Source organism: Siniperca chuatsi, linkage group LG12, assembly GCF_020085105.1.
Source record: "Siniperca chuatsi isolate FFG_IHB_CAS linkage group LG12, ASM2008510v1, whole genome shotgun sequence".
NCBI lineage: Eukaryota > Metazoa > Chordata > Actinopteri > Centrarchiformes > Sinipercidae > Siniperca > Siniperca chuatsi.
In genome coordinates, this window is record NC_058053.1 from 15,877,100 (window position 1) to 16,102,565 (window position 225,466).

Genomic DNA, 225,466 nt, shown 5'->3' on the forward strand with positions numbered 1-225,466 from the left:
GCCACTTATATGGAGACATTCTGTCTTCTCTGGTTTATGATAGACTTTATAAAATATCCTGTGCCTCAGTTGTATGGCTAGCTGTATTTTTTCTTGTCATTCATTTTGTAACAAATGGGTACTAGGAAAGTATGTATAGAGAGCACCTCCTAGTTTCCAGTAGATTTAAAGTGGTATGGAATGATGATGAACCACTTGTCTGAACACAGAACATGGAAAAAGATCAGTAGCCTGTAATTTCATACTGTGGCAGTGATGGTCATACTCCAGCTAAGCGGCATACATGCAGCAATTTCAGCTCAGCTGAGGATGGTGTTAGGGGTGCATCTGCCTTGCTGTTTACCAGAGGAATGTGAAAACATTGCACAAAAAAATTGAGTATTGATTGCTTTGAGTGGTATGTCTGTGTTTTGAAACGTTTATTCAGCGAAATGAATTAGAAGATTAATTTAGTAATTCCAAAATGTTGTGACCCTTGTGTTCAGTAGCTGGCATATAATCAAAATTATGCATAAAGGAAGAAATAAAACACCCAACAGTGGCAAATGTAGCAATTTTATCCACTCCATTACTTGTCATGAAATTATTTAGCCATTGTTAGTGCTTATGAAAAACACACACACGCACAAACCAGTTATTGCTAATTGACTGATTCCTCCTTTTATGTTTCTCCAGGCTTCTTGAGAGAACAGGCGAGATTTATCTGATCTGTCACGCTGACAGATCTCCTCAACAAACCGTGGATGTGGCATCAAGTGCCACAGGGAAAGGTCACCATATTGCTCCCTTTGAGGAAAATGTCACTGTCAAAGTGAGTCAGATATAAGCACAAAGAGACTGCAGCAATCCATGCTTTTATATATTTGACCTTAACCCTGTTTGGTATTCACATAATTTGTTATTTACACACCATTTAATAGTGCTTGGCATCACTGTGTTGGTTTGGTAGGTGTCACAGTTTAAGTTATTTTCCATAAATCTTCACTTGAACTAAACTGCGGATTGTCAGTTAACCATCAGGCACTTTCATCATTAACTACTGTACATCTCTCAGTCAACCTGCCTTACTTGAAGTGGTACTTACTTGGGAAGTCGCTGCCAGTTATCAAAACTATTTGCCTAAAAAGATTGTTTTTCAGGGGAAACTGTGTTTAAAAAAATAAATACAGCCTCCAACATGATGCAGATTATACATTCAAGTGCTCTTTTACTACATATAAAACAAAAGTTAATCTAGTTTCCCTCAGTCATGTCCAGTTTAAAGTTGATCTCTTTCAAAATAACAATAGTAACGATATGAACTTTTCTACTGTCCTTTGCTGTTGAACATTTTATTAATTTCAATTATAATAACATTGAATGAAAATGTAAAGCATTTGGTTGTATCTAGTGGTGTAAAAGAGGCAAAGCAGGAGTTAATGTTTATGTTTGAGAAAGAGACATATTTAAATAGGAGTCAGGCTCATTTCTCCATTCAATACTGTTGTAAAAATGTCCCATGGAAAACTGGGGGTTCTTGTGTGTTTATAGGAATTAAACCCCCTGAAGAACCATCAGGGGAGATAAGAAAAGCAGCAATTCTATCTTATGGCCTGTAGATGTCAGTCTTCTCTAAAATATTATTTCCCAAATTGACAAACCCAGAGGCTCAACAAGAGGGACACAGTTGGTTCAGAAACTCAACACTGGGGTGTTAGTTTTGTAATGCAAGCTGTATCACATCCTGAGGGTGTGCAATGAGGGTAAATAAATGACCTGCAAGTTAAAATGAGTTCTTCAGTATTCAGAGTCCTGCTTGTACTGTTCTGTGATCTGACCATCTCTGCTCTGGCAAAAAAACCCAACTAGTTCCACCAGCTCAGCCTGGTTCAGAAGGACCAAATGAATGTGAATATGACCTTTAGTAGAACCATAAGCAATCCAAATACTTTTATTTTGGTTAAAACGTCATTTAGTTTCACACCAATGATACAATTTGCTTTCAAACCCTGTTATCTTAACAAGGATACAGCCATCTTTATCAAAGTCTTTTGTGGGGTAGAATTTGTGCAAACATTATTGTGATTCTGAGATCATTTTACAGTAGATCAGATTTAGTGATTTTTTTTCCTGTTTAATTTTGTTTTGTTATTTTATTGCACAGTAAAAAACAGCCAAATTATTGTTTTTCCCCCTAACATCCAAGTGTTATATGTAATCACTGTTGATAATGATGTTCATTCTAAATACTTGAAGAGCTATTTTCCTTCTGTGTACCAGCGTTTTTGTACTGACTATAAAAGCTCAGAAAGTAGAGCACTGTCTTCGAGCAATGCTGTGTTTTTTTTTTAAATCCATTACACACTTCCTACGGTTAAACATACAGTAGAAGATAAAACAGTCATACCATCTGGGTGGAAATGACTCGGTGCAGTCACTGGCTGAAATGCTGAGCTAGCCATTCATACTGTACAACCTGAGGGGAAGCAGAAGGTTCTGTATGTCAGTAGATACAGAGCGGAAATGTGAAGTGTGTGTGGAAAACACCAAGTGAACTCATTATCAGGCACTTTGTTTTAATGGTGAAAGGAAGTAAATGTACTTTTCTGGCAATATTGTTGCACTTGTTAACACCAAATCATTGATCTAATAACAATAACATACACTACATTTCACACTGCTTTTCAGGGTGCCATTTTTCAATTTAATAATTCTTTAACAATTGAGAGTTCTAATTTACAGTAAATGTGTCATGTTATTGCAGTATCTGCAGATATTATCTTCAGGTAATAAATTGTTATCTGGCCTGTTCGGAATAAATGTCTGCTAGTTGCCTATTTGAGTTGAAATAAATTGAAATAAATGAAAATATCAAGCCATTATCCTAAGAAAAACACTGGATGTTTTGGTTTTTTGAATAAGGCCTCTTTAATTAGGCATTATAAAAGCACCAGACACCTGCTTACCTTGTTATTTCTTCGAATCATAAGAAATGGAAATATTCAGATGAATATGCACTCTGTAATTGTGTAGAGCTATTTCTGAGTCTGAACACATATTCTGTATAATTCCTTCTTGACCTTTTGCAAGAGGAAGAAATTTCAGTGAAGCAGTCTTGCAACTGCTTCTATCTACATAAGAAGGCAATGGTCTATATTTTCTAAATTACATTCAACATAATCAAGGAATTGTGATTAAATCTCTGTGTGTGTGCATCACATATGGGCTAAAAATATGGTTGAACTGTGAATATTACACTCACTTCTCTGCTTTGTGAATTTATGAGATGGTTCACAAAGTAACTTTCTTGAGTCAATTTTGAACATCTCTTTGGGAAGAGATACGTTCTTGGAAAACACCTGCAAACATATATTCATCAGTGTGTTTTTTTGTGTGTGTTCCTAGAATATTAAAACATTTAACAGCATTAGTTACCACCAGATCTTTACTTTAAAGTTTGTATATTGGTGCTGATTCTGCATATAAAACCCTAGTGTAATATTTATCAGGTTTTGTTATAGACTGGCATCCTCCTCTCCCTCTTTCCCAATAGATGATGGGATCAATTACAGCTTGCAGATTGCTTTTTAAAATAAACTGTCTATGAGAATATAAAAGCAACACTCATCATGGCCATTCAATGCATTTATTTCTGATATCTTAAGCAGAATTCACTCATTTTTTTCAGGTCTGACAAGAAAAATGGCAGATTAAATATACACGCCAAATGGCTCTTAGACTGTTCATTTCATCACAAGACTTTTAACATGTACATAGAAATTCTTACACTAAGAAAGCTCTCTTCCATTATCACTGAGGTGTTGGTAATACTGGTATTTTCAGTCAGGCAAAGCCATTCGTTAGCAACAATTGAAATAATATAAAATACAGATAAATCAGCTTCTCAGAGATGTGCACTTTCACGACGTGGCAGTACAAGTTAATTGAAATGTTCCTTTAACAAAGCGGCATGTCACACTTTTCTGGGAATGGCAGTAAAATTTAGAGTGAAAATCCATGTTGACTTTTTTTTCATCACTTTATTTACAACGTAGTTCGAGAGTTTTTACTTTTCTAGTTTCAAAATTGGTGGAAAGTCTTTTAGGAAACATATTAAGAAGCCACCTAAATAATAAACCTGACATATATTTTCTGTGTTCAGACAGAGAATAAGCAGAGAGGACTGACAGAGATAAATCATACTACAGAATGTGGCAAATGTGACTGAGAAATAAACCCTGACCTCTGTAAAAGATTTGTTCATGAGATCTCAGCCTTTAAATGTGAGTTTTCTATCTACACGTTTTTGATTATGCCAAGGCAATGGCAAATGACTTTATGACAAATTATTTCAATTGGTGGCATTGCTGGGTTCACCTTAGAAACTTCATTCAAACTTCAGATTGTTCAGCACATTGAGGACATTACTTCTATTGTTTGTAGGTTTCATACTTTCCGAAATATTTAATGTTTTTCAGGAACGTTTCCCCCCATTCAAATGAATGGACGAAATGTTCAGAGTTAGAGTAGGTGACATCACACGCAGAGTGGGGTTAAACTCTTCTTTAAAATGTCTCCTAAACTTCCTCTTACTCCCTCAATTTTCACTCTTCATACATATTTTTTTTCCAACAAAATTTGTCCTCTTTCAAGCAATGTAAATGTGGCAGTTGGAGTGCCATCCAACTGCCACATTGACTCCAATGTTAAATGACACCAGAAAAATTCAGGAGCAAAACAGAAAAGTTTTGCTCCATATTTGACACATATATTTTACAGCAACGTGTTCAGCAGAGTCCAATTTCTCTCACAATGTAAAAATCTAGGCCATAGGAATTAGGCTTTTTGAGTAATAAGCTAGAGGCTGAATGGTGCCTCTCAGCTTAACCTATTAAATTACCCGGATGTCACTCAGCAGTTACCATCACCATGGCAACCATTAATTGCAGGTGGGGACAAACAGCTGATTGAGATGAGCTAATTAGACTGCTTCTCTGATCTCTGTGGTGTCACAGTAGCTTTATTACAGATAAACACAGATGTTATTTACAAACATTTGAACATTTTTAACTGTAACTGCTCTTTTAACTCCTTTCATTGCTTCCTGCCTCTCATGTGAATCTCTAGTAAGTGACCAGTCTGTATACTGTATCTCACAGAAGGCTGTAAGGCAGCGCAAAGTGTTAGTGGTAGCAAAAACACACAGACACACACACACACACACACAAACTGCTCAACTCCTTCTAGTACATGGCAGCTAATTGCAGTGCTTATAGTGCTTAGACCTCAGCTGTTTTACCCCTATTAAGACACTTGAATGACACCTCAACTCCTCCGTACACATAAGCTCATTTAAGTCCTTACACTAAAACTCTCATTTCAACACCTTTCATTGCTTACACTATATTTTGCACCCTTTATCCCTTCCCCACTGTTCCAAATCTTCAGCTCCCAGCTGTTTATCAAGCAATACAGCTCAGCGTCAGCTTTTTAGCAGCCAACAATCCCTCAGCAATTTCTCCAGAAATTGCATTCTCTACTTTACAATAATACAATGGTAACACACACACACACACACACACGCATACACTGTGTGTATATATATATATATATATATATATATATATATATATATGTGTGTGTGTGTGTGTGTGTATATATGTATCATGCGTATATCGTACATTTACAACACTAGAAGAAGTGTTTCATTAATGGCTATATGGCACTTCTACTTCTCATGCAGTGCTTATGCCATCTGTCACTGGGAACATTGTAATTCCTACAGCTTGTCACACAGCACTGCAGCATGTTGGTTTATTAAAAGAAATTTCCAAAATAAAGTCATTTTCTTAAAAGTCTTGCTATCATTAGTTAATGGACAAGCACAGGTACTCAGTTACTAAGTAAAATAACAATTAATGATTACAATGACAATATCAGGATCCTGAAACTGAAGCAGCTAAATGGAACTCAGCCATTTTTAATTTTAACATTTACACCTGTGCTTTTGACATACTCCATTACAAGTACATGTCTTGCATTCAAATTTTACTTAAAGGCCCCTAAAACATATTTTCTCAATCAGCTTATTACTAAACCAGTGGTTCCCAACATTATTGGCTTGTGATCCCCTACAGAAAAACAGTGTCTGGTTGAGGCTCCTTGTCATGTTTTATGTCTATGGTTTCATTTAAATAACTGTTTGAGGACCAAAGAGGTAAAATTATCCAATATTTCACCAAAAAGCAAAGATTAGAGAAAAGTCCAAAAAACTAAAAATAGATTTGTGAAGCAGAACTTCATTATTTCATCTTTCCTCTCCCATTAATCATCTCATGACACCCGAGATTTATTTTGACCCTTTGGAGGGGGCCTGACCCCTACAGGTTGGGAGTTTGGAAATAGTTAAAACTAGCTCCACCTCGATCAGCTACAACAGTAAAGTTCTGCTTACACATTGATGCACCAGTATTAACAATCTAATAATGTAATATATTTATTTTATTATGTTTTATTTGTAAGGGACCATGTACAGTATTGAACATAAATGTTGCCATTTGATTTATAGTAATATATCAGTCACAGGGGACAACTACTTTTACTTTGATACTTTAAATACATTTGCTGAATATAAAATGTATTTTATATAGTTGGATTATTGTATGATATATTAACATATAAGCAACATTTTCATGTTGCATGCAGTGTAACTACCAACTATAGCTGTCAAATAAATGTAGTGGAGTTTAAAGTGCCTTTGAAATGTATAAAGCGGCATAAAATGGAGACAAAACTTTATACTATACTAATTTTATACTTTCACTATAATGCTTTTTGAGTGAAAAAGGCAAGTATGAACGACCCTTTATCAATCCTTTGACATGAAATAAAATTTTGTCACCATGCTGTTTCACTGTTGCACCACAAATGGCATAACTACATGAATTGAGTTATAAATTATACACAGAATTATTCAATATTCAGAGCTGTAACTCTACTTGAAACACTTGGTCGAGTGTTATCAATGTGCTATACACCTAGTCTTTGTTCTTTCCCATCCATCCACACACTCACTGAACTCATACAGACTTAAGTGTGTCCATACAGACAAGTGCACCCATACAACTCCTAACAGCTCAAACAACTGAACCTGTATTCATTCAACACATTCACTTCACGAGCTGGATGAATCACTCAAGCAAGACATTCTTTAAAATGAAAAAAAGTGTGCCATCTGAGGTATTTCATTAGTAACTGCAATGAGAAGAAACATGAGAAATAACTGTTAAAATAGCAGCAGCCATACCACTTCATTGTTGACATTTAGTGAACATTTAATTTGATAAGCAGGGATTTTGAGTGAATATAAGATAAGAGGCATAAAATGCATCACTGAAGCCTATTTAACCAGATAAAAACAAGCCCTCTTTCATCTTAATGAATTTGCCGTGCTGATTGGATTTGAGGGACTGGAAGCTATTGGGCAGAAGAAATGACAGACATGTTTTTATTTCTCGACTATCAGCTTTGAGGCTGGTCTTTGTAGGCTGGCACTCTGCTGGCATTAGAGCCCTCTCGCTGCCCACGGTGCAGTTGCCGTCAGCTCTACAAACATGTAAAAGCAGCCAGTGTGACGGGGAGGGGCATGAGAACTGAATGCTGATCATCTCATTTACAGTCGAGCCACACACCAGGCCACACTGACACATTTCATCACCTGTACTATTTACCAACTTTTTATCTCTGCAGCCCACTACTTCAAAAATGAATTACTCACAAAATATGCTTTCACAATGTTCTACCAAAAGTACGGGGAAGGACTGAAGTTATTTTGTTCAGCCTTCTTTGTGACTGTGTGATTGGAATTGTGTGTACATGATATGTTATCTTTGGGTGACGTGTCTGCAAGGTATTGCACTTGAGAAAATAATATATATTGGACTGTAACCAAAATATAAGCATTAGATATAGTCTTCTGTAATTTGGTTTAAAACATGGGTACTGCATACATACAACATGGTCTTTAAATAAAAATACAATAAATACGTTGTGTTTTTTATTAACTTTGGCTTACAGTACTGTATATCTTTTGGAAATCACTCTCCCCAATTGTCAGTATAATGTGGATGTGTGACATGCAACCATCAGTTCTTCTACAAATACATCTTTCATATGGAATATGTTTTCTACCAGTTGCAACAAAGACAATGACATTCATCAATTTTGCAGTGAATGTCAAAATTAAAAGCAATGCAGTCTATGGCTGCTTCTTTTGATTTTTTTTTTCTTTCACCTCAGTTTACTGTCTTATTCAACACACGATAAATAAACAAGGCAAAACATTTTATGACAAAAAAATTATATAAACAGCATTTAAAGATTTAAGACACCAAAGGGCACTCCAAGTCAGAGCTGCTGTGAGACTCACAGACTTGGCAGTTCTCATAAAGAAACAGCAAAGCACACTGAAGCTGAGAAACAGACAGATGCAGGAGACAGATTAATGGTGAGACTAAAAGAGAGAGACACAGGATGCGAGAGAGAGAGAGAGTCAAAGGAAATGTTTAAACTAGTCTGTGAGGAATCTCTCTCTTGCTCCGCTCTCTTAAGACCAAAGCCTCACCAACGGGCCACTTGGCTTGTGTAGTCCTCAGTGGTGGTGGGGAAGTCACCGTCAGTCCCTTTCTCCAATCCTCCTCCCCTTACCCCACCTTTATTTCCTTCCCTTCTGTGTTTGGGCAGCCATGGCCTGCCCTGCTCTTTTTGCTCCCTCAGCCAACGCCTCTCCTCGCGCCTCTTCAAGCGCACCTCCTGGTGCTCCCTCTGGCGGGTGAACTGGAAACGCTGAAGGAACAGGTCCTTCGCGTACTCGTACAACTGCACGTCCAAGAAGTTGAGCTCCTCGATGCGTCTGCGCACGGGCTCGCTCAGGTCCACGTTGGCGGCTCGCGTGCTGTTGATCTGTGTGAAAGCAGAGATGAAGCGCAGGCTGAACGTCCGCTCAAACAAGTACTGCGTCTTGCGTTGAAACTCGGTCAGGCCGTAGAAAGCCATGTTCTTCAGGTTGCTCATGGCGCTGCTTAAAAGGATGTGGTTACGCTGGCTCTCATTCATAGAGGACAGGTTGTAGCAGCCCACCAGGTTCAGGTCAGCCAGCATGCGGACCTGCCGGTTATTGGCCAGGTTGGACGGGCAGTTCATGAACTCTGTCAGGGTGACACCGGACCAGTCGTCGCCACTGTAGCAGGTCGGCAGCTCGTCCTGGGTGGGCGAGCGTCCATCACACATATGGAGGGCGGTCTTCCATGTGGCTCCGCGCTGGACATGCTTCCACTCACTCAGGTAGCGGGAGACTGGGTCGCGCAGCATGGTGATGTAGTAGAAGTTCCTGCAGCCAAAACAAACACAGTTAGAGAGCTGTGAGCACATCATCATCACAGAGGGCTGCCCTGCATTGTGCTGACAGATGGTGACTTTTGTCTGTGTGTGAAACTTCAAGGTTGAATGCTAATTGGCAAACAGAAAGTCTCACTAATGAGATTATTACATAGTTTCTATATATTGACCTTGAAAAACTGAACCCTTGCATCAGCGTAATGATTTTACAAAATTGAGCTAGAACTGGTTCCATTCCACAGATTTCTCCCACCTGCCAACATGGAGAATAATTGGGAATAAAGACTTAATGGCAATCCATGGACATACAGAAAGTGAGCAAAACTGACCCAACTAAATCCCAAACATGTCACCATTACAAAATAATGAGGTTTCAGTTTTTGTGCCTCACATCTGTTGCACTTTTAACTGGGTATCCTACCCATCATTTGTCACCCAATCACAGCAGGGCATTTAACAGGTGAAAACACATTCAGCTGGCACTTGGTGAAAAACCAGTAAATGAGCGCTATTCTTTTTACACAAACCACTGCCTCTCCTCTAGACAGTGAATACGTCCTCAATCATTGCAAAAGGGCAGTCACTGAACATGGAAGACAAACATAGATTCAACAGTTTTCTGTGGTCTTTGGTTGAGGAAGCAAAACAGCCAGTTTCTACCCCAAAATTAATAGCAATAATAATTAAAAAAAAGCAAAAATATCATATCTGACTGTGAAGGTGAAATTTGTCCATACACAGAGGGTTACATCTGCCCTTCAGGCCAAGGTTGAAGAACTCCATGGAGATCGACTCTGCTGAACCTCAGGTATGCCAAAGTGCATTCTGATGGAAAACCAAGACTGGACAGGTGTTGACCAGGTAAACCTCTCCTGATGTCCTGTGAGTGCCATGTGAATATTTAATGATGCGACCCCCAGAACAGTCTGGGCAGATAAAGTAGAGTGCGGTGCTGATATTTCATCGACTCCAAAGCTCAGTGCTGCTTCAGTTCTTTCAGCACAACAAACATCCACACAGTCTCACCCAGGAGAGGAAATATAAGAGCTACACAAACAGTCTCCTGTGCTAATACCTTCTTATCCTTCAGGCTTGGATTCAATGCGGACGAAATGCCAAAAATAATTCTGAAATTGTACACACACTGGAATATTTTTATTCCAAACTTCATTCTGGTTGTTTTTAAGGGAGAATATGCTGTTTGTTTGGATTCTTGCATTTGTTTTTTAACAATTGCCTGTTGCATTTTTGTCCTTACCAGTCCTGTTATATCAGCTCTAACACTAAGATTACATCACGGGCATTATCTGAGTCTGAGTCTGTGTCACAATCTGCCTACGATGAGGATGGAGGGGGCTGTCTCCAGGAGTCTGTTCTAGACCTTGAACAATTAATTAAAGGTGGGGTATGCGATTCTAATCCAATACACGTCTTTTTGTCAAATTCATCGAATATCTCCTCACGGTGTGCTAGCTGTCCTTTCAGTGTGTGTGCTGAAAAAAAATCTAGTTTTTATTCACAGCCCTGGCTCTGTAAATGGGAAACAAACAAAGTGGCTCGGACCGAGCCACACAACACTATTCCAGCCATGATTTGTGTGTCAGGGACGTTAAATGACTTGCCCACGGACATTCAGCTTACTTTCTAGTTTGCCAAGATATGTTGTTGTTGTGATGTTAGCTGTAGTAGCAGCAGAGTTGTGAGTATCCTGCCTGGAACTGGTTTGCTGGCTCTGGGAAACCGTCTCGTCCTCTCTGGCTGTTAGCTTCGCAGCAGCAACTGTAGGGACAGTTTACTAACCCACAACCTAGCTAACGTTAGTTACATTACTTGCTGTGTCGTTGTTCGCTCTATAACATGGTATTTGTCATGGTATTGGAGTTCTCCAGAATCGTTTACCCCACCTTTAAATGATTAGTTGATTTAACTGCCAACATTTTTGATAATGTATTAATAATTGTATTAATTTTTAAATCAAAAATGCTAAACATTCTCTCGTTCTAGCTTCTCCAATATGAGGATTTTCTGTTTATTTTTGTTGTATATCACTGTAAATTGAATATCTTTGGGTTTGGGACAGTTGGTCAGACAAAACAAGGCTTTGGAAGGTGTCAGCTTCGGCTGTGGGTAACGGTTTTCTGACATTTTTTAGACTAAATGATTAATTGGTTAATCCAAAAATATAATCAGCAGATTAAGTGATGAAACAATTGTTAGTTGCATCTCTAGCCAGTTCCAATACTTCCAGGAGATAAAGTATTACTTTATTAAATGTATTCATCAGTTTCAAAATCATCATATTAATAAATTTAATTTCAATTTAAACAAATTTGTCAAATCTGTCAAGTATCAACAAGGACACTTCCTCCCTGCAGAAATCATGCTGTATTTAAAGTTGGTATAAATTGCAAAAAGTGAACCTGCCAACCATTTGTACATTAAGAAAAGCTTTTTTATATATCCTGAAAACTGAGTCAAACAGGAGGTAGTTTGACTATGAGGTGTAAAGTAACACTGTGGATGTTGAGGTGGAATATGGAAACTTGCACTCAATTCTGGCTAACCAGGTTCAAATCCAAACGAGCGAGCTTGTAGGCTACTGTGCATTAAGGTTTTATTTGTGGGTTACATTTTGCTTATTTAACCATGATCAACCTATTTCTCTAACCTCAGTCAAACTTCTTCTGGTTGCCTGACCCTAACCCAAAACACAACACTGGTTTAGTACACTGACAGAATAATCCTGTGCATAGGAATGTGCAGTGTGAATCCAACTTTTCCAAAGAAATCACACAAACATGGTTTGAGATGAGTACGCAATGAAAAAAAGAAAAATATTCAGGTGTACACATGTGCGCAACTAGCAACATTATCTGACTGAACAAACCACAAGATTGCCAAAAATATGTCTTGAGTTTATCTTGGGATAAAGGAACGCCACCGCTGACAATGTTACCCAATATGAGTCAGGCACGAAGCTGTGATTACAGCCCTGGTGGCAGCAGCTGCATCCTGGCAACTGCTCCTGGAGTTGGCTGGCTGCAGATACATCCTCATTAGACTGTCTCTGGGACATAAACACATGCAGCAAGTGTTGTTTGAGTGCACTCGACAGCCCAAAGGTCAGTTGTGTGCACCATCAGTGTCAAAATGCATCAGGATCAACGGGTCTGCAGAGCTGTCTCGAGGAGTCTTTCCCTGAGTGATACAGATGGCTGTCGAGAGGGGAGGGAGTAAGCTAACAGGCTTCTCTTACTCCTGGCCTGTGTTATCATCAGTACCACCCCTACAGTCATTTCACACTCACTGTGAAAAGTACTGTGAAAAGTTTATACTGTGATGCTGCTTTGCAGTAGATGATTATTAAAAAAGCACAGCAAATACTGTAGGAAACAGCTTTAATTAGACATTTTAATAACATACTGTGCATGGCAAAGGTGTGACAGAGCCACATCCCCAGATGTGTTCAACAGCGGTAACACACTGATTTATATTTAACGTGCGTCAGTGAAGCTGTGATTTAAACAGACTGTGTTTCACTTGTGTAGTAGACCTGTGAGTGATCAACTTGTGCATTAGAGATCTGTCCATGGCACGCAGAGGATATAGAACCAAAAACTTTGGCGTGAACTCGTGAGCCGCGAGCAGCTGTTGTGTTCACTGTTGCTGGTTGACATGAACACCGAACATGAAGCAGGAGGAGTTCAGTGAGCAGCCACTGAACACTGAGGGGAGAAAATTTGCTTTCTTTTAGCTATTGGAAGTATTTGATGACTGGTCATTACAAATACTGGGCAGGACAATTTTTCATAGTTCATATATTGGGAGGAGACACGACCCCCCCTTTGCAGCAATTATGCGCTTGGTTGTGTCAAGAACCCTGTTGAACTCTAGTTAATCATGGATCAATAACGGATAGGAGGCATAATGCAACTCATTCCGCCCCAGAATACTTCTCTAAAGCAGCAGCAGCAGCCTGACTTCACTGGAGCACAAACTAAATAGGGGCCATTAAGCAGAGATGGAAGAGGAATTCAAAAGTATGGATAAAAATGGAAACTAAAGCAAGGAATGATGAGGGAAGCAGAGGACGGAGCTGCTGCAGACAGGAATACTAAGGCTTAGAATAATTTAAATAGATGTAGTTAATGGATATGGAAAAAGTTGGATAAATACAGCATGCATGAAAGCTATGTTTGACTGATACTTTTGAAAAATGTCCTACAGCAATTTGAGACAACAGCTGAGAAAGAGATATTTATTTAAACCACCAAGTATTTTTTTCAAATAAAAGCTCTGAAGAAAACTGTTTAGTATGTTGATTAACTGTATACTAACTGCAGAAACAGTACACTATAAAGATTAATGTATAGGCTATGTATACATATGTAGTATGAACATGCTGATGTTTAGCAGGTATAATGTTTACCATGTTCACTATTTTAGTTTCAGGTGTTAGCACACTAAAATTAGCTAATTAGCATTACACACAAAGTACAGATAATGGGAATGTCATGAGTTTTACAGGTATCTAGAACCAAAGGAGTGGAAAATTAAAAAGTAATACAAATCAGTCTGAGGGTGAAATTAATGTGTTCCAAAAGTCGTTGAGACATTTCCCTAAAAACTAAAAATATCAACCTCATGGTGGTGAGGAAAAGTCAGGGGCTCACCAAAGTCATTATGATTCATCTTCTGGGAACCATGACAATCCAATAGTTGTTGGATATTTCAGTCTGGACCAAAGTGTTGGACAGATCAACAGACTGAGCAACCGACCAACATTTCCATCCCTATGGAGCCACACGGCTTGCATGGCTAAAAACAGCCAGCAACCCCTGAACCTGTGCAACACCAAGGAACACTTTTATCCTCAGCCAATGTCAGTGCAACAGACAACTGGATTTTAATTGCCCATAATTAACTTCAGTGACACAATTTCAGCCCACTGCTTCTCCCTGATTGCAGGCTGCTAAAAGGGATGCTGTACTTTCAGCCTGAGCGCATGGTGTTTGGAAGTGGATGAAATGAATTCACTGACTCGTCAAGACATTCGTGTGTGGGAGTTGGATATTGTTGCAGGTGCTTGAGGGTGGGCTAGACAATAGGGAAAAGCAAAACAATATACTGTATCTCTGTGAGCTGGGCAGAAAGTTGTTCAGAGCAAAGGCTAACACAGTGAGCAGTAAATATGTGAAGACAGACCATGTCCCAGTACAACAGTGGGACTGACTGATGTTGTTGGGATGTAGACAGTGTGTGTGTGGAGTCCGAGTTTGAAGCATCTGCTTTCGTATCGTGTGAAACCTGTTTACAGTCCGCTGACTTGTCTGATTTATCCTCACAATGTTACAGCTTTGATCTCTCTCCATTACTCCTCTGCAGTCCAAGAGCATTAAGAAAAACATTTTTTAAACATCCTTTTACTGTCATTCTCTGGTTATAGTTGCCTTTATAAATCAGAACAGTCACAATCAAGAGAGACATGTAACATCACAGTTACATGGTAAACAACTAGAATCATATTTAATTCATATCCTACAGTATATTCATGTGCATCTATTCAAAAAAGGCTGCAAAGACTATAAATGAGTGTATCACATCTAATGTCTATTTAATTATGTTCTATTGTTTTAATATTATTTCATTTTTTTATATTTATTTTAAATTTCTTACTGCTTTCCCTACAGTATACTTTATTTCCCCGTGGCATTTTAAGAATCTCAGCATTGTACATTCCTTTCATTTTTTTGGTGCCATTTTTGCCTCTAGGTGAGAGAGAGTGAGAGAGAGAGAGAAGCGCTTAACGTTCAAGATTCAAACTAGGGCACTTTACATTTATTTGGTATGTGTCTTAGACCACTAAGCCACCGTGACACCCTGTGACGCCCCAGGATTGTACTATTAATTCAATTTAGAATCATTAAAAGCAGTGAAAACAAATTTCAGCTAACGGAGTTTTGGGTATTTCACATAACTCTGCTGTTTTGTCTGTGCTCATTCCACTGGTCTCAAGTGGGAAGAGTTCAGTTTGAAAGAGGTGCCACATAAGTTTGTGCACCAATCATGATTTAGCAACATTTAAATAAATGTGAGTTAGCCTGGTTCCAGACCTCTGAATCCACGCCCACATATCCGATTTGTTCAGCGATCCAAATAGGTCTGGTGTTTCGTTGATGGCTGTTTCCACTGGTCGAAACAGTCGACCGATCAGCTTAACAGGCCTGATTAAGAATGGGGTCGTCATCTTCCTGCACAGCTAGCTACTGTAGCTACCTCATGAAAAATAGCGACAGAAAAATGGTGACAAGCATGGATAAGATTTCTGCAGCAGTTCAAGTCGTTGCAAGATGACTTACAGAAACAACAAGGGATAAACAAAGCAAAATAACCCCTACTCTCAACAAGAAATCGGCTAACATGAACACAATGTCAGGCCCAGTAAATGAGGTGAAATGAAATGGCAAATCAGACGGATTATCAAACTAGTTTTGAGTGTTAAACTCTTAATGAGTTTTGATTGTCTTGATTGTCTTTGATTGTCTTGATTACTGGGCCATCATGGAAACAAAAGAAGGTCAGTTTCACGTGAAACTAGGCAGGTTAAACAGCAGACACTCAAGAAGACTCCTTCCTGAGGGCAGGTCTTAAGTAACACAGATTAGCTTAAATTTCTGAGTTCTCAGACCATTTTCACAATTGAGAATGACTTCCGGAGGGGAGCCGAAACATCTTGATTCTGAAAACAGTGTCCAGATGACTATGATTGAAACTTTTTCTACAACAGAACATTCCTGGATGAATGAGGGACTACACCGTCTTAAACTCTTAATAACTAACTTATAAAAACACGGCAGTAATAAATAAATAATACGTAAGTATGTCTTAATGTTTTAGAAAAATACACATGACTTTCAAGGGCTTTAAGGAGAAAAACTGTCATCCTTTTCATGTGTTATTGGTAATTTACCTTACATTTCCAGGGCCATTTTACTGTTTGATATCTGACAAAACCTTGTCACAACATATTATGACTGAATGGTATGCAGTTATAACATTCAGTATCATTACTAAGGAGGCCAAATATACCAAACGTTGAGATGAATGATTCTAGCAGCACAGAGTACAGAGTACAATACCCTATGAGAAGGTATTCCTGTAATTTTGCACCTCACTTGACTCCTGCCCTTTTCTCCACTCTGCTTCTCCTCCATGTCCTACATTAGTGTTAGACATTAGTGTTCCCTCCGGATCCATAACCTTTTCTTAAAGGTTGTCACATTAATCATGCTGCTGATTTCACTAGTCAATCTCCCTCTGTATCTCTTGTGTTTATCTCTTGCCATGCTGTGCATCGTCTCTCTTCACTGCCCTCCAGTTGTGGCACTGCATACAAACAACCACCACTCCTCCTTCACTCCTCCTCCTTTTTTATGGCCTTTTCCAAGAGACTCCTCATTCAGGTAAATCACGGTAATGATAAAAGTTTATGAGAGAGGAAGGCAACATAGTAATGTCTGATTCTCATCTCAACAAACAATTTCAGGCTGGTATAGTTTTAAAGATCTGAAAGAGTGGAACATAAAAACTGTTGCAAGCTGCTCCTGAGGAAATCAGTTTTTTATTAAAAACCATGGTGACCATGAAGTGTATTAATAAACAGGGTTATTGAGAGCACAGAGACACAGAGAGTTTTTATAACTTTATCAACACTGTCTCCTAGAAATGACAACTAATTTGAAACAGTTTGAAGATGTGATGACCATTTCTATTAACCATCGTAGAAAAGGTTTCAGTCGTAGTCATCTGGACACTGTTTTCAGAAATCAAGACGTTTCGGCTCCCATCCGGAAGTCATTCTCAATTGTGAAAATGGTCTGAGCTGACCTTCTTTTGTTTCCATGATGGCCCAGTAATCAGGCCTATTGCTTTCTGGCTGGACCTCCCTCATCACTGTTAAGTACCTGATTAGCATATGATTGGCTTGACCATGGTGTTAATACACTGTGGTAAACGGTTGGCTAGTTGAATCTCAGACCACCATTTCTGTTTAAACAGATTCAGTTTCAGGTGAAACTAGGCAGGGTAAACAGCAGACACTCAGGAAGACTCCTCCCTGAGGGCAGGGCCTAAGCAACACAGAGTTCCCAGACCATTTTCACAATTGAGAATGACTTCCGGAGGGGAGCCGAAACGTCTTGATTTCTGAAAACAGTGTCCAGATGACTACGACTGAAACCTTTTCTACGATGGAACACTCCTGGACGAATGAGGGACTACCCCGGTCATTTCTATTAACATAATGAGGAAATGTTGTTGAAAACATATTTCATTTATTTTCTGCCAAAATATCTGATCTTGAAATACAATATCTGCTCTCATTATTGAACTTTTTAAATGTTTTTTTATGGTTTAGCCATTCACAGCACTTGGTTAAGGTTAGGGAAAGATAATTTAATACAGAAAAAATCTGCAGTGAATTGAATAAAAAAAACAACGTGTTTATTAACATTTGAGCAAAGCCACGATCTTTCCTAACCTTAACCAAAGAGCTTTTACTGCCTAAACCCAACCACAGATGGGACTCAGGATGCATGCAAACTTTGGACTTTGGTGTCACAGTCCCACACTTTCATATGCTTTCCATCCACCCCGACCAACTTCTTACAACTCCGGTGCAGTAGACAGTGGTGAAAGAAGTACTCAGATCTTTTACTTAAGTAAAAGCAGAAATACCATAGTCTAAAAGTACTCTATTACCTATGTCCATTACAAGTAAAAGTCCTTAATTCAAAATGTTACTTAAGTAAAAGTACAGAAGTATGATCAGCAAAATGTACTTAAAGTATCAAAAGTAAAAGTACTCATGCAGAATGGTCCCCGTCACAGTGTTATATTATTATACGTTATATTATTATTCTGTTTTTAACGAATAATGTAAGAGCATTTTAATATTCGTCAATGTGGAGCCAATTTCGGATACTTTGTATACCACTGGGTATAGTAGTACAGTATCATATAAGCATAGCATGTGGTTTTATTTATGTAAAAAGTAACTAAGCATCAAATTAATGTAGTGGAGTAAAAAGTACAATATTTCCCTCTGAAATTTAGTGGAGTAGAAGCATAAAGTAGCATCAAACCGAAATACTCAAGTAAAGTACAAGTATGTCAAAACTGTACTTAAGTACAGTACTTGAGTAAATGTACTAAGTTACAGTCCACCACTGGCGATAGATAAATGTTGTGTTTCATTCATTGAAAACGATTTAGTACTTTATAAATGTAACTTCCAGGAGACAGGGTTGAATGTTACACATGGCTAAAATTTCCAGCAGGTAGTATCTGATTGTGTTGTCCCACAGCCCTCAAACATGATCTGAGCGGTACATTTGATCAGAGTCAGCTGTTAGCAGACAACAGCAGGACAGAGCAGGAATATGGTTATGCCAGTGGCACTGCGCTCAGCTAAACTACCTCAGCTCTCAGTGAGATTGCCCCAGTGCTCCCCTTTAACCAATAAACAACTGTGTAGTCACAACCCAAACACTCCAAAAATACACAGGTATGTGGAGTACACTCTGAGCACTCCTCATTCAATATGTATTAAATTATTGTAGAAACTACAATAAGGAGTTGTTGAAAGCTTGGCTTAAGTGCCTCTTTTGACTGAGAAGATAAAATGGGTACTAGCAAAGGGAGGAGGCAGATACAATATTATATTGTGAACTAAACCCTCAAATAACTGTTCAGATGCTGTATACAAACAGTAGCTCCTGCATGTTGTAGGGTACATTAATCTAGGCAGATGGCGTCTTAGGCCGCCTGAACAAAGCCTGTGTGCAGTGGTGGAATGTAACTAAGTACATTTACTCAAGTACTGTACTTAAGTACAATTGTACTTGTACTTTACTTGAGTATTTACATTTTATGCTACTTTCTTCTTTCTACTTCACTACATTTCAGAGGGAAATATTGTACTTTTTACTCCACTACATTTATGTATTGAAATTAGCTCCACATTGATGAATATTAAAATGCTCCTACATGTATTTGTTAGTGATAAGAACAGAATAATATCATATTCTGTGATAAACATAACACTTTGAAAGGAGACATTCGGCATAATCAGTACTTTTACTTTTGATACTTTATGCACATTTTGCTGATGATACTTCTGTACTTTTACTTAAGTAACATTTTGAATTCAGTATGGTATTTCGACATTTACTAGGATCTGAATACTTCTTACAACACTGTCTGTGTGCTTACGTGGAACTGGCATAATGAATGAACAACATGTACTATTATAAACTCATGCGATCTTTGTAAAATTTGAGCATAAATCAAATTATCCTAATTCACTATTTATAGGCACAGACAAGAAAGTCTTAGTTATGTTGCATTCTTGCCTGAAAATGTTGGAACAGGAGTATAATTATTTTATTTATGTGCTGACAGAATTGTACTGTATGGAATATTGTTTGGACCTAATGTTTTTACTTCATCACTTGTTGTCTACATTTTATTTTTGCATTGAAGTCAATAAATTAACTTACTAGCTAGGATGGCAATGACGGTCAGTTGGTTACAATTTTGGCGTGTTTCAAGAATATGCTTAATGTTTTTTGCTATTGCTGGGTGGTGGATAATAGCTGTGAGCACTATTTTGTTTATCAGCCGATTTGGACGTCCCAGATATGAGATCTTCCTGTCAACACATGAATGCAGCACAATAGTTATGGCTTAATTTAGCAATGGTATAATGATGATGATGATGTCCACCAAATTATATCCAAATCTGTTTCCTTTTCATGTTTTGATTTCTCATGTTGACAGAGAAAACTTACAGGTGAAAACTAATTTCTTGCAACTTTGTTGGCAGAGGCAACACAACAGATCACAGAACTAAAGTATATGTAGTTGTCAAAAGACAGATAGTGTATAGAGTACAGAGGTGATTTGGGGATATGTGCTCTTAGAAAATATATTGTCAGTATGAAATAACTGATACGCTCTGCTGTAACTGTCACAATCCTGGCTGTGTCTGAAGATGTTTGAAATATTACTTGCACCAAAGGAATCATCAGGCATCTTCAGCAGGATATGGGTGTCTAGTCTTGATCAAAAGGATACAGCAGTATGAATATTTGGTACAGTCTGACTGTTGCACTGAAGCAAATTATGTTTAATTTCTGTGATACAGATCATTTTTGTGACACACGCTGTCATGACAATGTTGTTTTCTAGTAGACTTCTGCATTTTGTTCATTACATTTTAAATATTTTCCAGTAGAGAGTACTGCTCGGCTTCGTCACATGGTCGTCAGTGTGAATCCTAATGCTACAGCCCGTGGCCCACAATGTGCCGAGGAACATTTAGCCGTCTACTTGACATTCATAGTCTGCAAGGCTTTCATTTGCACAAAAATCACTGAGTATGAAGGCAATTTAGCTCTCTCATTAAAAAGACATAAACGCCTCAGAACTTAATGGCATCTCACAGTAAAAGAGAGAGCAGTTTTGAGATTACATCTTAAGATTGTCACGCGCATAAAAGCGGGAGAGCCGGTATCGGCTCAGTGTTGACTTTCATCACTGTTTGAATGAAAATGGCCAACAACACAAGTGTCTTCCAGCTATATATCTGTGAAGTTCTGCAGTACTCAGACATTATGTAAGATGTTTTGTAAAAGCTTGGATTTTGCAATGGCTACTATTAATATTTGCATGCAGTTTGCAGGATGCATGTTATTAATGTGTTTTAGTCAAATTACGTCTACAATTATTATGTCTGCGCAGATATAAGGTAAAAGCAATAGGAGGTGAACCTGTATCAGGGATTGTGATTGTAATCAACCACAAACCAGCATGTTACGTTTTGTTATCTGCACCTTTCATCCTAAAATTTATCACAGGGAGATAATGCAGGGTGGTGCAAGCTTTGTGGGAAGAATTTTCTGCACAGGCTGGGTTCTTACGGTGTACAATAAGCATTAACAAATTAATTTGATTATAATTAATCTTGATTAGAGCATCTTTTAGCACTTTAGAGATGTTACAGTAAGTGCTATGTGCTTAACCTTCTGAAAAACAACCCTGAGCACTGCACCGTACACCACGTGCAAAGATGCTTAAAGAGAAATGACTTCTCTAGGTAATGACTTCCTCCATCCCTGCGGTCTTTAATTTCAGCAGTCATGAAAAGTGACATTGATATCACCAGTGGTAAGGTGATTGAGACTGATTGAGGTGATGAGAGTCCTCTCCTTTATCAGTCCACTTTATGAACTGTAACATTACCTCCATTCCCACAGCAGAACAATGAAGACAATCACAATATGCTGTAATAAACAGAGCGCACAAGTGTGGTGTGCTTTGAGCATCAATACTGTAGGTTTGTTTCAGTTGTTCATACAGTTGTTTAATGGCTTTAGAGTGGGATTATATCGCAAGCTCTTGCCTGAATCCTTTACTCATCATCTCTCTGGTGAGAAGATGTCCTTGGTCTGTGAGTGTGAGGGCGTTATTCAGCATGCAAGGTCTCTGTGGTGCATCTGTACAACTCTGCGCTGTCCCGTTTCTCTCAGACAAGATGAGAATGAGACTGGAGACATGCATTATTTGTAACCAATACCATTCCTTAATGGTGTCTGCGCTCCCCCTGGCAGCCCATAATGGACCGTTTTTGAGGTTCTCAGCATCTTGTTCGGCTTTTTGATGGTGACGGAATGGGGACAGTGGGTGTCACCTGGGAAGAAACATGAAGAATGATGGGACCTTTCATTTACTTGTCAAGAAGCTGGCATTGCTAGCACTTGACATGGTGTGCATACAGAGAATGCTTGTAGGAGTGGCAGATAACAACAAGGGGAAGAATTGCCCTTCAAAAGGGAAACACTTCATTCTTTCTTTTATACTACAGAAACAGAAGATGAAAGGAAAGTGTTACATATCTAAGGGAAGAATTAATGGCTCAAGTATAAAATAACTGTGAACATTTCTCACACCAATAATCATTAAAGACCCTTAAACACTATTTAAAGGGGAAATGCACAGATTTTACACATCAGAGTCTGTTTACAGGTCTTGGGGAGTATGACTGCATATGTAAAAAAAAAAGTTGTATAAAGCCTTTTGTGGCTCCAGAGGGAGCTGCGCAAAGTCGGATAAATTGCCTCAGCTGAAGACTACAAGTTTGAAAATGAAATAAATCTGGGGGTGTGGAGTTAGAAAGAAGTGAGCTTACCAGACCTCTGTACCCTGCTCCTGATCTTGCTGGGGGGTGGGGCACATTTGTAAAATTAGTAAAAATGTGTTACATTTCTTAAAGCCCTGTTTCTTGGCAATAATAAACTGCATAAACTGTACATTATTACTAGTTAGATTGTTTATTCAGTGTCATAAATGAACGACAAACAACTTTAAATACCATTATATGAAATAATATCATCATTAAATAGTCCCTGGGCCTGTACCGAATAAGCCCGTTCAGTAATCCATCCATGATACTAACAGGCCAACGACTGACTCTGGTACGGTGGGCAACCAAGGGAGTGCAATCAGATACCATGCCACCCCTGGCAACCCCTCTGGCCTTGCCTCTCCTTGAGGCTAATGGCTCAAGGCTACGTTAGCTGCTACTAGCATAAAACACTCACATCTCTGACCGAACTGTTGGTGGAGTTGCATTGTGCATCATCACAGGCCTCCCTGCCTTTATCCTCTTTGTGATGTTCATGCACCCTGCGGTCTGACACAAAGGTGCGTGATCCACAAACACAAAATGTAACCTTGCCGCAATGAGCAGCAGCATATAAGCACAGGGGAGAAAAAATCTTTACCAGGGGCAAGACCTAAATTACGAGCGGTATACTTTGGGAAGGATGAATGCACCTCTAGAGGAATCAGCTAAGGATGCAGCTCAGGGATGGCACTATCTTCACTCAAATCTGAATGGCTGTGTATCTTTAATGAGATCTGTCATCTCATTTCAGCTCCTGGGGCAGCACCTGTTTGACCTCATCTGCTTGTCAGGCAGCAGAGAACAAAGATTTAAGTTGCAGTTAAGCAGTATCGATACAGCTACATAACTCTGTAACAATCACAATAATAGATCTCATATGCTACTTCCTAACGACATGATATTGTTGAAATGCACAAATGCAACTCTATTTACTGCTACGTAAGGACGGTAAGTGGGGTGTTTGGACACAAATGGCTCTACAGGGAAAATGACTGCACAATAACTGGACAAGATGCTGAGATTAAAAGTATAGGTTGGACAGGAAATCTGAATGTCCCTTTCCATTGGCAAGCGACTCCTTGCTTGCTTTTCTGTAATTTCAGACCAATTAGACATTGTAATATGACAGCACAGCTTCAATTACCACGACAGTGAAAATCCTCCTGTCTAATTATGCTCTCCTTTTAATCTTTCTCTTTCAAAGATCTTTCCAAGAGACAGCGGAGGAGGAGACAAGGCGTGTACTTGCATGGTCTCTAAATTAATAATACAGCCAGAGGAGAGACGCAAGTACACAGGCTGGCAGTGGAAACCACAGTACATGTCACATCACATAACACAGAGCTGAAGACACTGAGAGCTTTGCATGTTACCATCTAATGTCTCTCCAATACTTTCACACACACAACTTCAGCATTTCATCCTCTCAGTCCATCACCGTACCGTATTTAATGTCCCAGAAATTTTATTTAAATTTAGAAGTAATAGTTTTTATCCTCATTATGGATTTCATTATCATCATGGCCATGACCATCATCATCATCATTGTTGGAGCAATACAATAAATGCTGAGGTAGCTATCCCCCTCTGGGTGGTGAGTGAAAAGAAGGAGGGATGGGAAATTATTAATGATATCAGCAACTATCCACAGGCACTGGCATACAAATACTATCTAGTGATACTATTTCTAGCTAGGTGCTGTTACTGTATCTCTCCACACAGCTTTTAGCCACGTTAGCGGCATGGCTTAGGGATGGAAATGTCAGTCTGTCGGTCCACCACTTTGATCCAGACTGAAAAATCTATCTAACTACCGGATGTATTGCCATGAAATTTGGTACAGGCCACCAGAGGATGAATCCTAAGGACTTTGGCGATCCCCTGACTTTTTCTTTATAGCGCTACCATGAGGTTTTTATTTTTAATGAAATTTCTCGAAAACTATGGGATGGATTGTCATGAAAACCTTCATGCCCTACTCATGCGTGGATTCTAATAACTCTGGTGATCACTTGACTTTTTTTCATGTAGTGCCGCAGCCTCAGCTGGACTTGAACTTTCGTGCTAATTAGCAAATGTTAGCACGCTATCATGCTAAACTGAGATGTTGAACATGGTGAACATTATATCCGCTAAACATCGGCATGTTACCATTGTCAGCAAGTGAGCATGTTAGCATGCTTACATTAGCATTTAGCTCAAAGCACCGCTGTGTTTATATACAGCCTCACAGAGCAGCTAGCATGGCTGTAGCCTCTTAGTTGCGTTATATTGATGTAGCTAATTTTAGTTGTACTTAAATCAAACATAAACCTGCTTTATCTAATTTTTGGCCACTTGGAGGTATAAAGTATACATTTGTTGACGTGAACTTCTTAGCAAAGAGTTGCTAATTTACACATAAAGAAGACACAGAGATTCGCATTCATTTGGAGTTGTGTTTCTGGCTACCTTGCAAATGTTAGTCCTATACTATATATTCACTCTCCTTTTAGCCCCTTTTAGATCTCTAACTCCTGAGAAATATCTGGCTCTTTAGCAGCAAAATGCTCTAGTATATTCACGAGGTAGTTGTTAACTTTAGTTGTCTGCCGTTTGGTACAGTGGGTGCAACTGGGAGCAAGGTTGATGAGAGCAGTGAGAGTGAGCCAAAACAGTTGTGGGCAGTAAAACCAAAACAATGAGCTGAAAGATGCTAAAGCTTTCAGTACAGTTGTTGGAGACTGCATTTGATCTATTGTTAATAAAACAATATATGATTAGAGCAACTTTAAAGGAATAGTTCGACATTTTGGGAAATACGCTTATTCGTTTTTTTGCTGAGAGTTGGATGAGAAGGTTGGTACTGTTCTCATATCTGTTGGTTAAAGGTTATATTGATAACGTTTTAATGTAGATGAATATTAAAGAAAAATAATACATTCAGAGAGCTTTTAGAAAGGTGTGGAGTAAAAGTATCACTTTTCCTAAAAAAAAAACAAAAAAACAACCAAAATGTTTTGTTTATCTCTGTGAGATGTCTGTTTGATTCCTGCTTCTAACAAGACTTGTGAGCCAACGACGTTGGTACCACGCGGTATAGTTGCCAGTGTGGAAAAATGTTAGCACATTAGCACATATTAGCTATCTTAGTTTAATCATCCGAACAACAATAACCCATAAAATTACAGTTCTGCATATTTAAACAAAATAAACAAAACTACCGACAGTCATAGCCCTTAAAACCTTAACTAATAATAATAACACAATAATAAGACATTATACAATATACTGCATTTACACTAAGTAACTCAAGGATAGACATGTTTCTATGAGTCAAAGCTCTTCACAGCCTCGCAGTTGACTGATTGACTTACATAATCTGAAGAGGTTTTACTGTTCCTGCTTATTGAGCCAGACTAAGTTATAATGAATAAATTTAATAAAGAACACTGGAGCTGGCATTGATTTTTTGACCATATGATTTTACTTTACGAGACTGGGTGGTCTCCTTTATTTGAACTGCACCAGCCAAGAGTTTATGACCTCTGTGAGAAGGGGACTGTAATATGACTAATAAATATTTTCATGTTATTCTCGCAAATACCATAATGCTACGGTCAATAAAACTTGTTCTTTCAATAATTACTTTTATGTGGTCCTTCCAAATTATATAGTGGCTGTAATCATGATACATAAAGGTTTTAATTTCCGGTAATGGACATTTTTAATGGACGGACTCCTCTGCCAATGTAGCTGTAGGCCATATTGAGCAAATTGAAGTACAATTGATGTGGAAACATTTCCCAGCACTAAAGAGGCCTAATATTGAATTGGCTCTACTTTTGCTTGATTCTTCCATGTTATCCACAAATGGATACCTACTACTTTGGACACTGGACTGAAACAATTACTGTCTCCCCAAACATCCAGCCAGGTGGAGCTTGACGTTTTACAGTGTAATGAAGTGAGTGCCTCTTAAATATTAGTGTGGGTGAGAGAGAGTCATGTAGATGAGGCAGATTATCTAAGTTTCTGAAGCTCATTTCAGTCTCTGCTTGGCACAGAGGATCAAGCCAGCAGCACTGGAAAGGTTTTAACCATGGCTATAATCCCTGCCCTGCTGAGAGTCTGGATTTGGAGGGAAGTGTGTGTGACTTAGAAACAGGGAGGGCTAGAGAGGAATGGATGTTGGGTAGAAAAAAAGAAGGGAAAATATAAACTGGATAATGAGAAGATATAGTAAACATTTAGGGTTCAGATAAGATCAATCAAGAGCTGAAATAATTAGTTGATTAGCTGATTAATTGGTCAGTCGATCCACAAAAAACAAAACATGTATTTTTATGGGGACAAGTTTATAGCATGAACCAATGCCACATACCACAGCATTTATAGCCTAAGCTAGTTTTCAATCCCCATCACTAGATGGGCCTTTAAAATACACAAACGTCAACAAGAAAATACCTAGAAAACAACACAAAATAAACAAACATTCTTTGGTTCCAACTTCTCAAATGTGCATCATTTCCTTGTCTGTGATAGGACGGTGTAGTCTCTCATTCGTCCGGAAGTAATTCTCAATTGTGAAAATGGTCTCTTCCCTGAGGGCAGGGCTTAAGCAAAACAGAGTAGCTTAATTTCTGAGTTCTCAGACCATTTGCACAATTGAGAATGACTTCCGGATGGGAGCCGAAAGGTCTTGATTCTGAAAACAGTGTCCAGATGACTACGACTGAAACCTTTTCTTGTCTGTGATAGTAGTTTCTGTTTGTCTGTGATTTTCTGGTTTTGGACTAAACAACCAATCTGAAGACGTCACCTTGGGTTTTTGGGATATTGTGATGGACATTTTTCACCATTTTCTGACCATTTTATAGACCAAATGAATTATTTAAAAAATAATCAACAGATGCATCTGCAAGACTTTAATTTAAGTCCCCCTATTTAGCATTTATAAGCACTGTATAAACATTTAATACATTGTTTATAATACACTATAATGTAGTTGTAAGCAGATACAAGAGTTTATTAATGTATTTGTCAACAACTATAACTCTTCCAGTGAGAATCCATAAGTTTAGGCTGGCCACTTTCTGACACTGTACATTAATAAACACTTATATATCTTATAAATGCTAAATAGGGGGACTTAGAATAAAGTATTACAGATTAATTGATGGTAAAAATAAGTGTTAGTTGCAACCCTAGCTAGATAGATAGATAGATAGATAGATAGATAGATAGATAGATAGATTGCCATTCTAACACAGACTCTCAGGATTTTGCCTCATGGTATCTTGATTTGCTTTTATCACTAATATGATAACTGCAGAGTAAATTATTCATAAAGCGATCACCGCTCTCATGTTTAAGGAACCATAGCTGTGATCAAAGAGTGATGGTTTCTCTCAGCCATCTCTCTAACAGCCTGCCTACGAGGAATGATCAAAGGACACTCATGTAAACACATTTGTTCCATACAGTAAGCCATCTCAAATCCAGATCTTTTTGTGACATGAAAACTTAAAATAGTAATGAGATGGGTTTAACTATGATCTGTAGGTTGTGTGCAGATGAGATGAGTGTGGGTCCTCCTTCACTTCCTATGAAGGCACAGCAAGACTGATATCTTTCATGGTGGAACTTGCATTCCCAACAGCAGATGGTGTAATTGCTGATTTGTAGTCAAAAATATATATGGAAGAGAATAAATTGTAGCAAACATCATATTGGAAAACATATTCATACATCATAAGATCGCAGATTTGCATTCATCAGTTCTAATACTGACATCTGCTTCTGCATCTGTAAATCTTTCCTTTGAATTTTCTTTGAGCGTAAATTCATCTTGGGCAAGTTACATGAAAAACATAAACAACTATTACGTTATTATTCTTTAGAAAAGTAATCAGTTAATTAATAACTTTTTTTCTCATCACAACTCCATCAAATCTGCATTTAAACATCTCAGAAGCCTCATGCCACATTCTGTTTGCAGCAGCCAGCCTACAGTACGGTTTGGAGGTATCTACTGACCATGGCAGGCTAGCTTAGCGCTGTTAACTGCACACAGCACTCCAGAAGTCCCATTCTAACAGCAGAGTTCATACACCCTTCAACTCCGAACAAAAACAGGTGATTCCTGAATGAGGCGACTAGCTGGCCAGCTAACAAGACACAACATGTACAGTATACAAGACAGCTTTGGAGTTACCAGGAATCACACTTTTCCTCACATCTCCAGGCTTTGCACAAAGCTAACATGTTGGGGACAAGTCCCCTGTCCCCTGAAGAGGCTCAGAGACAAAGTTGTTATCAACCCTCCATCATACACAGCAAACCAACTGACCTCCCACAATAATGTAGTACCGCAGCATTACTGATTACAATTGTATTGTTATTACAGGATTCCAAATTGTTATCCCTTACTCGTTACTGAAAAAAGCAATCACACACATTACTAAGTAATACATTACTGCCCAACACTAGTCTACAGGATCCATAACTCAAACAAGTGTCTACATATTTGTTTGCCAATCATCATGCATATTTCTAATTGAAATTATGAGTTTTAGTAACCACCACTTTGTGCTAAATCCCTGCTCTTCCTAGTGAGGACCTTTTCGCTTAACTCTGCAGATTAAAAACCTAACATTTTTTTCTGAATTCAACACCAGAAATTAATTAAAATTGTTTTGTATTAGTGACACAATAGTTCAATTTAAATTCAAATTAAATGAAGAGCTTATTAGAAGAAACACAAAATCTACAAAAGCTTGGTTATGGCTTCATGCCCAGCTGCCCTCTGATTTCTTTCTGGCACCGAGTGACCAGGATGTGCAAGCTGAGACTCCCATGCTGTGCAAAGCAGCGACCTGAGGCCTGTATTTACAGACAGTAAGTCAGATCAGCAGGTTAATCAAACAACAGGCAGTTATTTTGGATCCCAGATAAAGAAGAATAAATTATTCATAACAGTGACAGACTTTCTGAAGATGGCTGGCAGTGTTGGGGATCAAGGTGGTGGCACAGTGTGTGTGTGTGTGTGTGTGTGTGTGTCAGCCTGCACGTTCCTGTGTGTCTCTTTAATGGAAGGAAAAATAGGCTCAGATTGGTCAGTTCAGAGATTTTATGTTGTTGGGATTTAAGTCACTTTAATCATTATACTCAATTTACTCAAGAATCCTCTTGCGTTATCAGCAGAATGGGTTGTAGCAGTTCCAAGCATGACTGGCTCAAGTAGATATGAGAAGCATTTGTACTGGAAGGCCTCACATATCTAATACATTGATAGTTATTCATGTCTTGTAACACTTAGCCCCAAAAATATTATAAAAACAGACAAGACTAAAGCAACTTTCTATGACGAATACTTTCCTTTTTAACTAAACTCAGAACCTTCTAATTACAAGCTTGGGATTTCTTAAAACCTGAAGACACCTCAGGGCTTATATACAGTAGCAGCCTATTCTTAGAGAGCAATAAAATAACACAAAAACCTCCAAAGAACAGCAAAATCTTGAAATGCACAAGTGGTGAGAATACTCTTAAGACCCGATCATTGCAATATGCAAAGTACTGAATAAAATGAAAAAGCAAGAGGATCTCAAGTGGAAATAACTGTCTGTTATCTAATGAAATATTCAACAAGTTTATTTCAGTGTGGTCCAAGAAGAAAAAGGGTTTTTCAATACACTTGGCCTCTGAATATGAGTAAAATAATCATGTCAGCATTATTCACAGAGAAAAACAACTTTTAAGTGGTACAGTGAAAGGTGGAAATTTCTTTAGTAGGTGATTTGCTCATCATTAAGTGATGCTGGTAAAGGCAGAAAACACTGATCTTGTCTGGAAGACAGTGTGTTTGTGCTATTCTGCCACATTAGGCAATTATTCATACAGGCTTTGATGTGCAGTGTCAGACTGACGGCTGGGCAGGCTCAACGCTCCTCTTTGCTCCACTGACTCCATCAGCCCAAAACCACCGAGCTTCAGCGGACCATAGCTCCGCATAAGTTCACAACCCATCTTACTGTCAGTCCTTTACAGCTCACAGGTAGAATACGGCTCCACTTATTTAGCCCTAATGTTCCACCTTCTCTTGTCAGATGGGAAATATCTAATATGGATGTGGCTTTTCCTTTGAAGAAACTATCACATGCAAATCACTTTTAATTAATGCAACTTTTAACTAATTAACACTTTGCCACACCCACACAACAAACCTACATGCTTAAAGCTAAGGTGAGTTAAAATCACCTTAACAAGCAGTGGCATGAATACAGGCTGAGAGGAGGGTTTACTGGCATCCAGTTAAATCTTCACTAAACTTGTCATAATGTCACAATTTTATCACCAGGTCAAAATTTTATTTGTCCAATACTAATGAAACTAAACTAAGATGTTGAACATAGTAAACATTATACCTGTTAAAGCATGTTAGCATTGTAACATTGTGAGCATGTTAGCATGGCTGAGAAAATAAGTACATTTTTACCATTTTTGTGCCTCTGTAAATTTGGTTCAGTACCATTTAGACCAGTTCTGACATTTTGATAGTAAACTCCTTTTACCTTTTAGAAAAGATCAGGATCATGCCTGTAATGAAAATATTTCAGTAACTATTTTATTTTGGGTAGGCCTACATATTTTTGGAGCACACAAAAGGAGGTTAAGGCTCCTTGGGTGAAAACTATATCAACATACCGTACAAATACCAAGAATAAAGTATTTTCATAGACTCTTGTTGTCCCAATAATGCTGCAGGAGGTTTGTACTTGTCTAAAATCTTTGCAAAGGAGAAAAATAGCTTGGCCTGCAGACATTTCTGCATCTTTAATGAGTCTTGTCCCCTGCAGTGCTGCTTGTTTCATTTATGGTAGGAAGAGTGTATCATTAGAAATGAAAAGAACAGTGTCAGACAGTTAAAACTGCTCTTAAATAAATAACTGTTAGTTCCCTGCTTACTGTGACTTTGTACCACCTGCTAATGTTTCAGAATTTGGATGATTTAACTATATTCTGCCTGCTTTCTGTTTGCTGCTTTTGGTTTATAATTAATATCACATGAATAAACATGGTCATTAAGTCATTGTATCAGTGTTACTAATTGCGCTGCATCTGTGACTGTGCTAACACTATTTTTTTAGAGAAACATAATGGGGGTGTTCAGATATTCTTTTGGGGTATTATAACTATATATGCTGATTTTGTCTTGTTGACTGACAGCTCAAGATGGTATTTTCATGATGAAATTAACTGTGCCACCAATCTCTTGTTTTGTAAATGGTATTTATTGATCTCAAGAAAAGTGTTATCAGGGCTTTAAATGGCTTCTCTATCTGTTCCTCTGCCTCACAGCTTTTTCAAGACTCTGCAATTGTGAAATGAAGCCAAATCAATATGTGCCAAAGTCAAATTTTACTCATTATCATCAAGATCCCGGGTATTATTAGGAGTCAATACCAGGAAAATTCCTTCATCAACAAATATAGGAGTAGCACATTAGGGCTGTGTTCAACTAAACAACATAATTAACACACACGATCTGTTCGAATATCAGCGCCCATGGTCAAATAAGAGTAAATGAGAGGAATTAATCTCAGTCTGTCATATAAATGTTGCCAAAGACGTAATGCATTCCAGAAATTTCATCAGCACTCACTGATTTATTAGGGGTCCACGCAGCGAAGCTCGCTGCTGGAGCCCTATTGCTTTTGTTCTCATTATTCTTTCTTATTTTTCTCAGCAAAAAGTGAAGCAAAAACCATAAGATCAAAAGTCCCCAAAATTAGCAGGTGTCTTGCAAATTCCACCCACTACTCAGGCACATAAAATGACACTCATTGACTTCAAAAGGCCCTATCTAGAGCCAGTGTTTGGTTTGTCTTTTCTGGGCTAATGTAGAAACATGGCAGTACAACATGGCCATGGAAAGGGATCTGCTCCCTCTGTAGATATAAACGGCTTATTCTAAGATAATGAAAACACAACGATTCTTATTTTCAGGTGATTATACACTAATGAAAACATACTTATATATATTATAATACATTTCTGCCAATTGCTCCTCCTAAATGTTACACACTGGACCTTTAAGTTAAATTTTACATAAATTTTAATAAATCAAAATTGGCTAAAGCAATTGTAACCAAACTTGGTGCACATGTTCGGATGCTAGGTCCGAGCTTCGCTGAGCAGTCTTGTGGAAAGTTGCGGAAAATGCGGAAAGTTTATATCTTGTAACCGGCTTCATGAATTCGTACGAAATTCGGTTCGCATGATCTGCGGTGGAAAAGTTGAAACAGAATCAACAAGCCTAATGTCAAATGGTGAGTCCGCAGTGATATTCAGTATCTTGCTGTAATTTGTACTGTATGCACAGCATTTGCTCAGTTGCTCAGTGTTGGATCAAAAGTCACCAAAATATTTGACAATACACCCGAAACCAGCAGAATGAGAATTTTATCACCAACATTTTGACTGTTGTAAGTGTTTTAAGTTTAAATAGACAAAAATACCCCAGTTTTGCACATGTATTGTCATTGCCTCAACTTGTGAGAAGGTGTGTGGAAAACCATGTCTCCCTAGTGGTGCAGTCAGTAAGTCATCTTCTTTGGGGATTCAAAGGTCCAGAGTTTGAATCCCAAGGTGGCTATTCATGCATGTGGTGTGTTTTCAAGTGCTTATTGAAGTCATATTAAGTCAAAGGTTACCTATTGTGAACCTTTCTTCTTTTTATTATTTTTCTCTGCTAAAAGTGTTTGAGCAGCAGAAACTGTATGACCTAGAAACACCAAAATTGGCAGGTGGGTTGCAAATTTCACCCACTACTGAGGCACATATAATGACACTCATTGACCTCAAGGTGACACTGTAATAACCAATTTTATGTCAGAAACCACTGGGCCTATCATTCCAAAACTTAGTCAAATTCATCTACAGACTTTACTGGTCTTAAGTTGTATAATTGTACAAGCCAATCAATTTATATCAAAATAGCAACAGCTGTAGTCATGTGAAACATGTCTTCACTGAAGATCATAAGCTACATCAAATCATCATCATCCAAATGCTCACAATCTGCTTTGACCCCAATCATTGCCACTATATTTCTATTTTGAATTTGCAAATATGGGTTTCAAATTTATATTCCAATAAATTTATGAGAATGAATGGAATAATTTCAAATCCAAACCCAAATGAGAAAAATCGTATTTTCTCACTTAAAATTGTAAATGTAATTAACATTAACATTCAAAAACAATGTGTCTTTCCAAAGACACGGCCGCCATTACTCTGGATAATCCACAGAACGTGCTGTCAACAGTTGTCATATGAACTGTTTCTTCAGAAAGTAGTCTTTTAGAAAGTAGTTCCAATTAAAGGCAGAGGAAGAAAGCTCTGAGACATATCACAAAACCTGGACAAATAAAAACCAAAACTATGTGCATGGCAAGATATGTTTTTGTCATTTGGGTGAACTGATTTTTTAAATGCAACTTAGATGAGGTCAACATGTGTGTACATGAGGCTGTTTACATGCATAACTTGTTTGTGTGTGTATAGAGATACACGATCCGTAACCTAGGTAGGTAGGTTTTGACAAGCTAGAGGTTTTAATGGTCATCATTCCTCATAAAAACTGCAGAAAGTCAGACAACAAATTGTTTAGCCAGGGTGGTATGCCAGGCAGATCCTGACACACTTCTTCTTGTGATCAATTTATTTATTAGATGTTAGCTAAACAATCACCACACTAACGAAAATACTGTATGGCATTTGCTTTGTGAAATAACACCTCTGCTTTTTTAACCTTATGGTAAATGTGCTAATTTCATAAAATGCATGAATCTTTTGGTAACATAACAACAACATCATATGCTTAGCAGTTAGCTTAGCATTGAGACTAAGTGTATAGTGTATGACAGGTGGATGTGAATATTAATATAGTATGATTAAAGTTTTTTTGAGAATCCTGCTGTCTCTGGTTCATTATTAAGGACCTAATTACTAAACCACTCAGTAGCTACTTGTTAGTTTTATAGGATGAGGCTTTACTTTACTTTGGGTGACACAACAAGGGTAACAAGTAATGGTCAGATAATCATGAAGTAATGAGGAACTACTTAGGAACTACTCAGTATGATTTATCACTTTACATGAAGAGGCACAAAAAGAGTAACTCGTGTTTAAGTAATTAGTAATTAATGAGTTGTTACTAGTTTGGTTCATAGTTAATCAGGAATCAGTCAGAATGTTGATTAACAGATATTTATGAACTAATCATTACCAAATGTGACATTAATATTGTATCTCCCAGTCTGTTTTCTAGTAACTCGTCATTATCTAGTCCTTGATTTGGAGTTATTCAAGAACTACTTATTAACGAATCATTAACTATCAGGTCGTTCCTGATTCGCTCCTCACTCGTTCTTCAGTAAGTACTCACCATTTTGTGTAACATATTGTAAAGTGATACCAATCTTTTATTAAGTTAGTGGCGTTGTTCTTTGTTTCAGGCTATAAATCACTGCGGGTTTGTCTCCTCGTCATTGGGCCGCTGTCACAACAACTAAGCAAGGCCAAAGTAATGACCTCTTGGTCCTGCTGGTTTTTCTTTTTTTTCCAGGTCTGTCAGCTCAGGTCAGGGTGCAGTGGAACATGGCCACAGCACGGTCAAATGCCGCAGGAGTGGAAAACCTATCAAACTGCTCTGTCTTCAACAGCATATTGACACACTGGTCTTGGACATAGTGTACTGTTTGTCAGAGTGGAAGCACTTACCAGAACTATTAGAGATGCTTCTGTAGCTGCAGCCCATACAGAGCTGTAGAGTTGTTTCATGACTAGACTACAACAGTATTTTGGCTCAACTTAAAGACTGGATGCTATCTGACTTTGGAAACTTTCATGCGTGCCACCCAAATATATTACAGCAGGTATGGAAAAATAAGAATGAGAGAACAACCTTGGTACAAGATTTTCCATTACATCCCAATATCAGAGTTAATGAGTCCAATAAGCCTTTGAAGACCTGATTCTAGCTGTATTATTGATGTTACAAAGAAAGCTCTGCCGTGCCATCAGTTAACAAGAGATGTGAGGTATCTGTCACAGCACATTTCCCAGAGTTCAATTCAGAAAGTAGAGGCCAGACTGATAGAAATAACCACTGTTTCAATTATTTAGGCTCATCATGGTGAAATGAAGATTGTTCTGTCTTTATTGCATTGCAGTGAGACTGATGTGCTAGGATGAATGAGCAGATTTCGCTTCATTAGGAACAAGATTGAGAGCATTGTGAGCAAAAGATTTTCAGGTGACATCTACACTCAGTGCCTTCAGTGTTTTACAGTAAATGTTTTCCAAACTAAGTGAAGAAAACCAAAAATCACGTGGAAGCATTTGAAGTTTTTCTTTTTTTTTATTTGCAGAGCACAGTTGCCATAAATGCATCTGAAAAAAATTTAATTTTGTTTTTATTTTTTTTGTACCACCTCTAAATTGAGCTTAAATGTTCATTCTTGACCTTGGAAATAGTAACACATAATAGTAGACAAAATAATCTCACCTCAGTGTCCATTTACTCGCTTTTGCCGGTAAATCTACTAAATGATTAGACTGTATGAACTCACAATTTGATGTACGGGGGGGGGTTTGTCTTGAGTGAGGAGTTTTTTTGTTACAGTATTTTCTTTGTAGACACCATTATGTGATTTTTGTTGATTGTATGAAGAGTTTTGAGTACACACAAATTGGATTATGCATTTGCTGTTCTGCAAACTGAAATGTGGTTTTGATGTTTATGCCAACTGTTCTCAAAAATTAGTCTTTCTATGTTGTGTTTCTCACAATACATCTGAACAACTACATTCAACTCAACTTATTGACTACTAAGATTGGAATAACAGTTTAGACTTGCCATGTTTTCTCTTTTCACCTCAGCCCGGCCTGCCATCTAGCATCTGGGCAGCCAATTACTACTTGTACTGTGTACCACTGCAATCTCTGGCAGGATGTGAGCTCCCTGCCAGCCGTGGCTCAGTACTAGGATGACAAGGCTTTCTTGTGTTGCTGAACATCCAGCTAATCCATCGCCTCATGCCTCATCTTGTCCTCAGACTACATAGACCTCAAAGAGCCAAATGCTCAGTCCTATTAGAGCAGTCCTCCAAGGACCAGATGCAAAATGAGACAAATTCAGATGGATCTTTTTTTGATGTATGTGCTGCACACTGTATCGCACCACATCTTTCCTGGGGAGAGCAGTTGTCACTGGATTCCCGAGAATGCATGAATTTCTTCACATTAATCTTATACTATCTCCCTTTTCAGCCATTTCAGACCCATTCAAAGACATTGCATGTGCTTTGAATATGTATATAAAGCAAAACGGGACCCAAGGAGGGTTGTGGTGAAGGATGAAATGGCTTACTGTAATGTATCACTCATTTCCTCTGTGCAGCAGTGCCTACATGGAGACAGATCCAATATGGACTGATGTAGCATTCAGATAAAAATCAAAGAATGAAGCTCCATTTTACAACAATGTCCCCCAGGCAATATTCAGGAAGAGCAATGGAGGCGTCTGTAAAGGTGGAGAGGAGAGCTGGTTGCACTGTGGGTGCTGTGTCCTTGAGTTAGGCAGGGTAACAGCGCTCCATCACTAATTACCACATTGAGACCATGCGGCTCTGTTTGACACTTCCCTCTGAAAAATACTGAGATACCAACACAAACACTGACACATTCAAAGGGTAAAAATACCACTATCGTCAGAAAAACCTGGGAAACAAATAAACCAGGAGACAAGTCATTTCAGTGAGACTGTATCCTGTTCCATTTCTTTTTAAATTTATTTATAATAAATTGCAACTGCAAACACATTTTGAAGGAACACTGCACAGATTATTAGTATCCACTTAATGAGGAAACATCGTTAATTAAGGTATCTAGAAAATCGTAAAATGTTGATCCTAAATGTTCACTGACAATGTATTTCATTTGTTTTCCCTACAATATCTGCTCATAGCAACTAAAGCATGACCAAACTTTTTTATGGTTATGTTTTGGGATAATAATTCAACATTTTGGGAAATACACTTATTTGCTTTCTTGCCGAGAGTGAGATAAAACGATTGATACCACACTTATGTCTGTCTGGTAAATATAAGGCAAGCAGCTGGTTAGCTTAGCTTAGCATATAGACTGGAACCAGGGGAAAACAGCCAGCCTGTCTCTGTCCAAACATAAAAAAAAAATCACCAACCATGACCTTTTAACGCTCAATATTTAACCAATATTGATTTAACCAATCAATTTTAGTTATATCTTTCTTGTTTAATTTGTTCCGTTGCCCCTATTTCTAACATTTATGCTAAGCTAGCTATACAGCTGTTGGCTGTAACTTCTTATTTATCATATAGAAGTGAGAGTAGTATCAATCTCCTCATCTAACTCTTGGCAAGAAAGCGAATAAGCGTATTTGCCAAAATGTCAAACTATTGCTTTAAGGTTAATACAGAAAAAGTCTGCAGTGACTTGAACCGACTGTTTTGTCATTTAACCAAAACCATGATCTTTCCCTAACCTTAACCAAAGTTCTTTTGTTTCCTAAACCTAACCACACGTGGGAATCAGGATGTGACTGGTCTCCACTGTCAAAGTCCTGGCCTTTCTACACCCACCACCCACGAACACCTCCTCAAAACTTGCGTGTGGTACAAAAATGTAGCACTTCCTTAACTTGAAAACAAGACAAAGAGTTTATAGCCATGCTTGCAGCTCTGTGAGGCTGTAATGCTCATTGAAAAAAGATATGAAAGATTTGACATAAAAGTTGAGATCCAAAATTTGTTTTTGATGTATAGCAGTCATAGTGACGTAAACGCCGTAATTGGCCAGAGGGTGGTGTCGGAATAAAGGTCTTTGCAGTCCTAGAAGGGTTTATGTGAGGATAGTGTAAGCAGAAAGGTCATCATGTCACTTGTGAGGTTTCATGGTAACATATGCGTGTTGGGTGCGTAAAGATGTGAAAAATGAGCTAGAGATGTAAGTTTTTTCTGAACATTTAACCATGAAGTATTTGTAATACAGAATGTGTACCACTGTTTAATCATCATCAATGTTTTCAATGTTTACCACTGTTATCAGGTTAGGTTAGTGTATTAGCGTGCTACCATTTGCTAATTAGCACAAGATGAGGCTGATGGCAATGTCATTAATTTTAAAGGTATTTGGTCATAAACCAAAGCATTGGACATGTTGCAATTTTTACCTGATTATGGTGCTAGAAGTCTGTAGGATTTATTTTCTGAGGACCATGAATGTCTACACAAAATTTCATGACAATCCATCCAATAGTTATTGAGACATTTCAATCTGGACCAAAGTGGTGGACCGACTGACCGACCGACCGAACAGCATTGCCATGCTTAAAAATGTTGTCTGTGGACATAATCTACAATTACCCAAAGTATCCAATAACAATATAAACAAATTAGCATAATATAAACATTATTTCTAGGAGACAGGGTTGATTGTTGCAGGATCTTGTATTTGACAACCTGACCAGTGAAATCAAAATCACAGTTGAGGCCGAATTAATTTTGCTTTTCTTTTTGTTAAGTATACTGTCTCCAACTCCTAACATTTGCTCCATAAAGTGTAAAACTACTTTGCTCTGATGTACAGCTTCAAGCCCCAGACCACAATGGGATGAGTGGCACATAGCTCTGATTCAGTTTCTCCCTGTATCCTCCTCGGGCCAAGCTGAACCCCACAGCTTTCCTAAAGCTCCACTTTGCCACAAATTAAGCCTTAATACGACTCTTCTGTCTATTGATTTGTTAGCCATGCATTTCCTGTCCTGCTTTGATGTCATTGTGGTGTCAGTGTATGGAAGATTCCAGATAAAATTATGGAGGGTTTTAGCTTTTAAGCTTGTTATTTCAGGGGATTATTTGGCTGCAGTTGAATTAACATTTTTATTCTTTTTTTGGCCACAAACTGGATTATGTGACTCTTTTCTGCAGAGGCGATATCAAATGCCCATCGCTGATATGCTACTGCCATGAACCCCCACCACAGCGGAGGAGACTGATGCTGATTGGGTCTGGGGAGAGCTCTGTGTAGAGGATTTCACCAGCTTGGCCTACAAGCTCTGCAGCACAGTATTGTAAAAACTGGGCCTTAGAGCCAAGGATCTGAGCGAAAATAAAACACATTCACCAAATGTAGTATAAAGAGATAATTATGAATTATAGTGGAATATTCACTGATGTTGCAATTCCGTTGCTCTGTGTGTTTAATATTTCTAAGCTTTGGCATTCTTATTGCTTATTGACTGAACTAACCCAAAATGTCCTGCTGTTTTGGCTCCCTGTATAGGATAGTGGAAAAAATTAGTTTTGGTTTCTTTTGACCCGCAGGGATCCCATCACAGCTAGCTGGGACGGAGCTGAACTTCAGCAGGAAAATAACCCCCGCCTGTGTTCAACAAACTGGATGTGGTCCACTGGTCCCTCTGCAGAGCTCAATACACTCTGCATGGGAACAGAGTGAGCCACAATGCAAAGCACAAAAATACAATACAAACAAAAGGCAGATTAATGGCCAGGATAATCACAACCCAGAGATTTGTCCCTATTTGTGTTTGTATTTTCTGACTCAACAATTTTCTACTCAGTATTGAACTTTACTCAAAGCCTCACACATGGCTGTGAACAGCAGCTGGGCTTTAGCGTCTCATCCCTGTCCTTATATGATGCAGCAGCTGCAATTCACATTGTCATTAAAGCACCACTGAGCTGCAAAATGACATTCAACACAATCATATTAGTTAAAAATTGTTGGATTACTTTATGGCAACATACAAGGGACTGTATGTAAATTATTAGGGGGGAGAGGGTGTCAGAAAAGAGGGATGGTATTGTATTTTTTTCTTTTGGCTAAAGGTTCGATAATCTCACTTTTTTTGGCGGGGGAGCAGGGGAGGGTCTTTTTTTCTCATCCTAAATCTATATTTTATTTTAGCATTTCTTTGCAATATGACAATTACTAATAATTACATAAATAGTTGCATCCAAAATACAGCTTTAACATGCACCCTGGTTTATAAAGGTGCACTTTGCCACATGCAGAGGACAACACTTCTGTCTATGTATCAGGGTTTAATTCATGTTTAAATTGGTAGCACACATTAGAAGTTTCATTAAGATAAGGTTGAAATTTGGGTATTCGATTAAACCTGCAGTAACTGATTTTTTTGGCCTCCTGGGGGCACCAGAAACAAATTATTAACCTAACATTGACATATCATAACGGTTTCAGTTGATATGGTCTTGTTATTTCTAACAGTTGCTTATTTACACATCCAACAGTTAGGGAGCAACATTATCATTCATTTGGAGTCCTGTTTTTGATCACCTGGCAAATCTAAGTCCAATATTCATTCTCTTTTAGTTATGTTTTTCGTATCTGGCTGCTAAATGCTCCCATTAACTGTGTCTGTTGTTTGGTGCTGAGCAGGCAGTGTACAGTGGGTTTATAGAGCTTTTCTCTGAAAACAGCTGTCTGCTGCGGCCAAAAATGGCGCTATGACAGCGGTGAGAGTGAACCACAACAGTAAATTTGCTGGCTGGACTGGACAGCTAAACAATGAGCTGAAACGCGCTATAAATCTCTGTAAAGCTGAGTGTCATGGAATTTTCTTATATTGCACATGTAAAAGCCACATCTGTTATTTCCCCTAGGTAGCTAGGTAGCGATATGGTTAACAGATGAGGGACAGAAACATGGCTGGAGTCACTTGGGAGTCACTTGCTGACCGCTGTATGTTCTCAACCGTTGCTCACTTTATTGTCTCCTGAATCTGTTGGTTCAGGCTAGGGAGAGAACAGTTGGATTACAGGCAGGGCTGTTACTTAGGTAACCCCAAGGTCACTGATAGTAGCTCTTGTCTCCTTCCTGAGAGAGATACTAACTTGCCTGAAGAATGCACTACAGATGTCCCCGTTAATTCAAGTGTGACCGCAGGTGAGATTTACTGTTTATCCTCCAATAGGAAAAGCACACATATTTAGGCTAAAGGTTCCTAACCTTGTAAGCGAGGCATGTTAGACACTATAGTGCTTGAAAGGGATAAATATTGTGGAACAGGAAGAGATCTTCAGACTTGGTCTGGGCACTGCACTGGGTTCACCCTGTATTGCTGATACCATTGTCTCCTTGGCCAAGCCTCAATAAACATTGCTATGACATCCAGAGTCTCCTGAAGTCTTCTTCATCTGCGTTGACCAGCTCACAACAATTTTTCCATTACACTGAGGGGAGCTGCAGATTCAGGTGTTAATTTTCTATAGGTTCATCCACTTTCACATTGTCCCATTGTTTTCACATTTGATAGATTGTTATGGTAAAATATCGGTTCTAGCCACTTTAAACAAGTTGTACCATTTCAACACTGTTATATTATTTTGTTGCCAGGGTGATGCAGATTTTTTCTAAGTCAAGAAGAGGGTTAAAAGAAATCATTAAAAACATTAAAAAGTGAAACAAACAGTAAGGTTCAGCCCCCCTCAACACCCCGATCATTTTCATACATTCCCCAACATGTTGTTTCATTGAAACTAGCACTAAGAATGTACGAGTTGCTACAAACCTTCATAATGCTTACTGTCATCAACACCAGTCATAAGGAATTATTAGTATGATCATAATACTGTACTTCACAAGGTCAAGTGTCACAATTGATTGCTTTATCTTTTTTGTGAGATACGAATTAGTCATTTAATCAAAAATAAAATAACTAACAATTTTGATAATTTATTGTTTAAGTAATTTTCAGACAAAAGGCAAAACATTCTTTGGTTTCAGCTTCTCAGTTGTGAAGATTTGTGGCTTTTCTTCACCCCAGGTGATATTCAATTGAATACTTTTGGGTTTTGGACTGTTGGTGAAACAAAACAAGAAATGTGAAGATGTAACCTTGTGCTCCGGAAAAAATGGGATGGGCATTTTTCATTATTGTCTGACATTTTATATATGAAAATAATCGTTAGTTGCATAGCTCTTGGCATTAAACACCTTTATAACAGATCATTGTCTACTTTAAATCAAGTTTTATATCTAAAACACAATGTTTTTCTGCTATTCATTTTATCAACATATAAAATTTTCATGAATATATATATATAATCCATTTGTCTGTATAAACCTAATATAAGTAGAGAAGGAAGTTAAACTAGCATATGAGCTGTATTTTCTGACGCCAGTTATGAAACATATAAAATGTTGTGTCTGGGTCCTGCTCAGCCATTATTCCCTCTCAATTAATTAGAGATGTTCTTTCAACAAGGCTGCAGTTCTGTGCTGCCACATATGAATGTCTGCTGTGCTCTCTGAAGGACTGTGAAGGTGGGATCTCTTGTCAGGCTCAACAAACAGTATAATGGTGGTATGTCAGAGCTCTACAGTACGCTCGCTGGATATCAATAGACCCTTACTTCTCTTGAAGCACTCAGTGAGCTGCCATGAATGTGTTATGGCGAGTACATGTTTCCTTCATTACAGCAACAGAAAGCACTATTACTGATGAAAACCTTATGACCTTTTATGCTAAACGGGTCGAGTAATGGTCAATTGTGTTACTTAACTATGTAAAGTATTATCATGCTTTATGGATTTTGGGATAAGAGATCATAAAACAGCCATTATGAGAGCTTACAGCAGATATAGACTTAATCGAAGGTGTTCCTTTCATTCTTTGGAATCTGATAAATAATTGATTTTCAGATCAATCATAGCCTACTCTACTCACTGGATGCTTCGAGACCTCTCCATGGATTCTTGGTCTCCAATTAAAACCATTTCAAGTATGAAACAGTATGTATGTAGCATTGTTAAATATTTGTATTTTGTATTAGGTGTGTGTTTTTGATATTTTAACACTCAGTAAGGTGTATAAATTACACATGACTGCCGAATAAGAGCTGGGATCTCCTGAGCTCTTTTTATGTGGGTATTGATTTGGGTTGAAATCACTTTGAACTGGTGCTTTTGTGCATCTATGCAAATTTGACTTTTTGTCACCATGAGCTGAATGAATAAATGCTTAATAAGAAACACAAAGGGGAGAAAATGAAATGTAATAGAATAAGGGAAATGAAAAACACTGACGAATAGAAAAATGAAATCCTTGGGGCAGTGCATAGTTAATTCTGTACAAGCGAATATAGCTCCTGCCATCACCTATAAAACAGTCTGTGCGTCCAACATTGTCAGAGAAGTCGTAGATAATAGGACTGTCAGATTAATTTCTTATCAAGCAGGAAAACTGGTCATAAGTGGCAGCTTTAGTAAGGCCACATGTGGTCCTGATAAGCCTGCTATCAAGGCCTTTTAGGAAATCAAAAATTAAAATCTTGTTTTTAGGGACATGATGTTTCTAGCACAGCTCCAACCTTTAATACAAATGGAAAGTTGTTGAGGTGATAAAGTCAGAGGAAGATAAAATGTCCTTGGTGCATTCTTTTTAGCTATGCTAGTGGCATGGCTCCAGGGTAATGTCGGTCACTTGGTTTGTCCACCACTTTGGTCCAGACTGAAATATCTCAACAACTACTGGATAGATTGCCATGAATTTTGCTACACATATTTATGGTCCCCAGAGGTTGAATCCTACTGACTTTGGTGATCCCCTGAATCTTCATCTGGTGCCACCATGAAGTGTAGCTTGTTCTTGTGCTAATTAGCAAATGTTAGCATACTAATATGCTAGACTAAGATGGTAAACATTATACCAGCATGTTGTAATTGTGAGCATGTTTGCATGCTGACTTTAGCATTTAGCTTTATTTAGACTCTTGCAATTGACTAATGCAACCATTGGTACTAGCTAACTAACAGTGGGAAAAAAAAGTCTTGCCATGAAACCTACATAATCTAGTTTCTTTACAGCAACATGACATGAAACTATTTGTCCAGTATATATAGTACTGGTATGTTTGTATAATTATATAAGTCTACATACAGTACATGTCGGTCACCTTAATATCATGGACTTATGACAGAAGTATTTGCAGGGCAGGGGAGATAGTGAAATATGAGTGATATGAAATGCATGAATGCATATATGTACTACTATACAGTAGTTTGCATGGTGCAGTTAAATGGAGTGTGGCTGGCAGCTGCAGAGCATTACACAGTTGCCTGATTCCTGACTCCTTTCTTGTACTGCAATTCCATGTTACTTATTGACAGACTTACACAGATACAATATATTGCTGATAAGCCAATATATCAGCCTGGCCAATTTATCAGTCAGGCTCTATTATGTGACATTAAAAAAAGGTTGCAGAAACTCTGAAATACAAGCCCATATAAGCAGAGAGAGTTAATGTCTTTGTACAAAAAGGTATAAGTCATCACATCATTGAGCACCCACTATCTTGTATTGTTCTTGTGTCTGTGTTAGCAGTAAATCAACCATCAATTACACCTTTAATGTTGTGCATGTTCACACACACATCTAACAAATATAATCCGCTGCTTAACAGCTCATGTTGTTATCAGCGCAGGTTTGTCGGATACTGACAACCATCATTTCATGCCCTTGGACTGAACTAAAATTTCATTATGCTTTGCCTTTGCTGTGAGAAGATTTGGTCTCCAGCTTGCACTCCACACTGTGTGGAGGGCATTCAGTGAAAATATGAGACTGTCAAAATGACCTTTCCCCACGACTCACAGGGACTGCTCTAATTGGCACTTTTTATTGTTACCAAATGAGGCAAACAAAAATGTTCTCCTGTGCACAGCTATGACGCCATTTCATAAAAACAAGTTAAAAAGGTATTCTGAAATGTCTGGCTGAAGTTGAAATAAAATATTTTAAGTTGCTCTTTATCGATCCATGTAATGTCTCACAGATAAAAATCCTCATACTGGTTTATTTCACTACTTTGCCTTGAAACGATACAAGATCAATACGAAAGGCGGAAAATAAACGGTGTGCTTCATGGATATAATGTGTATAGCTATAATTGATCTCATCATGCAACACTATAAGAAAGGTCATACCTCACAAACAGTGAGGCTTCTCCTCATCCGTTCAATCAATACTGACATTTTATCCACAGAAATAGAGTTAGCACAAACATTGGGCTTCTACACTGCAGCTAGTTAGCCAGGAATTTAACCTTTGGCTGGACACAAGCCCATACAAATATGAAAACACACATACATAAATGTCTGAAGACTTCCACTCACAAACAAATTCAAAGCACACATAATCACAAAGATAGACTTCGACCTTCACTCTGTTCATTTTACTTCAAAGACAGACTGAGAAACCAGATATCTGCTAGGGATAATGCTCCCTAAACTGTCCTGAAATGATTTCTGTCACACTTCCAGCTTAGCTATTCTATTGTGAGCTTTTCTGCATTATCCCATGTTAGGTCATGTCAAGTGCATAATCTTGATGTTGGGTTCCGCATCCTCAATTAGAAGGCCGCTCTTAGCGCTGTTTTCTCTCCCCGTCACACCAGATGGACTCACAGATGGACACAGCGACGTTCTATTGGTCCATCGGCTCAGTCGGCAGCCAGCACGTCATGCTTCAGTCTATCATATCTCTTGGTCCAAATCCCCGAATTAGATTTTTATTTGCCTGTAAATCATAGATTCATCGTCATCTCACATATGACAAACAATAAAACTGAAAGAGGCAGAGTGTGCTGTGATGCTCAGCAGATGCCTGACACCTCCAGCACGGCACACAACAGCCACAAATGAATTGTATTTTGTTTTGAGGGCTATGCTTCAGATGCTTGTTAGTGTAGAGGAGTTATGGAGTATGTCGGGGGATCTGACAGGGTCAGGCGAATCTCCCTCTCACAGCTCTTACTATTTGGAGCGATGCCGGTGTCAGATCCCCCTCCTGCCTCCTGCTCTGCTGTGGACAGTTGGCATCCGCTAAGAACGACTGGAGAGACAGGAGTTTCTGACCACCATTATCAGACAAATGTAAACAGGGCTCAGTCTTGCGTTGTGGCATTTCATAGCTGCTTTTGCTTAGTGCTCTATAGAGTTTACAGCTATCAGCATCTCTGAAGAGCAGAGCTGTTCAACATCCCTGATCACCTAGAGAGCAAAGGAGCACCAGCGTGGCCCCGGATCTTACCCTGATAACATCTATGATTTATCTCCTTCATGTCATGCTGCTATAATACAGTCTGGAGACAGCAGCCGGGCCCTGGGCTGACAGCCTCACAGCTCCTTTGGCTTTTGTTGCAGCCCGATCAGCTCCGATTACAGGATGAGCTTCAAAGAGCATCCCAGACATAAGCGGATAGCATGGAGGGACATGAGTTGGGGCAGTTAAATGTAAATCTTAATCTTTGTCTATTTAAGCCTTCACACTATGAACCAAAAGAAAAACAGCAACAATTCTTTGTGGTTTATAAAATTAGTAAGTCAGCATCACACAGACAGACAGACAGACAGACAGATAGACAGATAGATAGATAGATAGATAGATAGATAGATAGATAGATAGATAGATAGATAGATAGATAGATAGATAGTAAAAATGGTGAGACATAAAACAAGACTAAAAGAATGCTAACACACTAGCATGTTAGCATACCACAAGGCTATACTTAGGCACAGTGGTGCTCTGAGTGAAATGCTAACATCAGCATGCTAACATGCTTACAAAAGAGTTAGTAGGGACCACTGGCTTCAGATGTGTTTTCCCCCATTTTGTATTTCTAATTTTTCTTTTAACAATATCGTCAATATTAGGATTAACGATACTGGATGACGTAACAATCCTACAGGTTTAGTCTACATTATGACCATCAGTTTGTTTCTGAGAAATCAGGTTTGTTTTTCCAACAGTTTGGCACAGTGGGCTCTAAATATTACATGAAGCCATGAGTTAATGGAGCACGTAACGTATTTTTAAGCTCGGTGAGCTTGTAAGCTTGGATGTTTCTTATCATAATGAATCTTGGGAGTCATAGTCAACTACTCCTCTGATGTTTTTATGTACATAGGTTTGTACCTTTGACTTTTTATCAAAGAACCAGATATTTTGTAATGCAGTTGTTCATCTTTTGTACTGATGATTCAACCAGGAGAGTTTCAAGCCATAGAAGTGCTGCAACTGTCACTTAACATTGTCTATGGGAAAAATTTATGAGACTTTTACAATAGCTAACTAGCAGAAAACACAAAGTAAAGCTGAGGCAGATGGGAATGACATTCGTTTTGCAGGTATTTGGTCATAAACCAAAATATTGGACAAATTAATATTTTAAGTAAAGGAAAGGTTGTTACAATTTATCCTACGGGGGTCATGACTGTCTGAACCGAATTTCACGGTTCAATAGTTCCACTCCAAACCACAATTATTAACCTCATGGTGGTGCTAGAGGAAAAGTCAGGGGATCACAAAAGTCAGTAGGGTTCATGATTCTCTGGGGATCATGAATGTCTGTGCTAAATTTCATGGCAATCCAATAAGTAGATGTAGAGATATTTGGAGTGTTGCAACAACAAACCAAAAATGTTAACATCCCTAACACATAGCTACTCTGCCCTATATAAAAACCACGAGCATGATGAAAAAATATACAAATCACCAATAAGGAAAAAAAGAAATTAAGAAAGCATTACACAAATTGCCAGTAATTACCCTACAACAACAAAAGAGCCTACAACACTATTTCACACAGCTTCATAAAACCTGAAGCCTCAGAAATGTACTACTTTGTTTGCCACCTTTGAGAACACCTTCACTCAGATCAGTAAAATATGTGTATTTCAGTTTTGCATGCACACATAGGCCCACACCTGCAATTTAACATTTCTTAATATCTGCTACCTCAGTAGTGCTGCACACTTTGCCAGTTACATTAGTACCAGTGAATAACCAAACCACTGCTGTGTATTCTGTTCAATGATCCAACACATTAAACAAGGTAGAGTTTGATTCATGAGCATTTATTAACGACATGGCTGGTTCAATTAAAGTGCAGGTCAAAATGTATGCTCAAATATTTGTACTGCTCTACCTGCTCAATACACATCACAAATTTCACAATGAATTATTCCTGAATAGTTGAAAAGACAGCTGTTGCCGAGGATCCCCCCCGTAGCCTCGCTATCATCAGAAGGCAGAGCATTACTGCTGTGTCTGACAGATGAGTGGGACTTTGAGTGCTTAGCTGGCTCGCAAACACAAAGTTTCATTGACAATCTGAGTGGAACGAGTTGCTCAATGAACAAAGGCATTGGCAGTGCTGACAAGCTGTTCACTGGGCTGTAGGGAGAAGAAAAAGACAGGAAGAGACAGAGAAAGAAACAAAGAGAGAGAGTGAGGGAGCGAAAGAAGGAGACTGACATGTCTGTGTAATATCTTTGTTGCTCACTTGCTTCTGATCCTCTCGCTGTTGCTCCGCAGATGATGAAACGTCGTCAGCATCCTCATCACAAGTAATGCAGGACTTGCCACCTTCGGAGCAGAAGGGGAACACTGACACCCTGGTTATATCCATGAGGAAAACCCTCCTCTCCATCACACTGCCGTCTCAATGATACTGCATGTCAATTCTGCAAACCTCTCACTCGGTTCTTGTGAAGCAAAAACCGCTCAAAGTCTGATGTGTGCAGAGTTGTAACAGTTCAACAGCGCTGAACAAACATCCAGGCCGATAGATATAATACTGCGAAGGGGGCATGAAATAATCTTTGTTGCTGTTCTCGTGACATTACGCATGAGGAAAAACAACACAGAAATCACTTGGTGGTTGAGTTCTTTTGAGACACTATAAGTCCTCGTCCTCATTTTCCATACTACTCAGTTGTTTATCTCTCCTATAGAGACAACTTTTTTCTAAGGTAGATGTAACCTCCAACTCAGCCCTCCAACCCAAGTAAAGCTATGGAATACACTCACACTTCAGTTACTCTACTGAGGCTGCACCTTTATGACTTCCATGGGGCAGTGCAAAGTTGTTTTTTGCAGCTCAGCAGAAACTTCCCTGCATTTTCTCTCTACTATATGCCTTTAATCTATAGGTACCAGGTCTGTATCAGCAAATGTCAATGTACTTTTTATTCACCACAGCAAGGTTTTCTGACTGAATTCAGGAAATCTAATTAGAATACTCAAAACTGCAAAAGCAATTTTACTATTGCAAATGTCTGAAAGTGAAATTGTGAAATTGCCTGGTCCGGTCCGGAGCTGAAACGATTAGTCAATTAGTCGATCAACAGAAAATTAATCAGCAACTATTTTGCTAATCGACTAATCGTTTAACAAATTTTCAAGCCAAAGCTCTAACCATTCTCCAGTTCCAGCTTCTCTAATATGAGGACTTTTCTCTGTTTTATATCATTGTCAACTGAATATCTTTGTGTTTTGAACTGTCGGTCGGACAAAAGAAACACCTGAGGACGTCAACTTGGACTCTAGGAAACTGTGATAGGCATATTTAACCAAACATTTTATAGACTGAATGATAATTCAAAAAAACTATAAATGATAATAGGACTGCAACTAATGATTATTTTCATAATTGATACATTTACATCGAATGAATTGATTAACTGATTAACCGTTTGGTCTATAAATTGTCTGAAAATAGTAAAAAGTGCCTGTCACAATTTCTTTAAGTACAAGACGATGTCATTAAACTGCTTGTTTTGTCAGGCCAACAGTCCAAAACCCAAAGATATTCAATTCACTATGTAACAGAGAAAGGCAACAAATCATCACATTTGAGAAGCTGGAAGTAGGGTATTTTTGGAATTTCTGCTTGAAAAATGATTTAAATGATTAATCGATTATCAAAACAGTTTAAATAATTTTCTGTCGTTTGACTAACTGATTAATCGTTAATCGTTAATTAATCGTTGCAGCTTTTTACATGCATAAAAAGTTGAGAAACTTCTATAACCTAACCTAACTATAATTTCACAGCTCACAGAGGAAAAAACAGCTGTGTTTCCATGTAGGCTACTGTATGTTTTCAGGGGAACTGTATAACAGTGTAACAGTGCTACATCACAGTTAAACCACAGCTGGCCAGGATGCATACTGCAGCTACCAACCTATTCTAATCACATTTATAAGCAAAGCAATCTGTGACAGAGAAGGAAAAATCAAAGGCTGTAATATTTCTGCAACTGCTCTGAAACCAGCTTGTGAGCTCTGCCAAAATACCCAAGCCATGCTGCAGGCACAATATGCCACAAAGAAGCAGAGCCAAATTGTTTGTCTAAACTGTTTTCAGTGAGAAAAATGGAGGTTAACAGTAAAAAGGCTGTTATAGTTTGACCTCTATTCAATACAGGGCTGCAGTTTTGCCAATTAAGTGGCCTTGGCATATGAGGATTTGAGGACAATATCTTTACACTTTCTCCCCTCTGGCATTTCACACGAAACACACTTCCAAACACATTGATCTTGCCTCACAGGGGAGACTTTACGGTACCTGCTTCCCAATTACTCGCATAGGCTTATTCCTCTGACACAGTCTCAGGGAAAACACACTGGATTGGCCACTAGTCATGACAGAAAAGCTTAGTGGAGGTACATTTGTGGGCTGGGTGGGAGAGCTGCCAGCCTCCAAACATGCACTGCACTCAGAGAGGCAGATTTACTGTCTGCGCTCTTCTACTGGCCTCTCTGTGTTTGTCCTGTCTCCAGTGGTTGACTGAAGACCTTGCTCGCCCAACAAAAACACTGTCAGAGATAGCTCAGCCAGGCATGAAATTGATTTTGTATTAACAAACAAGGGGATCTGTTTCTCCCATACTGTTAATCAAATCATTTCGAGGAAGGAGGGGAAGATGAGAGTAAAATCATTAACTTCCAACAGTAAATCAGGTTCACTGCCAACCTGTTGTTCCATTAACCCTGAAACCTGTTCAATAGCTAATTAAGGCAATTACTTGAGGCATGACACGCCAGTTAATCATGAATGACTAGCCCATTTATAGTGGTGGCTTCATTACCATTGGCAGCACTCAATGATTGCCCCCCTCATTCTCCACACACACAGCAAATACTGAGGATGAACGTGACTGTTGGTCTCCCACCCACTCACCATTTACAGGGCTATTACTTGAATGGATAGAGGTATCAAAAAAGTGCACTGCAAGTTGTGTGCATGGATTCCTGATGATCTTCCATCATGTTTTAAAGTGTTTAATGTCGATTGTGGTTTTCTTATGTTTTTGGGCATTTTATGTCTTTAATAAATGGCTGACAGTAAAGAGATGATAGGAAAGGAGGGGAGTAAGGTTATTACATGCAACAAAGGTCCCTGGCTGGACTAAAACTGGGGACATTGTGGTTTATGGTCAGCAACTTAACCCCTAGGCAACCAGGATGCCCATTAAAAATCTTTATTTTCCAAAAAATTAACACCCCACATTTGGAGCCCTAAAGTGTTCACTATCAAATAAATAGATAATTAAGAGTTAATACATAAATAATCAAGTGAAAAACTGTATTACATATATAAATGAACCCACTACTTAGCTGGTCCACTAACTAGCTAGGTTTTGTGAGCTTGGATTATGGTATAACTCAGCATCAAAGTGAAGAGCCAGTGTTAGCAGTGTTAACAAGCTCCTATTAGCTAGAGTCACCACAGAGAAAGACTGTCTTTTTGATCCTCACAGAGTTGTGTGTCTTTCTCTGGGGAACATCTTTAGAATCAAAACATGGCTTAGGTAACTCTGAATTAACCAGCTAACGTTAGCTGCTGGCTTTTCACATTGATGCTGAGTAACAATACAAGCTCACATGACAACCTAGCTAGTTAGCTAGGTAGCATGTGCAAAAGGACAGGTTAGTTTCTGTGTCTGTGTACTGTGTTTATTTACAGCAGCAAATTTAGTTTGTTGATTCAGACTTAGTTTGGCATTGGTGCTCTAACTAACATGAGCTAAGCAGCTAAATCTGGTAGCAGTTGTTGAGCTTGTTTGCTTAAAAGAGGCAGGGGGTACGTGATTGGCTGAAAGGCGAGGGGGTGGTGCCAACACCACAAATAAAAAGCGAGACTATGACATAAAAAGTGTCATGAAATAAAGTGTCATTAGGAAAAATTATGAACTTTTGAAAATAATTGTTTCAATATAATGAAACAACAAACAACAAAATAAGAATGATGAAATAACATTATATAATTATGAGTTGAATTTTAATAATTCCTTAAATAATTTCACAATCTATTGGTTCATTTATATATTTTATTATTCATTTGATTATTCATTTCATAATGTATTTTATCTGTTTAATACTGAACATACCCACGGACAATAACAGTCACACAAAAATAAGTTTAAGTGACAGTTTTACAAAATTCTAATTGAACCTTATAATTCTAAGGTCAGCTAAAAGCTAATGCTATTTAGTGGAACATTTGTTGTTTCTGCCATTCTTTCACAGAGAAAGGATGTTAAAATGACAAAGTACCTGCTGTACACTCACTAATTTCATGCTCCCAGAAATTTAATGAGAACATGTTTTAAAGATGTGAAAGATGTTTTTTTTATTTCGACTGAGCCCTTTCTCTCTCTCTGTCTGTCTGGAGCTGTCTGCGGTGCTGAACAAGACTTCAGTCGTTCCCTAACAGTGTGATCAGTGTGCTCTGACACCTACCTTGTCAGCAGTTCCCATCCCATCCCGCTTGAGGGACTGACTCTGACAGATAGCGTCGCTGAGAGAGGCCCTTGTAGTGAACTGTCCTGAGTGGGAGTATTGATTTTCCTGTTTGTCTCCCCTGACTGCGGCAAGGTGGAGGCTAGCTGAAATGACTCCCTCAGCTCTGAGACCCATTCCTCTCAGCTCCCCTCAGTTCCCTATAAAGACAAGCTATACTGTAGCCTGGTTCTATATGTGCCAGGGCATTGCTGCAGAGTATTCAAGCTGGTCAGAGGCCGCTCATCCTCATGCTGTTAAATGTCACTCTCTCCCCTCCACTGCACATCAATAACTGGCCCTAGCACTACAGGACACCCCTCTTGGTTGTTTCATTTCCATTTGCAGCCATGAATATAAATTTCTGGACGACTTGCCACTCTTGTCAACACAAAGGGGAATTTAATTCTGCTACACCACTGAGTTGCGGTGACATTAAAAAGCTGCACTGTATATTTCCCTGTAGCTCTCACATAAAGAAAATGCGAGAAAGCAAAAAGCACACCTCAAATGCACACTGCTGGCGCAGCTTTGACTTTGATCTACTTTCACCAGACAACACAGCAGACAAATTTATTGCTGTGATTGCAAGTGTGGCGCGTTAATTAAAAACAGCAGTGGTTACCCTCGCTTAGACGTTGTTTGTCATCTTAACACGACGAAACACAGCCACTCATCAAAGCCGTGTATAAACAGGCGTCTGTTTGCTCTGACTTATCAAGCATCAGTGCTAAGGTCCTGAGGGAGTGTGGTTCTGTGCCTTTGCTTTAAAACAATTACACCAGGAGTCAGACATGTAGCCTCACTCGGTCACACTTTCCATTTCAATGTAAATGTCAAACTGATACATCTTGTGCAAAGACTCCCTGTGGACAAACTTGTTGCTTTTCATGTTCCATTCATACCGCACACAACAATGGAAACAGCTTACATGCAAAGAGAATAACAGGCATGAAGTGACGTTAATTAACAGACTATGGAGAAAAAAATACAATAACCTTCTTATGGGTCCATCAAAGAGGAACCAGCAGCCCCATCGCTGGCTTACACAAACTGATCAAAGATGAAGCTGTAAATCAACACAAACCTGTACAGAGGTACAAAGGTACCTAAAAATAGTGTAACAGTGTTTTAACCAGTTATACAAATCTTATATACTGCTGACCATTTTCTGAAAGTTTTGAACAATGAACATGCGTCCCAGTTGAAGACTTAATGTCTCTTCATTAATTGTAGCTTTTAGTTTATAATAAGCTTTTACTTTACCTTTCACTCAGGACAAAAGGAGAGCCCTGCAGTACAGAGGTACATTATTTACAGCCTTTAAACACAACCCCCCACTAGGAAAACCATTATCATGACTATGTTGTTAAGAATTGTTGTAGTAGTTGTTAAAGGGTGTGAGTGCAGCCTGTATATGAGGATCCTGGGGGCTGATAATCAGGGGAAATGTTACGTGGCGCTGTGGGGGAAAGTTTAAAAACTCTGTGCAGTTGCTCCTTAGTTAACTCGTTCAGTGGCATCCATGATCATGACCAATAAGAAACAAGATGAATGTGAAAGTATAAAAAGCATGCGCTGTTCTGTTCGGTAACTCTCGTAGATTCATTTTGTTCACATCTGGCCCAGCTTTGTAAGAGAACAAATCACAGGCCAAAACACTTTCTAGTGGATAATAACAATGTTTGAGCATGCATGGAGCTCTCTAGCTCACCCCTGCAGAACAGCGCACGCATGTGCCAGTTCAGCCAAGCAGGACAAAGAATCACTAAGAAATAGCCATTGTACTCAATAAAGTCAGCAACTCAAGGAACTTGTGGGACCCTCACTGTCGTCTCCAATGGAATATGATTTTATAGCAGATTACATGATTGGGTGATTTCAAGACATTAATTTGCATTTTAACCCATCTTGTTTGTATGGAATATATCCAGAAACTATATATCCAGACTAGAAAACTAAAAAATCCTTCACCCTGCCAGAGAGGTGGGTAGACTAAGTCACCCGGTGGCCAGAAGAGCGATATCATTCCTCCAGTCTCTTCAAACCTGATTAAATCTCCTCGTTCATATCATTAACTGTCAACAAACCAAGAACGATGCTGTTGCTAAACAGAAACTATAGTCAGTGAATTTAAGATAAATGCAGGTTAACAGGTGCTGGATAGCAGCAGTAGAGACGCCTTTTAGTCCGTCAGTCCAGTGTTGTAGTTTAACTATGATTGATGAATGTTATAGGCAAAATTACAAACTCACTTGCAATTTATCCATGCAAGAAAGAGCTAACTTAGCCATTCATATAATTACTTCCCTCCATCATCCTTACTTTTAGTCACTAACAATGTTAGATGCACTGGTAGACACGGACTATCACAGTGCGGCTATGATAATTGACAAATGGAGCTGACTGACAATTTTGAGGGATATAGTGGACAGTTCTGCTTTCTATATACAAAAAACAAACACATCTGCAATTCAGTCTGACCTGTTATGAAGCATTTCCTAGACACATACGTCTGTAAGGCGGCCTCAGACCAACCAGATCTGCAACTTCACGAAATTTTATTGATCTTATAAATCATTCGCTGAAAGAAACTAATTGTGACGAGCAGCCAATAGGATAAGCCGCTCTTCCCCCAAAGAGGGGCGAGGCTTTAGCTATGACATCCATGGGTCTATGGGCTCTATTTAAGTCTGAGGACAAACAAAAACTCCCTCTCAATCATTTCATTGGTACTACTGCTCTCGTTCCCGAGATGTGTCGATGCAGTCAGGCTGAGGGCTCTGGCATAAAACGCAGCATTCTCTGGCAAAAAAAGTTAAAGCTGGCTCAACTTTTTATACAACCCAAGGCACTGCATCGGCCAATCAAATAAGGCTTACAAGCACACATTCCTGGTTGATTACTTTGTAATGTGAACACAGTATTTCTATTGATTACCTTCGTTGCAACAAAAGGCAAAATTAAATGCATTTCATCGTCCCACCTGTGCCTGAAACAATGTAAGCCTTTTAGCAACAAAATCTTTACGTTGTTTTAACACAGGGCTGTTTTAGGGCTGAATGCCCAGGGCGAAGCTAGATGCTTGCACTCCATACTGTGACACCAACACCACTGTGACATTGGATGAGGTAAAAAAAAAAAAAACCTTTCCAAGGACTTATCTCAAAGTCTCTTCAAATCCCTCCTTTCCTCTCTGTTCTTTGCCTCTTACTTTTTCTTTGGAACATCCCCCTCCTACAGAGAAAATGGATGTGGTAGCACTCAACAATGCTGCTTTTCGTGGACCTGGATGGATTGCATGTAAGCGATGAGATTGGTTTCAGTGTTCCCTGTGGACTGAAGCCTTTGGTGTTTGGTGATAAATGCCTCCTGTGTGGTAATACAGTGTGATTAACGGACACAGCCCAAAGCCTGATCCCTCCTCTCCCTCCTCACCGCACCTGAATCAATCATCTACATGGAAAGGTCTTGTGCTGGAACAGCTGCTTAGAGCTCAGCTCTCTCCTTTCTCACTTTAGGAGAGCAGAGATGGCTGTAGGACTCACTTTGAGACACAGTAAATGCAAACAGATCAAGCACACCCAAGCGTTCACTGTGATGACAGTTTGCTCACGTTGTTGAGCAGGTACGCAATTTTAAAAACATGTTCAATCTAATCACAAATAAAAACTGTAGTGAATCTTACAGTAGTTCTACTTTGAGGGTTAAAGGATTGGTGGTGTCTAGTGCCATATTCTAAGCACGTAATTTGCCTATACCTATACCCTTTTAAATTTAATTTCATACTGTGAGTGCTGAGGAAGTTCCATGAAAATGCTATCAGAAATCACAATAATACATCCCAGTGGGACTTTGACATCTTGGGAAATTGCATATCTGTTTTTCCTTGGACTTAATATTTTTGCCTGTCTTCAGATTCAATCTTTTGTAATGCTGCTTTCCTTTTAACTGTGGTCAAATGGATACAGTAAGACCTTGAACAAATCAAATAATGCTGCATCCTCAGTAATCATCATATATGATATTTTACATGCATATTTTGTAGTTTGTTATTTCAGTAAAAACAATTAAATACCTAAAACTATAAACCTTCATTACACCCACGTCCAAAACGCCCACAGGGTAACACTGAGGTGACAAGGTAGGTTGACATTTAAAAGAGTAACTTGACACATGGCTCCACACTGAGTAGCCTACATGATCAGATTTGATATTACGACCGCCATTAAAAAAAGGCTGCAGCAGCAGTTTTTACAAATAGCCGTGAAACCATATCATTGGAGGAGAGATTATGGCAGTGGCATAAGCAGTCAAATCAATCCCTGAGTATTTCTGTGCAAGTCGATAGAGGATCCAGGGTAGGCCCATTAGTCATGTTGGCACCCTGCATTGCATTCCCAGGCCTGAAACGACCCTGCAACTTCTCTGCACGTTGTTGCTAAAAGCTCTCAACACACCCAAATTGGCTTTTGAAATATACTGGCTTTTATAAGAATTTGAGTCAATGCTAATTTATGTCATATGGCATTAAATTGCATGGTTTTATACTTACTCCACCTTGAAATATTTAACAAAGGCATAATCTGCTTCTTGATGACATAGAGAGGGAAAAGCCATTTGCTGATAATTCATATGTACTGTTCAAAAGGAAGCACTCAGAGACACTTAATATTGTTCCTCCCTCTGTAACTTATTATGATTGACAGACACGCCTGGCAGTACAAGTGAAGCAAATGCCTCCAGTGTCTTGAAGAGAAAGCAAACAAATTCACAGCTCGGATTCCAAACATGAGAGGGTAGGCTTACACAGAATGATGAATAAAGCAAAGTCCACTATCCATTGTAGAATGGGGACTGATGGGAAGTTAAGTGATTCCTAGATTTGTGAGTGGGATTTAAAGCTCTGTTTTGTAGCCATTAATCTGGCACCTCGAGAGGACTGACTCACATTGAGGGACATCGGATTCCTATGATGAGGTTGATGTGCTGTATCACAACACGTGCTGGGACATAATGCTATTTGTTCCACATCAGCACTCTGTGATGCCGCAAGATGTTACTCTACTCTCTAGTGCTGTACTGTTGTTAGGACAGATTTTCAATCCATACTTATTATACTGTGGCCTGGGACCCAATTTATACTACAGTATTGTAGGTGGGTGTGAACAGAAATTGATCTAAAGAGGAAAATCCTTTTCCTGTGGGAAATAAACTATTTTTCAGTCAACATAACATACAACAAAACACATCATATCTGATGTTTTCTGCCTTTATGTTCATCAAAAAATATAGAGGATGTTAGAATATATAACAGTTGCAATAGTCAAGTCAGGCATAATTACAAATAGATGGGAATTGTTGTTTTGTTATGTAATTAATTTGGAATATTGTTTCATAAGATTGTTTTACATTAGATTCTATACTGAACATTAATGAAAACAAGTGTCTATCCTTAATTGTCTGCACTGCTGATCAAATATCTATAATAATTTTGCAAAATAAAACAGGACCAAGCACCTATTTATAAATGCAGGAATTTAAAAGGCAATCTGGACTGCAGTCTGTTCAGTGAGATTATTCAAATCTCTCTCACAGCGAGTCTGACTGATGCTGCAGCACAAGGAAGATGCAGAGGGACACCAGCAGTAAAGACTTTATTGATAGAACATATTTTATGGATTACCATTTTATCACGTGCATACATGCCGTGATTGATTTTGGTATATCTGGTATATCAACGCACTTTCTCCCTGTAGTGAAGCCATTCTGGAGTGTGATGCTTCATCTTTTACATATTTCAACACATCACCAGCCAGCACAGCCCACAACAACAACAATACCACGAGAGCCTTATCCCACCAGAAGACGTTGGGGTGGCACACTTTTGCAAGTGGAGATTAGTCCGTGTGAAGGTGACTCTACCTGTGCTTACACTTTAAGTGTGCCAGGTGCTCAGTCAACCACTGAATCCAAATTAGGGAGCGGTGTGAGGCAGGCAGCCTCAGCTTGCCTCCCCACAGTATAACTTACCTGTCACCTGCTTGCCCCAGATAAGGACAGATGACCTTTCTCCAGGTTGTTATAATAAATCAACTCCAGAGGCAGTTATTCCTGGCACGGTCCTCTCGTCAGGCCTTACAGGTATCAATTGAAAAATAACACATCCAGGCACCTCGACTGGTATTTTCCATGTCACTGTTTGATATGTCAATCTGACGCGACAACAGCCAACAACACACATGCACACACACAGGCAAGGAAACTCCCTCATGAATCAACAAGGAGGCTAACCAGGTCTGCCTTGTTTATATGATTGTTGAACATTTTTATTCTCTCCTATAATAAATAAATAAAGCACACATTTTACTGGGTTAAATTGAGCCTTGCATTTAAAAGTCGGTGACACTTAAAGCTAAACTGGTTAAAAGAGTCAGTCTAAAGCCAAATATTTTTGCAGCACAGCACAAAAAGCTGTAGCAGCAGATTAAAGCCAACTACTAGTGTCTTCAAAGCAATATTCATGAACTTGCTGATCGGGCAGCTCTTGATCAGCAAACACTAAAGAATTTATGGTAAAAATCTTCAAGTTTTGCACAATTACTTTTTTATGGACTGTTTATAGTACAGAACTAGAATGTTCTTTTCTCAATTAGAGGGAAGACAGAGCCAAAGTTAATTGCCCCTCTGATAATAGGAGCATTTGAGAGGCTCAGCCACCAAACAGTCCTCTTGGGGACATTAAACACAAAATCTCTGAATCACTGCACCAGCTGACTCATTCTCATCACACTGATGACTACATTTAACTAGATCAGTATGAGGTGCTTTGCTTCTCTTCTTTTTACTTCAGTCTAGGGGGTGATCTCACGCTGATCAAAAGCTGACTGGGAAGTAGGAGTTCAGCTCCATGACAGCACGCCTGGGATCTGAGAGTTCATGATGGCACACAGTTCAGAATTAGAACAAGGTATTCATCATATGTGATGGCATGGATCAAATTAAGAAAACAATTCTGACTCTAGCCAAATCATTTTAACAGCAAAATCTTCACTGTCTTTGCTTGAGGAAAAAAAATCTCATCTTTTGCTTTCAGTGAGGGAACTGAAACCATAAAAGTAAAGCAAAAATGTGCTACATTGAAGTGTCTGATACAACATTTCTTACCAAAGGAGGATCTAAGTCTACCTAAGTCTTGTAAACCAGCTCCCAGAAAACTGTGACTGGAGCACGAGAGTCCTTGCCAGCCACTGGACCAAATGCCACACTTTAATCACACTATAAGAGCTGAATCAGATGGTTGGAGATTCATATTTGCCGGACCAGCAAGTATTTGACAGCAGCATCAGAGAAGCTGCAAGCATGCTCTGGCATGCTGCGTGGCTTTCATTACCTTGAGTGGCTTTTAGAGAAAGACGGTAAGCTCCATCCATACTACATCTCGAACAGATCCAAGCCAAATGGACAATGACAAACATCCATAACAACTCAAACATATGCAAAGCTTTTCATTTTATCCAAATGCTAATTTTGCAGTGACCTATAAGGGCTCAGTTATTCAATCAATGTGCACTGCACAATAATGTGCGAAGACAACCCTCCCTGTTTGGTGCATCATGTATCAAGCAGCAGATTTTTCACATAGAACTGGGACACTAATCCCCTTTCCAATAGAAGAGACATCACATGGCAAAAAAACTATAATCTTCCTAAAAGTGATTAAAAACTTCTGAAAATACACTGGGTGGGTACACACTCACACAAAGTACTACACATCTGTACTAAGAAAAGTATTGTGTGATAAAATAAGAATTAGAGAGAAGACCCCAGAGATTTCAAAGATTATTTTAACTCATAGGTCCTAAAGTTTGTCACATAATCTCAATATAATGCCTTTCATCTTTTTCTGAAGCTTTTGTTAGAGTATGTGATGAAAAAATAATCTTTCATCTTAAATATCTAACCCATACTATTATTTTTAACTTCTATAATCAACCTCTGTATTATTTCCTGTTTACTTCAAAGTATTATATCACTATGTAATTAAAGCTGCAATAACACATTTTTTGGCCACTTGTGGGCTGTAAATGCAACATTATAAAGTTCATATGGTGAATGTGTTAGCAAACAATTGCCTACATCCAGCAGTTACGGAGCAACATTGCCAATCATTTGGAGTCGCGTTTCTGGCCACCTGACAAATGCAAGTCCAATATTCACTCTCCTTTTAGCTCTGTTTTGGTCTCCACCATCTCCTGAGGGAAACATCTGGCTCTTTAGCTGCTAAATACCCCACTATGTTCATCAGCTAGATGCTAACTTTGTCTGTATGCCGTTTGGTGTAGGGAAGGTAGTGTACAGGAGCTTTTTGCTGAACACAGCAACCTGTTGCATCTGGAAACGAAGCTGATAAGAGTGGAGTGAACCAAAAACCAAAATAATGAGCTAAAAGATGCTATAAGGCTCTTTAGAGCTGAGGGCAACTGCAGAGTTGGGTGATAATTATATGTTGGTTTGTCACTAAAAACGACCCCTTTCATATTTACGTCATCATTTTATCAATTTTTAATATTTTAATATATAAAATATTGATTTGAGCAGCTTTAACATGTGTTTTCAAATGATATATAACTACATAATAAATTAATTGGATCCATTTTATCCAGTAATACTCATAATTGTCTTGTAAAGTTAAATGATGAAAAAAAAAAAAAGAAGTAGAATGCACTTAAATAGCCAACATGAGGGAAAGGAAGAGAGCACAAGCAAACACACTATACAGCGACCACTTTAGGGATTGTATTTCATTGCTCTTCCCCCTCAGACTTCAACAGTTTTGTTAATATCAATCCTCTTATCAAATATTAATGTCTGAGCCCTACCAATACTCTGACATGGTTAAGTTAAGCCAAACCTCTCCTTCTTGTCCTCACCCCTTCACTGGGATATCTGTGAACTATTGCAGAAATAATATTATATCAGTATTGCAAAATGACAGCCAGCATCAGAAAATGTAAAAAAGGTTTGAAAACATTTTAGAGTATGATAAAGATATATTTGGATATTAGGAATGAAAATTTGTAAAAAATGTAATGATTGAAACAGAAAATGGCCAGTCAGCGTTATAATTTTAAGAAGAATATTGGCTGCTATGTAATCACTCCACATTTTCTTCTGCATAGTCTAATTTGAATCACATTTAATGACTTCCTTAACCGATTAATTTTCTTTGTCATGACGGTGAACAAGTGCTTGACATATGCTGTTGCACTCTCTGTAGAGGTAACACTTAATTATCAAACCAACTGGATTACTGCTCAAGCCTGCCAGCAATGACGACTTGAATTAATGACACATGAAAAGCAATCTCCGCACCCTGTAAGTCCAAGGCCTGCAAGGGCACCCACATCTCTGCACATAATAAACATCCCATCATTGTGAAGAGGACTTTACCTCCTACATCTAAAGATACGACCAGAACTGTAAATCTGCTCAGCTTTCCTCCTTCAGGTTCATCTGTGTCCAGAGGGCATCCATTACCCTGCTGCTTCACTGTGTCTCATTGAGGTCCTGCGCTTTCACTTTTCAACTAAGCAAGAGCCTTCAGAGTGACCAGAAAAAAAGTCCATAAAGTGCAACTAGAGAATTTATCAATTTAATGGTATTACTGCATTTAATTAAAGTTTCAAATTTGTGCTATTCTCTCTAGTTTTACATAGCTTACCAATATTCTTGAAACACATTCCCAATACACATTAAATATCTTAACAAAAAAATCTATGTATTAATAGCTTAAACTAGATTTTTTTTGGCCACCTGCGGGCAGCGGAAACAAGAAAACATTGACATATCATCACCTTTTAAGTTGTTTTGACATTGGTGTTAGCAAACAGTTTCTTATTTACATATCCAGCAGTTACGAGGAACATATTCATTTGGAGTTGTGTTTCTGGCCACCTGATGAATGTAATATATTGGCTGGTGTTTGGTCTCCACCTACTCCTGAGGGACATGTCTGCTGGAGCTCCAGATGAGTTTTTTTTTCTCAACTGCTATTTCCAAGGTCAAGAATGAACTTTGACCCTCAACTATGTATTGCTAGGTTGAAAACAACAATAATTTGCATGAACTCAAACTGTCAAAGTCCCCAGATACAGTGCAATAACAAAAGCAAGAATTTACATCAGTGTTGCAGAATTCCTCCTGCATTCAGGTTCATTTGGGTCAGGTTGGTAATGACTCCCTGCCACGTGCTGATTCAGGGAGATGCCCAACATTGGTAGATGTCATGTGCAGGTAGTAGATAGAGTGAGACATGCATGGTTCAATGATCAGAGCTGTAAGTGGTAATGACTATGCAGTAATTACAGCCCTCTCTGCATCACTAATAAAATATGATGTGGGGTGTTAATCAGCCATTAGGGCACATCATCAGTGTGCCTGGTAAGTAATAATGGTCTATTACTACTCCTGAAGAATTGTTGTAGAAATTAAGGGAATGTGAATATGTTATTTTATGACTGGTGGAAAAAACACATAGGCAGGAGCTTTAATAGTTTTGCAGTACACATACAGTAGCTTCACATGCTTATACAGCTGCGTTATTACAAAGAAGTAACTTTATGAATAAAGAATGATCCCAGCCAAGCAGATATTTCCCAAGTATTGTTACCCATCATTCACTGGGTACCATTCCAACTAAGCCAGAGTAACCATTAATGGTAATACTGGTGACCTACAACAGACTGGAACAGAACCACATCAGGCCACACTGGACTTTCCTTTACCTTCCAGAAGACTGACAGCAATTACGTATGCGATCACAGAAAAGTAGCCTTTAAATCAAATGTACAGCAACTAGACTATATCATAACTGTTAAAATAAACATCCTTCAGTTAGTGATATCATTGAGAAAGCAAAGAAAAAAGTAATCATCATCAAAAATCTAATTGCAGTAGTTGCCCATTTTTGTTCTTTTATTCTGTCTTTTCTTCTTAAGAATATATACAGCTTTAAAGACAGCTTTTCAGTCCACAATAAATAAAAACCTCGAGGACATTGTGATCTAAACATCCTATATATATATATATATATATATATATATATATATATATATATATATATATATATCCTATATGTTCCGTCATTGCTATATAGGCACATCTCTCTCTCTCTCGCTCTGTGTTTCATCAAAGGAGAATATCGAAGAGCGTCCATACTGTACTCATGTTTTGGCTTTGGTCCCTTTGTACTTCTGAACTAAGCATTCATTATGCATAAGCAACAAGAAAGCTACTAATGAAGATTTTATAATTGATTTAAAAAAAAACTGCAACATCAGCATATGCATAGAATTACCATACCACAGTTGAAAGGGGAACAACTTACATGAAATGAAACAGGAAAAAAGCTATACATACTGTCCAAGAAGTACTAACACTTTAAAGAGACTTAAAAATGTATTTTCATTTTATTGGTCTGAATAATGTTTCAGAAATTCATGTGCCTGCTAAATATGTAGCAAATGGATGAGGCAAGAAACAAGACTGGGGCTTCTAGGGATACAATTAAGCATACAAGCAAATTAACTGTTAGCTCAGTGTTGGCTGCCTCAGCTACATGTATTGAAGTCATTTTTGTTTGTACTTTCAAACCCAACTTGAATTTCTAACAACGCATAATTGCAAGAAGTATCTTTGAATAGAGCTGGAGGCACATAAACAAGGATGATTTGCTGGTTTGCAATTACGAACTACAAAACTAGAGGTATACACTCTCGCACACACACACACGTGCGCATTCTGTAAGCTGAAATGGGAGCAGCCTGTTTAGATAGATGTGTGCTTATTATCAGTTTCACACATAGTTTTTTTTAGCAAATAGCCTTTGCTTATTTTGACGTTGTGATTAACCTTATTTATTATGTGTATTTGTTGACCTGGGTGATGTGCTGCTGCATACAATTGCACTTGCGGGGATAAATAAAGTTGTTTTGAATTTAACTGAATAGAATTAAGGAATCCAGGGACAAAAAAATATATATTTTGGTTGTATTCCTGCCTTGGCCCAAGACCTAACTTTTCACCCACTTTCACTGAAATATGTTTTGTAGTGTTTGAGATATCTCTTAATTAATAGTTAGGCAGACAAAGAGAGTCGAACACATAACCTCCCTGGCGGAGGTAATAACAAGACTTTGAAGAACTAAAATAAATATGGATTTCTGTAGTGAACACAGATTCATGAATAATGGGCTGGCTCTGGAACATTCTTGAAAATCGGCATAATAGATCCACCAAAGTCATACAATGCTTTGCTAAATTTCTAGAAATCAGGGAAAGGACAAGGAGCGATATGAACAGTTCATATCAGTTCAACGCAAATTCAAAGGCACCAAAATACCACATGTAGAAATTTTGTAAGCTAAACAAACTCTTAATTCAACTGACAAATCTTGTCTTGTCTAGCCTCTACAGACATATAAGAGATGCTGTCAACAGCAGCATCACATTATGCAACAAAAAGGATGACCCTGATTAATTCTATTCATTTGCATGTCAATAAAAGATCAAGTTTCCACCTCAGTATTTCAATGCATGTCATCCACCTGTGAAAGCTAGGCTTTGATTTGCTATTGCAACACATTTTTAGGGTGAATAATTGAAGTTATGAAGAAGAATGTGGAATAAATGAGAAGCTCAGGTAGAATCAGTGGTTAGTTGTTTGTCTTCATCACCTCCTGATTTTAACTAAAAGTCTTTGTCACCTCAACTGAAGAAGCAGTCTCCCTTTCTGTTGTACTGTATGAATGGTAATGCACATGTATGAATGTTTTTGTGTTCTGGTTGAGTGACCTTGTGTTCACATGGAAGAAGCTTCTTCTCAGTTTCTCTAATGTGTGACAAAGGCTTCATGTGGCTCTTCTGCTATGAATGCCAAGTCTGCAGAATAATATCTTAAAATGTTTTTTGTCATTGTCATTAGATGGGATGATTTGATAAACTGCCAAACTGTTACCTTGACATATAAAATGTTATATCACCTGCAGGGGAACATTAAAAATATGTGTTGCTGGTATTTGCTCAAATGCAAATATTCTGGGATTATTAAACTAAAATTATTATATACATTTACACATGGACAGCTATAAGTCTAACACTGCTGCTTTATTCAAGACATATAATGTATGCTTCACTGTAGGGATTTCAGGCTGTATGTCTGAAAATCAAATTTCCTCACCTCAGACCTGTCGCCGTAACAATAAAGCTGCGTTGTTGTTGTTGTTTTAATCTCAGTGACAGATGATCTGACTGCACCAGGATGGAAACTGATGGTAAGATATTGCAGTGAGAAACTGAATAACCTCATTCTCATTTCAATGGAAAGCAATATATATATCTCTGATACTGACCTACAACCTTTTACCACACATGCAAAACACTTCTGAAGACATGATTTACTCAGTCGTTGCTTTGTGCAAGTACAATTTGAAAATCGGCTCCTTGTTTTGGGACCCAGTGTCACATTGAATATATCTACTCCAGACCAAACACTTAGCTAATGAACATGTAACAATCACAAATAATTCTAGCAGCTCTCCCCAGTGCCTGAGAGGAAAACAACCTGCTCAACAAGCCATATTCATTCAGCAGATAAGGTAATGCCATGACGCTCTTCCCCTAGCATCTTAAGAGGACAGCACTTAGAGGTATGTTTCACCAAAAAGCTCCTGAAGAGAGCAGGCCTGCCCGCTCCACTTCTCCCCTGACTGACAGCACACTCCAGAGGAGCCACGCCGCAGGACATGCACACTGATCCAGTCTGACACGCCTGACCTTTCCTGGGCCGCACGGCTGGCTCACCGCGCACTGCGCCCTGCCCAGCTGAAAAGGCCATACAATGCCATGCAGGCAGTGCCATCGCTGCCCACCTAACCACCCTCCCCCCACACACACTGCCATCTCAAGAGCTGGCAAGGTGAATGCCTGGGACTGCATAGAGACAGCCACTCAATCTGAGAGGCTCTCAACTGCAAAACAAGGGTATGCCATCTGAATTTGGCAGTGATATAGGACTGGTATTTCCCATTGTACCCTTAGGTGGAGTAAAGATTTTTGTAACAAGTGGATTACTGCATCTTTATTACAAATTACCTATTTTACTGACCAAGGGTACCATTTAAGAGATTTTAATTAAGGTATTACTCAGACACAAAATGATTATGAAGATGAAATTTGCATAATACTATTAGTCAACTCACTTTGTAAATGTGCCGTGTGCAGTGGCTAGTTAGTGGGGGTGGGGGTGGGGGTGTGTGTGTCTAACATTGTGTGTCTGCCAACAGTCTTGGTCGAGGCAGAATTATCTCAGAATAGATGTTGCTGGAGCCCACTAAAGAACAAGGGATGAGAGGACTGTAAGTGTAGAATTCATGCTGCAGCTGTGAAATGAAGAGCTGTCGCATCCAGTGAGCACTTTCCTGAGTAAAGGAAACACTTGGCACAGCAGAAATAAATCATGTGCTCATGTACTTCAGTGTAAGATTGTATTTTTCAAAACAGAGAAGGAAATTCTCCACAGTTCAAAAATTCAGCTTGTGTGACATTTGGTCAGTGCCTTTTCTATCTGCTGTGTGCATGTGGAAGTATCTTTGAGGACAATTAACTGGCTAACAGACTTTTAACATGCAATTTTAATGAATAACCTAAACTGTGATGCAATTTAAAGAATCAGTGACTCCAGAAACACAAACAGCATTGGAAAATACACACATCCAGTGAGTGTAAACGCACACACGCATATTGCTCATGCAGTGACTACTTCATTACAATGCGCCCCCTTGTAGTAATTTAGTAATTTGTACTGCATCTCTATCACATTAGTACAAGCAATTGCAAATGTCTTCTACTGCAATTACAACAGAAATTACTGGAGAGATAATGCATTTCAAATGAAGTGGTTCTACTTTGCTTTTCCTCTCAGATAACTTCTGTGCATCTACCAAAACAAACATCTTGTGATAATTTGAACTCAGTCTTGAGATAAGATGGCATCAAATGTAAAGACAGTAGTGCTCTGGTTCTGTAAGTCAATAAGAACACCTCAAAAGGACTTAGACACATCACACAAGACTCAAAGGCCAAGGATGCAGGGAGAGTTATGTGCACTGGTGTGTGGGGCAGGTTTGAGTACTATACACCCCAACTTTGGACAATTTATTCAACAGAGATGAATACCGTCATCCACAAGGATGAAAATTCAGCAAAGGAAATCAGTCACTAACCCTTTAACTTGTCCTTATGGATTCAAAGTGTGTGCTTTCATAAAATCAATTTTCAATAGGTGCAACAAGCTTTGATCCAGTGACAATGAAATCACTACAGGGCGGAGGAACATTTGGACTGCAGGCTCACAAACAACATAAGTTCTGCTGCGAAAGGGGAGTTCTGCAAATGGTTCAGTACAATTGGTTAATGGCACTGAGGAGGAGAATAACAGCACCGGCACAGCTGGGCAGGAACAAGTTCATTGTGAGGGGCTCATGTGAACACAAAGGACAAACACAGACAAATTATATGTAAGAAGGTCAAGCAAAGTAAAAGACTATGTTAAATGTTGTTATAGCAGTTTACATTACCCCCAGTCTCACACACATACACGTCCACCTAACTGATTGCTGGGTGATTGGTTGTAATTATTTTCCTTTTTACAGTCAGTCTCCTTTGGTTTTCTTGTGGAAGTAAATGTCTAATCCATGACTATGCACTGATGACAGAAAAGTGTAGCTCTCCTGTTCCTGACTTCCTGACTAAACCACAGTAGGTATACCACGCCAGTGGGAACACCGTGAGTACCCACCCCATCCATCACTGCTCACTTTACTGTTCAACCAGGACAAAGTTAAACTTAAATGTGTAATTCATCATGGGGCTCCAGTGATTTTGGGGCCACACAGATTGTGTCTTGCATGCCTGTTGTACACCTGTTGTGGCCCTGGTGGGGGACATAATGCTTTCCCTAGCCCCTTACTCCAACCTTAACCATCACAACTAAATGCCTAACCTTAACCCTAACCCTAACCTTAATTTAATTGTAACATGTGCCCTAAAACTAGGTCTTAACCCTTAAAAAGCAGTCTCTACCCATGTGGACCTCAATTTTTGTCCATTCAGGTTAAAGTCCCCACCGGGAAGAACACGAAACACACACAAACACACACACGGGGAATCAGGAATATACCTTTTATTCCTCTGGGCCTCCTTCTTATCCATAATGACAGGCACACAGTTCGTTAGCTCGGTCCAGTCTGCATGCAGTCCGCAGCTCCAGCCAGTGGAGAACCGGGAGAAGAGCCAGGACTCATCTTTACCTGGTCGGTGACATGTGCATTTCTTCTGTCCTGGCTTGCAGTCGCACGGCTGCTCCAAGCGAATATTCCTCACCAAGTGTCTCCCGAAAGTGGTTCCTCCGGTCTTCTGGATGTGCAAAAACGCTATCACGTCGTCCCCTTTGATGTTGAACTCCACGTGTCTGTCAAGGTCTCTTTCGGTGAAGTTGAATTTTGACGGTAGTTTAGGAGGGCTGTCATCCTCCAGGTCTTGATCTCTGTAGAAATCATCGCTGTCCTCGTACGGGGTGGAAAGTAGGCTTACCCCCCTTAATTTCTCCCCAGCCTTAAAGTGGCACGAATTGCTGCCAGCGGGACATATGTACTGGTAACCTATCATAACAAAAAGGACAGCTAAAATAGGAACCAAGATGAGCTTACTGGGTCTATCATCCATCATATCAAGATAGTGTCTTCATTCCATTACTGTGAATAATAAGTCGCACCCATGGGTTCTTCGGGGATCAATATCCCTCTATGCCTCAGATACACTAATTATTTAAGTGCCACATGTTGATCAGATAACACCCTCAGAGGACAAAAGGAGAAGAAGTCCACCTTTTGGTTTCTAAAATACTGCACGCCTTCTGCACTGCGCTGGAAATCTTGTCCAAAGTCAAGAGTCATGGCATTCAAATTTCTGTCTGTCCAACTTCTAAAGCCGGTGTGGAGCTGCATCCGCGCCGACGTCCCCCATGCTCCGGTATCAAGTTGAAAATGAGGCAGCTGAGGAGAGTTTTTAGTTTGACCCTTTCTTTATGTTTTTTCTAAATCGCTGCGTGGTTCATTTCGGTGACAGACTTATTTCAGCAGACGTGTCTCACGGCTCGGGCTGTAGGGCTGGATCCTCCGGCAGCATCATCCTTGGCGGGTTGAGGCGGTCTGACTGACTGTGCTGAAGCAGTGCTTTTTGAGAGGATGCTGCTGCATCCGAGCCGACAAATACGCGTTATGCCCTCGTCGTGGTTGGGCTGGGAGAGCTCTACATCCCATCCCATCCATCCCATAATCTTGTTTAACACAGTGCAAAGCCAGAAGCCCACACGGACACTGAGCTGAGGCAGCATGGAGATTTAACCACATTTAACTACCAAATCCGCTGTAACTTTTTGAAGCGCATTCATCCGAGTGTGACCTTTGATGATTAAAGAGATAGCACTATCCCGCTGCTTACAGCCTAGTTGCCAGTGTAAGGATATAGCCTAGCCTTTTTAAATAACCCAATTGTAATGTTTAATATCCGCTCAAAATACAGTAGTGTTAGGAGAACCAATTAAAAGTGAAACAGCTGCTTTCTCTTCGGCAATAGTCACATATCTAATGGAACCATATTGCCGCATTGCCTGCATTTACAGAAGAAAGTTGAGCTGTGTGCGTGAGATAAGATGAAATTTCAGATTAATTAGGATATAAAACAAATAGCTGTAAATAAGCACTTTTAATGCAAAATAGTGTACAATAAAATGTAGTTAATGATAAGCCTATATGCAATTTTAATAAATTAATGAATCAATGGACAAATCTATCCATTAGGCCTATAATTTTTTTCATGTGTTCTTCTCTCATTACAGCTCATTTAATAGACTTAATTAAGCAGTGCTACCAATACTTTTCTATGAGTTCAGTTATTTTTTGATTAATTGATCAGTCATTTAATGTCACTATACTGCCAAAATAGGCTACCCAAAATGTCAATGCTAATGCTTTAAATGAACTTGTAAAGTGATACCAAAATTGGATTTAATGGGGTACTCCACCCTTTTTATGCACCCAGATCAGTTTACTGATCAGCACTCAATGATACTGTCTCATATTGAGTACTGTATCACAAGCTGGTCCTATACAAGTCTTTCTGTTATTGGACCCATTGAAGCATGTTATAAAAGAGCACTGAAAATCTTAGATAAGAAACCTTTTTCTTACCACCATTGCCAAATTCTTGATAAATATAATTTTTTAAATTTTGTAAACTTTAAACAATTTAAAGCGGCCTGTTTGATCTATAAGGTCCTACATGGTATGGCGCCTCCACCATTGAATGATTTTATCAAGCCAAAATCTGTCAGCTCTGCTGGATTAAGAATAACTCGATCCACCGTCAGAGGCGACTGTGAGCTACCGCTCAGGTGAACTGCCTTCTCCCAAAACGTCTGGTCATACCACAGTGTAACATTTTGGAATACTATTCCACTCTCAGTGAGGGAAAGCACAAGTTTTCCTACTTTTAAGAAACATTTAAAATCATGGTTGAGAGAGAGACAAACATGTGATCATGTGTGAGCCCAAATATGCTAAAACTTACTCCTGTGCAACATACGCTTAACTATATCTCCAAGTCAAAATGCAATAGGGATCGGTACAATGCAAGAGTGTGTGCAATAGGGATCAGTGCAATATAAGGGTGTGTGCAATAGGGATCAGTGCAATAGGGATCAGTGCAATATAAGGGCGTGTGCAATAAGGATCAGTGCAATGTAAGGGTGTGTGCAATAGGACACTGCAGTAGAAGGGCTTGTGCAATATAGATATGTGTCTTAACTGTTGTCTGTGACCCTTTGACTTGTTTTCTGTTGAATGTTTGTAGTTGTACTAACACGATAAAACCTTGTTTTCCTGTCTCTGTCCAACTGAAGTGTACTGTATGTTCTTATCTTTCTGTTAACCTGCCAGGGGGTCTGCAGATGGAAATTAGCCTTAGGCTATAATCTGGCATATTTACATTTGTGTAAATGTTCATTAATATGCATTGTTCCCCCCTTTCTTTAAATAAATACAAATAAAATAAAAAATAAATAAAAAATAAATCATGGGAAGCACAACTCAGCCTGTGAAAACAGTTGTATAACGTCTTCTGTAGCTCTGGAGGGAGCTTTCCAAAGTCTATGAAAATTACTCGCGATGCCATCAGTCTTATCTCAGCTCGGGCTCGGGAACTTCAGGTTTTGTAAAGCTGCTTCACAAGCTGGGCACATGGAGTTCCAAAGAAGTGAGCTTTTACAAGGCAGAAGGGTCTAATGAAAGATGCTATGGAGTTGCCTAATTTGGAAATTGTAGGATCCAGGGTTTTTGTTGACTCATATAGATTATAAACCAGGATATCTCAGCCTCTGCTGCATTGATTTGGACCATTCTTAAACTACAGTATACCACTCCAGTGCGAACACCGTGAGTAGGCCTGTCACGATAATTATTTTATCAACTTATCGAAGTCAGCAAAAATGATCGAGGTTATGTCCATATATCACATGATATTGCCCATTGTGTTTACATACGTGTTAATTTGGATAAGAATGCCACCAACATTTTAACCAACATGATGCCAGAATAAACATCAAGGTTTTCCCTGCATTATAAGACTTGGGCACAATGCCTGAGCGTTTTTTTTCACAGTGCCTAAACCAAATGTAACAGAAAAATATTATGCTGAGTCTGAGACACGCTGTCATTTCTGGTCACGCTGCTTCTGTCCTCTCGTCGTCTGCTCTCTGTGTCCGAGTTTCACCAGGGACTTCACTGTTCAAGACAGTGGCAATGCAAATTTGCACCAGGACAAAACTAAATTTCAATTTGTAATTCATCACGGGGCTCCAGTGGTTCAGGACACAAAGCATGTGTCTTGCATGCCCGATACACACTTGCTCTGTGGCCCTGGTGGTTTGGGGACCACACAGCTGGCTTCTGCATACCTGTTCATTCACATGCAGACACACACACACACACACACACACACACAAACAAGCATATATTCCTCTGGCCCTCCTTCTTATCCATAATAGGTTACACAGTTCGTTAGCTCGGTCCAGTCTGCATGGGTTTTCCCACCCATAAGGATTATAAATCAGGATATCTCAGTCTCTGCTGCATTGATTCTTTTTTCATGTATTTCTCTTTCTTTACGGAAGTTTGATACTAAATTGTGGGACTACCCTTTTATATTCTGATGATTGACTAATAGATTGACATACAAATAGTTTCATCTATAATAATCATAATAACTATTATGATTATTGTTGTTAAATATAATTTGTTAAGTGATAACACTTATAGGCAAGTCACACATACTCACTCACAGTGTAGCTAAAACATGCTCCAGTGTTTGAGCCTCAGCTTCTCTCTCTTTAGCTGTCTGCCGCTGTGCCAGAATAAATTCCAACTTTACCATCAGGTTTTTTAAACTTTACACTCACTGTCACTAATTGTGTCCATGTAAATAAGCTGACAAATTGTGCTTAAAAATAAGTATACGCCATGCTTTATTTTTCATTTAACGGTTGTTTCAGACACGAATAACGGTCAGCGCGAGCCATCACGATACACGGCAACCCCGGCAACTTGCTAGCTGAGCTGTACGGGTTGTTAGCTGCCCGAAATACCTACCTGAAGCCCTTTGCTTTGTATGGAAACGGTCAGCATCTCTAACCGGGTGAGGGTATATTATTGGCAACACAGTAACTACTGCTTATGTACGTCTAATCGCTGTTACATGTTTGTAGCAAACGATCTTTGTAGACTTTGTTCGTTAAATCACGCTAGTGTACCGTTTTCATTCACGCCAAGGCTGTTTACTTCTGTGCTACTGCTAAGTTAACTTCTGTTCTGTCTGACCCTTCTGAACGCGCGTTATTTTATAAGTAGCCAGGTCTAGCTAACGACCTGATTTTCTCATGTAGCTAGCTAGCATCTCTCACAACAGTGTAGGCTAACGCTACTCTTGAGTTTTATAGACATCTATGTGCACCGGTGTTGTGGTTTAGATAATAACTTAGAGTAACTACGTGGCATTGACTGCCACATCTCGAAAGGCAAAGGGGCCGTGTGCTGACGGTGTTGATGTTTGCTTTATGCCACTGTAGGTTCATGTTACGTCGCGCCGGATATAATGAGGAACGTTATTGTGCTGTCACTGCTGCTGCTGAACATACATCATGTCATATCAGCACCCAAAGGTGTCACTGCCAGTCTAAAAGCAAAGTGGAGCATGACGCCTTTCCTCCTGGAGACAAGGTACTCATCCCTGGACATGTATATCTGGCACTCACAGCAAATCTGCAATAAACAGGGCCGTAGCCAGGATTTGAATGTTGAGGTCATGAGTGCAAGCCCCCCAAATGCACCCTATACCCCCTCAAAAAATTAACTTGTCACTGAACAGAATATCTTTACATTTATTTAATCATTAGTTTTTTTCATATTTTGTTGATTTGGTTAATTGCCCAGTTATATTTTCTGTAAATTTAATTTCCCAGCATGTAGGTCTTAATGGTTTTTCAAAGCCCTGTGCACACTGCCACAACAAAAATCCTGGATACTGAATTCTTTCTTTCTTTCTTTCTTTCTTGGGTTTAAAAGTAGTCTAATCTAAATATATTGAGTCTAAAAAATTCTGGAGTCAGCCTATAAAACACCCACCATGTACAGATTTGTAATTGTTGAAAAACAGAGAAAATTACCTAATTCTCCTTGACAGAAGCTACGGCCCTGGAAATAAATACAGAAGTTATTCAGATTGTTATTGAGTATATTTGTTTTTCCTATTAGTTGCCTCATATTGTAGTGGGTGGGAACAACTGTAGATGGTAATTTCCCCAAATTTTATATCCACTGGGGAAAAGTGATTCTTAAATTGATGTTCATAAGTCAAAATGACATACTCTATTCCCCAACATACAATGTTTTTTTCTTGTGTGTGTGAAAATATTCTGATTGTAATCAAAACCTACTGCATGGCTGTAAGGTCTGTGTGATGCTGTGTGATACTTAACAGCGGACATTATGGAACCACGACTGGAGACAAGTTGGGCACAATTATTACCAGAAAATCTAAAGTAGCTCTGTAGCTCTAATCGCAGTAAGAAAATGGTTACTTAGGTACATACTGTGGTTACTCACTAATGCTGACTAATACTTTCATTTCTCTTGTGCAGCGAGTTTATTGGAGAAGATGGGAATGAGAAATTCTGGCAGTTTGTTGATACTGTGAAAGAGCTCACTGTATACAAGCAAGGCGGTATGTTGTTTGAAACCAAGCCATTCCTTGGATTGTAGAGGTGTAATTGCTGTATTAAAATAGATTTTAAATAATTTTGCACCACGACAGGTGTGCTTGTCTTCTGAAAAGTCTCATTATTACTAATGGTGATGTGTCTCACAGAGTCTGTGCGCTCGTACTACAACTTGATCATTAAGAAGGCTGGTCAGTTTCTCACGGATCTTCAAGTTAATCTCCTCAAATTTGCTCTGGCTCTGCGGTCATACTCACCAGCTGTTCATGCATCCCAGCAGGTATGTTGTGATCAGAATAGTGTGAATTTAACTGTTATAAAACCTTCTCAAAAGCAGCCTGGCAATACAAGAGAGCCAGGTCCATTTCTTGTCAGAGGCAGTTACATCTTTTGTCTGATTTGTCTCATGTCTGTTTACCCTAATCTAGACCCAGTGTGCTCTGCAGGCCTTACAGTTTTTCTCTGTTGCTTTGGCACAATCTTTAAACGTCAATATTCTCAAACCACTGTATGAAATACTCCACATCGATAGCTCATTTTCTCACAACAGTATATCAGACAGTAAATTTTAAATCTGGCCATGTCTTAATGCCAAATGATTGACAACAGATACATTTTGACATCCATTAAGTTAATTCTGACATTTTAGTTCAGCCTATCACATGTTGTCAAGAGTAGCTTACAGGTGCAATTCATGGAGTGTTGTTTCTTAAAACACATTTATACTACAATTTATTGGTAACGATAACAATTTTAGTTTTTGGATTTTACATTTTATATTACTGTTAAAGCTAGGGTAGGTAATGTTGGAGATAATACTAGCAAGAGACAGCTAGATTTTGAAAGTATCCAACTGAAAAAATCCCACCCCCACCCTTCATGCCTCCCTCCAAAGCAACGCACCCAAATCACATTTTCATGCAATGAGGGGCAGAGTGCTCGCAGGTAGGCAGGTAGACAGGCAGGTAGGCCAGAAATGATTTTTTTTTTCCAGAGCGTTTGATTTATTGATTGCTGTCGGGATGTAAAGAGAAATTCAACAAATATAACCAAAAATGCTTTTGAAATACATTACCTACCCTAGCTTTATAGTGCATACTATAAGTAGGGGGAATACATGAAAGGTATATGCTGAAAGACCTGTGAATTATTTTTTAAAGAAACTGGGGTTTATATAACATGAGTTTTAAATGGATACTTCTCATTTGGCTGTAGACTAAATTTGACTTTAATACTGGGTGACTCTTGTTTCATTGCACTCTGTGTACACAATTCCTCAGCCGTTAGATTGTTGTGGTTTCAACAGTGATAAGGACAAATTTCATTTTGGTGACAGTGATGCACTGGGTGATGAATTTCTCTAATTTTAAAATGTGTAAACATTTGAGTGAGTAATGGCCTTTTGCAGGTGAAATGAAGTGTTGTGCCACACAGTGTAAATTTCTGTGGTGATTGCTGGAGAATTTTGAGAATAAATCAATCACATTTAACTATGATTAACGTTTGTCCATGTTTAAGACTGAGGGGTGATGCTGTAATTACAGACTTGCCATTTTGTATTTTTCTTTTAGCCAAAATCACATGCGTTTTAATGTGAGTAACCCTTGTAGGAACAAAGGAACAAATCATTAGATCCTGGAAGTGTTTGCGTCATGTTGTAGCTAGTGTGTTATAGAACATTATTCTCCCTCCTGCTCTCAACAGGTAGCCAGTGATGAGCCTCCGCCTGAGGCTTGCCCTGCCTTTGTCTCCATCCATGGTCAACATAGCTGCAGTACCAAGGACATCAAGAAGCTCCTGAAGGCAGCTGCAGGCAGGTAACACGGAATGGCACTGTCTACCCCTCTGTGGATAAAATCAATCCATAGAATAGAACAAGATGAAAAGCTGACGCAGTTATTTTGTTATTAAAATTAATTCCTTGATGCTTTCGTTGGCTGCATTTTGCCTGTGATGAACGTAGAAATGTTGAAACAAATCGTTTTATTTCTGAAATGTCGTTCTTTCTCTAACACCATTTCCAAATGTTTGCAGGCCAAAACCGTATTTATACAAGAATGATCGCACATATCCAGGGGTCAATAAAACAGATGTGCCAGTTGTGATCCTCTATGCTGAGATCGGAACCAAGAAGTTCACCTCTTTTCATAAGGTGCTGTCAGAGAAAGCTAAAGAGGGCACACTTATATATGTGCTGCGGCATTTTGTAGCGGTGAGTAGCAATGCTTTTTCAGCCATTTTTAAACTGAAGTTCCACTGATTAAATGTTGTTTAATAAATAATGTGATTTGCTGTACTTCTCAGTGAATAAGTTATCTAGTAATCTAACTTGTGCACAATAGAGCTCTGTTAGGTTTTAAAGGATAAGGCTTATGATTATCTATATTTTTCGTATTGTCAACATATTGCATGAAAAGATGAAAATCAACAATAATAAAAGCTAATAAAGCTTATTCCTCTGTGCATGTACCTCCATTGTTTCTTCTTTACAAAGATGGGTGCATTATTGCAGTGACAGTGACATATGTATTCCTTTTAGTGTAATACTGACAAAAACAGGGATCATCAAAATGATGGACTGAACAGATTGCATTACTGACCATGTTCAAGAGAAAAAAATAACAGATTCCTCAAAATCGAACTGAAAACTAACTGAGATACAGATGCCTTTGATGCCTTGTGTGCTGAAGAAAAGCAGAGTGTGGGTGTCTTCTGATTGTGCCTGTGAAAGACTAAGGCAGTGCTTTGATTCTGGGTGACATTAGTGTCGAGGTTGAATGTCAGTGGATCTGCTGCTGTATGTGATGGTCCATGTGCTTCTTGCTCCCACTGGTAAAACGTGTTTATAGATTATAACTTTCACTGACTCTGTAGTATTAACAAATCCCTTCTGTTAAACAAACACAGTTGGGCAATAACATATAGACATACAATATGTGGCCAAAATAATGTGGACACCTGAACATTACAGTCATATGTAATGTGCTGGGCACTGATGTTAGCCGATAATGTCTGATTTGCAAATGACATTCTGACTTATACAAAAGGTGTTTGATGGGGTTCAGGTCAGGGCTCTGTACAAGTCAGTCAAGCGTTAACATTTTCCTTAATTGGAAGAAGCCTAGCCCAAACAATGAAAAGCACCAGCAACCCATGTCATGAAGCTCCCAAAAAACAGATAATGTGCTGACGTTGCTTCCCGAGGCAGTTTTGAACTTGGTAGTGACTGCTGCAATTGGCAAGTGAAGACAATTTTTCAGGCTGCAGCATTCAGCCTTCGGCGTTGCGGCTAAGCTGTTGTTGCCCCTACGCATTTCTGCGTCACAATAACAGCACTTACAGCCTACCGGGGCAAATCTAGCAGACCAGAGATCTGATGAACTTATTGAAAAGATGGCACCCTATGACAGTCTCTGAGCTCTTCAGTGCGACCCACTCTACTCCGAAGGGGTGTCCACATAATTCTGACCATATAGTGTATATAGGTATAGGCAGAAAGCATGGGGGATGGATCTGCAGTCTTGATGATAATTATCACAGTACTTTTAACTGTAACAAAACTGTACACTGTGTTACACTCAAGCCATTACTCTGCCTCTCACTACTTGCAGGTTCCAAAGCCTCAAAAGATGCTTTTATCTGGGTATGGAGTCGAATTGGCTATCAAAAGCACAGAATACAAAGCTGTGGATGACACCAAAGTAAAAGGTCAGTTGGTGACTTATCAGACATTCTGTGCTGGACCTTGCTATGTGTCCAAGGCAATAACACACAAATATTTTGCTTTGTAGATTCAAAGACAGTTATAAATGCTGAGGATGATAATAATGATGAAGTTCAAGGATTCCTTTTTGGACCATTAAGGTAAGTAGATTAACTGTAACGTGTTCATTACCATAAAGATTTATTTTAATCTCTTGTATTTTCTGTCCTTGCTGGGCACCCTATGCTTGATGTGACTTAATAAAGAGATAAAAAGAAATCCTTGCATTGTATTTGTATTTTCCTCTTTTTCTTTTACGTCTCTTAAGGAAATCTCATCCTGAACTCCGGGAGCAACTCGTTGAGCTTCGCAAACATCTCCTGGAGAGTACAAATGATATGGTCCCTCTCAAAGTGTGGGAAATGCAAGGTATCGATTTTCTATTACAGTTGTAATAAAATTATCAATAAAGTTGGAATGTATAATTTGTTGTTCTAGCTTTTTTAGAGTTACTGTATATTATAGGCTACCATTTGTGGCTGGATATGCTATTATTTTGTACTGTTGTCTTTGATTAACAGTTAATCATTTGAACACAGCCTGTGTGTCATAGCACACTTAATGTAATCTCCTTTGATTGTCTTGCATGGATTTAATTTGTCTCAACATAATGTGCATTCATAGATGTAGGTGTAAATGTTGGTGATTTTATTATTTGATCTCCACAGATCTTAGTTTCCAGGCAGCTGCCAGAATCATGTCCGTGCACAAGTTTGATGCTTTGAAGCTCATGCGAGACCTCAGTCAGAACTTCCCAAGCAAAGCCAGGTAAGATAATTCATCTTATTTTCTCTTTCTGGTTGACTGGTTAACATATTTTTAGGGCCCCTACTCTGTGTTACAATGTCTGAATTCAGGCACAACAAATGCTGTTATTTAAGTGCACTTGAAATGTCTTTTTTAAACCCATTTGCTTGAGCATTATCCACAATAAATACACCTTTTAATACAAAGATGTAATCAGCTTTTTGATGTTTGCTTATTTGGGCTCAGGCAGCTTGTGATAACACCAAAAAGTGCTGAGTAAGAGTCGGGTGTTTACAGGGAATTGACTAAAAACATACCATCTTGAGTGCCCACAGGTTTTTGCAGATTAAAACTGGCATTTTACGGCCGGCTGGGGACGTGGTAAAAGCTGATGATGACTGTACATGTTTTACTGTACCCACAGATCACTGACAAGAGTGGCCGTAAAGCAGGAAATGAGAAAAGAAATTGAGGAGAACCAAAAGGTGCGATATCATAAGCAGTATTCCCACATGATAGTGCAGGAGGTTTTCCTTGATGACATCCTTAGCTATTTCACAAGTTTTATTTTGGAGAAAGAGTTTCTAATCTTTATCTGAAATAAACAACATCAAATGAGACATTTTATTCTTACTTTTCTCCTAGTTTCTGTACACACTTGATCTCTTCTACTTACTGCTGTAGTCTCTGTGCACATCTTTTCTTGTCAAAAGATCAGACATTAAAGGTAGAATCGCTCATTTAGGGGTTTTGGCATTCAACTAACACTTTGAGCTTGCTCTTTCAGCGTCTTAGTGAGACCATTGGTGTTCACCCAGGAGACGGGGAGCTCTTCATCAATGGACTGCATATTGATCTGGACATTCACAACCCTTTCAGGTAGGAACCCAGCATGAGGTAGCAGTGGTCTGCCTGTGCTCTCCCCAGGAAGCCTCAGACCTATGCATTGGCTCAGTAATCCTGTTGCAACAAGATCAGAGTTTGTCGCAACACAAAGCCACTGTCACACAGCTAATATGTATAAAAAAAACTAACCTGTGATGTTGTATTTACAGCATTTTGGATATCCTTAGAGGAGAGGCCAGGGTCTTGGAGGGGCTTCATAACCTAGGCATAAAAGGAGAACATCAGGGCAAGCTGCTGAAGTTACCTGTGAATGCTGTGGATAACAGCTATGCCTTAGATATCAGACATCCAGCTATAATGGTGAGTCCTGTCCAAAAGCATTATTCTTCTGGCCCAGATCAACACTGCAGGTGTTTTTTCAGGGTTTGAATTAGTGGATCACTCATCAGGCTATTGCAACAGTCTCGAGCCTGCCAGAAACTTTAGTTATTAATTGGGAAGTTAGCCAAAAAAAGCTATCAAATTAAAAACTTGCAAGTTTTCATTGTGGCCCGTTTGGCCATTTTAATATTCTAGGTACTATAAAAATGCCAAAGAAATTAAGATTTTAAGCCTTTCCGCATTCAACTAAGAGGTCTGTTATTTCAGCTTGCACCTCCCCCTCTAGAGACAGAGAGTATGTACAGTATGTGTATCTGAGAGAGACACACAGAGAGAGTGTAAGAGAGATAATGATTGTGTGCTAAAGAGGCAAACGTTTGCACTGTAAGTTATGGAGAGATAGATCACTGTTGCCAGATTGGTGATGGATGATGGATCATTTTGCAGCTGTGATTCTGGTCATTTATCAGAAAAAGCCATATCTAATAGCTTTCTGTGATGGTGGGTAGCTTTATAACAAGTGTACATGTTAAATGTTGTACTTGTCAGATCAAGCATATTTCTGTCCACAGAACTGCTCAATTTTGTGCCATGCAACAGCTTTATTTACATGTATGCACTTACCTATTTATTGAGCAGGTACTGCTTTACTCTAGTTAAAGCACATTAAAGGAGGGGTATGCGATTCTAATCCAATACAAGTCCATCCATCCATCCATCTTCTTCCGCTTATCCGGGGCCGGGTCGCGGGGGCAGCAGTCTAAGCAGGGACTCCCAGACTTCCTTCGCCCCAGACACTTCCTCCAGCTCCTCCGGGGGGATCCCGAGGCGTTCCCAGGCCAGCCGAGAGACATAGTCCCTCCAGCGTGTCCTGGGTCTTCCCCGGGGCCGCCTCCCGGTGGGACATGCCCAGAACACCTCCCGAGGGAGGCGTCCAGGAGGCATCCGGATCAGATGCCCTAGCCACCTCAGCTGGCTCCTCTCGGCGTGGAGGAGCAGCGGCTCTACTCGAGCTCCCCGTGTGACTGAGCTCCTCACCCTATCTCTAAGGGAGCGCCCAGCCACTCGGCGGAGGAAGCCCATTTCGGCCGCTTGTATCCGCGATCTTGTCCTTTCGGTCACTACCCAAAGCTCATGACCATAGGTGAGGGCAGGAGCGTAGATTGACGGTAAATCGAGAGCTTTGTCTTTCGACTCAGCTCCTTCTTTACCACAACGGTCCGATACAGCGCCCGCATCACTGCAGGCGCTGCACCGATCCGCCTGTCAATCTCACGCTCCATCCGTCCCTCACTCGTGAACAAGACCCCGAGATACTTAAACTCCTCCACTTGGGGCAAGGACTCCCCACCCACGCGAAGAGAGCAAACCACCTTTTTCCGGTCAAGAACCATGGCCTCAGATTTGGAAGAGCTGATTCTCATCCCAGCTGCTTCACACTCGGCTGCAAACCGTCCCAGTGCATGCTGCAGGTCCTGGTTTGAAGAAGCCATCAGAACGACATCATCTGCAAACAGCAGAGATGAGATCCTGTGGTTCCCAAACCAGACACCCTCCGGCCCCTGACTGCGCCTAGAAATTCTGTCCATATAAATTATGAACAGAACCGGTGACAAAGGGCAGCCCTGGCGGAGTCCAACATGCACCGGGAACAGGTCTGACTTACTGCCGGCAATGCGAACACAGCTCCTGCTCAGTTATACAGGGACCGGACAGCCCTTAGCAAAGGGCCCCGGACCCCATACTCCCAGAGCACTCCCCACAAAGCGCCCGGGGCACACGGTCGAATGCCTTCTCCAGATCCACAAAGCACATGTGGACTGGTTGGGCAAACTCCCATGAACCCTCGAGCACCCGATGGAGAGTATAGAGCTGGTCCAGTGTTCCACGACCGGGACGAAAACCACTCTGCTCCTCCTGAATCCGAGGTTCGACTATCGGACGAATTCTCCTCTCCAGTACCCTGGAATAGACCTTACCGGGGAGGCTGAGAAGTGTGATCCCTCTGTGATTGGAACACACCCTCCGGTCCCCCTTCTTATACAGAGGGACCACCACCCCGGTCTGCCAGTCCAGAGGCACTGTCCCAGACCGCCACGCGATGTTGCAGAGACGTGTCAGCCAAGACAGTCCCACAACATCCAGAGACCACCCCCGAAGCCTTGCCACCAAGGAGCTTGCCAACAACCTCAGTGACTTCGGCCAGGGTGATGGATGAGTCCGCCTCCGGGTCCCCAGCCTCCGCTTCCTCTTCGGAAGACGTGACAGCGGGATTGAGGAGATCCTCAAAGTATTCCTTCCACCGTCCGACAACATCCCCAGTCGAGGTCAACAGCTCTCCACCCGCACCGTACAAGGTGTTGGTGAAGCACTGCTTCCCCCTCCTGAGCCGTCGGACGGTTTGCCAGAATTTCTTTGAGGCCGACCGATAGTCCTCCTCCATGGCCTCTCCGAACCTCTCCCAGTCCTGAGTTTTTGCCTCTGTGACCGCGACGGGCTGCAGCACGCTTAGCCTGCGGTACCTGTCAGCTGCCTCGGGAGTCCCACGAGCCAACAAGGCCCGATAGGACTCCTTCTTCAGCCTGACGGCATCCCTTACTTCCGGCGTCCACCACCGTGTTCGGGGATTGCCGCGCGACAGGCACCAGAAACCTTGCGACCACAGCTACGAGCGCCGCGATCGACAATGGAGGTGGAAAACATGGTCCACTCGGACTCAATGTCCCCAACCTCCCGGGATCTGGGAGAAGCTCTCCCGGAGGTGTGAGTTGTAGACCCTGCTGACAGAGGGCTCCGCCAGACGTTCCCAGCAGACCCTCACGATACGCTTGGGCCTGCCAAGTCTGTCCGGCTTCCTCCCCGCCAGCGGATCCAACTCACCACCAGGTGGTGATCGGTTGACAGCTCCGCCCTCTCTCTTCACCCGAGTGTCCAAGACACGCGGCGGAGGTCAGATGATACGACAACAAAGTCGATCATCGACCTCCGGCCTAGGTGTCCTGGTGCCACGTGCACTGATGGACACCCTTGTGCTTGAACATGGTGTTAGTTATGGACAAACTGTAACTAGCACAGAAGTCCAACAACTGAACACGCGCCGGGTTCAGATCAGGGGCCGTTCCTTCCGATTACCCCTCTCTAGGTGTCACTGTCGTTGCCCACGTGGGCGTTGAAGTCCCCAGTAGAACAACGGAGTCCCGGGTGGTGCACTGTCTAGTACCCCTCCCAGGGACTCCAAGAAGGCCTGGTACTCTGCACTGCTGTTCGGCCCGTAGGCCGCCACAACAGTGAGAGACCTGTCCCCACCCGGAGGCGGAGGGACGCGACCCTCTCGTTCACTGGGGTAAACTCCAACACGTGACGGCTGAGCTGTGGGGCTATGAGCAGGCCCACACCAGCCCGCCGCCTCTCCCCGCCCGGCAACGCCAGAGAAATGGAGCGTCCAGCCCCTCTCGAGGAGACGGGTTCCAGAGCCCAGGCTGTGCGTGGAGGCGAGGCCGACTATATCTAGCCGGTAACGCTCAACCTCCCGCACAAGCTCAGGCTCCTTCCCCCCAGCGAAGTGACATTCCATGTCCCTAGAGCCAGTTTCTGTGTCCGGAGATCTGGTCGCGAAGCCCCTGCCTTCGACTGCCGCCCAGATCTCTCTGCACCGGCCCCTTACGGATCCTCCCTGCGGGTGGTGGGTCCACGGGAGGGCGGCCCCACGTCGCTCCTTCGGGCTGTGCCCGGCCGGCCCCGTGGGGAAAGGCCCGGCCACCAGGCGCTCGCCGTCGGGCACCCACCCCAGGCCTGGCTCCAGGGTGGGGCCCGGTAGCGCCAATCCGGGCGACGTAACTGGCCTTGATTTTAAATAATCCATAAGGGTCTTCTGAACCGCTCTTGGTCTGACCCGTCACCCTGGACCTGTTTGCCATGGGTGACCCTACCAGGGGCATACAGCCCCAGGCAACATAGCTCCCAGGGTCATTCGGGTACTCAAACCCCTCCACCACGTTAAGGTGGCGGTTCAAGGAGGGGCCAATACAAGTCTTTTTGTCATATTCAGTGAATATCTCCTCACTGGCTGCTAGCATTCTGTGTGTGGGCTGAAAAAAAACTCTGGTGTTTGTACACAGCCCTGGCTCTGTAAATGGGAAATAAACAAAGTGGCTCGGACCGGGCCACAGATTCCAGAATCATACGTACTTAATCTCATACTTAATCTCTACCTGTTCCAGGAACAGGTAGAGATTAAGTACCTCACTCAAGGTGGCTGTTCTGTTCCTTGTACTTCTCTCATGAATATCATCATTCTCACACAAGCCTTCTTTTTTTCATTTCTTTCCAGTGGATAAATGACATAGAGAATGACCCAGTGTACCGCAGCTGGCCAACAGGTGTACAGGAGCTCCTCAGAGCCACCTTTCCTGGTGTCATCCGGCAGATCCGACGAAATTTCTTTAACCTGGTGAGTCACCTGAAGGCCAGAAATGCTGAGGGGTAGTGGTGATGACGGGGAAAGAATTGAGAAAGGTCTTCATTGTAGTTGTTACTTCAACTTACTTAACTGAAACCTATGAAACTCTTCTCTGCTAGACTGTGCTAGATGAAATTGTTTTGTTTTTTTATTTGTGGGGTGTTTGCCATCATAACATTTCAGTCAGTGCAGTCAGACACACCCTCACAAAAGAGAATACTGAGTACATTGTGAATACTTAACATTGCCTCTGATTATCAGAACTGTCTGGGACTGGGTATATTGTTGTATCTGCTAAACTCTAATTCTTTTATGATCCAAGTCGGATAAAGAATATTTGTTAATGTATTATGATTCAGGTTTGATGAGGATGCTTTTGTTGTTAGGTACTGTTCCTAGATCCAGTACGGGAAGAAAGTGTTGAGCTGGTGAAACTAGCAGAGCTTTTCTACAAGCATAAGATCCCTCTGAGGTTGGTGTAGTTATTTCTCACACCTCCACAGCTGTTTATATGGTCCACTCTTGGCATTTATAATCTTTACCAGGTAGTGATTCTCATTTCACCTGCAAATTGAATACTTGTTTTTGTCCCCTTTCTACAGAATTGGATTTGTGTTTGTTGTCAACACCAGAGATGAGATTGATGGCTTCTCAGATGCAGGGGTTGGATTTTACCGACTACTGAATTACATTGCAGACGAGTACGATTTATCCCAGGCTCTCATGTCCATGCTCTCAGTAAGTATGTCACATATATAACTCTCTGTTGGTTCAGCAAGCACTTCTTGAAGAATAACTAAAGCACACTCCTCACCAGCTCATATGTCTTTGTGCCTCAGAAGTCAGTTGTTTTATTATGTCTCGTGTTATCCCAGGATTTTAGACATTATTGGACAAGATGAATCAGTGGGATTTTGCCTCTGGTATAAGCTCTTTCAAATAGAGTTGGAAATTATTGACAGTCTAAAGACCGTGATGGACAAATCTGATCTGACTTACCACTTTCTTGCAGTTGTACAGCCAAGTAGATGTAGGAGGGGTACTGTCTGTTGATACAATCTCTGCTTACCTGAAGAGAAAATTCCCTAAAGCCAATGCTGAACGGATTCTTGGTATAGAATCTGAGTATGATGACAAAAGAAAGGTAAGGACATGAAATATTTCTCTCTCTCTCTCTCTCTCTCTCTCTCTCTTTCTTCTCTCTTTCTTTCTGTTTATTGGATGTAAGAATAACTGTTTAGTAGCATCCAAGGATTCAGTCCATGTTTTGTGTGCTCCAGGATGGTACCCTCTTCTACAAAAAGAGTGGCCTGGGTGCCTTACCTCTGGCTTTATTTAATGGAGTCCCTCTGAGCCCAGATGAGATGGACCCAGACGAGCTGGAAACCATCATCCTGCAGCACATAATGGACACCACCACCACCTTCCAGAGAGCTGTCTTCATGGTACGACATATCTGTACGGAATGAGACTCACTCTTCATGTTCATCCTACCAAACCTACCTCTTTTTTTGTGTGCTAGGAGTAGAACATTTGGATTAATATACATGAGTGAATTGACGTGAACAAAAACATGGAGAATTGCACCAATGTCAGTTCATCCATGCTTATAGTATGCATACAAGTAATATTTCACATACTATCCCGGGGGTTACTATATATATGCTTGATATTAGATAGTGGTTAACATTTATGTTCTTTGATAACTAAAGCAAGAAAACATGGAACACATGACTTTAAATTAAATTATTAATGATCTCTGTGTGAAAACTGGTTTATTGCAGCAGCAGAGTATAGGATATAAATTAAAACTGAGCTAATACCGTGTGTTTCACATAATGTCATAAATCATTAATTGATCAATAGCATCTTTTTTTGGTATATAGCAGGACATTGCAGTTTACAGTTATACAGTTTATAGCAAATAGTTACTCCTCCCTGGCCCTCAACATTATTGCATTTACAGACACATTTATATTTTACTGCATGTTAGCTGTTCAGAAATAGGGCATACACAAGATCTAGTTTTTCCTTATGGATTGATGTCCTCGGTGACGTCACTCTCATCCGTCTTGTCCTATGCCTACAGGGTCAGTTGACTGAGGGCTCAGATGTGGTGGACTATCTAATGGAGCAGGCCAATGTGGTTCCCAGGATGAACCCTCTTATTCTAAGCACTGACCGACAGTACCTCGACTTCACTGCCACCCCAGGTGACCTGTGCTACTGATCTTAAACTATCCATTATTGATTCACTGTCTATATTTTGTTTTTACTTTTTCTTTCTTGCTTTGCAGTTGTAGATGATTGGGAGGACACAACTATGTTTTCATACTTGGACTCCAGAGACAAAACAGCTGTGATGGCTAAGAGAATGAAGTACTTTACAAATGGTGGTAAGAAGTCAATTTTTTATATTTTATTTTATGCCTTGGTTTCCTAATTAACACAATTGCAGATGAATACACACCATTTCATTTTCAGTAACACAATGACTCGCAACAATATAAATCACTTATTCAAGCATCTGCATCTTCATCTAAACCTGCACAACCATTCTGCATTTACTTGAACATCTAGAACATGAGCAGTATCTAAACAAAAATGAATCCTACACTGCTTTACTGATCTATGAAAGTGTGAAATTGACCTTTGTTAAAGCAGACAGGCTGTGCCTCCAGCAAGATAATTGCTGGGTCTGCTGACTGGCTTTTGGCCAACAGTCTAAATGGTCGTCAGAGCTGCATTTCACTGCTCAGGCCCGGAGTGTTGCTGTCTCAGTGAGGCTTAGGAGGCTGATTGCCATCCTCCCTCTGTGGACCAACTGACTGGCTGACTGCCTGCTTTTCTGACTGACTGACTGACTGAGTGACTGGGGGGCATATAACTATGACAGGTGGCACAATTCTCCACTGATATACTGAGCTCTCTGCCAGATGTCTTAGTCTCTCTCACCTCTCACACACAAACTGAACATTCACTGTAACGACTGTACCTAATTTTCCCTCTCAAGGTTGACAATGAGACAGAAAACTGCTCAAAATTACATTAGTATTATATATCAGTTTATCATACAAATGCCAGGAAAGTGCAGCGGAAAGCAGTGCAGACTGGTTTGAAATGTCATGTGATATGTACCATATGTATTTAGAGTACTATAGACTTATCGCTCTTTTACCTTAGATGAGGATGGGATGAGTGCTGTGACCATGTGGATAGCTGGAGATTTTGAGAAGGTTGCAGGAAGAAAATTGTTGCTCCATGCTCTGAAACATGTGGTGAGTATCATCTATTCTCTGTCCTGTTCACCTCTCCCCATTCTTTTAACCCATCATTTAGTTTCTATAAGGGAACACTTTGAAAGGCGTGATTTACAAATTGACATATATGTCAGGTGTTTATATACATTGTTGTTTATTATGCATTAGAAACATAAATACTGATCATATTGTAGTGAAATTAATCAAGAATCCCAACACCAGTGCAAGATTTTTTTTTATGTAGTCTTAACAGTATATCACAAACCTTAAATTCTTAGAAGGAATGAATGTTGACTCAATCAATAACATTTTTCACATTGATTGGCCTGTCTTTGACACAAATCTTGCAGCTGGTGTCACTACAGCTACAAAACTTGTCCACTGTAAATCTATACCTCGCATACAAGCAGAAGAGATGAAGTACATTGAGAAAACTAAGTAGATTTACTCTGAAAATGAATTTTCTGCATGTGTGCTCTCACAAAAATCAGAAATAAAAGCTAGCAGGCATTTTGTATTTATCAAAAAAAAGATTCCTTATTGCTAGAATAAGCAGAATAGGAGAAACCTTTACTGTTTCTTTTAAGCAATCAGCACACCCTCCTCCCAGTGCTCTCCCTCAGTGACACCTGCAGTCTGTGGAAATATGAGAATGTGTGATCTTTGTGTGAATTTATATCACTGCTCTGTTTGTGTGTGTGTGTGCAAGCAGAAGGCCAGCCCTGGAGTGCGTGTGGGGGTGATAGATAACCCCAGCGGAAAGCCCAGCGAAGATAACACTGTGCTGTACAGGGCTATCTGGACCTCTCTCCTCACCCAGAAGAATAAGGCTGCAGCAGAGTTTGTGCAAAAACTCCTGAAAGAGGAGAGCAGCCAGCTCCTACAACAGGGGACCAAAATGAAGGACTTACTGACGCAGGTAAAGGGGGGATTAAGTAATGCAGTTCTGGTTTTTCAATTCAGAGATAATCAGTCATCAGTTAATTTATTTTTTTATATTTCAAACGAATGGAAGCCTTTTAGATTCTATATTTTTTGCAATTACATCAAAGTAGAAGTGTGTGTCCTGCAATATATTGATTTTGATTTGGTGATGATATTGTGATAGATGAGGTCTTGAATTGTTATTGTTATATGACATAAATTTGTGCTAATTTGCCTGTCCTAAAGGCTGCATTACATTACTTTAGGCATTCCACTTAGTTGATACTGACCAAAATGTGTCTGTAGCACAGAGTATTAAAAATGGTCGAGAACCAAAAACTGGCATCAAATGTCTCGTCAGATTCATAGTCTGGTTTTCTTATTATGTGATCAGATAGTTGTAAGTAGGATATGTGGGAATCTCCTACCTGCCACAACAATTTGCTGAAGTGTGTCAACACAAGCAGTAAACATTGACATTTTCTGTTGCCAGCAGTCGAGGCTGATTAGAAAATTTGAATTCATTATCTGCTGTGTTAAACACATGAATGCCTTTGAGTTGGGGTGGGGAAATCCCATTTCTTGTTTCTTCTGACATGTCAGGAAAGTGTCAGAAGACCCATAGCAAGCAAAGTAAACAAGGAAGCATGGGAACAATGCAAAAGTATCATTTGTGGGACACAAAACGTATCAAATTACAAGTGAGATGCCATCACAGTTATTTATAGATTAGGGGTGGGCGATATGAATAAAATCTTCTGTCATGCTATATGTAGTTTCATATTACAACATTGATATATATATATTGTGGTAAAGTCAGTTTTGTGGAAATTCAGTTGATAAACCATTTAGACATAAAATAACTAGATGGAAATGTCTGTTTTAGGCTGAACCAGTGTAAGAAGTACAGTACCTAAGGTACTTCATCACATCGATGCAAAATCCTATAAATCCAATACAGCCATAAAACAGTCCTGCTCACTGATTTGCAACACCGCCTGCCATGGACTAATACAACCAGAGAAATTAAAGGGATTGCTACCTAAATATAAGCAGTATGGCAAAAGGTCTAACAGCTGATAAATTAATATTGTCTTATGGTATATAGCGTCATATCATCCAATCTTAAAAGATATGCAGGACTACATTGTCAGTGTAACTGTGTTGAAAGTGAGTAATACATTTCTGGGGGTTTAATTACTAGATTTTAGGTCAGTCCCCTTGATTGTGTCAGTGAAAGGTGTATCTGTGAACTGTATCTCTGCAAAATGGGAGGAATGTTATTCAACACTGATATAATTGAGAACGTTTTAGGCAGAATTGATGAGCATGATGGCAAAAACGAGGAAAACAAAGGTTGGATATAACCACTTGCAGAGATTTGTCTGCCACTGCTTTCTTGATTCAAGTGCACAGTCAGGGAAAATAGTGATTGATGAGCCCATCTTCTCATTCCTCTCCTGAACATCAGCTAACAGAATACATTTAGAGCACACATGATGCTCCACAGCCAGTGGATGCCAAGGCAAGCAGCCTACTCACTGTCAGTTCCACTTGATCTGTCACAGGGGCCAGCACAAGGCAGGCCCCGCACACTGAATCTTTAACTAAAAAGTGCTGGTGGATACCTGCTCTCCAGGACCTGAATAGCCAAGCTCCTGCTCAATGTTCATGGTTGTGTGAGCCTCATGTGTTCAGCCAAGCCTGACCATCACTCTGCTGCTGTAGGCAGTCTACAGCCACTTGTGTTCTCCATGCTGTAGCGTGCAGTATCCACCCACACAGCATTACACATAAGAAAACAAGTTCTCAGGCACTAATCAACAAATCAGCTGACAGGAGAGCTCCCATCTCTCCCATCAGGAATAAGTCATACAGCACAGGTTACATTTGGGACCAACCATAACAAACTGCCCTTCAATTATACTAGCCTTAAGCAATGGGGAGAGAGTGGGCTGGAAATAGCAACGGAAAGATAGGTCTCCTTCCTATCTTTCCGTAGCTGTGTGAGTTGAGACCCAGAGTCCAGGGATATGAGTTTATTATTGGCTGCCAGACAGACTTGCTGACTGGATGGTGCTGACATTATTGGTATTTCACCTGTTCTCCTGAGGAGAGATGTTGGAGAAACTAATAACCTGACTCCGCAAACCCTCCACACTCCCACACCTAATTTGTTATAGACAAAAATGGTCATGGCTTAATTAAGAGTTTGTTATATTAATTACAAATTGATTAATCTAATTTTCACACATATGCATTTCTTACAGCTCGGTCCTCTGGCTGAAATATTTTGTGTTTGAAAGCTGCATTAATTGCGCTGATGCAAGGCATCAATGATATTGTGAATAATTGTTTTGCCACACATACATCATTTCTTGCGCCAATGCATCACTCAGATTTTGTTTTGGACCGGCTATGAAGGGAGAAAGGTCCTTGAGCTAGTCTATTGGATCTTACAGTACATCACAAACTCTTCAGAAATGTGTGAGCCAAAAATGCAATCAATTTATCTAACATCCTAAACAAACTTTTGTTATTCTGCTCCAGGGCATGGACAAAGATTCCTTTGAGAAAAAGTTCAACACACTGGAAGTGGATTTTATCCGTAGTCAGCAGCTGTTTTGTCGAGACGTTTTGAAACTGAGTCCTGGACAGCGGGCAGTGATCAGCAACGGCAGGGTGAGTGGACTTCAACTCCAACAGTTCAATTAGCATCTTCTTATCTTGCTTCAGAATTTCTGCATAAAAAGAATAGACCACATTATGTTGTCAGAAAGGTAAAGCATTGGTTAAATGTTGCTGCTATTGTTTGGTACAGTGGAGTAGGATTCTCTAAGAACCTGTACTTTGGGAGATTTGTGTGAGTGTCTGTACATGCTGACTGTATGTGTGTACAGAGCTGATGACTGATGTCTCAGCAGCAGTGATGCTGACAGCCACGGATGAAGAGGCTAGCCTCTGAGATGGCAGTAACAATTAATATCATTTTACATTCCTCTGCTGCAGTGGCAGGACTCTACTCCCAAAATAGAAAGGAGGAAAACACAGGCACTGTCACTAAATACCATGCCTTTAAGTGGATAAAGTACTGTGTTAACTTACAGTCACATTACATTCAACACCCCCTTGGCAAGTAGTAAATAATACATGCTGAGATTTGGAAAAGTTGTGTTCTGACTGCATTATTTTCCTCATGTTAGATCCTTGGTCCGTTTGAAGAGCAGGAAGAATTCACTGTGGAGGATTTCCACTTGCTAGAGAAGATTACACTGAGCGGTTCTGCAGAGAAAGTCAAAGCCAAAGTTAAACAGATGGGGATGAAGCCAAAGCAGTATGTTTGAATTTTTCTGCCTTGTAATGTGAGGAAAAATGTCTCTTCTTTCTTTCTTTCTTTCTTTCTTTCTTTCTTTCTTTCTTTAACTGTCTGTGATAAACATTTGAGCATCCCATCAATAGAGGATAACGAAATAGTTATGATAATGTGAGATACCTTTTTTAACACTTTTGTCTTTGTGCCACTTTAGTCTTGAGTTTGTCTTAATGGTTCTATAAACAAACAGTCTTCTTATTTTCTCCTTTAATGAAAAATCTGTGCTATATCAAGTGTTCTGTAATGAAGAAAATATCAGTGTCTGAGTTTGAAGGTACAGTAGCGTTAACTGATTTACAGTATGAAGCTACCTTGTTAAGAGGTTGACATCACATTATGTGAGCTCTGTTCAACATCTCTCCTAACGCATAATATTAATAAATGATGGACTGACCCTGCTACACGTCTTTTCCCATAGCGCTAGTGACTTAGTCATGAAAGTTGATGCCCTCCTAACTGCAGCCCCCAAAGGAGAGATCAGGAGGGATGTCCACTTTATCAAAGACAGCCACAGGTGGGCGACGTTTTTTTCTCAGTTTACTGTCCTATTGGCTCTGCAGTCTCACAGGAAAGTGTTTACACTCCTTTTGTTATAATGGATCTGAAAATTGCTACGCCATCATTTGAAGCAGTCCAGAAAGGCAAATCTTTTGATTTGCAGTTCTGCTGAATAAGGGTTGTATAACCTTTTGTTGCTGAATCCGCTTTGGTGTGCTGTTCTCCTCCTCAGTGTGCTCCGTCTCTCCCCGCGTGAAAACGAGGTGTTCTATGATGTTGTTGCCATCGTCGACCCCCTCACTAGGCAGGCACAAAAGATGTCCCCTCTACTGATTGTAAGCTGTATTCTTCTCTCGTATTCTTCTCCTCTCTTCTCCATTGATTCCTAATACAGCAAGGACACTTTAAAATCACTTTCACTGAAAGGAATGGTACAGAAACACAAAGCTTTCCAAAGTTCTGATTTATCTTTTTTTCTGTCCTCACTTGATGCTATGATCAGATGTTTCATGGTTATATTTTGCACCTTGTTTCTGCTGAAAGATGCTGAACCTTCCAACACCTTAAAAGCATTTATTGAGTCAGTAATATTTATCAGAAAAATCCTTACTCTATCGTATGCATTCTTTTTGAGCTAAAACAAGTATGCTTAGTTAGTTATTGTTTGAACAGATGAGGTCATTTAGAAACAGTTTTCTTAGTGGGCTTAGTTTCACTGAATCCCATTAGCTGTCTGCTGCATCTTGCTGGAGGCTTGCTGTGGTGAAGAATTTGACTTGGGTGAGCATGAAAATATGACTCACCATGCTTTTACAGACAGCCAGTCAGACAGCCACCTTCAGTAGCTTGTTGTTTGCAGTGTACACTTTTCAGTAGTGTACTGCAGTATGCAGTAGAAATTATGATGCCAGCGTATCAGCATCACAGCTGTTTTTGAGGAAGGCAGTTCAATGCGCTCACACCCACTGGCTCATTATTTTTTGACCGCTTTTATATCATGAACGATGTCATGTAAGGGTATATGTGCTTTGTCATTTGAGAATCTCAAATACAGTCCTTTTGTTCAGTGAAAGGCTCATGTGTGTCCTGTACCTCTCTGCTGGGCTGGGCTGGGCTCTACTTGCTCCTGATTTCTAACTGAGTGTCTTCTTCTGTGACTCCTGCAGGTGCTCAGTCAAGTGGTCAATGTGAGACTGCAGGTGTTTATGAATTGCAGGGCCAAGTTGTCCGAGATGCCCCTCAAGAGGTAAGCTCTCGCTCCAACAGTAATTAAATTTTCCTGTTTGGCTTGTTTGTGTATCCTCTGACCGCTGCAGACTTAGCATCTCTGCCTCGCACTTTCCCTTTGTAAGATTATACTGCACAGATGCAATCTGCTTAATAACACCGCCTTATTGCTTTGGGCCTCCCCTTGCATCTTTGGGCAAATTGCTTACAGCTTACACTGTTGTGGTTCAAGCCATGCAGTAAAAACAACAAAATAATAAAAAACAACAACAAAATAAAGGTTGAAATTGCCCATTAACATTCACACCATTGAGTGAATGTTAGTCATCATGTAATTTGGGGTGTTTTCTTTTTTAGTTTGTTCCATAATGGGAGTCATTTGTAGTGGTTGTTTTTTAAATACCAAATGACAGACATTTTCCAGGAGGTTTACAAGAAAATGTACAGTATGACCTTTATGGACCTCTGTCAGAGACCAGCTGGAATTGAATTGATTGAATAACTCCCCCCCAACCCATCACACTTCCTGTCCCCCTGAGTGACAATTGCCTGTAATTGACACAAATGGCTACATGATATTTTCACATGAGAGATAAATAAGCTGGATGTCTGCAATCAAGCTGCTACTAGCTGCTCTACTAGTCCAGTAAAAAACTTCCACTTTCAGGGATTCATGACATTTAAATTGACAAACAAATGTAATAAAAAAAAATAAAACATTGGGAAAAATGGGACAATGGAGCTCTGTTTTTAATTTTTTGGATCTCATCATAAATATCCTGATCGTGAAAGGATGACATCTAGTTTAAAACGGTGATGAGTTTTGTAACCACAAAGTTACAACTTCCCTACTTGATGTCCCTTGTAGAGCCATTCGCTAGGTGATCTTATAGCCCATCCCTGGAGATACTCCTGTCAGTGGACACACATGAATCCTTTTCTGCATCAGTGGGTTCATTTCATTCACTGGTATACTTCTCATAGTGGTAAGACCGCAGCAGAGACCACAGGGCAGCTCATCTTCTTTCTCTCACTTTTCTTCTTGTGGAGAATTGGTCATCTCACAAATTGGAACCAATCGAATGAAAACAGTGTGTTCCCCCTGGTGTACTGGGTTTCTCCTCCTTAACTACAACCACGGCTGCTGTGGCGGGAATTAACTTAAGAGAAATCTCCCTATGAATAAGAAATGTGATGGTGTACCTTTGAGCATAAGAAGGCATTCTAAATAAAAAGAATCGGCATTGGTAATGCTTATCATCTGCCACGTTATCTACACTCATTATGACTCCTCGGTGTCAGAGGGCACACTGAAGAAAAGCAATTAGTGATTAGCCTGAAGCTAGCCTCTGCGACAACTCTGAGAAATAATGGAGAAAGGAAACATTTCTGGTGCACAGACTACCGCACATATTTCTGTTATTGGCTGAGCAGGAAAACTGGCAGTAATAATATTAGATTCCTCACTTTGAAGAGATTGTATATACCCGGCTGTCACAACAGAGCCCATCTCTCCTGTCCTAGAAAAGAGACTATTGCACAACATGTCATCATTTTAGTGCTTGCTGAAGAGGACAATGCGTTTGTTGGATAGAATTGTTGACTCAGTCCGGTGGCAAAAACTCCTGTAGGATATCCACCATTTTAGGGCTTTGAATTCTGTTGTCCTTCGTTAGATATTATGTTTATTTGCAGTTAATGGGCAAGCACTTAAATTTGGATCATCTCTGTTTGTCTTCACAGCTTTTACCGCTTTGTCTTGGAGTCTGATGTGAATTTCTTGGCCAATGACACAGTGTCTCCAGGACCAGTTGCCCGCTTCTTGGAGCTCCCAGAATCTCCCCTTCTCACCCTTAATATGATCACACCAGAGAGCTGGATGGTACAGGCTGTCCGCAGCCCCCATGACTTGGATAACATCCACCTGCAGGAGGTGTCCTGCTTCTTAGTCTTGACTACAGGCAATCTTTCTTTCTCACCCTTTAACTAGGGTGGAGATGCTTTCTATTAACCATTCCCCCGTTGTTTTTTGTCCTCTGTAATATGCCGTTTCACTACAGGTGAGTGGGTTTGTGACAGCAGAGTATGAGCTGGAACACCTCTTGCTGGAGGGCCACTGCTTTGATCTGTCAACCGGCCAGCCTCCCCGTGGACTGCAGTTTACCCTGGGCATGAGTCGGGACCCGCTCATGTATGACACTATTGTCATGGCTAACCTGGTCAGCAGCCTTCTCTAATCAATACTAGAGCAGTTTTCTTGCACTGTGTTAGATGACATGGATATCATAGTAGCTTACTACAGTAGTAAGTTTGGAACAGAAACTGTTTGGTGCCATGGTTGAGAAAACAAGTGTGAACTGTATGCTTACAGTAAATAATGAGGCTCATGCTGTTTCAACCACAACAGGGATATTTCCAGCTGAAAGCCAATCCTGGTGCCTGGATCCTGAGATTACGTAAAGGGAGATCAGAGGATATCTATCAGATTTTCACGTGAGTATTCACCAGTGTCTACAGACTATTTTTAATGCCATTATAGTCTTTCCCATCTCATTCCATACAGATATTAATATATTTTGAAAAAAAAAGTTAGGTAATGATGCTAATTAGGCTGCTTCATCAGTAGCTCAGCATCAAGGTTGTTTTCATCTACCTCTCTATTTCATACTGGTAGCTATGAAACCCATCACTATGGTAACATGGAGAGCTGCTGACACTGTAGCAACTCAAGGTTTTGATGAGTGCAGGGAGTTCTGCTCACCGCAGAGGGGAGAGAGACAAGTAGGAGGAGAGGGGTGCTATTAAAGAGAAGACAGAGTGGAGGGATGATTCAGCTGGTCACCTGCAATGCCATCCACATCAGACTGCAAAATATCAGCAGCAGAATGTGTTTTAGTTAGGATGGCGTAGGTTTCAAAGGCTGCATATACTAGACAGAGTACATTGGAGTTGTCTAATTTCCCCGGATGAATAGAAACAGTATTGATGCATATTCTTTTAATTCGGCACTTTTACTTCAATTAAAATGTACTGTAGTACTTTCTACTTTTAACTAAAACAAATCAAATTCTTATTTTTTAAAAGAGCTAATCGTATCATTTCTATGTAACGTAATAAAGAACGATAATCCCTCACTGCCAAGTTGCGATAATGGCTCAAATCGCAACAATGTATTTGAGTCTGCATGGACAGCTGTAGTGCTGTGGAGCTAGATGTCCCTACAATCACAGATATTGTCCTCTCTGGCAATCCTCACACAAGATTTAGGACACATACAGCCCTCGGTTCCTCTGGAATCATATCAGACAACCAAGATTTATTCCCCAATCCTCCAGGTGAAGCTAAGAGGTGATGTCATTTTTCACCTTGGCAGTGTCATTATTCTTGTGGTTAGCGGCACTCTGCTCTGGTTAGGTGGCCGATCAGAGTCTAGTGGGAATGTCTGTGCTCTCCGGTCCCAGAGCCTGCGTTTTCCTCTTGCACCCTGTGCTGCCACTGCGCCTCGCACTGACAGCGATGAATGAGATGGCCAGCACTCCTCTCCTCAGAGCAAGGATACAGATTGATCTCTGGTGCTTTCTAACACAAGCCCTAAAGGCTGAGTTGCATCAGTGACAGCAAAGGGGGCAAAACACAAGCAGCATGGGGGTTGGGGGTGGGGGGTGCCATTTATCATAGTGATATGGTTAGTTTTTTGCCTTTAGTAAGCACTGGGATCGTAATGGTTTGCTGTGCATCATGGCCTATTGCTCATCTCTTCCTGAAGTTTGCTCTCTGGTGTTTCCCCATCAGACTCTGCAGATCCTGTCTGCCAAAACACATTTTCCACTGGGTAAATCAGTCCTAAAACAATTACAGTGAAAGGCCAGTGTTACGCAATCAATACTGTACAGACTTTCTCATTAAATCTACCAGTATATACAGCATGGCTGGGAAGTAGTGATGGATAAAATAATGGTAAGGTGATTCTTAATGATGATGGAGGGTAATGAATGTGGTCAGAGTGTGACCCTGGCAGCTGTCCCAGTATCTGCTTTAAAGTGTGTGCTCTCACTGTCTGTCAGTGGTCTGTCCATTGTTTGCTGTTGTCTCCTTCATGAGAGGCGCCTATGCTGTATATTTTTCTTGCACTGTTGCCGTGGCCAAAACATATGAACCAACCTCCTTGGATGGAACCTTGGATGCTTTAAAGGAGCATTTCTGATTTACCTCCAAAGACCAGTAAATCTGAAAATTACATTGACAATAATTATTGATTGCAAAAGGGGATACCTTTTGTGGTTTCAGTTGGACTTTAAGATATGTCATTACAAAAAGTTTTTTGACTGACCTATAGAATTTAAAGTTGTATGATAGTACAGTCAAGTGAACTGAAAAAAATTACAGCATTGATCGCTAGCCATAGCCAATTAATTTGCTTGCCAGATTTAATCTACTACTGATTTCTAGGTCAAAAGATTTGTAAAGAGTCTTCAAGTCAACTATATATTATTTTGTCTTACAATTGTCATGTCTGTGGCTTAGCCATATATTTGGGATTTAATATGAAGACTATGGGCTAATGAGTACTTTTATTTGTGTCTAGGTTAGATATTAATAAGGCAGAATCATCTAGGCAGCACTAAAATGTGTACAATGCTGAAAATGGTCATGACCAATGAGGAATTAAAGATGATCAGTATTAAAATGGTGTAGTCCGTCATTGATCTAGGAATGTTCCATCGTAGAAAAGGTTTCAGTCGTAGTCATTTGGACACTGTTTTCAGAATCAAGACGTTTTGGCTCCCATCCGGAAGTCATTCTCAATTGTGAAAATGGTCTGAGAACTCAGAAATTTAAGCTACTCTGTGTTACTTAAGCCCTGCCCTCAGGAAGGAGTCTTCCTGAGTTTCTGCTGTTTAACCTGCCAAGTTTCACCTGAAACTGCCCTTCTTTTGTTTCCATGAAGGCCCAGTAATCAGTAATCAGGCCTACTTAACAGTGATGAGCGAGATGCAGCCAGAAAACAATAGGCCTGATTACTGATTACTGGGCCATCATGGAAACAAAAGAAGGGCAGTTTCAGGTGAAACTAGGCGGGTTAAACAGCAGAAACTCAGGAAGACTCCTTCCTGAAGAAGACTTCCGGATGGGAGCCGAAACGTCTTGATTCTGAAAACAGTGTCCAGATGACTACGATTGAAACCTTTTCTACGATGATCAGTATTACATGTTTTGGGGTTGTATTAAATTGCCATTATTTTGTAAATTATGTAATATTTATACATTTTATTTTGCAGTCTGTTGATAAGTTTCACTCTTCAAATGGGGCTTCACCTTTGTTAGACTAACTAGCTGCAGATCCATTGTCCAGATTTCATAATCATTGATTTTCACTCTCAGTGACAGTGATCACTTTCTCACTCTTTATACCTTTTTCAGGCATGATGGAACAGATTCCCCTGCAGATGCCGGTGATGTTATAGTTGTGCTGAACAGTTTCCACAGTAAGATCATCAAAGTCAGAGTGAGTGTGTTTCTTAGATGTTTGTAAAGTATATTAGATTTCTCATAGCACTGGACATTATTCAACTGTATAGTTAAAAATGCCCTTCAGCAGGTCACACGTTGAAGATGCTGGAATGATTTTACAGTCTATGATGAAATTACTGATAAAATCATTGTTTTGTGTATCTTTTCTCATTATAGGTGCAGAAAAAGGCAGAGAAGATCAATGAAGATCTTTTAAGTGAAGCTAGTGAAAGCAAAGGCATATGGGACTCCATAGCAAGGTGTGTAATCTACGCTCACATACAGCTAACATTTGGTTTTTGGTAGTTTTAAAACCCTCCCCCAGCTGACTGGCAGTAACAACTGTGAGGTCATTGATTGGTGGGTTTGTTGATGTGCCTTCTGTTTGTCAATTATATGTTGCCTTTTCAGGAGATCTTATTCCTCCCCTCGACCCAGACTGCAATATTATGCTGTAAGATCTAGTCTTGCAAAAAATATGTGCTTCTGTAGGTATGTGTGTGTGTGTGTGTGTGTGTGCATTTGTGTGTTTCCCCCAACACTTCCTAACTGTGTGATCCTGTCTACTCACTTAATGCTTGCTGTGTGAAGTGTTTGGAGCACTTTTGAGAAAAGGTAGGCAGTGTTTCTGCAACCCATTTAGCACCTGGAAAGTTTTTGTCATACTCATTAGCATGCAGTGATTTTTGGTTGCTTTTGTAATGAATGGATGTTTTCTTTTGCATTTATTTATTTATGTGGTCATTTTTAGAATATCAAGAACACTACAGGTAGTATTGTAGCCTGTATACTTGTATGTGTCCATGCATAAGTGCATAAAACTATGTACACAAACATAACGTACTGTACACACATACAGAGAGCCATACATATACTGTGTTGTAAAACTGTAATGTGAATTTAAATATTGTCTCTTAAACTCAAGAACTGTGCTCTTGGATTTATCATCAGCCGTGATGTGTTGCTGATCAGACGGCAGGTAAAGTTGGGGGCCTTAGTGTGCGTTGCCCCTGGCTACAAAAACTGGTTCTTGGAACGTTCATTCTCACCTGCCTGGTGGGGAAGGAGCGAGAACTAGTGCAGAAGGTAGAGCAGTACCAATTAGCTATATTTATGCTCGTGTTGATGCGTAGCACAAGCACTGGAACCATATTCTTGAACAGGGGCTGGACTGTCTCCCTTTCTGGAGTTACCCAAGGTGAGATGAGCCAGCTCGATATGGAGATGCTTTTGAGCCCCTGGTGAACCAACTCTGTGTGGGAGTTTTCCCTGGAGAACAGGAGGACCACTTCTATGGGCTTTGTGCCTATGTGCTGAACAGCAGTTTAGAGTACTTGGCCTTACTGGAGTCTCTGGTTGAGGCCCTGGAGAGGGTGCCACCTAGGGACTCCAGAGTTCTACTGGAGGACCTCAGTGCTATGGGTAACCAATGAAGGGGTTTGACTGGGAGGAACAACCTGCCTGATGTGAACCAAAGTGTTTTTTTGTTATTGAACTTGTGTGCTAGGTATGGACTATTCATAACAACACCATGCTCAAGCATAAGTAAACCTGGCATCAGAAGACCTTAGACCAAAGATGGATAATTGACTTTGTAGTTAAATTCTAACTGCTAGTATGTCTTGGACACTAGAATGAAGAGAGGAGCATATCCGCAACTTCTTGGAGGACACCAGCAGTGCAGGAAGGCGTGAAACTAAATGATGAAGCCTTTTGGTCTTAGCTAGCTAAGGGGACTCCCAGAAATACCAGGGTGCTGGAACCTAAATGTTGAACCTCACATTCACTAGGAGCAGAGCAGACTCCGCCCTGGTCATGGAACAGTGGACCAGCTCTGTACTCTTGCTACGATATTGGATGGATATATGGGTCTTGGGAGTTTTCTCATCCAGTCTACATGTCATTTAAGGACATTGGAAGGTTTATGACCGTATATCTGGGTTTCGCGTGGCTGGCTGTTGCTACAAGCCATCCAGTCGTTGTGTAATTGTAGTAAGAGCCGTGTTCTCCGCAAAAGTTCAAGTGCGTTCTTGGTGGGCTCACCCTCAGGGACAGGCTCTGGAGCTTGGAGTAGAATCGCAGCTCCTTCATGTTGAAAGGAGCTAATTCAGGTGGTTCGGCTGTCTGATTATGATGCTTCCTGTGCACTTCCTGTAGAGGTATTCTAGGCTTGTCCAACTGGGAGGATAACCCGAGGGGAACCTAGAACAAGCTGAAGGGATTACAAATCCCTCCTGGCCTTGGCATCTGCTATTAGGAGCTCTAGGGAGAGCTCTGGGGGGTTGGATAGATGGATGAATAGATTTATAATTGAATGTAATCTTAAGACCGTTTCCCATGGTATGCTTTGAGTAATAAAAATGCTCAAAAAGGTTGAATAAGATGGTTTCAAGAGACATAACTGCTCCTTAAGTGTCTGTGATTTATGAATCTAAAATTGACACAAATTTGACTGCATTTGGAGAGAGGAGAGTACTTTCTTTTTGCATTATTCCAGCATATCCTCCTTTCAAAACAACAGTACATAAATTTCAAGACTTAGAAGCCACTCATCATGTTGAGCAAAATATACCATATATCCTATACTGTGCTTAAATATTGTCTATCCAACAAGCATGCTCTGCAGAGTCTAACCATAACAGTCCCACTCAGTCCTATCCAGTGAAGACAGCTGGATCCCAGCTTAAGTTTGGAAATCATGACAAATTAAAAGACAGGCAGAAAGAAAATACTGGTGAAAACTACCAAATACAATTTAGTCTGAGTAACAGATGATACAAAATGTTTCAAAAATATTTCCTTGTTTGACAGTTAAATCTTCACAAGAAAATATTTGTTTTCTCACTGATAGAATAGAGTGGTTTTTCACAGGACAAATACCCAGAAATTTCCTTTTTGAAAAGATGGCACAGCACAATAATAGCGCATGGTTTGCGAAAGTGTCTGAATATTTCAGCAAAGACAGTGTGTAGACCTTGACCAGTGATCTTACAAAATATTGTTGGTTTGAAAGTAAAGATGTTTTTATACCCATTACTGCAATTGTAACCTAAAAATACTTTGAGGGATTAGTTGTAAAGGGCGGGACTATTGATCCAACACCTCTGAAGAATTAGTGAGGTGGATCCATGCATCAGCAAGCATCATTAAGTCTAAGTGACTGAGTTGTTACAAATTCTCTCATCTTTAAAGAGAGCTTTATCTCTATAGAGCAATAATGAGCCTGAGTGAAAATATATTTCTTTCCTATTCTTTCTTTGCTTTCTTTCTTCCATGCTCTCCTTCTTTATTTTGTGATCCCATTGTGGTGTGCTTTCTCCCCTGCTCTCTTCATTGTCTCTGGCTGAGAGAAAGATGAAGGAATGTTGTTCTTTCTTGCTACTGTCAGCATGGGGAACATTGAGGGTTCAATGTCCTTTTATGCTATGCTTAGAAATCAGAGACATAAGGGCCACAAAGGGTGTGAGAGAGCATCAGCAGTTGTCTTTACCTGAAGTTATTTGGGTTTCAGGTGGAGGGTGGTGTAAAACCCACATCTCCCCAAGTAGTCATAGGACCTTGGAGAGTGTTAGATGGGGCCTTGGCAGTTAATGTTTTTCCAAACTGAATCCAGATAATAGACAGGGGTGTTCTATAACATGTATTTGCTATGTATTTACTGTCTGAGATTTGAGGAAAGATGAGAATGGTTTTGTCTGTGGCTTTGTACATGCTGGGGCTCAGTATGGTCAAAAGCAAAACGTGTTATGCTGACCACATAGCTCAGAAGATGAACTGAATTGCAGAGTTGTTGTGATGAGGATGCTTTCCATGGTGGAGAAACTGGTTGTGGTTTTATCTGTCATGGTGTTCTGTGTGGATGAAGTGTATGTCGGTGTGTTAGTAGTTACAGTGTGGGGAAGGAATGAAGGGATGAGCTTTTTTATTTACATGTAGTTTAGCAGTTTTTCTTTAGTGGTTCAAATTTTCGTTTCTTCCTTCTTGGCCGAAATCTCATCAGTTGCTATCAGTGGGGTGATGCTTACCCATTTATGACCTGTCTTAACAACTTTTTTTTTTTTTTTTTTACTTTACACTGTTGACTGGATGCCATGACCAGTGTTGTACCCAGACTTTGTCCCCTAATAGTGTGTTTACTCTTGTGGTCTTTTCTTGCTTTGTTACTGTCCGTTTGGCCTCATACATGCAGCAGCATGCAAATATCCCTATAAATAATGGAAAACATGGAAACATGGAAATAAGGTGCAAATTAGCTTTACATATGTACTATACATCAACTATCTATCTGATGGACTTTTTGTATGCTCTTTGGCACACATCTTAACATTTATTTCTTTGTATGATCTCCACACAGATGTTCCACATAGGTGTTAGAGAAGGATTCTGCTCAATCTACAGAGTTGGAGGAAAAAAAGAAGTAGACTGTGTGATTAGTGCTGTCCACTGCTCAGGATTTACCCAGAGCTTTGTTGATCATTCCAGAGGTCCAGATTATCTCGAGTGAGTCAGCCAAACGGGCTCTCACCTGACCCTCTAAAGCTGCTTATCTGGGGGGCCCCACAGTAGTGCTGGAGGCCCGTCATAATGGCTGGCTTAGTCATGGCAGGCATTCGGTATTCCCAGACCCTACAGATGTGTGGTGACTCCCCAGAGGCCAACATCTCATATAGAGAGAGCAGTGTTTTGGTTTGAGAAGGAGTGCAGGGAGAGAAATGCACCAAATGTTTTCAGAAGGACGGACAACAAATTCTTATGAAATGGTAAAAAAAAAAAAAAGTTACGTAGCGTCCTGGGCCATCATTGAGTTTGTGTTGTATGGATGTGACTTGCTTACCAGTCAGTCTCTTTGTGTGTGTCAGAGTTGGTTTTAGAGGACATGTAGAGACAAACAGTATGCTCTCTCCCCTCCCTTCACACCTCCCTCTCACTCACTGGTGTCTTCCTGGAGCCTCGGGGCCGAGGCTGTGGTTGTGATTGAGTGTGGGAGAGACACTCCTTCCCTCATCAGCAGTCTGTTACAGACAAGGACACACAGTTTGACTGCAGACACATCTACCCTCCAGCAAAAGTCCTGATTTCTGTCCGCTAAATGTGCCTTGCATCATGAGCCACTGCTCTTCAATAGCGGTTAGGGTATGTTGATGTGTTCAGAAGCGTGGAGAGTGTCCTTTGGATTTTTCTGTCATCTGTGCTGGTATTTCAGCATAAAAACATTTTAGTTAATCTAGTTGGTAACCTACATTTCCAATTTTTGATTAAATTGTTACTAACACATACTTATTCAAATAAATTTAATTGATAGTAGATACTCTGAGGGTCATGGACTGATTGGATAGGCACTATTTTTGCAGGAAAGTTGTGTAAAGTAATGCTTTGGGATTGTTTTTTTTTTTTTTTTCCTAAGGAGCAGTGAGGGTTTTTTTCTTGCTTGCTGGTTTGGTATTTAGGTGGCTTGCCGTACACCACAGTGGGAGGAGAGGCTCCACAATCAACCACAATTCATGTTGTCTGCTTCCAATGTGTTTGGACCATGTCAAAAGTGCACAGTGCACCCATGTTCTGTGCTATTTTCATCACTTTGATTAGTGAAAACACATCCATATTACTCTTTTGAGAAACTGGAAGTAGCAAATTTGACATTTTTACTTGGTAAATGACAATTGATTATCAAAATTAGGGTTAATACATTCTCTGACAATCAACCAATCAACTGATTGACTAATTGTTGCAACACTAGTTTATGCAGTGCAAATGAACAGGGTTGGAGATGGTATCATCCTTAGGACACATTCAGTGTCGTAAAAAATGTAAATGTAAACTTCTCTGTCCTCTAATCACTTAACTCCCTCAGGATAATCCATTCTCACCATTTCTTTCTCTGTATCTTCATCCAACAACACCAGATTACCAGGGCAACAGCCGTGTCGTGTGTATCTAAGGGTCTGGCAAAATGGCGCCTGAAGCATTGCGTTTTTAATTGCAACATGATGTGTTAGTGCAGGGTCATGACTATTCAGAAATGTTTTGGTTGAATTATGTGAGCACATAAAGGCTTAAACTAGTAATTTTTAAAATTAGTTTTCTAGTAGCAACATTGTTTTTGCATTTCGTCCAATCTAATTGAATGCATCCAAATATTCACTAACAGGTTTATTTAAAAAAAAAAAAGAGAACCAGCAAAACACCAGACCACATTACACTGCAGTAATACATTACTACTCATAATGTTGTAACTGGATGTGGATAGTGTGGAATATCATAATTCCAAAAAAATCCCAAGAAATGTGTCGAAAACATGGTGACCACAAGACTTAAGAGTATTAAATATGAGTTAAAAAAAACAGAATGGGCTACTGTACATATGTATACCATAGACTGTCATGTGAAAATTAGTCTCTCCTGAGGAGAAGCTCCTCCAGACTTTTCCCAACATTACCAAACTATCAGAGTATGTCATGGTGGGGAGAGCACTGCTTTTAAAGTTGGCATGATTGTTACCAACCCCTAACAAAATTAACTAAAATGTATGACAATGCATTTTTGCAGCTTGATTCACAAAATGGTGCCTGATGTGTTTATTTAATCTCTGCTGTTACCAAAAACTTAGATCCCATGACATAACTTAACAGTGCATCTATGGTTAGCTGTTAAGTGATTTGATACAAATGAATCATTTTAGATTATTTACTCCATGTTCTGGACACTCTGATAGGTATACGGAGGATATAAGAATAAGCTGTTTTAATGTTACAGCTGCTTTAACTGTGGCTGTTCTACCATAGTGATTATTTAGTTCTCTAGAGGAGTGTCAGCAGGAGAACTGAACTGCTGTTAAAATCACATCAAAGTCATGGCTTTCCAGAGCATTTCCTTTTATTATTGTTTCATTTAAATAAAACACCCCAGTTTGTTGCACAGTATTGCATGGTTTGTTTGAAAATGTTTTCTACTGGCTCTACAAAAGCATGGTTTCTACTGGCTTAGTTCTGATTTACTGTCACTATAAAAAAAACATGCATCGATCAGAACACAAGAGACTCAAGTATTATGGTTTCATTTACAGCATCACTGGTGGTGGCTCCAAGATGGATGATGGAGAGAAGAAGAAAGAGGATGTTCTAAACATATTTTCTGTGGCCTCAGGCCATCTGTACGAGCGCTTTCTGAGGTGGGTCACTTTCAGTTCACAAACGCACTCACTCACACCCTTACTTTTCAGGCCGTAAACTTCACATTCCTTTTAGCCCTGATCCCTGAAACTGATCCTTCACTCTTTCTGTCTATTTCAGAATAATGATGCTGTCTGTTCTTCGGCATACCAAAACACCTGTCAAGTTCTGGTTCCTCAAGAATTACCTCTCCCCATCTTTCAAGGTACTTTCCTCACTTCATGACTCCATACAAGCATTTTGTTTGTTCAAATCAAATAACTTGATCCCAGTTCTTCAGAGATTTATATATACTAAGCAAAGAAAGATCTGTGGGTTGTTTCCTCCTTTGTAATGGTCTGTTTCATCTCAGATTTTTTATAGGGGTGAATCTACATTCAGTGCCCTCTGTGACACGTTTAGTTGAAAAAATAGCAAAAATGTCTTGAAAGGGGTGAATTTGCATGTTTTATGTTAATGATATGTTTAGTGGATACATGGTTATTTATATATAGTATGTCCAGATGCCTTGCACTATATATTATACCACTGTTAGCTTCAGCCTTGCATTATCATTTGGTTAACAGGCATTTTTTTGCCGAAAGAGTACCAATATCTCTGAAAACAGCTGTCCAACTGCATCTCTTTATGCTTGTAACATAGCCTCCTATCAATTACTGGCCCTTAGCTAGGCCACACAAACTAAACATATGTCACTTTATGGAATTTGCATGCTCTACAGTATATTTTTTCTTCACAGAATCCAAATAAACTTGACTAATTTTGTTTGTGACATATTGCAATTGCCTCAACAGCTACTCGTAATTGTCTGTAATGAAACTTGTGCCTATGATCATAGTGCACCACTGCAAATATCCCACAGTGTAGCACCCTATCGCTCCTTATTGATTTATGTGAGGCTTTCCACCTTATTGTTAACAGAACTTTGCACATTTCTTAAATGTTAAGTTACTCAAAAAATGTGTTCTTGTATTTGATTTCTCTGGTGTTTGTTTTTGGTGTGGTTAGGAGACCATCTCTCACATGGCAGAGTCGTATGGCTTTCAGTATGAATTGGTGCAGTACAAGTGGCCCCGTTGGCTCCACCAGCAGACTGAGAAGCAGCGCATTATCTGGGGATACAAGATCCTCTTCCTGGATGTTCTGTTCCCTTTGGCTGTGGACAAGATCATCTTTGTGGACGCCGACCAGGTAAGGATCAAATTGAACTGACATAGGGAAAGAGCTATGTGTAAGTGTGTGGCTGAAAGTGAGAGACTCATCTATATCAGTCTCAGCACTGGTGTGAAGATTCGATGAGATTTTGAACACCAATGAAGTGTCGTCAGTCCTCTCTGTACTTACTGATGTCCTTGCTCTCTCACAGATAGTTCGGGCTGATCTGAAGGAGTTGAGGGATTTAGACCTGGAGGGCGCTCCCTATGGGTACACACCATTTTGTGATAGCCGCAGAGAGATGGAAGGCTATCGCTTCTGGAAAACTGGCTATTGGGCCTCACATCTAGGACACAGGAAATACCACATCAGGTATACTTTACCTTAAAAAACTGTGAAATGGAATGTAGCAGCACAAACTGTTTTGAATGCCTGGCAAGGACCATAATCTCCTTCCTTCACTCTGTTGTCATTTTTAGGGAAAATGAAAGTAACCACTTCTGGCAAGATAGGCAGCAGAATAAATCCATGCATTTTAAAATATTGGCATTCAGAACATTGTGCTTCTACAGCCACATCTTCCTTGTAGGCCATTCACCTAGTTTATTTAGTTTGGGACTTTAATGATTTGCATATGTACTTTGCAAAGCCGAATGAAAGAAGTTACAAATAAACAGAAGTCTAAAATAGACCATACTGCAAAATACAGTAGATCTCTCACAATCATGAAAATACATCTTCCACTTTGCCAGTACATTTTGCCTTGGATTCAGTTAATCATCTAAAGGAATTATTCATTATTCTGCAAGAGTGGGTTTTTTTTAGTCGTTCCCAAGTTCCAAATATTACAGAAAAGGAAGAGGAAATGTATTTAGAGGCTGTAAGTGCTGTAGTTGTCTTTGTTGTTTTGCTTCCTTCAATCTATCTGTATCTCCGAAACTGTAAGTCCAAGAGAAATCCAAACCTTTCATGTAGTTTTAAAATCTCACCCTACTCAGGCAATAGGAATGAACCGATCCGCCAGAAGTTGGCTCTGTAAGAAAGACTTTTAACATTATTTGATTTGTCATGAAAGTAAAATTATTTTCCCTAGATTCCTTTTGCGCAAGCTGAAATCAAATCCTATTGAATTCTGCCATATTGGATTATACCATTTTGGATGGATGGATTATATCATTTTGAATTTTCTAAAAAGAAAAAAATGGGGCTACACTACAGTACTGTGTTCATCCAGTTTCCATGGTGATTGAACCCCACCAATAATAGTTGCAATTTTTGTGGCTATGTTTTAGTATTTGTTTTTTTGTAAATGGTCATGGTGCATATTAAATCGAGCACTAGGTATGAAATAAAAAGTTCAGCTCCTTGCTGGGCATGTGGCACTGGGTTCTCCCTCTGTCAATGTGATGGCTAATCAGGTGGCAGCCAGTGGCTGAACAGAGAGAGCAGAGCTTTTCACTTTACCACTTGCTGGTGAGGACGAAAAGTCAGAAAACCACAGTTATTTGACTGCATGCCAGTGTGCTGCTTAGCTCTATGGGGCAGGACAAAAGCAGCGAGGGTGAATGATCTGCATCAGTGAGCCCAGGTAAAGCATAAGGTAATGAATCTCCTCTGGCAGACTTAAATCTAGTAAGTGATAAGTGAAACTACATAGTCTACACTATTGGGTTTATTAACATGCCATGTAACGTGCAATCATCTGAAAGTGCCTGGTGTAGTCTTCTTTATTGAGTCATTATTTTTATTTTTATTAAGTTATTCCTATGGGCTTTCTCTTTCAGGAAATGGTTTTGTCACACCTGCTCTCTATGTCTTCTCTCCTTCTCTTCCTATATTGCAACCAGCGCTCTGTATGTAGTAGATTTAAAGAAGTTTCGTAAGATTGCAGCCGGGGACAGATTACGAGGTCAGTACCAAGCCCTGAGCCAAGACCCCAACAGTCTGTCCAACCTGGACCAGGTATGTAACTCAGAGATAACATCATTGCATTATATGATGCTATGATTATAGAGTTTGTTCTTTTTAGCACCTACTATACTTTGTTGATATATCATATTTGTAATGCACCCTAATATTTTGTTTTATGATATTTTTAGGACCTTCCTAACAACATGATCCACCAGGTGGTCATAAAGTCTCTTCCACAGGAGTGGCTGTGGTGTGAGACGTGGTGTGATGACTCCTCCAAAGTCACAGCTAAGACTATAGACCTGGTGAGTCCCAGATCAATTAAATCTGACTGTGGAATACTAATCAGTAATGTAGGGAAAGCTAACTGGGGTACCTGGGGAATTGCTGCTGTAAATAATTCATCATCAAATCTAATTGTTTCTTTTATTAGGGTAATGAAATGAAAAGTCCCTTTCGTCTTCTTTATTTTAATCCTTTCATGTGTTGAAACATGCTGATAATTGAAAAAGTATTTATATATCAGTTTTTTTTTACACTGTTTCCAACTTTGTTGGCAATAATAGTCAACTTAAGCTGCTGCAGCACTGAAAAGCAGGAACATATTCGCAGCCACTAATGTCCATGAGGCACTTGGCATTTAGCAGACAACTGAGGAGCAATCCTGTAGTCTCCTAAACTAATTTAGAGAATTACTGGACAGTCTCCAGTAGACTGGAATAGGAAGCATTGTCTCGTTGTGGTATAGGACACCACTTGGTAATTCAGACACAAGACATGGGCTAATGTCCTTTTAAGAGAATTGGAAATCAAATTAGGTTCAAATGCCTGCCACAGACAGTGCTGGGAATGACAGTATGACTTGTTGGGAGAAAGTGGCACTGGTGGCGTGAGTGATGTGTTTTGTCTGATTTTCTGCTGCAGTGCAATAACCCAAAGACCAAGGAGCCAAAGCTGACGGCTGCAGCGAGAATTGTGCCTGAGTGGGTTGAATATGACAATGAGATAAAACAGCTACTGAGACAGGTCCAGGAACAGGAAGACAGAGCAATGCAAAAACAGACTGCCTCTCCTTCACAACATAAAAAAGGTTAACAAAGAAAAGCACTATTTATTCTCTGTGTCTATAAAACAGAAAAGTCACTGTAACGTCATCTGTTCTGCTCTTGTATGATCAACCTTTTTCTTGGCCAAATTCTCACCACTGTGCTCATTTTCATTATTTCTTTCCAACATTTCCCCCCTTCTGCACAGTAGACAACCGGCATGATGAACTTTAGTGTCTGACAGCACCATGCTGAAGAGGAAGGAGGCAGCACCTTTTGCATGCAGGCCACCTGTGAAGCTTGAAGACAGACAAACAATTCCATCTAAACATAGCCATGGAGTGTTACATCCCCCAGCCGGAGAAGGATGTGATATTTTCAGAGATGCCATATCTGCTTCTGGAGTCAATACGTCTTACAAAATTAACACGTGATGTAAGTGTTAACTGACAACTGTGAACTTGTGGTGCGCTTACAGCTCTACAGTCAGGTCTTGGTTACTATGTGGTTACCGGAGAATGAAGTAAACCCAGAAAGAGTAAAAGGGTGAGGTCAGTCAAAGCACTCTATTAGGTGTGTGTTTGAGTATAAATAGTTGGCATATATTGCACTGATAATGTATGCAAAAAATCAAATGGAGAAGGCACATTCTCTAAGTATCTAATCTCAAAGTTTAATGTTTTTTTTTATGTAAAACTTTTCATTTCAAAAAGCTAATACATTTAGGTATTCTATTTAATGCAAACAACATGAAGACTTTGACTACACTTTAACTGAAATGCCCAAACCAAACTTGTGACTGACATAAAGCTAGTCCTGTTTTTTAACTTCACAGCTTGCTACAAAGTTGTTACATTAGAACTTCAGGACTGTACGATTATTATTGGGGGGGCAGTCTGACTTTTTTGGGAGAGTAGGGGAGGGTCTTTTTTCCCGTTTTCTTACTCCATAAGTCTATTCTTCCCTTGGAAGATTTATTATATAAAAAAGAGATCAAATAGTTACATAAAAAAGATGGCTTTCATGGGTCATAAAGGTGCGTTTTACAAGCAGAATCAGGGCTTTATTTTCCTTCTCACCATCAAATATGTAGCTAATGCCCTCTTTGAAAAACACAATACATGCAGATGTTATATATTAGTTATTACTGATTGAATGTCTCTAGCAAAGGCATCATTTTTTTCACTATCCCGTACAGTCGCTGCTTTATTCTGAATCATAACAAAAAGTTGAACTTATTGTTCTTCTGATCAGTGAAATGAAACATGTTGACTGTGGCTACAGTTTGAAGTGTTACTAATCTGATCAGTTCTGCATGCGCGTTTCTTTCAGTCCACAAACTGATCTCGACACACACTTTATCATCTGTTCTTTCACAGTTAGTCGAACTCTTACCAACACACAGAGCTTTGTTACCAACACACTATCACTTTGGTGGTAAAACACTGAACCAGCTGTGTGTAAAACTGTGGCGCAGCATGAGAGCGTGTGCCATACACAGCTTTCTCCCTCTCTCCTGCGCACGTGAGCAGTGATTAACTTGAGTTTTGATATTTGCCAGTGCTCTGTTTGGCTTAGCAGGAAAACGTTGCCTCTGAGTCTCCAGCTGGTGCCCCAAAACACACCTGGTTAGCACCTAATTGGCTTAATTATGACAGACAGTTAATCTCAGGAAACACCATCAGATATAAATCATATGACGTTTGACTATTTGGAATCTGGGGGTGGGGAAAAATATTACAGTTCTCAAGCCCCTCACAGCTGGTGACTGTACCCTGGCAGACATTAGTGCCTCACGTGTGAAGTGTGCAGTATGTAATGATGCTATGTGGGAAATGCCACCAGTCAGTACTGTAACGCAAATCAGTTTAAATTTGAATTTATCCACCAATTTGCAGCCAAGAAATAATGTGTTAATCAAACATCTCCATCAACAGCAGCACTCACAGGGAGCAGAGTGGACTTAACTTTCGTAGTTCAGGAAATTAACCTACTGGCCTTATTACCATTCAGACCTGCACGCATTGCATGCCTGTCGCTTTCACACCACATCAATATAAAACTATTCCACCTTTTCTAATGCACAGTGGAATTTAACAGACTTTTGGAAATCAAGTAGTTGCAGATTTTCAATGATACAGGCCCGCCTATCTGCAATCTTGTGGATCATAAAGCTACGATGTACTGAAAACGTCACCAATGTCAAATAAATGCTATGCCCAGGAGGCAGCGACGGTGCCCTTGCAAAATACGTATGCAGATAGCGGAAGGGGAGGGGAATTCCGACTGAAATAATTCGCCAGTGGCAGGCTTATACCCACAGCCTACTTCCTGTGAGTCAGACTAATGCAATTCAGGCATCATGTAATTCTTTTCTGACATTCAGATAGCTGATCTCATTTAACAGCTACAATATGATCTGTTGTAATCCATATTTATTAATTTGAATCCTGAGTGGGGCAACAAAAATTGTGGGGTGCCAGCTACTGTGACAGTTTATTTAGTAGCTCCTTATTCAAAATTAGAATGCGGCTGTATTTTCACCTCTCTGTTTATGCCATAAATGTTTGTTTGCTTGTTTTGAGATATTGGTGGAAGGGTCAGTGCCGCTGCTAGCCATTTTGGTGACCTAAGCATAATTCCTTTATTATTCGCCTGTGCAAACAACCGGAACGGACCATCCGGCACGGGGACTAGACTAGAGCAATTATTAAATATCTTTCTTGTTCCCCCTTTTTTGTTACATATACATGGCTAAAATGTGCCTAATATTTCTATAGGCTAATGAAATAATACCGGCATTTAAAAAAAAAAAATTTCATTAGGCTATTTTTGGTGCCCCCTCAGCACTTGGTGCCCTACGCACAGTGCGTGATGCGCGTGGTGGGAGCGGCGGCGCTGGGAAGGGTATTGCATTTTGTTTTCAATATCAAGGGGAGGGTCCAATGAAAATATAAATAAGGCTGTGGAGAGTCTTGCTTTTGTATAAAATGAAATATATGATTAAGCCCCCCTCCACCCCACAATCATTTTCGTATTGTCCCGGAGAACAGCAGTTGGCGCAGACAATTTACTGTTCCCTAAACCCCGCCCCCGAACAGCGATTGTCCAATAGTAGCTTAGCAACCGTAACTAGGCACGGGAGGCCTGTTATTTCTCCACGTGGCTAAGCAGTGTGCATACATCCATGGGTGTGTGTGGCGCTATAGTAAGAACAGTACTAGGTATGTCAATGGGGTTGGGGGGTGGTCGTGTCTTTACAAAACCAAAAACACACAAAGAGACAAAGTGTAAAAATGGACTAAACTTCATGTTTATCTGCTCTAATGTAAGCTGCAAACATCCGCATGCCTTTTTCTATAGTAAGCATTTTAACTATTCAGGAGATGTTAGAAAGAATAACATTTTAATTAACTTACACTTGTATTACAATGCTGTACACCCTGCAATAATTTACACTAACAAAGATCATGCAACATAGATTATCAGCGGGATGCTAACTTTCTGCCTGAGACATGTATCTAGCTTTAGCCTCAGTCTTTTAGTATTATATCATGTATGTAGCCATCATGTGCATATATACGATCATTTTACAGGGTTCTTATTTTAAAACGAATCAGCAACATTAAAAAGTAAACTGGAGGCAGAGTTTTCAACCAACACGGATTTGGCGTTGGCAGTAGCTAACGCTAGAGCAGATGAAAATCCGATAGGGAAAGTTGTCATTTCAGCCGACAAAACTGACAGTTGTCGGCTTGAAATGGGAAACCTGCTTTTGTTTACTTCAGTGTAAAATCAGAGACCAACTGTTTCAAAAATTTCTGCAAATTTGGAGTGGTAAATCTGCCAAGACTATGGTAAACATATAGCTTATGTACATTGCTACAATGGAAAGTTTGACAGGCATAGCAACAGTAACTAAGTGGGCTGGGTTTACCTAACGGTCTTCTGTCATGTGACTGTGTCATACTCCGAAAACCACGCCCAACGGAAGGGAAAATCGGCACCACAATATGCAACCAAGGGCTGAAAGGCTTACAGAATGCCTGTAGCTAGCTAAAAAACATTACATTTCAGCATGTCAAAATATTATTTTAGCACCCTATGTCTACTAGAGAGGGAAAAAGTTGCTATATAACATTAGCTAGCTAAAGCCCTTGCAAACATAATAGCGCATAGCTTTCTGGTTTATCCACATTCCACTATAACACAAGTTGCATACAGTCAAAATGCTTAAGAATACAGAGATATAGAGTTAGCCTAAAACGGACATTTTGATATTTAACCGATGACAAAATACTTGCTGCACACGTAACTGAGGTCAGGATCCCAGTTTTCCCATTCTACCAGCTGATGCCTCACGTCTTATTGCCTGTATCGCTTTTTGTCTTCTTAAAAGCTCAGTATTTCGGTTCGGCAGCTTATAAAAACGTAGTTCTGGGTTCTTTACCCTGTTGATCATGCATCCCGACACACAGCAGGTTTGTTGCTTGCTAGCAGACCGAAGTGACAAGAAGGCAGTGGCACCTTCAAGCAATACAAAGTCAATGGAGAGCGAGGAATTGTTTCCCCCTCCGGTGTGGGCGGGACTTCATTGCGCTCTCTCAAAGAGTCCTCATTTGCACTCTAAAGGTAGTGGTTTGTGGGTAGAATATAGGATTTTAACTTATTACAGTATGTTTACATCTTATGTACATTCAGCTTAACTGTATTCAATTTTTAGGAAGAATTTTTCAATATTTTAATTTGACAATGGACCAGTGTTTTTGTCTCAGGAATAAGATGGGTGTTGCTGCTCAACTGAAGCAAACAGTATTTTTTTTGTCTTAAAAGTCAATACAAATGGGGGCAGGAAGTCTGCTCTCAGGATACCCATCTTTCACTGTGCTGTGTCAAATAGACATGTTTATATTACTGTCTGGTGGAAAAAATAAATCTTTGCTACAAAACTTTAATTACAAAAGCTGTTTGTGAAGTCTGTTATCCCCTAGTGTGGTCAGTGGATGTGTGATTCATGCACTAAAAGGTCACATTACATTACACTGTAATTTGTTCCTCACCATAAACCATTTCACCATGTGAAAATGCATTTGTGGGGAAGAAAAGCAGCGAATTAGGGGAAAGGTTAGATGTAAGATGGCCATTTCTCAAATTGGAGCTTCAATCCATGGATGTAGCAAAGTTACTCTCCAACCTGCCCATACAGCAATACTCATGCCTCTTAGCTCAATTTAATGTACATAAATAGGTCTTTATTTACAGTTCAGAAAAACTCCATTCATATAAAAATAGTACTGTAGCTATGTACAAATTGAATCTTACGAATGGATGTGAATTGTAGAATGTACAATAAATGGAAAGGATGTAAGTCTCAGAATTAACCACTTACACTTGACAGATAAAAGCGGCTTCACACATGGCAGATACTTGTTAGCATAGCAACAGACCTTCCCCAAACAGAATTCAAAGTTGTATTATTCAACAACAAAGATGCATCTTTAATTAAGGTCACTGAATTAAAGTCACAATTTGCTCCACATTTTTGTGATACTTATTGGTATGCACTGACATTCCTTATGCCAGTGACCTCCCTTTTCAATGGGGGGGGTACAAAAATCCACTCCAGCTGTGCTAGATATGAGCTTCCTCAGTTGAAGTTGAATTTAAAGTTGAAGGGTCCAGAGCCAAATGGATTGAAACCCTGGAAGCCGTGGTAGCCTCCGTGGAAGTGATGATTATGACCCTGCTGGCTCTCTGGGTCCATGGGGTCCTCCCCGTGGTCAAACTTGGTTTTCATTTCTAGAAAAAAAAAAAAACAGATGATGTGATAGTACAGAACAACTTAACAAGTTAATAAATCGTGTATAGCTTTTGACTCCAGGAATTAGAATTAGTTTGTTTTTTATTGCCACTTTTTGGAAAAATTGAGAAAATATTCACAATTTTTCATATTTCAGTAAGGCTGAAGGAAAGAAAAGACTGAAGAAAACATAATATGTAATAAGTAAGAGCAAAAATAATCTTCCAACATTTTAGATCAGCTGGTGATCAATACGCTCCATACATTAAATCAGTCTCATATGTATATTCCTGTTAATCACTTACACCTTGCACAATTTATAAACACTTAAAAAAAATAAAAAATAAAAACATCAAAAGTTTAGTTTGAGCTATTAGGTTGTACAGTAGATAGTTCAGTGTAGGCAGAATTTAGAAATGGTTTTCTGAGATTTGAATCGTTGGAGCTTGTTTGCAGGTGATGCAGATTGAGACTAAGCAATGCTTAAAAAAAAAAAAAAAAAAAAAAAAAAAAAAAAACTTTTGTGGAAGTCTCTCAAGGGTTAACACACAGGACTTCTAGCATACTTGGCTAATAAGGTTTGACTTTATTTCACCTGAGCTCCTTAACAGATATTCTGAATTTGATTGATTTATGCTGGAAAATATGGGGATTATAATATTTATGAGCATTCTTGTGTGAGTTATTGCAGGAATTAAGCTAAATTGCAAGCTCACAAAAGTAATGCACCAGTTGGATGATTTTGCTTCAATCATTGCAACACGCGATTGCAAATTACATGATGAACTAAGAAACATGAGTGTCAACAGTAATGTTAAGGTGCAAGGTTAAGTTTTTACTGATTAATCTAACACTAACTTGATATAGTCCAATTAGGATATTAGTTGTAGATTTATGACACTAGCATAGTTGGGCTGTTGGGACCACCAATGTTTGGGGAAGAAAACTGCGTATACTACAACATGGTTCTGTAAGGTGGTTTGAATAAAACTATTTTACTGAAATAAAAATTATGCCCAGTAAAATAATGAATATCTCAAGCTACTTGGATAAAACAGCATGTAGTTGCAAGCTGTTCACAGCAGCCCCTCGGAGGCCTGACATTTACTGAGAGACTGGCAATAACAACTTTCCACCGACTCTGCCAATCACATGCTTTTTACCTGGGTCAGTGAGAACCTCTTTAGCCTGAGCAATGTCTATGAACTTCTTCTCAGCCTTCTTCTTTTCCTCTGGATCCTGGAAGTTGTCCGGATGCCACTGTTGTGCCAGTTTCCTGTAGGCTTTAATAATCTCCTTTTTCTGGGCAGTTCTGTGACAATGGGGAGAGCATTATCAGCACATTCATTAAAGATAAAAAGCTTCCCTTCTTTTCAACACAAGCTGGAGCTAATAATATTTGTCAGTGTCAGGGTCACCACATTGGCTCTGATGTAATAAACCATTACTTTTTATAACTAAGAGTGCTTTCATTACCTTAAAATGTATATATATTTACAACGTTTCGCACGGATGATTATTACTGTCGCGCTACTCACCTACATAAGAATGTAGGCTAAGTTAATTATGGCTATATGTAATGGCCAGTTAACAACGTAAATCAATGTGGTGGCTAGTTATGATGTCCCTAAGATAGCTAGGTTTTGTTCAAGATATTAACCGCAAAAAATAAAACGCTGCGGTCCAATTTGTGAAAGCCTGAGCTTCATTCATGTTGTTATTATTATGATAGTCAGTTTCTGTCCACTCGTTTTTGCCTCCTACAAATGCCACAAAGAAGACAGTAAAGGCTTACGTTATGCCTGAGCTGTAGTTAGGCTGAAACTTGTAGTTATGAAACTTAAGTGTGTGTGTGTAATTATATATATATATATAGATATCTATATATATATATAGATATATATAGATATCTATATATATATATATCTCTATCTATATATATATATCTCTATCTATATATATATCTCTATCTATCTATCTATCTCTATCTCTCTATCTATCTCTATCTATCTATCTATCTATCTATCTATCTATCTATCTATATATATATATATATATATATATATTTCTAAAAAGGAAACCAATGAGTTGTTAATTTTAAGAGACCTGTCTTTTCCTTTTGCATATTTACTATTGCTCTTTAATAAAGCAAAAGTATTTAACAGATTACTTGAATAAATCGGTGGAATAATTGGTAGAATACTCGATTATTAAAATAATCAATAGCTGCAGCCCTAGGATAATGATGTAGCTTTCCAGTGCAATATGGCTTTTTGTGGAGCTGTGGTTGTTCAACACAATCTAAAACAAATTGCTTTTTGACGCAGTCTTGTAAAGCAACTCATTTGTAATAAAAAAATAAAAAATACCCCAATTCTTCTTCATTTCCCCGAAAGAATCTATAAAATTTCCTGTCTGGAATATACCTATATAAAATAGAAAGAAATATCCAAAATCCAAAGATCAGTGCCCACCTCTTCACTCCCAGGATCTTATAATAATCCCTCTTCTGAGACTGTTTGAGAAGTCTCTGAGCTCTCTCCAGGCCTTCTTTTATCTGACGGTCATTCTCACTGTGTTTTGAAGCAGTCTCATAGTCCTTAATAGCTGGAAAATAAAAATGCAGGATAGAATCAGTATTGCTTACTCATTCAAAGCAGCTAATGGGAAGTGAAGTACAGTATTTAAAGACAGCCCTTCAATGGAAAAAACAGGATTCAACCTTGTTGTGGCAAGCGTCCAGTCTGCTAAAGTGTCTTTGAAAAAGGCATTGAATCCTTCTACGTCACAGGGTAATGTTATGTGTCTAAGCCTCCAATTAGATGATGAACCAAACAAAAAGACAAGAATTTACATGGATCTAACAATAATTTCATTATTTTTCAATCACCTGAAAATAAGAAGTTTCTCCTACACGCTTGGAAGGGGAGGGTGATGCGAGCGATATTCAAATGGTTGCAAACTGCAATTTTACCACTAGATGCCACTAAATCCTACAAACTGGACCTTCAAGTGACCTCACCAGAAGAGATCTGTGATTGTGTGAGCATCCCATTAAAAAGAAGAAAAGACTAAAAGCCAACATGCTAGCAGCTCTGTGAGGCTATACTTAGGCACAGCGGTGCTTTAAGGTAAATGCTAATATCAGCATGCTAACATGCTCACAATGACAATGCCAACATGCTAACAGTCTTAGTTTAGTGTGTTAGCAAGCTAACATTTGCTAATTAGCGGTAAACACAAAGTACAGCTGAAGCTGATTTTAGACTGACTTTAGTCATACAGGTTTGGGAATAGTGAAATTTTGACCTGATGATTGTGTTAGAAGAAAAGTTAGAGGATCACCAAAGTGATTACAACTCATCCTGTGAGGAACATGAATGTCTGGGCCAACTGATATTGAGCAATGCCGCTAGCATGGCTAAAAATCAAATAGGCTACTATATCTGAAATGCTGTCACTGCACTTAAGTGAAGTATTGCATTGAAAGGGCATATTTTAATTAACTATAGAGGCTTGAGACTGTTGTGTTCAAGATGTGATCATCTGCAGTGAAGTGATGTAATGTTTAACAACAGTCATGATCAAAAAACATGTACAATAAAAGCCCTGCTTTAAAATAACTGAAAATGACTCCTACATTTAAAAGATTACTGTTGCCAGAATCATTGGTATTGTTGACTTGACCATATCTCCATCACTATAACAAACATTATGACCCACATAACATTATTTGACTAGAGTCCTTAGTAATCCCATTTCTGAAAATGATTGATCTTGTCCTATTAAATAAACCACTTTATTCATTAAGTAAGCCCCATCACCTTCAGATCATGTTGCAGCAGCTCCAGGCTGTTTGTGTGCGTACGTTTGGCTGCTTTGAAGCTTGTTTACCCTGTGAGGTGTACTGAGGTGAATTTAACACCCATGGGTTCTGACAGTTTAAGAGCCCACATGAGGTCTGGCCTTCCCACCTGCTGAAGTGTTCATGCCATGTTAATGACAACATACACAGCCTCAGCTCTGCGGCGGTTGCAGGATCTTAGTGAAGGACATTATTACTCTGGGGCTGACCTGCCTGGAGTGATGGTGATGTTAATTGTGGGTTTACTTGGATGATGTTTATGTTTTGTTTTTTCTTTTTAATTATAACATGCTAGGGACATGTTAAAACCATATGTTGGGGTTCTACACCATAAATGGGAACATTATGGATAAGGTTTATATGAACTAAACTAAAACTAACATGGAGCTTTAATCCTTCTCCTTTATCTTTTTTTATAGCTATCTATTTTCTTTGCGTGTGTGTGTGTTGACTTTTACATCTAACACTTCTATGAGGCGTTAAGCTGGGAGCTAAAGATAAAACAAAAATAACATTGTCACACTAACCTCATTTGGATATGAAATACATTTCAACTTGTGCCTGTAAAGCACCAAATGTTAGCTTTTGATGGTTTTGTAAATCAATGTGTCATTTCTTTTCTTTTCTAAAAATCTATCAACGTGGGATAAAGTTGAGCTTTTTCAAGCACTTCAGACACCATCAGACAAGTGAGCATGAGGGATTTATTTTCAGCACCTGCACAAAGTACAGCACTGCGCTGGCAAGTGACGTTTCTTGATGTACACCAAGGTTCTTTCCTCGCCTGTGCCAGTTTGCTATTATAGTGACTCACGCTGCACCACAATGGGAGAAGAGGCATAGTAGGGCATAGTAGTTGCACTTTTGAACAGGTAAACAACTGTAATTAGTCAAGGCACATGCACATAATCCTTTCTAAAATCTCACAAACTAATTTTATTCATGTTTTGCTTTCCTGTTTCACTTTATAATACATTGTTTAACTATTAGACATATTTATTGCACAGAATAAAATGGGTTTTTTTCTGGGGATGCAATGTTGGTCTAGGGTTCCAAGATGTGTACCACGTAATTTGAATGTCCCAAGTTCAAATCCAGCCGGGAAAATGAAAATATTGACTAGGCCTGGTTTGGGGTACTTCACCACAGTGGCATCCTGTGTCCTTGTTACCAGAACATTGAGTATCTGCAAATATCGATACCAATCCCATACTCCTTTTTTCCTCCTCTTTAAACACTAGAACCGCCAACAGGTACAATTTACCCGCTGCTGTTTTCCGATTGTATGTAACTTTGTTTGGTTCTAGTGTAAAAGCCACTATGTCTAGAGTTTGTACATTTTCAACTTGGGGATGGTCACATTTTTCAACAAACAAAATTGGTAGGTTTTCTTCTTGGCACTTGTTATACAACTTTGTCCCATTCCTTTACATGATGCTTCTTCAAGTATTTGTGGTATTAAACATTCATTCATTCAAAATTTAAAAAAGGACCTCATCCCTTGACAGCCTTACATTGCACACTTTGCATTTTGCCCTTTTGCTTTTTTGTCCAGCAAGCAGCTGCTCTCACTCACCTACTACACTACCGTTACTTGATGTTTCAAGGTATATTTGTAATTTGTTTGTATTGGAAATTTTGCAACATTTTTCCAATATCTGATCCAGTGTTTTTGGCTATTATCAGACTGATAGTCATAGTGAGTATCGAATGTGTGAGAGTTTCAAATTGTTATACACTGAGCAGCTGAAACTTACTCTATAGGAACCAGGGTTTGAATATTACACTGGAAATCTGTACAAAAAGACAGTGAGATGGGTGGGATGGTTTACACTAAATTTCAAACTTAAATTGACAGATAAACATAAAATGTAGGCAGGGATTTTGACAAAAATATCCATTGGTTGTTTGCACGGTGGTAGCAGCACATCGGGTGACAGGTAAAGACTATCCCTGGGGATTTCACCATCTGCCATCACTGGACTTTCTGCGATTTGACAACAGATAGGGGAGACCATTGTTTTAGCCTAATCCCCTCTCTGCCAGCAAAAGCTTTATGGAGATAGTAAGTGCTGTGTGTGTATTTGTTTTGGCACTGCTACTGAAGAATGGCTTTAGGCTTGACAAACAAGAAATTCTGCTTAATTTCAGCCAGCAGTTCAGCTCTACATCTTGCAGGCTATACTTACTTCTAACACATTATGCTCCACACCTAATTCTAATTATACTGTATTGGATAAGCACTCTGACAGATGACGTTTGTCTATTTCAGGTTTTAGAGTAGCAGTTATATGCTTTAACCAAATTAGATATGGAAACCATTGCTGTATTTATCTACATTTAGTCCTTATTGTGCTTATTTATTTCAAAGTCAAAATGGATCTGGTGATGAACAGAAAGATTGTGTTAAATGAGGCGGAGTTTAGTTGTCTATTATACTGACTGTATGCTGCCTGACAGCATTTTCTTTGGATGTTTACATTAAAATCATATTACTTTTCCAGTAGACAAACAAATTTCAACAAATAAAATAATCAGATGGTAAGATGCTTATATGATGTGTCATTGATATTGTATTTTTTTCTACTGTTACAAGGATCCGTTGTGTTAGACTCCTGCCATGACACCAATTAGTGTAGTAGAGTTAGGGTTATTACAATATTCACTCAGTTGCCGGTTTATTAGGTACACCTAGCTAAAACAAATGCAGTATTATAGAACATCCTTTCAATAAATCCTACCTTCAAAAAGGTGACAATTTTGGAGAGGTGCTGATTCAACTCTATTGTGATTTTGGAGGCTGCAGTTTTAGCTAGGTGTACCTAATAATCTGGCAGCTGACAGTAGATTTCAGTAACTTCATTTAAATGGAATCTATGCAGTTTGTGCTTTTGTTGAATATGGCAGTTGTATGGAAACAAAGTGGCCATGGACTTTCTCAACTGAAATGAAAAAATTCCCAGTGAAGATTGGTAAACTCAACAGCATTCAATGTGACCCTGATTCTGAGTGTGGATATTTGATGGACTGACTCCATTCAATTAAAAAAAATAAACCGATCTTAAGTACATACAGCTACATCTGACAGGCTTACCTTCCTCATACTGTTCATCTTGGACATAGGACTCAGCTCTGTCCTTCAGCACGTTAACGTTCTCCGGGTCCGACTGGAGGACTTCGCTACACACTGAGATAGCTCTGCTAGCCTGCTGGCCCTGGTCATGACACGAAGAAAACACGTTGCTTGGATGTATTGTTTAATGAAGTCAGAGTGAGCTAACACATCTCTCGGCAGCAGTAGGGGTCTCACCTGTGCCAGCGCATGGCAGATGCGCTCCTTGGCAAGGAGAGAGAAATGGTGCACGTTGGGCTCAGTCTTCATCACTGCCTCATATTTGCTCACTGCGTCTTCATACCTAAAAGAGCAGGAAGCAGGTAGGTGTTTGAACAACACTGTGAAACTGTTGATACAGCGCACCATGGATATAATGCAACACGGATCATTGTACCCACAAACATCATGCTACTCTGTTTAGATATATGATGATATCTTATGTATGTCAAATGTGATGTGACATCCATTCACATTAAGATGGGATTTGCACGCCTGTTTGTAAGACCAGAAAGTCGGAGTGCTTAAGGGTAAGGAAGCAGTGATTCTACAGCTGATGCAATCCCTGGTATTCAGATGGGGATATTGTTTTTTTAAAAAGTTTTTTATATATATATATATATATATATATATATATATATATATATATATATATATATATAATATATAATATATATATATATATATATATATATATATATATATATAATATATAATATATATATAATATATAATATATAATATATAATATATATATAATATATAATATATATATATATATATATATATATATATATATATATATAATATATATATATATATATATAATATATAATATATATATATATATATATATATATCCTACACACACCTCTGCTCTTGCATGAGTTCCTCTGCAGACTGGATCTGTTTGTTGAGCTTCTTGACCTGCTTGTAATGGCTGTAACACTGCTTGTGATCAGGATCAAGCTTCAGGCACTCGCGCACCTCACTGTAGATCAGACAAGAGGAGGAGGAATTTAAGAACAGGCTAATTTTCCATATTACCTGATACGTACCTGATATACGTGCTATACTGCCAACTTATAGGGGGTGGACAAAAATAACAAGGACAACAAGGTGAAGCTGAAACTATTTTGATTTCAGCTATGTGATCATTTTTGAAGCTATAATTTGTATTGTTGTTAAACAAATATCCCATTATGTGTCTTCTAAGCAAGTGTTGCTTGTGATAACTGCTCTTTTGCTAATGTAGTTTTTCTGGTTTAGCATGTAGCCTCCAGATTTTTTTGCCTTTATTGCTTGCCACATTACATTCAGTATTTTTACAATGTTCATGATTGGCTTTGTTAGCTACATAGGCAAGTAATAATAAGCTAAATACCAATTAGTAGTATGTGTCAGCTATGAAAAATCTGAAAATAATCATTTTTATGTGACTTTTCAAGGCAATGTGAGACAACTTATAGGAGGTACAAAGTGGGGAGATAGGCACTGTTTGGATGCCTAGTGCACACAGTCCACTGCAATCCATGACATTTACAAAAAACAAAAAAACAACTTATTTTCTTTAGACGGATAATGCCAATGTACAAAAAGAATTTAGATGTAATCTATTGGCGATATGATTGTTCCATGTTTGATTCTGGGAGCTTAGTAATTACGAAGTTCTCTCAAAGTGACACTTTGAATCCTGGTACTTGTCACAATGTCTGATACTGATACAATATGGGAGCTTTCTCATAGAAAGCAGTCTGCAAGTGGGTCTTACTTGAGGGACATCTCATGGTCTCCAAGATTATAGTAGATGGTGCTGAGTTTGTAGAAAGCCTGGGTATTGTCACTCTTTAACTTGGATGCAGCTTTAAGGTCACTGATGGCCTTCCCCATCTCTCCCATTTGAATAAAACATTCTGCTCGCATCTCACGAGAGGTCACATCCCAAACGCAAGTCTGTAACAGGTGGACAATAACTCTTACAAACTGCAGTACTAGTTACTATACAAAAGCTCTGTACACACTGATGATAAAATGGACAATGTCATGTCAAGCTTGCAGGAAAATTAGGCAATGCTGACAAGGTAGGTATCTTACCTCAGTGATAGTGTCAAGCTGGGCAGCAGCTGTCACATAATCCTGGCTCTTGAAGCTGCTGCGTGCCTGAGCCACCAGCCGCTGAATTTCATCTGACTTTGTCAGCTGACTCTGGGCTTCCCTCTCCTCTTTGTCGCTAGGGTTGGATTTCAGCTGAAACATTGCAAGGCAAGGCATTTCATCGCATACTTAAAGTCATGATCAAAGCTGTCTAACTGGAAAATAGCTAGTTTTTGATTCAGTCCCTCACCAAGGCATTCCAATATGAGCTCTTATATTTCTGAAGAGGTTCTTGTCTCAACTTTGCCTCTTGAAAGTATTGCCTATCACAGCAGTAGCAGTCCTTACCATTTCTTAAACCCATTACATGATAATCGTCCTCATCACAGAGGTCATCATATTCACAAGAGCAATCTCAGCTAAACCTTTACAAATAGATCTGGGTACCCTTTAAGTGTTTCCTGCTAGCTCAGCTTAGGAAAAAGCGTAATGCATAAATGCGATGCATTACGTTAGGCCAATGTTGTAGACTGCTGAAGCAGCAGGACAGCATGCACCTCTGGCCAGATCCCTTGACATTATACCAGCGTACCAAGTGTTGTCCATGTAAAACTGCACAAGCCCAGATGCCCGTTGGCCTCTGCTGGGAATGTGGGAGGAGGAGGCATCACACTTGTTTGCAACTATAAAACTTTCTATTCCATAAACACTCTCAGAATGTCACTGTTTAACTTGTATTTAAAAAAACACTAATCATACAGTTTAGCAGCCTGTAGCACTCTTTCATTTTAGGCACCTGAGGTTTTACATTACAGCATGCTAAACAGGAATACATGACTAACCACTGAGCTTCAACCTACATATAATAAAGCTAAGCTTCTATGTGTTCAATAAAAGGAAATGTAAAGGCAAGGAGCTAATGATCAAAACAGGCATATGAGGCTGCAGGCCCGCCACATGCCCTTGGCACAATGTGACATTGTTTGACATTGACATCCTATCCCCAAATAGAAGAGGAACTTAAATTTTTCCCTGCATGATTACCTCACCTGAGAATACAGCACAGCTTTAAATGGAATCTAAGAACTAATAGTAGATATAACAAGGGCATTTATGTCTTCTGGGAGTGTTGTGAAACTTCCCTGTAAAATGGTAATTCTAATGGAAAATACATTAGCGAGCTCCAGTCTTAATCCTTAACGAGCACCTAAAAATGATCCCTGAAGGCTCAAATGAGAGTTCACTGCTAATTTAATTACCATTTACATCTTGTAAAATGGCTTATGGATGCAGGGTTTCCCTGTTCTCTAACATCTTATGTGCATCCGTTTTTAACTTCCTTGCTACTTGGCTTCCAAGAGTTTCGTTGCGTCCATTCAACCATCAATAACAAAACCTCTCATGTTGTCAACCTTATAGAATAACTGTACAGTATAGCGAAATAAATCAAATGTCCACACTGCATAGAAAAACAAATATCCTTCACAACTATTGAGCTGTTAGTAAGTTAAACTATTGTCCTTATTTTAAATCATAATGAAAAAACATTAAGCCTAGTTTACATGCTTGAGTCACACCAGGCTACAGAACAACACTGACACCTCCTGGTGAGCTCTGCTTATCTAACAAAATAGTGACTTCCCCTCCCAGTCTTGTTGCAGTAGAGTTTAAACAGGATATTACTATACTTACCACCTTCTTAAAGTCACTCTCTGCTTCATCTAGTCTCCCCTGCTTCAGAAGGAGATTTCCTCTCTGAAGCCGTGCCTGTTAAAGAGAGGGAGAGAGAACTTTTTTGCATAAGACTGCAAATTTTAGTTAGAGTTAACACAGCTGACATAACTGACCGGTTTCCCAGCATAGTTGTGCCTGTAGCTGATTTCAACTATAAAACTTGCACACACATACACATATACACACACACACTGGACTGGACTATATATATATATATATACTATATATATATATATATATATATATATATATATATATATATATATATATAGCAGCTTCTTCCAGTTATTTGTGTAGATGTGTTTCTCACACAATTCTGTCAGACCTACAATGCAAGTCTGCAGAAAATAAATTATTTCAGACCAACTAATGTAAAAACATAAACTCACAGATGTGAAGTCTGGTTTGAGTTCAATGACTCTGCTCAAATCTGGCAGCGCAGACTTTGACTTTCCCATTGCTAGAAACACTGTAGCTCTCCTGTAGTAGGCCATGTAGTTCTTGGAATCTCCGTCTAACAAAAGCAAAAAGAAAACATGACTATACAAGTTTTGAATTATATTTCCTAGTGTAAAAACCAAGGTAAACATTGTTTACTACTTACCCACAGCAGCATGGAAATGAGAGAGGGCATCGGCTAGCTGGCCAGCTGCGAGCAGTTTCTTCCCCATCTCCATATGATTGTCCACACTCCCATCCCTGCCACATTTCACTCCTGAAAAACATACACAATACTGATATATTCCACCACAATACTCAGTATATTACTACAGACTAGTAACAGTACAATTACTCAATTTATAATATATTCACGTTATTTACCGACCAACGACAGACGGCAGCATGTAACGCTAAATCATATCAGTAAGTTAAGTTAGAGAGAGACTTTGACATGTTAGCTAGCTGACACACGTTGTATGTTGTAAGTTAACGTTTGGTTAATTTATATAAAAGACACTAACATTACCAAAGACGTAACATGGTTTAGTTTTAATCACTTGTAGACTCAAACAAACTGGTTACTTTAACTAATAAGCTAAAAACGTTTAGCCTCGATATAACGTTAACTGATTAGTTAGCTAATGTTAGCTTAACGTTAGCCAACAGTTGTCGATTTCGCTAGTTAACGTTACCATTGACATTAGTGATATGACTAAAAGCAGGCTGTTTGAACCATGGTCAAAGTTCTAACTTTGTTAATGGTAACGTTAAATGGCAAGTAGCTATCATTAGCTTGCCTAATAAAGTCCAGTCAGCTTCTTACCTTCATATCTCATATCAATCAAAACAAGAACATAAGGGATGTAAGTCAGTATCTTGTGAGCAACATGGTCTATAGAAACCATGGTTAGATTTGCATCAGACAAGTCCTATCTCGTTATGTCCCACAAACGTCAGCCGATGTTATTTTAACTAACGTTTCACTTAATTCTCAACAGTCCCATGTGTTGTTGACTGCTAGTCAGCATTGCATCTCTTTTCCCAGTCACAGCCGAGCAGCGAACTCAACCGACCGGTCGTGGGTGGCTGTGATTGGCTGGGTTGTTTGGAAAACCCCGCCCACCTCTGTTGGCTCAACAGAGAGGAGCCACGGCAGCACAAGCAATCATCACTGCGTGTGTCTGCGTGTGTGTGTGTGTGTGTGTGTGTGTGGTCTGACCTATGGGTCTGACTGAAGCGACCTTCGGGGAAACATTTCAGTCAAAAGACCAATTAATTGGGGACGGCTTGTCCAATTGGGGACAAAAGTCGTGTCCCCAACATAGACTGTTTTGGGGAAAAGCTGATTTTTGGGTCAGTGGTTCAGGTTAGGGTTAAGGTTGGGCAAGTAGTGGTTAGGGTTAAGTGGTAAATTAGCGAGCAGACATTTAGCAGTGGTGGAAGAAATATTCACATGATTTACTTAAGTATAAATAGTATGTAAAAATACTACATTACAAGTAAAAGTCCTACATTCAAAAGTCTTAGCAATAAAATGTATTTAAAATTTCCAAAGTAAAAGTACTCCTTATGCAGAATGGTCCCTGTCAGGGTTATTATTATATTACTGGATCATAATTATTGATGCATTAACATGTAAGCAGAATTATAATGCTGTAGGTAGTCGAGGTGGAACTAATTTTAACTGCTTTATATACTTTTGGGTATTTCAATCTATAACCATGCACATGTATGTTTTTTTTGTAAAATCCTAATCTGCAAAGTAACTTCAGCTGTCAGATAAATGTAGTGAAGTAAAAAGTAAAAAAATTTTCTCTGAAATGTATTGTAGAAGTAGAAAGTAATAAAATAGAAATACTCAAATAAAGTGCAAGTACTTAAAAACTGTACTTGAGTAAATGTACTTAGTTACTTTCCACCACTGAGATTTAATAAGCAGTATTTTAATCCTGATGATGGTCCAGGTGGAACTAGGTGTAATTCATATGTTGTTGACTAGTTTAAACTATTGGTAGTGCATTGTATTTCATGTTTCATGATCTTATCATAATACTTTGCATGTAAAACCAACATGCAAAGTAACTGTCACTCAACCCATTAGATTGAGGTAATGTGTGTAAAGTACAATATTTTCTCTTAAAATGTGAATTAAACTCACAAATTCTCACAAAATTGATCTATGTATGTTCAGAATATTTGAAGGTTTCCTCAGAACAAATGAAGCTTTGTGGTCTAATACGACTTTGTTAGAGGCTTATGAAATTTGGAAACCATTTAATGAAACCACATATCCTCATCCAATACGAATCGGTTCTATGAATGTCTGTTGTAAGACTCGGTGCAATTAAAGAGGATTACAGTTGCAGTGAAACACACGAACATCCTTACATTCACTCATCTCATAACCGTGGTGTGAGAATCTTTTCTTTTTTGCAGTGACTCATCCATTCTTTCTGTTATGACTCAATATCAAAATGTTGTTTTATTGCAAATTTCAAAAAAACATCTGACAACATCTGACTGTTAAATGAAAGCATGCCACCTTCAGTCAGCCTTTAAGCATATTAATCTAGAGATGAGTAGCTTACACATAGTCAGCATAAAGTCCTGGCATTATCAGTTCTGTGTCCATGTATAGATAGTTCTATCTACATTTATATATATATATATATATATATATATATATATATATATATATATATATAGTTCAAACATTTTTGCCCAGAGCAAGAGAGCATGAGATATCAAAATATGTTCAGACAAAAAAGTGGCATTAAATACATTATTCTTGGCTTCAACAACAACAAAACATCTAAATAACTAATAAACATGTTTTGTGTCCTTATAAGTGATCTTTTGCATGATTTCACTGTATCATTCATCGTGTCATCACCCATGCCATGATATCTTTTAATTTCACAGGTGTGAATAATACAATTAATGATGGCTGAATTCCATTTAGCTGCTACATTTTCATGGTCCTGGTATTGTGCATGCTGGCCCACTCTCACACTGTCACGACTTACTGGGACACTTGAATGGAACAGAGCCATCGTTAATGTTATTGGTAACACCTGTGCTTTTCCTACTATGACAAGTCAAAATGTCTGCTGTGGAAAAGGCCTATTCTAAAAGCTACTGTTGGAGCTCAAGTATGGATTTAGAATATAAATAACTCTTAAAAATAAGGCCACACAGATTTTTCATGTAGGACAGAAACACACAATATTTTCCACCTTTGAAAAGAGGTCACACATATGCATTTGTAGCTGATGTCTTGGTGGTGGTGGTGATTCCAGAGATGCTGCTGGCTCTGCTGCCACTGCTGGTTCTTGATTTTGTGCTCTCACTGATCTCTGTACGAGCTAAAGACACAATGTTCTTTTTCGCTGGAACAACTGTGTAGGCATCAGGGAACTGGAAGGCAGGGTATCTTTTTGGCCTGTGAGGTTTAGATTCAAGAAATGAATGGTTATTTTTTTCCGTAAGTGGAGCAGGGAAAATAATAGAAATGCTGAAAAAAAAATCATTGATACAGTAGTGTAATTTTACTTTGAGTGGCATGCTTCCCTCCCAGCAAAGATACTGTAAATAAGGCCTCCAACAACAAGCAAGGTGGAGCCTCCCCAGCCGATAAAGACACCAACGCCTATTTCAAACCTGGTAGTAAATACAAGAATAATGCATAAATGTACAGTTGTTCCTTCATAGAATCATCTAATAAATGTTGATGCATGAAATGAGGTGAGTTTGTTGTATATTTTATTCATGTCACTTCAAAATTGTACATACTTCTGAGCTTTGAAGTTGGGGTCTTGAAATTCTGCTCTAATTTTGTTTCCGTAATAGGAGAAAGCAATCATAGAACACATCCCTGAGACAATGAGCACATTCATTTTAGGATTAATCATATAGCGTATGGCAATGTGACTTTCAAATAACTCTCAGTGTAACGTCGTACCTCCGATTAGGTAGTTCATCCCCCCAGCAAAAGTTACTCTTGCATTAGCAATCTCTGATCCCCCAATCTTAGTGCACTTCATTCCCACTAAGACCAGAATTGATCCAAAGAAAGCCAGAATAATAGCGATGATGATGAGAGCACGGCACATGTGAATGCCCCCTGTCCAAAAACAGCAAAACAATGTTAAGCACACATTATAAGATGAAGTTAAAAAGACATACTATCTTGTTTCTAATTATCATCATTTTACTTACAGTTCAGTGCAAACAGTGATGGGATTCCCTTGCAGTCAGACACTCCAGTTGAATCTGATACACAATCCTTCCACAGGTTGGAGAAGTAGTTTGAAGTGGTCAAGACTATGCTGTCTACCTCAGACCAAGTCCAGATCTCTGTGGGCATGGTGGAACAGACCAGGATCCATCCAGACACACAGAGCACAAAGCAGCCGATCTCCATGTACATCACCACAGTCTTGTAACTCATGCTTGCCTTGAAGTTGAGTCTCCAGACAGAGAAATGGCAAATCCAAGCAACGGCACAACAGCTCCCGAGCACAGACTGCGGGGCACCTGTGTGTCCAGCATTGCCTCTCTCTCCTCAGGTGCTGCAGACGGAAACACACACTTAAACACACACACACACACAAGAGGCCGAACGTGGTTTGTGTACAGTACATCATTACATGTTTTTCCTTGAACTGCGATCCTGCTGTTTTGTAAAGGTCACTTTGGTAATGTGTTTGTTGTTGGTATGGCACACATGAGCCTACCAGCATGGGTTCAGTTTTGTGTACCATTTAGCTCTTACTTCAGATGGTTTGGCAAGTCTAATAATGCACTATATTCATTGAAGAAAATAACTGGATAGACACAATACTCATTATTATTAGGAACAATGTTTTCTTTTTATTACATATGAATTATAGATATTCCAGTGATATTCTTAATAAATAGGTGCTTTGGTTAAATCACAACAAAGTTAACAAATGATGAGTAAACACAAGACAGTGTATCTTAGAATATGACTGTTTATACCAAAACAAAACATGACAAGAGCATGAAAACAACAACAACAACACAATTGTGCATATGATGCACTGAAGAGAAAGCTGAGGGTTTTTTCATCCTATTTACAATATGAGATATGCTGATTGTTAGTTAATCAGATTTGGAGCTATTATGTCTTTTTGTGTAAAAATAAAACTATAGCTTTGCACTACTACACAAATGCATCTCCTTCAGAGATTTTCATCAGTGTCGTCTGAGAGAGCTTTGAGGTCTTGGAGCTGCTGGATCGTCCTGATCCCGTATAAGATCCATACTTCCTGGGGGGTCTGTAGTATCTGGTGTACGGGGTTCTTTTGCTGGAGCGTGGGGAAATGTATGTGCCTCCTTCATCGGCATTTACCACTTTACTGTAAGACCAAAACATTGCCAAAGTTAATAATGTGGTATTAACTCAGCAGTCACAGGAAAAAGGGTGAAGATGGATGAACTTGAATACCTTTCAGGGCAGATTACTCGGCAGACTGTCACAGCGTAAAGCACAGCCCCTAAAAGGATGAAAAAACATCCCACCATTCCTAGAAATATGGGAGGTCCTAGGTCATACCTGGAATTCGTTAAAATGTAATTAGAAAAGTCACGATACAATGTACATACTGTAAATACATCAGATTTAAACTATTTGGTGATGGAAATCAGTGTGGCAAAATGTACCGTAAGGTTCGTGGCCCTGCTCTTTCAGCAAAGGATGTTCTGGCAATCCTGTTGATGTATAAGCAGTAACCAGAAATATCTGACACACCTGTGTGCAGAAGTTTTTCATTAATACCAAGAAATAATGAGGGCAAAACACTTCTGTCATTTAGAGACAAACACGTGTGTGTTCTGTACTCACCTCCAGCACAATGAAACACGGCTCCGACAAGAAGAAGTTTGTCCTTGGTTTTATCAGCTCCACCAATATAAGTGCACTCCATCCCAACAAAGCAGAGTACTACACCAAAGAATCCAAGCATCAACCCGCATATTAGTAATCCTTGTACTCCCTGGACAAAAGCTGTGAGAAACAGAAAAAAAAGAGTTAAGGCAAGAAAACAAAGAGAAAGTATTCAACAGAAAAAGTTCAATTTCTTGGACAGTGTTCAATTTCTCTCAGACAGAAAAGAAGCTGATGTGCGTATGAAGTCAAATCTCTTTGGAGGATATCCAAAGCTCCTTGTATTCACTACAGGGAGTAGACACAATAATGTGAACACTTGTACAATAAGATTAAGTCCAACTAAACTAAATACTGAATGCTATCTTTGCTTGGAATAGTTTTGTCAGTTTTCAGCAAGGGTTTGATTCAGTCGAATGGTAACTTTTGAGGCAGGGGTGACAAAATATATGTTGCATCTTACAATTGAATGCGATTCCAACACAAAAATATAAAGTCCAGCTTCAAAAATGACCATAGTTAGTTGAATCAACACCTTTCTGACAAAGTTGTATAAAAGATTTAACAGTATAAGAAACTTGTTTTATTGTGTCTTCACAGGTTAAGTTCTGGTGTAGACTCAGTGTCACTGAGAGCACTCATGCATTGCTGTACTACGCTCTAACTGTTGATCCCCAGGACCTCACATTTTTCTATTCATTCAGAGTGGAGAACCTTAACATGCACAGTAACTATACCTGAGGACATTAGATTGAAGTTATGGAGTATAAAGTACATTATTTCCTCTTGAAATGTGATACATTATCTACAAATTCTCACAAAATGGACATGTTAAATTACAGTAATGCCTTTTGATTTTAGTCATGATGTTTTCCGTAGAAGTCAGTATTTATCAGTTGTATTCTTGAGCTATACCATCCCTTGCTGAAATCTACACCATTAGACTACGGAAAAAGGGACACGATATTCCTCATGACTCCTCTCTCACCCTGCTAACCATCTTTTTAGCCTCCTCCCTTCTTTAAAAAAACAGAAAAGTATCAGAACCAGGACAGCCAGGCTCTGCAACAGCACCTACCCAGAGGCCGTCCACGCCCCTTAACTTTTAAATCATTAATGTGCTGCTATTATTCCTGTCTGTAAGACACTGTAAGGGCATGTATACAATGGTATACATCATAGCTGGTTGTGGTACTGATAGCATCCCCATAGGAATGCTTGTTTTAATTATTTATTATTATTACTTAATTTACTTTTATGTCCTAAGGTGGTCGTGGCATGTGAGCTGGGGTTCTTGTTGTTTTGTTTTGTTTTGTTTTGTGTTGGCTCACCAGACCAAATACCTATCAGCTATGTTGAAATGGCAATAAAGTACTGCATCTTGAATCTAATCATAATATATTTCATTGTGTTCACCCTTGTGCCTTAAAGTGAGTTTATGTGACTTTTTCTCTTTTCACTGTGGCCACCAGAAGTGACAATAATGGGATAATGTTATTATAAATAAAAAAGAATCATAAGATCAGCTAACTGACCCAGTGATTTTATTTACATAGCAATATCTACCTAAGGTTAGCTAACATTAGCAACCAAAAGCTACTGGTCACAAGGAAGACTGCAGTAGCAAAACTCCTTAGTGTATTGAAATTAACAAGGGGGCATTTTATTGCTTATGAAACCTTTTTCATTTCTAAAACAAAGACTGTTATTTCTTCTTTCAAATGTCACATAGTCTCACTTTAAGCAGCTGGTGTAAACTCAGTGTCACTGTGAACACTTATCTCTATCTGTTGAATTACAGGACTGCAAATATTTCTGTTCATTCAGAGTGAAAGGCTAACAGAGACAGTATTAGAAACACCATTGCAGAGGTATGTACAATGTGTGGAGCACTTACGGGTGACACTCCAGAGCACAGGGAACTCTCTACAGTTGGTGACAGCTGTGGAGTCGGTGACACAATCCTTCCACAGGTTGGACCAGTACCAGGACACTTTGATGATAAAGGAGCCTCCTTGACCTCCTAATTGAGTGATCCTCCAATAGTCCATGGCCATGGTGCACAGCACAAACAGCCATCCCAGTGATGAAATCAAGAAGCCAAATATTTGGATAAGTCGTTTCCTCATTTCTGAAATCACTAAATAAAACCAGGTAGCGTCCGCTCAGTTGGGTCAAAGCACAAAACGTCTACTCAGCGGAAAGCAGGATGATGAGTCATTTCTTGTTTCATTTCAAAGGGTGTACAGGACAGGATGACTGTGCCATGTGCCATTATTGTTGATGAGGGCTATGTACAATTGTTTGAGATGTTTACTGTAAACTTTCTGAAGTGTGCCACCCACACCACCTCTAGCTATCTTTTCAGGTTTACATCCCTTTTGCATCCACTGGTATGCAGCAACAATACATTTAATATGTATTTACAGGCTTGTAACCACCTTAAAATGTAATTATTATTTTCATTGAGCACACTAACATATTATTAGGATAAAGTACCAATAAAGTGAAAAGGCTGACTCTCACTGATTTTCTTAAGAGAACATAACACAAAGTGAAAACTGCTGCCCTCTTAAGACCTGCTGTGATCACTGAGGAGCAGCTATCATGACATAATCTGCTGACAAAACAAACAAAACACAAAGTAGTCAGTTGAATCTCATTTTTTAAAATCTGTTTTATTTCTAGTCATATACTCTGCTAAAAAACGGAGCCTTTTCATCATTTGTCACACATGTCATACAGCCCTGTTTTGATCTTCTTCAAGTTTGCTTATTACAAAATCATAGTTAATGGTTATGTCATTGAAAACAAGAGAATCTGTGTTTGACACAGTTTTAAATATAGCCATCGCAGACTAACACCATGAGCAGGTGACGTACAGTTAAAGTTACAACCAACAATGGAAATGTCTTATAAAATATTACACACTGACATCTAAAAAAAAACATAGAAAATTATGCAAAAATTTGATTAGGAAGGACCATTTTGGACTAAATGTTTTTGATTTTGCTGTTTAATTATAATAATCCTAACATCCTATGCACAGTAATATGTAGAACTGCCAAATAAAGGAGTTGTCTGTTACTGTATAGAAAATATAAATTCCCCAAGATCAGAGAGTAAACTGTATCATACAACTTTAAATTTGTACCCCTGGAAGAAACATGTAAATATTTTAAACTTAATTCCACTGTGGTAAACCACAGATCAATATCAGCAAATTCTGCTGCTGTTAAACAGAAACCACCAAGTTTCACACTGTATGCTTTATCTTTTACACTTAGTATTCAGTATATCTTTTAAGACTTGCCAGTGGCATCGACTAGTGTTTTATATTCACATCCCTCACACATATGCATTCTTATCAAAGTGCTGCATCCTGGAGGAGTTGCTGTAGTCTGGAGGAGGCCTGTGGTTTATAGACTTCGCCTGCCCTCTCGGGTAGGAGGAGATATGAGAATGAGATGCAGCACCTTTGTAGATATAGTTTTCCTGACTATGGCTGCAAAGAGACAGAACACATGTTCATCTTCAACAAATCAAACACCTATATGACTCAACAAAATTGATTCATACAGCAGGTTGGCCTATTTACAACATGTATCTCCTGTATAACATAGTATGTGTTATTCATACGAACCTTTTGGTAAAAGAATCTGCGATGGAGAAGCAGAGCATGGTGCCTCCGAGGATGCAGAGGATAGAACCAGCCCAGCCGATAAAGAGAGCAGCTCCCAGTTCATACCTAAAGACAAAGACCAATGCTTAATGGTAATTTTTCTTAATTAGCTAAGTTACATTAAAACACTCTGGCTCTACAGCCACAGGGTTCTTACTTCTGTGCCACAAACATTGGGTCGAAAAACTCTGATGTTATCCGGTGTGCATAGAGGGAGCACGCTGAGAGTGAGCAGAGGCCTGAGAAGAACAAGAAAAAAAGGAATCTAATTAGATCACACAGATAATTACACAGATATTACACAGACTCTTCCTCTATACTTACCACTAAGAATGAAATTTACACCGGCAAAGCAGGCAATGCCGGCTTTGTTTTTGTCAGTTCCTCCGATTTTAGTGCATTTCATTCCAACAAGGGCAAATATAGAACCAAAAAAACCTAGACAGATGGCTGCAATCATCAGTCCCCTGCATGCTTGGATGTAGCCTGCAAACATAAAATAGAGGTCAGATAATATGCGATCAAAAGAGTGTTATGTTCTGTTTCTCCATTCTGTGGTTTTGCAGTCCCACCGCAAGGTCAGTGAGTTATTGACTTTGTGACCAATTTACACATAACACAAGAAATACAGCAACCATAATTGTTTTCAGATGGTAGCGTGGTGACTGTCTTGTTATGAAACTTCAATCACTCAGATGTGATTTTGAGGCAAATATTACCTAGGTAGTTAACCCCTGAAACTAGTCAGCCGTGGGAGAAACCGCCTGAGGTTCCCAGTAAATCTGCTTTATAGCTTTCAAGCTCCGAGAACTGAGGCTAAACATTGACATATTTGGAGGTAAATGAGTTGTTCCTTGAAGACTTGCATTAGGCTTTAAGATATCTATTAGTCCTGACCAGCAATGAGCTTCAAATCGATGTTTTAGAAAAATTTAGAAAGAGAAGGAGCTGAGGTTGAACACTTATAAGGCACTTGGAAACTGAGGATGAATCAGCACTAGAGTAACTAGTGAAAAACAGGCTAAAAGAAAAAATACAACTACTCTTTCAGGCATTAACATGTGCTCTTTAACAGTAAAAAACAAATATAAAACAAAATAAACTCAACGCGATTGACCAAAACCATTAAAAAGGTAAAGAAATAGCCACAGTAAACAGCAGAAAAACCACGCATCCAATAAGATGGGAAAAAGAGCTGACCATCCAGTGCCAGCATCGAGGGAAAGTCTTTGCAGTTGGAGACTCCAGTTGAATCAGTGACACATGTCTTCCACAGATTGGACCAGTAAGTAGCCGTGGTGATGACTGTTCCATCAAGTGAAGACACCTTCCAGTAGTCCGTCGGCAAGGTGGAAGACACCAGCACCCACCCCAAAGTGCTTACAATAAAGGCCAAGATCTCCTGAAACATGCTGCTCATACTGCATAGAGGACTCCTCCACACTGCTGTGTGACGGCCAATTAGGTTGGTGAGACCTAAAACTGATTAATGGTTCCCTGGCTAGTAAGGCTTGTTGAAAATGTAGCTAGGCTCTGCAGTAGTAAGTTCAATGGATAGGCTGTGATTGATAGTTAATGTGTTGCGGACTGTTATATTCTGTAGGGAGGAGTTTGGCCCTAAACATCAACAAGTGGCCAATAGTCCATTCTAACGTCTTCCATCCTCTCACCAAGTACACGTCATTGTGACTCACAGTCATAGATGATGGGGACTGAGGGGACTGAAAGTTCTGGATGTAGAAAGTGTTGTGATGGCAGCAGTGATGACATTTAAAATTAAAGCAACTGTAGCATGTACAATGATCCGAGGTTGGTTAAACTAACAATGCATCATGCAGTATTTTATGGGTGCATGATCTGCAAGGATTTATAGTGTCCATCCACACAACAAATTATGGCCTCATAAATGTCCAAAGTGGAACATTTGAGAGGTGAACCAGCACCTTTTGACAGCCTCAACAAAAAATTAACATTAAAGTCGCATTTTTTTCCACTCTATACATTTCTGTTTAAATCATGTCTTTGGATTTATTTGTGAATCAAGAAAACTGTATTGAAAAATGACAGATACAAAACATTTATCCTTAAAATAGGATACAGTGCAGTGAATGTGTCACCTTCTACCTGTCACCTCTCACTGCCACCTACAGGGGTATAGGACTGGGGGCAGAAGGGGACTGAGCAGGATTTAGATAACTTCTTAACAGCATGTCACTCACTCTGATGTCTCAGGAAGTAGAGGAACAAACTTTATGTTACATTGCAAAGAAATGTGGCAATTAATTGAGAAAATGATAATGGGGTGTCACAGACAAAAGCGAGGGAAATCACTCAGGAATTCATTAAGCTTTTACAATGTGAATTAGAGCCACATCTGGTGGATGTACATACTGTAGGTAATGTTTCTGTCAACACACTGCTGCCACCGTCAGATGGAGCTGAGAATCTCAAAGCACTCTGCAATTGTTCTTTTTAAAAACATGTTATTCTTTTTAAAAATATAACATATTACAACACGTTTCTGAATTGGGTAAATTTATAGAGAAATTAAATTAATTGTATTTTATCTTCCTATTCTGTTTTAAACACTGCGGAGAGTTGAAATATGTTTAGTAAATCTAACAAAATCTAATTCCAGACATCTAGCCACATAATGATGAACTAATAAATGTAACTAGTCAACACATGGATAAAAACAGTAACACTGAAAAAAAGGTGTGCATATCCAATAATATCTAATTATAGACAATAAGAGCAAAATTCCTTATTCCTTACAATATTAAATAAATAATGCAACTATAAAATACAGAAAATATGGGTGATAAAGGGTTCACAAAATATCATTTTGACATTTCCAGCAAAGGGTAACACATTTGCCACAGTTAACACGTGAGCCATAGTCTGGTACAGGAATTATTATTTACTTATTTTTTCAGTGTCATAATTTTGTTTTTGTTATAAATCTGAAAACAATATTTGTCAAGGTAACAAGTCATTTGTGATTATATCAGCAATGATCAAAGTAAAAAAATATGATAAAATGTCATTATGGAAACAGGTATAACTTGAACAAAAGTGTTTTTGTTTAAAAAAAATAGATATGAGTCTCTACAAGATGAAAATCTGGGTAATTTTTAAAACAAAGATAATTTGATTCTTTCACTGACAAATTAACAAAACACTGTCAGGCTGTATCCTCTTAGATACTTAATGGCGAACCTTAAGTAAAGATATCTTTGCAAAACATATCACTTAAGAATTATTTTCTAACATTTTACTTCCTGGTAACCTTCAACAGCATTTTCAAGGACTACAAATGGTAACTTGGACTGTAGAAAAGAATCCGCTACATCTGAACATATATGTGCAAAATATGCACTGAATTTACTCAGTTTGAGTTTTGAATAATGGTTCTTGATACATGACAGATACGTGCTTTTGAAACCAAGGTGATGTATTTGTTTCTGTGGTGAAGAATATTTAGGTTACACTGTGTTATTACACATTAGGAACATTTCATAAAGCACCTCCACAGTATACATACAATACCTTGCCATAAGTGAGTATATATGCTATGTTCACACACTAGATGTGTGTTAACAGAGACAAATGCATCATGCAGCAGTGTGAGAACATACAGATGCTGTATGTGGTTGCTGTGAGACTCGGACCCTCTTAGCTTACCTTCCAGCTGAAAGATAGAATAATGTGGTCTGCAGTGCAGAGCTCCAATGGCATTTCCAGCACAGTTGTTCCACAGACCCTGGAGTACCCAGGTTGCTGTGATGACCGAGGATGCCCGGCTGGTGGCCCTCCATTCATTGGACACTGTGGAACCAATAGTGGCACCCAGCCCAGCCAGGCCGCTGAGAAAAGCCAGAATCTGCAAGACTGACATTTGGAGATTTAAGATATGTATACAGTCTTTTAGCAAATTCAAGAAAATGAGAAGAAATAAAATCTTTCCAGGTACGTAAATTACAGTGTGGACATGTGTTGAGATGATTTACAGATAGGACATCTTGCCTGCGTCTCTAGTAACGAGGGGTGGACACAGATGTCTGAAAGTGAAATGGAAAGGAAGCTGGCATTTAGTCACTACATTTTGGCAAGCAGAATTTGTGTGTCCACGTTTTGGTCTAAAAATAAGGTGAAGTATCATATTAACATAAAAAAAAAATAAAGAAGTAATCAGTAATCCTAAAAACAAGAAGAAATGTGACAAAGTCCAGCTACTAGTTCATCTATTTCTGCACACAATATTTAGCAACTGAATGACTAATGATTGCACATGTATGTTGTTTTTCATGTTCACTGTTATCACCCCTGAGAGTGCGTTTTCATCAGTCATCTGAAACAGAAGATGAAAAATATGGTGCATTTAGAGAAAATGAAGCCATTCACAAAAAGAGATGGTGGCATCAGAACTGAATCAACTGTAATGTGAATCTCAATAAAATTCTATGGGAAATCATTACTGAAACTAAGAGCTTGTTAGAAAGATTGCAAATCTGACAATTGTTGACTGTTTTGTATTATTTTTTAATTATTTTTTTTAAAATTACAGAATAGGAAAAAAATCAAACAAACAGGTAATAAAAATTAATTATTATACTGTTTGTTTAACAGAAAATGTCTTGGGGCTGCAGTCTGAGGGAGTATATGAAGTTACGTTTTGAGAACAAATAAACATCAAAATTTTACAATTGGTATAAAAAACAAGTAGAAGTGGGATTCAGTGAATTTTACACAAAATGATGCTAGAACAGTCAATGTCTGTAATTTTCATAATTTACAAATAAAAATTCATATGTAGGAGTTTTAAGTAGAGTTCCATCGTTTTTTAAAGGTTATACTTTATTTGAGATACAATATGAGGGAAGCCATACAGGCAGGTCGTAAAAAAAGAACTGTCCTGTATAAATCCTCCTTTATAATTTTGCTGTCAACTGGTTTTATGAATTTTCTAGAATAAGTGTAATTTTTTCTTGATTTTCAGGAGAGATCCCATATTCTACTTTTTTTTAAATTATCTAAATCTTATTTTTTATAATCTTGAAAAAAGTTGATTTCTATAGTAAACAGACTGAAATAATCTAACTAGACCGTCAGATTTCTTTCCACATAGTACTTTAAAAGACAACTAATTCATTCTGACTTTGAAGGTTAATCATAATATAAAGTAGTTAAAATTAGCTCCACCTCAGCTAACATTTAAATGACACTTACAGGTGAATGTATAGGTAAAAACAATTCAACAATATATCTTGTAATATACAAAACAATATATTATAATCATAAAACACTATAAGGGTCTATTCTGCATGAGTACTTTTACTTTTGATAAATATATTTTGTTGATAATACTTTTACTGTGGTAAAAGTGTGGTATTGATTTTTATTTGAGTAAATCTAATCTAATTCACAAATAAAATACACCAGCGTTTCTCTGAGTTCCCCACAAATTGTTTGCTCGAGTAAGAAAGGACAGATTTCATGACACGAAGAAGTTTGGGAAGTGATGGAGACTTCTGTCAGCCAATCCCCATGCGGTGGGCGGGGCTACGCAGCGCCCCACTCACCTGACAGCCAACCCGCATGTGCGTGCCCTGTAGTAATCCTGTCTTTAATGTCGGTAGGTGTGATGTTGACAGACATTGGAGTTTACAGCAGCTCTTCTCTCAGTGTTTCCTCCTCTGAGTCTGAGTATCCCTCTGCCACATAGCCCGCAGAGAAAGTCCGCAGGTTGCTTTTACTATTGGGGGCATGGAACCTCTGCGGAAGGAGGCGAAGGATAATCCGTCGGCTTCAGCTAATCTTCTCTCCAAGATTTTCTTCTGGTAAGAAAACCGACCTCACAGTGACAGCCGTGTTTGACATTAATTGAACGGAGAGCTCTCTTGTGTGACAGTTTGTGGCCACTCAAGACAGGCTGTTCCCTGTGATGTGATAGCAGGTAGTTGCATGAGCATCCATGCATAAACATAAACCACACTGTTCCCACATGGAGGAGAAAGCTCAGGCCCTTTGGTACAAGTTTAGTTCAGTTCAGTTTAGTTGTGCAGAGTAATTGTAGAGTTGCATGGAGAGTATACCGAGTGCCGGAAAAAGTAGGTTACTATTGTTTCACTAGTGAAGTAAAAGTAGCAGTGCGCCATTAAAAGTACTGAAACTTTTACTTAAATGAAACTATAATAATAACTTTATTTGTATAACACTGTTCTTTGTTACAAAGACAAAGTGCTTAAGTTAAGAACGTGAGAGACGTTATAAACTTGTACAGTAAAATTATAAAGTAAACTAAACAACTTTTGGAAGTTTGCTACAGTAGGAAAAATAAATGGACTACTCTGAAGAATGGACCATTTAACCATTTTAATGATGTGTTATTTAAATGTTGCAGCTCATACAGGTGGGCTGGTGCATTGCTGTCTTGCTGTCTTTGTTGGGGATTTTCATGCTTTCTCATTAAGCTAAAACAATGTTTTCAAAGTTTCTAGGAAGTTGACATTTTGGAGATACAACAATAATTATTTTCAACTACTGAACAGACTTTGATGCATTTTATCTCTAGTTGGCTGAATCCCTTGTTCAGAATCGGGTACAAGAGGAAATTGCAGGAAGATGACATGTATGAAGTTCTTCCGGAGGATGCCTCAGATAGACTCGGGGAGGAGCTACAATGGTAAGACCTTGAGTAATGTATTGGTAAAGGCTTATTTACAGTCATTCTCCCACAGTTCAAAGTCGCTAACACTAGAAATAGGCTTAGATTCCAAGAATCTCAGATGCCACAGTGATCTGTTATGTATTTTACAGAAATTCAACCTTTCATGCATCAGACCAGCATTCAACCTCAGTCAGGAGCAGGGGTGAACGCCCTTAAGACCTCTTTAGCTTGTTTGCCCCCCTTCCTTACCAGCGATCATTGCAAGTTCTCTGTATTTTAAGAGGAAAGACACAAACCAGCTTCTGGTCACAGCTCCTGGCATCTGCTTCCATGATTTCCAGTTTTGAAAAAGGTACACCATCACACTGGTCAGGTTTAGATCAGAGAGGCCATTCTTATTCTTGACACCCATGGATCCAAACTACTAGCCAGCTAGTAGTGTGTAGTAGTCAACCAGAGACTCGTGGATGTCTCTGTCAGTGTCTGGCACCTCTCAGACTTCTAAATATGGGACAGACCACACCCTTTGACGGAGTTTGGTGTCAGAGTTGACTTTAAGCTTGGAGGTGAGCCCACCTATATATAGACAGTACTATCACATGAGAGCAGGCTCTCCCAGATAGAGGTGACCTGTACTATCTAGTTGAGGGATAATCAACACCTAAAATGGCACATACCAATAGTTAGATACTGCTGCTGCAGTAATGTGGGGCTTGTATTAAACTGTGGCAGTGAAGAGAGAGCTGAGCAACCAAGCAAAGCTCTTTCTTTATGATTCATATCCAATTAGAATTCAATCCTGTGCCGAAAATAGGGAGTCTCGTTGTTATTTTGTCATTATGAAGCAATGCTACAGATAATTAACTACAGTACCTCAGTAAACACTCTATAGTGTAGAAATGTGTATGTAGACAGCCACACACTAAAATCTGTATACTGCATACTTAGTTAATGTCCACACAAGCAAGATATTATAATAATGGATTATTCTGCTTAAAATATGTGGAATTGAATTTTTCTTGTGATTTCTTTCCAGAAACATTCAGTAGTGCAATGGTGCATTAGTAACATTTCTTAGTTATAGATTACTGACTGGGAGTCACCATTGCTTTTCTTTTTTCTGTTCAAAGGTATTGGAACAGAGAGGTTCAACAGGCAGCAAAAGATCTGCGCCCGCCCAGACTTACCAAAGTTCTTGTTCAGTGCTATTGGAGATCGTACTCACTCATTGGAATATATATCTTTGTAGAGGTACAGTGCAATCTCACAGTGAAACCAAAGTCTACAGAGAATGATGCTGCATTAAGAATTAAGTTTTGTTTTAATGCAGCACATCCACATATCTGCTTTACATCTCATTTTCTATCAGGAAGTTATCAAAGTAATTCAGCCGGTGCTACTTGGAAAAATCATTGAGTACTTTGAGAGTTATGACCCCACCAACACAGCTGCAGTCTATGAAGCCTACAGTTACGCGGCAGGCATCTCCCTGTCAACCATTTGCCTGGCCATCCTTCATCATCTCTATTTCTACCATGTCCAGCGAACAGGCATGAAGATTCGCGTGGCCATGTGCCACATGATCTATCGCAAGGTCAGTCATTATGAGACATCTGTGTATAAATGTCATCCTCTGTCATCATTGTTGTGCAAGTTCACACTTCACAAGAGCTAGCTCAAAGTTCAGTTCATGCAGATTAAAATGAACTAGTTCACAATTTTAAATTTTGAACTAAGTTCACAGTACCAAAATTAACTAGTTCGCATTCATTTCTTAATTTCTTCTGTTTCTTGTGATCATCATTGACTTGCAGATATTTCCCAAGACCGGTCGGATGCTTCAGCTCGCTGTGTTGTTTCAAAAATCTGTGACCCATCAGATTCTGTGACACAAAACACCGGCATGCTGGGTACCATAAAACACAGTTCGTGAGCGCTATTAACTCTCGCAGGACTTAACAACGCTCACGTTCATTAGTTGCAAATGGATGCGTTCAGTTCACCGTTCACCAAAAACATGAGCATGTTCCATGAACGGCGCTCTTTGAGTGCGTTGCATGCACAACACTGTCTGTCATATTCCTGTGGTTTGTAGGACTTGATTTAACACCTTTGCTCTGCAAAGGCTCTTTGTCTTAACAGCAAAGCATTGGCCAAAACTACCACAGGACAAATTGTAAACCTCTTGTCTAATGATGTCAACAAATTTGATGAGGTAATTATCTGAAAGTATCTGTGTTTATATCTTTAAATTGATACATGTGACATACTCATTCAATAATACACACCATTCCTCAGCTATTCTTTTTCTCTTCTTTGTTTTCTTACAGGTAACCTTATATTTGCACTTTTTGTGGATTGGTCCTCTACAAGCAGCAACTGTGATATTGTTGTTAATGTATGCGATTGGCCCATCATGCCTTGCGGGAATGGCAGTCTTCTTCATCCTGATGCCAGTACAGACCATGTTCGGACGCTTGTTCTCTAGTCTCAGGTTTGTAGTCATTCGATTTATCAAATATAGCTAACAGTTGTCTCAACTTATGAAAAGTTTCTGTCGCGTGTTGCACTGGTAGCATTGCTGCAGTTTGTGTCTGCTGTTTTAGGGCTGAAACAGCTGTCTTAACAGATGATAGAATACGCACAATGAATGAAGTCATCACTGGGATCCGTGTTATAAAGATGTATGGGTGGGAGAAGCCTTTCGCTGCTTTGGTGGATGAGGTCAGAAGGTAGGTGAATTCCTCCTTGTATCTATTTATTGTAATAATTGTCCAGTTATGATAGTTATCCTATTGTGCCAGACTTTTTTCATACAGGTAAGTACAGTAGTTAATGAGAAAATGTTAAAAAATGTCCTATCATGCATTGTTAAGATAACTTTAACAACTCCTGTATTTGCACCAAAAACTAACCATTTAACCAAATTTAATTGAAATCTGTTAACAAGGTTGTGTAATATCCTGTTAATTAACAAAAATGTAAAAAACAAATGCTCCTTTATGCTGCCAAGAATTATAATGTATGTTAAACAGCATTTACTGACAACATGTCTTGTTATTGTATAGAATGGAAATCTCCAAGATCTTGAAAAGCTCCTACCTGCGTGGCCTGAACATGGCATCTTTCTTTGTGGCCAGCAAGATCATCATCTTCATCACCGTCTGTGTCTACGTACTGACAGGAAACACGTTGACTGCTAGCAGAGTGTTTATGGCTGTTTCCCTCTACGGGGCGGTCAGACTCACCATCACGCTCTTTTTTCCCTTTGCCATAGAGAAGGTCTCTGAGACTCTCATCAGCATAAGAAGGATTAAAGTAAATACACTACAGACGGAGGCCATATTTATAACCAGTGTGTATCTATGGAAACTGAAACTGTGATTCTTCTTCTAAGAATTTTCTTCTGCTGGATGAAGTTGCTCCTGAGCATCAAGGCCTTCCTGTGGCAGAGAAGAAGGACTGTATGGTGACGATTCAGGATTTAATATGCTACTGGGATAAGGTGAGAATTAGTGTCTGTAAGTGTCTCTCCTTTCTATTTATACATTGCTCACATGCAACAATCCTTAGACCCCTCAAGGATCTAAGTAAGGTTAGAGAGTGTCGCTATGATAAATAAACCTTGTACCTTGCATACAGATTGTGAAGCCTTTAGAACAAACCTGTGATTTTGAACTATATAAGTAAACCTGACATTAACAGACTTATTGAATAGTTACTCCATGGCAGTGTTTCAGTTCATTTACTTTTTCTTACAGATGCTAGAGGCTCCAACTTTACAGAACGTGTCTTTCACAGTGAGGCCAGAGCAGCTCCTGGCAGTAATTGGACCTGTTGGGGCTGGAAAGGTCAGGTTTGTTTTCTAGTCTTAGGTTTATAGTCATGCACACACATTATTATAAACCTGAGACATGCAAAATAACTCAAAATAGTTAATAATATAATGTTATCAATTGTATTATTAACTAGCAGTATAGCGTTGAAACAGTGCTGAGGTCTTGCTTTCTTACCAGCAGTTGAATGCCATATAAAATGTCACTCGGGCCACTGAATTTGACTGACACAATGGAGACATTAACTATTTTGATGTGTAGGAAATACCAAGATTCCTTCATTTTACCATAAATGAATCCTGTTGTGGTATGATAGTAGTGCTAGCAATTCTCGTTAAAGCCAATGGTCAGCTAGCTGCTAGATAGTTAGCTTGTATGCAGGCAGCAGAATGGATTCTTTAATTATTTGGTTAATTAATTGTCTTTTGGGAAATATACTTATTAGCTTTCTTATCAAGAGTTAGATGAGAAGATCGATATCTCTTTCGTGTCTGTATGGTAATTATGGAGCAAGGCTGGGAGACTATTAGCTTAGCTTAGCATAAAAACTGGAAACAGGAGGAAAGAGTTATGTGCCGTAACTATTTCTTCGCGACCAACAGTCTTTATGTTAAGCTAAGCTAATTGCCTCCTGGCTCCAGTTCCATACTCATCTAACTCTCGACAAGAAAGTGATGTTGAGTGTATTTCCAAAAAGGTCAAAATTGTTCTTTAAATCTTTTTGTTCTGTGTTTGTGCATGTCAGTCCTCACTCCTCAGTGCCATCCTGGGAGAACTGAGTCAGGAAAGTGGTGTGGTCAAGGTCAAAGGAGAGCTGACATACACTTCTCAGCAGCCCTGGATTTTACCTGGTACGATTCGAAGCAACATCCTTTTTGGAAAAGAGCTCAACCCCCAGAAGTACGACCGAGTTTTGAGAGCCTGTGCCCTCAAGAGAGTAAGACTCGCATCTAGTCATGTTCTTAATTATCACATGCCGCGCTGCATTTTCATGCTGTGTAGTCTAGGTATTAGAAAAGTTTTAGCATACGTAGCTTGTAGTGAGTCCAGTGTAAATGTGAATGGTAAGGTGTGCATTTGGACCCTGTTCAGGACATGGACCTGTTGCCAGGTGGTGACTTGGCAATGGTTGGCGACAGAGGGGCCAACCTCAGTGGAGGACAGAAGGCAAGGGTCAGCTTAGCAAGGTGTGTATAACTATAGAGTAATGCACTTTTTACTTTGGTGTCAGTGACAGAGATAACCTCCACATGTGTGTATTTTTTAGAGCAGTGTATCAGGATGCAGATATCTACTTGCTGGATGACCCACTCAGTGCTGTGGATGCTGAGGTGGGAAGGCACCTCTTTGAAGAGTAAGTCTTGTTACTAACATCTCCCCATTGTTTTCCATGGAGAAATCCAGTGGAAAGTACATATCTGTTAATCAGGTGTTGTTTATTATGTTAGCAGTTTTTCATTGCATTAAAATATTTGTTTTCTTCAGGTGCATTTGTGGACTTTTGAGAAAGAAGCCTCGTATCCTGGTTACTCATCAACTACAGTATCTGAAGGCTGCAGATCAAATTATTGTCTTAAAGGAGGTGTGTGTGTGTGTGTTTTTATTTGTGTGTGTTTTTATAAGTGAGTTTACATGTAAACAAAGTGCTCAGGAGGTGATAAAACATAATTTACCAGTTGTTACTGCTCCATGTACTCTGAATATTTGCTATCCAAACTGTTGTAATTATGATCATATGTGTTATGTGGTGCGTAATTCTGCCACAGTTAACTGTCACTTCATTGTAGCATCACTTATGTCTAATTCCATTGCATTTCTCAGCTCAATAACTTTTCAGCGATACTACACCTAGAATCTATCTTTAGAGTATCAAACACTGTAAACAAACCCTGTAGAAACCCTGCAAACCCTGTAGACTTAAAGGTTGCTTTAAAAAGTTTGTAGTTACCTGAGGGCAGCAGCTGTAGTCAGCTTGGATTCACAGCGATTGCAGTGGATTCCAATGGTGACCCAGTTTCATGGCAAAAAGAAGTATCAAAACAGAGTGCCTGTCTCCTGCTCCTTTACTGGTCAGAACCAGAACCAGAATTGGTCTGTTTTGTATAGGACATGCAGAGTCATGCTAACTAGCAGCGAGTGACCTATGGCTATAACAGAGCAGTTTCCTACCTGATTATTGTTAAAGCTTCCCAATTGATTTTTAGCCAATAAGTAAAGAAATAAAGAACAAGTTGACAATTGGATGGTATTGCTAATGTGCTAGCAAACAATTGCATTCAGTACTTACACTGCTTATCATCCCATTGATGATGTCTAGCTGCTAGATGAGGAGTTAAGACCAATACTCACCGGCATTTTAGTTCTGGTTTGGTCTTCATTGACTTCTGAGAAAATATCAGGGTGTCTGTCGTTTGGTGCTGGCAGGTATAGTGAGTTTTTAGAGCTTTTTTACTGAAAAATAATTGCTTGCTGCTCTTACAAACAGTCATTTTAGTTAGTGTTGATATAAAATATAATAATAATATTGATCAGCAGCTTTTACCACAGCTTTAATCAATCCAAAAATGAAGACCTGTGGTGTAACTTTCTACTTTGTCTTTCATGTCACTTAAAGATGCTGGAAGTCCCATGGCTATGTGTATGAATTCTGCATCTCTTTTCTGTCATTGACAGGGTCAGATGGTGGCATGTGGGACCCACAGTGAGTTGCAGGGCTCTGGACTAGACTTCACCTCCCTGCTTAAGGAGGAGGAGGGCCAGGAGGAGGAGAGGCAGGGCACGGTCTCCCGCTGCCCCCATACACTCTCTGACAACTCAATGTCCTCTGTGTCCTCCCTCTCCTCCTCTCGGTACTCTTTGTTTGAGGGAGCAGAGCCACTTGCAGTGGTAGGTATATTTGAAACATAAAATTACTAAAACTTGACTATAATTGGTAAAAAGTGTTTTTTAATCTTTTAAGCATATGTATATCTCATTGTAGGAAAAAGGCTTGTTGTGCATTCTACCAGCCACTAGAGGGCAGAAGGTGCTCACCTTTTCCCTGCAGCATCTTACAGCATGATCTGAAGTGTTGCTGGATGACACATTTACACTAGTATCTATCTGTAGGTAGTGCAACCAACGGAGGAGGAAAGCCGCTCGGAAGGAAACGTCGGCCTGTGTATGTATGTGAAGTATTTCAGGGCAGGCGCCAACTTCCTGATCCTCTTGGTCCTCATTTTACTCAATGCCCTAGCACATGTGAGTCAGTTTCTTCAACTATTTTGATGTGTGTTTTCTATCAAGTTTGGAAAAATACAACACATAATTTATCTCAAGTGACTGATGTAATAACTGGCAGAATAATTGGATAGCTGTGATAAGTGTTTATTTGTGACATTATTTTAATATTTAATTATTTTTTTCTGTGTTTGCTTGTTTTTATGTTTGTTTAGATTACATTTGTTCTGCAGGACTGGTGGCTTGCTTGCTGGTGAGATTTTGTTTCTTTTGCACCCTGTGAAAAACATGAATGCTGGCAAAAAAAATGGGAATAGCAGGTTTTGTAAGCCAAACTGACATGGTTGATGATTTAAAAGAAAATGACTGAACCAAACTGTTTTTCTTGGCATTATCTGTCACTTGTTGAAACTGACCTTGTGCTTCAGGATAGGAGGAATGTGTTTTGTATAGTGCCTTCATGTTGCAGCTTTCTTTTGTGGTTCTTTTGTGGCTGATTTGCAGGGCCTCTGAACAGAAGCACATCAATGTGACAGAGCACCTCAATGGCAGCTTCCCTCGGCAGCTGGACCTTGACCTGTACCTAGGTGTTTACGCAGGTGAAGCTCACTGAGCGCACATTTCTTTTTGTGTACTGCTGAATCTCTGAATACGCCAGTCATTCAGTGAACAGTTCCACAGTTCTTTGGCTGTGGCCCAAGGCCTTCAAGGCCCAGTGTATGTGTACATGGGCCTCAGCTGTACAGGGAGATAGCAGTGATTTTCTTGTTCTCTGCTGCTGGATTACTCTGACTGTCTCCCTGTGACTCCCAGCCTCTGCACTCTTTCAGGCTTTGTATTCACAGTGATAGATCAGCATTCAAGACAAAAAACATCATTGAAGGAAAAGCTGAAGTGGAATATATCTGCTTTTTTGTGTCATACAGCATGCTTAATAATGGCACCTTAAATGCATAGCTGACCTTGGAACAGGCACAAGTATAGTATTGTAGTGTGCTGATGTATTTTTTTCTGTGCTTTTATCAGGTTTAACAGCCACTTCAGTAGTGTTTGGCTTCCTTCGCACCTTGGTCTTCTTTAACGTCCTGGTGAGCTCGGCCCAAACCCTACACAACAGCATGTTTAATGCCATCCTCCGGACCCCGGTACACTTTTTCGATATCAATCCAGTTGGTAAGTGGCTCACCTCCCCATCAAGTTTATACGTTTATCTCATTTAACTAACTGATAACTAATAACTTATTTATAGCATGGCCAAGGTTATACAGGAGTGATGAGATGATTATGAGATTCTAACATTTTACCACTAGAGAGCAGACTGTTACTTACTTGTACTTACTCATGTTTCGATCCACTCTACAAATAGCCATATGCTTGCCCTTAAACTCCATAGTTTGTCATTGCTATCAAGTTCTGTATAATATGATATATGAACTTCATAAAAATGTTCAGAATTTTTTTTAAATGATTTTATGATTTATAATATGATGATTATTATATTTTATTATTTACTCTATAACTATAATAAATAACTGATCAGTATCAATCAGAAGATCTAATATGAACTATAATATAAAGACTGTACATTTAGTCGTACAAGCATTAAGGTGGTTTTCTGTTTGTGGGATTTATGGGGATTAATATCTGACTGTGAATGAACTGGCATCATAAAAGTCGCTGCTGGTAAGTAAAGCCTGTGTAACCAAGAGGCCAGTTCAGTCAAAAAACCTTGTGATATGACTTAATATATAGCCATAATATATTTAATAATGTGTAAAGAGACTGCTATCTTTTTTTTTATTGTGAGCTGGAACAAAAAGCAAGCAATCATACTGAATAAATACTGTTTGCACTAGATCTTGGACACTGTTGTGTTTGGACTATAGAGCTGTGTAAATACAGACGTATTTGTCTTGTGCGCTGTATCAGAAATCTTCGATTATTTCATTAGCTTTGCAGGCTGTAGCTGCTGGGTCAGTGGAGTGGGCAGATGGACATGATTTTAAAAGTGAGCAAACACTCCAAATATGTCTGACTCTACTCAGGGAGGGCTGCTTTTATTGAAGCGTGCTTTGCACCACCTTTTTAAATAGAAACCAATAAAACTGAGCGTATTTCAAGATTTGTTTAAATAATTTGCAAAATGTTTTGCTGTGCTTTTATCTCTGAGTTTGTGGTATTAAGCAAAGACCTCTTTTAATTAGGTGAAGTAATGTCACTACAATCTGTCATTCATATCCAAAGTCAACTGTCAAGTGGCCCACCTTGATAACTTTAATTTTTCTGGAGCATTGTTCACCTGTCAGCAGATAATTACTCAGCCTAATCTCTTCATAGTGACATGCATGTACAACACAATCAGCTCGGGTGGGAATTCTCAACAAGAAGGGAACTTGTATCTGTATAATGAGTCATAATAAGCTGGTAACACAAGTCTAAATATGATTTGAGGGTGTTCAGGAGCTTGTGGTTTCTTTTGGCATTAGAGGTGGGTGCAGCGACAAAGCTTTTCTTTGCAAGCTGTGTTTGGAGCAAACACCACAGGTCTTAATCTTTGGCTTTTGTTTTTACTGCTGCTGTTGTGTTACGTATTTGACTACCTGACTGCTTATCTGGGTGTGCCTTGCTTGGTAATCTACGCACGGGAGGAGGACAAACACGTTGAATAATGTAATAATCTGTTTAATAGCGCAGCAAAGGAGAGGCTTAACAGACACTGCTATCTGATTGCTGTTGTGCTGCTATCAGTAACCATTGTATGACCAGTCCAGTCATTACAGCTTGGCCTCCAGGCTGGCAAACAACACTTTATGTCTGACTGGATTTATAGACAACTGTCTCAGAGACAGAGTTTCTTTTGTCCTTTGTCCTGTCAACAGTAAATTAAACATTATACTTATTTACATTGTTTTTCTTCTCCTACTGTGTATTTTTTCAACTGATTCATTGACCTGAGTGAAACCTAACAGAAAAGATGAGCACAAAGACAGCTACTGTCAGCACTGCCGGTTTTCTGTCACTGTTCTTTCTTTCTTAAGATTTTCCTTCTGTCTAAAATATTTATTTTTCTTGATAAAATAACTGCCACTTCCATCGCAGGTGCTTCCACATCCACTATTGTCTTGCAATAAATGTGAGTCATTTGTAACTGTGTGCCTATGTGTTGTTAAGGATTTGACAACTGTTTACATGTGAAAGTGATAGGTGCGCTGCTGCTGAACAGGCCCAGTGTTTGATAGCTGTCCACGGAGTTAAAGGTTACCATTTCAAGCGTCACTGCACAAAGGTCTTATTTGTTATTCTGTGAAGGTGGTTTATAACAATAGAGTACAGCAGTGGTGAATTATGATTGATGGAGAGGCATTGTAGCTCTTCTGTATCAGCCACTGAATGCCTCTGCGCCGTTTGAATCATGTGTCTGTGTTATCTTTTGTGCTGTGTGGAAATAGTTGATTTCCAAGTTGGAGCTTTTGGTGATTAAAACCTTTTATATTTTCTAACAATACTATTTGATAAGTTTGAAGATATCTAGATAATGTTGATAACACTACAGACTGCTGTTTCCTCTATTATATGAATTTATATAACTTAATATATTGATGTTGCTCAGTTTTAGCAATATGTACAGTTACAGCTGTTCAACCAAATGTGATCCAGTTAGAGCAGCACAGACAGCGGTGGATGTGTTGAGCTGATGTTGATCCCTGTAATTTAGTGTCATTGAGTGGGCTAATCCCCTCAGAGACTGCAGGCCAGGGCTTCAGCTCATCAGCACAGTCAAGGAGTGGAGTTTCAGTCAACACATACACACACACACACACACTTCTACCGTCCCCCTTTCACATCGGCATAGTGGGCCATCTCAGTGCTAGGTGTCACTCAGTTGCTGTTGGTCCAGGCAACATTAGATCTTCTGTAGTCAGTGATGTGAGATTCTAATTGTGTCTACAGAGGCAATGTTTTTAATGTCTGTATTTCAGGTCTGGGATGCAAGAGTGTTAAGAGCGAAGTGGAGGAAGTACTGCAGAGAGGATGATGATATCGAGGTGTGTAAATTGAATGTGGAGATGGAGCCGTGTGTGTGTGTGCAGTATGGCTGATAGGGCTCCCCCTCGCTCGGCACTTCCACTATTTAATTGCATGAAAGGGAAGTAGAGGAGATTGCAGGAGCCTGGCGGTGTGAGCGAAGAGAATGGATTTAGAATGTATTAGTATTGGCAGCAAGGCGCCGGCGGTGGGAGGCTGCCCCAGGCCCCTGGGCCCTTCATGGAAGTGCAGGTGAGCTGTGCCACCTCCAGCTTTGGCAGCCCCCTCCCCAGTATTCCTTCATTATCGCACTTGCCTCACTGAAAGGCCTCTCCAACTGCACCGGGGCCCACACATGGAGAGGCTCTGAGTCGTCCCCTTATCTTGATGTTTACAGGGAACAGCGATTTGCCACACGCCCTGCTCTAGCCGGACCCCACTGTTCCATTTCTTTAAGTGTGATTGGGGGCCCCGCTCACCTAATATCTCCACCTAAGGGGCCACCTTAGTTGGGAGGGCTTGATATTTTCTGAGCCTGAAAAAGTGGTGCAAATCACCCCTGGAGTCTTAAACCATGAGAAATTGTTTGATACTAATGCTGCTGATATCCTGAAACGTCTATACCCCTCTCTACACAATAGGTGATATTGTTGACAACCACCCATAGTGGCTGATGCCATTGTCCCATGCCGATCTTACCTCATAGGCATTTCAATGCAGTGAATGTCTTTGTGTAACTGCATCACTGTAATGTATCCCCTCTATAGTCTGCGCAGGATGGAGAAGGGTCTTCTCTGAAACTCTCTGTTAACTGAGCCGCTTGTCAAACAGCTGATAGCTGACTGATGTTCTCTGCTCTAACACCCTCTAACCATGGTATGATGTAACCCGGAGAAACCTATCCTTTTCTTATTGGCATTGTTTGTCAGATATGCATGAATTTGGGTCATCTATGGCTTAGACAGTAAAATTACATAAAATATTATTGGATCTTCCACAAACACAGTTTGACAAGTACTCCCCCCATGCCCAGACTAAAGCAGCAATATCCTACACTAGTATAGTAGCAGCTCTACCCCCTTGCTTGAACACTCCCCTCGGGGTGTCTGTATGCTAAAGGGGCACTCACACTGTGAATAAGATTAGTCTGCCTCCAAGTGTACAACATGCTTACGCCACTTGACTTTGAATCAGTACTGATTTGGAGCATTGCTGGGTTGTTGCGGGGAATAATGCTCTGGCTGGGTTTATGCAATGGCTGTTATGGGGAGCCCGGCCTTGTCTGCATGCATGTTTTTAGGCGGGAGCGGCATTTTGGATAAAGCTATAAGCTGCTTACGGCCGTGGAGAGAGGTGATTACAGGGCCCACCTCCGTAGGACTGACTGGGAGGCTGGGAGGCAACTTTTAGGTCAGTGGTGCCATGGCTCCACCACGCCTCCATACCGCCACATTCTGCCAATGTGCTGCTCAGCCGTTCCCTTTCTCTGTCCCGTACCAAGACCCACCCTGTTTCATGGCCTATTCTGTGAGCCTAGATAAACTCATCTGCATGCTTGCGCTGTTAGTTTCACTTTATCAGAGGTTGTAACCTAAATATGTGAGTGCTGCTTTATTTAAATTCTCCTCAGACAGATATTATTGTTTACTTAGTGATGTATCACAGTGAGAGACAATGGGTGGCTTAAGTACAGTATGAAACATTATGACACATTTTGGTGGCACTTTGACAGGGAATATACACTATACAGATCCACAGCTTCGTCGTGTCTTTTAACTTGAGCCCAGTTCTAGTAGTGCTGGCACTACTCTGGTACTTTTTTGTCTGCCTCTGAGAGTCTGAGGGCTTCTTTCAGGGACAGAGATAGAGAAAGCCTTTCTGCCTGTTTGCCTGACTTTAGGTAGTGTAGTGTGGGGATTTGCTATCACTGACCCTGCAGTAAACGTGTATGAAAGCAGCTGGAGTGTAATCTTATGTGCTGTGGGATCAGAATAGGGGAGCAAAGTTACTAAAAGGGCTGCCACAACACCTGCAGAGCACCAGCCAAAATAATGAACACCTGAGCAGATTGGAGGCAACTCAATTAACGTCACTGACTGCCAGTCAGAACATAAAGGCAGGTATGCAGCTTCTGTTGCCCTTTTGTTTCCAAACAAAAGGTTCCCTCACATATTCATCTAGGAGTAGGGCAGTCTTTATGAAATGCTAGACAAATAATGATTCATTGTTTAATCTAGATAAGCCTGTGTTTTTCATCCGATACCAACTCAATGTATAAGCTCTTTTCTATTAAATTGGAGGGGACTTTAACAGTTGCTCAATAGTCTAGTGAGACTAAAGGAAATTGAAACAAACAAAATATTGTTTTTTATGGATGCAGAGTCGCTAATGGATAGAATATCTCTATTTTACTTGCATTTGTTCATCCAACTGTCATATAGGACTATTTTAAGTTAGTCAGATTAGTTACATTACATGATAAATACTCCAGGTGTTCTCTCACACTAAACAATTACACATTACATCACCTTTTTTCACCTAATTTTACTATATTCATTCTGATTGCACAAATGATACACCTGATACATCTTTATAACCAATGAAACAGAATTCTGCTGTCAATTGTATGATTCTGTCTTAGATATATCTACATATATCTACTTTAATGTCCTCTAATCTTTTTTTCTTTTGTGTTGTGTTGTTTCCCAGGAAGAATCCTCAACAGGTTTTCGAAGGACATCAGTTACCTGGACTCTCTGCTCCCATGGACGTTTGTGGACTTTATCCAGGTGAGTCTCACCTCGGCAGGTTTGGTCGCTGGCGCTGCAGCATGGGAAGGCCATTTCATGCCTGGCTAAACCTGCTTTGTGGTCCGGGTCCCCTAATCTGGAAACAATTACTGTAGGATTACCCGCCAGCGCAGCCCAGCGCCTGCACAGATTTAATAAAAGTGTGCACATAGGCTGAGGGTGTGGCTTCCTCAGTGTGACACAACAGAAGCGGCATCTTCAGAGAATATGTATGGAGACTTAGCAAGTGATTGGGAGAGAGAAAGGTACCAGAGAGGAAATAAAGGCCACAGGATGATGGGTCCGATGTGGAGGAAAACAGTGGGGAAGTGAGGGAGGGGGTGACAAGGATGATGTGTTGAGTGGCAGTGAGAAGAAGTGTGAGCAGCAGGCGTACAATGTGTTTGCAGGAGTGGAGCTGGAAGTGTAGTAGAGGGGGAAGGGGACAGGTCAGTTGGAACAGATCCAGAGTGGGACTTGCCCCTCTCAGCGCAATTCACCTAATGCTCTACAGTCTTATAGGCCTGGTAGCCAAGGGCCACCCTGGTGCATAACCAGGTTAGGTTACCAAATGCCACCCTGCCACCGTGACAGCCATCTCCCACGAAAGCCTGCGGAGATGAGCCAGCTCATGCACCTAGTGCCACAAAGAAGGGAATGTTCGCTGCACAATTCGAGGTAGAGGAGCAGGCGTGGCTCTTTGGTTAGGGCCAAAGAATAGAACAAAGGCGCACTGAAAACGAATCCCCCCTCCACAATGCCTGAGTGATGTTTGTGGCAGATACCCATCTCACAGTAGACAAAAGCCATCTTAAATGCTGAAAGCACAAAAGATCATATGCACAAAAGCTTTTTGTCTGCTATAGTTTCCCTCATTTTTGATAATAAGGTGAATAATGGCTAGAGTAAAATAATAACTTTGTAGAAGGCCCTCAGGCCCACTGAAAACAGTGAAAGTAGACTAGTACTGTACTTAATGTATGACTTATGCATTCCACCATATTAGTTATTACCTGTGTTATCATGAAACCATTTTATTTTAACCATGTTTCTGTATTGCAGTGAAAAATAGCATTAATAACTGAGAGTTAAACTGTCAAAATAAGACTGGCTATATCATGTGCACATTGTTTCTGCTGGAAGTGATTGTGATAGTGGACAAAGGTGTCATCCTTTGGACAAAACACTTTTATTTGTGCTGCTTTGCTGCTCTTGTTTGCAGGTGTCTTTCATGGAGCAGTCTTTAATGCTTTCAGGAAGGAAGATTTTTACTCTTTTTATCAAAGTATTAGCTCCGCAGAAAAGCTGCTGATCCTGACTATTGTTGCTCATTCGCGGAGGGACATTTCCCCATAGTCATTGTTTAAATGGTTGTCAGGGGGGAATAAAGTGAAACTTCATAAACAATGCCCTAACTGGTTTATCTCTCTCTATGGTGAGAAGCGCTTCTGTGCGGGGATTTGCACCCGAGCTTCCCCCTTTATGGTGGAGTAAGCACTTCACAGCCCCTCAGCACTGCCCCCATACCCGCCTAACAAGGGGATTCCCTCAAGCTGGGGCAACCTGGTTACACCCCAGAGCCCTATTTTTTTTCCAAGGTCTCATTTAGTAGTAATTTAGTGTATTGGGAAATAGGCTCTTTCTCTCTTCTCTTTATGGTCAGGGGACAAAGACAGAAATGTCAATTAAAAACACCTCAGGCTTTGGGGACTGTCTGCTATTGTGTAGACTTGACCTTTAAATCCTGAGTTGCCTCTATTTTCACAGAGGGGGCAGAGGAGGAGGGCAAGACAATAATGGGTGAGTACAGGGGTCTTTCACTGGAGGATTTCGTGTGAAGGCTCTTGACCAAGTCACAACACTAACTGTGGGGTCCATAGCTACATTCATAGGTCTTCTTCACCAACCATGCAAATTCAGTTTGTCAGCATGTGTATGCTAAGACACCAGCTGACAGTTACTTTCATTTAAGTGGGACTTAGCCTGGTCTCACTAATGTTAATGGCATATAAACATGCATAAACATTGGCTCATAAATCATAAATTACAGCAGTAAACCCTACAGTCATCTGGAGAGAGAGAAAATAGTTTTCGTGTGTATGAGAGAAAAAAGAGGAAGTGCATGTGTGCAGTGTGCAGACACAAACCCAGCAAAGAAGCACCGAAGATACAAACAGACACAGAGCAAAGCTGGCTATTGTCTAAAAACACTGGCGGGTGGATCGTTGTGTGAATCTGTATATTGTGGCACATTGTATGTCAGGCCTTTTCAGTGGCTTTGTGGGATATGAGAACTGCTGACGTAACTGTGAGTGCTGTAGGATGGGATTTCACCGGGTTTCTCTGCTTCTTTATGACGCTGGTGACAGAAGAAGTGAAGAATGCACTGGCTCCAGGCGTTAAACAGGTTATCCTGAGAAACACAGGAGATGGTTCTGTGTGGAAATATATAAGCTGTGCCATAAATCCCCTTTGAGCATTGTTTTATGACATACGCCACTGTCTTACACATGTGAAAAACTAAAAGTGACACAGAAAGGTGAAAAGCTTAAAGGTTAGCTATACTACTTGTTTTACTCACTTACTTGTAAAATTAGACAAACCAAAACACAAGACAACACAATTGTGTATATGTGTGTGTGTGTGTGTGTGTGTGTGTGTGTGTGTGTGCTTATGGGTATGCTTAAGTGTCCACTCAGCAATACCACACATGGGCATTTGATGGCGAGCATTGGCCAGCAAAAGCTTCCAGTGTGTGGTCTCCCATGATGCTGCAGTCCAGCACCTCAGCTGTTCTGACTCAGACATACAGGCCAGAGCCCGGGGTCCTTTGAGTCCTGGGAACTTAACAAAGTCCCAATCTAATCTAGAATCTCCCCTCATGTCAATATGACAAAGAGAATGAATTCTGTGCTTTCTGTGAGTGACTTTTGTATTTGTGAATTGCTGTTTTCTAACACATTTGAAAATGTTTTTCAGGAGAAAGAGAAAGAAGCAATGACTGAATGAATGAATTTGCTGGACACAAGTGATTTATAGTAGAGAGAGAGAGAGAGAGAGAGAGAGAGAGAGAGAGAGAGAGAGAGAGAGAGAGAGAGAGAGAGAGACCGCATTTCAAAGCCTTTCTCTTATTTCCAAAATGGGGTTGGAAATCAGCAGCTTGACTGAGCCCAAATAAGTGACTTCTTTTACCTTTTCACAGCACACAAAGGCCTAATCCTAGGACTACTTGAGCCACCAATGTAGACAGCGACTGAGACCACCACAGTATGTGTCAGACCATCCTCACCACACACAAAACACATTGACTGCAGCTTTATGAAGTGAAAATGGCCCAGAAAGGGAAAATGTGAAGGAGGTGTCCACAGTCATTTCTCCCAAAGAAAGGCCACAGCATCTGGGCATCTAATGCTAAAATAAAGCCCAAAGACAGAGTAGAATGGATTGGGTCACTTCTATTGTTCCAGAGCCCAAGTGGAACAGCCCTGTTTTGTTTCTGTACCACTGACCCTTGCAACTTATTGTGACATACTGTCACGGAAAAGTGTGGAGTGAAAAAAAATTGCAGCGATGACAGAGGACTTCTTTTGAGGAATTTTCTTCACCATGCTTTCCCTTCATTTCCTGTTTTGTTTGCACTTTTTTCCCAGTGGCAAATATTGCACACTGTCAGTAAATAAAGGGAGGATGAAAAAGGGGTTGTAAAAAGCATAATGATTTCTTGTGTCCACAGGGATGTTTAATTAAAGGCAATTGTTTATTTTCTGCTGCGGAACAACAGTCGCTATCATTGCTGAACACAAATATAGCAATTAACTTCAATTTTCTACATTTATTTGGACATCAAAGAGCTGATAGAATCATTGAGAAAATAAAGCAATTAGGGTCAGCAGAGATCTCAATGGTCTTTGGACACAGCAGTGCGCCCAGTTTGCTTGAATGACTGAATCACATGCGTGCGGTAGCTTTCTTTTCTTGCTAAAGAGCAATTAGCGGTAATTCTTTATTTAAACAGTTTGTATACAAAACCTTTCATCCTTTTATCCACTTTTATGTGCAGCGGGATGTGGCTTTGGGAGTTTTCTGTTCCTGTGTGGTTTCATTGGAGATATGGATGTGGTCTGAGGGGGTGAGGTGTATGCTTGTAGGATCACTTATCTGCTTATCAGAGTCATCTGTGTGTAGTGTGGGTGGGGGCCACGGTGTTCTCGATGCTGACATGATAAGCGCCAGACCAGGAAAATGGATGACATCAAACGGGGCATTGGCGACAGCGGGCCTTGGGGAGCAGGAGGAGGCAAGACTCCTATCTAATGGTTCCTGTTCCTCCTCCGTCCCCTCAGATGACCCCACTGTCAGAAAAGCCTGACTTGGACCTTCGTGGTTCTCGACTGAAATGGGCCCAATTAGAATTTAAATGAACCAATCAGCAAACATGAATGAGCAGTGTCACTGTGTTGCCAATCAGTAGCAGGAGAGTGAAAGAAAAACAGTATGTCTGATAAGACATTTGTTCAGTTAATATTTGATCCCCTAGGGAAGGCTGGATAACATGCAGTAATGGCTCATGTGCCACCATCTCACTTTGCAGTCTGGTAGCCTTCCATCAAGGCTAAGATTGAAACTTATGTACTGTGAAATTCTTGGGATCAGTTGTGCTCAGTAGCTTCCACTCACTGTTTGATTGTGTGGGCTCCACTACAGCAATGGTTAGACTAGTAATACCCTCTTATCTGAACTGCAAATGGAATTGAGTAGATTTTCATCATAAAACTACACTGAAAGTGATCATGCTTAAATGTGTGCTTAAGTGGCAGATAACATCCGTAATTAAGGTGCTAAATTAAATTTTCATCTCTCTGGGCTAGTCTGAGACCACTGAAGGTAACAGTACGATCCTAATCTTCACGTCTTAGGATTCATCTCTTAGGATGTGTTTAATTTCAGGGTGTGAGGTTTCAGTTTTTATCATCTATTAATCGAATATGAAATATGTGACACAGTACACTTTTGAGTTAAGAAGAAATGGTCCCTCACATATTCAGTGGTGGAAGAAGTATTCACATAATTTACTTAAGTAAAAGTATCAATATCACTTGGTAAACAAACTCTGTTACATCTAAAAGTCCTACATTCAAAATCCTACTACTACATAGATATATTATTACTTTATATAATGTTAGGTATTGTACTTCAGTGGTTCCCCTCAAAGGGTCGCAAGATAAATCTGAGGGGTCATGAAATGATTACTGGTGTAGGAAAGAAGAAAAATCAAAGTTCTGTTACATACATCTGTATTAATCTTTTGGACATGAACCTCAAACAGTTATTTAAATTTACTTTGTCTGAAAAGTAACCAGAAACTAGAGTTGTAAAATAAATGTAGTGGATTAAAAAATACAATATTTCCGTCTGAGTTGTCATATAAAGTAGTAATTAATGGAAATACTCAAGTAAAGTACACATACGTCAAAATTATACCTAAGTACAATTCTTGAATAAATGTACTTAGTTACTTTCCACATATTCTACACATATTTATTCCAGCAATTGGCCAGAAGTAGTTAAAGATGTTTTATTTTCAGATATGGATCTGCATTTACAGTCATTATTGTATGTAATTATCAGTCATGGAAAAAGTATTCAGATTTACTAAGTAAACATATAAAAGTGTAACATTTACTTTGTCATAGGTTTAAGTCCTTCGGGCATTCAACATTTTACTCAAGTAAAAGTACAGAAATGTTCATTGCTATCATCATGTACTATAAACGTTGACTCAAAATTAAAAGTACTTTTTATGCAGGATGACCCCATTCAGTTGTTATTTATGTTATATAATTGGATTACTATCACAGAAGCATTAACACGTAAGCAGCACGTTTGGCAGTTTAGTCTATAACAAATCATCATATAGGCTAATCATATATGTTGTAAATTAAAATCTTAATCTGCAAAGTAACTAATAACTATATCAGTCAAATAAATGTAGTGGAGTAAAAAGTGCAATATTTTCCTCTGAAATGTATAAGTATAAAATTACATAAAATGGAAATACTTACGTAAAGTATAAGTACCTCAAAAATTTACATAAGTACAGTACTAGAAATCTAGATAGGCTATTGTAAAAACATTTTATCTTTAATATTAATAATGATACTTTATCAGATGCTTACTTCAGTTTCTAAACACAGTGCAGGTGTGGGTGCTTTTGTGTCGTCAGACTCACTGCCTCCAATCCTGTTTAGGCAGCTCTGGTATCCTGGTCTAGATGTGTCACAGAGCCATTAACACGGGTGATGAGTCACTGTGTTGTTGAGGGCTGTGTGGTTTGAGTGTGATGTATCAGACACCCACAGTGTGGTTCCCAGAGCCCTCTGCCAGTCACTGTGGCCATGGCTGTTGGCTGGCAGCTCTGCCAGAGAGGCTTACGGGCCAGAAGTGTTGAAGGGAAAGCCCAAGAGAGCCAGGGATATGAGCTGCAGTGGCCAAGTGGTAAATTCTCACCTGCTACTAAGTGAGAATTAGCGCTGTGATCGTTTTCCTTTCACACTGTGAGTCACATAACCTCAGTCCCACAACCTGCTGTTACCTTTCTGTATATCCGTGATGGTCTCACGCAAATACAACTGAAAGAGTTTCTCTTGTTTAGCCTTAAGAAATAGGCCTCACTGGTCCAGTGGTAGCCCACACAACAGCAGTGGAGCTTTTGACTCTGTTGCTGTTTGGTTAATATTGTGCTCACATTTCTCCTTCTATCCCAGGTATTTCTTCAAGTCATTGGAGTGATTGCAGTAGCTGCCGTCATCATCCCCTGGATCCTTATTCCTGTTGTTCCCCTTCTTGCTGTCTTCCTGTGTCTGCGATGCTACTTCCTGCAGACCTCCAGGGACATCAAGCGCCTAGAGTCTACCAGTAAAAATATTTTTTTTGGGTGGTGGGGTGGGCATGTCCATTTGTGGTAAGACAAAAGCAGACCACAGGAATGCTAATAGACCATTGAAGAAAGCCATGGTCATTAGCATAAAGGCTAAAGGTGGCGGCGGCCTATGCCTCGGCCACACGCAGTTTCCTCAAGAGACGGGAGTTCATGACATCACATACAATGGGAAAAATGCCAAGTGGCCATGACTAGGCTATTGCAGGCTTTAGTTCATGTATTTTATTCTGGGCTGAGAGCCCAAATGCACATTGGCCAACAGGTTCCATCATCTTAAAGAACAAAAGTTCTATTAAAAAGCTCAGAGGAAACATTTGGTTTTATAAGCCTAACAAATAGAAACAAAAGACCACTCAACAGCAACCTTTCTATAAATCAAACTGTTTGGTGTCAGGGGCATATTAATGTTTGTATGACGCAGTTAACATATGTATTCCACTATTGATTACCAAATCACTTTTTCTTTGTCTACATCTTCTGAAAGTCAGTATATTTAATAGAAAACCTCAAGACATCAAGTAGATTATGACTGTCTGGCTCAATTAAAAACACAGTATATTGACACCGAAGCAGTCAGTTATAAAAGTATGATACATGAAAGCAAATATGTTCTGAAACCATGTTCATAGTAAAAAAAATATGGTTAAGAGTCTTCAAAACTGTCCTCAGTTAGCATGTTTAGCTGATTTTACAGAAGCATGTTTGTTCAAATGCTAACATATATGGTGTGTATACATTTCTTTTAGCTCGGAGTCCCGTATTCTCCCACCTTTCTTCCTCTCTCCAAGGCCTGAGCACCATCCGTGCCTTCAAGGTTCAGCAGAGGTTTCAACAAATGTTTGATGAATATCAAGATCTTCATTCAGGTGAGAATAAGACATTATATTTCAGTTAAAGATATTAACTTTATATCATGCCCATTAAAAGCCATTCAGACTGATGTACAATTTATTAATAACAGCAATATTTAGGCGGTAGAGATTACAAGTATTATCTAATCTGTGTGTGTGTGTTAACAGAGGCCTGGTTCTTATTCCTGACCACTTCTCGCTGGTTTGCTGTGCGTCTTGATGGAATTTGCTCAGTTTTTGTCACCATTACTGCTTTTGGCTGCCTTTACCTCAGAGATGGTACTGTATGGGCTTTGGATTAAACGTGTGACGCATTATTGACATGTGAGACATCATTAGTGAAACCATGATGATAAACACATCAATGTTTTACTGTATGTATTACAGGACTGGAACCAGGTGCAGTGGGTCTGGCTCTATCTTATGCTGTGACACTTACAGGCATGTTCCAGTGGGGCGTCAGACAGAGTGCAGAGATCGAGAACATGGTGAGACCATTTACATTTGAACACTTAACTGCAGTCAATGTCAAAGAGTGTTGTAGGACTGGATCCCCAAACCTTACAAAGAAAATTGTGGAACCCCAAAAAAAAGAAAAATCATGTCACTCCACTGGCTGCTTCCAACAGCGTTAACGATTGCCGGTTAAGGGGGCACTCTACATATTTTATACATGAAGTTCAGTTTACACGTCACAGGGAGTACTACTCAACCTGTGAAAATAGTTGTATAATGTCCTATGTGGCTCTGGAGGGAGCTTTTTAAAGTTACCTCATAATCCTGAAATAACCCCATCAGGGTTATTTTTTTTTATCCTAGCTAGGGCTTGAGACTTAAAGGTTCTAACAGAAAACCTGTGCTACAAACTGGAGGAGCGGGGTTTGAAAGAAATGGGCATTTAAGAGGCAGGGAGGGTCTAATGAAAGACACTGTTGAGTCGCATTATGGGAAATGTAGGATCCAGTGTTTCTGGACTCTTTCTAGAGATTAAAAACCAGCATATCTTTTGATTTTGGCCACTCTGTTTTTAAATGTCTGTGGTCCCCCAACTTTATGCAAGTGCAATACTAAATTGCTGGAGTACTCCTTTAAAATACTAATCCACTTCTTAAATGTTGTTTGTTCAAATTATTTTTAACTGAAGCCGAAGTGCTGTCATTTTCAATTGTTTTTCAAATTATCAAAATAGCAACATTTATAAATCACAACATTACTATTGTACACCTCTACATGGTCCATGAAAAAATTGCCTTATTTTCTGTAGATGACATCAGTGGAGAGAGTGGTTGAGTATGCAGAGCTGGAGAGTGAAGCACCCTGGGAGACGGACAAGCAGCCTCCGCATGATTGGCCCAAGACAGGCTCCATCACCTTTGACAGAGTCAACTTCTCTTACAGTGCCAGTGAGCGTTTGGTCCTAAAGAACCTGACTGCTGTCTTCACATCCAGAGAAAAGGTTCTTGTCTTTATTCCCACCTGTGCATGCTCACTGGTGTGCACAGCCCATGACGTAGGTTGATATGCAGCTAGTGTAGAAGGTGCAATGTGATTCTTTTTTATGTGGCATTATTCTCAAATCAATTATTAAAGGGCCACCATATTGTGCTGCTGAATCTTCAGCACTATACCATTTGTGATTCATGGAATACATATCATGTAATTAAGACTGTTCAAGTGGATCCGTTTGTTCCCAATTTGCATTTTGAGCTACCTGACGGTGACAACTGTTTATTCACTATAAGAGAGAGGAGAGGCCGAGGGAGAGGGGCGAGGGAAGAGAGAGAGGAAAGCAGAGGGAGATGGTTGAGGATGATTGAAATTGTGTTTAATGCAGGGGTGTATTTTGCATGGCTATGGTTGGCCAGGGCGGCTGATTTCACAATGGATGGGCTGATAAGTGTAGAGGCCCTGGCTCTGACAGCCCATGGGAGGGATCTCTGCCACATGCCATGGGGGTGAAAGGCTTTGTGCATCCTGACAGTTTCCCTGACACCCTTTCACAAGTTAACCTGCACCTACCACCTACAGTACAAGATACATTCACTCTGGCCCTCACTACATATACTGTACATAGTCATATAAAAACACACAACTAACTACAACACCACAGTTGACTTTCCATTGTTTAGAGAGAAATAGCTTAGTGAGGGCATATTATGAATCTCCAAGATCAATGATGCACAGTCCCCACTTTTACATTTCATTATGCTATAGATAAACTGTAGCTGCACAATATGGTTTCTTAAATGAACCAGTGTGTAACATTTAGGGGGAGCTATTGGCAGAAATGGAATATAATATTTCTGTTTGTGTTGTTTCTATGTTTTCATTAGTGTATATCACCTGAAAATATGAATCGTTGTGTTTTCATTACCTTAGAATAAGCCATTTTTATCTACATAGGGAGCAGGTCCCCTTCCACAGATCCTGCTATGTTTCTACAGTAGCCCAGAACAGACAAACCAAACACTTGCTCTAGGTAGGGTCTTTCGGGTTTCGCGCCAACCATAGTTTCTCCTACATGCTTGAAAGGGGATGTTGAGGCAAGAAGTATTCAAATGGTTGCAAACTGCAATTTCACCACTAGATGCCACTAAATCTTACACACTGCTCCTTTTAAGTGTTGTCTGAAATAAGATAGGAAGGTAACAAGCTTTTTTTCTTATAGTTTGATTAATGAAAACCAAGGAAAGTGTGACTGATCCATGCTGAACACTTTCAAATGCATTATCAGACTGTTCTATTGAGATTAACAAACATTATAAGTCATTTGTTCAAATAGTGTAAAATGACCTTTATTTACATTCACTGCCAATTGGGAAGTAGTGTTGTGCTCTTATAGTGCAGCTTCAGGTATACAAAGCTTTTGGGTTCACATCTTGTTTCCTACTAGCAGACAATCTTTATTCCTTTTTCCTCTTAAACATTGAACAGTCTTTCTCTAACCTTGACCAAGTATTTGCTACTGGCTAGATTTGACCATAACTTAACTAAGGGGCGGTACATCAGAACACACTTTTTTTAAATTCCCACATAGATCGTTTTGGAAGGTGCCTATAAATGGCCTACGTCGTTGTTCAGGGATGGAAACTTGTCGTACATTATCTAATTGTGCCTTGTAAAACGTAGATGGCTTTTTTCTAGCAGTCTTCTCAAAAGTCTGCAAATGTCTTCCCGGCAATCTCACATCATTTTGTTGAGACAGGACTTTGACGTTCTCTGAAGTTCCACTGTCAGTGTAAGCCATATGTGGCTGGGCAAGGATCATACACTGCCTGCCCTCTGCCCTTGCTCCCCCATGAGTAATCGGTTAGCAAATTTGTTTCTCTCACAGATGAACAGTCTCTCGACCACTTCTTATTTAGGCTTGGGTAGCCACAGTTGGAGTTGTGGCAAGGCCTAGACAGGTAGCTCTTCCTGGGGTCCATCCCTGTGACATGAGAGGACCCAATGCAAGCCCAGTTGAGTTCATGGTACGATACAAGGTCCCTTTCTCCTCCAGCATGGGCATCAGCTTATGGAGAGCAAGGTGGTTAAAAACAAAACAAAGGTACAAGGTGCATTACAGTCAGAAAGCCCCCCCATAAAAGACTGAATACATGTAATAGTTTAGACAGTGAACCTGCTTGTTGACTTGCACAGAGTGAGGTGACATCTGCATGGGAAGTGATGACCCATTTGTGTGTAGCTCCTGTTCAACAGCTCAATCTGTGAATCAGTGGTTGCAACAACTTTGAAAACCTTCAAAGTGTGAAACTCTTTGTTCATAATAAACATCTAAACTACTACCACCTGGGTGGGATGCCTATGTCTGGATCCTGAGAGCCACAGGTTTGTATGTCTAGGATTTGTTTGGAACTGTGGTGTAGCCTTTTCAATGCATGCGTCCACAGTACCCCTTCTCTGTTTTACAAGCATGGTGCTGATTCTGTTAGCAGTTCAATCAAGTCTGTGCACTCTTTGCTGCAGCTTCTGCAGAAGAGAGGTCTGCCATATTCTACTGTCATAGTAGATCTGTCAGTGACATCCTCTTGACATGAGGTCACAAGGGGTTTGGGGAAAGATTGTTTCCTCTTTTGAAATGTATCCTACAAGAACCAGGTAAAGGCATCCAGTGGTGCATTCCTGTGTCCCTCATGTGATAATCGCATGTGTTTCTTGAGACCCTTTTAGTGGGAACCGTTACAGCCCACTGGACAGTTCTCTCTCAGTTTGTTGTCAAGTAAGATAGCTTTATGGTTTGCTTTTACCTTGGCTCAGACAGAGTTATTGTGTGCCCTTTCAGTACACCCAAGTGATGGTGCTTCATTCAGACAAACCCCGTACTATATGTCTAATAATATGTAGAGTTGATTTAGGTCCTGGATCATTGAGCTTGATCCTTTCTATGCTACACCAAAATGGGCAAAGAGGAAACACAAATGGCATTGTTGCATCCTCTCTGTGTGTTGGCATGTTTGGAAGCACACACAGTGGTTCTTTGTTATGCAAGCAGTATTGTTGGTAAACCCTTGGCTAAACAAAAGGTTGCCCATTGGCTGTATAATGGCATATAACAAGCCTGTGTGTTGGCAGGTAGCAGCGTGTGGCCAGTTCAGTGGAACAAGTAATGATTTGCATCGTGGTGCCACCATTGACACCGTTTCTATTTGGTTGTAGCTTGCATTTTGATCTTGCACGGTGGAGTATACTCAGCATTTAGCCCTAAAAAATGCAGTGAGCGGTTTGATCTAGACTGGTCATATTCTGTGTGGGTCCTCTTTAGGTCTATGTGTTTAACATGAGGTCTACGAGTTTAACAGAGTGGTGCATATGCATGGCTTGATTTGGGCATGCAAGGGTCTTTATTACAAAGACCTCTTAGCTGAGTTTAACAACCTGATTAAGGATGCGAGAGCTTCTTACTTTGCAAACCTAATTTCCTCCAGCAAATGCAACCCTAAAATCCCATTTGACACAATCAACAATATTGTCCCTCCTGCACCTCCTGATGCGCCTGTCTTTTCAAATAATGACTGCAGTAACTTTCTCTTTTTCTTGATAAGATTAGAGATATCAGGGCTAGCATCATCCCCTTGTCTACTCCCTTTTCTGCTTATCCAACGCGACCATCAATTTTGGACTGCTTCACTCCTATTTCGCTGCAAGACCTCACTGATCTGGTGGGCAGTATGAAACCTTCCTCAAGCCCTATAGACATTTTACCAACTTCCTTGCTCAAAATCATACTTGGGTATATTTGTCCATGCCTAGTCTCCATTATAAAATACCCACTGTATTATAAACATACAGTTGTTCAGCCTCTTCTGAAAAAAACTAACCTTGATCCATCCCTTCCCAGAAACTATAGGCCTATATATAGCTGGCTTTTATTTAAATTTTTTTAGAAAAAGTTGTTGCCAAACAGCTCACTGCCATCTTGACTGAACACAACATTTTAGATAAATTCCTATCTGTTTTTTGTCAGAAGCATTCCACTGAAACAGCTCTTCTCAGGGTCTCCAATGACATAATGATGTCTTCTGATGTGGGTGAATGCTTTGTTTTGGTGTTGCTGGATCTTAGCATAGCTTTTGATACTGTAGATCACAGCATTTCACAGGCTTAAGCATTGGGTGGGTGTCTTTGGGAGAGCCCTTGACTGGTTCTCCTCCTATCTCTCAGTTAGGAGTTTTTCTGTGTCGCTTGGTCCCTACAGGTCTGAAACTGCTGCTCTTTCCTGTGGTGTGCCTCAGGGTTCTGTCTTGGGCCCCATATTATTTTCTTTGTATATGCTTCCCTTAGGTCATATTATTAGCAAATTTAAAGGTATTTCACATCACTGTTATCCAGCTGTATGTCACTTTGTTGTATGTTGTATGTCTCTTGGCTCATCTGAGTAAGAGATGATCACTCACACTTTTATATCATCCCAGCTAGACTACTGTAATTCCCTTTTCACCTGCCTCAGCAAGTCATCCCTGGACCATCTACGAATGGTCCAAAATGCTGCTGCAAGGCAGCTCCTTGCTGCTGCAGGTATTGAGGATGAACTCAGGTCAAAATTTTTATTTGACCAATACTTCATTTATGACCAAATACCTGTGAAACTAATGACATTCCCAGCAACCTCAGCTTTACTTTTTGCTTTGTGCTAATTTGTAAATGTTAGCATATTAACATAATACCATCTAAAAATCAGCCTGTTAACGTTGTGATTGTGGGCATGTTAGCATGCTGACTTTAGCATTTAGCTCAAAGCCTATGTACAGCCTCATAGAGCCGCTAGTGTGGCTGTAGACTCTAAGAGGGCGTTCAGACTGAAATCAGCCTTGCGTTTAAAAAAATGCAAAGGGCTGCATTGGTGGAGGCGTGTTGCTTCAGGTGCCTGTGAGACAGGAAATACAACCAAGAAGTCCAGTTTGAGTAACAGATCTGTGAATTTGAAGGCTTCTCAGATGCCAAAAAACAGCACAGCAGTTTATAACACTTAGACAGGATTTTACAACTCTGGAAAGTTATAGGTTCAACCGTTTTGCCAGACCACCCTGCGATGGCACCTCCGCTGCACTGCCGTACTGACCTGATTCAAATGAATGAGAGGGTTGCGTTTTTTCATGCAGGGCTACTGTCGGCCTGAACATAGCTTTTGTACTTTTACGTCCTGATTGGGCTGCTTGTACAGTACATGAAATGCAGAGACAAAAAGATGGGTGTCTAAGCCTATATGGAGCTTATAGAGCCTTGTTTAATGACTTCACCTGTTATCATAGAACTAAAGTAATAATAAGTAACTACACATTACACATACTACATGACACAATAAGGACTAGTATGATTAATAGCCTAAAGGACCATGATAATATTTTGTTTTTGTGAATTTGTGGAATTTTACAGATCTAAAAATAGTTCTCATCTCTCCACTGTAGGTTGGCATCGTTGGACGCACTGGTGCTGGTAAAAGCTCCCTGATCTCAGCCTTGTTCCGGCTGGCAGAACCTGAGGGAAGAATAATGATTGATGGTTTTCTGACTTCTGAGATTGGTCTGCACACCCTGCGCCAGAAAATGTCCATCATCCCACAGGTGCCCCTTTTTAAATTGCCCTCAGTCTCAGCTGTTGTGTCTTGGCACTGCATACAGTAACCAGTGGGTAAATTTTAATGAAATGAGCTAAAAATAGCTACAAAATCTTATATTAGAACTTATGTACAGCAATTCTATTTTCAATTGATATTATGCTTTGTCCTTTTGTAAAACTGCTGGACTTTTGCTTTGACAGCTTCTGTACTGTTCTTTGATTCCTCATGATTGAGAAATGTCAGAAATCTCAGATGAATACTCGTAAAGAAAACATTTGTGCTTTGGCCCTTTTTATACGCCTGGCTTTTAAAAAGCTAAAACAAGTGAGGAGAATTACAGTCATCTCTCAGGGGATTTCTGAAAGTGAGACAAACGGATGCCTTGAGACAGTTTAACTTTATTTCCGCTTGTTGAAACTGATACGGCATTAAGAAAATGCCAGCCTGCGGGTGAGTGTCAGCAGAGTGGAGGGAGGGGAGAAGACTCCCACGGCCTGTACTGTGAAGAGAGCAGTTCCCCATCCCTGACAGAGGATTAGCCCTCTACCCCCCAAACATGGGAAAGCTGCTTATAGAAGAAGTCTCCCCCATCCTCACAGCCAGAGTCCCCTTGTACACCGTCACTTTGCCCAAGTCTCAAACATTTCTAGGGTGCAGCCAAGATGCCCAAAAACAGTTTCATTAATGCTTTTCTATGGATTTGATAGGTTTCTGGCATTGCTACTACTTCAGATAAAGTTTTACTTCCTAGTCCAAACTAGTTTGAGATGGATGTGATGTGTGTTTGATGTGATTTTGTTTACTCTTTCTGTCTCTCCTAGAGGGAGAGACTTGCACAAAGTGGCAGGTTACGAGTCAGAACTTTAACTGCATGCCCATCTGTATCACATACTGGATGGCATTTTCATGATAGTCATGAAGTCTTACCAGCTTTCAGAAGAGTAGAGTTTCTCTGTATCATGCTCTTAGTTTCACAAACTTATATAGCACGGAGTGTCTTGGATTTACACAAATTCATCTGAAAGCCTTTTTATTCTCCTGCTAGACGTCTGAGATAAAGTGATATTCAGTCAGCCTTTCACATTGAAAAAATCTTGATATAAATTGCTAGTTGCCTCACCTTTTCATGTGGAATTTTGAGTGTGATATGTATACTATACATTGCCAGTGAGGAGTTTCATTATTTGCCACCCACAGATTTGATTATGATAAGCTTTTATTAGCATATGGCATTAAAAAAAGATCAATTTCAGTTTCTATTGAATTCTCAGGAATGACTTAGTAAAAAATGAATTCTGTGGCCAACAGAGGGTTTAGAATTGGTAGAGCACATAATCGGTCTATGGAAAGCTGTGCTTGAAAGCAGTTTTTCCAACCTAACATTGAATCCTCAATTAAAGGGTGTCACAAAACTAGTTTGAATTGGGACTTCAGCTGGCTTAATGACAAGGTGTTATTTTGGTGACAGAAGGAAAAGCTCATTGGAAGTAAAGAGGTGGAACATATTCCAAAGGCACAGGTAGCAGTGATGAAGTCATGAAAGCTTTATTTTTTCTGGATGAAAATTGAGCAGTTAGTCCTGAGTCTTCTGACCTACACGAAGGTTTGTTGAGACACGATTTTGTATTTGAGGGACACACATGAGTGCATGCTGGATATTTTTCTGTGTTGCTGGCAAAGCACTGGTTTTGAAGCTGGCCTGTAAGAGAGCCAGAGATGAAGGCGTGGATAGTGAGTCACATTCAGACTTGTAGTTCTGTAACCTTAACAGAGGACACTTTTAGCCTTTCAGACCCATTGTGTATTTTACTCTTGCTCCTGGTCTAATCTCACAGTTGCCAGGTGAACATTTCCTATCTTGATTTGAGGTTAGATTTATATCTTGAGTAAGCTGAAGTTATCACATAGCCTTGACTGTGATGAGGATACAATGGAAGTCTATCAGTTTTTGTTATGGACAGTTGCTTGCTGCTCTACGTCACCTCTACTGCTGTGATAGACTCTGTCACATCTCATTAAAGCTCATTGTCATAATAATAATAATATTTTAAGTGTCATAAATTCAGTGCTGGGTTTCAAAAGAAAGCGCAGCTGTATTTGTTCAGTGATAAAACAATGCGGAAATTATGCCATATGAAAGTCTTATCTACAACAGCTCTGTACCACGAGAGGCAAGATGGTCTCTCTATGACGACCCGGGAGAGTCCTGGTAAGTGTTCAGTAAATTACTTCAACATTGGAGCAGGATTTATGAATAAATATCTGACCTGACACGAGGAGATGCCGGCTTGCTCCTGTTTATCAGGTTTACCACAAACAGAGTGGCATAACTGAACAGTGCCTGTGGACTGGCAGGCTTGTTCCTCTGCACTGTAATAAAGAGCTTTATTTACTCTCTTAAAGATGGCTGTGCGGCTCACCATAAATACATCTCGTGGACATCCTAGCTGTCTGAGATCTGAGGCTGTCCTTTCATGAGGGTATTCAACTGATGCGATAACCCCGTTTGACAGAAAAAAGCTGTTACTTTTGGCAGACACTGAGATTATCATTTCTAATAAAGCTACTGTATGAAATTCTTTGTATGGTAACAGTGACTAGATGGCACTTTTTTGTATCATATTATATATTCAGACGTTGCACCGTTATTCTTCACCAACACCAGTGCACAAGCTCCGGTTTTCTAAGTAAAAAGATCAACTTACTGAAGCATAGTTGGCCAGAGCATTGAATGGAGCTCCTGAGTGGAGCAAGCCCTTTGTGAACATCTTCCCCTCAAACATTGCCTAGCGGCGCATTATAAAGCTTGTCTTAACCCTTTCATACATCTTCTCCCTTGTCATTATCTTAACTGGCCACGGCCTTCTCTTTCTATATCCATCTATCCACAGGACCCAGTTCTCTTCACAGGCTCCATGAGGAAGAATCTGGACCCTTTCAGGCAGCACACAGATGAGGACCTGTGGAATGCACTCCAAGAGGTACTCCAGCGTGGCTCTGAATGATTCCCCCTCGCCCGGCCCAGGGGGGGATCCCTCTGTCCCCCTGTACAATGCTGCCATTCAGCCTCCCTGCTCGCCACAAGTCATGGGGGGAAATCCCATTAGGGCCATGGGGCCCAGCTCAATGTGCGGCTTGTAACTGGGAACCATTGAAAGTGCAGGGGGAGATGTGTTTGGGCAGTCAGGCCAACCAGGATGAAGGCTCCCCCCACAGTGAAGGGCTTCAGCTCCTGGTCCTGCTTCTGAATGGGTTTGGTGGCCTGGATTAAAGCTAGAGGCTGGCCACAAGAGAGCACTGGCCAAGGTCATCAGTGGACCTGGCCCTGCATTGTGCCAGGCGGTTAATGGGTGTGTTTGGATAGCTCTTTAAAGACATCCCCACAGGAAGCCTTTATGCAGGAGTAATGAAGGGTTGGGGCTCTGCTCTCCCTCTCTGCAGGTGCAGATGAAGGCTGTGGTGGAGGACCTGCCCAATAAGCTGGAGACGGTGCTGACTGAGTCAGGCTCTAACTTCAGCATGGGCCAGAGGCAGCTGGTGTGTCTGGCCAGGGCCATCCTCCGGAAAAACCGCATCCTTGTCATTGATGAGGCAACAGCCAATGTGGACCCAAGGTCAGGGGACACTTGAGTCTACAAGGAAAACATTTTACATCAATGTTTGTGGAATGTCTTTTCCACATGTAGCTTGTTTACTGTAAACTAGTGCTACTCCAAAGGGGTATTTGTTATAGCTGGGTTTAATAAAACTGTAGCACCACTACAGAAATTGTAATTCAAACTGAAATTATTCCTAAAACAAGACTTCTGTTTGAGCAACTGTGCAAATAAATCAGTAGTACATAAGTGAAACCCTCATGAAAAGATGTACAAATATATCACTTATCATTGATAACCATTACTATAATCCACATTGCTTGGTGTAGTATGTGTGTCTCTTACACAGAGTGGCGGATTGATCAGAGTAGCACTGCAGTAAATAAATAATCAAAACCTAATAGCATTAAAATTAAACAATTACACTATTAACAAGACTTTAAAAAAACAAAGGATGATGTGGAATCAGTATGGAATCAAATCAGAAAGTATTATAAGTGAAATGAAGACAAAAGTATATATATAATAAAACAAAAAAATAATAATTATAGTAAAAATAAACTGAACCTGTCTTTGTTAACTTAAGGAGCTCTGCTATCCTTTGTTTTTTTTTTTTTTTGCCTACTACTGCACATACCTCGCTGCTGATGAGCCATTGTTCTGTTAAGTAAAATCCCTGCCCAAGGGTCTATAGGAAGAGAGTTTTTCTGTGCTGAGGTGTTGTGTTCCCTGCTCCTTTTAGAACTGACAGCCTCATCCAGCAGACTATCCGGGACAAGTTTCAAGAGTGTACAGTCCTCACCATTGCTCACAGGCTCAACACTATCATTGACTGTGACAGAATACTGGTAAGTAAGAATGTAGTAAATTTCCATTCCATTCCATCCAGCACTTTGGTCAGTATTTTAAGGGAGACCACTATCCTTCTGTAATCAGTTATTTGGAAAGTTTTCAATAATAACAGACAGAAAAAAGGGGTTGAACAAAAAATAACCAGCTAGAAATTCAGTGCTTTTAGTTCATTTTGTGATATCCCTTCACAAACATTGAGAAACCCTCCTTGTTCTTTCTTATCAACTATAATAAACTGAGCTCCTGTTGTGTACAGAATTTGTAGTATAACGTGAAGCAGCATGCAAAAACATGCACCTCCTATTCACTCACACTGCCGTATGACAAACACACCTGAGATTCAGAGCTTCCAAACATCTCTTCCTTTCTTTGCAAGGAGCCTACTACACAATCTTTTACAGAGTTTAAATTCACTTGCCCTATTTTGCAACAGCTGGGCTGATTTCTCCCTCACAGCATTCCCTCTTATTAAGCCTGCACTCGTGCCACTTGAACTTTGGCCCTTTCCTGCTACTGCCTGCAGAGGTGCCAATTAGTGCCATTTGTGGCAGCATTTGTCAAGCGTCTGTGGAGGACAGGACACGACCTGGTGGCTGCTCGGTTACTGAGAGGGTTGCTGAGAAAAGCCAAATATCAAGCAGCGGAGAGTGTTTCACACCTACACTCGTGTTAAATGCCCCCAGATTGTTACGCACTAAATTGGGGCCCACCTGAATTGCCTTGTCCAAATCTTAAGCCATGCCTTTTTTAGACGCAGAATGTTTTCCAAGATACAAACTCTGTCTCCTAGTATCCTGCTCCTAAACTGTCGATTATGACAGCAGCTGCAGAAGTCTCCCTTTCATACTAAACACTCCCTGAAACTGGGCTTTAGCGTTGACAAACTGCTCATTACCGCTGTAAGGGGATCGAACTTGTTAAAATTTGTCTGTGATATAATTGTAGTCTTTTCCAAACTGCTTGAATTGGCACTATTCTTTGTGTGGTTTATATAGCATGTGATGACACAGAAATTATGGTAATTTTCTAGAGCGTCTTAAAGGTGTGATTGTTGGATTTGACTGACGACCACCCCTGAGCCGCTGAAATGCCAGGATAAATACATGGATAAATCACTGATCTTCAGTCTGTCAGAGTCAGCGTACTAGACTTTCACACTGCTAACAGGTTATGGTCATTGTCCGTGGCCCTGTTGAACAGAAACAGGTACCTGTGTTTGCTGTTGCATGAGTCACTTAAAATGGATGGTTCCCATGTGCAGAGAACTACTGTTTCCCCATTCATCTTGCACTGTCTGCATGCATCACTCAGCAGTGAAACAGCTGAAATGTCAGTTTTCCCCAAAGTAAAGTATACAGGCGGTGGCACACACACACACACCCAGCATTGTATGTGTGATTGCAGGTTCTGGCTGCTGGCAGGATCCAGGAGTATGACCAGCCATATGTGCTGCTCCAGAACCAGGATGGGCTCTTTTACCAGATGGTCCAACAGACAGGCAGAGCTGAGGCCGCCTCACTGCTGCACACAGCCAAACAGGTAACCACACCCACCTTTGTACCAGGACGGGGCTGTCACTAAATAGAGTCCATCCATGGCACACTAATCCCAGACTCTCCCTTTAACTCCAGACTCCATTGCTCACCTCCAAAATAATACAGTTAAGCAAGAGAAGATGTGCATAACCCTGACAATGCAAAGACACTTGATTACCATTTTAATTTAAAGTGCCTACTTGGAGCATTGCAACACCATAACATTAATTTCAAGAGAGAAATTGTCCCTTTGTAGATTTACATCCTCTGATTTCATCAAAGAAACTCTGTATAATCTTTTTTTCTCATAATGTAATTTTGAGATCATTTTAGAGATGATTCTAGAAAAGCAGCTTTCTTTGCACTATATCTATTTGGAAATATTGGGTTTAACTTCATCGCGATTTGGGATAAACTTTCTATGGGGATTACTGTAATAGAGAATGTCCATATTTTTTCCCTGTAAAATTCATTTGTGATGTATTTCCCCTTCAGACACTGAACAGATAAGAGCCGGCTATTCATTGTTCAATTCCATTTTATGTGCATCTGTCTGGGACTACAGATACCATATTGCAACTTCAAACAGGTCTTTGTGAAATAAGAAAAAGTAGGCATCATTTCATTTTCTCTCTGTCCCTCGCACAAATTTATCAGCGGAACTGTATCTTCTCAGCCAGAGGAGTGAAATGAGTAAAATACTGATTTCAAAGACTCAGCACACTGTGGTATTATTTGGTATCGTCTTACCCTGCACACTGGCGGATTGGTAGTGACATTGTTCAAGCCCTTACGTTTTCCTTTCTTTATTGTAGGGTGCCCTCCTTAGATCAGATTACTGTAGCATCCATACAGTAACTGTCTAGCACCACTTATTAAATACTGAGATGGCCCACATGTTGTGTGTCAAGTTTCTATAGTTGTCAGTCAAGGTTTAAATACATTCAATAATCAGATATCAACCTCTAACTCCTTTGTCCATGTTGAAAGAGAATCCCAGAGTAGACAGTATATTTCATGCTGAGGCCATCCTGTTTTCACCTGTTTTGCCTCTTTTTTACAAACTTTCTGCTATTGAAATCATTGGTCTGTCAGAGCCTGTTTGTATTAAGAAATCAAGCATTTTGTAGATACTTTAAGCAAACACACAGGTAAAAATTAACTCAGATAAAACAAATCACTTCGGTGATTATACATTTTTCCCTTGAATTTCACAGTTGTTTATAAGGTTTAAACAAACCACTTTTGCATGCTTCAGCGGGTGACAAATCCCTTCACCCGGCTGCTCTGACTGGATCTGTCATAAATCACACCTTAGCAGATCGTAGCTTAGATTGGACTGTGTGCTTGTATTCTGTGACACTGCTTCCCTGATACGCTTCCAGGTTTACATGAACAAAAAGCGAGTGACAGACGTGCGCTGTGCCAAGGACATCTGTGTCATCTTTGAGACGTCTCTTTGACAGTATGGAGAGTCACTGTGGCCCCTGCACTTGACATCACTGACCAAATCTTTTACCAGATATACTTAGATTCCTTACTGTGTATTAAAATGTCTTTAGACTCCCAGCAGGCCCCGAATGTAGTATGTGCTGCATTGGATTGACATAGTCCTTTGATCTGGAACAGAAAAGAGGCAAGTATCTGAGGCAGGATGTGCCTTTATTGACAGCATATTACTGCATGGCTGTTTATTGATTACACCCTGCTATGTTTATGTATGTGTGTTCTGGCCTCTTGGGTAGCTTCAATCCTGCACTGGTGCTCGGATGTGTTAATCCTGGTGCAATAAATTATTGGGGGCTTAAATTATTCTCTTAAGGCAAACATTGTTTTGTAGGACTGTGGTCTTTTTATTATTTGGAAAATGCTTGAAAAGACAAGGAGAACCTGAGAGCAGACACCAATGCTTTCAGTAATTATCGTGCCTTAATCAAACTATTGATTTTTTAGTAATTGCACTGTTTTAACTGAGTAGTCTTCCAGCACTTTGGATAGTGGTTTTATGTCTACCTCAGCTCTTGTCAGGAAAGAACAGTAAAGTCTAAATGTAACATGTCATGTACCGACAATGACTAACACCAAGAAACACGGGACAGAAGTTTTAAGTTTATTGCCTCTGAAAATTTTCTCCAGGGTAATATCAACTTTCTTTCTTTACTCTTTTCATAAATGGGCTGTTCTTGTTTTTTTTAAAAAAAAGAACTTTTTACAATAATATGAAATTTAGTATGACTAATCAGAGCTATGTATTTATTTACACCGTTTGTTTTCTATATTTTTTGTGTGTTTAATGTGTTTTGCTAAAGGTAATATTTCATAGAGTTTGCACTTTGTAGTTGTTTAGACATAAAAAAGTGATACAAACGATCACTTATAATTTACAGCAAATGAAATTCAAATTACATATAATAAAACAGTATTGCTTAAATGTTTCAGTACTGTCTTTATTTTGCGTTTACAACATTGTCTTGTCTCATATTACACTGACTCACTAACCATTTCCTCCTGCTGTTGTTCATCCTATATTCAGATGTCTGAATGGTGTGTTTGCTTCAGGTCAGTGGTTACAACTGGTCTTGACCAAGATGCTACAAATTGGTAAGTGGTTAAGGAAAACAACCTAGTGATTATTTTGGTGAGTCAAGTGATTTTTAAATTCAGTTTCATGGTGGTAAAGTGGTGTAGCTATTTACTCTTTTTAACATGTCGGTAGTGCAATATGACAATTAAGTCCCAATTAATTTTGTCATCACCAGCTCAATTAGAAAAGAGCAGTTTAATTCGCCTTCATACAGACAAGATCAGAGTCGGCGATGACACATTCAGAGATGGCTGTCAGTAAACACTTAGCTTGGTACAAAAGGCAGTATTTAACCAGGCCCAGATTTGGGTCGTGAACTGCAGGACATCAGTTCCTTTAAGAGCTGAGTGATTTACACAATTCATTAAAGCCAGTGAATCTTCAGCCAGCGTCATATTAAATGGTTACTTACTCTCAAATAGCCCCTTGGGAGTTGAATTGTTGGCTTGCGAATAGATTAAAGTTTACATTGAAAAGAGAAATTGAATTCAGAGGTAATCAATAGCATAATGGGCCAGTGAGAGGAGCCTGCTGCCTGAAATGAAATTACCATATTTTTAATCTTAATTTTCCACTCTGTTTATCTGACAGTGTGGATGTGCAATCCAAACAGATAATGAGAGAGTGGGATATTGACAGTGGGGTCCTCTGGAGTGCTTGTTTCAGTGATTAAACGCTGTGATCTGTGATTACTTTGTGTCGGGTGTCAGGCTGGCGGCCAGGGCCCGGGGAGACACAGGCACACAGCAGCTGGAGCATCATGGGTCTCTGAGGTGCTAATGCACCTGACACAGCATTGACAGCATTCAAAACCCTATCAGGGACTGCACCACACAGCAGCTGCCACAATAGGAATACTCATGGCACTATCTACATCAGAGTCAGCACATATCCTCTCTGCTCTCCCCTCGATAACAGCCAACACAAGAATGGTGACAACAAAGTTTGCACAATAAGTATTATTAACCAGATACCTTCCTACGTCGCCCAATAATAGCGCCATTTTAAGACATATCTGAATAGGTGTGCAAATAGCAATGCTGTCGACATAGTGCTGATATAGCTTTAATAAATAAATGTCGGAAAAACTTGGCTATCCACACAATGAAGTTTAATCCCAAAGACATAAAACACAAAATAGGAGTCAGCACAATGTGGAGGCAGTGAATGAAATGATGAATTCACACTGTAGCATTTAGCCCATCCACACTTTAAGAGAGAAGTGATACATTGGTGCTGATTTGAGGATGTGATGCATGTTTTATTCAGTTAAAGATGTTTTATTGTCAGTTGAGAGAAGAATAATGTAACAAGTATCTATAACAACTGAAAGTGGTGTAAATTGTTTAAGGTTGTTTTGTTATGGGCCAATAAACAAGTAGTCTGAAGGCCATTTTGGGTTGAGGAGACAATGTTTTTCACAAACTTTCTGTTGTGCCAGCATTTTCTTTTGTGATGGATACTGCTGTTTGACAAATGGAAACAAATTGCATGGTGCAGGCGCCTGAATGGCAGGGAGTTGGGGAGTGTCAGACTCGGTGCTGAAAGACGATGAAGCAAGAGCCTCAGGTTTTTGTGGGCGACTCAGACCTGACTGATCCCAGCATAAAGTACTTGTTGAAGAGAAGGAGAAAAGGAGAACAGGATTTCGACAGGCTGCAGTGAAATTAGGAGAATTGACTATGGCGGCTTTGTTCCTGGCTGGTGACATGGGGTGGGGGAGATGGGGAGACTGGAGCGATTCCCCAGAGACTCTTCGCTCAGCCTTTCTAAAGTGACTACAAACTGAATATCTGACAAGTTCCCAAGACCTGACATGACTCTGTGTAGCGCTAAGAAAAACAAACAACAAATGGCACATTTTTAAGATACATGTGGTGACACTGGATGTAGTGTGTTAGAAAATGGCTTTTAATCTTGTTAAAAATAGGTTCTCAATTCGTTGATGCTATATCTTCTAGATTGTCGCAACAACCTAGTAAGACCTAGTTTTGCCTGTGACAGACTTTGTGAAAGTAGAAAAATAAGAACTACCAAATGTTGATTTCCAACTTCTTAGAGGGCTCAAAATTAGCAGAAACATTAACTGCAAGTTGTTCTTCCCAGCATGCACATGTGAAGTTTGGTAGGCCACACTGTGTCATGGTGCCTCAGCAGTTTAGTGACCACCCCTGACTGGCCAACTAATACTGATACAAACAGTAATTATAGGTCATGCATGTAATGGATGATTATGCTTCGTAAACTCTCCAGGCTGTGGTTTGTTTCAAACTGTGTAGAGTGTAAGTATATTTAACGTTCAGTGGATCATTTCACCCAAATTTAAAGAAGCACAGAAAACAAGAGTGAATCTATTTGTATTAAAAGTTTTGAAATCCTAAAGAGTAACCTCTTATTTATTGAAAACAGAACAAGTGGTCTCAAAGAAGCCTGTTTTTTTGTAATTTACCTGCCCCTGCTACTTTTTGAACTAAACTGGCTAATGTGGCCCTTTGAAAGGCCACCAAATAGGAAAGTTCTTTGCATGCTTTAGCCTTAAATCCTGGGCATGCTCTGTCACCTTCCAAAAGTGCTGTTTGATTCTTCAACTGCGAGAGAAAGAAGAAAAGTGGAGGGCTAGACAATAGCAGAGGGCTTATCTCATCAGTAAATAAGGCTTATTGCTTAAAGCTATAAAAGGCTATGCTTATTGGTGATGTCATCCCTTTGTGGAAGATTGATGAAGCTTGAGGCAGGGGGCATAATGTGAGTGTGAATGTGTGTGTGTGTGTGTGTGTGTGTGTGTGTGTGTGTGTGTGTGTGTGTGTGGAGTGGGAGGCCTAGTGCACCAAACTCAAGAGTTTCTAACTTTCCCCTGCAGAGTTTGATATAATTTAAAATGTATGACATATATTTTAACTGCTGCTGCACTAAAATTGCAGTCTTTGGTGGTAAACTAACCCAAATGTACTTCAAAGTTCAATCTGGCCAGGGGGCTTTTATCCTCGGCCATGAGAGCGGTTGATGTTCTGTGCATGTAAACGTGCAGCTTTGGGTAAAGGTGGGGACAGCTTGTGTCCCCCATTATTGTCTGGTTGCATTTACGTGGGTCCAAGGGCCCACTGTGTCTTTTCGGGTTACTTTCTCATCATTTCTCCTAATGTAGAGACCCACAGGGTTGGTGGCAAGCGCACAATGCGGCTGTTGTATGGTTACTGTCAGCTCTCTCAAATAAGGCTTCCTGTTCATTAGACTTCTTTTCACCTCCGCACAATGCACCAGCTTTGCAGCAATAGTGAGTCGACGCCCATCTCTTCAATGCCATGTGAATAGTTGTAAATAGTGTTTATGCAAGCCATTGTTGTCTATTGTGTGTCCAGTCTTAATGCACAGTGATTTGCCTGCTTTTGTAGCCTGGGATACATTATCTTGCCTATGTGGCTTCAGATGCATGCCTGGCCTTTGAGCCAGTAAACAGTCTAAAAGTTAACTCCCTATGGACAATGCTGGAGATGCTTGATAAAGTGGGGCAAAGTATACTAACTGGCCCATTGCATGTCCCTCTATAATTACTCAAATGGCTTCTTCCTCTGCTTAGTACATATCTGTTTTAAACTTTGTAGTGCCATCATTTTATAATTTTTTTTTCTGAAAAAGTCACAATTTAATTTTGAGGATTTAAAGGCATTGTGTTTTTTTCTTGGAAATATAATAATTAAAAGAAAGTTTGGAAAATAGATTTAAACTTAACCTCAAAGCTGATTTTAAATCATAATCTGTGAAGATCGTTCTTTTTTCCCCCCATAAATACATAGTAAAGTTGATACTGTTGCTTTGAAAGATTAGACTGACACTATCTGTTGCACATCTGGTGAAGAATTTCTATTCAGTGGGGAGATGTATTTAAAGCCTGTGTCTTTATTCTTCAAACTGTCAGTGTGAAAATGAAGGGTAATACAGATAGACAGCCAGGTGGATAATCTGACACATATCACAGTCAGAGAATAAAAACTTTTAAATCTTGAGGATAATGTCAAAATGATATGTCTTGTAATGGAAATTGTATGTCTCATGACTCCCATCAGTTACTTTAACACAAGTTTCTGTTGTTACACCGTGTGTTTGTACCACAACTTTATTGATTTACACTGATTTGTAAAAAGATAAGAATCAAAGCCACACTAATTGTGCATTTGGTTCAGTTTATGTACATTTTGTTTTGTACTAGTATAATATCAGGTTTTATATTTCACAAAGTAGTTCCTGTTCTCTTGCTGGTAAACATGCTTAACAGTTCAGTTATGTTGAGGTTGCTGCCAGAGCACTTATAGAATGTTATTTCCTAAAGTGAGTTAAGTTTGATTTTAGAAAATAAGCTTCTACCTCTTCCCCTAGAAAAAAAAAAGTTGGCAGCACTTAAATGTTTTTCCAAAACAAAACAAAATAACCCTGAAAATTGAGAGAGCAGGAATGGGCAGCATATTATAGCCTTCATCTGTTTGTAGCATTGTCCTAGAGAGCGTATACATCACCTCCAGAGAGTAACTGATAGGCCTAACCATTCACTTCTTGGATAGATGCACAAAAGCAGAAGATATCTGCGGCACAGATTACATTATACTCATTTCAAAAGCATTCACAGTCAAGTATGCAGAACAGAAAAAAAAAGATGCTTTTAATGCCGGCCAATGATTACAGGTGACTGATGTAACTGATAGTTGGCCCATTATTGTTTGGAGATTTGGTGTATTTGACCCCCTAAAGCAATCTGCTGCCAAGGGAATTTAAAACAACCTTTGGACTCGGTGGAAAGGAATGTTATGATTGCTCTCAGTGACACTGATACAACACTGTCACATCGCTGACTCCAGACTGCAGGAAAAGCCTCACTGTGACTGAGCTGAGTCTCACTGCATGAACACTTAGTAGCAGGCATTTCATTAACCTGTCAGAGAGAGGCTAGATGTTGCTTTGTCTTTGATTGCCACATCCCCTTACGCTCATGCAGCTGCTTATACATTTGACCTCCATTAGCCCACCAGGTGGGTTTCACATTTTATTTAATGAACTGTAGTCATGAGATAATTCATTGCCTGCAACAACAGTCTCTGAAGCAAGTTTTTTTTTTCACACCAAAGTAGTGATGTTGACTTGTGTTGCTCCTGGGCTGATATTTTCATTAAAGGCCCTCTTATCAAATAATGAAATAAAGAATCTGTTCCTTGCCCAATGCTATTACCTCCCACAAATCAAAAGGTTTCCAGTGTAATGTCTTGCCTCCCATGCCAGTTAATTAGGTAGCGTTGTGCTACATAGTAATGCTACTTTCATGAGAATAATCTGAGACAATAAACCTGTCTCTTTTGTGTCCTTGTGCAAGCCCTCTTAATTAATATCAGCAAATACAAACCAAAGTTAATTGAAATTTGATCATCCCATCTTCATAGTTTACAATAATACAATCGCTAGTGTTTTGTTACTGTTGCTGAATTACTATAATAGCTGGTATCATATCTCTATTTAGTATTTGATTGATTGCTCTCAGGAATGCAGCAGAAATATAAAAGAAAGAAATGTCTTAACCATGAGTAAACACAGGAGGCAATATATGCAACCCCAACATTGATTTGGACTGAGACATTAATATTCATACTCCTCCAGATAATCATAGCAAGGTGTACATGATTTGTTTTCATTGATTATGTGACATTGCTCCAGCGTCTCACACCATGGTTATTAATATAGTTTGCATTGATATTATTTCCACATTAACAACAATTTCACCAAGTGAGAGAGATTACAGGACTGATGCAAAAGAGTAGCATCTCGGTGGCAGATAGCTTTAATCAGAACCCCTTTTGATGCAAAATCTTTACAACTTTAATCAATCTTTATGGACGAGCTTTTCAAACTGTATGCAAGTTTGAATAGCATAGTTTTAAAGAGGCTGTGCCCTTCTGTCAGATATCTGATATGTTTTGCAAATTACAAATCCTTCTAGGAATATGAATTAGGTTGTGTAGCCCTTGTGTTCCTTCCGTTCATGGTGCACGCAGTTCAGATTTCACTTGGTTTACATGAATTCTTAGTACCAGCTAATGTAATCAGGCCAACAATTCCCAACTAGCGTGGGATTGTAGTACACAGAGCCCACAACAAAGCATAATCTGGCACGCTACTATTCCAGTAGGATTTTTTTTTGTTATCACACTTCTTTTGTCATATTGGCCCATGAACAGAAATAGCTAAACAAAATAAATAAATAGATAAACAGTGGGTTGTCTTTATAGCCTTTATGCAGTAATATTTCAGAGCCAAGAACATTTCTGAAGTTAACAGTATTTATGTTCCGGTAGTGTTGGTCACAGTCTGTCACACATTATTTGCATCTGCATGTCCGATTAACAAATATGACATATTCCTAAGATCAGGCTCCTAGCACTCTAACCACCCACCATGGCAATTAACTGTCTACTAAGCTAACAAGCATAACACACATGCCTGATGCAAGCCAGTAGAATATCAAGCTGCTCTCCTAGATGTATCCCCATTTACCCTGTAGTGCCACCGTGAACACACAGTACACATGTGCAGGCTAATTTCAAATGTTGATTAACTTGCAGCTCTGGACTGAGTATCTGTACTCCCACCAGTATCGATACGGGGTTTACGTTGGAGTGCAAGTGGCATTTGAAATCCAGAGCTAGAGAGAGCTGTCATCCACGTGAGGGACTAGTGAGACCTTGTCAGGGGGATAGAGCTCTCAGACAAGTTCAATGGGCTTCTCTAAGCTTTTCTCTATGTCTTAGGGACTGTTAGTAGTGAATCTACTGTCAGTGCTGATAGCCTCTACTGTGTAAAGCTGATGTGCTAAAATCATGCTGACCTTCATTCTGCTCAGGCTTGTTATCACACTGCTTAGGCAAGAATATGGCAGGAAAAAATAGCTTGAAAATGCCTGAATACCTACAAAGACAGATCCACAGATAATAGCAAAGAAAGACCATATATTCAGTTTGTTGTGATTGTAAGCCAGGTTAGAGGGCAACTGGATTTACAAGAGGACAAGAGGCCACATGATACACGCTGTATGTCACCAGACAAAATGAGATAAGTACAATAACCCATATTATATTTTTGTTCCAGTCAGGGATCTTAATCATCATTGACAGTGCTGGAAATATAGATCCACAGATGTAATTTCACAGTTGCTATGGGTTCAAGGCTTTTATCTAATGTCGCATCTGAAGGTAGAAGGGTTTTGTGGTAAATCCAGGCATTTTTTTTTACAGCACGATTGCCACCAAACTAAACTATCTGTTCTACTTATTTCTAAAAAAGCATTGACCGTCGGGGCATAGCCAATATGGAGGTTAATCCATTCTAGTGTCTATACTATGGGATGCTTATGGAAGCATATTTGCTTAGGGCAGCCATGCAAATTATTACTTACTGCCCTGTAAGCTGATAACACAAATTAGATACCCATTAAAGTTGAACAATGTATATAGAATGAGAAAAGATTGCAAGTGATACCTGAAGGGATGCTTAAGTCGTATGGCGCTAAAATATGCCTCATGCTTGCAAACTTCAAAAGTGGAGAGATGTTTATCCTTGGGACTGGAAGATGCATAATAGTAATCTCATATGCACAGAGGCAGCTGCCAGGTGGAGGATAGCACACTGCATGTTTATGAATAGAAATCATTACAGGGACTGGGGAGCATACCGGCATGGACCAGTGACACAGAACTTTTTTATCATCTACCCAGCGTACACTACAGCACTTAAAAGTTCATGTGCCGAAATGTTTAGTATGGCATTAATTTGGCTGTGGTCATTTTGCGCTGTATTTGATTTGTGATTTTTTTTCCTATACATTTGCTTGTTGAATAGATCCAAGTGTTAAGAAAGATTAGTTAAAGTCCCTCTAACATTGAGTCCTGACCTGAATGTAGGTTGGAGTTGAGAACAACAAGGCTGTTAATATGATCCTGCCACCTGAGGGGCCTGTGAAATCAGAAACATGCCAGTGTTAACAGCAGCGTCACAACTCCACTGGGCCTCTACCTTCACTAGCCTCTGCTCTTATCAGATGAGCCACTTTAATTCATGTGCCAAACACCTCTCTGAGGGCCCTCAGAACACAAATGTTCAGCAGCTTTTAAGAATTGGAAACACTGTTTGTGGTGTGTTAGACGAGAGAGGAAGTGCTTCAGGCTTGTTTGGGAACCCCGGCTAATTCTACCTTTGACTTGCCTGTTGTTGTCTCTGAGCCCCTTTCCCTTTCTGCTCCTCTGGCTGGCTGATAGTTAGGGATTCATCTTAAAACCTCCCCTTTGTCTGACGGACCGTGGAGTCAGCAGTTATTCTTCAACTGACGACTTTCAATGCATGGCGGTGAAAGAGATGAAGCTGAAACACAAAGGCAAATTAAGGGTACAAAAACATTCGCCATTGTCCCATTGTTGAGGGTCACAAATCGTCAAGTAAAAGCAACACAGCGTGGTTGAAATGTATTCGCCTCCATCCCTTTCCCCCCTCCCTCCCTTCTCCTCTCTTTATATTCATTAGATTCATTATAGGCCACAAAGGATTGCCAACAAAACAGCTTGTGATTTTAGTTGAATTCATCCCCCTCTGAGGCCTGCAGGGAAATTAAAGTAGGTGACTATCACTGGAGGGGCAGCAGGCTTGACACATCTGAAGCTTTCAGTGATGCTAATAGTCAAGCGTATCCAAAATACACAGGAGCTGACCTCAAACAGATTGTGGGGGTTTAAAATCATTAGTTTGCAAATTAAGCAAAAGTACATTGGTTCTATGGTAGAATCAGCCCACTCTGAACCTTTGATTAGTGTTTGTCAACTCCCCTTTCTCTTCATACTCCCCCGCCCACTTGCAATCCAGAAATTAATAAAGGAGACATAGCAACACTTTGGAGGGAAACGCTTACATCTCCAGCACCTGTTAAACAAATGCACTTAAGGCAGGAATCAAATTGCAGGCAGGTTTAAATTGGTGTAAAATCTTCATTTAGATGATGTCCCCAGGGCCTGCTTATTACTTGAGATTTATATAGCATTAGTTCTGCCTCGCAAATGTGGTGCACCATTCCACCTCAGTGAAATATGAAGAGGTTTGATAAAAAGCTACAACAGATTCTCTCATTAAAAAACCTAAACCTTTTAAAGATTCATTAATTTAACTTGTGGCATGCAGCTCTGACATGCACTGTGAGTTCTGTGCTTGTGCCCTTGAGCGCTGTATGTTATACGGTGTAAGATGTTGCTTTGGCTCATCGGCATAGATCTCTGAGAAGAAGTGCGCTGACAAATTAGAGCATCTGCAATGCTGAATACATCTCATTGCATTGCAGATGTTCATTTTGATGCATGTGCTGATACTAGAATAAGCAAAATATAAGGAATTCTGTAAGATTCTTTGCACCTGTTGTTGTTTTTTTAGTCAAAATTTGAAGTTGGTTACCCTTGCTATCGCGTGTCATGTTGCCGAGAATGGCACACATCATGGTGAAGGCTCGAAGGAAACAACCACAAAGGCATTTCATTTGTAGCAGTACCCCTATTGAGTGTGTCTGTTTCAGTCACCAATCCGTTTTGTTCTCCGTCCTTTTCAATTTGTTTACATTTGGCCCCTACTGGAGAGGGACAGTCTATTGATTTATTGTTCCCGCTTCCTGAGAGTGGCGTTAAGAGTGCACAAGGCCCCCCCGTCTTCAGGCCCTGCTCTTACATTGTGTCTCTTGGTTGCTGGCTTCTGTTTCAGAGACAGGCCAGGGAAAGGCCCTGCCCAAGCACCACAAGGACCTCACAAGAAAAAAGCCTCAGCCTCACAATGTAGCTCCGTCTGAATAGCAGACGTTGTGGGACGTTTGCCTCCCACAGAGGGCTCATTTCTGCGTAAATGAGATGTCCATTTAATCATAATATCAGATATGTTTCTATACAGCATACATTTATGTATAAATATGAATAACATATAATATATAAATGAAAAATAAAAATGTGTGGATATATATGTTTTTTTGCTATATGTATATACAGTATACACACACCCATTTTTCTTCTTCCATCAGGGTAGTTTGTATTCATGTTTTGTGACATCTCCTTTTGCAGATTGATATTTTTTTGTGAAAAGCACCTGTCTGAAATTCTACAGAACAATTTATATGAGTCAAAAGAATCATTTCAGATGAAAGTTGAAATGCTATTGTAAAACGGCCTTTCACTCCTCCCGCTTGAAGATAAACAATTTCCCATGAATATATGGCTGGGCCCCCTATCTATCACAAAAATCAGAATGTGTCCCATACTGAGCCTATTGTAGTCTATTAAAAGAAATCCTTCCCTGTGGCAACCATTTTGCAGGTTTCAAGTAGATAAATGCCTTCCAAGAGGGATAAGAATGCATTTCTACAAAACTGCATTAAAGAGTAATGTTTGTCAACTACTCCGATAAAAACTTCACAGTCACAATTCTTTTTAGAGGCGGCAAATGCATTGGCAATGTGTAAAGCTGATTGGTCTGGGGAGGCTGCCTACAGGTTAGCAGGCCTCATTTCCAATCTCTGACAGCAATATGTGTCGCTGTGCGCTTCATCCCGATTGCTCATGTTCAACACAAACCATGGTCACTCTATATATGGAAATCTCTGTCTTCAGGGCGAAAAAAAATTAAAAAGGTGAGATTGGCACTTTAACCTCCATGCCCCCCTGAAAATATGTTTTAGTCTGATACATTATACTACTGCGAATTATTTATCAAGAAGATACAAGCTTGATATTTCAAAAAAAATAATGAGATGTTGAGGTGGCAGCTGGAATGTTCTGGTCCAGTGAGCAGCATCTATGAATCGGGGGAAATGAAGTAAATATGGCTGGCTGGGACACACCATGTGCAGAATGTGAAAGAGTGGAGTGCAGTGTTTAGGTGGCACTGACCAAAAACTTAAAATCTTTCCTTTGTGACTGTCTTTTAGTCTCTTCTGGAATAGTGGCACCAAAGTCAGCCACGTAGTTAAACATTAGTTATTATATTATATTAGAATTAGAATTCAGGTTTTAAAAAGCCCTGTTTGCCTAAAGTGCTTTGAGTGCATATACTGCAGGTAAAAATCTGTTAGGAAATGGAAGTTGAACACATATTTCCTGAGAAATGTCTCCTATTTGTAGTTATCGAACAGCTGAAAAGATGATGAGAGTCCAAAATGGAGTCTGGAATCTCTTAGGTAAAAACAAAACAAGTGTTGTGCGCTAAGTTGTGTTGAAAGAGCCCACCTGTCGACACGCTGCATTCAGAGAACAAGTCATCCAGTTGTTGTAGTTCATACAAAGCGAGTGAAGAGAAGAACTCCATTCACACATTGAATACAGTTGAAGTGTTTCTCTCCTCCGATGACTGTTATTTGAAAGAGCAAAACAGTGAAAAGCTGTGTATTAATTCACTTCAGACTGTCATTTATCGCTTTCACTCCACTGTTGGTCCCTCACGCTTTGATGAACACACAGCAATGAAGGTGAACCATGACTTTTTGATTCTTTATGCAGTGAGTAACATGTTTTTCTCCACAACCTATTTATACCTACACCATGTCATTTAACACTTAAGTTTGATTTTAGAGAGACGATTGTGCTCTAAAATAATTATGAAATCGTTCCCTTTTGTGTGCTGTTTGTATAGGATACATCATTCTGTTAATGCGTGTAAAATAAATGAATAGTAAAGAATTAATATTTGTATTTATTTCATCTCCTAAAGAAAAATCATGCTTGTATTGAGTATTTCAATTTGTTGACTGAATTAAGTAAATCAAATCACAAGAAAAAAAATGGGTCTATTTCAGAGCTTTCCCCCTCCCTACCCCAAACTCTTGTCTTTGTTTTGATTTATTTCATCCTCTCAGAACATCCCATTGCTTTTCAGGGCCCCCTTTGTTATTGGTGAAGAGGTCTTTTATTTGGGAGAAATCTCCCATCTCAGAGCAGCGCTTTGCCTTGATGCAGATCTTCATTAATCTCCGGGGCCGCTGTGGGCTCTACAGCAGCCTGCCGTTTTGATGGGAATTGAATTTGATACCGTATTGTGGCTTGTATGGAAGCTAACAATGGCCTGTGTTCCTTCCTGTGTCTGTGCACAATCAGAGAGACCCAATTAAATAATTTGGTACAATAAAGGGGAACAAAAGGACACCCAGGCATAAAGTGAGGGCTCCAACATTTGCATTCTACCTATTTCTGTATCATGTTAATTAATTCGCTTTGAAATCACAGGGGAAGGCACAATGGAAAACAGTGCAGCTCATTTCAAAGTATGTCTGCGGATGCTTTATATTCAGGTGACATGCTAAATCAACATTTTACAATAGAAAAAAAAAACATTTTTCTCTGGAGCGCCAGAGACAGTCAAAAAGTGACTTTTCTTTATTTGAATACAGCTCCTTTTATTTAGTAAGTTTTGACTTATGTAAAGTAAACTTTATACTGGAAAGCAATTATTTCAAAATTCCATTATTTCCATGTTTTGTTCATGTTTTATGGTAAATTATAAAAGGCAGTTAAATAATCCCACCTCTGTTTGAATAGAATAATTTTGCATCTTATATGACTGTCATGATGACCTGCTCATAATTAACAATGTGTGAATTGTGTGATATATAACTGCTTTTGTTGATGGTAATATGTCATATTCAATGAAGGGTAAATGAATTATCCACGAGTGGCCTGTGATAAGCGGTGATGGGACCCATATGGAGCTGTCAGTGGACCGCTGGTGGGCTCTCCTAGTCCAGCCGCTGTAATTGAAAGAAATGAGCCATGGAGCTGACACATTAGCAGTCTCCCCAGAGATGGACCACACAGCACACACACACACACACACACACACACACACACACGCACATGCACATCCACATCCACATCCACATTCACACACACACACATATTCTCACTTCTTTATACATCATTTCTTCAGACTGTATCTCACTGAAAGTATAACCCAGACAATGTCAGCCAGGCTGACGCAGGACAGCACCCTACTGTAAGTGAGACAGGGTGTAAGACTGGGTAGGTCTCCGTCTGGGTTAAGGGGATAATGAGAAACTGCCCTGCAGTGAGTTAATCAGCTCATCGCTCTCCCAGCACTGCCATTTATTTGCTGTTTATTCCCCAGCACAGGGCCCCCAGGGGGAGGCCTGTCTGTGAGGCAGCACCTGCAGCTTCCCTGACGCTTGATTTAGTGCTGTAAATGCTGCTTGTGGGCCAGATTACGCTGGACAGTGATCAAACCTTATTTGCACTCTGATTAGACAAACTGCACCCTGCACTGACCAGGCTGAAGCAATTCTCCTTTAGCAATTTTATACTGCTGCCCTGCGTAAAAATGATTAACACTGCCTGGATGAATGTGGCAGTCATTCACCACAGCCATATTCCTGCATAGCCCTGATTCTGAACCAGGTATCAGTCCTACTGCTGTAAGCCAGCTGTTATAATCACAGCTATGAAAAGGTGCTTCATGTTCATTAAAGCCTTGTAGAAGTAATCATAGAACTTACACTGTTTCATTATGGCTTAAAACAATCAATGTATGAAATTCCAGTGTTCCTTTGAATTGTGCTGAGTAGATCATGGGTATATCTTCAGTCATTCATGCAGAAATAATATTTGAAATTGCAAAATTACGAAATATAATACCAAAGACATGTACATTGCAGATGGGGTGAGACAAAGTACTGCAAACACCTACTTAAAAAGTACTTGAGCCTGGAAGACATAAAATCACAAACATTGCTATTAAGTTAAAAGCCAATTTGCAGAATTTATTAGCTAGAACAGTAGCAGGTAGCACTTTGGGGTTTCAAAGCCACCTGTACACAACTAACAAAGCCCCTAAGAGACCAAATCCTCCGCCCAAATTTAAATGCACTGGTCAAAAACTGCTTACTTATTTAATATATGAAGAGAACAGTGTGGAAAATCTTCACAAAACCAATGATGGATATGCTTGGGTTTGACAAATAAAGCTAACTGACATTCACGCTAATATGACACAACTTTGTAAATTGTTATTTACAGCATTCTACATGCCTAGCAAGTAAGTTTACATCATATAAGTACATTTTTTAGTGTTTATATTGTTTTGTCTACCCCCTATGTGCAACCCATGCATATGCACACAGACCCACATTCACACACACACGCACACACTCCTAAGAGCAGACAATGCATCTTGTAACCTTCAAACGTATTGTGTTTAGAGTAGGTCCCCTGTTGCATTCAGAGTGGAAGGCACTCCAGCTCGGTCATTGTACAGCAGATTTTCATGCTTTAGTGCTACACAAAGCCTGCTCTTTCCACCAAATGATCAGGCCATCTTAAATGTTGCACCTGAGACTGAATACATATGTAGTGCATTGGCAAGGTCTCTTTTCTTTCTTCTTCTTCTGTGCAGAGGCTAGCAAAGTATTAATGAAGCCATTTTCTGATCTGCTCCCTTTACCCTGATCCTCCCTCAGAATGCATCTCCATCATTTTTCTAGTATTTACTGTATTACCATAACCCTGATGCAAGGTCCATTTAGAATTGTGCTTGAGCGACTGGGACGCATATTAAAGCAAAGGGGAATTATTGTTAGGAAAATGTACAGTATAAACAGCTGAAAAGAATAGAGGACAATGCTCATAATGGAATCTGAAAGCTTTCATTTTTCCCCTCATTGTTTCTCCTTCCCTCTCTAAACAACCTTCCTTTTTTCAGCTATCAGAGCAAAGTTCTCAGAGAGAAAATGAAGTTCATTCATGCCTCTTGAAAGAGGCTTTTAAGGTTGAGTACAGCTCAAACAAAAAGGAATGTGAGCTATGGCTGGCCTGAGTATGACTCAATGTTTATAACCTTGCCATGCAGAATTCAAGAATGCTGAGGAGATGAATGAAGCTGGCTATAAAGAACATCCAAGCCACAATGATGGGAGACTTATTGGTATTCATTAACAGGTTTTGTCCAGGTTGCTAAAGTGATGTGATGTGTTGTAGGTTTTGGGAAATGTTTCTGGATAGTTAAACTCCACGTGTTCAAAGCTGCAACTATTGCTGTTGAATTTGAGTTGAATAACTGACAATGGCAGAACTGATACTGTTTTTTTTTCTTTTTTGGGAGAAATTATTCTTTAGAATAATATTATTGTATTTTTATTGATTTAGAGTGTGCAAAAGATATGCATCTTGAAGATGAATGTACGGTTACGATAAGATACAAAGAGTATTTTTCTTAGCTGTCAGCCCCCTCCCATTGCTCCCGGCCCCTTTCTCTCTTCATTTTGCTAACTGGTGCTCAAAGCTTCTCCTCCGCTGACCAAGCATCAGCTTCCCTGTGCTGATAAATGGGCTTCTTTGAATTGATGGCAGGCTGGAGGAAAAAGAGATAATCCTAGATAATGTGGACACAGTTTTCATTTCTTGTCACCCAATTAAACTGCAATTATCCCAAGAGCAGAAGAGGAGAAAAGTGGAAAGAATAGCCAAAGAATGGGAGAGTGAGGCTCCCTGGGACACTCTCTACTAGACACATTAGCCCAGATTTGCTCCATCCTGATAAAAGAGACCCATTTCTTGCACTTGGCAGTGCACAGCGAGTGGCAGACCAGCTGCAACCTGGGGTTTAGAAAAGAATGCCTGTGCAATGTTTGTGCCATGCCTCAAAGTGGCTGGGAAGAAAAAGATCAAAATGTATACAGATTGTCGCCCTATTAAAGCAGGGTGGCTTTTGTGTGGCCCTCCATGTGTCTTTAGCTGAGGACATTAAGGTTTTATCCCTTAATAGCCCGTATAGATTTTATATATTATTATTATGCTAATGTCCAGGACACATTGTCGGAAGGAACAAGTGTGTATTTTGTGAAACCTTTGTCATCACTGACTGATCAATGTAAGAACCCCGGAGCTGACTACACAGGGGTTCGAAAACCTTCAAACAATCCCTTAGCATATCCAAAAGTGTTTTGACCGAGAGCTTGTGTGCACCTACTGTTCCTTAAAAGAATCGACCACTGCTTTAAAAAAAAAGGGACGCTTCCTCTGTGAATTGTTTGTCTCCAGATGAATCAAGGCTGTGTGAAACTCTCCCCTGGCACAAAATCCAAGAGGTAAATTAATGTCTTTTGTAATTACTGTTCCTCTTAGTAATTATCACACTGGACAATTTATGGATTAACATATTGATTTCACTTGACCCTTGGCAAGGCTTAATTTGGACAGAGAAAATACTTTTGGCTTGTGCTGCCAAATGCAAGCAGCCCTCGGGGCCCCCACTGGAGCTTTGCTCTTTAGGCGTGTCACAGCATCTTTAGCAAATGTCCCATGGGACGAAGATCTGACTAAGACAGGGTCCTGGCCTTTGGGTTAGCTATCTGTTCAGAGTGTAGCTCTGCACTGGTATTGACTTTAACCAAACATAAAAACAAATTGCATGAGTGAAGACTGAGAGGAGCATTCGTAAGAGTAATTCATTAATCTTCACGCAGGCGATTAGTGCTTTGAAGTCTTTGATTTTGAAAAGCCATGTTCCTTGCTTTACTATCCCTCCCCTCACAGGCTGTTTAGATAAACATAGGGAATAAACAGATTAGTTAAAATCATTAGGCAAATATCTTAACACACAAACACAGGCTGCCTGCTTTGGAATGCTGATAAGTGTAACCCCTCTGCAATGGCATCTAATGATGTTGTCGCGTGTGCTGTGTGCACAGAACCAGCGTTGCGGCAGTAATGCATTGCTGATTATGGAGAGGGGAGAATACTCCGTCAAAATATGATCAATATTTCCTATAAGTGCCTGCTCTGCATGAGTGATGGCCTGACTAAGCGAGCAACACGAGAGAGGCTAGTATGAATGTGGCCTCTCCACTGCTGTGTACATCAAATAATGAGATCACCTGAGACAGCCACTGTCACCCCCCCCGACGTGCTGACAGGACACTTGCCCTCCCATTGATCATATTGTCATTCAAGCTAGTGCTTAGGAAACACACACACACACGTGTTCGGATACAAACTGCGAAATGCAGTGCAAATGTCACTAATCTTTTCCAGTGTTATGTGTCTAGTATAATGAACTCTTACCCCAGTTGTTGAAATGGCCACATGTTTTGTCCCTGAGGTATGTCAGACAACGTGGCTATAATGGGCTCACCTAGAGGGATGTGACATTCAGCTGCAACAATGAGCCATCTGCAGGAACTTAGTTATTTCGCCCTTTTTGAAAACTGGGACTTTTTTCTCTCTCAATTACATGGTTATTATCTTGGTCACTTAATCTACTCAAATAAGATTGATTTATTCTTTCAAGCTGTGTAAGACTGCCTCTGTCAGAAGGCGCTCAGGCCATGGGAACCATAGTTCCATTGCATCCTCACAATTTTCCCATTTGATGGAGTTCACAATCACTCAGGGTGCTTCTTTGACATACTGATGAGTACACACACAAAGGCTCTTTTATTGTTACAAGTGATAGAGAAGACTACGGCAATGCTCACAATACACGACAGGAAGAGGTGCAGGGTTGTGAATGTGTCATACAAATGCAAACACGCACCCTTAATTGGCAGATAATAATACACTTAGACAATAATATCCAACTGGCAAGAATGCAGTGATCATCAAGAACTTTTCCAGATTGGTTCTCTTTCTGTCTTTGTCTTTATGCCAACATGAACAGATAATTAAGAAGTAAGAAAGACAAAGACAGTAATAAATAACACATATAAGCACCAACATTTTATTTAGTGTAACAAATGAATATATGGAAACCTCTGTGATTTTAAGATAACTCAATAACTCGACTTGGCTAAATATTGTTTTTGTACAAAGGTCATCTCCAATTACCTAAACTCCTCAGAAAACTTCAAGCACTTAAACACTTTAAAGTAACGTTCACTGAAAGAAATATTTATTCACAGCATCGTTTGGCCCCACTGTCAAGGTCAGTGTTCTGGTGCAAGCTTAATTAAAAAAAATCTTTTTTTTTAACTTTCTTTGGTGTAATTTTATTTAGTCTGTTTTTCATAAATCACTTTCAGCTAGACTGTGAGGTCTAACAAACAATGGACAATTATTTGCACAAAAGAAAAATGAATCACAAAAGGTCATATTTAATAGCAGACGTGGATATTTTGAACAGTTTTGCAATTTGATTTTAACATATTTAACTTTCACTTTTCATATTTTTGCAGACCTGTGCATTGAAAAGGCTGTGAATTTGAATAAATCTTGACCTTTAACTTCAGCTTTTTTAGTGTTTTCACCTTCTATTCATTCAACCCAGATGAACACAAATCCTTAGATTTAGTTCTTCATTTCCTATTCATAACATCAGGGAAACTTGCAATAAGGGCCAAAGGTGGTTAATAAGCTGGAAGCACTATACTGTCAACTTTTATACAAGTGTGTTTGATGCTGCGTGCAATGTTAAAGATGAACAAGTCACCCTTTGGATTTATGTTTTGCTCTGAAGGACGATGGCACACTATGAAAGCGCAAATAGCATGTTACTGCGCTGCCACGGGTTCAAGGAGATTGGATCACTTTTTGTTTGCGGAGCGGCCTCAATTCAGCTTGCACATAAAGAGTGAGAGACTAGGAGGGGACTGAGAGAGAGCAGTCTTTGTGGGGTTGAAGGGAAGCGGTGGATAAAAAATTGCCTTGGTGCATCAGTTTTTCTCTGATCCCAACTGGAACTATGAATGTATCTGAGAGATGAGCTATCTGTGGCGGGCTGTGCCACAAGCAGGCCTTTTCTTCCCTCTGTCCCTATGATGAGTTAGCAGGACCTGGAGTGATAAAGCTGATAGAAGGGCTGCTATCAGGTGGCAGTCTGGGTAATTACAACTCTCTATTTGGGGCTTTGCAGTGATGCTGCGGCGATAAGGGGAATATAATGAGGAAGAAAGGCCAGCGATAATGTATCCGCTAAATGGTTCAAAATAGTCTATCATGGGAAAAGTCATCTCAGTGCCTGGAGGGAAACAAGTAACTGTGGATTTGAACCAAAGGGCTTTGCGACAGAGAATATGTGGAAGGTTTAAGCTAAACATACGCCCTGTGGGGGGTAGCAGCAATCAGAGTTCAAAAATCTGACTTTTCACAAAGGGTAGGATAGGCCGTTTTTTAATGATCCAGGAAGTCGTTTGATTGTCGCTGCTATTTTGTTTGGCCCTCAGGGTGTGGAGATATTCTGCAGTGTGAGATTACATATAATACTTTGACAAGCGGCGGTTTAAAGATGAAGGTCTTATCAACCTCGCGGACTCCACATCCTTCTGTGTAGCCATTCTCCTTCCATAATGTGCTTTCAAAGTTTGTTGTATCTGTCAGTTCAGGTCCTCGAAGATTGAACTGACAATCACTCCTCTTTCCTCCCTCTTTACCATCATTCAAGCATTTACACACACACACATTCACTAAATCCTCAGGGCCATTTGCCTGTTCTACTCCCCAGTCTTTAATACACACTGCAGTGTGTTCTATCTTGTATGGCTGTTTTATTGTGAAATACAGATTGCCTCACTAGGGATCATGACCACTATCAATAGTATTTTCACTAATGTGATTAAGTTAATACTGTGCTCTATGAGAGGATTATTTCTCAATTCCTCTTGATATGCGTAATATTTAGGTTGTGGTTGAGTAAATATTTTGGTTCTTCACCAAAATAATTCCCACTGAGACAAAGACACGAAAGTCTGCCCTAAGGAGCAATAAAGACTGTATAATTAGAATGATTAAAGAACTGCACAACTAATTTGGCACTTATTGAATATATTTTGAGAACACAACGTTCAAAATAGGTCACATATTTAAACCACAAAAAATATTAACTTTATTCACATTAATTATGTATTTATTCAGGCATTCTGTGTGACTCATTTGAAGTGATGCTGAAGTCGGCATTGTCTCTTTACCAATCCGATCATTATATTGCTATGCACTTAAGCATATTTTCTACATATTGTAGAAGCTGTAAAGAAACCTCATTAGACAAAATGACTTCTAATCTAAATGCAATCATCTTTAAATAGTAATCAATTGGATCCCTTACAACACTAAACTGTTTGTCATTAACGCTATCAAAGGCCCACTTAAGATAAGATTCTGCAGCTAATGGCGTGTGATAGTGACAAATTGACTTTCAATACTCTCCACATCATGCAGGAAACACTGTTGTCCTTCAGTGTATGTAACATGTTTGCTTCGCTGGAAAATGTATTTACAATTTTTAGGTTTTGTTGTTCAAAATGCCTTTGATATGAATACCTTTGTCTTAATCTTACGCAATTGGAATTTATTTCAGCCAATGATTAATAAAAATAGGCTATGTGATGAAAAGAGTTAACTGAAAATATACAGTAATTATGTTTGAAACAATATTATATTTTTCCCTCCTTAAAGCTTCAGTATTATAATATCAGTCATGCTTTTAGATATTTTTTTTTTAGCAAAACTAATGAAATATATTGGTCCAGATTCGTGCTGTTTATCTGCAGTATAAATCCGTAATCTGAAAATCAGCTGTAAAAAGTGGAGTAATTGGCATGTTGATATAAGGATTATGAAAATCCTCACAACACAGATGAAGAAGAGATGACAACCTTTTACTGTGAGGTGCATTTACTGCTTCTGTCTTGGCCCCGGCCTGCATGGGAGCAGCTATATAGCTGAAAAGGAAGGGGAAGATCCCGGCAGAGCTGTGATCAGACAAGCAGAAAGAAACCACATCAGGTACACAATCAGGACCCCTCCCTCTCCCTTTCTTTAAACCTCCCTGATAATGAGCAAACTTTCATGTGGCTGTAAATACTACTCTCTTCTGTTTGAAGTGGCAAACAGAAGATATTGTTGTTTACCCTGCTCACTTTTTTTCCAGTCAAAGAAAAGCCATCTGATAGCAAGAGGTCAACTTGTGTTATCTTGAAATCAATTTAATTTTAAGAGTTGCTTCCCCTCCCTCCACCTCCAATGGTGCCACTTTGGGAGAATAACAGTAAACACTTTGAAAAGAAAAAGGAGGTGAAGTACACATCCTACAATATTCTTTATAGATTAGGCCTTTTTATGCAAACAGGGATTATCCAGGGATCCTCATCAGCTCGCTCTATAATTTGTTGTGCTTTCTCCCAGAGTTAGTGGAGTGTTGAGCAGAATAAACTGTTTGGTGCTATCATGAAGATTCTTGCACCTCCAGGGGCTCCTATATCAGGGTGATGGCTTTAGCACTTTAGAGTGAACTGTGTGCGATCTCTCCGGGTAGGAAAATGTCCCCATGGGCTTGTTGTTGCTGCTGTCTGCCTTCTATTTGCATGATATTTTTCTATTCAGTCTTATCATCAGTGTGCTGTGAGGTGGGAGTGCTGGCTCCGTCTCAGAGGCTGGACCCGGGCTTTATCGGCAGGTAATTCTCCCACTCTCACTAACTCATCTTGAATTATTTAAGTGTTATTTCGGAGACCCAGGCAGAGGTAAAAGAGGGGGGGAAACACAGACTGAATTGTTGTTAGTGTTTTTTTTTAATCAGATCTTCATTAAATTACTAAATTGAATGAATTAATGTTTTCCCAGTCTGCAAAAATAATAAGCTGTTTTGTGAAATAGATACAACGAATCTTGACATTTTCATCAGCAGGAAACATGCTGCCTGCTCCCCTTAATGCAGGCTCAGCTAGGCCCTGCCATCATCTGAAATCCTTCAACACATGTTATTAAAACAAAACAAAACAGAGGCCATGCTTTAGGAGCAGGACAGTGAGGAGATATGTTTCACTACACTGTCAAACAATCCTAAATAAAATAATAACAATTAAAAAAAACTGCAGAGAGAAATAAAAAATTATGAAATCTCCAGGGGCCCAGTGTGCAGCATGTGTGCAGCCACTGAATTGCACACCTCCATAACTGTCAACTCCCGATAAGAACTTTCCACCGTAACTTATTCATATAATTCATAGCAATTTTTCCCCGTTTGTGTCATGAGAGGCATATGCTCCTGCGGAGTGAGTGGAGCGCTTCATTGCAGTAATGTTATCGAGGTGAATGACAAGCCGACAAAAGGGGCGCACGGTGTTGAGAGATGCTGCGACTCAGTTTAGGCAGCAGGTTTGTCTCTCATCTGGTCCTCTTGGCGCGGATCATCCTCACCTTGTCAGGTTTCCTACTTGAGACAAAAGAGCTATCCTTCAGTGAGCTTTTTCTCCGCTGCAATAAAACAACCCTAATCCTTGTTAACAGAAAATTACAAAAAAATAAATAAATCTCAGGCTCAACACGCAGCAATCAAAAGGGCGCTGTCATGTTGGGATAGGTCAGCGTCATCACTCAACTTTCACCCTGTCAATAATCTCCCGACACGTTATTTATATTAAAAGTAATTATAAATCCAATATTTTTATTTAATAATAACAACAACAACAATAATAATTCCACATTATATATTGTGTAAACTGTCCTCAGATTAGGCTAAACCGTTAAAAAATAACAACAGTATAGTGAATTGAATTTGACATCCATTTATATCCTATTTAAACGCTCGACCTACAGCCTAATTCGTCATTTATAATATTGTTCGATATAGCCCTTCTCTATTTTCCTTTTTTTGTACATATATAATTATGTACAACGGAGAAGGTGCGAGAACAAACCACTTAAACCTGCAATTTACTCAACAAGTCCTGCAGATAACTGTAATTGCTTAGTTGAATATTCGACAACCTAATTTCAGTTGTCGATTCGCTGCCCTTGGGAAAGTCCTTTGAAGTGAAAGTGAAATGGGGGATTTCAGGAAAGTAATTAATTTCACCAAGCGCGATTAGAAACACTTCAGACCTCCTCAGCATTTGCGTATTTACGACAAAATGCCACAATATCAGAAAATTAAAGAAGACATTCTTTACCTCTCTTGTCGTCTTACACACTACTTTTCAATTGCAGTGCCACCCATGGGGAAGGGAAGGGGCAGGCAGAGAGACACCGGTGAGGATGAAAGGTGAGAAAGTGAAGTGACACCAGCAGATTCAAGATGCTCTGATTGTCAATTAAACAACTGAAACAGAGAGGAAGAGGCGATTAGGCGTGTTTTTAATTAAGGGAGAGCGTGTGCGTGTTTTTCAAGTGTTTGATGGCTCAGATTCAATGCAAGTTGAGACTGAACTTCAACAACATGCACCTGTCTGCTGCAGTCACCTTCACCAGATCTGCCAGTGTGTAAGTGAGAGGCTCCTACACGCTGCCATCCTCAGGTATTTCAGGTGCATCCGTCGCTCGAGTACAAAAATTAATTACTTTAATTGAACTAAACATTTCCGACGTGACAAGTTGCTCATTAGAATACATATAATTCAGAATATGAAGCTAAAGGGTCCAAACAACTCTGAGTTAAATAACTCTAACGTAATAAATAAAGATAGCCTATATAATACGAGACGCGTTTATCCTTCAAACAGGGTGGGATTTAAAAAAAAAAATCATCCAGGAGCAGTCTGCGTGCTTGGCGCAACCGCGCATGCGCCAGCGGCACTTTCACTACCTGCCACACAATCCTGTATTTCACATGGGGCAAGCGGGAGTTCTCATTCACTTGCGTCAATGCTGCAGCTGAGTGGTGGCTGACAGTCTCCTGCGACACTAGGAAAACAAGACAACGTTTTTGTTTTTTTTGTTTTTTTACCTCTCCTCTTTGCTAAAGGCGTATCACTGATGGATGCCACCATGAAGCAGAAAACATAAGTTGAGCACTCATAAGGACGCTGCCACTTGTACTTTACGGAAGATCCTCAACGGTGGGATGAAGAATTGAAGTCTTAAGTAAGTAGCCAAAACACGAGCTGCAGATCTTAAATTCATGTAACTGAATTGTTAAACTTTTCAAAGGAGTCCTGTGTTTGATTTGTGTTCTGACTTTGCAAAGTTATTTATACTTTTTTTTAAATATTATTTTTCCAGAGAGATTGTGCCAACATGTCTAAACCAATGGATCACGTTAAACGCCCGATGAATGCTTTCATGGTTTGGTCCAGAGCCCAGCGCAGAAAAATGGCTCAGGAGAACCCGAAAATGCACAACTCCGAGATCAGCAAGAGATTGGGAGCGGAGTGGAAACTTCTCACCGAGTCTGAGAAAAGGCCATTCATCGACGAAGCCAAACGACTGCGAGCGATGCACATGAAGGAACACCCAGACTATAAGTACAGACCGAGGCGGAAGCCCAAGACTCTGATGAAAAAAGATAAGTTTTCTTTCCCTGTGCCCTACAATCTCGGGGAGCACGACGCACTCAAAGTTAACGGGCTTTCCGCAGGAGCACTTTCCGAGTCCATCATGGGAAACCCTGATAAGGCAGCAGCAGCTGCAGCGGCCGCAGCAGCGAGGGTATTCTTCAACCCGGCCATGTCTACGAACCCCTATTCCTTTTTCGACCTGGGATCCAAGATGACTGAGCTTTCCCCACCTTCGTTTCCGTACGCGTCTCCGTTGGGCTACCCGCCGGGAGGCGCCACGGCTTTCACCGGGACTGGCAGTGTAGGTGGCGGGACGCACACCCACACTCACTCACATCCGTCCCCGGGAAACCCAGGCTACATGATCCCTTGTAACTGTACGGGCTGGCCCTCAGCAGGACTCCAGCCGCCCTTAGCATACATCCTGCTCCCCGGCATGGGAAAACCTCAACTTGAACCGTACCCTGCATATGCGGCAGCATTATGATAGACCCACTTTGGACTTCTAAGAAAATGAAATGTGAAACAGAACAAACAAACGAACAAAAAAAAAAAGCTATTCATGCAAGAGTTTTATTATGCATGCACACACTTGTACATGTGATGAAGTGCTCGTCGTCTCAGATATCACATGTGTATGTATATTGATTAATGCCTTTATCTAAGGTAATGCTTATTTAGAGAACTCTCTAATCTATTATTAGGCTACTCAGCCATCACCTCTCACAGCCCAGAGGAAAAGGACTAAAGGATGGCAAAAATGCACACATTTGAGAGGAAAAGGGTATCAGAGCAGTTTGCTCTTGTGAAAACCCATTTTGAAAGGTACACTATTCGATTTCTATCTTCTGCAAGTTGCACCTGCTCGACTAACCTGTTGGAATCAAGGGCAGCACATACAATGAGCATATTAATCACAGGATTATTGTCACAACATTTCTCCCCCCTTGGACTGACTGTAAATGTGTACAGATAAAAATGATTCTAGTTTATTTGCCGTTATAGGCTTAGTGTTTGAGATAGGGCCAGGAACCTACGTATTTCACTAGAAATCTGGTGTATATTTTGAGTTTTTAAACCGTTTTATAGATGTCTGTAATATTTATTGTTTAGTGGAATCTATGGTGACCCAGACAATTTTAAAAAGGACAAGACTAGTTCTGTAATATTTGCACATGAAACGTAGAGGATGTAATTTATTTTGAAGGTGATATTCAATTTCAGTGCATTGCAACTTTCGGGTTTGATTCATCAAACCGTTCCCCCCCTCCAGACAGTAAAAAAAAAGTTCCAATTTAAAGTTTATTCAAGGAGTTTATCATTTCTTGATCTCTCACCCTCCCACTCCTCGTATCATGTGCAGCACAAAAAAACGTTTTTAACTAACTCTTATGGAATTTGTATGTTTTGTGTTTTCTTTAACCTCCGTTATGTACTTCAACCTATTGTTCACTTGTTGAGCAAAGGACTACAATAAAGCGTATTCGGATTAAACGGAAGGGAATCGCGGTTGCAGTTCTTGATGAGATGAACAAGATTGTTATCTTTTTCTTTTCCTGCTCCTGCTCCTCAGTCCAGGTGAAGTGTAAGGTATCCTCCAAAGGCCGCTTTTGTCCGCGCTTTGAATGGCATTACTGGGGGAAATCTAAATCAACCCATTGTAATCAAGAGCCAAAACCTTATTTATCACAATTTTAATCGTGAATAGGAAGGAAGATAAAACGGTTTGGTACTCTGAGCTTTCTTTTCCCATGCTGGGGACAAAAAAAAAACAAAAAAAAAAAAACAGCTTTTAGGCTGCAGAACAAGCTCGTCTTTGAGGCTTTTAAAACAACCTTAACTGAGTATGAGCTCCCAAGTTTAAAAAGAAAAACGAAGTGCATTTAATACAAATTAAAAGGGACACAATGTTAAAAAAAAGCATGCTTTCCTAAGGAGTGCATGTTCTCACGTGCACCACAGTGCGGTGTGTGTGTAGCAGGTGTGTGTGTGTGTGTGTGTGTGTGTGTGCTATTGGGTGGACTAAATTTCAATATAGCCTATCTATCACGTGTAATGTATGTTATTTAAGCAAACTGCCCCTCCTAGGCGACACTGAGAGATTAATTCATAAGGATCAGAGCGATTATGCAAAACTAATTTGGACAGTCCAAGGATAATTATCTCCGTCACGGTTAATTAAACCCTTTCACCACTATGTTCTCCATTGTAACACCCCGATCACTCCTCTCCACGGAACTTCCTTCTTGGCCCCGAAAATAATGCGCAAGTGACCTTGTGTTTCATTTACTGTCTTGAAACTGGTGGCATTTACACTTCATGTTCAGCACATTCAAAGGAAAATTTAGGTTATTTGTGACACCAGCATTTGTTGTTTCTAAGTGCCTTTGAGGTCAGGCCTGTACCTTTTTATATTTCAAGTTTTATTATTAAAATTGCTATGGTTATTGTTATTATTGATGTGCAACAAAATTAAATAGATTAGAATAATGTGCAATGTGAATAACAAAACGTAAAATATGTAATTTCTAAATGGTTTTAGGTGTCATAAAAGGGCAAGCCTGTGATCAAAACACAGAGAAGGTCGTCAAGTCAGTTAAAGAACTTGCATTATGAGTTCAGTGGCCATTTCTTTCTCTTTCTTTGCCCTTTTTATTATATTTTTCTTTCTTGAGGAAAAAGGGGAAGAATGCTGAAAGAACTTTTTTTCAACTCTGGGAGCGTTTAGACGGTCGAGGAGGTTTTGTCTGGGAACAAAACGTGGGTTGGGAGGTTTTGTGAGAGTGTTGTTTGTTGAAGTGGAGCTCAGCAAAAGCGGCTGCTTTCCCTCATTGTGATGAAAGCAATCAGTGGTATTTGGAAAACTGTTAGCATTGTGCACTTCTTCTGTGTCCGTTGTGGAGGATTTCTTTTCACAAGGTTTTTTTCAGCCGATCCAGCTGGCCGGAGTGAATAGCACTGCAATGTGTACACGCTTTGTCCCCCCAAGCCCTTCAAGTAGCCCACATTGAATAGAGTGAGTTGACACTGCATGACAGTGAAACAACATAATAAAAAATACATGAGCGCATGAATAGAAGCAGGCGCATAAATAAATAAAATGGGTGGCCAAAACTGGATAAACTGAATGACAAAACGGTGAAAGGGGAACAAAAAGATATTTAACACGCTAGATTAGCATTAGAATGCAATCTACAAGCCAGAACAATTGATGAATAGGTTTACCGGCCAAGAAAGAAATGGACTAAATGCCTTTTGAATAGATAGCCTGTGTTTTTTTTCTTCTGTCTATGGGAACTGAATGGGAAAGGTGGCGTGCAACTATGGAAATAAGTGGGAGAAAACTTTTTCTTACAAAATGTTTTTCACTCTTGATTCCAAGATCCTCAGTAAATCAGGGGCAATAAAAACCTATTTCCCAGGGTAAGATTATAGTTAAGATCATTTTGTGATTATCTAGAAAATATTTTATTAAACCAAACCAAATGAATATCCTAAACAGAAGTCATGTTTGGCTTCATGGCTTTTGTTGTCTCATCTCATACAGGCTTAAAATAAAGTTTTATAGTTGTAATTAAGGAATAACTTAAAAAAAATTAATTTACAAATGGAACACAAATCTAAATATTCTCCATCCACACAATTATTTAATGAGAATACGTTTTATGTGGCTGAATTGATGACGGGTATACATGGATGCATAGTCATAAGCATCTGGCCTTGAAGTGAAAAGCTGTGAAGGTGCTGTGCAATGTGAGCACTTGGAAAAAACACTGGATAAACTCAAGCGGTTGTTCAAATTAAATAAAGACTTTATTTCATTTAACACACTTATTCAAATGTGCTGTAGTAGCAGTCGTGTGTCAGTTACAAAGCCTTTTCCTTGGCATTAGGAGAGACAGAGAAAATATGTCTTTAGTAGATTTAGTGAGCGTGTTTACATGGGATAAAGACTTGTCCTCCTGCAGAAGCTGTATTAATTTTAGTTGCATACTTTATTGATTTCTATTTAATTCAGAACAAACAGGCAAGTTAAGTTCTGAAATGATAACACTGTTAAGTGGTTTTAATTAAACCTTTCATTCATATTGTTTCAAGAGTGCAATTTGCAGGCCCAGAAAAAAGTATTTTAAATTTAAAGCAATGATTCAAACAGTTACTTCATCAATATTATCTGTGCTATAAGAAGTAGATACACAAAGACTAAGAAATAGGAATTTTGTTTATATTTGAATAAGAAATTAAAATTTTAAATCTAAATACTTGCCTTGGTATTTTACTGTGGTTATATTGACATCCGATACAAAGGGTTCTGCCCAAGATTTAAAGCTATAGCTGCCTCATGTTTTCATAAGCCCCCCGTCTGATGCCTTGATATCATTATGTCTTAGTGTTAAACCCTTTATGTGCCTGTAAGACATTTGTAGAAGTGAGATTAGGCAAATTAACATACATATGTATCACCGGTTCAACCATGTTGACCTTAGAGGGATGTACAATGGTTTCCTCATCCCTAATTCGCCCAGGGCTGCCCCACAAGCATGTGGATTATCACCTGGCTTCAATGGCTTGAGTTGGATCATTTTAGTATTTTTTTTCTGACATGAATAATACATTAATATCATCTCTTTGAGGATATTTTTCCGTATTTGTTTGCAGGAGTCTGCTTCTTGCTCACCTAGTTGTCATAACATGTGTGTGCTGCGTGCAATGCTGAGAGATATCTAGCCAGTGCTGGCTTCTCTGTGAGGAACCTCAAAGAGTCTGATCACTGACTTCTCCATCTCATTTTAGGCAAATCAAAGTGTGAAAAGTCTCTCCTGAAGCAATATCTCCATCATCAGGCTGGGTCAAGAATGTTTATGAAGGCTGTGTGCCATATTACCTGTAATCTCCGGAGTATGAACTGCTGTATTTCTTACTTCTCTATGCTCCCAGGAGGGAAAAAATGCCAAAATTATCTTGCATTGCACCTTTTGCGCAACACCTCAACGTGGCAAATCAAAGCCTCAAAACCGTACATGTCGCTGTGCCCAAGGTCACCGAGAGAAATGAGAAATCTGTGTGTACTGTACAGTCCATCCCTATAAACATGCCACACAGCCTCTGAAGTCTGACTCTGCTTTTAAGAAGTCCAAGTTTGTTTAATAGTACATAATGCAAGAAGTCGATGGACCCCTGCTGGAGTTCAGAGAGGGAACGCTTGAATTAGGTTTGGGTGGGGGGTAGTTGAGGTAATCATGAGTTTTGCAGGTGAGACGAGTGAGCTGCCCTCATAGTGTCTACCAGATCGTCCGGCATTAACATTAGCAACAATATCACAGCTCCACAATTATTTATCATTATATGTTAAATGCATTTTAAGACACTTCTTATATAAGTACAATATTTCTTTAATTGTTATACCCTGACTGTAGCTGATGAAATCATACTTTGATACATCCCTGTGTGGAAACACAGTACTAGCCACACTGCTGATGTGCCCTTCGTAACAGCTAAAAAAAAAACATACATAGCATTGCTTTATCTGCTTAATATTCAGATTTTTTCTTAATTTTATGAGATTTTCTTTTTGAGATGCCGTGTTTCAGAAGTCAACTAGTGAAAATTACACGTTCGTTTTTCTCTTTGGGGTCTCAGGGACCACAGCTGTAAAACATGATTAAATAAAATGGATTTCATATATTTCATATGCTCTATATCTATACTTTTTGTGCAGCACTCCTTATCCATAATAAGTGTGTGTAAATAAACTTGTCAGTAGTCTATTTGGATTTCTGTTATTAGAGTTTTATAACAGTTTGTTCATAAGTGGTCTAACAGGGAGTTACACCTCTGGCATCTAATTGACCCCAAATGTAAGTAACATCACTATGTAGGATAACATACTGTATAATTCCTTGTCTGTTAATGACTTTTTGGCAAACAAAAGAAATATGTATTTCCTCATACATAATCTATATGTATGAGAACACATGAAATATTTTCTTGTTTGGTGTAATAACAATACTTTATGGTCATTTCTGTATTTTGTCAGCTTCATACTTTCATACTTTTCTACATAGTTTTAATAAGGTCATAAGAAAAGAGAAATATTTGAAGGTTGATTTTGCAATCTTTAATATTATTTTGCACATACAGCAGTGCGATATGTGGACCCCAAACAATGAGGAGGTAAAAGCCAATGTCAGAACATTGAACATAGGGCTGACTTTTTTCATCAGATTGGATATCCATGCCCCCCCCCACCCCCATCTCAAGAATTTCTGAAATAGATTTTTACCATCATCTCTAAATAGTCTGAACACATAAGAGGAAACAATTTTGAGGTGTGCTATAAAGACCAACATGAGGGTGTTGTATCCAAGTCAGTTTTAAAACAGAAGGAACACAGACTCTGCTCTCAGCAGTCTGACTCTAAAGCTCCCACTGCTGTCTAAAGGAACTCACTACACTAATAACTCTATATTCATATTCAGTATTATAAGAAGGAACATTATTTTACAAGCCATGTTCACACATTACAAAGGCTGGCTTGAAAATATACAATTTAATATGAGAATACTATATACAAGCACACATATTTATTCTTGAGGAAAAAAAGAAGAGCAGATGTTGTGGGGTGACACAATTGAAGTTTTGACGAGATTAGACTTTTTCAAAAGATCCTATAGCTGCTAGGTAGTCGGGCGAAATCATTAAGTTAATAACCCAAAATATGAGGCATATGATTATTCTATGAATCCATCAATAAATTAGAATAATGTCAGTGAGCAGCCTTAAAAAATGTTCTTTAAACTGACATGACATTTTTTGTTCCATTTCCAAATGACCGCTGGCAGAGATTGCTGGCTCTCATATTAATTCTCAGGTTTTCAAGGAAAAATATATCTATCATAAGAAATAATGAAGTTGAAGAGCTGATGCCCCGAGGAGCAGTCACAAAGAATTATATCTTTCTATAACACAGGACACAGGCAAAAGATAAGTACCTGTCAGTTGGCATACTTTCTGCTACATGTGCCTATCAATAAAAGAGATTATTTTCCCCAGTTATTACAACAAAGATCTGGGGGGCTCGAAGATTGCACCTTTAATGAGAAGGAATGATTTCCTCCTGCACACTCACAATCACACTCGAAATGAGTGAGCTGTAATGCCATCAATTTTCCCTGTCTCTCGATTTTACAAGAACTTATTAAAATGAAATATTGCCAACATTAATTCACAGGGATTATTTATTACATTTTAACAGGATTATGGTGTGCAAAGCTTGATGTGGGATTCACACTCTGTATTGTGATATCGTGGTTTAGCAGTCAAATTCTGCAGACTTGTTGTAATTAACAGTGGCAAAATAGATCATTGCCAAATGATATGTCGCTCCATAGCTAATCTTTATGTACTGAAATGTTGGAACACTGAAGAATGCATTCAGTGGATGGAAACTTGGATTTTGTCTCCATCAGTGGGGGGCGGCTTGTCATTCTGCTTGCAGTACTCTTCTGTTAAAGAGACTCCAAATTGCAAAAGGTGATTTCTTTGTAGCTGTTTATGTTATTGAATGTTATAGTGTCTGGTGTAGTGGTGTTTAATAGAGCTGACATTGATCTCATGACTGTAGCTGTCAGATTTTTTTCCCCCACAACCATAGTGTAATGCACTGGAACAACCATATAGATGCCCCAGTAATGACGATATAAAGAATGCAAGTGTATGTACCAATATGACAGCAAAGCAATAATTTGTACTGCCACCTTATCATATTCAGCAGAAAATCCAACACTTGCAAAACATGCCTTTAATCTCAAAACATGGCTGGTTCATGAAATGTACCATTAGTTATACTGATGAAGGAGCATGACTTCATACCTTGATTGGGAAGTAATGTGAAGGTCCTCAACAAATCTATTATGAATGGTCCTGCCAGACATTACATGTAGGGGTCCTTCAGACATCTCGTACTCTTTAGCCACATCACGCTGTGCCTAATCATATTGTGTTGTGGAAAATGTTTCCATGTTCTTTGTTACCACAAAAAGGGTTACATTGAAGGTAATGGCTTTTGAACATTGTATTTATACTTGCGTTCTTTGCTTGTGTGTGGGAAGAAAAGGGATCCATAAAAGGATGTGAAACAGGGAAAGCAATCAAAAGTCTGGCCTTCACTCTCTGTGCTGCTAACAAAAATGTTACAAGGCTAGGAGCTGCTGAAGTACCTGCAGACAGAGAGACATCTTTGTCTCTCTCTTTTGAGCCACTGAGAGGTCCTTCTCTCTAGATGTTTTTCTTTATTATTCTTCATGTAAGATACATGGTTTTATTCAACCTCTTCTTCTGCAAAGCAAATAGCTGTCTAAGTTACTAATAGGAATTAAAAGTATAAATAAAGAACAGAAGCATATTACATTGAACTGTTGCTACATATGACAGATCCATTGAAAAGTATGGAACTTTCACCACTTTAATTCAAGAACACTGAAGTTGTTTGTATGAAAAATAAAATGGGTCAGTGGAACAGTGCCCCTTGACAGTCCTTTTCAAAATGGAATGAAACCTGGGAATAGCAGCATTTTTTTCCCCTCAAAGAGATGGCACCCATACAAACTCTTACAGGAGACACAAATGAACTTGAGTGTCTAAAAGCAAACCTCTACACTTTGATATTAGTGCAGACAGGTGTAAAAATATACATAGCTAACGCAGAGCAATAATAAGAGATTTATGTATGTAGGGCGCAAAAGAAATGCCAAGCAGTTCCCTGGTGCTGTCAGGTTCATTTTCCTGTTGCGTCATTCACCATGCCAGAGCACAGTGAAGCCAAATATGGCAGAATCCTCTGTTTCTCATACCATGTGCATCATGATCTCTTGTCAGGCAAACAGATGTCTTAGCACCATGAATTGTTGGATGTTTGTATGTGTATGTAAGAAATGAGTAAACAAGTTGAAATATTCCCCCCTTAATTTGATGCACAATGCATCTTGACAGCTAATTCAATTCATGCAGATTCAAGAACCAGTGTCACATGTCAGGTCCTTTCTGCTCAGATAAATAAGTTAGTTTAGTAGCAGGGAGCTAATAACTCCATGTCGCCACTCAACACAGCGAATCAGGCGTTTCTATTTGTCCTGTAATATTATCACCCCATTCTGACCCTATCTAACCTTTTACCTGTACAGTCAATACACTCAGAGGTGATAAAAGACCATGAGTGAATGGAGTGTGTGTAATGTTGCAGCCAGCAGCGATTACAGAGGTAACATGAACACTTGGAAGCAATACTGAGACAGGGCTTTTTGTGCCTCCTAAATTGCTGGACAGCTCCAGGGCTGACATTTAAAACACAACATCACCAAACAAAAACACATTAAAAGAGAAAAGCTGAGCAGGGGGCTTTAAGCAAAACCTGAAATTCAAGTTTTGGCGAAGGCAACTGACCCAAATTTCCTGCCCCTTCTTCTCCTTAACATGCTTCTGCAAGCCTGGGCCCCGGGGTGACGTATCCCTTACACAGGGATTGCCAGTGCATTTACATAGCATGGTTAATGAGAGATCAACACCAGGAAAGCGCCTTGAATATAAAGCTTTCTTGTAAAAATAATGAGCGAGCGATTGATCCATACTCAAACAAGCCGGTTTGCTGAGTTAATACCAAAGGCAGATTATAGCCAGTGCCAAAAGTGCCCTGGCGTGCGACGTCTTTTGCTTAGAGGGTCCCCAAACTTGTCATCACATTAGCACATGGTCAAGGAGTACATCCTACCACTCTCATAATCTGCTTTCCTGCACAATTAGCCTTCTATAATAAGGCAGCTGCCTGACAGCAGGGAAAAAAGAGGAAAATCACTGAGTTTCACATAGGATGGATGGATCATTTACTGCCACTGAAATATAGACTCTGAGGTGATTCTCTCTTCAACTCATCACCTACTACTGGTCCTCACATTAATGTTATAACAACATGGAGGCTTGCTCTTCTTTATTGTGCCAAGCATCTATTGCACTTTGATGAAGCCAGACAAAGGAGGGTAAGGGGGGTAGGGTGAGAGAGTGAAAGAGAGCACCCATGGCCCTCATGGGTAGATGTGTTTTTAGCTCAGAAAATCTGAGAGAATCAGATGTTGGAGAGGGTAAAATGGCAGGGGATGGCAAGTTTTCCAAATAAAATAATAGATAATTTCATTCCGACAAAGGCGAGGAAACTATGGGCAAGAGAACAAAATAGCAGGAAGGGATGGAGAAGGGAAGGGGTTTGAAAAGAATAAGAAGAATTCAGTGCTGCTTCTTGCAAGGGAAAAGAAAAAAAAACATTGATGACACCCGGTTCCATTCTTCCGCTCTCCCCTTTCTCTGCTCCTCGCCTCGCAGCACGGCGGGCTAAGCTGGGAGCTGTAATGTCATTAAATTGCAAATGCTTTTTTTTCATTTCCGACACACACTGTTTACTTATCTGGCAAAAACATATGTTGGAAGGAATCCGTTAAATTCTGCCCATTGCCTTGGGTGAAAGTGCAATAGAAACGGGCCCACTGAGCTCCTTCTGTCGTCTCCTTTTAGCACTTTGCCTTATCTACAAGGCTGCTTAGCAGCAAACTGGCGAGTTCAATGAAAAATGAAGATACAGTGCAAGATTAGGGAAGAACAGTGAGGGGAGAAATGCTTGGAGAGAGGGTCATCCCATTGCAAATGATTTCACTCCTCTCCATCTGCATAAATGACTATTTTTAAGGCATCTCCAGCGTCTGTATATTTTTCTCACTCTGCCACACATTTAATTTCACGCCCCGTGTTCTGAATATGCTTAAATGCATATCTCTGATGCACCTTTAAGCCAGAGGAAAGAGGATGGGGTGGGGGGTGGGGGGAAGTGGGGAGGGTACGAAAGCAAAATTAAAGATAAAATGGTGTGATTTGCACTACAAGTCTATTACTTTATGGCATTTACATATAGTTTACCTCTGCAATTCCAAGATTTTTTTTCTACCACCTTCCTATCAGTATTTCGGCTTGTATAAATATGTATAAATCTTTGTTGAGAAAAAATAGAATTCCTAGCACTGCACTGGAAAGTTTGAAGGGTGCACTTTCTTGCTTCAACTTCTTCTCCTGCTCCCATGAGACTGTCAGCATATCTGCTGGGGGTGTTCTTTCCCAGCTTGCCCCAACAAAGGCACAGGCTTCAAGCACTTTGTGCCCCATGATCCCCAGATACTCCTCCCCTCAGTGGAACGAGTGGGGAGAGGGATCCCGGGTCAAGGCTTGGCCATGACTATAGAGGAAGGGCCTGGCAAAGCCTGATGCAAGCAGGGAGCGGCATCCTTGTCAAACAAGTGGGTGAACAGCTCTGTGAAAGCACAGCATGGACTCCAAGTATGTCATGAAGATTGTCATAGAAAATATTTACAGAGGACCCCAGACTCCCCACGGGTCTCTCACAACATGATAAATAGTGACTACACGTGTGCTACTGCCGTGCTATCAGGTGGATGTGTTGTTCTACAGTGGCGAGGAAGTTTGAGCTGCGAGTGGAAAGCCCGCCCCTAACAGCAGAGAAGAAGAAGGCTGTGAATTGGCCTGGGAATGAAAAGGAGAGAGAGAGAGGCTATTCAGAGCACGATTCCTTTCCTTCATTGTCTGCCCGCTTAGATTTGAATACGCTCACTCAAAGCAGACGAGAAAAATGCTTCAGACCCTCGCATTGTTGGCTTTCTCTCTCTTCTTTTCTATTTGCAATTAAATGCATTTCAAATGGAACAACTGTACAGAGAGCATTTCTGATAAGAAGGAATTCCATTGCCTTTAACCTCCTTTGTAATGGCTTTGCAAATTTTGAGCACTCTTATTATGAGAATTGCACAATCAAAACATATCTTTGAATAGAAAATGCCATACAACTTAAATATTGCTTCATTGAAAATTAAATTGCATTTAAAAATCATTTTTAGTCCTCTGTGTTCCTCATTTCTTAAGCCAATCTTAGTGTTTCTGTTTTGTTGCTTTGTGTGTAACATTGTGCCTTGACAGGACCCTTGTGTCCTGAGCAGTATCATACACACTGGTCCTAAGCATGGGATGAGATCAGTCAATTAGAATTAATGTCATCTGGTCATTTACAGCTAAACACCCTCTATATGCATTGTGTTTGCTTTGTGTGCAAAGCATCAACTGCAAAACCAATCTCATCCTCCAGACATGAATTTTTGAAGGATTTGAACGCTGTAAATAACTCCAAACCCTCTCTTACGAGGTTTACCCCTGGAGCACTTTGTAACTTATCAGGGCTGCCTTGTGCCTCCTCTAATGCTTGCATTATGCTCAAATGTAAATCGGTAAGCTGCCAGAGAGGTGGGCGGGAATCACTGAAGAAAGAATCACTGAAGGGTCTAGCCAATATTCTGATTGGGGCATAGCAAAATAAACAGTATAGTTTTGTTTTTTAGAAGCCATTTGAACAAAAATATACCACACTACTCGGTTATATTCACAAACAAGTGTTCTTTAGTGTTACACTCCAGAGATTTTAGCTTAAGTAATACAAAGTGAGACTCCTGCCTTTGAAATATTATATTTGATAAACTTGGGGTTGTAGGTTTTCATTTTCAAAATGCCAACAAGTATAAAAGGACACTAATATATTCTGAGTAACTGATGCCCAGGGGTCTGTTTTGTATTTCTAATTTCCATCTCTAATGGTACAAGAGACTGATTAGTAATTAGGACAGACTCATTTAAATGCATGTAATGAGCATTATAGGTTTCCCATATACTGTGCACTTCATACTGATGAAAATGGATAGCATCTTCATTAATTTGAACGCATGTTGACCTTTAATGGCAATTAATCTACAACACAGTTCTTCATGCTGCTTGTCATTGAATTGCCTTTACAGTGTAATGAGTATATCATTGGAAATCTCCCAAATAACTGACCTCGAGCATGTTTCGAAGCATAACTATTAATCTTATTTTCCAGTGAATAATTTGATCAGTTTGCAAGAGAAGTGGGTTATACAGAGTACAAACTAGTGCAGAGGGATATGTGGCCCCTAGATATTAATTTGGAGATGGATAGGAGTCTTAAAGAGGATTTAAACTCTATACAGGCTAGTCATTTCATACGACTGCATACCACCCAGCTCACTGTATATACTGTCAGTCACTGCTTGGCATGGTTGAGATTTGAAATGGTGACAGTTAAACTACAAAGATGTCCAATCCTAGACTATTTCATGGCATATTTCTTGGAACATCCTGAAGGAAATGCAAACTGTTAGGGCCAGTCATTCCAATGAACCAGGGCCACCAGAAACAGCAACACTGCCCCCTGCTATTGTCTACAGATACTGCATCTCCCTCTCTGTCTGAACAGAATCACTCTCTCTCTCACACTAGAATATACTGTCATAGTGAATATATAGGAGGCATACTGCCACAGCACCCAAACCTACTGTTAATTTTTGCACAGCACCATTTTTAAAGATCTGCTTTTTGACATTTGTGGTTTCCTCATGTACAAAAAAGACAAATGGCCACAACTACAAATGTCCACAAAATATTAGAAAAAACACAACTGAAACACCACAAAAGAGCTATGAGACTTCTGCAGGAGATTTACACAGTGTTATTTTAGAATACAAACAGAGGAAGGGTGCCACAAATGTAAAAAAGGGAGATTAATCAAAGTGGATTTGATGTTCTCGAATAGAATAGAATCATTTTCAGTAGTGGAGAAGGATGTGGGTTTGGACGTGAATGTTCTTAAGAATTAAGATGTTACCAGGATGTTTCAAAATGCATTATATTAAATAGTTTTAGCTCATCATTTGAATAATTACAAGCATTGGTTAGTTAGAGGTATTTTGTTAATTTGTTAGTTAGAGAGCTGTCATTACATTATGCAATTTACAGGTGATCACATGACCTGTGCTATGTTTTTAAACTTATACTGAACTTGAGGCAGCTCTTATTTTGAAAATGAATATGCAAACCACAACAACATTTACGTGACCCGTTGTCCATTCTCCTTCCTTTTTTTAAAAGTTTAGTTTATGTGCATTTTCACAAGAGTAAAAATACTTTAGATTTGATATGTGCTCATTTAAAAAAACTAACATGAATATGGAGAAGAAACCCAAAAGCCCAGCATGGGTTGTCGAGTGGCTCCTCACATTACACATCATTAATGAAATAATACTAAATTAAAACAAGCAAAACATGTGAATCAGTTGCTTTTTCATCAGTTTCTAGCACACTAAGCTCTGTAAATGTAACTGAAGTGGCCTTCATTCAAAATTTAAAAGGCCTCCTATTATTTAGCCAACACATATCCTATAAAACATGCAGAGTGGGTTAGGTGTTAATTGCAATATTCACAAAGATGTTAAGAAAATGGATGCATTTCTCCATCCACATGGTAACAAGTAGTTCATTTGACACAAATGAATAATCACCATCATTTGTGATTCTCTTTGAAAGACTATTAACAGAATGGTTTCATTTGTCCTTCTTCAAAGATGCATTATGTTGAACCTGCGAAGGGGAACTCCATATAAAAAGACAAATAACAGTGAATAGATGCACTGAATTTTATAACTAAGTGATATGCAATTTAAAACATGTTCTTGCCACTATCCTATTTTTGCATAATACATATCTTTCTATGTTGTCAAAGCCATCAAAATATCCAGATAATCATATAAATATGTTGGCAGTTATCATATTCTATCCCAAGCTGATCAGCAGAAGGTCCCAGGTAAAAGATTTTTTAAAATTCAAATCAAAACCCACCATCCTTTTATTAAAAATATTTTTCACTCACACAGTCATATCTTGCATGTCATATGTGGTAGCTTGTTTCTCTGTGGCTCTCTGGCACCATCCTGTGTTTCAGTAGGAATAATGGACTCTGTTTATTTACACATTTTGAAGAAGTCTGTTTTGGGTAGAAGACATTTTCAGTAGCCAGTTAAAATAATGGAAACAAAATATCTGAAAGAAGAAGATTTTTGTTGTTCAGAGAATTTAATATCACATTGATATTTATACAATTGCTTTTCAGCAGTACACACTGCAGTTTTATTAAGGGTCAATCAGATTAAATTCAGTGTTATTTGAATTCTTACCATTTTGAATAATTTGATAGAAAATCATAAATGGTTAAAACAGTTGAATAAAAAAGAAAAAAAAACAAGCAATTCTGTTTCTGTTCTGTTTTGTTTAGTATTTTTTTAAACATGGACAAGAATGACAAATACATTCTGCTGCAAATACCTAATATTTGTTAAGCATGAAAATTCAAAGAGTAAATCTCATTCTGTCTATGCACATTTACTTGTATTTTTTTCTCCCATTTCCCAAATTAGTTTGCTAAACCTTTAAGTAGGTATGTTTTTTCATTTGATAACATTTGATTTTATCTTGTCTTTAATTGTGTAAGTGTATTATACCATGTTAAAATGGATTCTGCTTTTTGCACCCAAAACATCACATTTTCATTCACATGATAAGCCGTGACTGTGATGAACAACAATGAAGTCATTGGTAAATTCAATAGAATCTCTTACACCCTGAGCTTGATCATTAATTTCCCTCTCACTTAAGCGCTTGTTCTATGTACAGACTCTCATGTCCATCTGATACTTTACCATTTTAAATGGTATTTTGGACTTGGCCACTGATTTTAAATGTCGCTTTTAAATATATAATGATGATATTCTGATGATGAATTCAATTTGCTGACATACTGCAAGAAGATTTGATGTGATATTTTTTATTGTTAAGTTTAGATTCAGACCCCAGGACTTTATATTATAACAAAGCTTGACTGTTTTGCCTACCATGCATTTACAGTGAAATCATATGGTAAATATCTGAAATGAAATCCTATGATATATAGGGTGTCAGCAGGCAAACTGACTCTATAGAAATGCTTGGAAAACAATGCTATTATATGATTGTAGTATTACTGTAAAGAACATCTTTATCAGTAATAAAACAACTCCAGAAATTATGATTACAGTGTAGGGGTTTCAATCTTACCTCAGTTATGGTATGCATGCTGTATAGCTAATCAGTTTCTAGCTTTCATAACAACAGTAAGTAAAAAACTTTGGAAAACACTTCATAACTTTCTCTTTGATGTGGTGGAATACAGACTCACCTTAACTCTGAATACTATTTACACTGTCAGCAGTCACATGCCAGGCCAGAACACATCAGGAGTGTAGGTCAAAGAGTTTAAGTTCTTCTATCTAAGCATCATGGGTTTCATGCATTGTAAAGCTTCTTTGATGGGGGTAGAGCTCCTGCTTCTGAACAAAGGCCGATTAAAGAAAAACACATTTAGCTCTAGAGGGCAGCAAGATATAAATCATGTCCTTTTGATAAGATCACACCACCATCTATAATGACTTCTGATGTAAGCACAGAGCGAGTGATTATCATGACTTTAGTCACACGTACAACCTCATGGATGGTCAAGTATGAATGTTTGGGTAGTGATGGATTTGACCTTTATGGCTTAAGTGTGAAAAACTAACAAGAAAGAAATGAGTTGAGTTTATGCATTTTTTGTGACTTTAATCAATAGAATTTAATATATCATTGATTTCTCCTCATGACCGTGTCGCTCCAATCCAATCAAGCTCAACTTCATTATTCAAAAAGGAAACACAATTTCGGAGCGAGAGAGGGGGAGAGGGAAGCACAATGCCAATTCCACATAGAATTTTAAAATAATAATAATGTAATGGTAGTGATAAAATTAATAAAGTAATAATAATAGGAATGATGGGGATAGAAATAATAATGATAATAATAGTAATAAGACTAATATTAACAACTGTAGAAGCAGTTGTCGAGCAGGAACATGGGGGCAGTAGATGACCCACAATCACAGACAGAAATACCTGCTGAAAGCGACAGAAAGAAGAGAAAGCACAGAACTATGGGAGAGAGAAGATGTCGAGTTAGTAACATGTATTAATGGCATTCTGAGAGCACAGTGTTCTAGTGGGGTAATAAGGTATTATGAGATCTTTAAGATATGATGGTGCCTGACCATTAAGAGCTTTGTAGGTGAGGAGAAGAATTTTAAATCATGTTCTGGATTTTACAGGGAGCCAGTGCAGAGAAGCTAATATTGGAGAAATATGATCTCTTTTCCTAGTTGTTGTCAGTACACATGCCGCAGCGTTCTGGATCAACTGGAGAGTCTTAAGGGACTTATTCAGGCAACCTGAAGGAATTGCAATAATCCAGCCTAGAAGTAACAAATGCATGGTTAAAGATAACTCCGAGGTTCCTTACGGTGGTGCTGGAGGCCAGGCCAATGCCATATCGTTAGATAACGTGTCTCTGAGGTTTTTGGGGCCAAGTACAATAACTTCAGTTTTGTCAGAGTTTAATGTCAGAAATTTGCAGTACATCCAGGTTATGTCCTTAAGGCATGCTTGAAATTTAGCTAACTGATTAGTTTCATCTTGCTTGATCGATAGATATAAGTGGGTATCATCTGCATAACAATGAAAGTTTATGGAGTGTTTCCTAATAATATTGCCAAAGGAAGCATATATAAGGTGAAAAGAATTGGTCCAAGCACAGAACCTTGTGGAACTCTGTGACTAACTTTGGCGTGCATGGAGGATTCATTAACATGTACAAACTGAGATCGATTTGATAGATAGGATTTAAACCAGCTTAGTGCGGCCCCTTTACTGCCAATTAAATGTTCTGGTCTCTGTAATACGATGTGACACACAATGCAGCACTAAGGTCTAACAAGACAAGTACAGAGACAAGTCCATTGTCTGATGCAATTAAATGGTCATTTGTAATTTTCACCAGTGCTGTCTCTGTGCTATGATGCACTCTAAATCCTGACTGAAAATCCTCAAATAGACTATCGTTATTTAGAAAGTAACACAACTGATTGGCGACTGCTTTCTCAAGGATTTTAGAGAGAAAGGGAAGGTTAGCTATAGGTCTATAGTTGGCTAAAACCCCTGGATCAAGAGTGGGCTTTTTAAGAAGAGGTTTAATTACAGTTATTTTAAAAGACTGTGGGACATAGCCTGTTAATAAAGACAGATTGATCATATCCAGTAAAGAAGTGCTAACTAAGGGTAAAACGTCTTTAAGTAGTGTAGTTGAAATGGCTTAGATGAATTAATCTTCAAAGTTAGTTGAAAATATATATCAGGTTTTACAGTTGTTTCTAAGGTTCCTGTGTTTGAAGATAAGTCGGTACCGGTTGAAGGCAGGATGTGATGAATTTTTTCTCTAATAGTTAAAATTTTATTATTGAAAAAACTCATGAAGTCGTTACTACTGAGGGCTATAGGAATACATGGTTCAATAGAGCTATGACTCTCTGTCAGCCTGGCTACAGTGCTGAAATGAAACCTGAGGTTGTTTTTATTTTCTTCAATTAATGATGAGTAGTAAGCTGCTCTGGCATTACGGAGGGCTTTCCTATATGTTTTAAGACTAAACGAGATTCTTCCAGGTTGTTGGAACGCCGTTACCTTAAGTTTTCGTGATGTTTGCTTTAATTTGTGGGTTTGGGGGTTATACCATGGAACTAACCTTCTTTGTTTTATTATCTTCTTTTTTAGAGGGGCGAT

General features: G+C 39.6%; 8 protein-coding genes across 22 annotated transcripts; 3 read left to right on the forward strand and 5 right to left on the reverse strand.

Annotated features, from left to right (window-relative positions):
- Positions 1-7,288: 7,288 nt before the first annotated feature.
- Positions 7,289-70,841, reverse strand: hs6st3b (heparan sulfate 6-O-sulfotransferase 3b). Its single transcript, XM_044216024.1, has 2 exons — positions 69,568-70,841; positions 7,289-9,367 (listed from the first exon to the last, which is right to left on the reverse strand). The coding sequence occupies exons 1-2, from the start codon at positions 70,113-70,115 to the stop codon at positions 8,599-8,601; spliced, it is 1,317 nt and encodes a 438-aa protein (XP_044071959.1). The 5' UTR covers positions 70,116-70,841; the 3' UTR covers positions 7,289-8,598.
- Positions 70,842-73,998: 3,157 nt separating this feature from the next.
- On the forward strand, positions 73,999-116,942 carry uggt2 (UDP-glucose glycoprotein glucosyltransferase 2). 8 transcript variants are annotated; one of them, XM_044216021.1, is made up of 41 exons: positions 73,999-74,138; positions 74,569-74,719; positions 75,640-75,722; positions 75,867-75,997; positions 77,422-77,534; positions 77,752-77,929; positions 79,329-79,425; positions 79,509-79,581; positions 79,749-79,849; positions 80,149-80,248; positions 80,652-80,712; positions 81,015-81,106; positions 81,283-81,433; positions 85,785-85,904; positions 86,300-86,385; positions 86,516-86,651; positions 86,926-87,057; positions 87,194-87,358; positions 88,003-88,126; positions 88,211-88,309; positions 89,097-89,191; positions 89,883-90,092; positions 92,648-92,779; positions 93,301-93,431; positions 93,889-93,984; positions 94,201-94,303; positions 95,135-95,214; positions 96,939-97,128; positions 97,256-97,414; positions 97,603-97,688; positions 100,617-100,701; positions 100,884-100,966; positions 101,118-101,198; positions 107,770-107,874; positions 107,996-108,080; positions 108,884-109,066; positions 109,242-109,402; positions 110,878-110,992; positions 111,130-111,246; positions 111,866-112,031; positions 112,196-116,942. In XM_044216021.1, the coding sequence occupies exons 2-41, from the start codon at positions 74,595-74,597 to the stop codon at positions 112,219-112,221; spliced, it is 4,656 nt and encodes a 1,551-aa protein (XP_044071956.1). In that variant the 5' UTR covers positions 73,999-74,138; positions 74,569-74,594; the 3' UTR covers positions 112,222-116,942. The 8 variants fall into 8 exon arrangements, with proteins under 8 accessions (XP_044071956.1, XP_044071948.1, XP_044071950.1 ...); XM_044216013.1 differs by having other exon boundaries at positions 74,024-74,178; XM_044216015.1 differs by having other exon boundaries at positions 74,024-74,178; positions 112,199-116,942.
- Positions 116,943-117,213: 271 nt separating this feature from the next.
- Positions 117,214-130,098, reverse strand: dnajc3a (DnaJ (Hsp40) homolog, subfamily C, member 3a). Of its 2 annotated transcripts, XM_044216022.1 has the most exons (12): positions 129,857-130,096; positions 129,197-129,307; positions 128,982-129,106; positions 128,551-128,625; positions 126,859-127,011; positions 126,536-126,717; positions 125,636-125,755; positions 124,963-125,068; positions 124,747-124,867; positions 120,262-120,394; positions 118,951-119,099; positions 117,214-117,786 (listed from the first exon to the last, which is right to left on the reverse strand). In XM_044216022.1, exons 1-12 carry the CDS (start codon positions 129,936-129,938, stop codon positions 117,635-117,637), a joined length of 1,509 nt encoding a protein of 502 aa, XP_044071957.1. In that variant the 5' UTR covers positions 129,939-130,096; the 3' UTR covers positions 117,214-117,634. The 2 variants fall into 2 exon arrangements, with proteins under 2 accessions (XP_044071957.1, XP_044071958.1); XM_044216023.1 differs by lacking the exon at positions 125,636-125,755 and having other exon boundaries at positions 129,857-130,098.
- Positions 130,099-131,267: 1,169 nt separating this feature from the next.
- On the reverse strand, positions 131,268-133,659 carry LOC122886025 (claudin-10-like). Its single transcript, XM_044217889.1, has 5 exons — positions 133,252-133,659; positions 132,995-133,156; positions 132,826-132,907; positions 132,586-132,693; positions 131,268-132,475 (listed from the first exon to the last, which is right to left on the reverse strand). Exons 1-5 carry the CDS (start codon positions 133,481-133,483, stop codon positions 132,283-132,285), a joined length of 777 nt encoding a protein of 258 aa, XP_044073824.1. The 5' UTR covers positions 133,484-133,659; the 3' UTR covers positions 131,268-132,282.
- Positions 133,660-133,878: 219 nt separating this feature from the next.
- Positions 133,879-137,195, reverse strand: LOC122885566 (claudin-10). Its single transcript, XM_044216818.1, has 5 exons — positions 136,839-137,195; positions 134,900-135,061; positions 134,719-134,806; positions 134,504-134,611; positions 133,879-134,414 (listed from the first exon to the last, which is right to left on the reverse strand). Exons 1-5 carry the CDS (start codon positions 137,068-137,070, stop codon positions 134,219-134,221), a joined length of 786 nt encoding a protein of 261 aa, XP_044072753.1. The 5' UTR covers positions 137,071-137,195; the 3' UTR covers positions 133,879-134,218.
- A 405-nt stretch (positions 137,196-137,600) lies between these two features.
- cldn10b (claudin 10b) lies at positions 137,601-144,328 on the reverse strand. 3 transcript variants are annotated; one of them, XM_044216722.1, is made up of 6 exons: positions 144,206-144,328; positions 142,308-142,514; positions 138,948-139,109; positions 138,781-138,862; positions 138,585-138,689; positions 137,601-138,446 (listed from the first exon to the last, which is right to left on the reverse strand). In XM_044216722.1, the coding sequence occupies exons 1-6, from the start codon at positions 144,279-144,281 to the stop codon at positions 138,290-138,292; spliced, it is 789 nt and encodes a 262-aa protein (XP_044072657.1). In that variant the 5' UTR covers positions 144,282-144,328; the 3' UTR covers positions 137,601-138,289. The 3 variants fall into 3 exon arrangements, with proteins under 3 accessions (XP_044072657.1, XP_044072659.1, XP_044072658.1); XM_044216724.1 differs by lacking the exon at positions 144,206-144,328 and having other exon boundaries at positions 142,308-142,523; XM_044216723.1 differs by lacking the exons at positions 142,308-142,514; positions 144,206-144,328 and adding an exon at positions 139,824-142,266.
- A 2-nt stretch (positions 144,329-144,330) lies between these two features.
- On the forward strand, positions 144,331-212,530 carry LOC122885513 (ATP-binding cassette sub-family C member 4-like). 5 transcript variants are annotated; one of them, XM_044216717.1, is made up of 33 exons: positions 144,331-144,463; positions 145,198-145,308; positions 146,424-146,544; positions 146,663-146,887; positions 147,419-147,508; positions 147,624-147,787; positions 147,900-148,025; positions 148,362-148,611; positions 148,691-148,798; positions 149,055-149,144; positions 149,875-150,066; positions 150,222-150,316; positions 150,397-150,483; positions 150,615-150,711; positions 151,803-152,015; positions 152,110-152,154; positions 152,238-152,369; positions 152,564-152,601; positions 152,853-152,947; positions 153,375-153,521; positions 159,084-159,163; positions 165,928-166,078; positions 166,850-166,969; positions 167,123-167,233; positions 167,342-167,442; positions 168,219-168,410; positions 173,863-174,018; positions 176,906-176,995; positions 177,456-177,628; positions 178,353-178,458; positions 179,867-180,001; positions 181,383-182,598; positions 211,635-212,530. In XM_044216717.1, the coding sequence occupies exons 1-32, from the start codon at positions 144,390-144,392 to the stop codon at positions 181,458-181,460; spliced, it is 3,993 nt and encodes a 1,330-aa protein (XP_044072652.1). In that variant the 5' UTR covers positions 144,331-144,389; the 3' UTR covers positions 181,461-182,598; positions 211,635-212,530. The 5 variants fall into 5 exon arrangements, with proteins under 5 accessions (XP_044072652.1, XP_044072653.1, XP_044072655.1 ...); XM_044216718.1 differs by lacking the exons at positions 152,110-152,154; positions 211,635-212,530 and having other exon boundaries at positions 181,383-182,428; XM_044216719.1 differs by lacking the exons at positions 144,331-144,463; positions 211,635-212,530 and having other exon boundaries at positions 145,001-145,308; positions 181,383-182,428.
- sox21b (SRY-box transcription factor 21b) lies at positions 206,161-208,339 on the forward strand. The gene is made up of 2 exons (XM_044216725.1): positions 206,161-206,427; positions 206,566-208,339. The coding sequence occupies exon 2, from the start codon at positions 206,581-206,583 to the stop codon at positions 207,325-207,327; it is 747 nt and encodes a 248-aa protein (XP_044072660.1). The 5' UTR covers positions 206,161-206,427; positions 206,566-206,580; the 3' UTR covers positions 207,328-208,339.
- Positions 212,531-225,466: the final 12,936 nt, after the last annotated feature.

Bases quoted from the DNA above. Each gene is read 5' to 3' on its own strand.
- hs6st3b (XM_044216024.1), bottom strand. From the start codon at position 70,115: ATGATGGATGATAGACCCAGTAAGCTCATCTTGGTTCCTATTTTAGCT. The intron at 9,368-69,567 runs GTATATTCCTGA...TTTTGGCTGCAG, and splicing joins GAGGCCCAGAGGAATAAAAG to GAACTTCTACTACATCACCA.
- uggt2 (XM_044216013.1), top strand. From the start codon at position 74,112: ATGGAAACGGTCAGCATCTCTAACCGGGTGAGGGTATATTATTGGCAA. The intron at 79,426-79,508 runs GTCAGTTGGTGA...TTTGCTTTGTAG, and splicing joins GGATGACACCAAAGTAAAAG to ATTCAAAGACAGTTATAAAT. The intron at 100,967-101,117 runs GTGTGTAATCTA...TTGCCTTTTCAG, and splicing joins ATATGGGACTCCATAGCAAG to GAGATCTTATTCCTCCCCTC.
- dnajc3a (XM_044216022.1), bottom strand. From the start codon at position 129,938: ATGGTTTCTATAGACCATGTTGCTCACAAGATACTGACTTACATCCCT. The intron at 125,756-126,535 runs GTAAGACCCACT...TCTGATCTACAG, and splicing joins GACCATGAGATGTCCCTCAA to TGAGGTGCGCGAGTGCCTGA. The intron at 117,787-118,950 runs GTAAAAAGCATG...TTTTTTTTCTAG, and splicing joins AGAGGTTCTCACTGACCCAG to AAATGAAAACCAAGTTTGAC.
- LOC122886025 (XM_044217889.1), bottom strand. From the start codon at position 133,483: ATGAGTTACAAGACTGTGGTGATGTACATGGAGATCGGCTGCTTTGTG. The intron at 133,157-133,251 runs GTAAGTAAAATG...GTTTTTGGACAG, and splicing joins ATCACTGTTTGCACTGAACT to GGGGCATTCACATGTGCCGT. The intron at 132,908-132,994 runs GTACGACGTTAC...TCATTGTCTCAG, and splicing joins GATGAACTACCTAATCGGAG to GGATGTGTTCTATGATTGCT.
- LOC122885566 (XM_044216818.1), bottom strand. From the start codon at position 137,070: ATGAGGAAACGACTTATCCAAATATTTGGCTTCTTGATTTCATCACTG. The intron at 135,062-136,838 runs GTAAGTGCTCCA...TGTTTCTCACAG, and splicing joins TGTGCTCTGGAGTGTCACCC to CTTTTGTCCAGGGAGTACAA. The intron at 134,612-134,718 runs GTACATTTTGCC...AACGAATTCCAG, and splicing joins GCAGGGCCACGAACCTTACG to GTATGACCTAGGACCTCCCA.
- cldn10b (XM_044216722.1), bottom strand. From the start codon at position 144,281: ATGTCTGTCAACATCACACCTACCGACATTAAAGACAGGATTACTACA. The intron at 139,110-142,307 runs GTAAGCTAAGAG...TTATGTTTGCAG, and splicing joins TTCTATCTTTCAGCTGGAAG to GCTACATCCAAGCATGCAGG. The intron at 138,863-138,947 runs GTAAGTATAGAG...TGTTCTTCTCAG, and splicing joins TGTAAATTTCATTCTTAGTG to GCCTCTGCTCACTCTCAGCG.
- LOC122885513 (XM_044216717.1), top strand. From the start codon at position 144,390: ATGGAACCTCTGCGGAAGGAGGCGAAGGATAATCCGTCGGCTTCAGCT. The intron at 150,317-150,396 runs GTGTGTATAACT...TGTATTTTTTAG, and splicing joins GCAAGGGTCAGCTTAGCAAG to AGCAGTGTATCAGGATGCAG. The intron at 152,370-152,563 runs GTGAGTCAGTTT...ATGTTTGTTTAG, and splicing joins TACTCAATGCCCTAGCACAT to ATTACATTTGTTCTGCAGGA.
- sox21b (XM_044216725.1), top strand. From the start codon at position 206,581: ATGTCTAAACCAATGGATCACGTTAAACGCCCGATGAATGCTTTCATG.